Consider the following 245,005-nt stretch of genomic DNA (forward strand, 5'->3'; position numbering starts at 1 on the left):
ACTGAAAATGAAAGACAACAGTTGTTGTTTAGCAAGTAATTTAGCATGAAAACCCATATTATACTATTCTAAGATTTGTAGTGACTGCCACGCAAAAGGTGGTTAATACAAAAAGAGCTGCGGGTAAGACCAGAAAGTAATGCACAAAGACACAGAGCAAGAGGTAAGAGTGGTGTGTGCAGGTGAGGAGCAAGGAACAATCTGGCAATGTGGGTTCCTCTCTGCCTCTCTGCACTGCAATGAAAGGCAGACAGGTGGCAGCAGAGCAACACCATAGAACATGGCAGTATACCCTCCTCTTGAAGGCACCCCCTGACGGCGTACCTGTTTTATTAGGGTGGAGGGAGTGGAAGTCACTGATGAGGGACGGGTCCAGGATACAGAAGCGGAAGACCCACGAGCGCTTCTCAGGTCCATACCCCTCCCAGTCGACCAGATACTGGACCACCCCACCACTCCTTCTAAAGTCCAAGGTGGCCTTCACCGTGAAGGCTGGCAGGCCATCAATCACATGTGGCAGAGGCGGAGGCTCAACTGGCAGGGACACATGGAAGACGGGATAAATCTTCAGTGACTGCAGCAGCTTGAGCTTGACTGCAGAGGGACTGATGATGGAGTCGATGACATAAGTGACATAAGGAATCTAGTGCCAGCTTCCTACTTGTCCTGGCTAGGGGTAAGTCCTGGGAAGATAGCCACAGTTCTTGACCCAGCTGATAGGCAGGTGCCAGAGAGCCTGTGACGGTCTGCCAGTTGACTGTTGCGTTCGGCAGTCCACCACTGCGCAGCCCGGGTCTCTTGCCAGACCCGGTGGGCTCGTCTGAGGTACAGTTGAACAGACGGGATGGACGCCTCAATCTCCAGCGAAGAGAACAGCGGGGGTTGGTATCCAAGCGCTGATTTGAAAGGGGACAAACCTGTAGCCGGCATAGCAGAGAGTTGTGGCCGTACTCGACCCAGGGGAGGTGGGCGAACCATGAAGGAGGGTGCCGGTGGCAGACGCAGCGAAGAGCAGCCTCCAGGTCCTGATTGGCCTGCTCTGTCTGGCCGTTGGTCTGTGGGTGATAACCGGATGATAGGCTGACGGTCGCCGCCAGCACCTTAAACTGGGGTCTCCTATCGGAGACCAAGGCCACAGGAATCCCAGTCGTGCCGTCTCCATGGATGACGGAAATTTGGGCAGAGCGATGAAGTGGGCTATTTTGGAAAAGTGGTCAAAAATGTTCAAAATGACTGTATGGCCGTGATGAAGACCAGTGATGAAGTCCAAGGCAATGTGTGACCTGGGAGGGAACCAATAATGGCTGCAACAGACAGGCGGGTGGTCGGTGGGAGGCCGCCACGATCTCTCTGATGTTTGACGTCATGGAAGGCCACCGAAACCTCTATGCCACCACATATTGGGTCCATCTTACTCCTGTGTGACAGGCCAGCTTCAAAGAATGTCCCCACTGTAACACTTCTGACCTGAGTTCCACTGGCATGAATAGTCTGTCATCCAGGCACACCTCTGGTAACTCCACTCCAACCGCCTCGGGCACTTTCCTCTCCACCTCCCTCTGGAGAGCCCCCAACACTCTGGCTACAGGTACGATAGTCTCTGGCGTCTTGTCCATTTCCGCCGGTCCAAAGATTCTGGACAAAGCATCTGGCAAAGCGTTGCGTGAGCCGGGTCTGTCAGTAATAGAAAAGTTGAATCTTGTCCAAAATGGGGACCAATGAGCCTGGCGGGCATTGAATCTCTGCGCTGTTCTGATATAGGCCAAGTTTTTGTGGTTTGTCACTACCACAAATGGCTGGGCTGAACCCTCCAGCCATTGCCTCTACTCCCGCAGCGAAAGAACGATGGCCAGCAGCTCTCTTATTACCCACATCATAATTACCCTCCGCAGTGATGAGGCAACGCAAGAAGAAGGCTGTTACGCGTGGTAGGCGTTGGACCCCAGATGCAGAGGCAGGAGGCAGGTGTGCAGGTAAGAACGTCTTTAATAATGTCTGGGGTTTCCTACTGGAGAGCCAGGAGCACTGGGCGCACACTCTGGGAGACGCCGGGAACAGATTGGTCCTCAGAAGGGAAAGGAGAGTTCCACTTACTGCAACAAGGGTGTAATGGAAGAGAAGTCAAAGCGAACCAGTCCGTAGGTGTGACACAAACCATAGAGAATAATCCAGCGTCTCCCAGGTGCAATCCCTCATCTTAAATGAGGCCGGAGACCATCGGGGCAGGTGCGCCCAGTAGTCCCGCCTCCAGCCGGTGACCGGGCTCCTGCAACAGAGGACACACCCATGAGAAGACAAGGAAGTGCAGAGGGCACAGACAGAGTGCAAACTGTGACAGTACCCCCCCCCCCTTAATGGACGCCCCCTGGCAGCCTACCTGGCTTCTCCGGGAAGCGGTCATAAAAGTCGGACAGGAGTGTGGGGTCGAGTATGAGCGACCGTGAGACCCAGGAGCGGTCCTCAGGGCCGTACCCCTCCCAATCCACCAGGAACTGGTAACCCCTGCCCCTTCTTCTCACGTCTAAGGTGGCCTTGACTGTGAATGCCGGGTGACCATCCACTAGCCTGGGAGGAGGAGGAGGCACCTCTGGAGGGCTCAGGGCACAGGAGGCGACCGGCTTGAGGAGGGAGACATGAAATGTGGGGTGTATCCGAAGAGAGTCTGGAAGCCGTAATCGAACAGATGAGGGATTAATGACTCGCTCGATGGGATATGGTCCAATGAACCGGGGTTGAAGCTTCTTAGAGGTGGTGTGTAGCGGGAGGTCACGGGACGACAGCCACACCCTTTGTCCGGGTTCATAGTGGGGGGCGACCGAGCGGTGGCGGTTGGCCAGCCGTTGGTTCCGCTCGGCCATGTTGAAAAGCGCGGCCCGGGTATTTTGCCAGGCCAGGCGGGCACGGCGCAAATGTGCTGACACGGAGGGCACGGCCAACTCCGACTCCAGAGATGGGAAGGCTGGGGGTTGGTACCCGTAGGCGGCATGGAAAGGGGACATACCCGTAGCAGAGCAGGTGAGGGTATTGTGGGCGTATTCGATCCAGGGTAAGTTCATTGACCATGAGGCGGGCTGCTGGTGGCATACGCAGCGGATGGCGGCCTCCAGGTCCTGGTTGGCCCGCTCCGTGTGGCCATTCGTCTGTGGATGGTAGCCAGATGATAGGCTGGGGGATGCTCCCAGGGCCTTGCAAAATGCTTTCCAGACAGCTGAAGTGAATTGAGGCCCCCTGTCCGAGACCACGTCCAAAGGGATGCCGTGTAACCGGAAGACTTGGGACACAAGTAGGTCTGCCGTCTCGAGTGCAGAGGGCAGTTTGGGAAGGGAGATAAAGAGGGACATCTTCGAAAACCGGTCCACCAAGGTGAGGATGACTGTGTTGCCATTAGAGGGGGGGAGTCCCGTGACAAAGTCTAATGAGACATGTGACCAAGGCCGGGAAGGAATGGGAAGCGGTCGCAGCAGTCCAGCGGGCGCCTGGTGGGACGACTTGTTTCGGGCACAGACGGAGCAGGCCGTTACGAACTCCCTGGCATCCGCTCGTAGCGATGGCCACCAGAATCGCTGAGTTAGCAGGAAGATTGTGCGCGAGATCCCCGGGTGACAGGCCATCTTGGAACCATGTGCCCAACAGAGGACGTCCGAGCGAAGACTTGGGACGACAAACAAGCGGCCAGCCAGACAGTCCTTGGGCGGGGGGCTGTCTTTGAGAGCATCCGCCACCTGCTTCTCAATGTCCCACTGGAGGGCGCCCAGGATCCGGGTTTGGGGGATGATGGTCTCTCGGTGGGTGTCCTCCGTCGGCGGGGAATTCAGCCAGGACAGGGCGTCCGGCTTGCCATTTTGGGACCCTGGGCGAAAAGTCAGAGTAAAATTGAACCTTGTGAAGAAGAGTGCCCACCGTGCCTGTGTCGGGTTGAGCCTCTGGGCCGTTCTGAGGTACGCTAGGTTCCGGTGATCGGTGAGAACCACGAAGGGGAGTTCGGAGCCCTCCGGCCAGTGCCTCCATTCCTGCAACGCCAACACCACGGCCAATAGTTCCCTGTTGCCAATATCATAATTGCGTTCTGCTGGAGTCAGGCGGCGTGAGAAGAAGGCACAGGGGTGCAGCTTCCGGTCAGTGGAGCGCTGAGAAAGCACAGCTCCTACACCTGTGTCAGACGCATCCACCTCAACAAAGAATTGAGATGCAGGGTCAGGGTGAATAAGTACTGGAGCGCTGGTGAATAATGATTTTAATTTGGAAAAAGAGGAGTCGGCATCACGTGTCCACGTAAACGGCACCTTGGTAGATGTGAGCTTGGTTAGAGGTTCCGCTACTCTACTAAAATCCCGAATGAAGCGACGGTAGAAGTTAGCAAACCCCAGGAACCTCTGAAGGAGCTTTCTTGATGTAGGAACGGGCCACTCGACCACAGCCTGAATCTTGGCAGGGTCGGCTTTCAGTTGCCCTTTTTCCACTATAAACCCAAGAAAAGGAGTAGAGGTGGTATGAAAGGAGCATTTTTCCGCTTTAACAAATAACCTATTCTCTTGGAGCCTTTGAAGAACCAGCCGGACTTGCTGGACGTGCTCCTCTAGCGTGCGGGAGAAGATGAGTATGTCATCGAGGTACACAAACACAAAGCGCCCCAGCATGTCACGAAGGATGTCGTTAAGGAAACTCTGAAAGACTGCGGGGGGCGTTAGTGAGCCCGAAAGGCATGACCAAGTACTCGAAATGCCCAAGGGGGGTGTTAAAAGCAGTCTTCCATTCATCACCCTCACGCATACGGACCAGGTGGTAGGCACTCCGGAGATCAAGTTTAGAGAAGATATTGGCTGCATGGAGTGTATTAAAGGCGGGGTCTAGTAATGGCAGAGGATATTTATTTTTAACAGTTATGTCATTAAGGGTCCTATAATCTATACAGGGGCGTAAAGATTTGTCCTTTTTCTCTATAAAAAAGAAACCTGCTGCTACAGGAGAGGATGATGGGCGAATGAGTCCCGAAGCGAGAGAGGAAGAGATGTACTCCTCGAGCGCCTCTCTCTCCGGTCGAGAGATATTGTACAAGCGCGAGGTGGGGAGCGCTGCGCCTGGAAGGAGATCAATACAACAATCGTAGGGACGATGTGGCGGAAGGGAGCGAGCCCTATCTTTACTAAAAACCTCTCGGAGGTCGTGGTAAGCGGAGGGAACAGGGGAAAGGTCTATTTCCTCACGCTTGGTGTTGCGCATGAGGGAGGGGCAAGGGCACACAGACCTGAGGCAGTGCGAATGGCAAAACACGCTCCAGTTTACAATCGACGATTTGGTCCAGTCAACATGAGGATTATGTGTGTGGAGCCAAGTAAGCCCTAAGACGATGGGAGCGGAACGTGAAGGAATAACAAAAAATTTCATGACCTCGTGGTGATTGCCCGAGACGCGGAGAGAGAGTGAGTGTGTCTGGTGCGTGACATACGCCAGAGGGCGCCCATCCAATAAACGAACTATTTTGGGGTTAGATAACTTGACAACAGGTATGGCAAGGCGTTTTACTAGTGACTCGTCAATAAAGCAATCGTCTGCTCCAGAGTCAACAAATGTTGTCATGTCTATTTCCCTGTCGGCCCAGGAGAGTGTACCTGTTAGCTGCAGGCGGCTGGGGGCGGGGTCAGATGAAACTCGGCCCGGCGAGGCAGCTCTCTCTGGTGACCCAGCACCGATGGGGTGTCGGGAAGCTTGTGAGCGTTGACTGTCAGGGCGGATGGGACAGCGGCTGATGGTGTGGTCCGCACTGCCGCAGTATATACACAGGTGCAGTTGGGTGCGACGCCTCCTCTCGGCTGGCGTGAGACGACTTCCTCCCAGTTGCATGGGTTCATCGATGGCCAGCGTTGGGGGTGACTCCAAGAACGGCAGCAGGCGGCCGGCGTGACGACGGTCGCCGAGGCTGCTGGGGACACGCCCTCGGTGTAGGCTCCGGTCCATCTCACGCTCATGTAGCCTCTTTTCAATGAGCACGGCGAGCGCGATTAGGTCATCGAGTGTGTCCGGGGTTGCCAGAAGGATCATGTGGTCCCTAATGCGGTCCGCTAGCCCCACGAGGAATACATCCAGTTGCGCCGAAGGACTCCAGTCTGTCTTCGCCGAGAGGGCGCGGAACTCGATGGCATAGTCTGAGACGCTGCGTTGCCCTTGGCGCAGCCTCAGCAGCGTGCGCGCGGCCTCACGTTCCGGTGGAGTCCGTTGGAATATTTGCTCCAGCGCCTTAGCAAAGGCGGGGTAGGAAGAGCAGACCTCCGAGTGACGGTTCCATTCCGCCGTGGCCCACGTCCCCGCCTTGCCGGTCAGGTGAGAGATGGCGAAAGCCACCCGGGCTCGTTCTGTGCGGAAGGCCGCTGATTAAAGTTCGAAGTGTAGTTCGCACTTCGTGAGGAACGCCCGCACATCACCCAACTCTCCAGAGAAGCTTTCTGGCCGAGACAGCTGTGGGCAGGCTGCCGCGGCGCTGTCCTCTCGGGGGAGAGGGGCCGTTTGGTCCGGCGCAGAGACCCCCGGGGACGGGGGCTCGGCGGATGGGGATTGAAGTTGGAGCGCTGTGAGGAGGGTTTGGATCTGAGATTCTAGGACCTCCAAGCGTGCGTCCCGGCGCTCCGCCATGCCCTTGAGGTCGTGGCCCAGGGCTTCAAATTGATCCTCCTGCGTCTTCAGGCGCTGTGCCAAATTGCGGAGAGCAAGCCTGCTCGGGTCCACCTCCGCGGGGTCCATTACTGGCTGGATTATTCTGTTACGCGTGGTAGGCGTTGGACCCCAGATGCAGGCAGGAGGCAGGTGTGCAGGTAAGAACGTCTTTAATAATGTCTGGGGTTTCCTACTGGAGAGCCGAGAGCACTGGGCGCACACTCTGGGAGACGCCGGGAACAGATTGGTCCTCAGGAGGGAAAGGAGAGTTCCACTTACTGCAACAAGGGTGTAATGGAAGAGAAGTCAAAGCGAACCAGTCCGTAGGTGTGACACAAACCATAGACAATAATCCAGCGTCTCCCAGGTGCAATCCCTCATCTTAAATGAGGCCGGAGATCATCAGGGGCAGGTGCGCCCAGTAGTCCCGCCTCCAGCCGGTGACCAGGCTCCTGCAACAGAGGACACACCCAGGAGAAGACAGGGAAGTGCAGAGGGCACAGACAGAGTGCAAACTGTGACAAAGGCACATGGGTGGAACCCCTGGTCGACTGGGGACCGCTGAGATAGGAACGCTCCCACTGCTGTATCCTGTCAACCTCAAATAAAAACTGCAAGGCGAGATCAGGATGAGAAAGTACAAGTGCAGAGGTGAACAAAACTTTGAGCCTAGTAAAAGCTGTCTGTGCCTGTGTCCAGGGTTCACACAAAAGGGTATTTGCTGGATGTCAGCCTTGTTAGAGGTTCCGATTTACAACTAAAGTTACGAATAAATCTCCTGTAGAAGTTAGCAAACCCCAAGAACCTCTGTATTTGCTTTCTTGATGTAGGAGGAGGTCAATCGACCACCGCCTTAAACTTGGCAGGATCGGGTCAAAGCCTCCACGATGTACCCCAGGAACGAGACAGTTCTCGAGCAGACGTTGAAACACCTGCCGCACGTGGCACACGTGTTCCTGTAGGTCGCGAGAAAAAATTAAGATGTCATCCAGGTACACAAAGCAAAACAAATTTGTCATGTCCCTAAGGACATCATTAATGAGATTCTGAAACACCGCAGAGCCCGAAGGGCATGACTAAATATTCGAAAATGACCCATCGGGGTGTTAAATGTGGTCTTCCACTCATCCCCCTCCCTAATGCGCACCAGGTGGTCAGCGTTACGCAAGTCCAGTTTGGAGAATACGCTAGCGGAGTGTAATGAGGCAAATGCAGAATCCATGAGAGGAAGAGGGTAATGATTCCTGACCGTAATTTCATTGAGACCCCCAATCATAAGGTCGGTGCCGAGGTAATGTCTGCGCCCGGTCTTTACTAAATACTTGTTTCAAATCATGATATACAGTACTTCAGGAACCCCGGATAGCACAATTTCTTTCACGGGAACCTCAACGACAGGACCTTCTGGCACCGCCGAATGCAAACAATTAGCGTGGCAAAACGCACTCCAGTTACTGGCACACATGTGTGATTCCAATCGACCTCAGGGTTGTGTAACTTAAACCAGGTTAATCCTAATACCACAGGTGTCGATTGGGACAGAATGACAAAAAACGTAATACTCTTGTGATGGTTACCGGATAAGCGGTGCACTAACATTTCGGTCTGGTGCGTCACGACCGCCAGGAGGCGCCCATCAAAAGGGCGTACTTCCTTTTAGGAAGGTTTAGGGGCTTGATTTTCGCAAATCCCTCCCTTTCAACAGTCCCTGAGTCTGCCCCAGAGTCAATAAGCGCCGTGACAGGCACGGTATTACACCCCCCCCCCCCCCCCCACCCCACCCCCCGAAGATAAACCCTGCAATCTGAAGTCTTTGATTGCATCGGACCTCACTGCCCACGTCAGGTCCCTTGTCTGCATACTCACAGGAAGGGGATTTGGATCAATCCCCACCGCTATGCAGTATCATCCAGTGATGATACTGTCACCCGCTTGGTGCTGTTGTCAGGAGGCGATCCTGTTCGGCGAGCAGGTCTGGCAGGGCACCTGGCGATCTGGTGGTCAAGCTGACCACAGTAGAGGCAGAGGTGGAGCCGGTGCGACAGGTTTTGTCCGAGGTGGTGAGGCGTCGGGCTCCCATCTGCATGGGCACCTTAGCGGACATGGTAGCTGAGTCGAGGGGATTGACATCCATACCACCGTCCTCCATCTCGCCTAGCAGTGGTGTTGTTCTCGGCCGTGGCGTTGTCATTTGGGGGGCAGATCTCTTCCTCGGTGTGCTCCCGATCACGTTCCCTGAGTCGATTGCTCAGGCGTATGGCAAGATCAATGAGTCCATCCAAAGAGGTGGTATTGTCACGTACTGCTAACTTTGACCCGGACATTGAGAGCTTTGCGGAAAATATGCTGAAGGGCGACACCGTTGTAACCACTCTGAAAGGTTAGTATTCTAAAGTCAATTAAAAAGGCTGCAACAGAGCGTCCCTTCTGTTTCATATTGAGGAATCGACTTCCCACTTCTCTTCCCTAATGGGATGATCAAAAACCTTCATTTCGAACAAAAAAATAGGTAATGAAAAGGGAGTAGTGAGATTAGCCTTGCTAATGGCAATGGCCCAAGTGGCCGCCTTGTCAGTAAGTGGGTAAGCTTATCATAAAAGCAACCTTGGACTGGTCCGAGGTGTGTTCCTGGCTGCTGGTCAAATACAAGGGAGCATTGGTGAAGGAATTGTTCACAGGAACCTGACTCCCCCGAAACACGTGGAGGGTGGGTGGAAATGTGAGTCGGAATTAGGGGAGGACTTGTGGTAGCTATACCGAGGCAAGAGTTAGGCCACTCCGGAGGTCCTTGAGCGAATGCCCGCTCCAAACATTGGTCTAAAGCGCCCACATTTTTTTTTTTTAAGTTCCCATGTTTTTGATGTTTTATTTCCGTCTGCGGGGCATTTGTCAAAGTGATTTTTTACGGTGTAAATAAGATTAGCCAGAGGTCAGCGCTTCCATCAAGCTGAAGGAGTCCTATCGAGCATGGACGGCTTGTGGGACTCCAGCTAGCAAGTATCGGCAAGCCAAGCGGTACGTGGCTTCGGCGGTGGTCGAGGAAAAACCTCAGGTTTGGGAGGAGTTCGGTGAGGCCATGGAGCACGACTTTTGGTCGACCTCAAAGAGGTTCTGGTAAACCATCTGACACCTCAGAAAGGGGAAGCAGTGCCCGGTCCAAACTGTTTACAATGGGGACGGGGGCCTGCTGACCTCGACTGAGGATATAGTTGGACGGCGGAAGAAATACTTTGAGGCCCTTCTCAATCTCACTGACATACCTTCCGTAGAGGGAGCAGAGTCAGAGGACACCAACGCGGACAGTTCCATCACCGTGGCTGAGGTAACTGGGGAAGTCAAAACACTCCCCAGTGCCAATTCCGGGGGTGGATGAGTTTCGCCCTGAATTCCTCAAGGCTCTGGGTGTTGAGGGACTGTCTTGGCTGACACGTCTCTTCAGCATTGCTTGGAAGTTAGGAACAGTACCTCTGGATTGGCAGACCGGGGTGTTGGTCCCCCTTTTCAAGAAGGGCCGGAGGATGTGTTCCAACTATAGAGGGAGGGTCCGAGGCCATGGTTCTCAGTCGGAAAAGGGTGTATTGGTCCCTCCGGGTTGGGAATGAGGTCCAGACCTAGGACATACTGGAGGGATTATGTTTCACAGCTGGCCTAGGAACATCTTGGTGTCCTCCCAGTGGAGCTGGAGTAGGTGGCCAAGGGACCTGAAAGTCTGGGCTTCTCTACTGAGACCCGGATAAGCTGACGAAAATGGATAGATGGATGGATAAATATTATTAACAGGTGTTTTGGTGGTCACTACACGATCCGTACCGGAACGCGATCGTTTCTGGATCCACATTCGGGTCGGCCTGTTTTTCAGCAGTCACATGTTATGAATGTGTAATCTATAATCATCCGTCGATGTATTTTACAGCTGTTAGAGAGCGTAAACCTCAGGCAATAACTTTCTATTACGCATGCGCAATATACATCACTCCCCATCGACGACGACAACCGAAAGATGCATTTGTGGCAAGGTTTGCAAGAACGAGCGCGGCCTTAAAATCCATCAAGGCCGAATGAAATGCTTGGCCCAGGAGAGTGCAACACAGCGCACAGGACCCAGTCCTGGTGAGACGACGGAGGAGCCTAGCCGGGAGACACCCCACAGAGCCCAGAACCTCCAAGTGCCAAGCTCTCCAGCTCCCAGCATAGTAGTTCAGCAGCATCGTATCAAGTGGCCTCCAGCTAACCAACACAAAGTGTAGCACTAATTCGATGAGGACGTCACCAGAGTCATCGAATCAACAGCAAAAGGGGATGTCGACAGACGGCTTCAGACCATAACCACCATCATTGTCACCTACGGAACAGAGAGGTTTGGTGTGGAAGAGCGCAAGTCCACCAGACCCAACTACACCATGAACCGTAGGGCAGAGAAGATCCATCAACTGCGGCAGGAGCTTCGGTCCCTGCAAGACAGTACAAGGCAGCATCTGAGGAGGAGAAACCGCCACTGGCTGAGCTCCGAAACATCATCAGGAGGAAACTCACTACCCTGCGTAGAGCTGAATGGCACAGGAGACGCAGGAGAGAGAGAGCCAGGAAGCAAACTGCTTTCATAGCTGATCCATTCGGATTCATCAAACAGCTTTTGGGGCAGAAGCGCTTTGGGCATCTAGCCTGCTACAAGGAGGAGGTAGACTACTTCCTGAAAAACAACTTGAGTGGCCCTAAAAGAGAGCAAGACCTAGGGCCCCTCAGTGCCTTATTGGACATACCATCTCCCACTGTCGACTTCAACACCTGCGAGCCCACCTGGAAGAAAATCCAGGATGCGGTTACTGCTGCCAGATCCAGATCAGCTCCAGGACCCAGTGGAGTACCGTACAAGGTGTACAAGCGCTGCCCTGGACTCCGTAGAATCCTCTGGAAGACCCTGCGTGTGATTTGGCGCAGTGGAGCTGTGGCGGATCAGAAGAGGCTGTGTGTGTCAGGATGCCTAGAACACACCGGAGTGGTCACCCAGCTAATCAGGGAGGCACGGGAGGGCAAGGGAGACCTCGTCGTGCTCTGGCTTGACCTGGCTAATGCCTTCGGCTCCATACCCCACAAGCTTGTTGAGACTACCCTGGACCGTCACCATGTACCCAGGAAGATCAAGGACCTCATTCTGAATTACTACGAGAACTTCAGACTCAGAGTCACTTCTGGGAGCACAACATCTGACTGGCACAGGCTCAAAAAGGGCATTTTAACTGGGTGCACAATCTCAGTTAGCCTTTTTGCCCTGGCCATGAACATGGTAGTCAAAGCAGCCGAAAGGGAGTGCAGACGTCCTCTGTCCAAGTCTGGCATTCGGCAGCCACCCATCAGAGCCTTAATGGATGATCTCACAGTAACCACAACATCTGTGCCTGGTGGGAGATGGATACTCCAGGGCCAGGAAAAGCTCATATCCTGGGCAAGAATGAGCTTCCAACCAATTAAATCCAGGGCAATGGTGTTGAAGAAGGGAAAAGTGGCAGACAAGTTTTGCTTCTTCGTGGATGGCACGGCAATCCCATCTGTCACCGAGAAACCAGTCAAGAGCCTGGGCAAGATCTTCGACTGTAGTCTCAGGGATTCTGCATCAATCCAAATCACCATCAAGGAGCTTGAGACGTGGCTGTCGGCGGTAGACAAGTCTGGCTTACCCGGCAGGTTTAAGGCGTGGATTTACCAGCATGGCGTCCTACCCCGGGTACTTTGGCCTCTGTTGGTGTACGAGGTGCCCTTGTTGACTGTAGAGACTCTGGAGAGGAGGATCAGCACTTACCTCCGTAGATGGATGGGCTTCCCACGCAGCCTATGCAGTGCAGCACTGTATGGGAGGACCAACAAACTACAGGTCCCTTTCAGCAGCCTTGATGAGGAGTTCAGGGTCTCTCGCACAAGAGAGGCCTTGCTCTATCGCGACTCCAAGAACTCTAAAGTAGCATCAGTGGGCATCGTGGTGCGAACTGGCAGGAAATGGAGGGCTCAAGATGGTCTGGTGGTGGCTGAGTCCCGGCTGAGACACAGGGCTCTGGTGGGCACGGTGGCAATGGGTCGATCTGGGCTGGGTGCGATTCCTCAACCTTGCTATGAGAAGGCACATGGAAAGGACAAACGACAGCTGGTCCTGAAGGAGGTGCGGGCAGGGGTCGAGGAGGAACGGACCAGGAGGATGGTGGGCATGCAGCAGCTGGGAGCATGGACAAAGTGGGAGGGGGTGCTGGAGAGGAAGGTGACCTGGTCTGAGATCTGGAAGGCAGAACCCCAGCGCATCGGGTTCATGGTCCGTGCTGTTTACAATGTCCTGCCCAGCCCAGCCAATCTTCATCTCTGGGGCATGGGTGACTCTCCAGCATGTGCCCTGTGCTCCAGGAAAGGCTCTCTGGAGCACATCCTAAGCAGCTGTTCAAAAGCCCTCGGGGAGGGTCGTTACCGTTGGAGGCACGACCAGGTGCTGAAGACTGTTGCTGAAACTATCTCCAAGGCCGTGGCCAAAAACATCAGCCACAAGCAACATCTTGGCAAGAGGAACATTGCCTTTGTCAGGGCTGGAGAGCAACCACTAACAGCTCAAACCAGCTGGCTATCTCACCTCAGCAGTGGACTGGGATCTCCGAGTTGACCTAGGCAAGCAGCTCAAGTTCCCAGACCACATTACAGCAACTTCCCTGAGGCCAGACATCGTGCTAGCGTCAGTCTCTTCAAGGCAGGTGCTTCTGTTAGAACTGACAGTTCCCTGGGAGGATCGTATAGAGGAGGCAAACGAGCGGAAGTGGTCAAAGTACCAGGAGCTGGTTGAGCAATGCCTAAGAGCAGGGTGGAAGGCACGATGCGAGCCCATTGAAGTAGGGTGCAGGGGCTTTGCTGGCCGCTCATTGTGCAAGGTTTTCACACTACTTGGCATCACCGGGGCTGCAAAACGGAAAGCCATTAAGTCCACCATGGAGGCAGCAGAGAGAGCCTCCAGGTGGCTGTGGATCAGGAGGAGTGATCTGTGGGCCCATGCTACTGGGACACAAGCCAGGGAATGATCAACCCTAGGCTGGGTCACCTGAGTGAGGGCGTATGATGTTGAAAGACCCGAAACACCTGATGAACTCAGGAACATCACTAATGATGTGTCCCAGTGCATCTCATGATGTATCTTTCATTTATTAATGTATCGTATACATAACCGGATATGACGTTTACGTTTGCAGCACATTGCGTGAATTATTAGGGCCCTGTCACACCTTGATGATTTAGGCAGCGCATGCCTGACATGATCATTTTGATGGCATACGTTGAACTGCCGAGGTTTTTTTTCAATTTTGGGCGTATACAGTACATAGTGTATTCATAACAAGTTCGACGTATACATGACGTATTAGTAACTTATACAACGTTTCTATAACTTATAGACAACTTATACCAACGAATGCATAGCGTGTTGCCGGCGTTCAAAACTTATGCCCAACACCAGTCTAACTTATGCAAACCGCATGGCAGCTTATGGCCGACGATCACGTGCCGTAGCCTATAAAAAGGCTGCCACTTGATGACTCACCTCACTAGACATTGCAGTGTCAACATCACCATCATGCTGAAGAAAATTTTGAAGACCGCTGCCAAGAAGTATCAGGGCAGAGGGATCCATCACCACCCACAGCCTTCCCCTCCCACTCTCACTCTGATGGAGTTGACGCAGGTTCATTCCCAGTGTCACAGTGCCCTCTACAGGTCAAGCATGTAGCATTATAAATATCCTTCAAGGCATCACATAATGTACTTTATCTGTATTTACCTCCATCTCCTCTGAGCCAACTCTAACCAAGAAGAGAGCCGAGAAGTCACAGTTTTGTCTCAAGGTATGTTGACGTATTACGACTTGTGCGTAACTTACAAATAACGTGTGTGAACGGGCATCAACGATCGCATAACTTATTGCCCACGTATGCGGGACGTATGAATCATACGTTGACATACGTCGAAAAGTTTTGGGCGTGCACAAAATTTTTGGACGACTTGGATGTACTACGACGTATGCCGGCGTGCTTCAGCGTGCTCTTAACTTATACAAAACTTACCCATAACTTATTGGATGTACGCCAGCGTATTGGCCAAATTTTTCATACGTTGCCGTACACTGGCTAAATTGTCAAGGTGTGACAGGGCCTTTACATAGCTCAGTCTTGGTGAATGAAGACGATACAAACATCCGCATGCTAAAGAAGTCTTTTATTCAGAGTGACTAATAAAATAACCCCCCAATAAATTACATATATTAAGTATGTTTATTGAATATATGATATATGTTTATTGAATAGTTATGTTCATACATTTAAACAATAACTATCAGAGCATGTGACGTCGTAAAAATTTGCACTCACTTCCTCCTTTTGGAAATTTTTACGACGGCACTCACTTCCTCCTTTCGCACGTGCTGTGATAGTTATTGTTTAAATGTATGACTAGTTATGTTCATACCAGTAGGGAAAAGCCAGTAAGATCGTAACGACAGTAAAGGAACGGGAAGATGCACCGAGAGACCTCTTCCTGTCGGCTCAAGATGGCGAAAATGTTCCAACCACCACACTCCATAGACTAGTAGTTTTCAAGGACAAAAGCACTGGCCTCTTGATGTGTGGAGGCAGAACTCAAGCATTTAACAAAGACAAAGCCACTGTTCCAATCCTGCCATATCAGAGTTGGATCTCAACACTGATTGCTCGTGAAGCCCACAATGTAAACCACGAAGAGATTGCTGGAACCCTCCTCAGGATGAGGAAAAAGGCGTGGATCATAAAAGGCCAAAGACTTGCAAAGAAAATGATAGATAACTGCATTTCCTGCAGGAAACAGAGAGCAAGATTGTGCAAACAAATCATGGGTGATCTCCCTCCAGAACGCTCTAATCCAGCTTCTCCCTTCCAATTTTCATCTGCTGACCTGTTTGGGCCTTACGAAATAAGGGATGAGCTAAAAAGGAGAGTCAAACTCAAGGTGTGGGGAATCGTATTCTGCTGTATGGCCTCAAGAGCTATCCACGCTGATATTGTAACCAACCAGTCATCCGAAGCTTTCCTGTTAACCTACCACCGATTTACAACACTTAGAGGACACCCACAAAAACTATGGTCGGACCCTGGATCAAATTTTGTGGGTACAAAACCTGTTCTTGAAGAACTTTATAAATTTCGGGCCACCCTCGAATCGTCCAACATTGAAGAAGAAGCAGCGAAAAGTGGAACAGAATGGTCCTGGAAAATTCAACCGGCAAATTCACCCTACAGGAATGGAGCAGCGGAGGCGGCCGTGAAAATAGTCAAACGGGCACTTATTAATCTTGGAGGTGATGGAGTTCTGACATGGGGGGAATTCCAGACATTTCTCTTTATGGCAGCCAATCTTGCAAATGAAAGACCCATCGACGCGAGAATACAGAGCCGCGAGGACTGCGTAGAGTACATAAGTCCCAACTCTCTTCTGCTAGGCCGAGCAAGTCCACGGGGAGATCCTGGTAACTTCCTGTTCGAGGGGTACCCATACAAAAGATTCAGCTTCATCCAAGCAGAGGTCAACAAGTTTTGGAAAAAGTGGTGCCAACTCGCTGGTCCGAACCTTTTTGTGAGGAGCAAATGGCACACAAAGGAACGGAACGTCTCAGTTGGAGATATCGTTTGGATCGCAGATCAAAATGCACTCAGGGGCCAATTTAAACTAGCTCGAGTCGTCAGAACCAATGCCGATGGCAAAGGTATCGTGAGGGACGTCGAGGTCAAGGTTTCCCCAAGTTACCCAGCAACAACCATAAAGTTCACTTCATCCCAAAGGAAACCTGGTCAGCCTAAGAGTCAACTTCCAACCACAATCCCTCACAGAGATGTAAGACGCCTCGTCATCTTGATACCGGTGGAGGAGCAAGTATAACGGAAGCTGATGTGACCTCCTTGAGTTCAAGAACCAGGAGGTCAAGTGGGAGGTGTTCTGTCAAATTTGGCTTATTTGAGAATATTGTTAAAATAAGTGTCACATGACTGTACGTGTATCTATCAAAGAACATGGCAATGCTTATGACAACTATGATGCTGATCGTTTAGAACTTATGTGGCAATTGTGATGAATTTCAATACTTATGTGACAGACCTATGACACATTATTACACATTACTTAGGGGTTGTACAGAGTAAACAAATGGAAAAGAAGAACAAAGACTCTTAAAGTATCTTTTGAAATTCGAGTATCTTTGTCACAACTATTCAAATGATTATAACAAGAGAAGACCGGAGAGACCACTGGTATGTGACGGCTGTTGTTGTTCCTAAGTTACAAACTGATTCTATTGTAATGATGTTATTCCTCTCTGATTCTAAGGTTATCAACCTAACCTGTGCTCTTGTAAATAGTTGAGATGCAAAATAAACTCAAGAAAATCTACTGGAGTTGAGTTGATAAAGCGTCCTCTGCAATCTTCTCGGCCTTCTCAAGTTAAGGCTGGTGAAAGTCCTAAAGAACTTGAACATATGAACATGTATGAACATAACTAGTCATACATTTAAACAATAACTATCACAGCACGTGCGAAAGGAGGAAGTGAGTGCCGTCGTAAAAATTTCCAAAAGGAGGAAATGAGTGCAAATTTTCACGACGTCACGTGCTCTGATAGTTATTGTTTAAATGTATGAACATAAACTATTCAATAAACATATATCATATATTCAATAAACATACTTAATATATGTAATTTATTGGGGGGTTATTTTATTAGTCACTCTGAATAAAAGACTTCTTTAGCATGCGGATGTTTGTATCGTCTTCATTCACCAAGACTGAGCTATGTAAAGGCCCTGTCACACCTTGACGATTTAGCCAGTGTATGGCAACGTATGAAAAATTTGGCCAATACGCTGGCGTACGTCCAATAAGTTATGGGTAAGTTTTGTATAAGTTAAGAGCACGCTGAAGCACGCCGGCATACGTCGTAGTACATCCAAGTCGTCCAAAAATTTTGTGCACGCCCAAAACTTTTCGACATATGTCAACGTATGATTCATATGTCCCGCATACGTGGGCAATAAGTTATGCGATCGTTGATGCCCGTTCACACACGTTATTTGTAAGTTACGCACAAGTCGTAATACGTCAACATACCTTGAGACAAAACTGTGACTTCTTGGCTCTCTTCTTGGTTAGAGTTGGCTCAGAGGAGATGGAGGTAAATACAGATAAAGTACATTATGTGATGCCTTGAAGGATATTTATAATGCTACATGCTTGACCAGTAGAGGGCACTGTGACACTGGGAATGAACCTGCGTCAACTCCATCAGAGTGAGAGTGGGAGGGGAAGGCTGTGGGTGGTGATGGATCCCTCTGCCCTGATACTTCTTGGCAGCGGTCTTCAAAATTTTCTTCAGCATGATGGTGATGTTGACACTGCGATGTCTAGTGAGGTGAGTCATCAAGTGGCAGCCTTTTTATAGGCTACGGCACGTGATCGTCGGCCATAAGCTGCCGTGCGGTTTGCATAAGTTAGACTGGTGTTGGGCATAAGTTTTGAACGCCGGCAACACGCTATGCATTCGTTGGTATAAGTTGTCTATAAGTTATAGAAACGTTATATAAGTTACTAATACGGCATGTATACGTCGAACTTGTTATGAATACACTATGTACTGTATACGCCCAAAATTTAAAAAAAACCTCGGCAGTTCAACGTATGCCATCAAAATGATCATGTCAGGCATGCGCTGCCTAAATCGTCAAGGTGTGACAGGGCCCTAATAATTCACGCAATGTGCTGCAAACGTAAACGTCATTTCCGGTTATGTATACGATACATTAATAAATGAAAGATACATCATGAGATGCACTGGGACACATCATTAGTGATGTTCCTGAGTTCATCAGGTGTTTCGGGTCTTTCAACATCATATGCCCTCACTCAGGTGACCCAGCCTAGGGTTGATCATTCCCTGGCTTGTGTCCCAGTAGCATGGGCCCACAGATCACTCCTCCTGATCCACAGCCACCTGGAGGCTCTCTCTGCTGCCTCCATGGTGGACTTAATGGCTTTCCGTTTTGCAGCCCCGATGATGCCAAGTAGCGGGCCGCACGGTGGTCTAAGTGGTTACATGTTGGCCGACACAGTGAAAGTGTGGAGATCGGGAAGACCTGGGTTCGATTCTCCCTTGGGCATTTCTGAGAAGAGTTTGCATGTTCTCCCCGTCCATGCGTTGGTTTTCTCCGGGTACTCCGGTTTCCTCCCACATTCCAAAAACATGCATGTTAGGTTAATTGGTGACTCTAAATTGTCCATAGGTATGAGTGAGTGTGTGAGTGTGAATGGTTGTTTGTCTATATGTGCCCTGCGATTGGCTGGCAAGCAGTCCAGGGTGTACCCCGCCGGTCGCCCGAAGTCAGCTGGGACAGGCTCCAGCATGCCCCCGCGACCCTAATGAGGAGAAGCGCTATAGAAAATGGATGGATGGAAGTGAGTGCTTATTCTCTCCAGCAGTGGGTGCTACAGTCTCAGTGATGAAACAATGAAAAAATAAACCGTTCACTTAGTAGCTTCTAAAGATAGTTAATAATCAAAAGATAGCAAACATTGCTATGCTTCGCCTTTCACTTCATAGCGCATTTTTTTGTTTTCACTTTCAACATTTTCGTCATAAGGGTCGCCGCAGCAAATCAAATGCATTAATGCATTATTTTTTTTTTTAACACCGAATGCCCTTCCTGGCGCAATCGAGCCCATGTGACAGCAGCAATTTCACCAGACTGTCACATTGACAACTACTTTAAAATGCTTCCCAGGCGTCACAAAGATGTACAGGACACATTTTATGACATTTAAAGTGTCTGGCTTCTTATGGGTGAATCCATTTGGGGTATTTTGTTGTAGGTGCTTACTCTCCCCAGCAGAGGGTGGTACACTCCCAGTGATCAAACAAATGAAGCAAGTTGGTAAACTACATTTAATTCCCATTTATGTGATGTCTAAAGATAACACTGACATGCTTTGACTTCTACTTATTATACATTTTTTTGTTTTCACTTTCAATTTTTACCTGTCAAGAGGCACTACAGCGAATGAATTGCATGGATTTTGCTTACTTTTTAATACTGGATGCCCTTTCTGACGCAACTCTGCCTGGGAATCGAATCGCTGCCCTGCCCAGCGTGCACCATCCCTCCACCAGAGATTGTACTTCCAACCGCAATTAAATCTTGAAAAAAAAACTGACGTCCCTTGACAGGAGGACAGAATGGTGACATGTAGGGTACAAGTCACCTGACAAACGTTACTGAGTGCTGGTAAGTGGCGAGTATTCAAATAGGGCAGCGGATTAAATTGTTGGTGTGAGTATGCTGCTTCAATTTCGCATGAAATGAAGATATAAGGCCTTTGCGGCAGGTGATGACGTGTTTACAAGCACTTGCACTTCTATTCGTGGGCACAGACGCTTCATCGGGAGATCCAGGCTGTGTCGGCATTACATAACGTGAACGTGCTGGCGCCGCCGCACCATCGACACACGAGTTGCATCACCGTGCCTCTTAGAACACAAATATATGTTCCACAGGAAAAAATACTTTAATACTTACATAATGTATATCAACATTTATAGACAAAATATGTACAAACAGCAATCATCTTTCCTGTAGGTCCCAAAATATAAAATCTCAAGTACCTCTCTCTATAGAAAACTAGTCCTTTGTGGTAAAACTTTTACATTCACTTCTCTTCCCCCCTTTGACTCGTGGCGCTCTGGGATTCATGCGCGTTAACGGAGAACATCTGAGAGTTTTTCACAAGTAAAAAGGCAACAGCAAGAACAAACGCCAGGTTTGACTTGAGCGGAAACAGATGTTGAGTATGCAGACCAGGTCCAGCACAGTGCTACAGTATGTACACGCACACACATTCTCTCTCACACTCCCTCTCTACCCCCAGCTCTGCAGACGAGTGCGTGGACAAGGTATCAAAAATAGAAATGTACAAGAAGTCTATCCACAGTAATTACATCAGAATCCGTCTCACCTCGTGAATGGCTGACTTCTCATTCGGTATGGTCATAAAGTGTGAGACATTGTAAGTGATTATCGTCATCATGATGGTGGTGTGAACCAACGATAGGCAACAAACTTTGGGTGAATTCTTATTCCTAACATTTGGTGCGATGTTTTCTAGTACAAAAAATGGCATGTCTTTATCACAAAAGCTACAAGTGAAATGCGTCAGTGTGGTTTTTTCTCAACAGCAGCATCTGAGACGCCTTTCTTTACATTCAACCATGTGTGTGTGTGTGTGTGTGTGTGTGTGTGTGTGTGTGTGTGTGTGCGTGCGTGCGTGCGCGCGCAGGACAAGTCCATTTGCACGAAACATTCAACCATTTGGACGCTTCGCTTCCTCCACCCCTCTCTCCCTTGTCTTGTTTGACACGATCTACATTCCAGGACGAGGAGCATAGTAGCAAAATGACTTGATGGTCTGCAGGACGTTCTCAGTCATATTCTCATTTCAGTCTTTGGTTTCCAGGTTGAGAGGCGGCACTTGCTTCAACGCCTGTAGGAGGGCTGGGGAGTCCATGGACGTCTGGGATACCGCGGGAGCCGGAGAGCCTCCTCTGGGAGACATGACCAGCGGAGGCGGCCTCTCGCTGGGGACGGCGGTGGCAGAGCCCCCCATGCCGGCGTACAGCATGGGCATGGTTCCCGGGTACCAGCATTTCTCCAGCATCGGTAGGTAGGCGGCGGCAGAGGGCGGAATGAGGTAGAAGGGCATGCAGAGGGGGTGCGGGGGTGGAGGTGGATGGTTGGGTGAGACGCTCATGTAGCTCCCGTAGCCACTGGAGGAGGAGGCTGAGGATTCGGCACCTGAGAGCAGCTCATCCTCGGATGACTCCGCCCGGGCTCGTTTGTGCCTCGGTTCGTCGTCTTCCCGCTTGACGCTGGAGCTCTGCCTCTCCGCCATGCTCCGCTTTATCAGCTTGCCCTCGTGGCTGTAGTAGTCGGGGTGCCTCTGAGGGGCGCTGCACTCATTCTTCTCTAGCTCGCCACCGTAGCCGCTGTCTGTATCCGTGTCGCTGCCGCTTTGCTCGCTACTAGCAGGAGCATGCGCCCGCTGGATGACAGGCACCCTCCCGTAACCCTCGCTGGGTTTCGGTGGCAAGCTGGCGGGCGCTTCCTTGTGGGGTTGGTGCTGGCTGTAAGTGGGGATTTCTTCTGGCGGAGGGCTGATGGGGGAACGGGGTCGCTTTGGACTTTGTTGGAGCACATCAGCGGCCAACGTATGAAGGTGGTTGATGACGTGAGACGGCGTGAAGTCGACGTCACTCTCGCGACTGGCCAAATACTGGACAACCTCCTTAGCGCACATGTGGAAGCCGGAGCGGAACATCTCCTCGGACTTCTCCTGGCTAACCAGAGGTTGCTCTATGAACACAGCAAGAAGCCATGTTTGTTAGTTCTTTCAATGACTAATGCCTACTTTACATGAGCAGGGGTGAGTGGATAGAAATTCACCCTGTGACTAAAGGTCCACGTGTTCGAGTACACTGTACTGCTGCAATGTGCCACTAATACTGTATGAACGTTTTTTTCTGTAAGTAAACCGAAAAGATGTAGTCCATCTAACCCTTAACCCTACCCCGTGCCCTAACCCTAACCTTTACCACTAACCCCTGGTTCTTCTGCTTTACAGTGAGTTCTGCGGCATTGATTTACACATGAGGAACCAAACATGGTTCCCTAAAAAAGGGCCATGTCGTCGTATGTAACATTTTAAATACACATTTTTATGCTGTCATCTTGATTTCTGATGACCCGAGTGTCTACCGGACTCGAGCTAAGATTCCAGCATCCTTCATCACCCAAGCGGTCAACATACTCTGCTCACCAATATGCATGCCGCTCTGCAGGGCGAGGATCTTCTGCTGCTGTTGCTCCAGTAGAGTACTGAGCGTCTTCACATGCTTGAGTGTGAGCTCCAAAACCACAGCCTTCTCCAGATGGCCCAACGTCTGCAGGAGACAACACACGCTTGTATCAAAAAAGTTGTTTCGTGTTAGCTAACAGTCTGGTGGAGTGGAGTTTGCATGGGACAGGATGTGCAGTTCAGCTTTGAAGATACGACCCACCACTGTAATATTAGCGTCGGTCCACCAGGTGGCGCGCTATAACAGTGAATCCTACAAGTGGACGCATTAAAGAACCATAAAAAACTTACAGTAAGTTTGAGATGTTCCGGTAGCAGATCCTTTAACTGAGCGATGCACTCGTTTATCCGGTCACGTCTTTTCTTCTCGATGAGTCTGTGGGGCAGCTTGTACGTCTCCTGCGGGAACGGCAGGAATGTTATGTCACAGCGGGAAATAGGTCAAACGCCAGACCGGCTTCCGCTTTAAATGAATAATGTCCGTCGTTAAAATAAAAAGAGTACACACCTTGCTCTCCTCGCCTCGTTTCATTCCCCGCCTGGGTTTGTAGGCATACATGGGGAAGTCCATGCTGCAGGAATAAGAGAATTAGAAAGAGAAAAATGCATGTTTTTTGTTTCCTTTGGTGGGTAACTTACCCGTGCATGTCTGTGAGATCACCTTGATGTGTGGACATCGGAGGAGGTTGCGCACTCGGAATTCGCTCCATTTTCTTTACGCGTTAAATGTAGTTGAGGGGGAAACCCAAATCCGACAAAAGTTACGCGGCAAGTTTGTCCCTAAACAAAAAAAAACAGTCAAGCGTTCTCATTCAGTGGGACATGATTTCCCCCAGCTTTAGCGGTGATTCGGGAGCAGAGGGATCCACCGGAGGACTAAAGTCTCTGCAGTCTGTCCGCTCAGCCTGACCCAGCTCTGTCACATGAGGCTCACGTGTCGAGCGGCGCTGTCTTCTCCGAGCGAAGTCCCGCCCACTCACCCCGAACAAGGCTCCTGAGTGGGCGGGAGTTGGTGACGTCAGAGACAATGGGCGGGGTGCTGCTGATCCCGTGTACCACCATGCTGAAGTGTGTGGAAACAAGGGAGAGCCACCGCGCAGGAAACGTGCTTGAAGGCGAACACAGTACACAGTCTTACACTCTTTTATCCACACAGACAGTTAAACAACTACGCTTTTATCCACACATAGACAATTAAACAACAAGTTGTATTGCAAAAATAAAAATAAATAAAAAAATCTATTTTTGTGTTTTCTTTTAATCTTTTTTTGTAATTTATATAGTAATAAATGTTAGCAAGCTGATCATCGTCGTTAAATGAAAAAAATCCAACGTCCTCGTGCAGGCACGTGCACCCGTGCGTGGATGTTTGTTGTCATGCGGCGGTGCGTGCTGGCTGTCACGTTGGTCTCCTCATGGCCCGCGCGCGCACACACGCAGGAAGCCTGCTGAGCCTGCCCGGCTGGGCACATCCACCACACACACGCACACACTCTGAGAAAGCAGGTGGCTATCATGACCATGCGTGTGCACACATACACATGGATAAAACGTATAAATTCTATTATAAAACAAGCACTTGACACTCCAGTAAGTTTTTTTTGTGTGTGCACGCCAAAAAGGCAACCTGTTAGAAAGAGCAGTGCCGTTGTGCACCAGTGCATTGGGACTTAAAATTTTAAAATGTGTTTAATATGCTTCAAAAATGAAATTATTTTCTCATTGGCATTATGACTTCATGTTCGTAAAACAACTCCTATCTTAATATTATGACTTTATTTTCATATTTCGTAAAATCTACTGCTCTTTTTTATTTTTTTAGTTTTTTTTGGTTGTTTTTTTTATTTTTATTGTTGTGTTAGTTTTCTTGCTTAATTGTATTTTTAAAAATGTGCCGAGGGCCAATTAAAAAAAAACAACCAAGGGCCACAAAGGGCTGCCGGACTCCTCTGGCATATATGAACGTAATGTACGGCGGCTTTCGACAACTTTCTTAAAATCCGGCCTTAAAACTTGCAGTGCGGTGAACGCAAGTTAATATATGATCGTAAGTCGTTACTGGGGTGTGGATGATGTAGACGCATCTTTGCTGTACTGTAATGCAAGGTCTGATTAATTTAAGAACTTGATATAAGTACAAAAAATATTTGGATTATTATGTTAGTATTTTTTTTTAATGGGGTGGGGGCTTTTCTATTGGTTGAAATACTTTCAGAAGCGCAGTTGTTAACAGTCTTGAACTCTCTGAGGTCACTAGAGGACAAAAAAAAGTCTACTGCCAAAAACTGCTATAAAAACATATCAGATCAAAAAAGGTATGGTATGGTATGGTATGGTATGGTATGGTATGGTATGGTATGGTATGGTATGTCTCAGACATGCATAACAAGCTACATGACGGAACATCACATGGTTACACTTGCACAATTCAACATGTCTGAAAAAGAGTAGGAAGAAGCAGAGCTTATCAGTCTCCTTCCCCATGTCTATTCCTGATAATTCATTCACACCCTAACTTTTACTTGTTGACACAATATTTCACTTTCCGACATTTGTCATTTACATATTTTTTCCACTTCCTGCATGAAAGGATGGTGTTAAAAAAATCAAGCAGCAAATAGGAGTTAAAATAACGACACTATAAACCTTGTGCAGTATCAAGGGAATAAATAAAATTTGAAAAATGATAAATTGGGAATAAATTGTTACTAAATAGGAATACATTTTAATTAGTAAAACATTAAATGAAGCATTGAGGATGTTGACTTCAAAGCTGCATCAAGTCTTTGTGACTTGTTTGTGACTTTGTTATGTCTTTAATTTCCTTGTAGTAATATTTGTCCAGTTCTTTGGTGTCTTTGACAACAAGGACTTTGGCTTCCTCCGGTTTTCCATTTAACTTGATGTAGATTTTGCAGTTGGTGTTCCAAGCGCCTTGAATTTTCCTCTGCTTTTGTAAATCGTCTGCCTTCTTGGCGATGTCAGCATTGCGTTTTGTCAGATGCCCATTGATATAGACGTTTGTTTCTTTCAGCTTACTTCTCTGCCTCAGCAATGCTACCTTATTTTCTCTGTTGTTTCTCAGGTGTTGCTATTCCTGCCAAACATTGGGATGCATGTATCCATGTTGTTGACATCCACATCCACCCGCTTGACAGCAGTAAGTTGGTCACCTGTTACTCTGTTGGAGCAACGTCTTGTCCTCGTCCGATAGACCTGCGTGTAATGTGAAGCCCAGTCACAATTACATTGTTCATGTGCATTGATGGCTCCAAATCATCCACTCTGCACGTCATTTGCGATATAATGTGATCCTTTTCATCATTTTGTTTCTTTTAAGCTTCCACTTTTCCTTCCAGCCCATGCATTTGTTTTCAAAGTGATGCATTTTCATTGTTCAAATCCTCTTTGTGTTTTATTAGGGATTTCATGTCTTCATGCTGTTTATATATTTTGCTGTTTAGCGCCTTCCTTATATCATTCAACATTAGAATGATCTCCTGTGGTGTACCTAGTTCCTGGCTTCCTCACATGTTCTCCTCTGTAGTTGCGGGACCAGAAACAGAAGCAGAAGGCCTTTTTCTGGGCATTAGTAACATTGGTAATCAACACCTTTGAAGATCAGACGTTAGCAAGAATTAGCTTGTGTTGTTAGCAATTTGCCAGCACTCAACGTAACTCTTTTTTTTTTTTTTTTTACGAGTTAGTTCCCCATACTAGAAGGTATACAAGCTAGCGATGTCAGTAAACAGAACTGTAATTATAGTTGAGATCTGTGGGCAGGAAAAGTGCCAAAATAGTTCAAAACTTTGAGATTGGTACAGAGCTTCTTCAGTCCATCCCAAACATGTAAATATTTGTATTATTTAAATATAACAAATATACAACATTTACAAATTAATTTATATTTCACATATACAACAAAACAATGGTTGTATAGACAAACAACCATTCACACTCACATTCATACCTATGGACAATTTAGAGTCGCCAGTTAACCTAAAATGCATGTTTTTGGAATGTGGGAGGAAACCGGAGTACCCGGAGAAAACCCACGCACGCACGGGGAGAACATGCAAACTCCTCACAGAAATGCCCAACGGAGATTCGAAGCCAAGTCTTCCCGATCTCTGTGTGACTGTGACTGTGTGTAAACATGCTAACCACTAGAGTCCAGGGGTCACCAACGTGGTGCCCACGGGCACCAGGTAGCCCCCCACGACCGCACGAGGCGCCCGCGGGCCTGCTTTTCATTCAGGTTTTCAGTTAATAATGTGAGAACACTAGAAAGAAATGTATTCTGAAACATAAAATGTGAGTTGTGGATACCAGCATTTTGTGAATGTTTTGGTAAAACAAGCATATTTGCTTTGTTTGGGTTGAAATCAGGTATGAAAATCATTTCTACAAAAATGAGTAGCTTGTGGCCATTTTCATTTTCTAAAAGTAGCTCTCGCAAGAACAAACGTTGGTGACCCCTGCACTAGACCATATTCGTAATCGTGATGAAGGAAAATCCTCATTGGGTAACTACTCATGTATTCATTCTTCACACTCTGTAATTGGCACACAGCGACTGCGACTAAGACAGACTCCCTACAGCCAGAGAGAGGTGTACGCGGTGCATTTGACAAGACAGAGTTGTGTCGTGTTGGTCACTGCCTCGTATTTAAAGTTACTTGGTAAACTTGTTGCATTATGCACGCGGCGCATTTGACAAGACAGAACTGTGAATGGCTGTCGTGTTTGTTTTTTTGCTTGCTTCTAATTTGGCTGGTGAAATAGAGTCAGTTGGAAAACTTTGCTCGTAGTACTGAACGCGGCGCTTTTGAGAAAACTATAGTGAATAAGGCTGACGGATTACTTCCCTGTTTGCCATCACTGGATGTTTGCATGAATCACCAACATCACGCATCATTAAAAAAATAGTTAAATAATAAAGTCTTCCAGATCACTTACACACAACAACATCACGCATCATTAAAAAAATAGTTAAATAATAAAGACTTCCAGATCACTTACACACAAACAGTACACATATAGCTGAATAACAAACAATAAATACAGCAGCTTCTGATCAATCCATGTCAATTTCAGACTTCAAATAATGTACAGATTTAAGCCCCACCCATTTCCGGTTTATGCCACACCCACCCTGAGTTCAGATACAGATACAGATAAGTTAGATGGGTGAACAGATACAGATACAGATAGCGGTGTACTCGCTCATCCCTAGAAGTAATGTTCGTCATGTAAATAAATGTTTTAATGTGGGCCAATCTGGGATATTAAACGTCCTTAATAATAAATAAAAATAAATGCTTGAGATGATTTTAGTCTGCGTTCTGTTCAAGCTGACTATAAAAATGATAAAGTACACTAAAATTTGCTTACAACTATAAATATGAACGGTGACTTATTTGTGTCACGTTTTCTGTCAATCCACTCGAACACATAGATCGCTTTACTTTATTCAAATAAACAAAGAATGTACAATCCAGACTCAAATCAGTCACGATAGAAAAAAAAGTCTGTTTGGTGAAACAGCACACCAAGTTTTTCCCACACATTCATTCTTTTGTGCATCTATAAAAAACATAGCTGTGCTACAAAAAACGATCAGTGATTCAGGAATAAATGAATTAAAAGGGGTTAAATATGTGCAAAAATAAGAGTAATAATTCAAACTAAACATTGCTACCATTTTTTGGGGGGGAGGGGAGGCTGGGTTGGGTTATTGCTCATATCGTTAAAGAATGCATGACACAGTGAGGCAGTCACATGACTTACTCCCTCCTTTAGCTGTGTTCTAATCAAATATTATTCCAGTGTCCTGGAAAGAGTCCTTCAACAACACTTAAACGGGACCTATTATACTCATTTTCGGCCCTTTGTATTGAGTTGTGGACTCCTATAGAGCAGCTACATACGATAACCCGCACAGAAAGCTTTCTAGATCTTCTAGACTCTTCACCTCTTCCTGCCTTTCGCCCAAACGGTCTGTGTAATTTACTCCACTGGCCCTCCTCCAGGTAAGCCTCCCGCTGAGCCCACTCCGCTGTGATTGGTCACACTCCCAAGCGCTCCCGGGGACTTCTGGACAGCTGTCGAAACCCTTTTGTCCGATTACTTACACAAAATAAACACAGTTTGGACACTGATAAATTGTTAATTACAGCTTGCTCTTCTGACTCTTCAACACGACCAAGTCATGTTGGAAAGGCGTCGGACTTCAGCAACAGTTTGGCAGACAGTCCAGCTTCATATTGACCCATGTTCACAAAGCAGTCCAGTGTGAAGTGCCGTTGACACAAAAGCATATTTTTCTCTTGCTGGCTGGGCAACTCCAACCACTTCTGTGTGATGCTTGCCTCTTTGGGCACACCTGAACAAACATTTCTTGGGAGCCATACGTGCTGACACCGTGAACAGAGCAGAGCAAAGCTGAGTGGGCTGAAGGCAGGCCTACAGTGTTTGCCTGGACATGCTCCTATAAGGAAGCCTGAGTTGCACTGACGTCAATGGAACTCGGTGTTAAAAAAAAACTCTGTAAAACAGCGTGCAGAGTCGTCCAGAACTGCTTTCAGGTGTCACTTCCAAATGCACAAACCTCATTATCTGATGCGTTGGCATTGTTTACCACGAGAATTCAACATTGTAGCAACATTTACAGGTCAGAAAAGAGGAAAAGCATAATAGGTCCCCTTTAAGTATTTAGTTACTGTGTATAGCTTCCCCTATGCAGATATTGGAAAGAAAAGATGTGTGCACATGAAATTGAACATGTACATCAAAGTGTGACCTGAGTGTACCGGTGCAACACGGATACCAGGCCTCACAAAAGCTGAACTTTGGCATGTGATCAGCGTGGCACAACGCCAAAAGGCTGGAACCAGTGTTTTTTGTCTCCTAAAGCCAACATGGCTGACGTCCCAGGTCCTGAGGCACTTGGTGGACGCTACACACACACACACGCACGCACACACACACCAGCACACACACGCACACACCCACACACACCCTGCAGACAATGAGTAACGTGGCTAACGTGCGCTTGACATAGTGAAACGTTACTCATCCTCCTTCATCTGAACCCACGCTGGACATTGACACATTTTAATGCTAAACCTTGAGGAGACACTCAGGCAGGCTGCTGGGGGTTGATGTTCATGTGGGGGGGATGACCAAGAAGACCAATCCTCTGCTTCTGCTTCCTTTGCTCTGTCATCTGAACAAGAAAATCCAAAGAATGCTTTCATGACTTGCACGTGTGCTCTTTACGGCATGCAGGTTTCTCTTTAAATCCTGCTGTGTCAGAATGAAAAAACACAATAGCGGATTCATTCAACTGGTGGCCCGTGGGCCAAATACGCTCCTGAAACTACATCAGACAGTTCACGTCACATCTGACACATCTTCCTAAAAGCTTCAGTGGACTTCTAAAAACAGCAGTCATATAGAGGATCTTTGACTAGTATTTTTGCACTGTTCTTAAAAACAGCAGAGCGCACATGTTATATAGAGGATCTTTTAGTGTTTCTAGAGCAGGTTCTTAAAAACAGCACAGTGCTCCTGTCATATAGAGGATCTTTGACTAGTATTTTTGCAGTAGGTTCGTAAAAACAGGAGATCACTCAATATACAGGATCTTTGACTAGTTTCGCAATAGGTCCTAAAAACAGCAGTGTTCCTGTCATATTGATGATCTTTGACTTGTGTATTTACATCAGGTTCTTAAACACAGCAGTGTTCCCATCATTAGAGGATCTTTGAGTCGCAAAAACAGCCACATATTCTACTCATATAGCTGATTTTTGAGTATCGCTTTTGCACTATTGTCCTTAAAAACAGCAGTGTTCCTGTCATATAGAAGATCTTTGATGAGCATTACTATAGTGCTTCTTCGTCTTCATTTCTGACTTTTGAACTTATTTCATGACTACCATTTGGTAAGTAAAAGTTAAATGTATGGCAGAGCCTTGCATGGACATGAAACAACACTGCAGGAAAAAAAAACTGTGCCCTGGTCCTCAGCTTGCTCTCTCCCATCATGGCTGACATCTCACTTAGTGCTTCTAGCTGATCTTCCTGTCAGTCATTCCAAGCAGCTGATTGGTAGGTTCCATGCATCATAACGCTGATATTAATTCATGGGTCGTCCAGAGGATGTCAACCAGTGATGAACCACAGCACAGGTTTGTGTTTTACTTGCCAAATGTTGACTAAGAATTTGCATCTTCTGTTAATAATTTAAACACATTTTTTAGCAACTAGTGTCTTCATTTCATTTTAATCTGTTGATAAGATTTATTCATGAATGGTTGTGGGGTGTTTCAGTGTTGGTCACGTGTTTCATTTCTTCCTACCTGCTCCTTGAGCTCGGTCAGTTGTCCAGACAGGTTGGCCACCAGCCTCATGGTGGACTCCAACTTCTCCTGCAGGCTCCTGATTTCGTTCTGCTCACCCTCCGCATCGCTGCTCACCAGAGACATGGCGCGCATCCTTGGAAACCAATCTAAGTTGTGCTCCTGTGAGTACAAATATGCAAAGCAAGTCCAATCAAAGGTGATTTAAATAATTGATAATCATGTGTATATGATTGCGGTTGTAGTTTCCAGGCTTGCAGGGATGCTCTGCATCACCAACAGCCTCAGATTTATTTTAGTTACATAACGTTTGCTTTATTTACTTCCTTGTTGGCGTCATTAACGACAATCACGCATGTCTGTCAGATGAGTAACATTCTTGCAGTGTGCGTGTTTGCCTGACACAGCACAAACACACAATGTGTCCTTGAACCAGCCCACATGCATTGGATGCTTTGAACCAATTTACATGCATTGGATGTTGACAAGTGCATTGCTGCTCATGAAATGCATGCAGAATGTAGCATCGACACAACACGGGCGTTCAACACAGCTTGTCCTGCATTGTTACAGTGTGTTTAGTGGGAGTGTCTTGCTGATCCGTGTTTACCTTGATCATCTCGGCCACGTAGCTCTCTGGGCCGGTGTACTCGGTGGAATCTTTCACTTTCACCAAGACGATGAAGAACAGGTAGTGCCACATGTTGTGCTCCTCTTTAATGTGCTCCTCAAACGTCACCGTCTTGTTGTCAAACTTGTCCCGCTCCAGGCCTGGAGGATGGAGACCAACGTCAGTGCATGTGCACAAAGGGCGTCCTTATTGGGCATCTGAACAAACCCGTACTGGCAGACACCATATATGGATACAAACTCCAGGAAGTGGGGTTGGCCTTCATGCATTGGGGTGGACTCACACTAGGTGCTGCACTGAACATTTGCATTGTCCCATCCCTTCTATATTGCTTTATTACGGCTATTTTCCTGACTTTGTAGATTATTTCCAGTCTTATTTCGAGTCCTGATTATTATTTTGAGTGGAACGTTGGTTAGCGTACACCCCAGTTAGCGTGCTTTTTCTGTTAATGTAAAATATTTACTGCAAAATTTTGCCTCGATTTGCGCACATTTTACCGTATTTATGGCACGCGTCTTTCCGTGTTATACACTGCACGAGTCCAGCTGTGTTCTTCATGTATCTTTATTACAAAACATCCTTGTTAGTGCATGGAAAGAGGAAGGGAAGTCGGCGTTGTCGACCGTCTATGATGTCATCAGCGGGTGACTCCGTAGTTCTTTGCTAGCTAACACAGTTACGCCACAAGTAACACAAAAACCTACCGAAACCTTAATTGAAGTGATTGTTTCCGAAGACACGATGTGGCAGCGAGATCAATATGGACACCACCTTCCTGTTTTGCTATTAGTTACTTTTTGAATTCAATAGTGTTTCCCTCTTTCTTGATCAAAAGGCTGCTACTTGCAACTTTCTTGGGCTCCATTTTGGGTTACTTTGAAGCTGTGATCAAAAGAAAAGCAGAGACTTGATGTGAGAAACACTAGGAAGGTGGTGTCCGTGTTGATCTCGCTGCCACACCACGTCTTTGGCAACAATCATGTCTTCCATGAAGGTAATAGTAACCTTAAATATTTATTTATCCCTTTCATTCATTATTTTGAATTGCTTTCTGCATGTAAATCTATAATTCTAAAACTATAAAAATGTGTTTTGGAGACATTGAAGTGTATCTAGCTAGCAAAGAACTACAGAGTCAGCCGCTGATGACATCATAGACGGGCAATAGAGCTGACTTCCTCTTCGTGTTTCCATGTATCAGCAAGCTAATGGGATGCTAACCAGGACGTTTTGTGATAAAAATATATTAAGAACAACATTAGACTCACACAGTATATTAATATCACACTAACCGGAAAATGTACACACAATTTTGGAATCAACACTCAATTCACACTCAGTCAAAAGTGCTTCTCCATTATTCAAACTGTCCACTTAGGAAGCAACACAGATTGACAATCATTTTCACAATCTGTTGAACAAATGGACTGGACAACAGGTGGTGTGTTTTTCCGCTTCAATTTTGAGCGTGACTCCAAACCCAGACCTCTTTGGGTTAATAAATTTGATTTCCTTTGATAATTTTTGTGTGATTTTGTGCCAGCACATTCAACTATGTAAAGACAAAACTATTTCATAAGAATATTTCATTAATTCAGATCTAGGATGTGTTATTTTGGTGTTCCCTTTATTTTTTTGAGCAGTGTACATTACATTTCTTTTAGTATCTTTACTGTACAATATGTGTCAAAGTGGCCCCAGCTCCGCAAACTCCGCAAGTTTGGACACCCCCACCTTACAAGGATACCGCCCTGCTCATGACCCCTAACTAAACCTGAGTGCTGTGCTTCATCATGAAGACTCCTCCTAATCCATGTCACATTATTTGGTTGACTCTTGGGATGTTTGATTTGTTCTCGTGTGTGTGTGAGTATGTGTGTGTGTGTGTGTTTCGGAGTAAACATGTCTACACAAATAGAGTTATCTGTGATTCTAGAGAAGGCTGACTCACGAGTGCTTCCTGTCACCACCTCCCTAATTGATGTCAGTCTCTCTCTCACACACACACACACACACACACTCTCTCTCTCTCCCACTTGCATGGTTTTCACACCATATGTTCCAGCAATCACACTTGGATGTACTTTATACTAAAAGGAGTTGTGTAGGTAGAGTGAATGCATGTTGGGTCAGTGGTAAGCATATGGAATGAGAACAGTATTATGTCACCAAGGCGGCCGTGAGCCCTGAGCTCTGACTCACTCATGTTAAATAAGGCCAGGCCACGGGGGCAGCTGCCGTCTCTATGGTTTGATGGTTTCCACAGGAACCGCCAGGAAACAGGAGACCAGGAGCTCAAGCGCCTCTCACTCACCCTCTTTTGTAAGACATCCATCCCTCTCCCAATGAGGTATGTAAGTGTGGGGGTACTGATAGAGTGGTGTGAAGAACCCCCTTGAGCAGCAGGGTTTTTATTTTCAGATTTTCCTTCACAATATATTATTTGTGCAAAACATCAGTTTTGTGTTGTGTGGCTATAAGTGCTTTCAGTTTCATAACATGGATTTGAATGTTGCCAGCCCATGCTTCCTGTCACAGTTGCGTCCTCCTCTTGAGTCAGTACCTCTGCCAAAGATGGAGGTTATTTTATTTGATTATGAGAGTGCCTTTGTTTGTTACACTGTGTGCAACTTCCTGTCTACAGTTTTGTTTTTGTAATGATGGGCAGAGTATTGTTCTTGGGATTTCTCCATCTAATGCTTGAATAAAAATGACATAATGATTAAAATTAATTCATTCATTTAAATCAGTGCTTCTCAAATAATGGGGTTGGTCCTCCTGGGGGGCTGTGGCGAGGTGTTTTGAGGGGGGCTTTGGGGCGCAAACTTATCTTTATTAATATTAAAAAAATACATTGCTGGAAAACAGTCTGGAAACACTTTCTAATGCCACTGAAGGAGAAGTTGTCTCCAAACCTTTGACTGGTGCTGTACACCTCTGTTAAATCTAACACAGGGGTGTCCAAAGTGCCGCCTGTGGGTCACTGGGCTTGTGGTTGTTTTTTTTTATTAGCGGCAAAGACGGCGGCAAAGGCTATGAATATGAAGACTATGACTATGAATCCATCCATCCATCCATTTTCCTCCGCTTATCCGGGTCCGGGTCGCGGGTGCAGCAGTTTTAGTAGGGAAGCACAGACTTCCCGGTCCCCGACCACCTCCTCCAGCTCCACCGGGAGGACACCAAGGCGTTCCCAGGCCAGCTGTGAGACATAATCCCTACAGCGTGTCCTAGGTCTGCCCCGGGGCCTTCTCCCGGCTGGGCATTCCCGAAACACCCCACTAGGGAGGCGTCCGGCAGGCATCCGAACTAGATGCCCGAGCCACCTCAGCTGGCTCCTCTCGATGTGAAGGAGCAGCGGCTCTACTCTGAGCTCCTCCCGGATGACCGAGCTCCTCACCCTATCTCTTAGGGTGAGTCCCACCACCCTACGAAGAAAACTCATTTCAGCCACTTGTATCCGCGATCTCGTTCTTTCGGTCACGACCCAAAGCTCGTGACCATAGGTGAGGGTGGGAACATAGATCGAACGGTAAATTGAGAGCTTTGCCTTCCGACTCAACTCTCTCTTCACCACGACGGTCCGGTACAGCGACCGCATTACTGCAGACGCTGCGCCGATCCGCCTATCGACCTCACGCTCCAACCTTCCCTCACTCGTGAACAAGACCCCGAGGTACTTGAACTCCTCCACCTGGGGCAGGACCTCATTCCCAACCCGGAGGGAGCAATCCTTCCTTTTCCGACTGAGAACCATGGCCTCGGATTTGGAGGTGCTGAGTCTCATCCCAGAAGCTTCACACTCAGATGCAAACCGTCCCAGTAAACGCTGCAGGTCACAGCCCAATGAGGTCATCAGGACCACATCGTCCGCAAATAGCAGAGATGAGCTCCTAAGACCCCCGAACTGGACTCCCTCGACACCTTGGCTGCGCCTAGAAATTCTGTCCATGAAAATTATGAACAGAATCGGTGACAAAGGGCAGCCTTGGCGGAGGCCAACATTCACCGGAAACAGGCTTGACTTACTGCTGGCAATGCGAACCAGGCTCCTGCTCCGGTTGTACAAGGACTGAATGGCACGTAGTAGTGCGCCACTAATCCCATACTCCTGGAGCACCCCCCACAGGACACCGCGAGGGACATGGTCGAATGCCTTTTCCAAGTTCACAAAGCACATGTAGACCGGTTGGGCAAACTCCCAAGTACCCTCCAGTACCCTTGCAAGGGTCTAGAGCTGGTCCAGTGTTCCGCGACCAGGACGAAAACCACATTGCACCTCCTGTAGCCGAAGTTCGATTAACGGTCGTACCCTTCTCTCCAGCACCCTGGAATAGACTTTCCCAGGGAGGCTGAGGAGTGTGATCCCCCTATAGTTGGAACTTACCCTCCGGTCACCATTCTTGATAAGGGGGACCACCACCCCAGTCTGCCAATCCAGAGGAACTGTTCCCGACTTCCACGCAATGTTGAAGAGACGTGTCAGCCAAGACAGTCCCTCAACATCCAGAGCCTTGAGGAATTCAGGGCGAAACTCGTATCTGGGGAGTTTTGACTACCCCAGATACCTCAGCCACGGTGATGGAACTGTCCGTGTTTGTGTCCTCAGCCTCTGCTTCCTCTATGGAAGGTATGTCAGTGGGATTGAGAAGGGCCTCAAAGTATTCCTTCCACCGCCCGACTATATCCTCAGTCAAGGATATAGGATATAGAGTCCACCCCTCCGTGAATCACCACCTTACTGTGGTGGAGGGGTTTGGGTGCCCGAGTGATCCTAGGAGCTATGTTGTCTGGGGCTATATACCCCTGGTAGGGTCTCCCAAGGCAAACAGGTCCTGGGTGACGGGCCAGACCAAGAGTGATTCAGAAGACCTTTATGAGCAAACACACGAGGAGAGACCGCACCTCGCCTGGACGTGGGATACCGGGGCCTCACCCTGGAGCCAGGCCTGGGGGAGGGGCTGGCAGGCGAACGCCTGGTGGTCGGACTCTCACCTGTGGGGCCCGGCCGGGCTCCGCCCAAACAAGCCACATGGGATCTCCCCCCGTAGACCCACCACCTGCGGGGGCAAGCATAAGGGTCCGGTGTATTGTTCTTTGGACATGGAATGTCCCTTCTCTGGCGGGGAAGGAGCCCGAACTTGTGAGAGAGGTTGAGACATTCTGGCTAGATATAGTCGGACTCACCTCGACCCAAAGTTTTGGTTCTGGATCCAAACTCCTCGAGAGGGGCTGGACCTTGTTCTACTCTGGAGTTGCTGCAGGGCAGAGGCGGCGAGCTGGTCTGGGCTTATTAATAGTCCCCCGGCTCGGTGCCTCTGTGTTGGACTCATCCCCGGTTAACGAGAGGGTCATTTCCCTATACCTTTGGGTTGGGGAAAGGGTCCTGACTGTCGTTTGTGCGTACGCGCCGAACGGCAATTCAGAGTCCATCAGAGGGGTGCTGGAGAGCACCCAAACTGGTGACTCCGTCGTTTTGCTGGGAGACTTCAACGCCCATGTGGGCAATAACAGTGTGACCTGGATGGGCGTGATTGGGAGGAACGGGCCACACCCGTGCGGTGTGATGTTGTTGGACTTCTGTGTGAACCATAGTTTGTCCATCACAAACACCATGTTCGAACATAAGGATGTCCATAAGTACACATGGCACCAGGACACCCCAGGCCGCAGGTCTATGATCGACTTTGTCGTCGTATCATCAGACCTGTGTCTGCATGTTCTTGACACGCGGGTAAAGAGAGGGACTGAGCTGTCAACTGATCACCACCTGGTGATGAGTTGGATTAGATGGCGGGGGAGGATGCCGGACAGATCCGGGAGACCCAAACGTGCAGTGAGGGTGTGCTGGGAACGTTTGGCAGAGTCTCCTGTTCGTTGAGTCTTCAGCTCTCACCTCCGGCAGAGCTTCGTCTGCATCCCATTCCATTCCATTCCATTCCATTTTCCTCCGCTTATCCGGGTCCGGGTCGCAGGGGCAGCAGTCTCAGTAGGGAAGCCCAGACTTCCCGGTCCCCGACCACCTCCTCCAGCTCCACCGGGAGGACACCAAGGCGTTCCCAGGCCAGCTGTGAGACATAATCCCTCCAGCGTGTCCTAGGTCTTCCCCGGGGCCTTCTCCCGGCTGGGCATGCCCGAAACACCTCACCAGGGAGGCGTCCGGGAGGCATCCGGACTAGATGCCCGAGCCACCTCAGCTGGCTCCTCTCGATGTGAAGGAGCAGCGGCTCTACTCTGAGCTCCTCTCGGATAACCGAGCTCCTCACCCTGTCTCTTAGGGTGAGTCCCGCTACCCTACGAAGAAAACTCATTTCAGCTGCTTGTATCCGCGATCTCGTTCTTTCGGTCATGACCCAAAGCTCATGACCATAGGTGAGGGTGGGAACATAGATCGATCGGTAAATTGAGAGCTTTGCCTTCCGGCTCAACTCTCTCTTCACCACGACGGTCCGGTACAGCGACCGCATTACTGCAGACGCTGCGCCGATCCGCCTATCGACCTCACGCTCCAACCTTCCCTCACTCGTGAACAAGACCCCGAGAACTCCTCCACCTGGGGCAGGACCTCATTCCCAACCCGGAGGGAGCAATCCACCCTTTTCCGACTGAGAACCATGGCCTCGGATTTGGAGGTGCTGAGTCTCATCCCAGAAGCTTCACACTCAGATGCAAACCGTCCCAGTAAACGCTGCAGGTCACAGCTCGATGAGGCCATCAGGACCACATCGTCTGCAAATAGCAGAGATGAGATCCTAGTGCCCCCGAACTGGACTCCCTCGACACCTTGGCTGCGCCTAGAAATTCTGTCCATGAAAATTATGAACAGAATCGGTGACAAAGGGCAGCCTTGGCGGAGGCCAACGTTCACCGGAAACAGGCTTGACTTACTACTGGCAATGCGAACCAGGCTCCTGCTCCGGTTGTACAAGGACTGAATGGCACGTAGTAGCGCGCCACCAATCCCATACTCCCGGAGCACCCCCCACAGGACACCGCGAGGGACACGGTCGAATGCCTTTTCCAGGTCCACAAAGCACATGTAGACCGGTTGGGCAAACTCCCAAGTACCCTCCAGGACCCTTGCAAGGGTGTAGAGCTGGTCCAGTGTTCCGCGACCAGGACGAAAACCACATTGCACCTCCTGTAGCCGAGGTTCGATTAACGGTCGTACCCTTCTCTCCAGCACCCTGGAATAGACTTTCCCAGGGAGGCTGAGGAGTGTGATCCCCCTATAGTTGGAACACACCCTCCGGTCACCCTTCTTGAAAAGGGGGACCACCACCCCAGTCTGCCAATCCAGAGGTACTGTTCCCGACTTCCACGCAATGTTGAAGAGACGTGTCAGCCAAGACAGTCCCGCAACATCCAAAGCCTTGAGGAATTCAGGGCGAAACTCGTCCACCCCCGGAGCTTTGCCACTGGGGAGCATTTTGACTACCCCAGATACCTCAGCCACGGTGATGGAACTGTCCGCGTTCGTATCCTCAGTCTCTGCTTCCTCTAGGGAAGGTATGTCAGTGGGATTGAGAAGGGCCTCAAAGTATTCCTTCCACCGCCCAACTATATCCTCAGTCGAGGTCAGCAGGCTCCCGTCCCCACTGTAAACAGTGTGGACCGGGCACTGCTTCCCCTTTCTGAGGCGCTGGACGGTTTGCCAGAACCTCTTCAAGGCCGACCGAAAGTCGTGTTCCATGGCCTCACCGAACTCCTCCCACACCCGAGTTTTTGCCTCGATCGCCGCCGAAGCCGCGTGCCGCTTGGCCTGCCGGTACCCGTCAGCTGCTTCAGGAGTCCCACAAGCCATCCATGCTCGATAGGACTCCTTCTTCAGCTTGACGGCAGCCCTGACCTCTGGTGTCCACCATCGGGTTCGGGGCTTGCCGCCACGACTGGCACCGACCACCTTGCGGCCGCAGCTCCGATCGGCTGCCTCAGCAATGGAGGCACGGAATAGAGCCCATTCGGACTCGATATCCTCGTCCTCCCCCGGGATGCATGTCCCAAGAACCAGATTTGGCCGCCGAAGACCAGGTCGCCTAGGTGCCCGCCCTCGACCGCCACCCAAAACGCAATGCACCGGACCCTTATGCTTGCCCCCGCAGGTGGTGGGTCTACGGGGCGTCTGCATCCCGGGGGAGGATATTGAGTCCGAATGGGCTGTATTCCATGCCCCCATTGCTGAGGCAGCTGATTGGAGCTGCAGCCGCAAGGTGGTCGGTGCCAGTCGTGGCGGAAGCAGTGCCCGGTCCACACTGTTTACAGTGGGGACGGGGGCTTGCTGACCTCGACTGAGGATATAGTCGGGCAGTGGAAGGAATACTTCGAGGCCCTTCTCAATCCCACTGACATATGACTATGAATATGAATAAATATATTTTGTAGCCTTTTTAGAAAATTTTTAAAAATTAAAAAACTAAATCATCAAAATTCTTAGATTTTTTTAATATCTGGCCCTCTGTGGAAAAACGTTCACAGAATACATTTAAAACATTGAATGCAGTGTCACAATCCACAACTGTTTAAGTCATCAGTAAGTAAGTAATCCACATAAGACCTTATTCTATTGTTGTTTCATTAGATCCAGAAGAAATTCAGAACCTTCTTTTTGCTATCAAGATCTGAGATCACTTGATCAGGAGCCCCCTAGGAAGCGACAGGAGTCGTTCAGTGGAGGCGCAGCAGTTTGAAAAAAACAAAGAAAACAGCATTTTTCAAACCTGCTAAGCTAACCACAGCAAAATAAACTGATTTATAGTTCCTACTGTGTCTGGGGTTATCATAAAAAAGAAGAAGGACCCTGTGTGACACCATGAGCCATTCACTCATTGAGTAGAATTTGTTTCAGCCTTGTTTAAGTCTGCACTCTCTCTCTTCTATGTGTCTTACCACAGATGAAGCAGGTGGTCTTCAGAACCTCTTCCTTCTTTTGTTTCTCACTCCTCAGGTCGGCAAAGGTGTCAATGATGACACCAAAGATGAGGTTGAGGACAATGATGATGACCATGAAGAAGAAGAGTAGGTCGTATATGACCCTGGCTGCAAACAACGGCTCCTTCCGATTGGAAGAACAAAAGCAAGTGTTAAATTGAGACTTTTGTTATCAAGATGGTGTTTTTCCAACATTTGACCCAAAAGTCCAATCTTTATGTAAGCAAAGCAGGGGACGACGACGACGCTGACCTGATTTGTGACAAGCGCTGAAAGGCAGGAGCTAAGATGTAACCAGCCAGATGCTGCAGGTCATCTGTAAAGACCCACGCTGACAAACTGATTAGCCAAATGGTTCTCCCATGTTTACTGTACCTGCTGACCATTCGCACGTACGCTCTATGGCCACAACATTAGGTACACTTAGTTTAACTCATTCTCAGTAAAATAAACTTAAAGCTGTACTTGAACCGTTTGGGGGGAAAAGCTGAAATTTTTTGTTACCGACACTGGCAACAAGACTTTTATTTTTTTTTTTAGGTTCACCTATATTTTCTTGAAAAAGTGATATTCATATTGTTTTTAATTTATTTTATATTTACATTTATTACGGCTGTTTTACATTCACCTATATTTTCTTAAAAAAATAATATTTATAGTTTTTATTCACAGTTTTCAAATTAATTAATCATGATTAATAACAGTTTGCAACTATATCTGAATTATGCTATTATGAATTTATACAAAAACATTTACATAATTAATGAAATAAATGTGAAATGTTATTTTTGACAGCTCTAATATTTATATTATATTTTCAAAATAAATCCTTTCTGGGTATGAACTGGAAAACACTGGATTCCTTACTAGGTATGTCCAATATTTTTGGCCAACTGACATTATCGTGCGATTCTGGCATAAAAATGAGATATCGCTTCATATCGGTATTGTTTTTTTCTACTGATAATGATAAATGTATGCAGCTCTTGTACTCATTTGATGTGCAGGTGTACCTGATACTGCAGTTTTAAGCAGAAGTAAGCAACATTTTATGGCCGTATTGTACGTGCTACATGTATTGTAGTACATGAAGTAGGTACTCGTGTCCTCTTTTGACCACAAACTCAGAGGAAATTTGCCTTGCGGTTTAAATTGCACAGCTGCAGGGAAACATGACAAAACACCCCGCTACGCTTTTGAAGCCAGAACTATTTCAAAGCTTGGTGGTTTTAGAGTTAGCTCACATGACACACACAACCACACACACACTTAAAACACACCTCTTTGGACGGCTTGCGGAGAACATCGCCGACACCTCCACCGCTCCTCAAGCCATGACTCAGGACTGTGACGATGCACATTAGCAGAGAGTCACATGTCCGTTCCATGTCGCTGTCATGTGCTTCGTCATTGTTCACGTCTGAGGAAGCACAAGGATAATGTCATAATGATAATAAAAAGGAACAAATAATTATTAGGCTAAGCTGAAGTTTTTATGTTGTCTAAAGCCAGTAGTGTTACATAGTAAACATCCCCTCAGAGACTTGAAAACTGTTGGAGCCTCCACTAACCCCAAAAACTGACTTTCTGGTGCAGTGTGAAAAAGTGTTTGCTCCCTTCCTGTTGTTTGTCACATTAGAATATCTCAGATTATCATGTGTCAATTACACAAAACTGAACACAAAAATGCAGTTTTTAAAAGAAACTTTTATTATTAAGGATTGCCCCCTATTGCCCCCTAAACCTAATAACTGGTTGGGCCAGCCTTAACAGCAACAACGCAATCAAGCGTTTGCAATAACTTACAGCGCTGTGGAAGAATTTTGGCCCACTCATCTTTGCAGAATTGTTGTAATTCAGCCGCATTGGAGGGTTTTCCAGCATGAACTGCCTTTTTAGGGTCATGCCACATTACTCAGTAGGATTTAGGTCAGGACTTTGACTAGGCCACTCCAAAGTCTTCACTTTGTTTTTCTTCAGCCATTCAAAGGTGGACTTGCTGGTGTGTTTTGGATCATCGTCCTGCTGCAGAACCCAAGTTGGTTTCAGCTTGAGGTCACCAACAGATGGCTGGACATTCTCCTTCAGGATTTTTTGGTCGACAGCAGAATTCATGGTTCCATTTATTGCAGCAAGTCTTTCAGGTCCTGAAGCAGTAAAACAGCCCATATTTTACTGTTGGTATCATGTTTTTTTTCCTGAGATGCGATGTTACTTTTACGCCAGATGTAATGGGACACACACCTTCCAAACAGTTCAACTTTTGTCTCATCAGACCACAGAGTATTTTCCCAAAGGTCTTGGGGATCATCAAGATGTTTTCTGGCAAGTGGGGCCTGCAGTTTTTTGGATCTTGTTGTGGCGTCTTTTGTGACCTCTTGGATGAGTCGTTGCTGTGCTCTGTTCAATGTTTTCGCCATTTGTGGATAATGGCTCTCAATGTGGTTCGCTGGAGTCCCAACGCTTTAGAAATGTTTTTATAACCTTTTCCAGACTGATAGATTACAATTACTCTCAGTTAAATTATGTTTTAACAGGGGGGGCAATCACTTTTTCACACAAGGCCATGAAGGTTTTTTTTCTCCCTTAAAAATAAAATGTTTCATTTAAAAACTGCATTTGTGTTCAGTTGTGTTGTCATTGACTAATATTTCAATTTGTTTGGTGATCTGAAACATTTAAGTGTGATAAACATGCAAAAAAATAAGAAATCAGGAAGGGGGCAAACATTTTTTCACACCGCTGTATATTGTTGCGTTTTCTGCTCACCCCTGAACTCCTTTACTCTCCCAACATAGGAATTAAAAATCGATTAATTTTACCTGTAAACATAATTTAAGTCAAAAGCAGGTTTGCGTAACATTTTTTAAATTTATTTTTCTCAAGCTGCTGCAGCTCCCATGAAGTCTTCTGGTGCCTCCGAGTAGAGGCTCACCTCACAACTACCCGATTTAAAGACAAACATGAGAGTTTATACATACTGTATATGAATATTAAATACGTATTTCTCCCGCTTGGCTATGCTTACATGATGAATCGCATACTGGATACTGTATATACCAACCTTCTGTATTTAATATAACGTTGTCATTAAAATGCATGAGAAATTCAGATAAATGTTGAAAAATGACATACGTTCCTGATCAAAATTTTAAGACCATTTGAAAACTTGCAGTATTTACATTTTTCACGGCTGCTTCTTTTTTTTTAATTTAATTAATTTTTTTTATTTTTTACCCGTCCTGTCCAGCCTTTAAAGCAGATAGAATTGTAGATCTAAATGCCGTCAAGTGCTCAACAGATTTACTCTGCCAGGGAGAAGTGTGATATACAATTCCCCTGTTATACAGAATTTATTTGACTTAGATGCTTGTTATTAAGCAAATTTGGAGCGACCGGACCGGAGCAGGAGGGGACAGAGAAGAAGAGAAAAGAAGGGGGGGGAAACAGAGACTCAGTAATGAGTAGCTGCACCATTCTTGTTAATGACCTGAAAATCGGTTTGGGTATGCTTAATGCAAGTGTTTCCAGGTGGCTGGTGGGAATGTTGCTCCAGGTGGTGAAGATGGCTTTACAGAGGGCATTTTTGTAAACTTCCCTTGCCATCCATCCCCAAATGTTCTCAATTGGATTTAGATCAGGGCAGGATGGTCTAAAAGACTGAGCTTATTCCTCTGGAAGAAGTCATTTGTTTACCACAGCATTGTCCTGTTGAAAAAGCCAGTCATTACCACACAGACGAAGGCCTTCAGTCATGAGGGATGCCCCGTGCAACATCTCCACATAGCCAGCTGTCGTTTGACGCACCTGCACAACCTGAACCGCCATTGTTCTATTGAAAGAAAAAGCAGCCCACATCATGATGGTGCCCCCTCCACTGTGCCGTATGGAAAACATCTCAGGTGGGATCTCCTTGTCATGCCAGTAATGGTGGAAGCCATCAGGACTGACAAGGTTACATTTTTTCCTCATCAGAGAATAAAACTTTCTTCCACCTTTCAATGTCCCATGTTCGGTGCTCTCTTGCAAATTCCAAACGGCTTTTTTGTGTCGTTGAATGAGACAAGGCCTTTGAAGACGTTTTTTTCTTATTAAAATCCTTCTCTCGCAGATGCCGTATGACTCGGCACCAGTATCAACCTTCATTTGGGCCGAGGATGTGTCTTCATGGACAGCCAATGGGACCATCCGACCCACATTTTCAAGATTTTGCCTTTTAAAGTCTGTGCTCGTCAACCTTTGATCAGATGATGATCAGCTATTTCACTTTAATGCTTTGCAATAAATTGCTTCCTCAAAACATTTTTGTCTCACTCTCATTTCATCTTTTGTATTTTGAATCGTTGCTTTACTTAGAACCCCCTTTAGCTCCAACAGTGCAAAATGTAAATTCTTGCAATTTTTCAACTGGTTTTAACATTTCGATCAGGAGTGTGTAATGTAATGTAGCACCTGTACCAAAACTGGTGGATGCCTCCTTCACCCAAAACAATAACGACAACATTCGTGCATTTCATGTGTCCATGTACACTGTGAAGGCAGGAAGTCAAAACAAAAAGTATTTTCCACTAGCTGGAATGTGCACATCAAATAACATATCATGTCTTTATCTCTGTTGATAAAGTTTACAGGTCAAGAACTTGAATGTGAGCACACAGTCAAACAGTATGGTAGTTGGTGAATGTGAGTGGGTGTACTTTTATCCGCTTCAAAGTGTGTGACGATACGCTAATCTGGTTATATGCTCAATTGAATGCATTTTGATTGACACCTCTTCTCACAGAAAAGGATTATTCTTTGCAGAGGCGTCCATGTCACATGAGTCACTGAGGTCGAGTGTGAGTTGTTGGGGTCAAAAAGCATGTGAGAGTGGATGTAGTCATGAGAAGGGTCACTAAGTGCGTCTCGATACAACACACACAAACCATTTTGTTCTTTACTTACAATATCTCACGTTTCACAAAAACAGTAAAGACATTTGTGATAAAAAAGATTTTGGTACGGAACTTTCTGTTCGCCTCTGCACCAATTTCCTATGTAAATTAATACCGTGGTACATCGGTTTCGTTCTTAATTTGTTCCAAAAGGTTAGACTAAAACTGAAGCAATATTTCCCTGAAGAAATACTGTCAAGCCTCGGTTTTCGGCAGAAAGTTTTGCTAAAATTTTGTCTCGGTTGAGTGTGTTTGTCCTGTACTGTATCATTCTGCAGAATGAAATGCCCAAACAAAGCACCCTACGCATTGCTCACCATTCGTACATTTTTTATTGAGTGCGGCTGCTAAGTAACCCACCATGGGGCCAAAGAAAGTTGCAACTGACAGCAATTTGATGAAGAAGATAAGAAACACTATTAAAAGGTAAAAGTTCAATATATTCCTCATTTAGAAATTATGTTGCATTGTTTTGTGCGTGTAAAACTATTATTATTCTCTATAACATTTTTGGTTATATTTTTTTAGTTCCTGGAACGGAGTAATTGGATTCAAATTGTTTCCGATGGGAAAAATTGCCTCGGTTTTCATATGTTTTGGTTTTGTCGAACCTTTTCAAAAAAAAAAAACCCAAAAAAAACCCGAGGTTCCACTGTAATGTAAATCCAACAAATCCATTCCAGAAACCCAAAAATATGAAAAAAAAATATTGTATAGAGAATAAGTATCACTCACATGCACAAAACAATGCAAAATAATTATAAATGAGAAATGAAAGAGATAAGTTAACGTTTTAACATCACTTTTACGTTCATTAAAGACTATTGCTGGCAAAGATGATTGCGATTAATTCAATAGTATTTCTCACCTTCTTTATCAAAGTGCTGTTATTTAGCAGCTGCACTAAAAAAAATACAAGGACGGTGAGTCAGCAACGCGCAGGGTGCTTTGTTCGTGTTCACGATTCTGCGGAACGGCACGGCAAACAAACGAGTTTGTTACGCGAAATACTGTACACTGGGGTGTTGGAAAACCGATGTTTGACTGTGCATTGCGGTCCTGCCTGTAGCGAGCAGTAGTCCTGGCTAGAACTAGGGCCAAGGAGAAAACTCACGTCTGTCATTAAAGACTCAGAGGAATTACCTGCCATTTTGCAGTTTGCATTTTTTATATTTCATTTAAAAAAAAACATCCATCTATTTTCTATGCCACTTATCCTCACTAGGGTCGCGGGTATGCTGGGGCCTATCCTAACTGACTTCGGGCGAGAAGCCGGGTACACCCTGGCCTGGTCGCCAGTCAATCTCAGGGCACACTCAGCTTCATACCTATGGACAACTAAGAGTCACCAATTAACCTAACATGCATGTTTTTGGAATGTGGGAGGAAACCGGAGTACCCGGACAAAACCCACGCACGCACGGGGAGAACAAACTCCACACAGAGATGTCCAACGAAGATTCAAACTCAGATCTTGGCGATCTCCTGACTATGTGGCCAACATGCTAACCACTAGGCCACCGTCCGGCCCGATTTTAAAAATCATATACGTAAACGCTAAGCAGTTTCGGGGTTTGCATTTTGTTCCCTCCCTGTACCCAAACCGAGCCATTACGCTAATGCCTAACGCTTGTGTGTAAGAAATAGGTAAAAACATGTCATAACATCAGCAATCTAGCACTTCTGCACTCAAGTACTTTCTTTAACATTTTAACACTTCAGTACTCCCCAAAATCATGTTTTTTGTCAAGTGCTAAAGCTTAAAATGTTATTCAAATGTACAAGTCTAAAACCCAGGTATGTAACGCACCCCTACCACTTCCACTTCCCTGTGCCATCACAGAAAGTATTACCTCCATGCGTGCTTGCTGCTGTGCAGTTTTCATCGACTCCTGCCCGACACATTCTCTGAGATAAAAACTCGCCGGCTATGCTGGCTCCGTTTTCTGCACAGAAGACACAATCAGGGAGCCTTTGAATGAACATCCATAGCGTCGTTCTGAGAAAAACAACAACTCGGACTGACTTAAAGTTGCGTTCGGGATGCGGTCCACTTCCAGGATGAAGTCGTCCTTGAAGAAAATGTAGCCGACGATCGAAAACAAGTAGACCAGTATGAGCGCCAGCACAGCAGTCAGCACGATGGAGCGGCCGTTGCGCGTCACGCTTTTGATGACATTCAGCAAAGTCTCTTCTCGGTACACCAGGTCAAACAGCTACAAAGCAAAAGGCATGGAATGCAAGTCAATTCTTTGCTTTGGTGTGTCTGGCATGGATTTTTGGGATGTTACCATTCAAGTATTCACAATATTTAGTCAGGACTAAAGCCAGTAGCCACCAAATAAGGAAACATCTGGCCTGTCAGTGGGATACATTCTCAAATGATAGAAAGCCACGATTAGATGCTGCTCTTTTGCACATGGTTCTATTCCCAAACCCGAAAGGTTGCGCCTGTCTGTCTTCATTCCTTCAAAGGTTAGGTGAGTAAGCGGTTATTATGAAATGCATGAAAAAGCTCAAATTCCCGCATGCACGGATGTGAAGGCCATGTGTTTGGCTCACCAGCAGACTGTAGAAGAAGACGTGGACAAACACCCCCAGGCTACAGATGAGCAGGTAGATGAAGTGGTAGAGGAACTCAAAGTCCATCACCATGGCTTTGTAGCCACGGCTGAATGTACCGCGGTTTCCCAAGAAACTTATTAGGAAGATGATTTTATTACAAACCTGCAAGACAAAAACTGAGCCCGTTAGAATAACAAATAAACAACTAATGGTAATATCTTATATACTGTAGATACACATTTTTTAAAAAGGGCTATTTTTAGTACTAAAAAGTACTTTTTTAGTAGTAAAAAGTACTACTTTTTATTATAATTTTTAAATTTTACTTTTTTTCTTTTAATAGATATATACAGTAGTGTGAAAAAGTGTTTACCCCCTCCCTGATTTCTTATTTTTTTTGCATGTTTGTCACAATTGAATGTTTCAGATCATCAGTCAAATTTAAATATTAGTCAATGACAACACAACTGAGCACAAAATGCAGTTTTTAAATGAAACTTTTAATCATTAAGGGAGAAAAAAAAATCCAAACCTACATGGCCTTGTGTGAAAAAGTGATTGCCCTCCCTGTTAAAACATCATTTAACTGAGATTAATTATAATCTATCAGTCTGGAAAAGGTTCTAAAAACATTTCTAAAGCTTTGGGACTCCAGCAAACCACAGTGAGAGCCTTTATCCACAAATGGCGAAATCATGGAAAAGTGGTGAAACTTCCCAGGAGTGGCCGGCCATGTCATTGACTAATATTTAAATTTGTTTGATGATCTGAAACATTTAAGTGTGACAAACACGGAAAAAAAATAAGATATCAGGAAGTGCGGAAACATTTTTTCACACAACTGTATATTTTTTGAGTATATATTTAATTTTTTTTTTCTAAAATACAACACTACTAATAAATCTTCAAAGATGTGTGAGATTCGCGAATTAGCACCTACAATATGCAACTGCAATTTTGCAGATTTTTGGTCAAAATTATTTTTTCCTCTGAACATAGGCTATTTTTCTGCATTCATCTTAAGTCTGTAATTTATGAACACACGATAATACTGGTAAGATAACTGCATACTTTGTTTTGTAAACACGTTTATGTTCCACAAGGCGTGCTGGGAAGCCCACGTATACACTTGCCCCAACAGAAAGTTACGCAGCATGCCTTGCGGGTTTATACATGTGTATTAAAGAGTTTTGTTTTGCATATATATTAGTGTGTACGCATTTATTTCTATACCGGCATAATTCATGTGGTGCACTTACATTGTGTGTTCCACATGTGTTACTTGTGGTTGCAACGTGAGTGAGGGAGGTTTGGCCCAGATGAGAGCACTGAACCACAAGCGGGAAAACCTAAAACTTGTAAAAGTAGATATTTTACTGGTTAAAAAAAGGTGATACAGTTAAAAAATGATGGACTACTTTGCTTTTAATACTGGACTTGTCTAATCTAATTTTAGAGCCCTGATGCAAGAGGATGCAGTTCCGCAAGACTTCAAACTGCAAACAAAATACTGTGTGTTTTGGTGTATGTGTGTGTGTGTCCCTTTACAAAGAGAGCATCTTAGAAAATATACAGCGAGTAAATGGGGTGGCGTCGCACTCTCTGGGATCCAGTGACGCACTTCACACCTCATAACACTGCCAGGCGCTGCAAGCCAGGACTGCAGGACCATGGGCGGCACCACAGGCCACCGACTTTGCCAAACGGGCATGAGTGCCAGTTGAAAGGAGATCATGGGGTAGTGTGTGTTTAAGCCCTAACCCTTTCTTGATGGAAAAATACTGTATACATTTATATACAGTATATGGTATATATGGGTTGTTTTATTTGTTGCTGTGCAGACTCACTATGACAAGGAATGTACTGTGTCCATACTGTACAGGGTCATAGGGGGCCTTGCTTTCACACCTACTGCATACGTACACATTTTTGGATTGTGGGAGGATGTTGTAGTACCAAGAGAACACAAACAAGCTGAGGGGTATCATAGAAAATCACACAAAGGCCCAGAATCAAACATTTTCTTTGCTATAAGGCCCCAATGCTTGCCACTGAAACACAGTGCGTCTCCTATTAAAATAAGCTGCAAACTAAATGGAAACTAAAGCAGATCTATAACACTCAAAGCAGCTGGGAGGAAAAACAATGACGTAATAATGGAAGCAGACGACTCACGTTGAAGGCGCCTAGGAGGAAGAGGGTGGGCTCCAGGCCGACTGAGAAGATGAGACGGAGGATCGTGACGATGACAAGGGCTCGGACACCCATCGGTTGGGGCATGATGATCACGATAATGAGCGTTGCCAATACTGCCATCCACAGCAAAGCAGACAGATGGGAATCCAGCGTACCTGTCGGTGATTCATGCCAACTGGTTTAACACACGGGGTCTCCACTGGGAATGTAGCGGTACATGTAGTCGGATTTTACACTACGGAACTTCCGGTTCGGTGCCAATTCCCCACACATACAGTGGAAACTCTGTTTTCGTCATTAATTTATTCCAAATAATGTAAATCCACCATGCTGGTGGTGGTAAGATGCAGCTGCCCTGGGGTAGACTGAAGGAAGGGTGGCCTTGCAGACCACCACCAAATATTCGTTCACATTATATACACCAGTGTGGGCAGAACTGGAGAAAAGCGGGGTGGGGATCGGCTGTGGTATGGGGGGGTCAAGTGTTTTGCCCAAGGACACGACAACAGTAACTGGGACGGAGGAAGCTGGGTTCTAACTGCCAACCCGTTTCTGGACAACCTGCTCGACCTCCTGAGCCATGGCCGCCCAAAGCAACTGTAGCATCTTTAATGGACAAAATGTATCAAGTTTGGACACCACTGTTGTAATAACTAAAAAAAATTAAACAACAGAATAAAAATAACATTTTGTTTTGTTTTTTATTGTATATTAATATTAATATAATATTAAATCCGAATAATATTGCTTTCCGTGAGAGCAGTTTTGTGTTTTGCATTTTGTTCCCTTTACTCGACTACAAATGAAGCGAACTGCAACCTAAAAACCGAGGTATGCACCGAACCATGCTTATGGCCTATTGTTTACACCCCCTGTCTCCAGCATTTGTTTCATAGTAAACACTTCAAATGAATTCTATGTGACCATGGCAATGCAGTTTGGTGCTTCAAACTTGTTGCCACTCAACAGTTGAATGCACTGAAGTGGCCTTTCTACCTCACAGGCATTAAGCGGGACTCTGAACCCCAATGGCAGTCGCTTACATAACAAGTACTTGACATACATTTTGTGTACGTGTGCTGGAGTGTGCGGGCTGAGCAACAGCCACGTCGCTACATGAAACCGTGGAGTTTCGTGTAGCGACGTGTCATTTAGACCAAAAACGCCTAAAAACAAGGTCACACCCAACCTGATGTTCTGTAAACTAACCCGCCATGATGTTTAACTTATTATATCAATATAATATGATTCCTGTAGGCCCACACAAAAGAAAGGGTCTGCATTTGATTAAAAAAAATGGCAGAACTTGAAATGATTAAAAATGTAAAAAAAACGAGTGGTCAAGAAACCTTTCCTCTCTCACTTGCCTCCCCTTCCTCTCCTTCTCCTCTCCCCCTCCCAACCCTTTTAGAGATCATATGACAGGTGCCACTTACATAACAGCCGCCTCTAAAAATACTTTCAGCTGAAAGATTCATGAACAGGGAGAAACACGCAGCGTCAGAGATGTGGTGCACTGAAAGAGGGACGTTCTTATTCTTACGCTTTTCTTAACCTGCTTGGGTTTCTCTGAGGAGTCAATTCAACCGTCAGTGAAGAATGTGGCGAGCTTGCGGCGTTTGCGTGCATGTGTTATCTTAACCGCTGCAGTCCGTCAAAAGCCGGTCAGGCATGCATGTACGTATGCATGGTAGCAGAACATACTGACCTAGATCTCTTGCTCTTAAAGCCCTCATTCTATAGGACTGTGTGTGTGTGTGTGTGTCTGTGTGCGAGCAGGAGCAGTAGGGTTGAGTCCCATAAAAGTGCCCATTACAGCCGACCAAAGGTATGCTGCCATTTCACGTGACGTTGTGTGCGGTGGGGAAAACACAGTCAGACATTAGTCATGCTCAGCACGTACTTGGATTCAAAACAAGCAAAACACTCAATCCAGCATTCACTGATGACTCAAAGTAATGTGGAAACTAAACAGGTTAGTCTCGAACAAACATAGGGTTATTCTAAGGTCCCGCTCCTTAATCCTGATCTGGGGATACAAATCAGCAGATCAGAACTTTACGGGGAAATGGAGATCAGTGGGTCAAGTGTGCTCCGGAGAGGCGTTCAGTTTCTTGCAGTCGGTCTTGAATGTGATTTCAGAATGCACCAATTTTTAAACATTAATTCATTTTCTATACCTAGGGTCACAGGTAAGCTGACTTTGGGTGAAAAGCAGCCTGGACTGGTCACCAGTCTGTCACAGGACACATGCACTCCTGATAAAAATTTTGAGACCAGTTGAAAAATTGCAAGAATTTACCTTGTGCACTGTTGGATGTTTTGAGTAATTTATTGCAAACAAGCATGAAAGTGAAATAGGCTGTTCATCAGCTGACCAAAAGTTTAAAGGCGCTTACCTGCCAGGGGACTACAGATGGAAACTAGCAGTTGTGCTATAATCTTGCACATTTACATATGTCTTGGTAGCAATGGTCATTACTATGCATCATCACTAATAAATAAATTAAAAAAAATGTTTTGAGGTGGTTATCAAGAAGCTACTCATTACTGAGGTCGTTTTTTTGAAAATTTGATCTATTTTACGGTGCTTTTGTTTTTGTTTTTTTAAAATTATGGTATTAAACCTTTGATCAGCTGATGAACGGCCCACTTTAATGTTTGTTTGCATTGTTTGTTTGCAATAAACTGCTTAGGCAAATTTTTTTTGTCACATTTGAACCTCCTTAAAAGTGCCAAATGTAATTTTTAAAATTTGGATCAGGAGTGTATATCCATTGGAACAGTGAGGTCTACCTCTTGGATGTCTGTTACTTACACCGGTGGTTTCTTTGTTCTTCAGGACATTCTAAATAGTTGTACCAGCTATGACCAATGTTTGTGCAATGTTTGTGATTGATTTTCCATCTTCTCTTGCTTCTCTTCTTTTGCTTGTTTTTCCACCCATAAACATCTCTCTGGTTTGTTTTCACCTCTAAATGCAGTCTACCCAGGCCAAACCTATCCTACCCAATCTGAAAGTGAGCATAGACATTCAGTGCTATTTATTGATTAAGTCAGGTGTGTCCCAACTTTTTCCAAGCCACATACTGAAAAATGAAAGGATGCAAGGGCCACTGATTGCAAACCAACCCACGTAGATATGCTAAAAATGATATACACAGTATTTCAAGAAAAAACTGCATCTCAACTGTGATACAAGTAAAAAAGACTATTATTAGTATGAACTTCCGTCTTTGCTTCCCCCCCCCAATTTTTATTGTTTTGTTTTTTTTATTTTCCAAACATTTAAATTTTCTTCTCAAATAAGCTTTGTAAGTTTTCTTCTCATAATATTATGACATTGTTCCTTTAATATTTTGACTTCATTCCCATAACATTATACCCTTTTCTCCAACCTCTAGACTCAATATTATTATTATATTATCTCTCATAATATTATTACTAATATATTCTAATTATATTATTTTATTTTTCTGAGGATCGGCTCGGCTACTGATCTGATGTATTTTGGAGATCGGATTCCACCACAAAATTGGGCCGTTCTGGTTGCCGTATAACATTAGTAAACTCTGGGCTGCACTCCAACATCGTAGGTGCGGTAATGCACCTCAAAGCTGGTTGCCGCTCAACTCCCGCCATCTGCAAGAAGAAAACGCAACACCACATCTCATCTCATGTACTGTGGTGAACCCGTAGTTTCACGGTGGACGTTGGATATTCAGCTCCGGAACTACAGTGGTAGTTCCCCCTCACTATGCGCGGACTGCTGTGTCATTGTGAGGGGAGCTCGCACGGGAAGTGCTGCTCTAAGTATTGGTTGTTTATGCTAGGAACTGTCAATAAATTACTATTGCGTTGAAGAGAGTTTGTTAAAAAAAAATTCATATACCTGTTTTCTAAATCACAACACAAATTGATTTATAACCATGTCAAAAGATTAGTCCTACTCAAAGTATTTTGCATGCCCATTTTTTCCAATTTTATCTGGATGGACTTTTATTGGATCTTTTATTGGATTTAGGGACCTGACTCACAGAGGTTTGTTACAAATGACAAACAATATTGTTGGTCATGCTGTGTAATAAAAAAAGTAACTTTATTTTGTTGGTTTTGTTTGTTTCTCATAATATAATGACTTTTAGAAAATTACGTTATTTTTCATGATATTATGTTACGTAAAAGTACCTGTTCTCATTAGATTACAATTTTTATTCTCTTAATTTTTTTACTTTATTCTTGTAAAATTACTGACGAATTTTCCATTTTTGGTGTTGTTTTTTTTTTTTTTTACGTGGGAGGTATTTGGAGTACTCAGAGAAAACCCAAGCGAGCTCGGGGAGAACATACAAACTCCACACAGACATGCAAAAAAAGTTGCAATTGCCAGAACTTTGATAAAGAAGGTGAAGAAAAGAAATTGTAGCAATGTAGGAAGGTAGTGTCTGTTAAAATAGAACTGTAATGGAAAGGTTCCTAGTTAACAGAGGTTGCAAGAACAGTTTAAGGGAGACACATAACAGAAGGTGAGCCAGGTGTGTGGAATGATTGTACTTGCTGATGATGTTTTGGGACGACCAAAAATACCAGTGGCAACACAAAGCCAACTACAATAAATTGGGCGCAAATTCAGCACAATAAAAAAAAAGTTTGTTCTGAACCAGGGGACCAAACCACAAGTGTGAACGCAGTCAAAAAGTGCAAAGTGACATCCTGTTTGGACTGACCTCCATGTATCCCCTCCAGTGGGTAGAAGAAGCAGACGAGCAGGTTCATGAGCACAGCCAGATTGAAGGAAACGTTGCTCCACACGGATATGTTCCTGGAACACCAGTACAATACCGGCTGGGCTGGGAAGAAAGACAGAAGAAAATGAGTAGAACTGTGAGTAAAAGTATGAGGGCATACTCACCCTTGGACCCCGCTGCCTTGCGCTCACACTGAGCGTTCATACTACATCTTTTCGCATCACTTCTATTCTGCTGCTTTACAATTTCTCTGACTTTATGAATTATTTCCAGTCTTTTTTGAGCCCTTCTGATCATTTCTACTGTGGAATTAAAGGAGTTAATTAAATGAAACAAACATAGTTGAGAGCCAGCAAGCGTGCTGTGGCTTTTGGATCATTTTGAGCCTTTGTATTTTACTTCTATTATGAAAGTTTTTGGTTGTCATTTAGAATCTGCAAGGAGGGATCGCAATACTGTTAGCTAGCGTGTGCACATGTGCCTTGGCCCACCTCTTCCAATCATGCCCAAAGAGGGAAAGCGGGCCGTGATGGGCACAAATCAGTACACTCACACTCGTCAAACACGGCGAACTTGTTAACGTGTTAAATGGGTGTAGACACGATACGATTAACCAAGTGTGAGTTAGTGATGGGAATTTCTTTTTAAGAGAGCCGCTTCTTTTGTCTCTCAAACAGCTTCACAGATTTTTTTGTTGCTTTGTTGCTTAAATTGGTTTATCACCAAAATATGTTTACAAGAAATGAGACCAAACTTTTTCCACCGAGGGCCAGGCGTGGTAGCAAGGCAGTGTTCTGCAAGAGTCAAGTAAGTCTGAAGTCTTTAATCTCAAGTCTCGACTCAATTAAAGACGTGCAAGTCCAAGTGAAGTCTCAAGTCACGACAAGTCGAGTCAAGTCCCAAGTCATAGGCTTGAAATTTTCCAATCATAAGCACTGTTTAGTGTCTCCCAAATAAAATGCTCTTTCAACAATGTAACAATCTAATAAATTTGAATTCGTTTTGAATTGTTTTATTTTTATAAATAAAATAAGTCCAGCATGACAAGACTTTCACAGTGTGAGAAGTAAGTGCTGACATAGCATTCAGGATTTATGTAATCCACATAATTCTTAAACCTGATTGGACGTTAAGAGATGCATTCAGTGTGGCCGATTAAAAGGGAAAATATGTTGTCTTGCTGGAAATTATATAATCAAGATCACATTAGTTGAATACTTTCAATGGGAGCACATTTGACTCAACACACTCACTGAAACCCTCAGGTATTTTCAAGTCATCAGACGAAAGTCCGATTCCAGTTGCAAGTCTAAAAAGAACATTTTTTTGCTCGTCTTTAGTGAAGACTGGCATTCAGAAAAAAAGTGCCTCAGATTTTGTTTCCTGCTGCTCATTGAGTCTTATGTGATAAAAGAGTTTGCAATATTGTTCAATAAATTCCTTTTAGGTTATTCCGGAATATTTAAACTAATTAACAGGTCCTTCTGATCGCTGACAGATTATCCCAGATCCTTACCAAGAGCAACAAACTTAAGAGGGAAGCAGCTATGAAAATGCTATGGAAAGTTCAGTACTGCGTACAATATAAATCGGTTACTCTATTGTGCAAGGTCTGGATGTAGTGGGGCCGCCTCTACACAGCAGGCTGTAAAGCCAGGGTGAGATCCCCTCGGCCCTGACTTGGAAGTCTCATCCTCAACGGGTGAGGAACTTTTTAAAAGGAGAGTCAGTGTGGTCTTGCACCCCCGAGGTAACTAGGGTTTAAACACTCCTCATCTCATAGTCTCAAATTATGTACCTCCCTCCCGTCCGTGTGCTCATGACTGTGCAGTGTGTGTAACCCCTCCCTCCCTTCCCCCTGTGCTCAGTGTCAAAACATATACAGTATACAGCACACGTTTTGACCTATCGCGTGGAGAAAGCCCCAGATCGTTCACTTCAAAGAGCCAGCTCTAAGAACTCTACTATGAGTACACGCCCTACAAATTGTCACTAAGAGTAAAAGTAAGCCTAGCTTTACATTTTACATGTAACACATTAGCACACAGCAGGGGCGACAGTGGAGCAGTGGCCACTTTTCCAAACAATTGTGTGCCTTGTAAAGGCTATTTCTTAGCTTTCGCCTTTCTTCTCGGTTTTTTGGACTGCCTTGCTACTGTCGAAGTAGTCAATGATCACACAATTTAAAAGATTTTCAAATTGTATTACAATAGCAATTTATTTGGTTACAGAACTGGACTGGAATCATCAACGAAGAAGAGCTCACAGTGAAAGTACACCGAACCTGTATAGCAGTTTGCGGTGCCATTCTATAAAGTGAAATTTACGTTTGTGTGAGTGAGTGAGAACGATGCATCTATCGTGTGTCTCCCAGTATTTTTCCATCAGTTGCAAGTAAGTGTTGTGCAACTCTGACTGTGGTGTGTGTGTGTGTGTGTGTGTGTGTGTGTGTGCCATGGAGGATGAGTGTGTGTATTGTAAAGGCCTTTATGAGAAGCAATTAGACTGACGATGCACTGAACTATTAGACTGAATCTAAAAGTCTAATAATAATAATAATAAGAAGAAGAATCGTTTAACTGTATTTATTTACATTTTGTCAAGTTTTAAAATATTTTTAAATAAAATAAATAATAATAATAATAATAATAATAATAATAATAACAACAATGTCTAATGGCACCTTGAACAGGCCACCTCTACCAACACTTTTGGTCAGGGGCCAAATTCCTAGCCACTTGTTAACAGATGCCCAATAAAGTGCATAAAGGTGATTTGTTACTATCAAAAAACTAGTTACATAACATAAAACAGCATATAAAAGAAGTCCTAAATGGTTTGATATGATCAGCTTGACAGTTATTGTGTTGGTGGGAATGACGAGATGCAAGGAATTGGATTAGAAGTGTGAGTGTGCGTGGGTTTGTGTTTGTGTATTTACGTATGTGCGCAAGCAATCTCACAAGAGTGATTCATAAGGTTACCGTACAACTGTTTCACGGCTCAGAGAATGTGGAAAGTCCCCCGTCTGATTTTACAGAAACACAACACAAGATGCATGACATTGTTGCAATGTCTTATTTGCAAGTCCTTTTCTTCATTCTCTTTGCCACAGGATATCCTGTTCAGACTTGCTTGGAAAAAGATCCCAGACTCAAGAATAAGGTCTGGCCACTTGTAATCAGGATAGGAAATCTTGCATGCTGCTAAATATTTTCATAATAATTGAGTAGGAAGTTGAACACAACATCAGGGGTGAACTGGTCTTTTATTCCAGATGTGTGAGCATCACTGCACCTGCAAAGACCGTGCAGTGACTCACCCTTGAACAATGCCCAAAAAACACTCCACAAATGTCGGACATGTGTCAGACATGCAGGTGTGAAAACACCTGCATGTCTTACAAAAACTTCAAAGTGGATAGGCCATATTACTTCCAATCATAAACATACAGTATGTAGTGTTCTGGTTTACTTTGTTACATTAAAGAACATAAGGTTTACATACAAATTCACCATGTCCGAAAAGGAGTAGGAAGAAGAACTTATTTAATCCCACCCCTGTCCAAGCTGTCCTGATAATTCGTTCACTTGTGTTTAACACGTTCACACTTACAATAAATGATGTGTTTCATACAAGTTTGTTCACTTGCTGTGTTTAAAGTGTCACCATTTTTCAATAAAGAGGAAAAAACGGAATGTGTGTCAATTATGAAGTTCACCCCTACATAAAAAAAAAGAAAAGAAAAAGAAACAAGAAAAAAAAGTTCAATAAAAATAAAGTAATTATGTGTGAAATACAATAACAATGCATAAAAATGTGTCCTTTTATATTAAATCTCTCTTGTTTATCATAAGGCCGCATGGTGGTCTAGTGGTTAGCACGTTGGCCAATACAGTAACAGCCTGGAGATCGGGAAGACCTGGGTTCGATTCTGCCTTGGGCATTTCTGTGTGGAGTTTACATGTTCTCCCCGTGTGTGTGTGGGTTTTCTCCGGGTACTCCGGCTTCCTCCCACATTCCACAAACATGCAGGTGAGGTTAATTGGCGACACTAAATTGTCCATAGGTGTGAGTGTGAATGGTTGTTTGTCTATATGTGCCCTGCGATTGGCTGGCGACCAGTCCAAGGTGTACCCCGTGAAATATTAATATTGCTTGATTTTGTTGAAATTCTGTTATGTTGCAGCTGTTATTCCTCAGTGTGGTGTAAAAATCCTAGATCTTCTTGTTCAGCAATCCTTTGTGTTTTAGAGTTGTTGTATTATTAATAATTGATTAAACATTGGTTTTATTAATGAAAACATTATTAAATTAACAATAAAAACAAATGAAAACAAAACCTCTCATCTAACTTTGTTATAGGGTATTACCTTATGGACAAAATCCTACTAAATGACCATGATCCAAATTTATACCTCTCAGCTTCTTTTGCCAATTCATCTCATTGAAGAGGTCCTCCGCCCGCAAGAAGAAGTCGTTGATCTTGCTGCCCTGCTCGTCTCTCTCGGTGGTGTAGTAGACTCGCAGCTTTGACTCTGAGGTCAGGAACTCACAAATGTTGGGCACTGGGAACACGATCTCTTCCATGGTGCGGTCCTGGCGCACAATCTGGAAACAAGAGGTTGACAGTCACCACTGACAGTGTGGAGAGAGCAGCTCCACATGCCTCTGTGGTTGTTGGGTGTCAGGGCCTGTACTCGTAGTAAGAACGTTGTTTATGACCTCGATCTGAGCTGTGTGATTGGCATAAAACTCCAAGGCCTCGTCTCCATCTCCACTGGTTCCTACTGGCTTTAGCATCATGGACAGCTCTTTATTGTGACGGGCCAGCTGTATGAAGGACATACAAGCACAAGTTGATATGGAAAGTGTCATTTAATGTCTACTACAACATTAATGTCTATGTGTTGTAATTAGGGGTATAAAAAAAGGGGTAAAAAAACCCCCAACAACCTAAAATGTCATAATTACTTGAAAGATCAAACAAGTGCAAGTGGAAATTTGGATATTTAATTTTTTGAAAAAAAAAACCAAAACAATAAAGCTATGTGTTATTATTAGTTATTAACAGGCCTATCAAAAGTTGACCTTTTTCCTCATTAAATCATGCATTTGCTGTATTTTTCTCATTGTTGCAGTTTTTTTTGGTTATTTTAATTTACAAGGTGTCACCGGCCAATAAAAAAAAGAGCAAATGCCCCCTGGGCCGCACTTTGGACACCCCTGCTTTTATAGCTCTTCGTCAGAGTTGAGCACGTGATGTGACATTGAACGGGGACTGTTATTGCAGCTGAAACTAATCTATGCATAACAACAGTCAAGTAGATCAGAAATCAGAGGAGAAGGCGTTCACGGAGATGGGCTGTCTGCCCTCTAATCAAGTTGTACACACACAGGAAATAATGTACTCCAAGCTGACCAATCACAGCCTTAGTGGTCAGCATCACCACAGAGCAAGAACATGTATGGCGAAATGCAACAAAATGTGTACCTGAGAGCAGCCACGTGTACGAGCGTATTCAAGGGTCAAACAACGTTCCTTATACAAGAAATGCATACACAGTTGTCACTCATTTATCTCGGCTCATCAATTCCAGACCTGACCGTGATAAGTGAATTTTTGCGATTTATAAATTAAATATTTTCGTAGTTAAAGGCTAGAAAACCTGTTTAAGACCTTGTAATTACAGTTTTTAACATTATTAGAGCCCTCTAGACATGAAATAACACCCCTATAGTCAAATATAAACTCCAATTACCCAATATACAGTAGTTGACATAACAAGAGAAAATAGGACATATACTGTAAGACATAATACAGATTCATACACACATCAATGCTCCCAGATCCACTTATACGTATAAGCAACATTTAGCTTGGTTTTTTTTGGTGCAAATTCCCAAGTTCGTTGTTGTTTTGGACATGTTTTCAGAGAGCTAGTTGCTTGTTTCTCTGCTGACACACATACCCCTAGCCTATGCTTTTTTTCCACTTGATAGGCTTACTGCACATTTACATAATAATACTTATGTACTTGTACATTATAATTACACGCGCACACACACCCACACAGTTCATACACACAACCCACTAACCTGTGAAAATACTGCAACTTGTTCGATAATGATGCTACATGAGATACACAGACCAGGCCTTTATCTTTGAATGTATGAGTACAGTACCTTTATTCTTGTATTTTAGTTCATTTAGCTATTTTTTAAACATGGAAATGCTTAATTAAGGCCAAAAACATGTACAATTTGCTTAAATATGCCCATGTTTTTTATTAACAGTCAGCTGCAGTCAGTCACAAAAAAGTGAGGACTGAAGCATATCCTTAAAAATAAGATACATACTGAACCATGATGATGCAGGGGGTTACATGGCCCGTGGTTGCTTTTTTTATTGGCCCGTGGCAACATTGTAGAAATAAACTAAAAACAAAACAGAAAAATTTGAAAAATACAGCACAAAAGGCATGTGTATATATATATATATATATATATATATGTATTTGTATACATTATATATATAATGTGTTTTTTGCACCAGTCCAGGGTGTACCCCGCTCTCGCTCAAAGTCAGCTGGGATAGGCTCCAGCGTACACGCGACCCTAGTGAGGATAAGCGGCATAGAAGATGGATGAAAAATTAAAAAGATATATAAACATTTTCTTTCAGTGTGTGGCCCTCTGTGGAAAAACTTTGAACTCCCCTGGCGTAGCGTTACCCCTTCAGTTGCAATTTAAACTTAAATCAAACCTGGTGAGCTAAGATATAAATGTTGTGTCCGACGTTTCTGGGGGATGCGGCATCATGTTCCTCGTCCTCATCCCCGTTATCCTCCTCCTCCTTTGTGTCTTCAAACTCCACCTCTCCCTGCAGGTAGGCTTTTTTGATCACCTCCACCTGATAAGGCACACATTCCAGCATATTTTTATGTAATGAGAATTATGTTTCATTTCATACTGTTGCTATGAAACAGCTATTAAGATGCATTTAAGATGCAAGAAGGATTCCCCACCAGTTCTTTTGGTCTCATGTTGTATAGGATCCTCTCGGCATTCTCGCTGTCGTGACGGCTCTCCATGATGGCAAGCAGCAACTTGGACGCGTTGTTCTAAGAGTGAGAATCGTCTTTGAGAAAGTTCATACCTCCTGCGCAATGTGACCCACCTTGAGCTCCAAAACCAGATCCATTCGTTTCTTTCCAAGCGGGTTGATATCATTCAGGATCAGAGCAATGATGATATCGATACCATTGGACTCATGAGTGGCAATGCAGTTCTTGAGTTGGGAGTGGAAAAACCATGAAATACTCAAAGCACATATTACATCAAAGCATATAGTACAGCCTGTTGCCTACCTGGTTTTCATGGCAGGGACCTTGGCAGTACTCAGTCAGGCTCTCCAGAGTTTGGTTGATGAGGGCAACGTTCTTCTCGTTGATGTACAGTCCCAACAAGCCCAGACCTCCTGTGGTGCTGCCGCAGATGCAGTCCAGAAACTGAAGTGTCTCACACACCAGGTTGTAGTTGTTTTTGTGGTTTTGGCAACGAAGGAAGTTCTGAAGAGATAAAAGTATGGCAGAACCTCGGTTTGTCATTGAATTCGTTCCTGAAGGTCAGACAAAAACCGAAATCCCAAAGGAAATAATGTGCTTTTGTCATAAGAGCAATTCCTTGCTCTTGCGTAACCGAGCAATGGAAAACCTGGACTGTGCGACTATGGTGTGACAACACTGCTAGGTTTTTTTTTCTACAATCATGAAAAACAAAAACTGTCTTCGAAGATATGCTAAAGTGTTTCATGAAGTTAGTGAAGATCCGCTTGGAAAGCCTGATCCTAACTTTAGAAAATCCTTTGTAAAATTCTACATTTTGCACAGTATCGTTGTCGAAGTTGAAATGGGGTTACATACGGACTCCCCATTGTGTTTTCCAGTCCATACCTCCAAACTAGTTAAGAATGACACAAATATGAATTTCCAGTTTTTATGATGGCAATTAGCATATACAGTAGTCCAGAATGTTATAAAGGGTGATAAGATGAATGCTAATTAATTTCAAAGTCCCTCTTCGTCATGAAAATGATCTTAATCCCAAGAACACTACTGTATATCCACTGTATATCAACCCTGCCGCACAAGGACCAGCTGACATCATGTTACTGATTCTCTTTTTAGGTGGTGAGTGTTGACAAGGACACAGGCTGGAGATGACTCTGTCATCCTGATTGGGTGAGAATAAGGGACTAAATGCTTTAAAAGTGGGGTTGTGCTTGAAATCTTTGTTCTTCCTCTGTTCACCATGGTTACCTGCAAGGTGCAGTCATCATCGCTTTGCATGAAAAGGGCTTCACAGGATATTGCTGCTCGTAAGATTGCAACTAAACCAAATATTTATCAGTTCATTAAGAACTTCAAGCAGAGAGGTTCCTTTACTGAGAAAAAGGCTTCACGGCACCCAAGAAAGTCCAGCAAGCGTCTCCAAAAGTTGATTTAGATGTGGGATTGGGCCACCACCAGTGCAGCGCTTGCTCAGGAATGGTAACAGACAGGTGTGAGTGCATCTGCTCACACAGTGAGGCGAAGACTTTTGGAAGATGGCCTGGTGTCAAGAAGGGCACACAGAAGCCACTCCTCTCCAGGAAAAACATCAGGGACCAACTTATATTGGCAGAAGGTACAGGGATTGGGCTCATGAAGACCGGGGTAAAACCATTTTCTCTGATGAATCCCCTTTGTGATTCTTTGAGGCATCCAGAAAAAAGCTTGTCTGGAGATGAAAAGGTGAATCAGTCCTGTGTCATGCCAACAGTAAAGCATCCTTAAATCATTCATGTGTGGTGTTGCTTCTCGGCCTAGGGAGTGGGCTGACTCACAATTTTGCCTAAGAACACAGCCATGAATAAAGAATGGTACCAAAACATCCACCGAGAGCAACTTCCCCCAACCATCCAAATACAGTTTGGAAAAAGCACGACAACCAATGCTTTTTCCACCATGATGGAGCTGTCAGTAAAAGCCTTTGATACATATGAAATTAGCATTTCATATGTATCAAAGGCTTTTATTGACAACTACATCAATGTATCTACTGTATAGAAATTCCTATGATTCAACTATATAGATCTGTGTTCGGCAAGTTGCCATTCCAAGATGACATATCGCTCTGACATCGTTTAAAAGGTAATCAATTCATTGCATCGATACTAGGAAATAAAGCACGGAAGGCTTTATATGGATATGTGTGTTGTTTTAAATGTGTTACTCGTTACTCGATTCAGTCTGCCTGACTGTGACGCCATCGCCACGCGCCAGCAGACAAAAAAAATGTAGCATGGCGGATGGCAGAGGGCAAGCCGGCCAGCAAGAAATAACTAAGCCACCATTGTAGGATATGTAAAGGTCAAGTAAAATACAAATCTCTTCAACCACCTACTAAGACGCCATGGGATTTCACAGAACGCTGATCGTCCGGGCACCTCTTGCAGCAAAAGTAGCAAGTAAAGTGCAGTTAGTGGTCTTGAATTGACTGAATATTGACTGAATTATTGAAAATGAGACCAGAAATGGTTAGCCTCCTGTTAATTCAACCTGAAGTGTTGGTTGCACTTTTTTTAAATAATGTATGTATGTATGTATGTACTTTATTTATCCCACAGCGGGGAAATTTACTTGTTACAGCAGCAAGACAAGTAGAGAGAACAGTGTAAAGAAAGCATAGTGTCTACAACATGTTGTAGAGCCTGACAGCGGTCGGTATGAAGGACCTGTGGAACCTCTCCTTCTTACACCATGGGTGTAACAGTCTGGTGCTGAAGGAGCTGCTAAGGGAACCCACAGTGTCATGTAGCGGGTGAGAGGTGTTGTTCATGATGGATGTCAGCTTAGCCAACATCCTTCTCTCCCCCACTTCCTCCACGGAGTCCAGAGGACCGTCCAGGACAGAGCTAGCTCGACTGATCAGTCTATTTATCCTGCTCCTGTCCCTGTCCGTGCTGCCCCCTCTCCAGCAGCCCACAGCATAGAAGATGGCTGAGGCCACCACAGAGTCATAAAAGGTCCGTAAAAGAGTCCTGCACACACCAAAGGACCTCAGTCTCCTCAGCAGGTGAAGGCGACTCTGGCCCTTCTTGTAGAGGGCGTGGGTGTTGACGGACCAGTCCAGCTTGTTGTTAAGGTGAACACCCAGGAATTTGTAGCTGTCTACCAACTCTATGTCTTCTCCCTGGATGTTCACCGGTGTAAAGTGAGATGTTTTCCTCTGGAAGTTAATGATCATCTCCTTTGTCTTGCTGGTGTTGAGTTGCAGCTGGTTAAGCTCACTCCAGCTGACAAAGTCCCTGATGACCGTCCTGTATTCCAGATCATTCCCCTCTGAAACACAACCAACGATGGCTGTGTCGTCGGAGAACTTCTGGATGTGACACTGTGTGGAGTTGTGTGTGAAGTCCGAGGTGTAGAGGGGAGGTAAAATGTGAATGCATTTGCCATTAATTGTTGTTTACTTGTTTGTTCAAGTAAAATTAAACCATTAAATTCAATCACTACCAAAGTTAAAATGAACGCCTTTTTTGTTTAATATTTCACCTTTATTCTACTAAAATGAAATTTTTTGTGAAATTTTTCACATTAGATTACAACTTTTTTCTCTCTTTTTATTTTATTCTTGAAGAATTACGCAGATTTTGCCATTTTTGCTGATTTTTAAAACATTTCTTGTTAAATAATATTTTGAGAATGTGCCACGGACCAATAAAAAAAAAGCTGCTGGCCGCACTTTGGACATCTCTGATGTATATATATATATATATATATATATATATATATATATATATTTTTTTTTTAGGGACTTCAGCCAATAACAAGAGATAAAACACTGTGATCACTCACAAGATAAGTGGGAGGCTATGGATCATCATCATTATCTCATCATCAAACAGTCATGTCTAATAACTGATATATATATAATAATTGCAGCCAAGAGTGAGAACCAAATGTAAAAAAAAACATGAATTGTGTCGCTTGGTTCCACCAACCTGCAAGTCACGGTTGTGATTCTCGCAGAGGAGCTGCAGGAAGCGAAGGATGGGCTGCATGATTACAATGACGTAGCTCATCTCTCCTTCGTCCTGGTTCTTGTCCCCAGCGCTTGGCTGACCATCTGCTGAGGTGAAGTGGTCCTCTGGGTCGGCTTCACGCCGGTACGAGTTAAAAGCCTTCTTGGTAGCAGACGAGGCCTCCAGTAGCTGCTCTCGTACTTCCTCCGTCATGACCACTGCGGATTCTCTTGCTGAGCACACCCAAACAAAGCATTTCAATATGCTTTTTATGGTGGGTTTGTAAATTGTAAGTTATTTTAAATGTTTATACATTAAAGGGCCATTGTGCAATAATTGGATGTGAAACTAAAAACAGTAATAATCATTACAGAATTGTTGATTTTTGGTCCAAAAAAATCTATATTTTTTTTCTCTCTCTTCAAACAAAAGTTACTTTGTGAGCATTTAGCATGAAAATTCATAAAAAAAATTGTCAATTCATTCAGAAATTATTTTCTTTAGCTTTTAGTCATTTTTTAATTACATTTTTTTATATAATGAAATATTAAATTTTCTTGTCTGTATTATAATTAAAGGACATTTTATGCGATTTAAAGAAAAAACAACAGCAAATTAAAAGAGTAGGGGGAACCCAGGACAACATTTCTTATCGTTGATTAAACTTAACGACATGTAACCACACACCTTTTTTGCGCACAGGGGTGTCTTTGTCCTGGATGTCGTAATCTCTCTTCCGGTTGCCGAGGTCGCTGGTATTTACCGTCACCGTGGCTTTGATTTCCAGCTGAGCCAGCTTCATGTGGTCATAGAAAACTCTGAAGAACTTTTCCGACTTTTTGTCCTCGGTCAGGCGGCAAAAGAATGAACGCTGGACACACAATAGAAATACATGATTACAATTGTTCAAAAGTCTCAAGTTTGTTTGTGTCATTCACTTCAATCAGGGAAAAATGTGTTTTGTGCTAACATTTTTGGCTTTCTGGAACAGATTCATTGGATTTACATTATTTCTTATGAGAAAAATATATTCAGTTAGTGTCCGTTCTGGTTAGAGTCGGACCTTCTGGAACGAATTAATGACGCTAACCAAGGTTTCACTGTAATTTATAAATACAGGACAATACAGGTAATGTACAACATAAATGTACCAACTCTACAACTTGTACATGTTTATGTCTTTATGCTACTTAGCCCGATCTGTGAAGCACAGCGTATATAGATATCAGCAGAAAAAACGATACTGATATTCCCATATTTATGTTTAATTTTAAAAATCCTTACAACTGTTTACACATAAGCTATGTGGTTTTATGTTTTGCATTTTGTTCCCTTACTGTACCCGACATGAACCAAACTGTGAATTTAAAACAGAGGTACGCACTGAACCGTGATCATGGTGTACCGTTACTCACGTGGCCCTGTTTTAGCTTGATTAAAAGTAAACCATTGATAAAACAGTTTAGATTGGCCATTCACAACAATGACTTATGTAACTTTAGTGGAGCAAGTCTGGATTTAGGGGAGGGTTGAATTCACTTACTGCTCAGAAACGGGGTCATGCAGAATTAGAGCACTTTTGCATGGCGTACAGTGTGAGCCGGCCTACTGGGCTGTTGTTTTGATTATGTAACAGCTTTTATCTGCAGCACCCTTTGCAAAGGCCTCACCGGCCGAGGCCAACTCTCCACACAAACAGGGTGAAAAATGACACGATTGGGAGAGGCCTGGCCTACTTACACACAAACAGAAACAGAGATGTGCATAGCAGGGTAAACTGTCCAGAGGGAGTAGGAAACTTAAAAATGAAAAAAAAGGACCTGTGAGGAAAGCAGATGATTGAAAGAGAGAAAACAAGCACTGGACACACAGAAAGCAGTATCTGGGCCAGTCAGGGTTGTTATGTAACCACCTGGCTTTCCAGGTTAGATGCAAAACTGGGCTACAAGAGGAGTAAAAAGAGAAGAAAGAGACACCTTGTGACCACAAGAAACAACAAGAGGACGTCAACCTCTGATTAAGACAACTCAAAGTCAAATTCACGCACAGTTTAGTGGTCAAACCACCTCTGGACCACTTAAACAATGACATAACTGTGTGCTTGTGCTCTCAAGCAGATTCCACAGGCTCACGCCCCACCCCACCCCACCCGGGCCTCCACCACTAAGCAGCAGCTCTCCTGCACGTACGCACAGTCAACACTCAGGATGAGCCGATAGCAGACTAAGGAGTGAGGATTGCTGAGCGAAGCCATCCGTCGCCTAATAAACAACTCTGATGACAGAGTGGTGCGAGGGACTGCCTGCACCTATAAGCCCCGCTCACAACTCACAGGATTCGCTGGGACTATATTTTCCCCACACAAAGCATGTTCAAGGCCAAGTACATTTTAAAGAAATCACACACATTTTTAACACAGTAGATCTCCACTTTTCGCTTGAGTTACACCCACAAAAATGTCTATTTATAACACACGGCTCACTCCTCCCCCTGCAAACCCTCCAGCTAGCTTGACATTAACGTTCTCCGATTTCGCAACAACATTTGCAATAAAAATGTTGTAATTATTCAATGAGATTCAGCTCTAGAACCCTCCCCTTCTCTCTTCAAATGGTTGACTCGCAACACAATCCGGGCTTAAGTCCTACATATGCCTCACACACTTATTAGAACACACTTCAAGTATAAAATGTACACCTACTCACCACTAATAAATGATCAAGCACTATGATCAACGAACAGATGAAATGGAAGTCACAGCACACGACTGTGGTGCCTCCAAGGACGGCTGAACAAAGTGCGAAAACTCAAAGCTTGACAAAAAAAACATCAGTAAAGACAAAAAACATGTAAAAATTGCGGCTTTCTAACAGTGGCACCTGTATGCTGTACATTTGACCTGTATTATCACGTATTTATAAGTTATTACTAGGGATGTCCGATAATGGCTTTTTTGTCGATAATCGATATGCCGATATTGTCCAACTCTCCATTTCCAATTCCGATATCAAGGGCTGTCAAATGATTAAAAACATTAATCAGATTAATCAGTTTTTAAAATTAATTAACCATTAGCAACTATGCGTGAAATATACCCATTTCTACTGTATTTAATGAAGAGAAAGCTCAATGACAGGACAGGATTATTTATATATTTGCATATACTGTATGTTACGTTATGTTAATATGTCAATCAAGCTAAAAGATACCACACAAGTCAAAAAATCTATTTGTTGAACAGTAGTTTCTTTAATAGCAGTAGAATATTTGAATCACACTTTAAACCTTGTTATCATGAGCAATGAGGCTTTGTGTTCAAAGACATCAGTTAATTTAAGATAAAAGTTTTTCAGTGTAATTTCCAACATACTTAAATGTAGCAAATTGTACATCTGAATGAACCCTTTTTCAAGAAAATATTCAGTCTTGATATTACTATTTCAAACGGTTGTAGCTTGAAAATGGTTAGAGATAAAGGCATACCATAAATGAGAAAAAAATCATCAGTTTGAGCCAAAGTTTGTGATGGGAGTAAATTCATTCATCTAATTTGCATATTATGACATCACCAGGCTCTGAAATTGTCAGATGCCTGTCTCCACGATACCCACCAAGCTCATCAAAATGTCTAATCCACTTGTGACACTCTTCCTCATCTCTCACACCAACACAGCCATCATCATCATCGTTTACAGTGGGAACACTGCTGCCTTCTCCGCTATTAGAAGTCTATTTCCTGCCGCACATTCTGACGCGCCTGTCCTTATTTCCGTGTTTTTTAACATTCCCGCTACCCCCCTCACCATAGCGGTGTCTAGCATAGAAGCATGTGATGTCACCTCCTGAGACCCAGAACACAGTGAAGCTCCAAAATGTGCTGCTTTGTGGACTGTCATTGTGGGCCGCCACTGCGGCACTTCAAACTCATTAAACTCCTTACGAGTTACGAAGTGAGTTATAGAAATATCCAGCTCTTGTTATTCTTTATCCTCCTGTTTATTTATACACACACACACACACACACACACACACACACACACACACACACACACACACGCACACTATAAAGCCGTTTTTGTGATGTTCGGAGTGTCCCTGCATCTCGCGTTCTTGTAATGAGAATGACAAATCTGAACAAACTAGAGAGATGTGTGAGTTGGATATACAGTACATACTGTATATGGTGTTGGAATTGTGCCGCTGTGTGTGTTCAAGTCAGAATGAAGTTCTCAAACAGTGTCAGGCTCTGTGCTCCACTGAGCTTATGATGACGGACCCGTCTGCCGTCATACCAGAGAGGCTTGATTGCTCTGGTGCGCATTTGTTAATTACACAAAAAAATGTAACGTAATAAAAAAAATTTGATTTCTTATTTGTTTGCATGTTTGTCACAACGTTTCCAGTCAAACAAATTTAAATATTATTCAATGGAAACACAACTGAACACAAAATGCAGTTTTAAAATGAAACTTTTTATTATTAAGGGAGAAAAAAAATTCAAACCTACATGGCCCTGGATGGAAATAGTGATAGTAATAGTTTTGTTTGATGATCTGAAACATTTAAGTGTGACAAACATGCAAAAAACCCCCCAAAAAAACGAAACCATTAGGAAGGGGGCAAACACTTTTTCATACCACTCGAGGGCCCCATCATATCAATCCTGCCAATGCAAGGGCCCTATTGTAATCGCTGCTATTATTATTATTATTATTATTATTACTATTATTATTATGTATCCATCCATCCATCCATCCATCCATCCATCCATCCATCCATCTTCTTCCGCTTATTTGAGGTCGGGTCGCATGAGCAGCAGCCAAAGCAGGGAAGCCCAGACTTTCCTCTCCCCAGCTACTTCGTCCAGCTCCTCCCGGCAGATCCCGAGGCGTTCCCAGGCCAGTTGAGGGACACAGTCTCTCTAACGTGTCCTGGGTCTTCCCCGAGGCCTCCTACCGGTTGGACGTGCCCTGAACACCTACCCTGGGAGGCGTCCAGGGGCATCCTGACCAGAAGCCCAAGCCACCTCATCTGGCTCCTCTCAATGCGGAGGAGCAGAGGTTCTACTCCGAGCTTCTACCGGATGACAGTGCTTCTCACCTTATCTCTAAGGGAGAGCCGAGACACCCAACGAAGAAAACAAATTTCGGCCGCTTGTACCCGCGACCTTGTCCTTTCGGTCACTACAACGGACCGATGCAGAGTCTGCGCCACTGCAGATGCCGCACCAATCTGCCTGTCCGCTTTTCATACTTCCCTCACTGGTGAACAAGACCCCGATGTATGTAAACTCCTCCACTTTGGGCAGGACCTCATGCCTGACCCGGAGATGGCATTGCACCCTTTTCCGAGCGAGAACCAAGGACTCGGACTTGGAGGTGCTGATTCTCATCCAAGCAGCTTCACAATCAGAAGTGAACAAATCCAGTGAGAGTTGAAGGTCACGGCTCATTGAAGCCAGCAAGACCACAACGTCTGCAAAAACCAGAGACCCAATTCTGCAGCCACCAAACCGGAACCCCTCAACGCCCTGGCTGCGCCTAGAAATTCTGTCCATAAAAGTAATGAACAGAAGCAGTGACAAAGGGCAGTCCTTTCGGAGTCCAATTTTCACTGGAAACAGGTCCAACTTATTGCCGGCAATGCGAACCAAACTCTGACACCGGTCATACAGGCAACGAACCGCCTGACTTAGGTGCTCTGGTACCCCATATTCCTGGAGTACCCCCACAGAATTCCTTGAGGAACACGGTTCAATGCCTTCTCCAAGTCCACAAAACACATGTAGACTCGTTGGGAAAACTCCAATGCACCCTCAAGGACCCTGCCGAGAGTGTAGAGCTGGTCCACAGTTCCACGACCAGGTCAAAAACCACACTGCTCCTCCTGAATCCGAGAACTATCCGGCGGTTCCTCCTCTCCAGAACCCCTGAATAAACCCTACCAGGAAGGCTGAGAAGTGTTATCCCACGATAGTTGGAACAAACCCTCCAGTCCTCCTTCTTAAAAAGGGACCACTCCGGTCTACCAATCCAGAGGCACTTCCCCCGATGTCCACACGGCGCTGCAGAGTCGTGTCAACCAAGACACGCCCACAGCATCCAAGGTCTGAGGGATCTCCGGGCGGATCTCATCCACCCCCGGGGCCCTGCCACAGAGGAGTTTTTTAACCACCTCGGCAACCTCAGCCCCAGAGATAGGAGAGCCCACCGCAGAGTCCCCAAGCACTGCTTCCTCATTGGAAGACGTGTTGGTGGGATTGAGGAGGTCTTCAAAGTACATAAGTCCCCTACTAACGAACATCCGATGTGCGAACACTCTGAGATACAAACACAAGCCGACTGGTCTATTTTTTCATGTGTTTTGCCTTATACAGTAAGTCCATATTTATACTGCTACATGCTTGACCGGCAAACCCATATTTATACTGCTACATGCTTGACCAGCAGAGGGTACTGTGACACTGCTAATGGGACCAACAGATACAGGAAGACGAGGAAGAGGAGAGAGGAAGGTTAAGAGTTTTATGATACAACCCGGACAGAGCGTGTGATTAAAGTTTATGAAGAGTTAATAGGCCTGCTTAATTCTACACCACCCACAGAACACTACCTCTTTGAGAAGAGTCTAACGACGACGACCATTTGTCCTTTTTTTCAATAACTCCTCCTCCTCCTCCACCACAACGCCTATGCTCAACCACTCCTCTTCAAAGGTAAATAACATTTATCATTACGTATTATTATATCACTTTTATTATTGTTTTTTCATTAATTATCCTCGTTTAATATTACTACTGCATCCAAACTCATATTTACATACATACGCATGTACTGTATATGTATACACGTACATGTAGTACCTATACAATTGGTAATATGACCTTTTCCCCAACTTAAGAACAATTCGACTTAAGAACGGTCATCTGGAACCAATTGTGTTTGTTAGTTGGGGACTTGGTGTATTCCTTCGACCGGGCCACAACATCTCGAGTTGAGGTCAGCAGCACACCATCCCCACCATACACAGTGTTGACCATGCACCGCTTCCCCCTCCTGAGACGACAGATGGTGATCCAAATCTCTTAGAAGCCATCCGGAAGTCTTTCTCCATGGCTTCCCCTGAACTCCTCCCATGTCTGAGTTTTTGGCTCAGCGACTGCCAGAGTTGCAGACCGCTTGGCCTGCCGGGACCCGTACTCTCTCAAAAGACTCCAAAAAGGACGGGTATTCTGAAATGCTGTTTGGCGCATAAGCACAAACAACATTCAGGAAGGCGGAGGGAAACTACCGTTTCGTTCAGCGGGTTAAACTCAAACGTACAGGCCTTGAGCTGGGGGCAACAATAATTGAAAACAATGACTGCTCACCTCTCACTGCTGGCAACGCCAGAGTGGAATAAAGACCAACCCCTCTTAAGAGGACTGGTTCCAGAGCCCTTGCTGTGGGTTGAGGTGAGTCCGATTATATATAGCCGGAACTTCTCCACCTCACGCACCAGCTCATGCTCCCACTCCACCAGAGAGGTGACATTCCATGTGCCAAGAGCTAGGATCGGACCACAAAGGTCCCCGCCTTCGAGTGCCACCCAGCTCACTCTGCACCCAGCCCCTTTGCCCCTCCCATGAGCTCACCACTCGTGGAGACCTATGTTACCTCTTTGGGCTGTGCCCGGCCAGACCCCATGGGTGCAGGCCTGGCCACCAGGCCTGGCTCCAGAGGGAAGCCCCGGTGACCTGCATCCAGGCAAGGGAAATCTTGGTGCAAAGTTGTGTTTCTTCATTGGGGTCTGTTGAGCCACTCTTTGCCTGGGCCCCCCCCCCCGAGGACCTGTTTGTTATGGGTGACCCTACCAGGAGTGTAAAAGCCCTGAGAACTTAGCTCCTAGGGTCATTGGGACACGCAAACTCCTTCACCACGATAAGGTGGTGGCTCAGGAAGGAGTATTATTATTATTATTATTATTATTACTACTCTCCTTTTATAATCACTGGGTTGAGGTACTAAACGTGCAAGGATAGGTGAATTTTTTGATAATTTGGTGTCATGGTATGATGAAAAAGAAAGGAAACATTTTTTGCTCTGGCCCAAATAAAGCCGCTAGAACAGGGGTCACCAACACAGTGCCCACGGGCACCAGGTAGCTCCCCACGACCACATGAGGTGCCCGCAAGCCTGCTTTTCATTCAGGTTTTCAGGTAATAATGTGAGAACACTAGGAAGAAAAGTATTCTGAAATATAAAATGTGAGTTGTGGATACCAGCATTTTGTTAATGTTTTGGTAAACAAGCATATTTGATCTGTTTGGGTTGAAATAAGGTATGAAAATCATTTCTACAAAAATGAGTAGCTCGTGGCCATTTTCATTTTCTAAAAGTAGCTCTCGCAAGAAAAAACGTTGGTGACCCGTGTGCTAGAAGCTAGCAACACAATGTAGATGCCGTAGATGCCTAAGACTAGAGTTATTAATAATTATACATTATTTTTCTTTTTATTATTATTGGAATATAATATATTATTAGAATAACAATAATAATAATAATTATTATTATTATTAGGCTCCTCATTGTCTCGTTCTGCTTGAAAGAAACTTCCGATAGTCTTTCTGCCGTTCTTCACTCGTTGTGAGACAGGAAGAGGACAAAGTGTCAGCCATCATTCCAACCACATTGCATCGTTTGTTAGTAATGCAGCTTGTTAAGTGAAATTGAACAAAATTATGGTAATTTAGGAATTAAGATAAGTGGGAATCGAGAATGATTTTTTTCTGCAGCCCTCACTAACAGCATGTTTAATCAGATAGGGTGCAGACCCGGCATTCGAATAACATGCATCGATCAAAACAGTGTGTGTGTGCTGGGAGAGGAGCATTTGCCATTACGGGCCCCCTCCTCCCTTTGCACTATTACATAAGCCACACACACACATGCACACTTCCACGCCGACTGACTTTTACAGACACTCACAAAACTAGGTCAGCCGCCTCGGGCAACAGGCACATGCCTGTGTTTGGAGAACACACCCACAAGTCATACAAAGCGCTCCTCAAGACAGAGTTTTCCTCCAAATGCCTGTCATCCAAATTTGCATGTATCTCCTTATGATGTGTTAATGTCACGGCAGAAATAAATCTCAGCATTAGCCGGGCACACAGTCCTGCTGGCACAACATATTTCAGTCTGGGCATCAGACGCAGTCCGATTGAATTTCACTGTTGGGAAGTTCATTTTGTTTGACTGGTGGTGACTGGAGGGGAATACATGTGTCATTGAAGAGTTATGACAGCATCCCACTAATGCTTTTCACCCGCAGGACTATGTTTTTGAGGAAAATGTAAGCCCTTGTAAAAAGCAGCAGAGAAAACGTACATCTAAACCACTCTTGCACATCACGACGTGTGTTTGGATATCAAGGATGGCCTGATGAGGAGATGACGTGACAGATGATGTGGTCAAGGAGAGGAGGAAGAAAGGCTAATAGCAGAAAATGATGGTGCAGGAGAGAGAGAGAGATGAGAAGGACAAGCATACCGCCCGCTCCCCTCCACACCTCCTGTGGTGTTGGGTAAACACAGTCTGTCTGTATCCATGGCGACACACACTGATTGGAATGAGACAGAGAGGACAGGGGCGAGGCGGAGGCGGACTCTGCTGAAAAACAAGGTCACAGCGCTTCCCTTTCTCTCCTTCCGCTTGGCGACTTGGCGTCAACAAAGGGATGTTATGTAACAGCTATTTATACTTGCACTCCCTTTCCCTCACCCCCTGCACCCTCCTCCTCTCGTCAGGCAGCACCACATGCAAACGAAATGGAGCTTCTCCCTTCCTGTCCTTTTTGGATCTGTCACTTATGTCATCATATTTACACAATGACAGCACCAACCCCCCAAAAAACTCACACCTCTGGTGCATGTTGTTGCCAGGTGGACGACTGATAGTGCATTTGATTAAAAGCCGCAGTGCGTGAAAACAAGTTGCCATGAAATGCACGGTTATTCAAATCTGCAACTTTGCATGGGAACGTTTGCAAAAGGGACTGCGTTGCATGCGGTTTATTTCTGTTTGCGCCGAAGGTCACGAGTAAATAGTTAACTGTGTTACGAAAGAACAAGATATAGAAGTACTAACAGGTGTTAAGCTCTACAGTACAAATTAAGTCAAAGATTAACGTGGATCTTTTCTTGAAAGCAAAAATAAATAAATAAATAACAGTTTTGTGACTAAAAGAAGCACGTGACAAAAGTTATCATGCAGAAGAAAGGAGACAGAAATGAAGTTGTTCATTGTTCTGTGTGTTATATAAAGAAATAATGTGATGGTCTAATAATAATAATTTGTAAATAATTTTATAAAAATATAATGAAATGAAAGGCATAAAATAAATTAATAAAATAGCATTCAATATTTTCCATAAATATAACAATAATGTATATAATAATTAATTAAATATATGAAACATGTGAGAAATAAGAAGTAAGATGTTTTATTGTTTGCTTACAGCCACTGATTTGTTTTAAGTGTGCAGGAGGCGGGGGTGACCACACCAAAAAACTAAGCAGCTAACAGTACCTTCATTTCGGTGCAAAATGAATAGTTACTATTAATAGTCACACTATTAAATTTTAATAATGGAAATGTCCTTTAACAGCACTATTTTTTTGACGCACAATGAACATGCACACGTCCTGTATGACTGTCGGCCCACATCGTAGTTGGAGGAAACGCAGCGGTGGATGTAGACGCCCAAGTGGGGACAAATATTGCACAGAAATGGACAAAGAAAAGTGTATTTTGAATGGTAATTTTAGCTTCAAAGCCCTGGCAGATGGCTCTCTCGACAAAACAAAGTTATTTGTATCTACTGTTGCTGTAATTTGAGTTGTCATAAAGTACGCCACCTCTCAAATGCCAGGGAGAAGAGAGACGTTACTGGTGCACTGAGGTATTTTTGTTTTTGTCATTTATACCGTGGTACCTTGGCATACAAGTGTCCCAACTAACAAGTGCTTTAGATGCGAGCTGTCTCTTGGCTGATTTTTTTGCTTTGAACTGCAAGCTAAAATTTGGATTACGAGCTGCTAGTTACAGGCAGGCATAGCCGAGGACAATTATGTGGGGGCTTGTTTCAATGTGACCATGACTGAAGACGAGTGTCACTATGCAATCCGTACTGGAAACGCAATCAAACGCATGTGCAGAATGCATCTATGTCCGGTCGGCCTATTTTTCAGCTGTCACGTGCTCGGCAAGCTGATTTGTACTACGCAATCAACGTCATCTGTCAATCTATTTTGCATCAGTTACAGAGCGTAAATGTCAGGCAACAAAATTTCTACTCAATATATGCCCCACCCCCCAAAAAAACATAGTTAAGACTGACGAAATTACAAAATAGCTTATCTTTTTTTAAATATATCATATCCATGGTGCAAGTTAAATTAAAATTAAAAGCCCTCTTTTCTTGGTTCCATAAATTCTTATATTATATTATATATTATATTGAGGTTTTTTTCACATATGTTTGGATAGATGGGATTTTTCCATTTGGGAAAAAAAAAAAAAATTAGCTGAATCTTCTAATCCATTATTGCACTATGCTTATGGTTGTTTATATTCAAATATCACAGTATTTTATGTTTTCTTTCATATAGTTTATTGTATTTGTATTTAGTTATGTATATTATACATGACCGGATATGATGTTTACGTTTGTGGCGCATCTGCGCATGTACCTCGTGCATTGCGTTTTTATGTAGATCAGTCTTGGTGAATAAAGATGAGAGAAACATCCGAATGCTAGCGAAGTCACTTATAAAAGAACCGCCCAATATGTTACATATATGACATATGATTATTGACCATTTATGTTCATACATTTAAAAAAATAATAACTACCACAGCACGTGACATCGCAGAAGCGCCGTCGTAAAACTTAACTGAACGAGGAAGTAACGTAGGTTTTGCGCATGCGCAGAACAGATTGCTTTTCCGGCACGGATCGCGTAGTGACAACAACAATGAATCTAAATAGCATTAGCAGCGCTAGCATTAGCAGTGCGCTAGCTAGTTCGCATTGGTTTGGGCATGCTTGATGCCAGTGTTTCCAGGAGGCTAGTGGGAATGTTGCTCCAGGTGGCTTCACGGAGGAACTGTCTAGAACTAAACTAAATAACCCGTCATGACGCCAAAGAAAGTTGCGAGTACCAGCAATTTTGAAATTGAATTGAATTCGATCTTGCCAGGATGTACGGGAAGTCCACATTGACAATAGGTCCCATCCAGTCGTCATTTAGAATTTTGCATTGTTTTCTGCCTGTAAAACTATAATTACTCACTATAAAATGGATTTTTTGTTAATATTTTCCAGTGCCCAACACAGTTTAATTGGATTTACATTATTACCTATGGGAAAAATTGCCTTAGTTTTCATACTTTTCGATTATCGCCTGACTTTTGAAACAAATTAATGACGACACTGTAAATTAATATTACTTATTAATCTACTACAAGTTTAGTGGCACTGAAATGAGGCAGGTATAGTAAGCCGCACACACCTTTCTCTGTCTCCATCCACACCAGCAAAACACTAACGGCAAGGTGCATTCAGAAACAGTGGCATTCCGAACAACAACATACAACACAAGCAGGTCGCTACACTAAATTCCTTTTGCCCGATGAATACATGACTCTCGCATACAGGATTAAGTAGTAGACATCGCTGTCAGGCTAGACTAACATCGCCACAATTGTATATCACTAATCAATTTCTGCTCCAAATGTGCGGAATGTATGCGCTGAAAGTACATTCACATCTTGTAATGTTTTTGCACATTTTTTATTTGACTATTTACAGTGTATTTGGATGTTTTAAAATTTATTTTTATTGTTTGTATTTATTTCACGTATTTTACTATGTATTTGGATTTATAAAAAACAATAGAGAAAAACATTATAATCTAATGTGAAAAAGTAATAATTTTAAGAGAATAATTTAATATAATGAGGACATTTTTTTGAAGTCGTAATATTATGAGAAACAAACAAAACAACTAATTGCGGTTATGTTAATGTTATAATAAATTTAAAATATGATGGGAATAAAGTCAGAATTATGAAAAGAAAATTTACAAGAAGAAAGTTAAAATAGTTAGAAAATAAAAAAAACAGCTGTCATTTTATGAAAATGAAGTGAAAGTATTAAGATAATCCAATTTTACAAGAATAAACTTGTAATATTATGAAGAAAAATAATGTAATTTTAGTAGCATAGTTAAAATATTAAATAAAAATAAATTACATTTTAAAAGTCATAATATTATGAGAAATAAACAAAACACAAGATTAAATTTTTTGGAAAATTAGGTTGGGGAAAAATATTATGGGAATAAAGTCATAATATTACAAAAAGAAAATGTACAAAGATTATTTAAGAAGTTTTTTTTTTACGTTTTTTTTTTTTTAACTTATATTACAAAATTTAGATGCATTTTTTTCTTGAAAAAAGCATATCTTCAAGTGTTGATTTACAAAATATCTAAGCGGCCCTTGCATCCTTTCATTTTTCACTATGTGGCACTTGGTGGAAAAAGTTTGGAGATCCCTGTCCATGGCACTACCGAAAAAGTAGACCTGTCCGTCACTCAATATGTACCAAATATTCCATACTGAAAAATCCAACTACGAATACACAACATGTACCGTTACACCCATCGCAACTACTCCATTGCCAGGAGGAGCATATAAATATTGGCAATGTGTGGAAGTTTTAGCGCTGTACACAAAGTAACTATAGACTACGAGAGAGAGGAGCTCCGATTTCATCGTCTCCTCCATCTTCTCTCCCCACTGCCCCACTTCCGGAGGCCCAGCATGACCTAGTTTGGGCCAGAGAGAGAAGGCGAAGCAGCTGAAATGTTTGGAAGGCTGAGGCATCCCTCATTGTTCATGCACACAGACTTTATGTAACAAGCCCGTCACGTGATGCAGCTGTGCTGCAGGCGTGGGAAGCCAAAGCATTATCTTCACCATGTGGCTTCCTCACCATAATCTGATTGCACGAGCCCCGTGATTGCACAGCAACAACGCATAGGTGGACAGACTGATCACAAGACACGCATCAACAGACAGACAGACACTTTCTGGAAGACACACACACACACACACACACACACACACACACACACACACACACACACACACACACACACACACACACACAAAAAAGACAGAGAGGAGGGACTGTAACAACACAACAACAAAAAAGAAAAATGCCATACATAAAGATATGCAATTGTTTACGGTAGCCATTAAGCACAATCAAATAGTGCACATTATAAACGCTGGAGGGTTAAGTTATGTAATGCATGTGCAGCTATGGTGGCACACTGACCCATACACCCATAGAAACATGTACTGTACAGCAATGATCCCTAACCCCCGGGCCGTGGGCCATTTGGTACCGGGCCGCACAGAAAGAAAAAAATATTTCAATGATGTTTTATTTTGAAAAGTGGCCGGATTCTCTCTGTTACATCCGTCTCACGTGATGCATGTCCACTGTGCGTGTGCTAACTTTCTCTCGCCGTGCAGATAGACTACTACTGTATTTTTAGCATTTTTCTTTCACCTCATATTTGGTCTCAAATGCTGATACTATGTGGGAATGCATAAAGGTAAGTTTTGATGACTTATTGAGTGCTAATGTGCACATTAGTCTCAAGTGAATTCATGCTAGCACACTGCCTTTTACCACACACGTCCAACAGTGATGTAATAATCTCTCTGGAAAAACTCCAGAGATAAGATAAATTAGATTGCTATTATGTACAAACCCCAAACCCCCACCCCCACCCCTCAGCCGGTCCGCGGGTGATTTGTGGGAACACAAGCCGGTCCGTGGGTCAAAAAAGGTTGGGGACCACTGCTGTACAGCACATGCATTGTGGGAGCTAACAGACCTGGATGATGGTGTTCCCGCCCTCCAGTAGAGCAATGGCCAGGAGGATGCTTTCCTGGAAGACTCGGTCACTTGTGGTGTTCATGATGAGATCAATCACTAGGTCAGAGGCTCCTTCTTTGTCCAGGTGACACTGCACCTCTGCCAGGCTCATTTCACCACGACTCAGCCCCCCAGGTCCCCCTAACACTATAAAACAGCACAAATCAAGAAGTAAGTGGTCGCCACTTTGTGCTTCGAATTCCGTGGCTTCACTCTATTTTCAAAAATATATTAATTAATAAGTCATGCTCATTTGTGGTTCAAGACAAACTATTTCTAGTAAAAAATATCCACCTTTGAGCAAATTTGATGCATTTTTTTCAACTTAAATTAAGCATCTTCAAGCACAAAAATGAAGTAAAACAATTACAATTAAACAAATACAGGTATAAGGCATTCAAAGACACATTCAAATACTACATATCTGTAGTATTCTACACTAGTCAGTAGGTGTCAGTAATGTTACATTGATCAGACCATAGCCACCGCAAGAACAACTGTACAAAAACAACAATGCTAACGTGTGAGTTTATCAGCGGCGTCAAACTCGTTTTCATCGTGGGCCACATCTCAGTTATAGTTACCCTCTGAGGACTATTATACATGTATAATAGTACACATTTGATTATCCATCCATCCATTTTCTATACCGCTTCTCCTCACTAGGGTCGCGGGGGTATGCTGGAGCCTATCCCAGCTGACTTTGGGCGACAGGCGGGGTACACCCTGGACTGGTCGCCAGCCAATGGCAGGGCACATATAGACAAACAATCATTCACACTCACATTCATAACTATGGACAATTTGCATGTTTTTGGAATGTGGGAGGAAACCGGAGTACCCGGAGAAAACCTCCTCATGCAAGGGGAGAACATGCAAGCTCCACACAGAAATGCCCAAATGCCCAGAGGTGCAGAACCCAGGTCTTCTCGATCTCCAGACTGTGACTCTGTGGCCAACATGCTGACCACTAGACCACCGTGCGGCCCCACATTTGATTATTATGATTTTTATTTTGTATTGTTTAACTAATAAATTCACATTGAAATAAGAAGTCAAGGTGCCAACCAGAAATTTGAGTATATTACTATTGTATACAAAAAATAACCTTCAATGGCATGCAGTACAAAATTTCTGTAAAAATTGACAGAACAAATACATTTAGCAAGAAATATTGTCTTTTTGATATTTTGTAAATTATTTTTTTTTTTACTTAACACACACATATATATATATATATATATATATATATATATATTTTCCCTGACAATTTTTTTGCACTTTTTTTCTACCATCTCATTCACCCATTGTTGGCCATAATTTCTAAATATGTTATAATACAGGTAAAGTGTATTGCAAATGTACCTGTACTTGCTGTGAGACACAAAAGTGAAACCTATACATGTACAGAACTTCTACACCGTGATTCTGATTCCAACTGGACATGGATCACTTTACATGGTCATTCATTAGTGGTGAGTAGATATACATTTTATACCTTAAATGCCTTTGACAAATGTGTGAGGAATCTAATCTAATACTTACCAAAGTCGCTTTTATTGCAAATGTTCATACGAAAAGAAAGGAGAATGTCAATGTCAAGCTAGCAAGAGGGTTTGGGAGGAGGAGCGAGCCGTGTGTCATAAATAGACATTTTTATGGGCTTAGAAATTACTCGTGTTTTTCGCCATTTGCTGGTGGTCCTGGAATGTTAGCCCTCGCAAAACTGTTTAGTATAATAGTATAATAACAGTATACTGCATATTAACAGTTGAACATATAAATTTACGCTTTGATGGCACAATATTGATTTGCAAGTACACATATCGGAAGATGTTTACTTTGTTTATATTTTCTACATCAGGTTGTTTGTTAACATACCTGCACACGGTAAAAATATGGGCCGTATGAAAAGGCTTACTCCTTTTTTTCCCCCCTGACATGCAGTATTTTAAAAGCACGCCAAGCCTGCTTGACTGCACACGACTCCGGCGGCAAATTTCCCACGGCACTCATGCGTGGACTTCTCAGCTTGGCTGTTATTTCTGCAACACGTGGAAAGCACGGGATGTGGCAGCTTTACACGCTGATATGCTCCAACAAAGCAGCTTAAGCAAATAGTCCATCAGGGGCCTTCGTCTTTGACCACACTCCAAATGTAGGTGATTTTCCATTCATTCATTATATATTTTTTTGCCATTGGGGTCACATGAGTAAGCTGGAGCTTATCCCAGTTGACTGCAGCTGAGTGGTGAACACGAATAAAAGGAGCAAGAGTGAGCAGAGATGGAGCGCTTTGGAATTTTGACTGCAGCCGGTAACACAATGACAGCGTTATCAGGCAGCGATAAGAGTGAAGCGCTCTGCGTGCTCAAAGGGCACCCTAGTGCACAACTTTGAGGGTGATAAGAGCTCAGGGTCAGACAGATAGAGCCCTGTTCTTGCATAACACACTGAGACCCTTGCCTTACTACAACTTGATTAGGCAAAGCATTTTGGCTAAAGATAAGACGATGTTTGAGCTGGACTTTAGCTTTCAATGCTGTCACTGTTGGCTTTCACTGGCACTAATTCTCCAGATGTTGTCATGCGTTTGTGTACACTCACTGGCATCTTCATGGAAGCTAATACAATTATTTTAGAAAATATTTCATCATCGTCATCAAAAGAATTTTCTCAGCAGAATTAGCTAGCTGACTATTTGATTAAAAGGAGGGAAGTTAACTTCTTGACCTCTCAATGACCCGGGTAGGCTACTGCATTATCCAGTAATAATCAAGTTTTGGTGTCTTACCCGGAAAATATGGCAAGGACAGCTGGAATTGGCTGTGGCCACCCACATTGCGTTAGAAAATGCATGAATGGATTAAAATGCATAAGAAAGTTTTATATTTGGAACTTTATTTTTAACACGTCATGTTCTACTTTAAAATGTCAGCAATTGTTTTTTTTAATAAATGCAAAGTGTAAAGGAGGTAGGCTTGTACTGTATGTGAACAAACGGTGGTGTCATCCTGAGCATGTGAACATTAAAATGTCCACTTATACAGCATTTTTTAAAATCGGTTTTCATTATCGGGAAAAAACCCTATACCAATATCTACCGAGGTCACATTTTTATGCCAATATCGGGCCGATAATATCGGGCACTAGTGTTTATTGACTCATTCAAATCCAACAATGTTTTACATTTGATTTTAGTATAAATTGTGCTTGCTGTTGCTCACTGTAAACTGGAGCGTGTGCATTCCCGGCTCCACTCAACAAGGGTGACAGGGTTAGCAAATGCAGAGAATCACAGTTTTTTGGTTGTATCCTGAAATTTTTTGCCGTTATGATGGACTATCTTAGTAATAGTGTTTTCCGAAATACATATTTAAACGACTAGTAGTAGTTCTAGAGTACAGTATATTGTAGCCGCAAGAGAACACAAGCCAGTGCCGGTCCCAAGCCCGGATAAATACAGAGGGTTGTGTCAGGAAGGGCATCCGACGTAAAACTTTTGCCACATCAAACATGCGAATCAAACCTATGACTTCCATACCGGATCGGTCGAGGCCTGGGTTAACAACGACCGCCACCGGTGCTGTTGACCTACAAGGTGCCGGTGGAAATTGGACTACTGTTGGTCGAAGAAGGAGAGGAGGAAAGTGTGTCCGTAGGAAGAGAGAGAAGAGGAACGCCAAGAGTATAGGACTGAGAGTAGGGACGTTGAATGTTGGAACTATGACAGGAAAAAGTAGAGAGTTGGCTGACATGATGCAGAGAAGGAAGGTAGACATACTGTGTGTCCAGGAGACCAGGTGGAAAGGTAGCAAGGCTAGAAGTTTAGGAGCAGGGTTCAAGTTGTTCTATCATGGTGTAGATAGGAAGAGAAATGGAGTAGGAGTTATCTTGTTAGGAATGTCCTGGAGGTAAAAAGAGTGTCAGATAGAGTGATGAGTCTGAAGCTAGAAACCGAAGGTGTGATGGTCAATGTTGTTAGTGGGTATGCTCCACAGGTAGGATATGAGCTGGAGGAGAAGGAGAAATTCTGGTTGGACTTGGATGAAGTGATGCAGAGCATACCTAGAAGAGAGAGAGTTGTCATTGGTGCAGACTTCAATGGACATGTTGGTGCAGGAAACAGAGGTGATGAGGAGGCCATGGGCAGGTTTGGTATCCAAGAGAGGTATGCAGAAGGACAGATGGTGGTTGACTTTGCAAAAAGGATGGAAATGGCTATAGTGAATACTTTCTTCCAGAGGAGGCAGGAACATAGGGTGACCTATAAGAGTGGAGGTAGGAGCACACAGGTAGACTGCATCTTGTGTAGACGGTGTCATCTAAAGGAGATCAGTGACTATAAGGTAGTGGTAGGCCATAGTGTAGCCACACAGCATAGGATGGTGGTGTGTAGGATGACTCTGGTGGTGAGGAAGATGAAGAGGACAAAGACAGAGCAGAGGACGAAATGGTGGAAGCTGAAAAAGGAAGAGTGTTGCATGACCTTTAGGAAGGAGTTAAGACAGGCTCTGAGTGGTCAGGAGGTGCTTCCAGATGACTGGACAACTACAGCTAATGTGATCAGGGAGACAGGTAGGAGAGTACTTGGTGTGTCATCTGGAAGGAAAGTAGACAAGAAAACTTGGTGGTGGAATGAGGAGGTACAGGAGTGTATACAGAGAAAGAGGTTAGCTAAGAAGAAGTGGGACACTGAGAGGACAGAGGAGAGTAGACAGGAGTACAGGAAGATGCAGCGTAAGGTAAAAGTAGAGGTAGCAAAGGCCAAACAAGGGGCTTATGATGACTTGTATGCTAGGTGGGATAGTAAGGAGGGAGAGACTTATCTATACAGGTTGGCAAGACAGAGAGACAGAGATGGGAAGGAAGTGCAGCAGGTTAAGGTGATTAAGGATAGGGTTGGAAGTCTATTGACAAGTGCCAGTAGTGTGATGGGAAGATGGAAAGAATACTTTGAAGAGCTGATGAACGTGGAAAATGAGAAAGAACAAAGACTAAAAGAGGTGACTTTTGTGGACCAGGAAGTAGCAAAGATTAGTCAGGATGAAGTGAGGAGGGCATTGAAGAGGATGAAGAGTGGAAAGGCCGTCGGTCCTGATGATATACGTACCTGTAGGAGGTTTGGAAGTGTCTAGGAGAGGTGGCAGTAGAGTTTCTGACTGGGTTGTTCAACAGAATCTTAGATCATGAAAAGATGCCTGAGGAATGGAGGAGAAGTGTGCTGGTGCCCATTTTTAAGAACAAGGGAGATGTGCAGAGCTGTGGCAACTACAGAGGAATAAAGCTGATGAGCCATACAATGAAGTTATGGGAAAGAGTAGTTGAAGCTAGACTAAGGGCAGAAGTGAGCATTTGTGAGCAGCAGTATGGTTTCATGCCAAAAAAAGAGTACTACAGAGGCAGTATTTGCTTTGAGGATGTTGATAGAGAAGTGCAGAGAAGGCCAGACGGCGCTGCATTGTGTTTTTGTAGATCTGGAGAAAGCTTATGACAGGGTGCCCAGAGAGGAACTGTGGTATTGTATGAGGAAGCCTGGAGTGGCAGAGAAGTATGTTGGAGCGGTGCAGGACATGTATGAGGACTGTAAGACAGTGGGGAGGTGTGCTGTAGGTGTGACAGAGGAGTTCAAGGTGGAGGTGGGACTGCATCAGGGATCAGCTCTGAGCCCCTTCTTGTTCGCTATGGTGATGGACAGACTGACAGACGAGGTTAGACAGGAATCTCCATGGACTATGATGTTTGCAGATGACATTGTGATCTGCAGTGAGAGCAGGGAACAGGTGGAGGAGAAGCTAGAGAGGTGGAGGTTTGCCCTGAAAAGGAGAGGAATGAAGGTAAGCCGCAGTAAGACAGAGTGCATGCGTGTGAATGAGAGGGACCCAAGTGGAAGAGTGAGGTTACAGGGAGAAGAGATCAAGAAGGTGGATGATTTTAAGTACTTAGGGTCAACAGTCCAGAGCAATGGAGAGTGTGGAAAAGAGGTGAAGAAGCGTGTACAGGCAGGATGGTAAGGGTGGAGAAAAGTGTCAGGTGTGATGTGTGATAGAAGAGTTTTAGCTAAAATGAAAGGAAAGGTGTACAAAACTGTGGTGAGACCAGCGATGTTGTTTGGTCTAGAGACAGTGTCAATGAGGAAAAGACAGGAGACAGAGCTGGAGGTAGCAGAGATGAAGATGCTGAGGTTCTCTCTGGGAGTGACCAGGAAGGATAGGATCAGGAATGAGTACATCAGAGGGACAGCACATGTTAGAGGTTTTGGAGATAAAGTCAGAGAGGCCAGACTAAGATGGTTTGGACATGTCCAGAGGAGAGATAGGGAATATATAGGTAGAAGGATGCTGAGTTTTGAACTGCCGGGCAGGAAGCCTAGAGGAAGACCAAAGAGGAGGTTTATGGATGTAGTGAAAGAGGACATGAAGGTAGTTGGTGTGAGAGAAGAGGATGCAGAAGACAGGGTTAGATGGAGGCAATTGATTCGATGTGGCGACCCCTGAAGGGAAAAGCCGAAAGGAAAAGAAGAAGAAGAGTAGTTCTAAAGTATACCAGATAATTAGAACATGACCACATATTAGCCACACCGCTGTATAAGCTGCAGGGTTTAAAGTTTGAGGAAAAAAGTAGCGACTTATACACCGGAAATTTTTTCTTTCATATTTCAACTTTATGCTACTAAAATGACATTATTTTTCCTCGTAATATATGTTATTCTCAGAAAATCACTGTTTTTTTGTTGGATTACAACTTATTTTCTCTTAATATTTTGACATTATTCTTTTAAATCTGATTTTTAATTTTTGCCGCTGATGGTGTTTTTTCAGTTTCTTGTTAAAATTTATTTTTAGAATATGCCGCGGGCCAATACAAAAACAGCCGCAGGCCGTCAATGACCGTTTTTATTGATATCCCAACTCATTTAGGGGGTAAGAGTTAAACATAAAAAAAATTTAAATAAAATGTTTGACCCAATTAAAGGGCCACATTAATAACTAGATGAAGCAATTTCAGTAAAAATTGTGCGTGAATGCTGAAATGTAGAAATAACCTGAAAGATATTCCCCAACTGAGGATCAAACCAGCAACCAGCTATTGGATGACTACTCAACGACCTGAGCCATGTCACCATGCGCAAAATAAGCACAATGTTCAATGTAAAATTAATTTCCACCGATAAGGGACGTCACTGAAATTGTGTGCGCTCAGCATCAGTGTTAACCACCTGACTGGCTTTTGCTGGGTCCGACGGGGCTGAGGGGGCCACTGCTGAATGACGTCAAGCTGTCCCTCCGCCCACCAATCCGATGGAAGTTGCCATAGTAACGGTTCACCAGAATCTGCCTCAGCGCCTCGCCCTATCACAGGCAAAGAAAAGAGAAATGCGATGACATGATTGCAGCCATGTGGCGGAAGGGTTGGTTGTGTAACAGGGGACAGTCATCATCTGCTTTGTGTGGTGGACCTTCACCATCACCATCATCATCATCACCGGGGTCCTTAACTAAGCAGAGGCTTTAAAAAAAAACAACAAAAAACGATGTAAACAGCCGCATCACCTAAATGTTACATCATTTCACCCAATTGGCCAAAACTGTGCTCGTCGTCATCGTGAGCGATCCTACCTAATGACAACGTCGGGATGCGGTTTTCTCTAAGACAGACCTGAGGCCAGCTCTCCCACGCTGTGACTCATCAACTGTTGAACATTAAGCAGCACGACTTTGCTGTTGTTATGGCAACCGCAGCCAGCGGCTACCTGAAAGACCTCCCATGTGACAAAGTGAAGGAAATGAAGGAGAACGTGTGTGCACTTGTGTAGGTGTGTGTGCGATTACGTGACAGGTCTGTCAAACCTGTGTGGTCCCTGATGGCTGATTATGTAAGATGAAGTTGTGCTCGAAAGGTCAGGATTAGATTGTGCCTCTAGATGAAAAGTCAATTATCACCCGCTTTTATTGCGTGTCAAACTGCAGCTGTCCTGCCGCCAACAAAATTAGAATTTTTTAGGATACATATTTTATTACACAACTAGAGAAGGCAATTTCTATGGAAACTGCATGCAAATGCAGAAGAGCTGAAGCTGAACTGAAATTCTGTATGCAATATGTGGCATCACGGGAAAAGTGGAAACATTTTTAATTGTTAGCCTGGACATTTTGATGCTGGAATGGTTTGACTGGGTTGAGTAATGGGGAAAAATTCAAGATACCTTTCATTTCTATGGAAAGTCATCGCTGTTTGGGCTTGGAATGATTTAAATCGGTGAAGAAATGTGGAAGAAAGAATTCTTCAGATTAAAGGGCACTTGTGTTACAAAAAATGTGGATTTTTTGGGAAAAGAGGGAATTTTTAGAATGTGGAAAATTGATAGCCTAAATGTTTTCATGCTCGAATGGTTTGATTGGGTTGACAAATGTGGGGGAAATGCCATTCATTTTAATTGGAAATTTTGTGCCAGAAAATATTTGACTCGGTTAAGAAATGTGGAAGAAGTAAGATTTCTTAAGGTTAAAGGCCATTTGTTTTATGGAAAGTGTGGAATTTCTGAAAAAGTGTGCATTTTTGGTATGTGGAATATTGTTACATAGCCTGGAATGAGCTGAATGTTTTCATGTTGGAATGTTTTCAATCGGTTGACAAATGTAAGAAATATGAAACTTGTAAATATTGACCATCTATTTTCAATGGGAATTTTGATGACAATCACATTGGGGTCGCCGAGTGCGGAGCTGTGACTCCAAATGAGACAAAGAGTCACGGAACGGAAAGAAATCAAAACTGTTGATTCCATACACCCTTGACTTTTTTAGAGGGATGTGGAATATTGTTACATGGCCCAGAATGAGCTGAATGTTGGCATGTTGGAATGGTTTGAATCTGCTGAGAAATGTGCAACTTGTAAAAATTGTCCAGTTATTTTCAATGGCAATTTTGTTTAGTTTTTGAGGAGGAATGCATCCATACATAGCCAGCATGCTCCAAACAAGCTGAACATTTTGATGTTGGAATGGTTTGAACCTGTTGAAAAATGTGCATTTATTTTGAATGGGAATTTTGATGTTGTGTTGAGCCACAATATAGGTAAGACAATCACGTCGGGGTCACCAAATGTGGAGATTTGGATACATGTGGAAATTTTTTATGACTGCATCCACACTAGGGATGCACAATATGTACAGTATATTTTTCAAGCCGATACTGATAACTTCCTGCTTCACAAGACCGACGACTGGAGGTAGGAACTACTGAAACAAAGTTGGATTTGACTAACTACAAGCCAGCCCCTGTCCCTATTAACAAAACATAAAAATATAGCAACTACCGTGGTGTACAAACGGTGGAGTGGTGTGCTGGGGACAGGGGGCGGTGTCTTCGGCAATGGGCCCTGGGCTTTAGAGAAGCTTCTCTAATTGTGTGGTCGTCTTTGTGGGCTTTCGGGGCGCCGTCGTGGTGATGCTGACGTTTCAGGTGGCTGGTGGGGTTTGGTGTGTTGAGGTCAGTGTTTTTCCTCTTGTGGTGAAGTGTTTACAGAGTGTTAGCTAGCTAACGCGCAAGGTGTATGGGGCAGTGAGGAGGTCCCACTCAATCAATAGTCAAATTTACAGCACTTCACATGTAAGAGAAAAGGAGCACTTGATTTGCTCACCACCACCTACAGCACAGTACGGGTAATCTCGCCTCATTGGATTTTTAGTTATCTGAGCTATTTTTAATGTTATCAACTTTATCGATATGACATCATAGTTACATTTATTGTGCACCCCTAGTGCACACATTTAAAAAACACATAACATTAAATTTGGATAAGTGGGTGAAGATGGATGGACGGCTGGGTGTCCATACATAGCCTCAACTTCCCGAACAAGCTGTATGGTTTTGATTGGTTCTGAATCGGCTGAAAAATGTCAAAGTGGTTAAAAAAAAATTGGAATAAAAATAAGACATAGAACATTTTTCTTGTTGAATAACGTACAGTGTATGTATGAATGCTCTTCAGCAGGCACACAATAAGAACTTGTGTCTTTTATCAGGATCTTTCTTTCTGCAGAATCTTTGCTGGGCACATGAAACTGACACTTGACACCGACTGACTTGACTCAAGCTGTCGTGCAGCTGCTGACTCTCGCAAACGTGTCTCATGATTGTGTTGTACTGTCGGGTCTGCCTGACCTCGTCCTTTCCGCAAAAAGTCATTGGTAATGAATGACAACACCCTCACGCTGAGGCTTTATCTCTGAAAAGGAGCCCCGTGCACATGGAGGGTCCGTAATAGCACACTGTTGACCGTCATTAATTATTTTTAGGATTCAATGTAACTCGTCTAAGGCAGTCTGTTTGAGCACTGCATTTACTGTATGCAGAATAAAACTTGCAAGATGCTGCCTTGTCAACTTTGAGGGCGTTTTGCAGGGGCCTTTGATGGTGCTGAAAAAAATATTTACCCTGTTCATCCATTTTCCGCATGTTCTGTTAACTTGGTTAAATCTTTTTGCTTTCATTTCAACAAAAGGTAAACCCAAGTGCATGTTTTGTTCTGTTAGAGGTGAGAGATGCTTCAGCAGAGCAGCCGTGTTCTTATGAGTACCTACCCTTTTCTGGTCCTCCAACAGCTTCTCAGGCTGGTTCTGATCCAGCTGCTGGGAGCAGTGTTGCGTGTTAGGCCAAACAGATGCAAGCACAGGGGTTAGTATTCATGCTTCACTTTCAAAAGGCACAACACAAGACTATCAAGTCCATGCAAAAGGCCATGCCACGTCCGGTAGGAGTGAGTTGCCATGCTTTGGGTAACAGACAATCATAACTGTGAAGGGTGCTCAACAGGGAGGTGCAGACATACAGTACATTAAAAAGTTAGGGATATTCAGCTTTTGGGTGCAATTTCAGGATGAAGCTACACTCTGTGACACTCTAGAACAAGGGTCACCAACTCGTTGATCGTGAGCCACGAGTCTATCTTTGCGAGAATATTAGAAAAAAAAATATTATTACATCATTGCCCTCCCCTCCCGGAGAGTGACCAACAGGCAGGCATGTTGACCACTGAACACGCCCGTATGCCTCGGCGCGGCGCCCTCCAGGCACACAAACCCCAACCTCCAGCCCAGTCCCCAAAACCAACCCACGTACGTAGATACCAACCCACGTATACCGGCTCGCCCCGCGTGTTCAGCGACAACCAAAAAACAAAAACAAAAACAAAATAAATAAATAAATAAAAAAGAAAGACAGCGAGTGACAGAGCACAGCAATGTGCCTGACGACAAAAGTTATTGCACATTATTTTGGCCCAAAATCTGCCTTTGCTACCTCAAAATTAAAGCACAAATATAACTCCATACACGTGTGCCTCCAAAAAAAAAAATCTTCAAGCGGCTACAGTGTTACAGCCGACTGTCATAACCAGTCTCTATCCTCAACCATCATCACTCGCCCACGACACTGAGCCAACAAGCCGAATTGTCGTTTGCTCATAGAGCTGACGGCACAAGCCCAACAAAGAGCCACAAAAGTAGGGGTGGCCAAAGCGTGAATGAATGAATGAATAAATAAATAAATAAACAAATAAATAAACAAACAAACACACATATACATACACATATATACATACCTGTACATACGTATATACATACATATATACTGTATATACAGTATATATATACATAAAAATAAAGGGAACACTAAAATAACACATCCTATATCTGAATTAATTAAATATTCTTATGAAATACTTTTGTCTTTACATAGTTGAATGTGCTGGCAACAAAATCACACAAAAATTATCAAAGGAAATCAAATTTATTAACCCATGGAGGTCTGGGTTTGGAGTCACGTTCAAAATTGAAGTGGAAAAACACACGGCATGTGTGTGTTAACTTTGCCCCTCACTTTAGATTACCTCTCCACTCGCATATGCATATCCTATATTAACATCACTCTCTGTAGAAGTTAGACATTCTCTCTAGAAAACTTCTGTTTAGTTTGTATTTGAATAAAATTAAAATAAAATAAAATTGTAGCTCTCATTATTCTCAAATAACTTGTTTCGGCTCTTATCTATTTTGAAGCCAGCATCAGATTTCCCTCAACAGTCCCCAATTCCTTGACAGTCACAAATTTGTTCCAAAAGGTCACATGAAAACTGAAACGTGCGAAAACTGAGGCAATTTTTCCAATAGGAAATAATGTAAATCCAACTGATCTGTTTCAGACACCCAAAAATATGAACAAAAACCGAATCATACAAAAACTAGCGCAACAGAAAACAGAGATTTGACTGTACTTTATATATACACTATAGAATCTCTGATTTTGAACGCCCTACTTTCCGTATGATTCAGTTTTTGCCAAAATGTTGCATGTTAAAAGTGTTTTATGTTAACATTTTTGGATGTCTGGGACGGATTACCTTATTTTCCAGACTATAAATCGCATCAGTCAAAATATGCGTCATGAAGAGGAAAAAAAACATACATGTAGTAAGTTGCACTGGACATTTAAGTCGCATTTATTTAGAAATGTATTTCACAAAATTCAAAACCGAGAACAGACATTTAATCTGGAAAGGCAAGTTACAAGTCACACACAAAACAATAGGCTGAATAGGTGGCTGCTATGTTAATGTAACACATTAATACTTATTCAGCTACACAATAGCATAAAGAACATACCCGGGAGGCTGACTAGGCTAAAGTAACTCATTCAATACCAAAGACGTAGTTATATATTTTTATAAACCCGAACGCCTGATCCCAACAACGTATTTATACATACTTTACATTTTTTTCCCGCGAGAGACTACAAGACGTGGCGACGCAACTCCCCACTAATGAATTTTGCTTCAGAGCAATTTTAAGGCATAAAAACATCCACTTGGTGGCAAAAGTGCATTTTATAAGAGCTTGACAGAGATCATGTGGGAGGAAGAAACACACATGACAGGAAGGAGGAAGTGGGAGAGTGGAGGACTGTAGCGTGCAGAAGTCTATGCATTGTAGGGAAATTTTAACGCATGCACATGCACACACATAGTTCAGTTCCAAATGTGAAAAATGTAAATAGTTCATGGTGTTATGTTTGTAAATAAATTGTGTTTTTGTGTTGTTATGTTGTGGTAAAGTTGTTTAGATATTTGAGCTGTCACAAAAGCAAAAAATATTTGTGTCAAAGTGAAAGTTATGCTTGAAATGTATCTTTTCACAAAAAGCTTGTTTTCTTCCTTTTCTAGTCGGCAACTGTTATTTTCCTGAAATGAACCTATATTCTACTGCTGATTACTAAAGAACAGATAAAGGTAAAAACAAAGTTTTTTTCTGATGACAGATGGGAGTCTAATCTTTCTTTTGGTTGGTTCCATGTTTATATAGGCATACGGTACAACACACTATTCTGTGTGCCTTGAAATATTAGTCAAAATTGTCTAAAATGTCCAGTACTGAAGGGGTTGTCGTTTCAAAAATGGCTGGGATTGAGTCCAACAAGCAAATTACCGGAAAGCAAGTTCACCAAACTCCCCATCACATTCCACTGAATCCATTAAATTCTTCATGGTGGTAATGTTCACGTATTGGTTCATGTCAGTCAATATGAAGTAACATATTTAGCATTTAACATATTTTACATTTAACAAGATGTTAAATGACATATATATTTTGATATAGAATTCGCAGGACCAGCCAAACTATGAAAAAAAAAGTAGTCCGGATATTTAAAAAAAAAAGTATAGTCCGGAAAATACAGCAACTGGATTTGCATTGTTCCCTATAAGAAAAACTGTTCAGGTTTCTCACGATTCGGTTTACAGACTGGATTTGCGCTGTGACTCTTGGTATCCTGATATGGAGCTCTCACTCACTCTCTGCACTCTGTGTGAGCGCCACTGACCCGGGCTCCTGCCCCTCCCCCCTCCGTGCATGAAGGGGGAGGGGCGGAGCAGAGTCTTCAATAAACATGAAGAAAACAACAGTGTCTACGGCGGTGGAACGGGTCAGAAAAGAAAAGTAATTTGGACGTACTTCAAAAAAGTGGCTGTCAAGTGTGGAAGCGCTACAAATCTTTTCATCACCTTAGAACTTGACACAAAGTCCAGTACGAGTGTGTGAAGCTGCAGACTCAAATGGCCCTGCTGCACAACTTCACTAAGCTCATGCCACAACACAAAGCTCACTGCTTGCTTCTTTTTCCTGTGTGCAAAGTGCAAAGTTGTGTGCAATTACTAAACCGGTGTCCTATCACATTGTTAAACATACTGTATGGTCCCCGTTGTAACGGTGGAAAAAACTGATTTAAAATCCTGCTGAAAACAATGAACTCGTGATGTCCAGCGAGCTTCCCAGTTGCAATTATTTTGCACGACAAGCTCTACCACAAATGTCCAAGCCTGATTAAGTTGACAGGTTTGGTGTTCCTGGCAAAAAATCTTTAAAGGAATAGGGACATGCTCTAAGTCTTTTAAAAATGTTTACCTAAACAAAATAATACTGTCCAAAGTAGAGTATTTTTGAGTTTAAAAAATATCCTCTTAAACTGGACACTTTTTTCATATTTTGTTCTTTGGTGCTTTTGTTATTAGCTGAGGATTTTAGCATAGCTAAGTTTGTTATAAAGAAGATTGAATATTATATTTTACTTTTTCTATATTTATTTAAAAAAGAGAACAGACTATTTGATTTTAGCTGCTATTTTTCTATAAGATTTTTTAAATAAAAAAAACAACAACTTTGCATGCATATTGGCTTTGACTTTGTCTAAACTCACTCTGTGCAACAAAAATGGGATATATATCATATCGCATGTATATCGGAACATGAGTTTTGGTCCCTATCGCCCTCACAAAACCAAACTACCACTGTGATTTTGAAAGTTACTGTAGCTGTTCGGAACACACTATTTTACCAAACCCACATTCAGATAAAGGCATTACATGTTGTAAGTTCACATGGAAAAAACTCCCACTGAAAACAGTGACATGTAAAAGTATTACAGTGCTTTACCGACTAACTTTTGCCTGGGGCTCTCTGCAAATAGAAAGCCGACAGAGCCTAGTTTGATGCTACTGACGTAAAAAAGTAAAACACACAAACATAAGAAGGATTACAGAATAAACGCAAGCGTGAACTGAAATCACACTGACATTTAAAAGTCAAAGATGAGCATACACAAGGTGAGATGACGCACGAACAAACACAGACCAAAGGGATACAGTGTTTTCTTGTGTCTTATCTAACTTCCTCATCAGCGCCAATTCAGGTTGGACTTTGAAACATGATAATACACAGCCTGTACAGTAAGTACAGTAAGTCAAACTGCTGAGAGGCACTGCTCCACATAAACAGTTACGTAAAAAAAAAACAGGGGGTTGGGGGGGTTGGCAGAAGGGGTTAGAGTTACATAATCAATCCAAAAGAAACCAGGTCACTAAACCAGTGACACAGAGCCGCTTACAGCAGCCATCTGCCACCGCGACGCAGAGTCAGAGAAAGGACAACAAACACATTTACAGCTCAACTCGTCAAAGTCAAGAGCATATTTGCACCCGATGTATGCAAGTGTGTGTCTTCCGTAGCTTTGTAGCCTAATGGCTTTACCACTAACACAAGCTGCAAGTTGCAGGAAACTGGACAAAATGTCGACCAACGTTATCGGCCAATATTGGCATAAAAATGAAATATTGGTTCGTATGGGTATCGGGTTTTCTGCTGATAATGATATCGGTGCGAGCGTGATGACGTCGTGCTTCACACAGCAAGCTTGCTAGCTCACTATGTCCACCGTCTGGAATTATTTCCAAGGGGTAAGGCATCTTTCTTTAATATCTCTAATACTTTGGCTGGACAATATGAACTGAAATCCAATATCAAGCATCTCTATTATAAAGAATTAATTTTGGTCCATAGGCTAAAAACGAGACGTAGTGAAGTAGTTACAGCGTGGTGATGAATACACTACACCAGGGATGTCCAAAGTGCGGCCCGGGGGCGCACACTGCTTTTCTTTATTGGCCCGCAGCATTTTCTCAAACTACAATTTAACAAGAAAACTTACAAAACTAACAATAGCATCAAAAATGGAAACATCAGCAATAATTTTGCAAAAATAAAGTCAAAACATTAAGAGAAAGAAGTTGTAATCTAACAAAAAAAAGTTGTAATAATGATGTAATATTATGAGGACAAATAACGTCATTTTAGTAGCATAAAGTTTAAATATTAAAAAAAGAGACAAACAAAACAACAAATAAAGTTGTAATTGTTGGAAAATTAGGTTGCCGAAAAAGTTACGTGAAGGAAAAAGAGTCAAAATATTATGGGGATAAAGTCATAATTACGAGAAGAAAATTTACAGGAAGAAAGTTGATAAAGTTGGAAAATTAAAAAAAAAAAACAGATGTACTTTTACAAAGATGAAGTCAAAATATTAAGAAAAAAAGTTGTATTCTAATGAGAAAAAAGGTTCCAATTTTACGAGAATAAAAATTGTAATATTACAAAATAATAACATTATTTTACCAGTATAGAGTTGAAATATTAAAGAAAAACTTAGTTATTTATGATAATACAGTATGCTATTTTTTAACTCAAAAAACATGACAAAACAAAACAAAATTTATATAATATTGTTGTAATTTCTGTGAAAAAGTTGGGGAAAAGTTATATTATGGGAATAACGCCAAAATATAGGAATAAAATCACAACATTACAAAAAGAACATTTTAAGAAGGTTATTTAAGAGGAAAGTTGAAATATTTGAAAAATTAGAAAAAACCCCCAGCAAAAATTAGAAAAAAAGATCGTTTGTACTAATAGGCTTTTTCACCTATATCACAAAGCTGAGATGCCCACACACACACAGTCAGGACTCATGTCACGATCACAGACAGTCAGAAATGACAAAACATTTTACACTATAACTTTTACACATAACTGCGAGGTCGCTAGATATTCTTGAGCATGTTAAATAATCTGTTCCTATGAAAGCGACAGGAACAACTCAGCAATTTAGGGTATGATTTCAGTGTAAGAGCTGATGTACACAAGCCGACTCTTCCATCACAGTGTAGGAAAGGAACTCGTGCGTAAGCCGAGGACCACCTGTATGCTGGGTGAAACTACACACACATAAGGGGCTACGTGCTTTGCACACGCCCACGTGACTTACAGCATCAACAAACAAGTCTGCGGATGCCACATCAAACCAAAAACAACGAACGCAGCTCGAGTGTGTTAGTGCTTGAAGGTCTGAAGTCTGACCACAGATACCAGTCAGCAACCCCTTGCAGCTGCCACATCCGCTCTGACAGCAACACATTCGCCTAAACTGGAAACCCCCCGGGACAAACCCGCCAGTTACAATCACAACTCTGACTTCAATATGATGATGTCCATGTCACAAACACCGAAAGTACCCAAACAAATACGTCTTTGTATGCTGCAGCGGAAACACAAGTACTGGGGCTTACCATATGCCTGCTTATTGTGGAAGAACAGAAAATATATAAATTGCAGCTTTCATTTTCACTGCAACTGCCCTACTTTGACCAAACTAAACTCTTTTTTTTTTTTTATTTAATGAACATAACATAGCCTGGTGGCATAAAAGCTGCAAAACTGAGATCCTGTGGAACACATTTGGACATTTGGGAAGGAGCAGGAAGGCGAAAGGAATGAAGCACTACTTACTCTAAACAACACCAGCTTGCATAATAAGACCACACACGCACACGCACACACACACGCGCGCGCGCACACACACACACACACACACGAGTCCAAGTGAACTTCAGAGTAAAAGCCCAGGAGTGTGCTCAGGTCCTTACGTAAGTCTGACAGTCCATGTCAGACTACTCCCTAGTAGTGTCTACTTCGGCCACAGAGATAGTAGCTGGACAAAATATTAGGTATATCTGCAGAATCTAATCAGCTCCAGAGCTGTATCACATTTTTGTACTTACAATGATGGTCATGATCCACACTGCCATGGTATAGCTGTATTGACGTATTGTGTCGTACTATGGTGTTTGTAATATTTTTATATTTTCATGTAGTTATTTAAACTAGGCCTGTCACAATAAATCAATTAGCAGCATGATCAATAAAAACAAACTTTTTGCAGACTTCGACATATTGACGTGCATGCGGATTTGTTTTCCTCCTCTCTCTCTACCAAACAGGCTGGATGACAAGAGGGTTTACTCTGAACACCTGGCCATGTTGGTTCTATGGCGGAATGAATGGAGTGAGTGACCCCTCCTGTCAGTCATTCAGTCTCTTTGTCCCAGTGGGTGAAGTGGGGAGTGCACACACAGAGTGGTGCAAGAGAGGAATAAAGCAGAATTTACACTTGCACACATTTTGTTTACGCATAAATTGCACACTTGATAATGGTGCTTCAAAATGGTGCACACTGACACGAACGAACCATGCCCCCGCACGATTTACTGTATTTACACCTTGTCAAGCAGTGTTTACGTCCAGTGCACAAAATAGTACACACAACACGCACTGTTCCCGCATGGGTATGCATTGTCGCCACCGCTTTCTGCATCCGTGAAGGAGTCCTGGCATTATTTGGTCACGTGCCACGTGGTAGTGATTTTTATTTAAGTACAGTTTTTGCTCAAGAAGACTCAGAGGCCATTTTATTTTCATTTGGAATTTTTTGGTCTTTTTTGTTTGTTTAATTTATTATGTTATTTAATTTATTATGTTTTTTAATTTATTTCATTTAAAAGCTGACATTCCAATTAGTGTGAAATATTCTTGAGAAATTAAAGTTTATTGCTTTTAATACGGTGTATTCGCATTATGCCTTATTTTATCATTACATTAATGGAAAACTTGCCTCAAAGCAATGTTGACAATAATATCGTTTATTGGCAATAATTAGTAGGACAATTACTATCCAGCAAAATTTGTTAGACTAATACAGCAGAAACTTGGTTAGCCACCTAGGAGTGTCCAAACTTTTTCCACCGAGGGCTTCATATGGAAGTCAAAGGATTCAGGGGTCATTTGGATCCTTTTTAAATTGTGTATATAGTAAATGCATTTAAAGACAAAACTTTTTTAAAGCTTTGTGTTATCGGTGACAAAGCATATCATTAACTTAACACTTATTACATTGTTTTGTTATTTTTTCCCCCTCTTTCTTGCTGTCTGTTGTGTTTTTTTGTTGGTTAATTTAATTTATAAAATGTGCCGCGCGTCAACAGAAAACAAGCGGCGGGTCGAAAATGACCCCCGGGCTGTAGGTTGGACACGCCTGCTCTAACCAATAATGTTTCCTATTTTAAATAATGAAAATCCAATTAATCCGTACCAGAAAGCTAAAAATGTTAACAAAAGCATGTTTTTATAGTTTTAAATTTATAGTTACACATGCAGACAAAAAAAATCAAAATGCATATAAATGATAACTGAAGTGTTACTTTTACCTCCTTTTAAGATGTGATTGTTGCCAAAGACTGGATGTGGCGGCGAGATCAACACAGACTCCACCTTCCTGTTTTGCCATGAGTTATTTCTTGAACTCTAGTAGTGTTTCTCATCTCAAGTGTCTGTTTTTCTTTTGATCGCGGCTGCAAAATAAGTCAAAATGGAGCAATAGAAAGTTGCAAGTGCCAACATTCAAATAAAGAAGCGTTGAATGAACTGTGACAATGATTGATCTGTTTTCCCGTCGGCCACCGTACTAAAAACATGTTAGAAACACCTCTCAGTTTGTTGCAGTGCAGCAAAAACACAGATATTGGATCTAATTAGATTGTGCATGCCATAGGTCAACTTCAAAGTGGGTGTGCGTGTGTAGAAAATTTAGAATAGTTAAATAAAGAATGGTGTCACGGGTTAACAGGGCCGCACACATGCATGACAAACACGTTTCCACACAACTGCTACTTTTATGTCAGAGATGCTTTAAATGCAGACAGACAGAAGATACAACACATGACAGGTGTGTGTGTGTGCATGTCTGTGTGGGGATCAGCTCTTGCCCCCCCTTTGCATCCTCACAAACCCGTTTATAGACACAGGTGCACACACACGCGCACACACCATGGGTAAATAGCTCCTGCACACTTTTATCCTCCACAATTACAGCTGAAGGTCACACAGCAGCAGAGAGGCTGAGTTCCACGGAAGGGAGGGGGGGAAAAAAAAGAAAGCTGGGTTCTTATGTAACCTCAGCCCAGAGTTGGAAGGGGCCCAGGAATCGTGCAGTTTGCAGGCGGTAGAAACTAGGACACAGCCTCAATGACTGCCACTGTCGTCACAGTTCCGCACAACTCATTAATACACGCATATAGTTTGCACACACACACTCACACACACACACACGCACAACCACAGTGCCCCCTATCGACAGCTACAGGAAATGCTGGGGAAACACCCCACACATGACGAGACTATAAACATTAATGAAAAGAAACAAGGAGAACAGTGATAGCTAGGACTTTCATTGCTTTACCATTACCATTCTTTTGAGTAAAAAAAAAAGTGGCGCAGATATTTAAAAACCACCCTAATGCAGATAGGACATTTATAACAAAAAAACCCCCCTTGCATTTATTTATTTAATTATTTGATATATTTTTTTTTGTTATGTAAATTTTAAAAATCCGGCTAGGCTATTTATACTTTTAAAAAAAGACTTCTATAAATGTAGTTAATTTAGATGTATTTTATTTTCCATGATACAGATAGGCCATTTATATTACTTTTAAATATATTTATTTATTTACTGGGCCGCACGGTGGTCTAGTGCTTAGCATGTTGGCCAACACAGTAACAGTCTGATGATCGGGAAGATCTGGGTTCGATTCTCCCTTGGGCATTTCTGTGTGGAGTTTGCATGTTCTCCCTGTGTGTGCGTGGGTTTTCTCCGGGTACTCATCCATGTTAATAGGTTAATTGGTGACTCTAAATTGTCCATAGGTATGAAAGTGAGTGTGAATGGTTGTTTGTCTATATGTGCCCTGCGATTGGCTGGCAAGCAGTCCAGGGTGTACCCCGCCTGTCGCCCAAAGTCAGCTGGGATAGGCTCCAGCATGCCCCCGCGACCCTAATGAGGAGAAGCGGTATAGAAAATGGATGGATGGATGGATATTTATTTACTTATTTATGTAATTATTTGAAATTATTATTTTTATTTTATTTTTTATTTGTTTATTTTATGCTATTTTTATTAATTGTTTTCAAATACAGAAAGGCCATTTATGCTTAAAAATAGTTTTATTTATTTAATAATTTTAGAAGTATTTTATTTTCTGTTTATTTGTTTTGTTTTGTTTTTTTAATGCACAAAAGCCATTTATAATTTTTCAAAAATACTTTCATTTATTTAATTATTTTATGTGTATTTTGTTTACTATTGTCTTGATTTTATGTTATTGGAAAATTTTTTAAGCACTTCTTTCTCTTTTATTTTTTTCCTTTTCTTTCATCACAGCTATCCAGTACATTGCTACACATTCTTTATGCTATTCATGCTACACGGAAGTAGATATTAAAAAAAAAAAACACAGTTAACCCTACATCCGGTGTTAAAAAAAACCTCTGTCTACAATAAAGACACATTCACTGGCTGTCATGCACATGTTGGCCAATCAGAAGCCTGAAAAAGCAACCATCACTGACTTGGTCGTGAATCCACAGCCTCCGTTCCCACCTTGCCCCTCTCCTAAGCATTTATTCCAGATATTAGAAGTCTTTTCTGAGCTGGCACTAACTACAGTATGCAACCTCAGCAGCAGCTACAGTTGATACACAAGGGCACCTACAAGAACCAAGGGAAAAACAAGAAGGGGGAAAAAAAACAAATAACCTTTGGCATATCCATCTCATCATCAAAGGCCCTGAGCTGAAAGAAAGCAGAAGGTTAGTGGAGTTAGATAACAGTCCAGGAAGCAGGAAGAAGCAGAGGTCAACAAGCCAGCATGCGTGACATGTAAGTTAAGTGAGTAATGTGGACACGCTCCTCCAATTCAGAGCCTCATAAAAGAGTATTTGTCAATGCATATTATGCTCGCTGATTCAATTAGCCTCATTTGAGTACCAGGAGGCTGCAGGAGTTTCTGAGTAAGTCACAATGTTGGACACGGAATAAAGGATTCAAAGTCCTTCAAAGTCAAGGACAAAGTCAAACATATACAAGAATTTCATTGTGTACACCATGCAGAATCACGAAAAGTTAAAATACACTCGCTCATTTCTATCCAGGGTCGAGTGTTGCTTAGTTCTGTGTACAGAGCGATACATTTTTTTTTTGTTTTGGTTCCGTTTCTATCAGCTTTTGGATATACAGGGTGTCCCTAGCATCTGGACACATTATACACAGACTTATACAAACTTTTGTAATTAAAACTTATATATTTATTTCATTTATTAATCTTCATATATTTACAGTATATTGCATATATTTTTTAAATAACTCTTTACTTTTGTAAAATAACTGAATTGTAACCTTTTTTTATATATATATAATTATGTAATTTATTGTATATGACCCTAGTGTCTGGACACAAAGGCAAAAATGCAGATTATACACCCACATTTTAAAATTTACATACATTCTAGAATTAATACTGAATTTTTTTTTATTATAGCATATAACATAGTATTTAATAGTAAAGTAATTAAGTAGCAAGTATTCAATTGCAATTAATAATATATTATACACATACTCATATATGTACAAATATTAGCTTCATATCTAGCAGAAATAAATATGATTAAAAACATGTATTTTTCTTTTTAATAAAATGTATTTATTATCTATTTATTTAACTTATTAATGTTAATTTTTTTTTTTTTTAAAACAGCGTATGAGCTGTTACAGGCCGAGCCTGGTCCTTTAAGAATAATTGCATTGTGCATTGAATGTCTCTCTGGATGGATTGACTGTCCATCAAGACAGGCCGGTCTTCGACCCAAATTAAGGCACATACTGGTGCAGACTGCAGCACAATAACCATCAGACGTCATCGCTGGGAAAAGGGTTTAAAAAAAACAAAAAGGAATTCAAAGATCTCGTCTCCTTCAATGCCACAAAACTGCCCATTTAGACTTTGCCAGGGAGCATCACACATGGGACATTGAAAGGTGGAAAAGTGTTTTATTCTTTGATTAGAAAAAATGTAACCTTGACAGTCCAGATGGCTTCCAACGTTACTGGCACGACAAGGAGATCCCACCTGAGATGTTTTCTACCCGGCACAGTGGAGGGGGGGGGGGTCCATCATGATCTGGGGTGCTTTTTCATTCAGTGGAACACTGGAGCTTCAGGTGGTGCAGGGTCGTAAAACGGCGGATGCTTACATGCAGCTGTTGCATGTAAGTCATGCAGCGGGCATCCCTCATGACTGAGGGCCCTCGTCGGTGTGGTAACAGCTGGGTTTTTCAACAGGACAACGCTGCAGTTCACAATGCTCGCTTGACCAAAGACTTCTTCAGGGAGAATAACATCTCTCTTTTGGACCATCGTGCATGTTCCCCTCATTTCAATCCCATAGAGAATATTTGGGGATGGATGGCAAGGGAAGTTTATAAAAAAAAAAAAAATCAGTTCCAGACAGTTGATGCCCTTCGTGAAGCCATCTTCACCACTTGGAGCAATGTTCCCACTAGCCTCCTGGAAACACTCGCATCAACATGCCCAAACGAATATTTGAAGTGATTAACAAGGAAGGTGGAGCTACTCATTACTGAGTCCTACTGAGAACATTTTTTGTTCTGGTTTGGAGAGTTTTTGTTATTTTTTGAGCGATGATCTTAAACTTGTAATCAGCTGATAAACAGCCTATTTCAGTTTAACACTTGAACTCCCAAGGCAGTCATTTTGACTGTTTTCAAAATTTGCAATGTCATAACTTGGTTAAAAAAAAAACTATGTACCCATAGGACCCTGACTTTTCCTAAATGTGTGTATATTTTATTCTAATATTGTTTTCTCATTAAAATTTCAAAACACAAAAGAGATCTGAGTATTACTACCTCGAATGACCAAAGCAGTTAAATTGACTGCCTGCTTTTTACAGGGGGTGTCATATTTCACTATTTGCTACATTTTTCCCGCCCTTCCTCCTGCTCTATTGGCTGTTTGTTTTTTATGCTCTGTGATGCTAAAACCTAGCTGTAGCTTCACTCTAAACCCAAGAGAGACAAAAATGACAAGTGGAAAGAAGGTGACAGCTATGGAGGCTTTAGCCTTGCTTCAGAGAAAATGGTTGCAGTTCGAGTTTGCATGTGTAATTGCAGAGAAGTTATGTTGTGTCAATTCAATCAAACACTCAATCACTATAGTTTTCATTTAGTGTCCTGATGTGTTTTTTACCTATTCCACCAATTTATTTTTAGATCTTTTTAATGATAATCCAAATTATATACAAATAGTCAAAATGACTGCTATGGTCATTCTAGTAGTTGCAGAATTCTGGTAGACCGAGTGTTAATTGTTGTTTTCAATAAAATACTTTTTCAAAATGCTTTTTTCACTCCCGCTTCTTGTTTTTGCATATTGTAGCTCTACTTAAAACCTCATTAAGAAGCAAATGTGCAAAATGCAAATTCTAGCAATTTTTCAACTGGTCTTAAGATTTTGATCAGGAGTGTATATGTGAATAGAAATATGAATATACAGAGGTGTGAAAAAGTATTTGCCCCTTCTTGATTTCTTTTTTCTTTTGCATGTTTGTCACACTTAAATGTTTCAGATCATCAAACAAATATAAACATTACTCAATGACAACACAACTGAACACAAAATGCTGTTTTATTATTATTAAGGTAAAAAAAAAAAACAAACTTACATGGCCCTGTGTGAAAAAGTGACTGCCTCCCTGTTAAAAATTAACTTAACTTTTGTTTATGACACCTAAGTTCAAGTGGAGAAGGTTATAAAGCCATTTCTAAAGCTTTGGAACTCCAGCGAACCACAGTGAGAGCCATTATCCAGAAAAGGCGAAAACATGGAACAGTGGCAAATCTTCCCAGGAGTGGCCGGCGTACCAAAATTGAGCATAGTGACGACTCATCCAAGAGGTCACAAAAGACCCCACAACAACATCCAAAGAAATGCAGGCCTCACTTGCCTGGGTTAAGGTCAGTGTTTATGACTCCACCATAAGAGAGATACTGTGCAAAAATGGCTTGCATGGCAGAGTTCCAAGACGAAAACCACTGCTGAACAAAAAGAACATTAAGGCTCGTCTAAATTTTGTCAGAAAACATCTTGATGATCCCCAATACCTTTGGGAAAATATTCTGTGGTCTGATGAGACAAAAGGTGAACTTTTTGGAAAGTGTGTGTCCCATTTCATCTGGCGTAAAAGGAATGCCGCATTTCAGAAAAAGATCATATCAACAGTAAAATATTGTGGTGGTAGTGTGATGGTCTGGGGCTGTTTTGCTGCTTCAGGACCTGGAAGACTTGCGGTGACAAATGGAATTATGAATTCTGCTGTCTACCAAAAAATTCCTGTAGGAGAATATCCGGCCATCTGTTCGTGACCTCAAGCTGAAACAAACTTGGGTTCATGTAGGTTTGGATTTTTTCTTTCTCCATTAATAATACAAATTTTAGTTTAAAAACTGCATTTTCTGTTCAGTCGTGTTGTCATCGACTAGTATTTAAATTAGTTTGACAATCTGAAACATTTAAGTATGACACTTTTTCACACCACTGTAACCTGATGATATTATTACACAATTCCCCATGCATTTGATTATTATATTTTTTGCTAACTAATTCATGGATAACTGAAAAGAGAAGTGAAGTGAGAATGTCTAGGTGACAAGCAGACATTCAAGCATTTATTTTTTATAACAAAAAATTCTTGGAATATCTTGTTGCATGATCAGACAATATTAAGGTTTAGAAGGACTACACGCAGAACAATTTTTCTGTCAAAATGAAAGAATAATATATTTAGGAGGAAAAAGGTTAAGTACATTACAGTATTGACACACATTATTCCCAGGCCACATCTGGCCCCATGGCTTTGAATTTGACACTTGTGCCCTAGAGTCTGGACACATAAGCAAAAATGCATATTATACACACACTTACCTGTATACGATATGTACTTTTTATAATTAATACTTTATTTATTATTTTTATACTTATACATACACTTATAAAAACTATATACCGGTATGTAAAATTATTAGCTTAATATACATCCTAGAAATGAAAATCATATAACATATACATATTTTCTTTGTTTTAATTAAATTAATGTATTAAATATATGTTGCATTTAATAATGGTCATTATTTTGTACATATATATACAGGGGTATATATAAGATACAACTTTGGTAATAATTGAATTGTAACAATTAAAAAAATTAATAATAATTAAAAAAATAATGTATTAATTATTATTTTTATTAAACTTGTTAGTACAATCTATGTATATTACGTTTGTATATTATATGTTCAAACATTAGGGACACCCTGTATTTTAATGAACGCACTGACATAGTTGACTACAGTTGGGTAAAACTAGTATACAGTGCATACATAGACGCATCATCATTGGCTATCACTGTAGGTACAGTTCATCTACATTAAGCAAAGAGATCTATTACAAGAGCTGTATCAACAGTGTTGCCTTGGCAGACAGAATGATAATACTGCTTAGCTTTTATTGGCAGTGTTAGAGATAATTTTTATACTGTACATCAGATGAAATACCGAATGTGTGTCCTACCTTCTCTCCATAACCACGGTCTTTTGTCATCATCTCACGAAGTGTTTGCAGAACTTTGATGCACAATCTCTCTTCATTTTCCTCCAGCAGCTGTTTGGTGTGCTTGATCAGCCTGCATGAGTCCATGCATAAATAAATCCCATTTGTACCCTCATTAAAATGCAGTTGATGCAGTATTTGCAAGTCTTACTTGCATATGAAGCCTCCGCTCTCACATTTCTTGCGTGAGTCAGTGTTTTCTGGGAAGAGCAGCTCAGGCCTATGCAGCACGTCCACAAGCACGGACAATTCCGCCTGGACCAAAGGACGCAGGCGGTCTTCTAGCGCCGACACAATGTCCTGCGTCCCACACAAACACTGTTAGCGCCTCGTGGGAATCTCTGAACGCATCAAACGTATCCCGTACCTGCAGCCGTTCAATGATGTTCCTGTAGTCGCGTGATGCCGTCACCACCGAGTCCCTTCGGGCGGCATTGCGAGCGGAAAGTCTCCAGCTCATTGCTGTCTTCTGCACGATGTTGTTGGATTTCACAAACAGGTTGTTCACCTGATTGTCCAGGTCCACGGGAATGGCGATGGCCCTGCCTTTTGCTGGCAAGAACATAAAGACGCACATATGCAATCAAAAAGACGCCTGAAGAGGTTCTGGATTAAGTTCTTGATGTTTTGGAGCTTACCAACATCTGACAGGACTTTGATACAGTTCTCCACACAGCCCTTTTGGACAGGGAACAACCAGTTGCAATGGTAGACCCTGAACACCGCCTGCAACAGCTGCACAAAGACTGGCTGTCTGGTCTGAGAAGAGAAACAGCATGTTGACATTATTCCATTTCTCAAGTCGCAAGTCACTTCTTTTACAGATAAAGTTGTCACTCTTCAACATGAAACATCTACTGCACCAACATCCAACACCTCTATCGTGCTGCGACTGGGTCATGTCACCAGCATGCTTGATCAGTGTTGCTTTGACACCCAAATAACAATCGTTGACCACTCGCCCAGATACAACCCATCAATGGTGATACCCACAAAAATACTCATCGGCACATCCAGCAACACCCCTACAAAATAAAAGAAATACCTGGAATATCTTCCCCAGCAGAGAAGCCTGTGGCAGACAATACGAGCAGGGAAGAAATGAAACATGCACAGAAAAATTGTCAAACATCAATCCAGTGTATAGAAGTTCAATACAGTGGAATCTTGGTTTGCGTAGCCTGTTTTTTGGTTTACGTCAAACATTTTCTGCATGTAAAATTATAATTATTCTTTATAAAATGTATTTTTGTTAATATTTGTGAGTTTCTGGGACGGATTAATTGGATTTACATTCTTTCCTATGGGAAAAATTGCTTTGGTTTTTGTCTGACCTTTTGGAACAAATTAATAAAAAAAAACAAAAATAAATGCCCCCAGTCATTATTTGAGGTGTGCAAAATGTATACTTTATCATTCAAAATTAGTGCAATATATATGAAATGCAATCATCTCTCGCCACTTCAGGCTTTGAATTTTGCAGTATCACTCTATCATGGTTTTTCAAGAATATATTCATAAATCTTTGCTGTTTCATGGTTGAATATGGCCTATTATTACAAAAAAAAAATATGCATATTGAAGCATATTGCACATATTTTAGACCTAAGTTAAGCATTTTCAAGCTAAAAAATGGCTAAACTAAGTAAAATACAAATATAAAGCATTCAAACGTATTCTATTCTACACTGGTCACTAGTGTCAGTAAGGTTACATTGATGAGACAATTGCCACTGCAGGAAGTGCTGTGCAAAACTGGAAATCAAAAAAGGAAGGAACTCTCTTATTATGTCTCCTATATTGGGTAATGGGAGTGTAAAGACTTAAGGGGTGTTATTCCATGTCTAGAGAGCTCTAATAATGTTAACAATCCGTATTTAGACGGTCATAAACAGGTTTTCAATGCTCTAACTATGAAAATATTAAATTTATATATAAGAAATCCTAATTTGCGGAAATTCACTTATCACAGTCAGGTCTGGGACCAATATTTTTTTTCATCACTAAATGTGCTTAGGGGCCACTACATCTACAGAACTAAGAATACTACTTAAAGACGCACAAAGATGATTGGGAAGCTATTGTACTCAATATTCACAGGTAACATATCTATCAAAATACCAAATCTTGTCGGACCTTATGAAATCAACAATTAAATAATAAAAATTCACACACAAAAATATATACAATTATTACATTTGCATTTGCATAATAGCAGAAATCCTCATAGGGCCCGACATCACTATCACCTAAGGTCACTTTACCGGAGAGCACTTTACACATCAGACTGGGTTGTAATTACATAAGGGTGACACAATCTAGCCATACTTACATTCTTTCTGACGGCTGCCTACAGCACCACACAGACATTAATAGACTGGAGGTTACATAACGGTTATTAAGAGCGAGAAAGCCATAAATCTTATGCATCAACCATCTCATGTTAACTACCCTTCTTGGAAAAACCATTGGCCCCCCTTCTCTGCACCCTGAAACTGAGCTTAATGATGACACATGAGACACGCAACAGGGGGCATCGCATGCGATGAACAGGCCGGGCAGGATGAATTGGGGTCGGTACAAAATGGCAATAACTGTAAGTGATGTTTCTTTATATTATTTCTTAAGAAACACAGTGGAAACTCTCGCAGTTTTGTGTTTTAACTATGACAAATGATGACGACTCTTTGTCAGTGATACAAAGTTACTAAATTGTTTCAGTAAAAATAATTGTTTATTATCGTGGATGTACATTTGTATGATAAAGCGACATGAGAAGAGGAACGTATCGGTCCCATACTACTGCAAACTACAGCCACAATGCTAAACATATTAAATCAATAACAGTACCAAAAAAAGAAAGCATCATTATCTTTTTATTTTCATCTGAAACATCTATATCCTCGCACAACATATGCAATGTACAACAATGTACTACAATGAGCCAGTGTAGGAAACAATAAAAAGCATATGATCCAGCTCATCTATCATTATTAATAGAGTTATTGCTTGGACTTTATCCTTCATGTATTTATACAATGTACAAAGTTGGTGTCAGTTTTATGTTGTATTTAATCACGTTCATCTACATATAATTGCTTTATTTTAATGTAATTTATTTTTTTTACAACTTTAATTATTATTTTTTGTTATTTTATATTTATTATATGTTTATTATCTTAATTTAATTATTCATTTTATTTAATTATTTTTTTCAATAGTTTTTATACTATACTTCTGTAACAAGTAATAATTAATATACTTTTTATTATTTATTATATTTTTAAAATATGTTTTATACTGTACTGCTCCGATCAGGGTTTTATGCTGCCGATTCAAATACCGATCATCCATGAGTGAGAACGGCTGATACTGATCACAGGGATTAACTGTACATTTTTCAATTTCTGATGAGTGCTATAGGCCAGGACCACCATTAGACAATTCCAAGGGCCTCTGGCCAATAGGTAATGTTCATGAAACAACAACACACAAATAGTGTTTGGAGGACAAGACATAATTAGTATGACAACAATAGACACCTCAAAAAGTTAGTACATACCTGATGGACGTAATATCTACTTCTACTTCTACGAAAAACAAGCTCCAAACTAACCGCATTTCTTGTGTGTTTCAAAAATAAAATGTCACTGTGGTAAAAAGTCACATTTGGACTCCGAAGACGAGAAGCTAGGCGGCTAATTCTAGCTAGCTAGCTGCGGACAGCTAGACAAAGCGTCTATAGAAAGATGCAAGAGAAGTCAATCGGTTTTAGGTTTGACAAGGGAGTGATCAAACACACTGGCATCGATTGGCGTAGCCCAGGGATCACCAACGTTTTTCCTTGTGAGAGCTACTTTTACAAAATGAAAATGGCCAAGAGCTACTCATTTTTGGAACATTTATTTTCAGAGCTTATTTTAAACCCAAACAAAGTGAATATGCTTGTTTTACCAGAACACTGACAAAATGCTGGTGTCCACAACTCACATTTTGTATTTCAGAATGCATTTCTTTCTACTGTTCTTTCATTATTAACTGAAAACCTGAATGAAAAGCAGGCTTGCGGGCACCTCATGTGGTTGTGGGGGGCTACCTGGTGCCCGCGGGCACCACGTTGGTGACCCCTAATGTAGCCTGTGTCAAGCTGTCAAACAGAAACCATTGAGGTTTTACAGACTAGTGTTGATTCTCGCGGCAATACGGGACAAAGTGCGTTCCTTGTCGGCTCAATACGGGTGTTGTCAACTCCATGTGGTACAGCACACATGCACATGTCTGTGTTGTCGTGACATGAATTGTCATGTCGTCGCCGCCGCATGGTGATCAGTTTTTGTGATCGGCCTTGAAAAGGCATTTATCAGCATATCGGCTGATACTAATCGGTGGCCGATCTATCGGAGCATCCCTACTATTGTTAATTAATATTGTTTATGTATTATTAATTCATGTATTATATTTATATGTGTATTTCTTTAGTTTAACACGTTTTCACCTTAGAAATGCTGAAAATGTTTAAAATTTTAATGGTTAATTTTACTTTTCTTTAATTCAATTATTTTTTAAATACAGTAGTACCGCGCATAACGTAAACCTCCTTTTACATAAATTCCACTGAACGTAAAGAATTTATGTAAATTTTTCGCATCGCATACGTAAGGAATTCCATGTAATGTAAAGCGTCAAGTCCGTGCAAGCGACAGAGAGACTAACAGAGTACACTTGGTGACGCCTTCTGGCTTCACGCTCTCATTAGCTGATTCTCAGGGCACCGCCTACGCTCTCATCTCATTGGCTGACTTATCCAGTGCGTCCATGTTTGTGTGACTCCCTTCCTCATCTTAGCCGCCCTTAAACTAGTTTGCACGCATTGAAATCTCTTCTTAATTTGTTTACTTTTCTTTGTGTTAAAATGACCATAGTCATGGGTGCTAAACCAAGTGTAAGTGGTAAGAAAAAAGGGAAAAGTTGTCGAAACGAAACAGGAAGTTATGCAGAAATTCTGACGCTTTATGCTCTCATTGGCTGATTATCGGAGCACCGCCTACGCTCTCATCTCATTGGCGGATTAATCCAGCACGTTGGTTTGTTTATGAGAGACATGCTGCTCTGTTCCTCATCGTAGTCGCCCTTAAACTAGTTTGCACGCATTGAAATCTCTTTTTAATTTGTTTACTTTTCTTTGTGTTAAAATTACCGGAGTCATGGGCCCTAAACCAAGTGTAAGTGAGAAGAAAAAAAGGGAAAAGTTGTCGATCGAAACAAAGCAGGAAATGACGGTGGAATGAAATTAAGTGATGTTGCTAGACTATACGGCCGTTCGCCATCGACCATTATACCTTATTTACCTTAATTTATATTGGAATGTTGCTCTACTATGTTTATGCTGTTTTCTTATATTTTCCCACTATATTTGGTGCACTTTGAATATTTTGAAGGCCCAAAGGTGTGAGTTTGGGAAGATCTTGGAACGGATTAGGCTATTTACATGTATTTTACGCTTCGTATAACATAAAATCCCTATAAGATAAAGGTTCTTGGAACGGATTATTTACGTTGTAGGGGTGTCTACTGTACTTTAATTGAATATGTACATAAGTACTTGTGTGAACTATTATTTTGTACTGTTTATCGAAAATTATTTATTATATTTTTATATACTTTTTATACTATACTTGTGTAAACTATTAATTAAGATTATTTATCTACTATTATTTATTTATATATGTATTTCTTTATTTTAACACTTTTTCCCCTTCGAAATGCCGAAAATGCTGCACTATGGCCAGCCCTGGCATAAGCCATCTACCTATTGTCACACATTTCTATTAGAAAACGGGCATATTTAAACACAAGAAGGAAAAATAAACATCAGGAATTGATGATGTTCTGCTCTGCTTCTTCCTACCCCTTTTCAGACATGTTGGATAGTGTAAATGTAAACCTGTGATGTCTTTCGATGTTTTTAAAAGTGTTCTGGCCTTGGCCATCATAAGATGCAAGGTGCAGGTGTACCTGATGTTCCATCTGGTAAATCAATATGCATGTGCTTTATGCTGCAGCTGTTTGTGCGGTATTGATTTCGCACCTGCAAGCTGGTGCTCTGGTCAGAAAAAGGTGAGCTGAAAAAAGTGGTCACGATGCTCATCACCGTCTCCGTCACATAGCGCTCCAGGATGGTGTCGGCATGCTTGCGATCGCTCGTATTGTTGCAGACCTGCAAGCGTATAAACGTGCACACATGGTATATGAAAAAGATAGTTTGATCAAACTTTCATCAGAGTTCATCAGATGTTGCTTACTCTGCAAATATCAACCAGGAAGTTCTCAAAGAGCTTCCACATGTGGTTGGAGGTGTAGATCTCCTTCATTTCCACCTCAGTGTCTACATAGCAGTGGTTTAGGAAGTTGATATAGGCAATCTTCACCTAGAGGGGATTGATTCATGCAGAAATTAGAGATGGTATGCTTCCATCAAGAACAAAATGGCAGCAACTTGGCAGAATTTTCTAATTTACACTCAACATAAATGTAAACACAACACTTTTGGTATCGCTCCCATTTTTTCATCCACCTCACAGATGTGGCATTTGAAGATGCTTATTAGACAGCATGATTATTGTACAGGTGTCCCTTAGGCTGGCCACAATAAAAGGCCACGCCAAAATATGAAAAATTGCATGAATTTCCATTTTGCACTGGTATGGTATGGTATGTTTCACACGTGTAACAAGTTACATGCAGGAACATCACATGGTTACATTTGCAAAATTCAACATGTCTGAAAAGGAGTAAGAAGAAGCAAAGCTTATATTTAATTCTACCCCTTCCCCATGTCTATTACTAATAATTAATTCACACCATAACTTTTACTTGTGGACACAATATTTCACTTTCTGACACTTGTTGTTTGCATATCTTCCCACGTCCTGTATGAAAAGAAAGAATGATGAAATATCAAGAAGTAAATAGGAGTTAAAATAACGACACTATAAACCTTGTGTAGTATTAAGGGAATAAATACAACTTGAAAAATTGGAATACATTAGTATTCGTATATTACTAAACAAAAATTAACGAAACATTCAGGATGTTGACTTGAAAGCTGTATCAAGTCTTTGTGGTTTATTTCTTTTAATTTCCTTGTAGTTTCAATATTGTCCTGTTCTTTGATGTCTTTAACAACAATTACTTTGGCTTCCTCCGGTCCTCTATTTAACTTGATGTAGATTTTGCAGTTGGCACTCCAAGTGTCTTGAACTTCCCCCTGCTTCTTTAAGTCGCATGTCTTTTTGGCCTTGGATGTCAGCATTGCGTTTTGTCAGATGCTCATTTATGTAGATGTTTGTTGCTTACTCCTCTCTCTCAGCAATGCTACCTTGTTTTTCCTGTTTCCACTGTTGGATCTACAGGAGGTTCTAAATAAGGGCTTCAAAAAGAAGAGGGATGCCCCCTGCAACATCTCCACATAGCCAGCTGCTATCTGGCTATGTGAGATCTGGGATCTCCTTGTCATGCCAGTGGCGTTGAAAGCAATCAGGACCGTCAAAGTTAAATTTTTTCTCATCAAAGAATAAAACTTCTTCCACCTTGCAATGTGATGAGGCCTTTGAAAAGAGTTTTGTTCATAAAAGTCTTCTCTCACAGATGCTGTCTGATGGTTATTGGTAACAACCTTTATTTGGGCCAAGGATGGTCCCCTGTCTTGATGGACAGCTAATGGTCTCCCACTTGACTTTTTGCTCTATACCTCTCAGGACCTTTGAAGAAGTTTCAAATGGCTGTCGTACTCCTTCCAACCTCAGCAGCAATGACGTGCTGTGAAAGGCCTTGCTCATGCAGTTCAACAATCCCACTGCGTTCAAAGAGAGAAAGTGTTTTTGCCTTTGCCATCAAGAGATCATGACAGTGACAATACCAGGCACTAAATCACATTCAATCCACATTTTTGCCAAGATTTTGTCTTTTAAAGGCTGTGCTTTTTTTTTTTTTTGCTATTTCACTTTAAAGCTTGTTTGCAGTAAATTGCTTACTCAAAACTTTTTTGTCTCACTCCCATTAATTCTTTTGGCATTTTCAAGCTCTATTTAGAATCTCCTTAAGATCCAGCCGTGCAAATGTAAATTTACAAAATGCTTCTCTGAGGTTACTCAACATGTTTTATTATCCATTCATTTTCTATACCGCTTCTCCTCTTTAGGGTCGCGGGGGCATGCTGGAGCCTATCCCAGCTGACTTCGGGTGACAGGCGGAGTACACCCTGGACTGGTCGCCAGCCAATCGCAGGGCACATATAGACAAACAACCATTCACACTCACATTCATACCTATGGGCAATTTAGCGTCACCAACCATATTAACCTCACCTGCATGTTCTTGGAGTACCCGGAGAAAACCCACGCGCACACGGGGAGAACATGCAAACTCCACACAGAAATGCCCAACGAAGAATCGAACCCAGGTCTTCCCGATCTCCAGGCTGTGTTGGCCAACATGCTAACCACTAGACCACCGTGCGGCCCATGTTTTATTATACCTTGAAAAAATAACTTAAAAAAAAATCTGAACTATTCCTTTAAAATTGTCCTGGAAGAAAATAACAGCTATTTTTTCAAGTCTTACTGGACAAATCAGTAACAACAAAAACAAGAAATAATATTGTGTTAGTGCCCTAATGAGAATTTCTCTTGTAGATGAATAACGAATCTAATACCGGTCAATTTAATGGCCCAATAAAAAAAAAATTAAAACCAGGACATTATTATATCTTCAAAAAAGTCAAAAACAGCCAAGACCCGAGCTGTAAACAAGCCATGTCCTGGAAAAACAGGATATTTGGTCACCCAAATGCAAAACCAAAAGTGTTGCGTTTAAAGTAATCCCTCGTTTATCAGGAATAATCGGTTCCAGACCTGATCGTGATAAGTGAATTTCCACAAAGTAGGATTTGTCATTTATAAATGGAATATTCCCGTAGTTAAGAGCATAGAAAACCTGTTTACGGCCTTCTAAAGACACTTTTTAATATTATTACAGCCTTCTAGGCATGAAATAACACCCCTATATCACCTTTACACTCCTATTACCCAATATAGTATTTTTTTTAATACTGTTATGTACAGTACTTCCTGTGATGGCTATTGTCTCATCAATGTAATATTACTGGTACAGAGTGACTAATTATAGAATACTGCATATCACCACACCGTCGGATTGGAGGAGTCTTACATTTGTATTTTAGTTCACTTAGCCTTTTTTATGCTTGAAAAAGCTTAATTTAAGCCCCCCAAAATTTAAAATGAGCAAAATTTGTAAAAAAAAAAAAAAAAAAAATGCATGCAGATTTTGTGACTAATAATGGGCCTTATCAACCAGGAAGCAGAAGTGATTTATTAATGAATCTATTTTTGAAAAACCGTGAGGGTGAAACTGCAAAATTTAAAGCCCAAAAGGCTAGGGATGACTGTATATTTTTGTTGAGTGTATATTTTGCATGTTTAAGGCCATCTCACCTCTGGAATGCAGTCCTCGTTGGTGACCACTCGCACAATGTCATCCAGTGGCAGCAGTGAATTACATTTGATCTCCGTGTAGACGTTTTTGCCCTCCGTGCAGACGGCCAAGAGCTCGACCAGGTGAATGTGGTACATCAGTGGACTGTTCTCGTCCATGCGGTCCCGCTCAGACCGCATCATCTGCAGCAGTGTTTGGAAGGAGGCGCGATCGTTATAGAAGACCAAAACATCTTCACCCGCGTTCACCAGCTGCGCCAGGACACAAAAAAACAAGTGCGTGTGAGGAGAATGCGCACAAACACGACAAAAGGAGGCTAACCAGGCATGACCTCGGCCATGACAATGTCCTGGCACTTCTTGATGAACTTATTCTCCGCCTTGACGATTGTCTGCAGGAACTTGAGGTACTGTACGTTGCGGCCATGTGTCTCGATGCAATGAACGAAGTGCTGAACCACGCGCTCGTTGATCTCACTGCACAGCTGGAAGTTGTTCATGAAGATGTGCTGCATGGTGATGGCTTCCAAAATCTAAGAAAGCCAAGCAGCACATGAAAAGAATGTTGCATGGGTGCCTTCTGTGCATGCGGCACAACACTCACCCCAGGGTTGAGGAACAGATTGATATGCTTGTGAAGCAGAGCTTGGTTCTGCTGGTTCCCCGCACAGAAGTTTTGCAGGAACTGATGGGCTAACTTCATGATATCCTGCATACGTAAATCTTCACCCTGAAGTAAAAACAAATCAGAATGTGAAGATTTCTTCACTTACAGTTGAGAAACTAAGTATTTTATCCCTTGCTGAAAGTGTAAATTTGCCCCCTCACAAAGACAGTCCAGAATGAAACAAAAATGTAAATTCATTTGTATTTGATTGAAGGAAATAAATATTTGATAAATAAGTCCTGTCCCTTTAAGAAAGTACTCCTAATCTCAATTTTTTATGTGGATAAAAGTCAGAGAAACATTCTCTTCCATTCAAGCCTCTCCACCACCATAGACAAGACCAAAGAGCTGACCTCAGAGACAAGATTATTGCACCACTATTGGCGCAATAATTCAAAACAGTCAAAGATTTCACCTGGTGGGGTAAGGATGATTGTGAAAAAGTTGAGGGAGCAGCCCAGAATGACAAGGGAGGAGCTGGTTGATGATGCCAAGAGAGTTAGGAGCACAGTTAGCAAGAATAATTAGTATGACCTTCCATAGAAATGATGGACTGGACCTTGCAAAGTCAGCTTGGGATCAAATAATAACTTCCCCCACTGTATACTCGCAGAAAGATGTGTCACTACATAAGATACCTTCTCATAAGGGATCTGTAGGAGCTCAAGAACCACAGCGTGAGCTCCCATGTTCCGCAGTAACCTCTGCTGCTGCTTCTTGCTCTTCCGACCCGACTGACCCTCCTGCACACAAAGCTTGCAGAGGCGCAGGAGGATCTGATGGACGAGACAGCAAATAAAAAGGTGATACATGTGAACAAAAAAACGCAACTCTGTAGTTGGTAACCATACTTAGATGGATGACCATTACCTCTTTTACTACCCTGTAGTTGTAACTGCTGGTACTCTCTGGTTTCTTCGGTTTTTCAGCTCCTCCGGACTCCCCCTACACGCACCACAAAGAACCGTGGGTTATTTCAACCTGGTATCAGCATCCCAAGTGGACAACTCGAAGGACTCTCTCAGCAAGGCTGTATAGACACGTCTCTAGTCACACAATCTAATCACATATTTTAATACCTTTTTATGCTCTGACTCAGTAGACAGACCTTCTCCTGCATCCAAGCCCTCGTCCGGACCCTGTCTCTTGTAAACCCATAGCTCAGACTTCTCCACGATGGAGCGCAGCTGGTCTAAGTCGGACTTTATTTGTTTATAATTCTCCACATCTTGGCTGGTGACCAGCAACTGGACCTGGTGACAGAGGTGGGATTTGATACATAGTAAATAGCAGACATGGTCAATTACCGGTTGTACAGTAATCCCTCGTGACTTGCCGTTAATTGGCTCTAGACAACTGTGATAAGTGAATTTCCACAATGTAGGATTCCTTATATATATAAATGGAATATATTGGTAGTTAGAAGCATAGAAAACTTGTTTGCCACCTTCTAAATACAGTCTTTAACATTATTAGAGTCCTCATGACATGAGACATCAGACATGAAATAACACCCATATAGTCACCTTTACACTCCTATTACCCAATATAGTACATAATTCAGGACGTCACTTTCTGTTGTTTGGAAAGGACATTTACAGTAAGAGCTCCACTTTTGTACTGTAGTTTTAAACCAATTTCTCGTCTTCCTGGCCACACTATGTGATCACAAAACCAGAAAAGGATGCTGACAACTCATGCTTCAACTTTGGACTAGAGAGAGGCTCGAGTTTACCAGAATTAATAATAAGTGTTGCCGCTGCAAGGCAAGCTAATAGGCTAGCCGCCGCATGGCAGTTGCTCTGAAACACTTAGTTTTTAAACTGTTTTGGCGTCTTCTTGATCACACTTTGTGAAGTGTGTGCTGATATCTCAGGCTTCAATTTGGACTGGTGAGAGGTACGAACTTGCCGAGATAAAAGAAAAATAAGTATCAACAACCAATGCAAGGCTAGTCAAGGCTAACCACTGCACGGTGGTCGCATAGCAACCTGCAAGTCAACAACAATGCCGAGGAGAAAAAAGAAAAGGAAAGGCCACCCCCGGGAAAAACACCACCATCAGATGAGTGGCTTACAAACATGCAAACGTCTACATGAATGACAGACCTGACAAAACGCAACGCTGGAATAGCCAAGAAAGCTGGTGACATGAAGAAGCAGGGAAAGATCCAAGGCACTTGGAGTACCAACTGGCAAAATTTACATCAACTTAAATGGAGGACCAGAGGCCAGAGCGCTTGCTGTCAAAGACATCAAGGATCCAGACCAACACTAGACCACATCAACAAGACAACATGGAAAAGAAACACAACTTACAAACAAGAACAAAGCAGAGGGAAGGATGGGATTCATCATCATTTGACAATGTCATCAGTATGCCACCAGGGACTGATCAACAAAAAGCACTGAATTTAGGACAAGAAGTTCTACAATTGGAAACATTTTGCTTTCCAGAACACAAACAACTGGATTTGGAAAAAGACATAGATCCAGGCACAAACCTCTTTTTCTCATATAAGAAACGACAGCTGTTACTACACAAAAGAACAATACAATAATAATCTTAATACCGGCAATAAGTTGTCTATTATCTACATAAACAGCAGAGGCATGTATGTAAATTATAACAACATCAGACAATATTTGAATCAATTCAAGGATCCCTTCAAAGTAATTGCAATCTCTGAAACTTGGATTAACACTGACAAGGGACCTTGAGCTGGACGGTTAACTCTTATGAGCTATTTTTGTTGTCACCGTTATATTTGTCCAAACAAAGTACCTTTAGTTGTATCAGGCATTAAAATGAACAGGAAACTGAAGAAACAAGGGTGGTCTAATAATTTTTTCCATGACTGTTCCAGCATGCTTAAATATATTGTGCAGTGTACCCCAGGGGTCAATACTGGGACCAAAACTCTTCAACCTATACATAAATGACATCTGTAAAGTCACAAAAGACCTAAAGCTAGTACTATTTGCAGACGATATTACTGCCTTCTGTTCTGTAGAAAGCACACTAATAAAAAAGCTAATAAAAGCTAATAAAAAAAAGTCACAGATGAAAAGACAATACTAAAAAGATGGTTTGATAAAAACAGATTGAACCTAAGTAAAACTAAGATAATGTTGGTAAGAGCAGAAAGCATACTTGCGCAAATACAAATTGATGGAGTAGACATCAAAAGAGTGAACAAAAATACATTTCTGAGGTCATTATACTGTAGATGAACAGATGAGCTGGAAATCTCACATCAAAAATATATTACATTAAGTGGCAAGAAATACATCAATATTGAATAAAGCAAATTTGTCCTCGATCAAAAATCACTCCATATGCTCTCTCTATTGCTCTTATGGTATTACCACATCTAACTTAGTGTGTGGAGATATGGAGAAATAACTCTAAAAGTACACTTCACTTGCTAAAGGTACTGCAAAAAAGATCAATTAGGATAATCCATAATGCCGCGTATTTAGAAAACACAAATCCTCTCATTTTAAAATCACAATTATTAAAATTTGAAACCTGTGACACCTGTTTTCCAAACAGCTAAAATTAGGCATAAAGCAAACAATAATCTGCTACCCAAAAATGTCATACAATTCTTCTCAACAAGAGAGGATAAATATGACCTCAAAGAAAAATTCAACTTAAACATTTATACACGTTAAAAGCAACGCTTTTTAGCAACGCTAAAAACGTTCAGCATTTCGGTATGTGGAATCAAATTATGGAACGGATTGAGCAAGAAACTCAAAAAGAGCACTAACATGATATATGTCATGAAACAAACAAGCAGTTGATGTTTGCAAAGAACAAGGATGAAGACTCCTCAACCACTGTGTACATGCAATAAAAGCCTGTTGTTCCGGTGATCAAGTCTGGTGCTTGTGTGTCTCACCCAACATTACAGTAATATTACCGACATCTAATGACCAGGGTAAAATACTACATATCATCATAACGTCTTTGTATGCATCTCCTGAATGCCTCCTATTTGTATTTTACTTAATTTAGCCATTAAAGAGCTAAGCTACGATTGAAAATGCTTAATTTAAGCCATAAATATGTAAAATTCGCTTAAATATGCATTTTTTTTTACTAATACTTTGCCGTATTCAACTACAAAGCCGCAAGCAAGTGGCGAGGGATTCCTGTATATATAATCGTGTCCTGTCATTTATCTTTCTTACAGTAAAAATTGACATATTTCAGGTATATCTGCCAATGGTCATTAATCATGATTAATGAACTGAAATACTGTTAAAAAAAAAAAAAAAAAAAAAAAAAAACATTTATCAGATTAATCAATCAACAACCCAAAATGTATCATACTGAAAAATGAAAATCCATTATTTATTCAAAAGAATTAACAGAGTGAATTATAATTATATTTGAACTGAATAAAATTTTTTGTTCATTCATTTTTCTTTTGAATAAGATTATGTATTTTCAAAATTCACCATCAAAAGTTTAATTTTCAGATTCAAATTGTATTTTCTCAATCACAAAATGTCTCCTGATAATTAACTACATTTATGAAGGAGTAATTTTGTTACTAATTTAAATACTTTTTTGGGAATGTAGCTAAAAGGGCTGCAACTAACGATTATTTTCTTAGCAGACTAATCTGAAGCTTGTTTCAATTAGTCGAGTAATTGGTTAGGCCCTAAATCACATCACAGTAATACATCACAGTAATTTTCTCAACACTGGTGATGATACCTGCTTGAAAGCCTGCAGAACCTCCTGCCTTTGACTAAAGTGGCGGAAGAGAAGGTGGAGGGCCCTGGACACCAGAGGAGGATAGTCGTGCATTGTCAGGTGGAGAAGGACCCTCAGGAATGTGCGACCTCCATGATCGTCCAGGTCTAAGGGAGTGTTCTCTTCACTGAACACACAATACTCACTGGCATTAAAACACTGCACTGTGATTGATTACTGATTACTGACTGATTACCTTCCACCAAATATTCCCTCTGCCTGTTCTTCTATGTGCTCAAAGTCCAATGCTCCTGAAATGGCAGTTAGTTAAATCTTCACACACAAACCTTCCACTCTGCAATAAATCACGGCATCAATTTCACCTGGCATGTTGTTTGGACCTTCTACTGTTCCGGTGATGGAGACATCACTTTGGGAGTTACTCTCATCAAACTCCCTTTTAAATATAGACAGCAGACAGGAGATCCTGTAGTCCAGGCGCACATTTAAGATGAACTGTGTGAGAGAGCAGGATAATAATTCACAAATGGATTTAAGTTGTTGCATTAAACTATGCTCCGATTAAGATGTACCTGCAAGATCTCAATTATCTTCAGTTTGGTGTCCATGACCAGTATGTCCTGCTTCTCTGGTTCCGTTTGAGACTTGACTTCGCTTCCGTTGGAGATGATGGTCGATGTAGTGGGCAGGAAGCCGCCACCTCGAAGGACCACCTGTGACATCAGTTCCCCAACGCCATGAATGGACCTCATAACATTGCTTCCTAGAAGCACAAACCCACAAAAATAGCTTCAGATCCACGTGGGCCTCCAGTGTGACCGTTGAGATTTTCCACACCTTTGCTCTCATCTCCTTTATCCAGCTTGTTGAAAGGGAAGATTGTGCTCACATGGACGCAGTCTAGAATAGCCAGGAGGATCTTGGTGAGTCTCAGTAGGTCGCAGAAGTTATAAAATCCAAAATAAATCAGATTCCTGGACAGATTTACCACCTAAAAAAAATAGATAATTGGGAATGCATTGCTTTGTACCCTGAGTGTAGATGTGTGTGATATCCAAAAATGTGTCAAGCGCACCTCAAACGTGAGCTTATTCTTCTCTTTGTCTGCAAAAGGAAAGCTCTGACACACCACATCTCTGAGGTAGTTCTCCACAAACTCCATCGTTTGTGAGAATCGCTCCTTGATTTCATCCTTGGACGTTCCATCATTGTCATAACTATGGAGAGGCCATACAAAAACTATAATGACAACACTGAACAAAGCCACAAGGCCTGTCGATATGCAAGGGGTGAAATGGTACGCCATCATCACAGTTCAGTACGCACCTTAATTTTAAGGTCACGATTTGGTTCATTTGGGGTACAGTAAGGGAACAAATGACTTTAAAATAAAACATAAAAAACTGCAAACTGGTAACAGGTACTGTATTTTGCAGACTGTAAGGCACACTTTTGTGGTCCTTTTCTGGTCCTTATAGTCATGTGTAATTTATATATCCAATTATATAAATAATTTAACATGTGTTGCCTTTCAGTTAAAGGGGGTGGTGGTTGTTTTTTTGGTGACACCTAGTGGCCTCAATAATTCATTGAGTTGAACTTGTGACACATGAATGATGCAGAGCCTCCTGGACACTTTTTAAAAACTTTCTAGTACGCTTCTGCCTTGGAAACTATGTGGCTGTAAGTACTATGCAACTATAATCACATAAATACTGTACCTGTGTGGATTGACAAATGTGGTATTTTAGACAGCAGTGTCCTATTTAATTAGGGCTCTAATTATGTCTAGCTTGGAGATTGTAGTTGCTGTGTCAGCGACTAGCTAACTCAGGGGTCGGCCACCTTTAGCCTCCTCTTCCAGTAAAAAAAAAAAAAAAAAAAGCCTGGAGCCGCAAAAACATTACACAGCTTATAAACTTGCCACAGTTGTAATCTTTTTTTAATGTTAGCTGTTACAACAACAAAATTCAACAAATAAAAGTGCAGCAAGCATGTGTAGGCCTACTCTGAAATCAAACATTGAACTCTGTAAGCCTTTTTGAGTGGTTCCTGTATTTGTTTAAAATGTAAACAAAATGTAGCCAACTTTAATCAGCATTCACATTTCTGCATGAGTGTTGTTTGCTGAGAGCAACTTATAGTCTGGAAAATACAGTAACTCTTAATTAAAGAACTTTCTAATAAAAAAACAAAATACACCTCCAGGCAAACCTCGGTTTTCGTACGCCCCAGTTTCATATGCTTCGGTTTTCGGTGAAAATTTTCCTCAAAATTTTGCCTCGGTTTTTGTACAATACTGCATGTAAAAACGTTCCCTGGGGAGGTGTTCAGGGCATATCTGACCAGCAGGAGGTAAGACCCAGGACACGTTGGAGAGACTATGTCTCTCAGCTGGCCTGGGAACGCCTCGAGATCCGCCGGGAGGAGCTGGACAAAGTAGCCGGGGAGATGGAAGTCTCGGCTTCCCTGCTTAGGCTGCTGCCCCCGCGACCCGAGCTCGGATAAGCGGCAGAATATGGATGGATGGACATTAGTTAATTATTATTTTATTACTTTTTGTTATTATGGGAAATCAGTACACTTCTCTACCATAGTGAATGTCCCACAGGGAAAAATCTGATTATGAACAAACGTACCGTTACACCCCTGTTATTATTGTAATCAGTCTGTAATCACTCACTCATCAATAGCAATTTCAGAGGGAATCTCAGACCAGAGTCGTGCATATTTGACAGGTGTAACCTGCTCCTGGGGGTCGCGGTCCACGTGCATGTGCAGCATCATGCGACAAAACGAAGCCCGCAGATCGTATGGCAGGTCTTCATCCGACATGCAACGCAAGATCAAGTCCACATCCAGCTGGCCAGAGATCTTGTTGATTGCCAGGTACTGCCGGTCCAAACACATCCTCGCAAACAAGTTCAGCTGGTACCTAAGGAGGACCAAAACGTCAAAAAAGTGAGGCTGAGCATCCAATAAACCTCACAGGAGATCATGGAAACACAAGGTCCATAATTACCGATAGTAACTGATCACCTCCTTGTCCTCCTTTTGGCCCTCCTTGGCGTCCTGTGCCAACTCCCGGATGCTTTTACTGCGGATCTCCTTGTTGCTGTCTTTCCAGAACAACCACACTTCTTCCTCATCCTCCTCAGAGTCCTCTGAGTTGTCCCCGAGCGATGCTCCTTCAATCTCAAATCTCGACAGTACCAGCCTGCAGCAGAATGCCGTAAAGAAGAAAAGGAATACTCATAAGTTAAATTTTTTGGGATTACAACCTGTTGGATGGGTTTTTCCATACGGAACCTTCGTTTCGGTACAGAGGCATGCCAATTTCCTACACGATACATTCAAAGTAAGGGACAAGAAGGGTGCCTTTTGTCACACATCTATTCGGGCAACAAATACAGTCAAACCTTGGTTTTCGAAAGCTCCAGTTTTCGAATAATTCGGTTTTCAACAAAAATCGAGTGCCGCACAGAGCTGCCAGTCAGCGTTGCTGACTCACTGTCCGTGCATTTTGCAATTTTATCAACAAGGCATGCTGGAGCCTTTCCCAGCTGACTTTGAGTGAAAGGTGGGGTAAAAATATAATAATAATAATAAAAATACCAATAATATAAAACATAATTTTATAAAAATTATTAATAGTTCAAACAATATTTTTTATTTAAATATACATATTTTAAAAATTATGTAAAAATTGCTATTGGAGACCGAATGTGAATGGTTGTTGTCTAAATGTGCCCTGCGATTGGCTGGTGACCAATCCGCCCCTTGCCCAGAGTCAGCCGGGATAGGCTCCAGCTTATGTGTGACGCAGCTGTTAAAAAAATGGATGGATGGGTAAAAGTGCTTCAGTTTTCGTCTGACCTTTTGGAAAAAATTAATGACAAAAATTACACCAAAATAAATCGAAGACATTCCATAAGTCCCATTTCTGGTGTCTAGAAAATGCTAATTTTGTTTCATTAGCAGAAGAGGGAGGACTTACTTAGTTTCAATGAGGATATCTGCATTAGCCGGATCTAGCACTGCGTTGCAGATAAGCTCCTGTGTCACAGGGATGGACTTATTCATGGAGACGCACAAGTCAGACAAGTAATCCAGGAACCTGGGCACACACACAACAAAGCAAAAAACATGATGCATTTTCTGCTATAAAATACCAGCTTTTAATAAAAATCCACGGCCTCAAGTATTGTTTTATACTTGTTTACCAACCTGGGTTCTCGGTTCTTGCGGACCAGGCTAACAAATGTGTCAATCTCTGCCGCAGTGATGTGCTTCTCCAGCAACTTGCGGTTGTTATGGAGGAGAGCTGTGATGGTGTCTTCTGCCAGAACATCGTAACCAATTTGTTTTTGCATGAAGCGAAACTGCTTGGCAATGTACTCCTAGGGATGGAAGACAGCCAGAAGGTAAACGCAACCTCACCCTGTCATTGTGTCATGTTCCAAAACACGGGTTGTCTTTTTTAATTTTAAATACAATTCAATTCAATTCAAAACAAATTCAATTACGTTTTTTGATAAATAAAGTTTCCAAATAAAAAAAATTAATTCAAAGATTAAAAAGATTTCAAACATTATGTGTTGCGTTGTAAAAGTGTAAAATGTTTTTTTTAATACAAAAAAAACACTGCTTCTCAAATGCGGCTGCAAGCACATTTCTGCAAATACCTATCCATTCATCTAATCGGGAAATGCTCAAGAAATCCAGAAAAACATTATTACATAAAACTTAAATTTGTTCTGCATTTAAAAACAAATCTTTCGTATATTTTTTGTTGTTTATTATTTATTTATTTTTCATTATTTCTTTGTCTACAATTTAACTTATCTTAAACCTGTTTACAACCTTCTAAATATGTTTTTTGAAATAACACCCCCCACCACCTTTACACTCCTATTACCCAATATAGTAGAAATAATTACAGAAAATACTACATGTAAGACATAAGTGATATAACATAGACTCACACATGATAGGATTAGGACAGTTCCTTGTTTGTTTTCTTTTACTTCCTGTTCTGGACAGTACTTCCTGGCTATTGTCCCGTCAATGTAACATTACTGACACCTAGTCCACCAATGTAGAACACTACATATCATCACATCTTTCAATGAGTCTGATGACTGCCTTATGTTGTATTTTATTTAATTAAGACATTTTTTTGCTTGTAAATGATTCATTTAGGCCCAAAATACGTACAATCTGCTTAAATACGCATGTTTTTGACTAATAATAGGCTTAATTCAACCACAAAACAGCAATGATTTATTAATTGATGTATTTTTGTAAAACCTGTGATAAAGTGAAGCCTCCAAACTCAAACTGTAAGTGGTGCTGACCCAATTAAGCAAACTGTACCTGGTTCTTGCGGTAGTCCTGCTGGGAGTGACGCAAAACCCGGTAACACAGTCGGCAGATGTGTCTGAAGGGAGCGTGGCGCTGATCAGCAAGCTCCTCCAGTCGCAGCATTGGCCCGTCTCCGCTGTCTGTGAAGGGGGCCTGCAGCAGCTTGAAGATCTGCATCAGGGACAGGACGGGGACACGTCTAAAAGGCCTGAAAAAGACGCTACTAGTAAACAAGCGTTTGGGTGACATGTTGAGCCCATACTGTACCTGCTTGAGAATGTTCTGTTCTCTCATGAGTTTCTGCCTTTCCCGATTTGGTTTGTTGACCGTGATCTCGAGAACGTCCTGTCCGTTGTTGGGTATGTCAACGACAAAGAAGACCAGATCTTCCAAAAGCTTTGTAACTGCTCTGGTTGTCCATGCAAGGAAAATACACTTTTAATGATCAAATAAGGCCATGTCCACACGAATACGGATATTTTCAAAAACGCACATCTGCCCCTTTCCACTGTCAAAAATATCTCTATCCACACGGTGACGTTTTAAAACTATTTCTCTCCACAGGAGTAAGGGGGTGCTGCAGCCATGGACTGTTAAGGCAATTTTAACCAAACCAATCAGAGGCGCAGATGACGTCATATTTCCGCCGACCTGCCATAACAAACATGGTGATGTACAGGCGAAGCTACGTAAGTAGCCTTACTTTCAAGTAGTTTATTTCACATTTGTCTGCAAAATGTATTGAATATAAAAGTGAACATGGATGAAAAATGTTCTTTATTCAAATGTAGCAGATTGTAGTTGATTATCACTACAATGCTGTGACGTGTATAACATTTTGTCGATCAAAAAAGAACTCCATCGGCTGTGACGCTATCATTGCTGAAATAATTGTGAGTCTGGCAAATTGTCCTTGTTTAATTGCCTCCACGACAGTAGTTATGCAGAACAACGCAGGCACGTCTCACTGGGAAGCCTTCAATGTGTGGGCGAAGCAGCTCAGTTAAACACAATCACAAGCTTCTTGCCAAGCTAACATTCCCACGGCATTCTTCCAAAATAACAACATGCTTGTGAAAGTTGTCCCACCAGACAGAGGTCCGATCGGGTCTTGTCCCAAATCGATAGATAGCCCAAGCCCACAATAGCGCCTTTTTTCATCATCGTAAAGTGAAAGTAGCTGTATGTTTACACACAAATAGTCATTTCAGCATGCTTGAAAGCAGCAATGTCATAATGTATTTATCTAATGTGGAAATAACGGCACATAATTGTTACATCATCTGCCAGCAACAAGCCAAAAGCTCAGTTTTCGCCATCCACATGAATACGTTAAAAAAAGAGCTATATTTTTAAGGACAAAAAACATCCCTATGCGTGTGGATGAGAGACCAAAACGCATAGAAAAATATGCACTTTTAAAATATCCGTATTCGTGTGGACAGGGCCTAAAATGAAACTCCCTCGCCACTTCATTCTGTCACGGTTTTTCAAAAATATATTAATAAATGATGCTCTTTCATGGTTGAATACGGCTTATTATTAGTCCAAGAATATGCACAGTCAACACTTTTTTGCTTAAATGAGGCATTTTTGAGCATAAAAATGGCTAAATTAAGCAAAATACAAATATAAGGCATTCAGAAGACACATTCATAGACTATATGTATATGATGATTATATGTAGTATTCTATGCTGGTCACTTGGTGTGAGTCATGTTACATTGATGAGACAATAGCCACCGCAAGAGGTACTATCTAGAGCAGGAAGTAAAAAAGAAAACAACATGGAACTCTCCCAGTGCTAACATGTGAGTCTTATTTATGTCTTATTTACAGATTTGTTTTGTTTGTTGTCTACTATATTGAGCAATACGAATGTAAAAGTGACTATAGGAGTGTTATTTCAAGTTTAGAGGACTGTTAAAAAAAAACTTCTTTAGAAGGTCATAAACAGGTTTTCTATTACATTTATAAGAAAGGAATTCTACTAATTTTCTAATTTTGCTTAACTTCGATAAACAAGGTTTTTTACCTTCTCTCATTCTGTGTGATGGTGCCTTTTTCAAGCTTTCCAGCAATGGAGGCTAGCACTTTGCTGGCGTCATTTGCAAAGTCCAGGTCTCGCACTTCGGCCGGGGAGACAGGCACAATGGCAAACGCCTCCTTGTCCTCTTTCAGTGCAGACGTGCCAATCTGTCATTAGCAAAAGGACTTGAGGAATTTTATTGGCATTCAATATATAACATGTAGAACAAATTTTCAACTTGGGGGCCGCAGAAGGAAAAATAGAATAAACAATACAGTGTTCCCTTGGTACAACGCGTTTCACTTTACGCAGCCTCGATATTACACAGATTTTTTGTGTGCAATTTTTTTTACAGTGTAGCATGCTTTTTTTTTTTTTCTTTTTTTTTTAACAACGTATGAACCATTGTGTTCTGCGTCCTGATTTGCCAATGGAAAAACCACATTGTCTTCTGAGTCCCAATTGGCTAAGCGACTGTAGACCATCAATCAGTCTCCTCCATGCCTTGTGTCCTGTACATTACAGAATGCATTCAGCTTGCCCAAAAGGTGCAGCTGCAGGGCGCCATTATAGAATATTTACGGAATAAATGAATCTTCGGTACTATAAAGAAGGAGGACAATAACATAACGACGACAGGAGCAATACATTTTAACAAGGATGCAAAAAGGAAGACCACGGGAGATCTGCGGATGCCGTGGAAGAGGCAAACATGACCAAATTTAAAGCCATCATCGAGGAAGGGGAATATAAGCCTGAACAAGTTTTTAATATGGATGAGACAGGCTTACTTTGGAAACACTACATCGCTGATTCAGCTCATGGACCAAGTCGTGATCCCTGCTTTTAAGGCCCTCTATGCGCAACATAGATATTTTCTCATTTCTGAGAAAAGTGTATAAAGTGTGTGGTGAGGGGTTTTACAGCCTTAAAACATATATAATACACATAAAAACTTATCCATCCATCCATTTTCCAAGCCGCTTATCCTCATTAGGGTCGCAGGTGTATGCTGGAGCCTATCCCAGCTGAGTTTGGGCAAGAGGCGAAGTACGCCCTGGACTGGTCGCCAGCCAATCGCAGGGAAAAAAAACGTATGATAAATGAAAGAACATATCCTGTAACCGAAAAAATATATAAAGAACAAAAAAACATGTATAAAAAAATGAGGAAAAACAGGAATACACAGATTTCACTTAACACTGGTATTTTTTAGATCCTAACCCCCGTGTTAAACGAGGGAACACTGTATTTTAAAAAATGAAGAAAATGACTATAAATCGACATGCAATATACATAAATAACTTATATAAGAGTTATTACGGAATATCAGAGAATGTATTGTTTTTTTGTTCTTCTGGATTAATGCTTTGTCAGGGCATTGAATCAGTTGTACATGGACTGTTCAGGTTGTCTTAGACGTTTTGTCTCTGATCCAAGCAGGCTTCATCACTTCACGCTAAAAAACTAGATAGGACAGCTCTAGTCCGATCAACAAAGAGTGAAACCATATACAGTATGTTTGGGGTGTGCCCACCCCCTGCTCCATCCCCTCAGACTAGGAGCTGTCCTATCTAGTCAGACCAGAACTGTTCTATCTGGTCTTTGAGCATGAAACTGATGAAGCCAGAATATGAGCACTCTAATTGTGACTGATTCAATACCCTCAGAGTACCATCACCTGGATGAATGAGAATATTCACAGGCCATTCTGGATAAAAAAAAAATCCCACAGAAAGTACCCACGACTGTATTTTCTTCCAATCCCAATACCTGTTACTATATAGTGTGTATAGTAGCTTTCATTTACATAATTCCAATGTACTTAAAACAGTGACTTACGCGAAGCATGACAGGTTTTTCCTCCTCTTTGTCGATGGGTTGGTTGGTGCTGTGAACCCATGTGTTGGTGCACAGGTGTCTGAGACGGACGTACGAGTTCCTGCACACAATTTAATATATTTTTTTTATTTTATCTTGACGTACTTTTTATGCTAAAACCATAGATCAGGGATGTCCAAAGTACGGCCCACAGCTTGGTTTTTTATTGGCCCACAGCACATTCTAAGGCAGGGGTCACCAACGTTTTTCCTTGTGAGAGCTACTTTTACAAAATGAAAATGGCCAAGAGCTACTCATTTTTGGAACATTTATTTTCAGAGCTTATTTTAAACCCAAAGCGAATATGCTTGTTTTACCAGAACATTAACAAAATGCTGGTGTCCACAACTCACATTTTGTATTTCAGAATGCATTTCTTTCTACTGTTCTTTCATTATTAACTGAAAACCTGAATGAAAAGCAGGCTTGCGGGCACCTCATGTGGTCGTGGGGGGCTACCTGGTGCCTGCGGGCACCACGTTGGTGACCCCTGTTCTAAGGCTACAACTTAGAAAAAAAACTAAAAATTAAAAAATTAAAACAAACAGCAAAAACGTATTTATAAAAATAGCAAAATGGCATAATTTAACAATAAAAAATGTAAATGTTTATACTAGGGGTGTCTCCCGAGATTAAAACGCGACTTCTCACTCCTCTCGCTCCTTCGTGAATCACCACCTTATCTTGGTGGTGGGTTTGAGTGGTTTGAGGGGTTTGAGTGGCCAAGTGATCCTAGGAGCTATGTTGTCTCGGGCTATATGCCCCTGGTAGGATCTGATAAAGGGCTGGACCTTGTTCTACTTCCGAGATTCCGCAGGAGAGAGGCAGGCTGGTGTGTTATTATTATTAGCCTCCCTGCTCCGTGCTGGAGTCAACCCGAGTGAACGAGAGGGTCACTTCCCTATGCCTTCGGGTTGGGGAAAGGGTCCTGACTGTTGTTTGTGTGTACGCCCCAAACGGACAGACGTGGCAGAACCAAACGTGTAGTGATGGTGTGTTGGGAAGGTCTGACAGAGGCTCCTTTCATCGAGTCTCCATCTCTCACCTCCGGCAGAGCTTCCCCTGCATCCCGGGGAAGGACGAAGATATCGAATCCGAATGGGCCGCATTCCGTGCCTCCATTGCTGAGGCAACCGATTGGCGCTGTGGCCGCAAGGTGGTCGTACCAGTCGTGGCAGCAAAGCCTGAACCCGATGGTGGACACCAGAGGTTAGAGCTAAAGAAGCTAAATAAGGAGTCCTATTGTGCATGGATGGATTGTGGGGCTCCTAAAGCAGCTGACAGGTACCTGCAGTCCAAGCGACACGTGGCTTCGGTGGTAGTCAAGGCAAAAACACGAGTGTGGGTTGTGTTCGCTGGGCATGATTTTTGGTCAACCTCAAAAAGGTTCTGGCAAACTATTCGACGCCTCAGAAGGGGAAAGCAGTACCCGGTCCACACTGTTTACAGTAGGGATGGGGGCATGCTAACCTCGACTGAGGATGTGGTAGGTAGCTACAGGAGGTGCAATGTGGTTTTTGTTCTGGTCGTGGAACACTGGACAAGCTCTACACCCTTGCAAGGGTACTGGAGAGTACATGGGAGTTTGTCCAACCTGTCTACATGTGCTTTGTAGACTTGGAAAAGGTATTTGACAGTGTACCTCGCGGTGTCCTGTGGAGGGTGCTCCGGTAGTACGAAACTGGTGGCACGCTACTTCTGTAATGAGACTCAGCATCTCCTCAGTTGGAAAAGGGAGGTTTGCACCCTCCATGTTGGGAGCAAGGTCTTGCCCAAGGTGGAGGAGTTCAAGTACTGTATCTCGGGCTCTTATTCACGACTGAGGGAAGGTTAGCACGTGAGATCGACAGGCGGATCAGCGCAGTGTGTCGGCTCAGGCAAGTAGTCTGGATGCTCCTGGACTCCAACCCAGTGAGGTGCACTGGGCATGCCCAGCCGGGAGGAGGTCCCGGGGCAGACTTACGACACGCTGGAGGGATTATGTCCGACAGCTGGCCTGGGTACGCCTTGGTGTCCTGCCGGTGGAGCTGAGAGAGGTGGCGGGAGACCAGGAAGTCTGGGCTTCCCTACTGAGATAGCTGTCCCTGTAACCCAACCCAGACAAGCAGAAGAAAATGAAATGCAATGGAAGAGAGGTTTGTCATTTGGAGAAAAGCTGTCTCCCGAGAAAAAGGTAGCCTGAAGCCAATGAGATTGTGAACTGACATCGCTACTATGAATGATAAACAACGTAATGTAGGGGTGTCACAAGGTCTCGTGTCACAAGCCCTTAAAACCTGACAAGATTTCTTGTTCTGAAAAAAAAAAAAAGTTTCATGGGCACTAGGTCCGGGATGATAATAAATTCAGTAATTACTTACGCGATAAATGAAAATGAACTTAATAATTTAATATTAATAATATATTAATATATTGCAATGTGTGTCTGTTTTCCTCGTCTCTAGCCTCCAAACTGGCAGGAATAGATTTAACTTTGTGCATTGGTTTGCGCATTTGTTCCATAAAACAACGGCATGAACAGAGTGAGCCCTTTTGTCAATGATACAGTGTCTTTGTCTTGGTGGGTGGAGGCGCGGCCTCTAGCATACACACAGAGTGCAGAAGAGTGTAACATAGTAGAAATTAAATTAGCAGATTTCAATATACAGTATTGTCTTTTTTTTTTTTTGATCCACATTTTTCACTTATGATCTGATACCTGAATTTGGATAGAGCCAATATCGATGCTATTCCGATACCAGAGCTTTGTTCGCTTTAATACTATTAATACTACTACTACTACTACTGCTATTATTATAGCATCTACAGACGCTGTAAGAATGACAAGGAGGTGGTCGATCTGCAATAAACAATACAGGCTAAGGTCCGTCGCAACCATGCCAAAACAATACCAGCAAATACAGCTAGAATAATATCACCGAACGTAGCTGTCCCGATACATGCAGCACAACACACACACACACACACACACACACACACACACACACACACACACACACACGTAAACAAGCACTCAGCCTGACGCGTTTTGTGCCGTGTAGATGTCCAACTGTTTTGTGTGGTCGTGAACACGTTGGGCAGAGCGCTTGAGCGAGGACGACGGCTGCAGTGTGGAGACAGCGATGTCCGCTGATACTCGTTTGACAACGTTTGCTGATGTTCTCCTAGCTACGTTTGCTGACAACATGAATGCACAGATGTGGTTCATGTATCGGAAATCTCCATGTAAATTTACATATACGTGAATTTCGCTTGTATCAGAACCAGATACCTACTGTATACATGATAGGAATGGCCCCATCCCAAGATGATATAGGTTCTACAGGGTCAGGCAAAATGATCTGACATATTTGTAGGTTAAATAAAAGGCAAATAAAGTAAGGCAAATAAAGTAAACAATAAAGAAACAAAAAAGTGTTTTTATTTTTGAAAAGTACATATAATGCCATTTTTTTTCATATAATGCCATTTTGCTTTGTTTCTTTATAATGCCATTGTTTTTCGTTTCTTTTTCAGTTGCTGCCATGAATTGGACTGGTGAGCACCGCGTGTTCATTGTGGAAACATTTACCAAAACAAACAAATCTGTAACTGCAACACAACGAGCGTTCCGTTTGCACTTCGTCTTGGTAGACATGATCCCGTACCAGCTCGAAACACGATCTTGTTATGGGTTACTAACTTCAGAGCTACTGGATCTGCATTGAGTGTGTGGACAATAATGGATCCCATTTGACTGATTTAATTTTTAAAACATAATGAAACAGAATAGCATTATATGTACTTTTCGAAAATAAAAGCACTTTCTTGTTTCTTAACTTTATTTGCCTTTTATTTAACCTACAAGTGTGTCAGATCATTTTGCCTCACCCTGTATTTAATAAGCTGCAAAAATGGCTACTCCTCAAGACAAGTCACAGTGCATATTGTTGTTTATTGAAACAAAATTGACGCCAAGGTTAAATAAAGGGAGGAGTGGACGACCAAGAACATCTGAGGAAAACGAATATCAAAATGGCCTCTGCTATGCCAGTATGTGGCCCTCGCTAGAAAAATATTGAACTTCCCCGCCATAGATGTTCATTTAACTGGTTTAATGGAGGCCAGAAAGAATCTGAAGGCAAGCGAAACATAAGATGAACAGAAACAAAACCGCCACTTACGACCATGTTGAGCAACAGGATGGAGAAACGAGGTCAGGCCATCAGGTTACACATGAAGCACAACAGGTTGACTTATTGCTCACATGGGGGGTTACATGCTGCCATGAATCAATCACAACCATGTGAACTGAAAGAAGTACACGCTTCCTTCACCCCCTCCCCCTACCTGGGTACTAGTGAGTCTCCTCCTCGTAATGTGGTGGGGTCAAGCTCAAATATAGAAGAGATGTCATTTCCATCCGGCACAGACACAAGGGTGTACATGACTTTATCCTGCACATTTCTCAAACGGGTCCGCAAGGCTTCTTGCTCCAAGTCCAGCTGCAATGAGAAGCCAAATTTTAAAAAATGCTACATTTCAAAGAAACACGATGCAAGGCTTTGACTGTTACTGTGAGGGGATTTCTAGGAATCAGGTGTGTGGGCAGTGCAGCGGGAAATGCAGGAGATCAAGCCGTTGCTGTTCCGGAGACAGCATCCCCGCAACAAGAAAAGCACTCAACTAAACCAAATGTGATTTTCCCAATTTAATTCAATTTAATTCACTGAATTAAACAGGGCTCTTTACAAGAAAGCCAACCTCTGCGAATCTAATAGAGTTAAGTCTATTAGTCCCACGTCTGCATTGTCTTAAAACCGTTACACACTCTTCACCATAACATTATTATATTATATTATATTATTATATTATATTATAAACCTTCGCCGCTCAGCGGGTGGCAAAAGCAAGGCGTAGGCCCTAGGTTCCCAAAGTGGGGTAGGCGTACCCCCAGGGGTACGCAAATTGCCATTGGGGGTACGTGAATAAAAATGAAAAACAATTAGCGCCTAACACTCACAATTACGAGTGCACCTGAACACCTCATAGCACAGAGCGCACAGTCACAGCAGAAAGAAGGAAGCAGACACGGCCTGAAGTTCTTCATTGCTCTGTGTGAGTTATATGAATACGTATTAAGAGTGTTTAATCTAGAACAGGGGTCTCAAACTCGCGGCCCGTGGGCCATTTGCGGCCCACCAAATTGTATCTTGCGGCCCGCGACTAGACATCAAAGAGTAGTGCAACTGCAGCCCGCAACATCCGGGCAAGCTCAGTGTTACTTGCATACTTACAGGGCGCAAGTAAACACCAACACTGAACTAACAGTGGTGTTATCACATGGCTGTGAATTGTATCGTATCGTGAGGTACCCTGAGATTCCCCGCCCTACTCCCAATACTTGATGCGGCCCAGCCTTACCCAGACTCTACCTCCACTGGCCCCCAGAGAAATTGAGTTTGAGACCCCTGATCTAGAAGGTTTAATTTATATTGGTGTTCCAATCCCTGCACTGCGAAAACCTGTCAATGTATGTGCGTGTCAGGATGAGAGAATGAAGATTCCCCTCAAAATGAGGCTTTATCGCTGCTTGTATGTAGTTTTGTACTTTGGATACTGCTTTATTATGTTTGTTCAACTTTCCCCTTCAATTTGGTATCAAATTAATGTGCAGATTTAAATCATCGAGATTTCAAGTGGACAAAAGTGAAGCTCAAGTTCAACCCATTCAGAGGGAAGGATCCCAACATCCGGCTGAAATAAAAGATATGTAGGACGAATACTTAGATAAGAGAAATTCACATCTTATCTCTTCATCATTGCTCATGTAAAACTTTTATCAACATGTGACCATGCACAATGCAAGGTTTGAACGAGAATTACATACTATAAAATTCCATCCCATCCATCTTCTATGTCGTTATCCTCAATAGGGTCGCGGGTATGCTGGAGCCTATCCCAGCTGACTTCGGGCCAGAGGCAGGGTACACCCTGGACTGGTCGCCAATCAATCGCAGTACTATAAAATTAATTAACCAATTAATACTTCAATTTAATGAAATGTAAAAATGGTTTATGTTTTTTAAGTAAGCAGCAGCAGGGTGGCTTCAAGTCAAAAGTCTGAAGGGGTACGCGACTGCATGGTAAACCACTACTGTAGGCCAAATACAACTGAGTTGGGAAGCTGATGTGTTTCGTACATTATAGCAATCTAATTTATCTTATCTCTGGAGTTTTTCCAGAGATTATTACATCACTGTTTGACGTGTGTGGTAAAAGGCAGTGTGCTAGCATGAATTCACTTGACACAAATGTGCATATTTGCACTCAATAAGTCATCAAAACTTACCTTTATGCATTCCCACATAGTATCAGCATTTGACACCAAATATGAGGGGAAAGAAAAATGCTAAAAATACAGTAGTAGTCTATCTGTGCGGCGAGAGAAAGTTAGCACATGCACAATGGACATGCGTCAAGGTCGACGGATGTAACTGAGAGAATCCTTTTCAAAATAAAACATCATGGAAATTATTTTTTCTTTCTGTGCGGCCCGGTACCAAATGATCCACGGCCCGGAGGTTGGGGATCACTGATCTACAACACTTTAATAGCAATACAAAAATACATCACACAGCAACTTAACATTCAAATGTTGTACCAGTCAAACATACAAACATGTCCCAATATGAGTTTAAAAATAATAACAAAAAAAACTGCATTTTAAAGTTCTCCCATAAAGCATTGTGTCTGAGCAACACATTCATTGGGGCACTGCAATGATGTCAGCTTCCCTCTAGCTCCCTCTGGAGGACAGAGGCAGCATTGTATCACCAGCCACGATTTTATATGCTTTCTATGCTCCTCCAATGAAATGGTTTTCTCAAATGAAATGCATTCATTATAAATGTTGTTTTTTTTTTCATATTAAACTCATACTGGTTCATGTTTCTATATTTCTGAGGTATAACATTTGAGTGTTAAGTTGCTGTGTGATGAATTTAATGTTGTTTTGTAAGATGAAAAAGTGAGTCAGACTGTAATTTCCAATGGGTTGCTCATCGTGAGTCTTTTCATAGCTCATGGTTGGCTCCTGTCAAATAAAGAGCTGCCTGGTCCTCACGTGGACGTTCTGACGTGGACACGTGAGGCTTATACACCGGTGCAGCTTATGTATGAACAAATCTGGTTTTTGCTCTAAATTTAGTGGGTGGGGCTTATATACCGGTGCGGCTTATACACGAGAATTTACGGTAAAGTAAGGTCGATTTTACTTTTTGCAATATTCATTTTTAGTGTTTAGAAATACTTGGTAACTCTTAGTGCATTTATTCTTCAGCATACCAGATTGATATACGCTATTTAAATTTCATTTATTTTAACTATAAAACCTGCGATTGGCTGGCGACCAGTCCAGGGTGTACCCCGCCTGTCGCCCGAAGTCAGCTGGGATAGGCTCCAGCATGCCCCCGCGACCCTAATGAGGAAGAAGCGGTATAGAAAATGGATGGATTAACTATAAAACGAATCACATTGATTTTTGATTGCAAACATCTAATGTCAAGCCAGCACTTAACAATGATAGTACATTATTGTACCAGTCTACAATGTACTCCACCTCTTGCCCAAAGACAGCTGGAATAGGCCCCAGTATACCTAGTGAGAACAAGCGGTACAGAAAATAAATGGAGTATGCCATTGCTCGTGCAGATTCAAACTTGATCTTTGATTTTTTGTAATATAATGTACTCACATTTTTACAATGGGGGAGAATACGGGGAAAAAAAGAAGTAGAATTCTAGCAATTGTTAGTTACGATACAATTCTTTATTTTATATGATTAAATGACGTATTAATACAGAATATTAAATAACAAAAGTTAGTAAACACTGAATCCTGACTTTACAAAGTAGAAATGATGTCGTTTTATAGAACAAAAATTTTGTACACCCAAAAGTCTTTTTTTCCCATTGTAACTAAATACACTTATGTTCACTACTTTCACTCATTTGTATATACAAAAATGACGTTTCGGTGTTAAATTATGGCTGTTTGATACGTTTCTCCACATTGGGATGTGTCCAGGCATCATGTCACATGTTAAAGCGTCTTCGTCCACAACATTCTGATGTTTATAAATAGTTAAGATTTTAATGTATCCATATACGTAAAAAAAATTGACTTATTTTAGCTTGTGTAGCTTTAGTTTGTCTCCTTGTTGGTGTAAACACTGCCCTCTCTCTCCTGCTTCATCTCTTCTCTTGTGAATTTAATGTTGTTAGGAGCAGCACCATGATAGTTATGTCTTTTGGACAAATGTAATTGAGGACCTCTTCGAAATTGAGTCTCTAAGTCAGGGGTAGGGAACCTATGGCTCTCAGACATTTGTAAACACACAAAAAATTATTTTAATTATTTTTTGCTGACTTTTTAAAGTAAAACATTCTAGAAATCACAGTATTAAAAATAATGTTCAATATATAAAACTTTTTTATGCATTTTAATCCATCTATCCATTTTCTACTGCATGCAGGTGGTCAGAGCCAATGCCAGCTGTCCTTTCTGTACTTTTCTAAAATTGTTGATCTTGTATTAAAATGCGCACATTTAGTTGTATTCAATGTTAAAAAAAAATGATATGGCTCTCATGGAAATACATTTTAAGTTCACAGTGGTGTGAAAAAGTGTTTGCCCCTTTCTGATTTCTTATATTTTTGCATGTTTGTCACTTGTTTCAGCTCATTAAACAAATTTAAATATTAGTCAACGACAACACAATTGAACACAAACTGCATTTTTTAAATGAAACATTTTCTTTTTAAAAGAGAAAAAAATCCAAACCTACATGGCCCTGTGTGAAAACGTGATCACCCCCTAAACTTAATAATTGGTTGGGCCACATTTAGCAGCAACAACTGCAATCAAGTGTTTGTGATAACTTGCAATGAGTTTTCTTACTCTCCTTAGCGCTGTGGAGAAATTTTGGCCCACTCAGCTTTACAGAATTTTTGTAATTCAGCCACATTGGAGGGTTTTCCTGCATGAACCCACTTTTTAAGGTCATGCCACAGCATCTCAATAGGATTCAGGTCAGGACTTTGACTAGGCCACTCCAAAGTCTTCATTTTGTTTGTCTTCAGCCATTCAGAGGTGGACTTGCTGGTGTGTTTTGGATCATTGTCCTACTCTCAGACCCAAGTTTGTTTCAGCTTGAGGTCACAAACAGATGGCGGGACATTCTCCTTCAGGAATTTTTGATAGACAGCAGAATTCATGGTTCCATTTATCACAGCAAGTCTTCCAGGTCCAGCAAAACAGCCACAGTCCATCACACTACTAAGACCATATTTTACTGTTGGTATGATGATCTTTTTCTGATATGCAACGTTACTTTTACACTAGATATAATTGGACACACACTTTCCAAAAAGTTCAACTTTTGTCTCGTCAGACCACAGAGTATTTTCCCAAAGGTCTTGGGGATCATCAAGATGTTTTCTGGCAAAATTGATACGAGCCTTAATGTTCTTTTTGTTCAGCAGTGGTTTTGGTCTTGAAACTCTGCCATGCAGGCAGTTTTTTCCCAGTGTTTTCCTTATGGTGTAGTCACAAACACTGACCTTAACTGAGGCAAATGAGGCCTGCAGTTCTTTGGATGTTGTTGGGATGTCTTTTGTGATCTCGGATGAATCGTTGTTGCGCTCTTGGTATAATTTTGGTTGGCCTGCGACTCCTGGGAAGGTTCCATATTTTCGCCATTTGTGGATGATGGTTCTCACTGTGGTTCGCTGGAGTCCCAAAGCTTTAGAAGTGGCTTTAAAACCTTTTACAGTTTTAACAGGGGGGACAATCACTTTTACACACAGGACCATATAGGTTTGGATTTTTTTCTCCCTCAATAATAAAACGTTTAATTTAAAAACTGCATTTTGTTTTCATTTGTGTTGTCATTGACCAATATTTAAATTTGTTTGATGATCTGAAACATTTAAGTATAGAAAATGTATGGCTATATTATTGCATGAAGGATGCAGCCTTCAGCAGACTGTCCAGTAAAGATGCATTATCAGCACAACACTGCCATCTGCTGGTCCAAAGCCTAGAAACATCTTTTGAATCTTTTTTTGTTTGTTTTTGGTTTGTTGGCAGTTTAAGTCATAATACAAACATACAAATTGCTGTCGTGCACTCAGTTTGGGAGTGAAAAAGGTACTTTATTTTACTGTATGAGAGCAGTGTGGTGGTCTTACTGAGGGGCGTGACTCCAGACCCTCCTCTTCATACTCTGGATTCACCTGCGCACACGAGAACACAGATGGACAATTGCTTTCAAATGACATGACAGTTTGAATATTCATTAATTTGTGGATGGTTTGCAAGTATGCAAATAGATGCTACTAACAACAATGCAGGAGTCATTCATGTAATAGTGAGGTTGGCGAAGTCTGACCTCTGCAGCTAGGTAGTGTCCAGTGGCCAGGTGTTTAAATCTGAACAAGCTGTTCCAGTAGCCTGCCCCCCCTCGACATGGATCATGCTGCACGACCTGATGTATGTATACACACACACACACACACAGGCATGTTAAAGTAAGTAAGTATTATCCATCACTTCTTCATCCCTCACCTCTATTTCCCACAGGGCTTTGCTGCTGGTCGCAGAGGTAGCCGACTGTCGTCCGGTGGTGCGGAGGAACACGTATTGTTTTTTCCTGTGATCATCACATGTGAGGAATTTTTCCTGCTCCGCATGAAACAAGCGCACCACATCGCCCTTGAAACAAACACAGTGAAGTGTTGTTTTTAATGCTTGCTTGCAATTAGCCAGGATCAAAACGTACTTTTGTCTATCAAAAGCATGTGCCTCACAAGATGCGTTACCAACTTAAACAGGGGAAACAAGTTTGGGCTCTGCTCTGCTACGGGCCACATTAGCAGTTGCCCAGGCTGGCATTCTCTAGATGGTGCCACAAGGGGGAAAGAAAAAAAATCATATTTACTGTACTAATGTTCAGGCTCATAGCCTCATCAAATCAGGATATGTGTGGCAGATGGGCGCCCTCTTTAGGCGGGACACTCGCGACCCCAAGCTGTGGGAGGGGCACAGCTTCATTCCGCCCAGAGCGTCATTCAAGCCAGAACCGCCACTGGCTCTGCTTGCACGCAATCTGGTGATGACTGCAGCAGGTCAAATGTAATTCCAGTAATCCCTCGTTTATGGCGGTTAATTGGTTCCCAACCCGACCGTGGTAAGTTAATTTCTGCATAGTAGAATTCCTTATTTATAAATAAATGTTTTTTTTTTAAACATTATTAGAGCTGCCTAGAGATGAAATAACATCCCTATAGTCTCCTTCACACTCCTATTACCCAATATAGTAGATATAATAAATATGACTTAATGTAGACTCACGTTCTCAGAGTTCCCTGTTGCTGCTGTCTCATCAATGTAACATTACTGACACCTAGTGACCAGTGTAGAATACTAAATATGACATCTTTAAATGAGTCTTCTCAATGCCTTGTATTTGTATTTTACTTAATTTAGCCATTTTTATACTTGAAAATGCTTAATTTAGGCAGAAAAAAACATAACATTTGCTTAAATATGTACATTTATTTTGACAAATAGGCCATATTCAACCATGAAACAACATGATTTATTAATATATTTTTGAAAAAATGTGATACCTTTAAGACTAGCAAACACGGTGTTGAGTGGAGGGAGGTGCAATCATTGCACACAGTGGCTCGCCTCACTCTGTAATGTATCTCTCTTAAACCGTTCCCCCTGCAACCTGTGTTAACTAGAAACCTTTACATTACAATTCTATTCTAACAGAGGCTAATTTCTACTTTGCTACCAATTCTTTCTTGAATTCAGTAGTAATTGTTGTTGTTGTTGTTCTGGCACTTGCAACTTTTTTTTGCAGCTGTCTTAAATAAAAATAAAAAAACACAGACTCCTTTAACACTCTGAAATGCACAGTGCAGGTTAACGCCTCCACAGAGCACAGCACGATGCTTGAAAGGAGGAAAGACGGAGACAGATACAGAGTTGTTCATTGTTCTGTGTGTTCTATGAACAAAACCCACCACACACACACATAATAAAGATGATTAAAGAATTCCCTGGCCTGAATTTGTCTACACTGTCCCAACTGTGACAGAACCACACTCTTCACAAAGACTGAGTCACAGCTGTGCGCATGCTTTGATTGGCCACTCCGTTCTGCAAATGTTTGTAAGGGCGTACAATAACCGAGACACACAGAATGTGGCAATCATTTTTGTCAAAAAACAAATCCTACAAAAGCTAAACCGTACAAATCTGTACTGAAATATTTAATTTTGAGGCATTTTGTGTGCAATGTTAATTAAATAAATACATTTTCATTATGCAATAAGTTTGCATAGTTTGACTTCAGTGACACTCACGTGCACAGGAAAGATTAAAAAAAAAAAAGAAGAACATGAAGCAAATAGTAATATTTGTTGATTGAGCTGTATTCTAAATGCATTTTCTGTATGAGTCCAATCGCTTTTAATCACTTTCTTAAGTAAAAATCCTTCAATTTGTACATTTTCTGACCAAGTGAGGCTGCCGTAAACGTGCCTGCCTAGTGTCACTCGCCTGTCAGTTTGTGATTGTTAGAATCTCGCCAATAATATAATGTCGCAGAAACATTTATTATACACCATGACTCTCTACAGCCTGTGTAATGTCTTTTATGTAAGTGTGACATCATTATTCTTGATAATTAGACACTAAAAATGCATAGAAATGTCATACGGGAGGCACTTGCAGTACCACTACATCCTGAAGAAGTCAGATGTGCATGAGCTGGTAGGTGCTTATCACTGCTGTCCTTCCAAAGAGAGAGTATGTGTGTGTGTGTGTGTGTGTGTGTGTTTGTGTATTTTAATAGCAGCAGGTCTAACTAGAAGTATGTCAAATGCATTCGAGATACTTTTATACCCTGCTGAATAAATTAATAAATTTGACTGCCAAGATGGAGGACTACACTGGTGTGAAAAGTGCCCTTCCTGATTTCTTTCTGCATGTTTGTCACACTTACATGTTTCAGATTGTCAAACAAATTTAAATATTAGTCAATGACAACACAAATGAACACAAAATGCAGTTTTTAAATAAATACAACTTTTTATTCTGAAAGGAGAAAAAAAAATCAAAACCTACATGGCCCTGTGTGAAAAAGTGATTGTCCTCCTGTTACAACATAACTAAAATTAATTGAGATCTATCAGTTTGGAAAAGGTTATAAAACTGTTTCTAAAGCTTGGGACTCCAGGGAACCACAGTGGCAGCCATTATCCACAAATGGCGATAACATGGAATAGTGGTAAACCTTCCCAAAATTACTATACGAGCACAGCGTCAACTCATCGAAGAGGTCACAAAAGACCCCACAACAACATCTTAAGAACTGCAGGCCTCGCTTCCCTCAGTTAAGGTCAGTGTTCATGAACATCATACCTCTTGGGCTGTTTTGCTGCTTCAGGACGCTTTGATAAATGGAATCATGAATTATGCTGTCTACCAAAAAAGCCTGAAGGAGAATGTCTAGCCATCTGCACATGACCTCAAGCAGAAAAGAACATGGGTTCTGCAGGAGGACAATGATCCAAAACACACCAGCAAGTCCACCTCTGAATGGTGGAAGAAAAACAAAATGAAGACTTTAGAGTGGCCTAGTCAAATCCTATTGAGATGTGGTGGCATGACCTTAAAAAGGCGGTTCATGCTCGAAAACCCTCCAATGTAGCTGAATTACAACAATTCTGTAAATATGAGAGGGCCACATTCCTCCAGAGACTCATTGCAAGTTATCACAAACGCTTGATTGCAGTTGTTGATGCTAAGGGTGGCCCAACCAGTTATTAGGTTTAGTGTACAATCACTTTTTCACACAGGACCATGTAGATTTGGATTTTTTTCTTCCTGTCATTGACTAATATTTAAATTTGTTTGATGAGCTGAATTATTTTAAGTGTGACAAACACTTTTTCACCCCACTGTATATACCCAAACTCACCAGGAAGTGATCAGACTTTTACAACAAAAGTATCAGAACCTTTCCTGAGAAGGAAAGGCTGCATGTACTTCGTAAACAGGTAAAGAGGTAAGAACACGAAGGTTTTGTGAAATAAATATGAAATAAATGGGACTAAGAAGTATTTGTATTTAACAATTTGATAATTTAAGAATTTGAAGACTTTTTGAACAAAAGTGAATTATTACAAATTAAAACAAAACAAAATAAACAAAAATAAAATAAAATCCAAAGTAGTCAGTGCCTCATTAGCCATGAACCTCACCGCACATCACTGCTTGACTTCTATAAAAGTGGGTCAAGACTTCATGCGCATGGGCGAATTTGGGTCCCAAAGTGAGAGTAGTTGTGAACTTCTGTTGTACATTTATGCACCAACCGTGACTGGAGAAGACATCAAACAAACCCCTTTTAAGACGATCTCCTGATTGTCGCTCCATTTCATGAACAAGACGATCTTCCAGCTTGTGTTGCAGTTGACTGAATTCACCTGGGGAAGTAAAAACAAAGGAAAACATCACAGATGACCAAAACCATCAACATTATGGTTGATTGTATTTGTATGATTGTATGTTACTTGTATGCAAACAACTAAATGAAATATGATCACATTTCATACAGTATGTATCCTTTCCCTTAAGAAGTGTTAGTCAATGTTCCAGATATCTATGAATATACAGTATTTTTAACTGAAGTCATGACAAAGAAAAAGGAAATCCTTTGTCACCTTGGATGAAAAGAAAATAGTACTTTCTATAAATAACTGTGTTGGTGTGACTCGAGCGTTGTACGAGTAAAAACACTCTCTGTTGTTGTGACAACTAAATCATAATATTGCGCATGTGGAGTGAAAGCTAACAGCTTGAATCGGCCGTGTTTTCCATCAGTCGGATGATAACAGAGCAGCAGCAATGAGTTATAAATAGATTCTCCACAACCAAACATGCCCACATGGACATCAAAAGGCAGCTGATGAAATGTAACGGTGCCAGAACACCTCGTTGCATCCCGGGTTGTCCACAAGCTGGTGTGTACTAGCATGGAGCGGCTGGCCCGCATTCACTGGGTTCAAGACCACTTTGTCGCCAATCACCACCTGTCATGGGAAACAAATGAATAAACGCGTCTAATGATTTTCATTGCATCAAACCACGTCATGCAGCAGGGATCAAGGTAATAATCAGGAATCCTGCAATAGCTCAGCCGACTCTGGGAGGAGCTTATCCAGGGCGCCTTGACGCCACCTTGATTTATTTTGTCCCTGACCTACAACACCATGCTGGTGCCAACAACAGCTTTGTGACCATGTGAAACACAACTATAGGCACGTGGCACAGATCCACGTAGGGATTGATCGGAAGTGAATGGGGACTTCAGTCAGGGCCACACTGACACGTGTTTTTAGAAAGCAATTTAAAAATGTAAAATAAAAAAAAATAAAAAATCATGAATTAATGGCACATTTAATAACACATGTATGTATTTAATTAAAATTTGAATTACTTAATTACACATTTCAGTAATTATTTAAAGGTGTATTCATTTATTGAAAAAATGAATGGCACATTTAATAACACATTTATGTATTTAGTTCCAATTCTAATTAATTCATGACACATTTAAGTAATTATTTAATAGTGTATTTAATTACCTGAATTAATGGCATATTTTTGGATGTAACTGTCAATTTAATTATTTAATGACACATTTATGTAATTATTTAATGGTGTATTTATTTATTTCACTAATTAATGGGGATGGGTAACGGGTCTACGAACTGGAACTATCAATGCTGCACTTCAGCCAGTAGGGAACTTTACTAAAACATAAAGAGAAACTGTTCAAATTGTTTCCGAAAGAGAAACGTCATAAACTGTCATACACTGTATAATTTCATATTTATTTTGTTTATTTGAGAATTGTATTTATTGAATTAGCTGCTTGCAGTTTGCAGTTTTTAATGAAAAAAAAATATTAATTTAAAATTAAGCAAAATTTTAATTTAGCATTTTGTTCCCTTCCTGTACGCAAAATAAACCAAACTGTGATCTTAAAACTGCAAGGTACGTACAGAACTGTGATTATGGAGTACCATTACACTCCTAGTACATACATACAGCCTGCGTATTTTAAGGAGGTACTTTGCAAAGTTAAAACTTGAAATTGGAATTATGGAAGCAGATATTCAGGTTTTGGTCATTTGTGTCTTTATTTGGCAGTGCATAGGGACAGGAAAGAGGAAACGGGAATGACAGGAAACAGGACATCTGCCGATCACATTGTACTTTTTATGTTTAGGGGTGCACCGATTTATGAGCGCAACATGTGAGATCTTATGACTTCCACTAGACTTGCCCATGTTCAGTTTATTTCTTGTCTTAAATAGTCAACTCAAACCTACTTAAATGTTGCCAGCCTGAAAGTCTGTATTCAGTCGCGAAACTACCTGTAGGCTACATGCAACTACCAGAGCGTGGCCCCTTTTTCTCCCCAAAGGCGTATGAGCTGACTCACGCTGTCACCGATGGATCGCAGCTTGTAGAAGGGCTGAATGTAGAACCAGGAGCCTTCATTCCCAGCAGTGTCTAGCATCACCCTCATGGCGTTCTTCTCCAAGAGTGCTGGCAATCGCTTGTTCACCGTCAGGTATTTGTTGCTCTTCAGGTGGAGAAGCTGAGCAGAAATAAGACATAAGTTGGTTTGTTGTAGTACTTTGGAGAAGTCTTTCGAAACGGACATTACAGACTGTCATTTAACAATATGTTTATCATTTCCACGGGCTGGATGAACTGGCTGTGCGGGCCAGCGGGTCTGAGTTTGACACGAAGTGTATGCCCTCGGTGATGGTTATCCTGTGATTGCAGTTTAGGTCAAATGTTTATGACAAACCTGAATAACATTCCCATACTGAATGACTGTTCCAAGCAGCTTTTTGTTTTCAGAGTCATTTTGCTTCTTCTCCAGGTCAGCTGCATGCTGGGAGGCAAAAGACAGATAAGGGAGGAGTCAGGTCAAACACACAGATGGTAACTCTCCTGGCTATTTATTGCATTATTATTGCCAAGACATACAATTACAATGACGAACACATTGATTGATTGCTGATATGAATGCAGTTACAGAGGAAACCAATTAACTTCAGATGGTATTTCACCAAAAACTCAGTCTCCCATCGCCTAGGTAACAAAGTAGAGATTCCAATCTTCCTTTTTATGAGCATGTGGTCAGACTTCTTTAAAAGGTATTGTACCACAGCAGAAAGGGAGGAAGGAGATTGTGGAGGAAGAAAAGATAAGACGGTGGGAGTAAAAAGCTTTATAAATGTCTATAAAAGGAATGTTTAAAATTTTACCTCCACCAATGCACTTAATCCCTTTCACAATTCAGTGGTACAGAACATGTAAAAGTCCATTCAAATCCTCTGCAGTGTCATATCAAGCTTCAACTAAATCTGTGTTGAGTGTTTGAGCCGTGCGGACAGATGAGTGTGCAGTGGCCTCGGCCCAAAGTGACGGCAGCGAGACCAACACGTCATCGCTTCGCTTACGTGGAGCTTATTAAGGAGCACCGTATCCGTGTTGCCACCGGGCTTCGCCGCTTTCCAGAATTGCTTCTGGGCTGAGTAGCGGTTCATCGGGCACAGTCGGAAGAGACAGTCTTCATGGGGGGAAGAGAGAAAGAGAGTTATTTATTTATTTATTTGTTTATTTTACAAGGAAGTCATAAATCGGGAGCAACATCATTCTTCTCAAACCAAATAAATATTCATTCATATACAACAACTGATGTCATGTCAAACCCCGAGCTAAAACATAATCCATTCAACACATCCTCCAACTAGTTTAAATTTACAAGCCATTTTCCCCATCGGAAAAAAAATTGAATATTTTCTTTCAGAGTGAAATTATCACCATCCCAAACCCTCATTAACTGCCCAGACAATGTTTTGCATAACATTATAGTCAGTAAAAAGACCAAAAAAAACCAGTGTCATAAAACTACTTAAAACTACTCCTGTAGTTGACGCATGACAGAGGAGTAGCATTTTAGGTCGAGGAGCGTGAGGATTTGTCAGCGACTTCCTGCTTCATGCTCTTTACCACTGTTATACTGTACAGGTGAATGAATAGGTAAACCGCTACATGTTAATGATGTTAAATTGCTACATCGCGGTTCGAACATCGTTCCCTCACTCTATTGCGTTTTTTTCAAAAATTAATTTATTAATAAAATGGCCGCTGCTTTGTGGTTGACTATAGAATATTAGTTAAAAAATACTGAAAGACATGTTATAGTTATATGTAGTTATGTGTTATTTTGAACAAGCAGACATGTCACATTGGAATACATCACATAGTGCAATTCAAAGTACGACATGTCCAAAAAGGAGTAGGAAGAAGTACAGCTTATCTTACCCCCCATCCGTTTCACATCAATTATAATACATTTGTTGACTTCCTGTAGCCCAAATGTATTCTTGCCAGTTTCAACACAATGTGATAAATAATCATGATAAATAGTGATAAATATATAATAATGGTAACTGCTGAAAGGTCAATACTGGACAGAAACATAATTGGATAATGAGTGAGCACACAATACAGACAATGTACTCACAAGGAAAAAAACATTAATAAGTAAAATGTAAAAAAATAATACGAGTTAGTAGTCAGTGTAAGAGTGATTAGACATAGCAATGTATGTACACAGCAGCTCCAATCCAATCCAATCCACCACTTTATTTATATAGCACATTTTATAAACACTGTTTCCAAAGTGCTGCACAGACTAGTAAAACCGTAAATAATAAATAAATAAAGGAATGTAGATGTAAATGTAAATAATAAGTAAAAATTACTACAGTAAAAACTAAAAGACCAAATAAAAAAGAAACATACAACAGTAAAATATTTAAAACAAGAAGTAGAAACAATAAGCACAAAAAAAATCTAATAAGTAGGTAAAAAATAAATAAGCGAATTAAATTTAAAACCTAAAATAAATAAAACCATTAAAACTAAAAAATAATAAAAGTCACAGAGGACCACACGACTCACGCCAAGTTAAAAGCCAGAGAATAAAAGCCAGAGAATAAAAGTGGGTTTTAAGACGAGACTTAAAGCTTTCGATTGTGGGGGCCGTTTTTACATGAGGAGGGAGCATGTTCCACAGCTCGGGACTCTTCTTCTTTGTACTTTGTAAACATCAACTGCTTGTACCGTTTCTTGAAATGGCTCATTTTAGTGCATTGTCTAAGTTCCTTACTCAACACGGTCCATAATTTGATTCCACATACTGAAATGCTGAAGGTTTTTAACGTTGTTCTTGCGTACGAGTGTTTTAAGTTTAATTTTTCCCTTTCTCCTCTCTAGTTGAGAAGAATTGTATTATGTTTTTGGGTAGCAGGTTATTGTTTGCTTTACGCATAATTTTAGCTGTTTGAAAATTTACTAGATCAATACATTTTAATAATTGTGATTTTAGAAATAATAGGTTTGGATGTTCTCTATAAGCGGCATTATGGATTATCCTAACTGATCTTTTTTGGAGCACGGATAGAGGGTGAAGTGTACTTTTATAGTTTTCGGGTCAAAACAGCAAAGTATTTTATGGTTTCAGCCTCTCATTCACACGGGAACGGCATTCTGGTTGACCTGAAACGGTATTTTTTTTAAAACGGCTTCCAGAGTGGGAAAATCTGAAAACGCCGGCTTTACGTTACTGTGTAGACAGGCAATTCAAGAACGATGACATCACCAACCCACCGTCGCCTCACTGCCAACACGTGACCAGAAGTGATCTTTGATCTTTACACTACCTAATGATTCGCAGAAGTAATTCCTCCTCTGGTAAGCGGAAGACGACGGACTTATGCGCATTCGTCCTTTCTTCTTCTATGGTTTGGAGTCTCACATGGTTCCGTCCGTGTGCCTGTTCTCAGTGCCAAACTTAGGTGGTTATTACATCATTTTCACTCTGATGCACTCCTGTCTGGATGCAACTACTGTATATACTAATCCAGCACAGTGTGGACGCTACTTTTTTTTTTAACCCGTCAAAAAAAAATAAAATCCCACGAACATTCTCGTGTGGACACGAATTAATCTACTTACTACCTCCTCTGTCTGCATAAAAGCAGTGTTTGGAACACACTGTGGTTACAATACCCTCGTGAGCATCAGTTCAAGAGTATTGTACTGCAGAAAGTAATGTGTTGCTACAAAAATGGCAATAAAAAGGCAATTAACAATGGAAGCGAGACGGACCTTCTTAACACTTAAAAATGTAGGTTTTTCTTACAGAGAAATTGTACTGGTACTGTACATTCTTCCTTGGAACTTTCTCACGTGTGTGCATGCGAGCGTGCGTGTTTGTGCTTCAAACACATTCACAATTCTCATGAATGAACATGAGCTTCAGTGAGGTTCAGGAAACTGTGTGTGTGTGTGGGGTGAGGGGGAGGGGGGTCGTGTGTGTTGTACAAGATACATAAGGCGTGTGAGCATGTACAAAACCCCCAGGGAGAGCTTTGCCACACCACAACAATAGTGTGAGGATCTTATCAGTGAATGAACGACTTATTTTCATAGATAGTGGAGGGAGAGCAGTACGCCAATTTGCATGACGACACGGTTGAACTAATGAGCTTCCTCTTCTGGCCCATACTAGTTCCTCTTCTTCAGCTGCACTACAACCCACTTTACGTCTTCTCGGACTATTCCGAGATGAAGAGGAGGGGAACAAAAAAAACGAAGAATAAATCTGATCATCCTTCGCCTGTTCGTCTTCCAGCTATGGTCGCAGCAACATGTCCAAATATGGCCAGCCAAGGGAAGGGGAGTAGGACGGAGAAGAGGGTGGGGATTCCCTATCTTTCCCCTCCATATTCTTTTATCCCTTTTTTGCCTTTCGGAATTCCGCAAATTTCACTAAGTTAATGCCTCTCTTAGCAAAAAAAAAAAAGTTCTTCTAGCCACCCGCAGCGCAATCAGATATGGCTAAGTGTAGTTATGAGGCAGAATACTGTTAGAAAAACACAGAAAAGGAAGTGAGGAAGAAATGAGGAAGACAGGAAGAGAGTGAAAGAATGTGAAGCAGAGAGAAGAAAGACTGCAGCTCAACTTGGATTTACTGAAAGAGCTTTGAACATCTTTGCATGAGCTAACAAACCTGGGGATTCTCCACTTTCTTCACTGTAAAAGTTGTTTACTGTAACACAATAAACACATTAGCCTGCAGAGAAAGCTTGCCTTTACTAAAAGTAAAGTGTGAGAGCATATGTTGCTGTCGCCGTACTGAAACCGGAATCAAAATTCCTTCTGGGGTCACTGGGCAGGAGAGCTTCTGGGACCAGTCCAGCAGTTCAGATATCTCCGGGAATCATTAACATTCTTTTAACTTACAACAATCCTTTACTAGAGTGAAAAACGTCCCGTTACCCCACGTAACACTCTAGCATACTGTACAAATATAACTGTTCTTCATTGTCTACTGCTTTAAGGACAAAATTACAGACTGAATCGTGATACAGTCGAACCTTGGTTAGCGTCATTATTCCATTCCAGAAGGTCCGGCTCTAACTGAAACATACTCCAACCGAATCAATTTTTTCCATAAGACATCATGTAAATCCATTTTATCTATTCCAGAAAGCCAAAAATGCTAACACAAAACACATTGTGTTACAACAAAGTGTCTCCAACCTTTCGAACGGTACTGTAAAATGCATATAAATGCCAAATGAAAGGGATAAATTAACATGTAACGTCACTTTTACCTCAACATTCGTGTTTTGCCAGGAGTTACAGTATTTCTCCAATTCAATAGTGTTTCTCACCTTTTTTATCAAAATGCTGGCACTCACGACTTTCTTTTGCTCCATTGCGGCTTATTTTGCAACCGTGATTAAAAGAAAAGCAGAGACTTGTGGCTTAACTGTGTTAGTTAGCAAAGAAAAACAGAGTCAACCACTGATGACATCATAGACAGGTGACAGAGCTGACTTCCAATTCCTGTTTTTCCTGGTGTATTAACGAGCAAATAGGCTGCTAACAAAGACATTTTGTGATAAACGTACATAATACATACATACTAGGGTTGTCCAATATTATCGGCCACTGATAATTATCGGCCCGATATTGGAATAAAAATGTGATATCGACCAATATCGGTATCGTTTTTTTTTTCTTCCCTACATTAAAAGCCGAATAGAGCTTTTAGCACAAACGTCGCAAAATTGCAACATTGCTGAATCATATAGTTCAGTTTAAACAATATCCTGTTAACTAAAAATAAATAAAATCTTTCCAAAAATAACATAAATCAAGGCACAAGAAACAAAAATGTATTCTTATATAAAATATGTAATACATTAATAATGTACTAAAGATTGGTGGAGTAGCCAACAAAACAACTGTAGTCATTTAAGAGCATTGTTACTTTAGAACAATTTTACTCAAGAAAAAAATATATGATGTTACACATATCGGTATCGGTTGATATTGGAATCGGAAATTGAGGGTTGGACAATATCGTCAAATCAGTTATTGGCAAAAAATCCAATATCGGACATTTCTAAAACTGTACGTACATTAAAAATTAGGGATGGGACGATATTATCGGCCCACTGAGATTATTGGCCCGATATTAGCATATAAATGTAATATCGGTATTGGTATTTTTCCCTATAATGAAAGGCGACAATAAACATAATGCTGTATACAGGCCTGTGGCTCCCGTAGGCCTCTCATGAGTGGAACAACCGTGGGTGGCTAGTAGCAAACTAGCTCACTCCTTCCATTCCATCCATCCATTTCAATGCCGCTTATCCTCAATAGTAGGAAAGCTATAATTCCCGGAAGTAAGCAACGGTAAAATCTGACACTGTATGTGCGCGATGGATTAGGACAGTCCATGCAGATGTCCGTGAAAATGCTGCTTTTTCATATGATATCGGGTGTATTTTCATTTGCATACATGTTTATTAGGTAAATTACTTTTTCCGCTTCAATTTCGTATCGGAGTTATACTGAGTGTTGGACCATCTCAACTCATACCACAGCTTTGAATGTTAAGTCCAACTTAAAGCCTTTCATACTCATTGATCGGCACTTCAGGACAAGATAAAAGGTATGTATGCAAGACAAAAATTCACTTAAATGTCTATCTGCAGATGAAATTTCATTAAAGCCTGATGGTGTGAAATATGTTAATTTTGGCCCAGAATTACTGTGTACATGCAATTTGTAGTGTTGTGTGGAAACGAATGCAGCGTGCTGCTGCACTAAGAGTGCTAGGCATACATGAAAATTATGACACTTGATTTTCTTACCTGGACTTTTTGATGATCAAAAAATGTAAATGGCTACTCTGTTGACTTGTGAAACAAATGTCACAGCCTAAGGATAATCGCAAGTATTACTCAGATATTTTACAAAGTTGTTTACAGCTACGTTGAGATGCTAATTGCTGATGCTGTATCCATTAGCTTCACAACAGATATGTTTTAATTCCACAACAGGAGATATGTGTGTTACACATATCTACATCAGTATTGGAAATTGATAGTTGGACAATATCAGCATATTGGATATCGGCAAAAAAGCCAATATCGGGCATCCCTATTAAAAATAAATTTTGACTCACTCAATGTATTAATAACACAACAAGACGTATGGCATATTGTTCGCTGACCAGAAAAAGTATGCAAACCGAGGCAAAATTTTGCCCTACATTTTCAATGTTAAGTGAAAAACATACTTATTACATATGCAGAACATTTGTTTTCCCTTTAAATTTGGTGGCTGCAGCTTATATTCAGGTGCGCTCAATAGTCCGGAATTTACGCTAATTAAGAAAGACCGTTAAATGTCAATCCCTATAATATACAGCATTTTTGGGGGAATACAAACACAAAAATATTGTCTATGATGCGCCAATACAATTAGCCAAACCATGCCATGTGACACAGGGCCAATTAAAAGCTAGCCGCAGGGCGAAAATGGGTCCCAGGCCGCACTTTGGACACCCCTGCTCTACGAGCTATGAGCAACTCTCTGTAGCCGTCACAACATCTGGCAGGGAACCTAAAGTCACACATTGCATAAGACTTCTATTCTGTGTTAAGTCAACAACAGCCTCAATGATCTCTGGGTTGTATAAACCCCTACTCGCTCCAAAGTTCTTATCCTGTTAAGAGATAGAGGAAGCATCTAATCATTCCTAGCGCATTCAAGACACCAACAGCTTCCGTTGGCCGCTTCCAGTAAGGTTTCTCCCTCACCAGGGAAACGACGCATTCATGTTGGGCTTATTTGGAGAGGAATGCAGCAAAGACAGATCTACTGTATTTCTGGTAATTAACTCGTGTACATTTGTGCCTTGTAAGCAATGCTTATTCGGGCTGGAAAGAATTAATGGTCATTTCGTGCGACTGACTTGTCGACATTGCTCCAAAGCGTATCGGTGGAAGGAAGCGAACCACAAACCAGGAACAGTCTAAAATGTCCATACAAATGCAGTCAAACCTCGGTTTTCAAACGCCCCATTTAAAATGCACATTTTACAGTGGCCTTTTATTGTGGCCAATCTAGACTGATTTTAGGAGCTCATAAGTAGAAAAATTGCCAAAGACTGATTATTGTTACATTGCTACAGTAGTAAATTGCCTTGTTTTGACGAGCATCTCAGGTTCCTTGTCACATGCCAGTGTGAAATATATCCCGCAGCCCACATGAGTGAAAGTTTGATTACATGAAGAGTGCTTGTGTTTACATTAGGAGGAAATGTTGAACATACCTCCGCGGTGACAGTATAAGACCCCGCGGACACAGTTAGCACGACCTTGTCTGCGCCTATGTGGTGTCCTCTGCGGAGGAAAGCTGCTCCATGGTGCACAAGGACAGGCTAGTGTCTGCTCAAGCACAGTGCACAAAGAACGCTGTTCATGTCGCCAACGTGCAAACCAGTGCTAGTGATTGTGCAATGCTAGATATTGCAACACAATTCATTTTTAACTGGTCAGCATGTGGTTTTCACAGGCAGCTGCTGAATATGAATGATGAATATACAGTAATCATAAGAAGGCAATATGACTCCAGAGTGCTTTGGCCTGGCACATCATAAATACACGGCAACATTTGCAGCAAGATCATGTGGCCCAATAAGATTTCTTATTTCTAAATGAAATATTTTCGTAGTTAGAGCATAGAAAACCTGTTTACATCCTTCTTAATACAGTTTTTAACATTCTAAAAGCCCTCTAGATGTGAAATAACTAATAATGGGGGATGGACAGGAAGTGATGTCAGGGGGTTCAGAGTTGAGTTTTAGCTTGTTGTGGGTTATGACCGCACCAATAGCCCGTGTTAGGGGTTTTTATGCCTGCTGTAACATCATGCAAGCCTGCAATAAAAGCCTGTTGTTCCGACGATCAAGTCTGGTGTTTGTCGGCCAGCATTACAGTAACATTATTGGCACCTAATGACCAGTGTAAAATACTACATATCATCCCAACGTCTTTAATACATCTTCTGAATGCCTCACACTCACATTTGTATTTTATTTCATTTAGCCATTTTTATGTTTGAAAATGCTAAATTTCTGAGAAAAATATGTAAAAAAAAAAAAAAGCTTAAATATGCAAATTTCTTGGTCAAATTCAACCGAATTCAACCACAACACCGCAGAATTGATTGATATATTTTTGAAAAACCGTGATAAGCCACAAAATTTGAAGTGCAGATTACTATAGAGCCTAGGTTCCCAAAGTGAGGTATGCGTACCCCCAGGGGTACGCCAATTGTCATGGGGGTAAGTAAATGAAAATGAAAAACAATTAGCATCTAACTCGCAATTACGAGAGCACCTGAACGCTCACGTCACAAGGAGAACATAGCAGAAAGGAGACAGAGCATGAAGTTGTTCATTGCTCTGTGTGCATCATAACGTAAATAAGTAGTTTAATCTTGAAGATTTAATTTGTATTTGTGTTCCAATCCCCGCACAGCCCAGTGGTAAAAACCTCTCACTGTGAGTTTGGATTCCTTTGAAAATGAGTCTTTATCGCTGGTTGTTTGTATTTTTGTAATTCGGATACTACTTAATCGTGATTGTTAAACTTTCCCTTTCACTTTGGTATTAAATTAATGTGCAGGCTTAAACCATAGCAATCATGAGTGGACAAAAAAAGCGAAGTTCAATTCAACCCATTCAAACGGAAGGATGCAAACATCAAACTGGAATAAAAGATATGTAGAATGATTACTTATCTATTTATCAGTGCTCATGTGAAAGCTTATCAAAGTGTGACCATGCAAAATACACACATTTGACCCGGAATTACTATAAAATTAATTAACCAATGAACTATTAACTATATTACAAGTTAATTAAGATAAAACAGTTTTTTTTGTGCGTGTATGGGTAGGCGGTACTCAACTCTGAGTCCCCAACGTCACTTTCTGTCCGCCCCCCACTCAGCTCCCCTAGCAACAGAACACATTTACAGCAAAACGCACAAGCACAAGTCTTTACGTCTTCAGGTTAAATATCTGAAGGTTTACGCGACTGTAAAAAGTTTGTAATGTAACATTAACGGGAACACAGTGGAAAGTAACTAAATTATGGCTTGCACTAATTTATCAGTAGATCGTATTTCAGATACCAGCCTGAATTTTACTCAGTATCGAATTGGAAAAGAAATCAGTGGTATCGCACATCACTAATGATGAGGGCGCATGCACGAATGCCTGCAAAATGACTACTCTGAAGCATACGAGATGTCGCAGAACGCAACCACAAATTAGTCCCATCATTGTATAAGCCGGGTTCAAAGTATGAGAAAAAAAGTTGTGGCTTAGACCCCGAATTTACTGTACTTACTTTTTTGATTACCTGTAAAATTGCTGCTTGAACACCAGGAGCCTTAAAAGTCCTGGGTCACATCAATTAGCACCCAAGACCATCCAAAATGTAAAAAATATTGATGCTTTGATAGAACAATAATTCTTGTGCTCAAAGCTCAAGGAAGCTCAGTTGACTGTGACTGAACAGGGTTAATACTTTGACATAAGGATGAATGTTTCAAGATTGGTACGATATATCATTGCAACCCTGAGAGATTGGGAATGCAGCAGGTATGGACCAAACATTGTCTCGTTGCTTTGCAGTGACTCACATTAAATAAAACAATCTTTCAACATGTATACCACAGTCGACATAGAGACATCACGTGGCTTTGAAACTGAAACTCTTTGAGTGCATGATCTGGGTTGTCGTCCAGAGTCACCTCACATTGACATGGAGACCTCTTCTGATCAGGAGCAGCTGACAAAGTCGATTTACCAAAGGCACTTTAACCCCACCCTGTGTGTTCCAAGTGTGTTATGCAAGCAACAGTTTGACTAGATAATCTAATTAATCTATTACTTCAACCGCAAGTCCTTGCTGGTGCATAGTACAAAAATTGGGGCCACTGAAAAGAAGAGGATCAAAACTTTTGATGTATATTGTTGGTGAAAAGACAATAGGCTGTGAGCATGTTCATCCACATTGCGATGAGTCAGTAATGTCAATCAGTTGATACGGGGTGGGAGGGCCAAGGATTAAAGGAGGAAAAGTGATTAGCCAAATCCTTCTGCACAAATTAGCAATCACATGTCGAATTCCAAAAATAGGGACAATTTCAACGATTTTTTGCTTCTGCATGACTAATACAGGCAGACTTGATGCTCCACTTCGAGCCAGAGAAGTACAACGTGAGCAAAATGAAGTAACCACACACACACACACACACACACACACACACAGTTTTTGTCTTTTCCTCCTCATCTACACATAGACAGCAAACCAGGCAGTTGTCAGAGTGGGAGAGAAGAGGAGTGAAGCCTGGCCAGTCACGAGTGATCAGATAACCTCAAAGAAAGCCTCTGAACATTATTTCCTCTGGCTTTGATGACTTATCCTAAACATAAGTGCTGCATCAGAAAGTCTTACAATGCTTCTCTGGGACCACGAAATGTGTTTAAGATCATGTGATATGATGGAACATTTGCATGGAACAAGCGAGCGACTGGGAGAATTTCCTCTATAGGTCAGAAAGACTGAATGCACATCAGCTACTTTTGAGGGTGCGTTCACAACTACCATGTTTGCTTCGGTTTAAAACGTAAACTCTGCTGCTTTTACTCAGTTCAAACACAAGCAGTTAGTTGTTTGGTCCACAACATATCAGAAAAGAGACATAATCACTGTTTTCAAAGTCAAAGGTGATATGTGTGAATATCTTGTTTTGCATAAAACACAAACACAATAGGTTTGCTTTCATTGATGACTAAGGAAAAAGATATTCACTTTTGAGAGGCTGAAATCAGAGGGTATTTAGATTTTTTTTTATTAAAAAAAAAAGATTAATCTACTGTACTACTAAAATAGGCGCTGATTACTTGGATAATTGATGATTAATCGTTTAATTGTTGAAACTCTAGTTGGACGTGCTGTATCTCTGCTCTTTGCGTGCGTGCGCGCGTGAGAACGCTGTCCTTTAAAAGAATATTTTAGAAGCTTTTTGTGAAATCTAAGCTAGCAAAAACAAATATTTATAAAAATAATCAACTTATTCAACGCAGCAGACGACATTTTGATTTGCAATATTTGAGTTACGTCACAGAATAAGCACAGGTGTCCCGATGCAACGCTTTGCAAATGTTTGAGGGGGCCAGAGCTTTGTTTCTTCACCTCCGTGGTCATGCTAAAATCTTCATGCTGTTTATTGTGACGCTGCTTCTAATGCACAATGAGGTCAGTCTTATTAAATTCCCCCGGTTTTGAGCACATACGGAAAATGTGTGCATGACTTTTTTTGCATCTAACATCTATTTCGGACCAAAAAATACATCCACCTGGCTGATAACACTCCTACTTCTTGCTACTTTGTTAGCACTTTATAGCACACACTGTTGTGCTATCCGGGTGCTGCTGCATAGAAGTGCTGGAGTGGAGTATGGAATGGACTGTCTGCTTATATTGGAGAGATCAGATGCAGGCCAATACAATGCTAATATCGGACTAATATCCGATATCGATATTGGATCAGGAACCCCCCCTAATAATCAAGTCCTTACGTTATGCACATGGTCTTTACTGCGCAGCCTTTCGTCCCATTACACAAATACCAATGTGAACACAAAGCCAACCGCACCAAGTATTTTTCTTTATTTTTGTCCGTGACCAGGGTAGCAAACCACAAGTTTAAACACAGCCTAAGTTAGCTGGGACGGTTCCATCAAATGCTCTGATCTAAACATTGGTCTTCTATCTATCAAACACAATCTTACTTGAAGGGCACATTTTAAAATCCATGATGGCAAAAGACTGTAAAATCCACACAAGATCAGATACTGTGTGCAATGTGGGGCCAGCCCCCTCTTGAGATACAAGCCTCCAGCTTAAGAACCAAGGGTCATGAGTTCTACTTCCTGTATGAGGGCTATTAATAGCCCAATCACTAAAAAGGGCCTTCTCAAGGCTTTTTGTTTGGAAAGCATGTTTCCAAGAACCCTGATTAATTAATATCAATGCACCATCCCCTTCCACCTTCACTGATGAAGTGAATGTACCTATGCAATACACACACACACACACACACACACACACCATTAACATTGTCAAAGGCATCCCTCTTTGAAGTCCGGTGGGCAGAGATATTGTGGCCGTCACCAGAGAAACACAGCAAAACACATGCAGCCATGTCTCTCAAAGAGATCACAGTATAAACACACAGCAGTGAGCAGACCATCCTTGCGCCTCTTACCTCTGAACTTCTTTGGAGGGTTGTTGAGGTCTCCTGCATCAGGCTGGACCACACAGCGGTCATCCACCAAACTGCAGAGTGAAGCACAATACAACACTGTTAAGCTGAACCAGGAAACTGTATTGTGAGGTATTTCAGGACTATATAATCGTATCAAGAACAACTGATGACTCTGCTCAACTGATGGGTTTTGTGAAAAAAGTAGCATTTGTGGTTATTGCACGTTGAAAATTTGAGGTTAGTAAAATTACAGAATCTATTACTTTGTGAACAATCTAAATGCGCACCAAATGGTACGTCTTCATACGGTATATACCCTCAACCTGCCTCTTCATTTTGTCTTTAAAATTTATGCCCAATTAAGAAATTAGGTAAAATGCGGAAGAATGCCTATATCCTAGGTTCACAGTGGGTGCACAAATTGTCATAAGGGGTACGTAAATACCCGCGACCCTAATGAGGAGAAGCGGTATAGAAAATGGCTGGATGGATGGGTATGTAAATAAAGTTTACAGTCTTGACTAACACTAAGAGTTACATAGTGCGCTTGAACATCTCAATGTGAACAGCATCTGCATAAGGGAGTACAGTGCAGAAGACGGAGACAGGAAGTTGTTCATTGTTCTGTGTGTATTATTTGAACAAACAAGTTTGTATACAGTAATTCCTAAATGACAAAATACTAATTAAATTACATTCCATTAAATTATTCATTAAAGTATAACAAACAGGTGAGCAATCATTCAAAAGTAAGATGCTTTATTGTGTGAATACAGACACTGGTTTATGTTTTCTTAAATGTGCAGGAGGAAGGGGCTACATGACTTCATGGCAAATGTGTGAAGAGGTACGGGACAGAAAAGTTTGAGAACCATTACCCAAATTCGTAGTGTTAAGAAAAATTTTGAATTCACACCTTTATGAGAATCACACAAAGGGCTGATGCTTTCATAAAGGTTTAAGGAAATTAGTTAAGTAGTTGCTAACTAAATTCATTTGATAATATTTATTAGAGTTATGTCATAGTGGGAAATAGGAATAGAATACTGTTGATGGTGTTAAACTGAGCAACATGGAGTGCGCGACTAGGCTTCTTGGAAACAGAAGTTCACAACATTCAGGGAGATATTTCCCCAAAAATTAAGATAAAAAAGTAAATTAATATATATATATATATATATATATATATATATATATATATATATATATATTTTTTTTAATGATCATAAATTTCCCAATGGTCAATGAAATCGTCTATCTCTTGTGGGAAAACAAACCCACACAAAAACGTACGGTTTTCTTGACTTACGCTAACCGTCTCACCCCTCAAAATCCTTGAGTTGGAACTGCCCTCATGCACGACGTCACACAAAACCTGAGCACATCTCACAAGACTCATGAGAGATATGAATGATGAATGAATTCCACAAGCCCACAGGTGTTTTGTCATAATGCCACCAAAGAAAGGGTTACAGTGATGGGGCACACGTCTTTGTCCCTTCTCCCTCTCATGTGTGTAACCTAATCCGTCACTTTCAAGCTGAAAGTGATGTTATTGTTTTTAGTTGCTATTATAACTGTGGTTAACTTTTACACTTGTATGAGACCTAAATGTAACTGAAAACATGCATTTACAATTAATAAAAAGGTTTTATGATCACTTTTCTATGACGATTCTAACTTTGGAATGACCCATGAAAGGTTCCCCTGCAGAAGGTTTTTAAACCACTGCAACTTATTTTCGTTGTTCAAGACTGATAATGTGACGAGTTGGTGGTTAAAATGTCGGGTGAATAGTAGCAGGCCAAGACTGGCATGACAATACAGCAAATTTATGCACTCGGGTGCATGTGAGACATTGTGGAACTGCTAAAATGCCACAAAGTGTGATTCAGTCTTCATGAAACTTGCAACACACTGACCTCATAATCGTGGTAGCTTTGCTGATGTCGCAACAGACAGAAAATTGACTTTTTCTACCAACAAGATGTCTCTTACTGCAGTTTTATATTCATCTGAGTAAGTTCAGATGTTACAAGGGTGGATGAGGTCTAAATGAAGGCAAAAGATGTGTGGGAGAATGACTCGCTTACTGTTTTATGACCACGCACTGTACACAAAATTACCTTTTACAGGTTCCATCTGTTCACCACCTCCACTCCTGCCACTCTCTCAAAAACACACGTTATCATTATGTGTGCATTTGTCAGCACTGTACAGTATTTCCTTTTCTCCCAGCGCTATCAAAGGTGTCGGGGTCAGTCAGGACCAGAGCACCACTTCAAAGTCCTCCCACTGTTTTCACGCCTTTGTTCTGTGGGATAAAAACTGCAAATGTATCTCTCCCATCCTACTCCGTCACTGGAGAGTGGAAAGTCACGCCTCTTACGCATGTAAACATTCCACCACCAACCTCCACGATGCTGTCCGTTTTAAAAAACACTTTTTTTGGCAGAAACAGAATACAGTAATCCCTCGCCACTTCGCGCTTTGAATTTCGCAGCTTCACTTTATCAGTTTTTGTGGTTGAATACGGCCTATTATTAGTTTTTAAAAAATGTATTTTTTGCCTTAATTATGCACTGAAGCCTAAAAATGGCTAAATAAAGTTAAATACAAATATAAGGCATTCAGAAGACGCATTCAAAGATGTGATGATATGTAGTATTTTACACTGCTCACTCAGTGTCAGCAATGTTACTGTAATGTCCGGTGAGACACACAAGCACCGGACTTGATCGCCGAAACAACAGGCTTTTATTGCAGGTTTGAATGATCTTACAACAGGCACAATAATCCCTAACACGGGCTACTGTTGCAGCTGTAACCCACCCCAAGCTAAAACTCAACTCTGAGTCCACAACGTCACTTTCTGTCCGCCTCCCACTCAGCTCCCCTAGCAACAGAACACATTTACAGCAAAACGCACAAGCACAAGTCTTTGTCTTTTTTTATGTCTACTTTATTGGGTAATGTGAGCGTAAAGGTGACTATAGGTGTGTTATTTCATGTCTACAGGTCTCTAGTAATGTTAAAAAAAACTAATTTAGAAGGTCAAAAACTGGTTTTCTACACTCTAGCTATGAAAAAATTTAATTTATGAATAAGGACTCCTACTTCATGAAACAAAGCAATTAACTGCTGTATGCAACCTTCTGAGTTTTTTCTATTAACGCCATAAAGTGGCAGTATCTGCATTTGAAGTATCAGAGGTGGTCAATACCCAGCAGTTTTATCTAGCTCTGCATGCACTTTAAAATGTTGGTTACGCTACTCAGCAAAGTCGTGCGTGGTACACTTGCCGTACTGTTGTTTACAATGAACAGTTTGCTTCTTACTGCTATTATAACATCAGTTCTGTTGCTGCTGTACTGCAATATACTTGAGGTACAAGCTCGTATGCACTTCAAACTAAGTTGAAATATTAAGTTATTATACATAAACAGTTTTCATACTTATGACATAACTGCTTCTCTCCAATTACCGCCTCACTTAGGTAAACACATTTAATAAAAGAAACTTTTTGCTGGCGATACAGAGGTTAAAGTATGTGAACATTTCTGCTTTAGTTAAGTTGGAGGAACTTATGTACAAACTAACTAGCAGTGACTTTTGGGCTAAAACCTTTTGTATGTCTGCGAGTAAACTGAACTGAAAGGGAATTTCACCTTCCATGTGACAATCAGACCAAGCATATGCCCAAAACAGAGAGCCTCTTATTCGGACACATTTGATGCACGTTTGCAAGGAAGAGTGGGCAAATATTTCCTGCAGAATGCTGATAGAATCTTACCCAAATGGATGGAATACTTGAATGTTGTGCAAACCTGTGCAACCAGCTTAAGTGTGTCTCCCTATTAAAATAATGGCCTAAGTCATGTTTTGACAAAAAAAATATTTTTTGGCCTAAATCATCTCTTGATAATGCTGGCCATCTCTGGTAAAATCTCCTAAATCCTTAGTTGAAAGAATCATGTTCTTTATGCCTTATGGAGTCTGGTACAAGCTATCCTTCTCTGAGAACTCTGAGTCGTTTTTTTCTATTTTCCCAGAAACATGAAAATATGAAATTTGGCCATTATTTTAATAGGGAGACGATAATATACTGTAAATGCTTGTCACGTGAGCCAGTCCAATGCGCTTACCCCAGGGTGCTGATGAAACCATTGGTGGATCCCTCTGCATACAGGGAGCAGATGTCCCCGATGTGCAGGAAGCTGGACATTTTATCCGACATTTTGGACACACTCAAGGAACACCTACCGCAGAGAAAGTTAATGTCAAGAAAAGTTAATCATCACAGAGTAGTTGTCATTACAAACAATGATTCCTATTATTGAAGTTCAACACACACTTAAAGGTAACGTTTCATGTTGGAGTAAAAGAGTGCTGTTGGCTGAATAGTTAATAACTGGTGGAACAAACAGGAAGCTGTGCACCTGCAACAGGTCCACTTTGCTCCATCGGACACAGATTAGTGTTGCCAAGCAGAGCCAAAATAGTGTTTTTCCTCAAGGGAGCCTGTCTTGCACATACCTTCTTAACATGGCCGTCATTTCTTAATTAAACCAACCCTATTCTATTATCAATTGAGCAAGAAAACCCAAACATGGTTGAGCAAAAGATGAAAGCACGGGTTAACTTCAGCAATGGAGAGGAAAAAAAATGTTGTCCATTTAAGGAAAGCGCTCCATCGTCTCTCAGAGGACGAAGATAAGAAAAGAAGTTTTGCAGCTCAACTTTACCTCGGTGGCGAGAAACGCTCGGATGTTCAGCTCCTCGAAGGCCAGTTAGGACCACATGACGGTGGCTCCCTTCTCCTTCTCTCTTTCGGCCGGCCGATAGTGAGATCCAGCGGAGTGGACCACGCCAGTGTTTGTGACAGCTCAGCCGCCGAAGAGGCGAGCGGACAGGCGTTGCTCTGAGCAGCCGCTGCTGCTGGATCGCTGCCACTTCTTCCCGCGCGGCGGCACTGTTGATCTCTGGGAAATGATGTCCACTGGCAGCTATCTTATAACTCCACGACTGAGTTCCCATTATTTCCTTTAAACTTAATTTAATTTAAATCTGCTAACTACTACTTTTACAAGCAAAAACATTTTTTATTGTTTGAAGCTTGTTTATATATAGAAGTATATATTATTATACATATTACAGTATCGCGACAAGCCTCTTGGGGCGCAATATAAAAGATGACTGGCAAGCAGAAGAAGAAGAAGAAAGAACACTTATCACGTGACTTTGCGGAAGTGTAAGTCTTAACAACATGAACAGTGCCTGAGCGACAATGCTTCGCTTTTTGGCTGTATTAGTCATATATTTGGGATGTCTGGACAAAACGTATGTACACGGGACTCAGTCAGAGGCAGCCGGCGCACAGGGTACAGCGAGCTGCGGCTGTGAGAGTTTGAAGAGAGACCCTGTTGTGGAGGATAAGAAATCATCCCAGGATGCAGCCGTAAAGTATTCGAGAGAAGCAAATGTGTTGCAGTCTGGTGCGCATGGAAAGGAGAAGATACTAAGTAAGGTAATCACCCACGGTTGACATACACGAAATAGCTCCTTCTGTATATATTGCTATCACGTTACAGTAGATCATCAAAGTGAGTACGCCCCTCGCATTCCAGCAACTGTTGGAATATTGTTCCTTTTAAAGAGACAATACTACATAAATTACATCTGCATATACTTTAGTATAGTCAGTGTAAAGCTTATATCGCTGATTGGCTATCCACTGAAAATGAGTCAATACAGCCATTATTGTCTAAATAGCTTGCAGCAACACATGTGAGTACCCTCACAGTGAACATGGCCTATAAAGGGTAGGGGATGGAATAGGAGCATCTAATTGAATGCAAATGAGTCGTACCCTCTTGTTATATGTCGCTTGACTAACTGACGATTCTGAAGTTTGCTTCTTTTGTGCTATAATTTAGTCCAGATTTGAAAAGTATAGTTACAGTGGTTTTCGAAGTGGACCAGGTCTTATGCGGTCTAGATGATGGGTGAAAAAAAGACAAATGTGGCCTTCTTGCATTTTTACAAATATTATAATGGTTGATCCAGATTTGAGAAGTCCAGGTACAGTGATGTAGACTCGGTCTAATGTGGTCTAGATGCTGAAAAAACTGAGAAATGTGCTTTTATTGCATTTTCACAAATAGAATAAAAGTTTCACAAACACCATGGTGGGTGTCAGGCAATATATTACCTTAAATGTTTTCACATAAAGAAGTGTCACTAAAACAAGACAATTACACTAGGTTCTCTACTTACGAACATCCGATTTGCGAACATTCGGAGATACGAACGCAAGCTGACTGGTCTATATTTTCATGTATTTTGCCTTGTAGTAACTCCATATTTATACTGCTACATGCTTGAGCAGTAGAGGGCACTGTGACACTGCTAATGGGACCAACAGGAGAGGAAGATGGGAGAGAGAGGAAGGCTAAGTTGTAGTTGTATGATACAAACCAGCAGAGCTGGTTATAAAGTTATAAATAGTTACTAGGCCTGCTTATTCTACACCACCCACAGAACACTACCTCTTTTACAAGAGCCTAATGACAACGACGACGATTTGTCCTTTTTTCAATAACTCCTCCTCCTCCTCCACCACGACCACCAATGACGTATGCGCGGACACTCCTCTTCAAAGGTAAATAACATTTATCATTACGTATTATTATATCATTTTTATTATTGTTGTTTTTTTTTCATTAATTATCCTCGTTTAATGTTACTACTACACCCAAACTCATATTTACATACATACGCATGTATGTATATATGTATACACATACATGTAGTACCTATATAATTGGTAAGTTACCTTTTGTTTGACTTACGAACAAATCAACTTGCGAACGGTCGTCTGGAACCAATTGTGTTCGTAAGTAGAGAACCTACTGTAGTGGGCAAACAGTCGCACTGCACATTAAGTTAATTCTACCTAAACCCAATCGAAAGCTAACTTCGACGTCGTGACGAACAGGAGACAAAATTTACAACATTTACATTGTTACTATTTTCTGCATATTCTGTAGATGGTGCTGATTTCTGGTGGAGAATTTCTGATGGGAACAGACAACCCGGGTATCCCTGCGGATGGCGAGGGTCCTCAGAGGCAGGTCCATGTGGACTCCTTCTACATGGACATCCAGGAAGTCACTAACCGACAGTTCCAGAGCTTTGTCAATGCCACAGGCTACGTGACGGAGGTGCTCGTCAAGTCAAAATTCCCTATGGATGCTCTTGTGTTGTGGTGAATGTCGATGTATTTTATTTTTTTACTTGAGGGATCATCAGCATTTGGCTTGTTATTCTCCCAGGCAGAGACGTTTGGGGATTCGTTTGTTTTCGAAGGAATTCTGAGTGAGGCCGTCAAACGCCAAATCACACAAGCAGTAAGTATATTTATTTTTGTTTAGAAAATATTCAATAAGCATGGACAACAACGTTTCCTCTTATAGACCGCTCATCTGTGCAACAGCCCACAGACGGACCCTCTGTCCATGTGGTTGCCATGGAAACCGTGCACTTTCATGGCTGGGGGAGAACATGGAAACTTCACACAGAGATGTTCTAACGGAAATTGAAAGCATCATGGCCCAATAACACGCTGTGAAGACATTTTCGGCTTTTGATTGTACCCAATGGTCACTTAAAAGTGTTTGTGCAATGGACTCCTGTGTCTTCTGAGTAAGCACTCAGAAGCACCACTAATCTGTATAATATATCTGGATAGCTCATACGTCACATGCCGCCGTGCAAGCCGCTGAAGCCACAGAGACGCCATCTTACCACTCACATATCGACTACATTTGCACAGCGTACGTAGTGTACAAAGCAGATGAAGAGGCTCGCAGAACATTTATATTTTAAATTAAAAAGCGGGGAGATTCTCCCATTCCTTCAAGTAACGCAACCTTCGTCCCTTAAAAACAATTTGATACGTTATTCTCCATCTTTTGGCTATATTAAATGTACTTTTTCCCCTTCCAATTCTCATTTCCTTTGGGATAAAATTCTACTGTGCACCCTGGTTCAGCACTCCCCTATAGCAATGCATAGTTTTACTCCTCGAGAAAGACATTTTAATTTTAACTGCATATCCCATCCCTTTTTTCCACTAAAATCCATGGTCATGATCCTTTAATTTTTTTTTCTTACTTTCATACAATTCACTATGCTCTCGTCTGTACAAAATATGAATCATAAAAGAGAGTGACTGTATACACTGTATACAATGCCTGGTAAGCATCATGGAAACATTGAGATTCTCCCATTCCTTCAAGTAACACAACCTTCGTCCCTTAAAAAAATACATATACAGTCAAACCTGTCTTAGCGGCCACCTTTATAGAACGGCCACCTGCCTATAGCAGCCACTGAAAAATCCCCCACAGCAAATTTACATGTTATAGACCCTGTGTATAGCAGTCACCTGTCTAACGCGGCCAGCGGCCACCCATTTTGTCTCCCTTGGTCAATATCTGACCGCATATAGCAGCCAAATTACCGACTCAAGTAGAAGCTTCATGCACGAAAAAGTTTCGTTTTTCTATCAATGAAGCCGTCGTGTGTAGACTTTAATTACGTAAATCCTAGCTCAGTCACAATTATTCACAAGATCCACACAAACTGTCAGTTGTTCCACATAAAAAAGCCGTCTTCTTTTGAGCTTGCTATTTCGTGGTCAAACATGTAACTTTAAGAGCATTTGCACCAAAACATTACCACAAAGTAGGCTGGGAACAGGACGTGCTCCCAGCAACGCTACAATAAAAAAAAAACATACGCTAGCATGCATGCAGCAGCGGGAGCAAAACTGAGTTAGATTGTACTTAATTGAAGTATTTTAGAATGTACTCACGTTATTTTTTATCAATCCTCATCCACAAATCCATCAAAGTCCTCATCTTCTGTATTCGACACAAACAAAGCCGTCTTCTTTTCCGTTCGCTACTAGTCTGTTAACTTGTTAGTGTTATTCAACTTCGAACCGTATTAAGGGCGACCTGACTCCAGCAAAGAAGGAAACTTCTCCTCTTGCTTCTGCCAGCTTTATTTATTGAACGCAGCCACCAGAGAGCAGCTCAGAACACACACACGTCTCGTCTCTCCTTCCTGCTTGCCCACAAGGCAAAGGTTAAACAAGCCCCACTACATAGCTGTCCAGGCAATGCCTGTAACAAGTGACACCGTTTATTTCCTGGTGTGAGACAATGTGCACTGGTCAATACTGTAATGCCGCTTGTTGTGGGGAAGGAGAGACTCACGTTGCTGATGCACTTTAATGGCTTTATTAACAGCGGAGAACACTGCAGGACTTTACATCCACGCCAACATAAACACACTTCCCAACTCTCTCGAAACTCACAGCTAGCACTGAGCCTACCTCTCCTGCTCGGGACGCCCACCGTCACTTCCCGTCACTTCCTGATCAAGTAAAGCTGTAATGACAGTCTGCCGTATAAAAAGTAAAATATTAAAAACAAGCGTAAGACATTACGAGCACAGCTTTGTTCTGTGGGTCGTGGATAATAACAAGCCTAGTAGTGCTGTACAACTTTTATCCACAGTCCCACAGTGCCCTCTACTGGTCAACATTATTATTATTTTTTTCCCTTTTTTTTCTTTTTTTTCCTCTACTTGTCAACATTCAAACTGGACGCCAACCTGTCTATAGAGGCCACCTGTTTATAGCGGACACTTTTGCAGTCTCCCTCTAGTGGCCGCTATAGACAAGTTTGACTGATATAACAAAAAAGTCCGTAAATTTCCTCTTAGCTATTATAGAGCTATATAAACGCATCAGTTCTGGACATACATTTAATCAGAGGAATTTTACACGATCGAAAATATCTGAGAGATCGACAGTGCAAAACCCGTAAATCACATGTGTCAAACTCGTGCCCTGGAGGGCCGAGACGCTGCAGGTTTTCTCTCCAACCAGTTTCTGCAGCAGTTGATTTAATTGATGAGCTCCTTCCCTCAAACTGAAGGTGTTGATCATTAAAATCACCTGCTTTAGTGACTGGCTGGAAAGAAAACCCGCAGTGTCTCGGCCCTCCATGGCACGAGTTTGACACCCCTGCCTTAAATTATCAATCATAAATCTACATTTCAATCATACTTACAGGTGAAATGTTCGTCCACAGCCTTTGAACTGGCGATTTGTGCAGTTAATAGCTGCACATGCAGGCATCTTAAGGCAAAATTTGTGTCCAATCCGAATTAATAAAAGAAGTTCACCACGAATGCAAAAGCTTGTCCGAGAAGTGTTTCTTGCGAGTGGCAATATGGCGGCCGTGTGGCTTCACAAGTCATTGCCAATGAGCTATCCAGATATATTATACAGATCAGTGAGAAGCAAGGAGTATGGGTAAATTACTTGCTAAGTTAATTGCTAATTCTAGGTGGCTGCTGCACCCTGGTGGCTCCCAGTGAATGGTGCCAACTGGAGACACCCCGAGGGCCCAGACAGTGATATCAAAGACAGGCAAGGACACATAATTTTAAAAAGAACCCCCGTTTTTCAACTAAAATCTTATCTTTTTTTAGACTGGACCATCCTGTTATTCATGTGTCTTGGGCGGACGCTGTTACATACTGTACCTGGGCCAACAAGAGGCTTCCCACAGAGGCAGAGTGGGAGTACGCCTGCAGGGGCAACTTAAAAGACAGGTGTGATCATCATACAGATTAAAAACTGCACCTTCAGCAGTTCTGTAGGCAACATGTCTCCATTGTATAATTCTCTCCTTTGCAGACTTTATCCATGGGGAAATCTGCTGAACCCTAAGGGGCAACACTTTGCCAACCTCTGGCAGGGGGACTTCCCCCACCATAATTCTGCAGAAGATGGATACATCAAAACCTCACCGGTAAGTGAGAGTGAGAGTCAGGAAATGAAATCCCGCTGGCATAACTCAGGTAAGATGGAAGAATCATGAAATCTGATTTATAATTGACTTGGATGAATTAGTCTTTAAAATACACAGGAAATTAAAAATTCTGATGATAAACTGGCAGCTCATGATTTTCACAGATTGAATGAATATAATTGTAGTTGTAGCACATGCTCTGTAGGGGGAGCTGTAAACCTGTACTAAGGTACTTTAGATTGATAGGCACTGTGTTTGACCCATCCATCTATCCATTTTCTATGCCGCTTGTCCTCACTAGGGTCGCAGGGGTATGCTGGAGCCTATCCCGGCTGACTTTGGGTGAGGGACAGGGTGCACCCTGGACTGGTCGCCAGCCACTGTATTGACCTTTTGCAGAAAATCACTACTGGTTTACTGCAGCAGTATCTACATTGTGTCCACCTAAGGTCTCATCCAGGAAAAAATATCCATTTTGTACATTAAAGATGCTAATACCAATTCTACATAGGCCAGTGTATGCTGAGCTAGTCGAACAAGATTAGCTTTGTGTTATAGGTGACAAAGCAAATTTGTTCAATATCTAATAATATAGCAAGCCCTCTCCACTTTGCGTACTCCCACTCAGCCTCTGTGGGAAACGGCTTCAAATTATCACTATTATTTTTCAAAAATACATGAATTATTACATCATGGTGTTTTGTGGTTTAATATGGCCTATTGTTATTCAAAAATATGCATCTTTGAGTAAATTTTATGTTGTTTTTTTTTGCCTTAAGCATTATCAAGCATTAAATACAATAGAAGTCAAATACAACTATAAGGCATTCAGAAGACACATTCGAAGACGTTGTGATGATATGTAGTATTCTACAGTGGTCACTAAGTGTCAGTAATGTTACTGTAATGTTGGGTGAGACACACAAGCACCACGCTTGATCGGCGGAACAACAGGCTTTTATTGCAGGTTTGAATAATCTCGCAAGAGGCTCAATAATCCCTAACATGAGCTATTGTTGTGGCCGTGACCCACACCAAGCTAAAACTCAACTTTGATCCCCCGACGTCACTTCCTGTCCTCCCCCCCACTCAGCCCTCTTAGCACCGGAACACATTTATAACAACACACAGTGTTGTCTTATGAGTCTTATATGTCTTATTTTCTCTTATTTGGGGTGTCACAAGAGCTCAGAAGACGAAAATGCGACAAGATTTCTTGTTGAGAGAAAAAAAATGTATTGTGGGCACTAGGCCTGGGACAATAATCAATTAATTAATGAATTAATCACCCAATAAATGAAAATTAACTTGATCATTTTGACGGCTTCAGTAGATTGCCATGTGCATGCGTGTCTGTAGAACAACGGCTTGAACGTAGTGAGCCCATTGGTCTGTCATACAGTCTCGGTGGGTAGAGGTGGGGTCGGCAACATACTCACAGAGTGTAGAAGAGTAGAACGTAGTACTTAGTAGCTTGCAGTATATTGTCAGATTTTTTTCATTTTTCATTACTTTTCTTAAAAGTAACTTTTCTTACATTACTTTTCTTAAAAGTAATGTTAAAATCTTGTCTCGTTCTAGTAGACCCAATCTCGTGTATCGTCTCATCTCATGAACTGAGTGTATCGTGACACCGCTACTTATTATGTCTACTTTTCAGACACTTTGAATTGTACAAATGTAACCATGTGATCTTCCTTAAGTAACTTGTTTCTCATGTCTGAAACAAATCCATACTGTATTGGCTAATAGGAGTGTAAAGGTGACTACAGGGGTGTTCTTTCATGTCTCGAGGTCTCTAATAATGTTAAAAATCGTATTTAGAAGTTTGTAAACAGGTTCTCTGTGCTCTGACGCAGAAAATATTCCATTTATAAATAAGGAATGCTACTTTACGGAAATTTTGACCACCCTTAGTCATCTGTAAACTCGCAAGTTTGAAATATTTTTGAAGGATCAATGATGAAAAATAGTCCTTATATTAATACTTTGTAAAAATAAATCTGGCATTACGTTTTCAGAAATTTCTTCCTGTCCATAATTCAAAAAGGCTATTCATCAATTCAAACAAATATTTTCTTCTCTTTCTTTTTCCTTTTCCTTTGTCTCTTTTGTTTCTGCCACATTTTCACCTGGCGAAGTTACAGTCTTTTCCCGTCCCAAGTAAATGATCGGAATGTCTGGCTCCCTGCAGGTGATGTCTTTTCCCGCCAATGCTTTCGGTGTGTTTGACATGGTGGGCAATGCGTGGGAATGGACGTCAGACTGGTGGACAGTGCGTCACTCCACAGAGCAACAAAGTAATCCGGTAAGGTCACACCATCTCAACATGTCCTAGAACGTTTTTAAAGGAAAGCCCCCCTTTTTTGGAATTTTGCCCATCACCCACAATCCTTATGTGAAACATGAACATATATTTCTTTCCCTTTTCTGTGTTTTCTAAAGAGAGAAAACGAGTTAGCATGACGGAGCTAACAATGGACCCACGGGACCCACTTATTTCGACGATAAAGCCCTAAAAAAAATAAACAAATTTAAAAAAAAGACAGCAATGGTCCATTTATTATCTGACCTGTATATTAACCAAGCTACCGCAATCATGTTATTGTAGCAGCTAACATAAAGAACTATATTATTCTGGCGAGAGTAACACAACGCCTTGCTAGTCTCAGTGTCACTCAGAACGCCTCAAGCCACTGCTGAGCGGTACACTACCTACTACAACTGCTGCTGTGTTGTTTGTGAGTTTTGAAAAGTTAACGATAGGTTATAAATCATGCCTTGCGCATTTATTGTAGAAGGTTGTGGCAATAAGCTGAAAAGTTGGTCAACTTTGAGATTCCACACACTACCCCCTAAACAACTGGACAGACTCAAGAGTGGATACTACTAGCTCTCAACTTTGCTATGCTGCTGTGTTGACGGAAGTAGCGTTAGCTCCTGTCAGCTATGTGAAATCAATGCGCCTAGGAAAGAAGTTCCGGTAATGTTTTTAATGATCAAAATAAGGCAAAATACTGCAAGTATTACATTTTCTGAATGTACCTGTTAATGTATGTTCACAGCATGTACGGTATATAAACCGATAAAACGTTGTTGGAGGGTTTTTTTAGAGGGCTTTATCGTTGAATACAGTAGGTGGATCCCGTGACCCGCTCCATCATGCTAACGCATTTTCTCTCTTTGCACAGAAAAGGGAAATAAATATGTGTTCATGAGTCACATCAGGATTGTGAATGATGGGCAAAATTCCCCCAAAAAGTGCATTTTTCCTTTAAGTTTGAATTTTACTTCTAATATCGACACATTATTGCCATCTTTTTTTTTAGACAGGTCCTCCATCAGGCACTGACAAAGTAAAGAAGGGAGGTTCATACATGTGTCATAAGGTAAGGTTTTATGCAAAAATGCATGATATTTTAAAAGCTTACAGAGGGTATTTTGTGGACATTGAGGTATTTTTTTATTTAATTCTGTAATATTTGGTGAGATGAATTTAATTTATGTACATCACATTTCTCCCCCACTCGTAGTCATACTGTTACCGGTACCGCTGTGCGGCACGGAGCCAGAACACGCCGGACAGCTCTGCCTCCAATCTTGGTTTCCGTTGCGTCTCTCCGGAGCCACATTGACTTACACTTGAACACAGACTGACTTTGAATCAGGGTCTCCTTGATGCCATTGTTGCAGTCATGGTAAATCCATTAATTCTTTATTTGAAAATGTTTTTTTAACATGGTACATCAACCTCCTGCGTCTTTAAATCTATGTGCCGCTTTACTTCAGACAGCCACTGAACTTTTAAATGGCATAAGTCAGCATTTTTCTCACTTTTATAAGAAATTAATGAAAACAATTTTTATAACATTTGTCTCTCAGCACAGTCTGCAAGAACATGATGTCTGCAGGAGTTAATGAATATTTTACTTATATCAATGAGTGGGAAAATGACTTGTCAGCATAGGTTTTGAGTGAGTTGATTTGAGTGAAATGTTCTTTTGTTTTTTTTTTTTTTTTTTTTCATAAAATACTGATAAATATGAGTAATGTGTGTGGTTATGATCTGTATTTTTATTCCTAACAGTCATTGTGCAGCAAACATGATGACTATCGGCAGGGCAGCCCTTGGCCAAACCAGCCATTACAAAATTATTGTGTCAGGAACAGAGCCGCCACCAGGAATTCTGGGCCTAACTGACCTAATAAAGTTTATTGTAGTATTTCACCAGAACTTGAATTTAGTTAGATGAATGTTTTGGCAATAAATGGCAGCAGCTGTACCATTACAGTGTACCACAACAAATTGTTCAATAAATTATTGTTTTAATTTATTGAAAAGTGTGTGAATTCTGCCATCTTTTGCTCCATGCCTCATGGCAGCAATGTACTCACCCTTGCGCAAAATGGGGCACACCTTGGATCATGAAGGGGTGGTTCTGACTACAGGCAGCTAGCAACTGAATCTGTGCGGCATGTCTAAAGTGAAATAGTAAAAAAACAAAGACGTCTGCAAAAGAATCAGAAAAGTATTTATTTTGACATTGTCAATATAACATATTACATGTGAAAATCTAACCAATCAGCAAAAACCCTAACAAAAAAAGTACTCCTCATGTCATTTATGAGGGCGAGGGCAAAAACATTCTAATGTTCATTGTTTGAAAAATAAAAGGTTCTAGCCAACATTTGTATTTCTAGCATGTAACGTCACATTTATCTACAAACTAAAATGCTATTGTATTTAAATGACAAAGTGTAACGGTATAGTTGATACAACATTACTGCACAGTTGCCAACATTCAGTAGACAGTGTAACAAGTCTAAAATGCGCTGTCAGCTTGTATTTGTCAGAGTTCATACAAACTCCTCGATCTATCAGTGCACACAGTTTATCTGTTTTACAAAACAGAAAGAAAGAATCATCTTTACCAATGCTGCCCCTGCTGCAGTATTATTAACCCAAGTAAAAGTGAGTTAGAAATGCACCACAGATACGGCATAGCAACTAAAGTAACATGGACGCTATATACAACTGCTGTCTTGAAGACCAAAACAAGAACTGGAAAGAATCAAACAACTGCGATACGCTATACTAATAAAAAAAATCCTGTCTTTGTTCACTCTGCCACGTATTAGCAAAGCCGACAATAGAACTTTATTTGACTTTTGCACTAAAAATGGCAAAAGTTTCTTGTCTTGTGCTGCTGGAGGGGCGGCCATGTCTCCTCACTCCATCCTCACCACATATAGTAGCTACGCGTGGTATCCACAGCAGAGGGTTTTCCTTCTGTGCTGCCATCTTTGTCCTTCTCCCCGTCCGCCTCCCACAGGTTGATGAGCGGCGGGTAAAGCTCATTGAGAGGAATAGAGGACGTCTTAAGCATGTACTTCTTCAAGGAGTGGTGATAGTTCTTTCTCTTCCATCTGCGAGCCGTGTAGACTCCCACGGTGGCCAGACTGAGGAAGGCCAGTGCGGTTGCCATGACGGCAAGCACTGCAGCACTCGGGTGCTGCTCGGACAGGTTCAGGGCAAAGGTTGCGCTACGGGTTGTGACGTTTACGCAAGACTTGTGCGTCTGCAGGTGGACGTTGGAGACCGTCAGACATACCTCATACTCTGTGGCAGGCTGAAGATGAGTGAGGTTGTATTCGTGAACATCGACGGGTACACGAGCCGTGTAAGTGATGTGCGGGTTGTCAATCTTCATGGTGGCTGAGGCCCATTTTATGTTGGAGGACATAACATTGGAATTGACTTTCCAAGAGACAAGGATGGAGTGCGACTCTGTCTGCTTGACGTAGATCCTCATCACCTGAGCACTGTCGAGCAGGGTGCCGTTCACTCGAATTGAGGCAACCCGTGTGTCGGCCCCTTCTGTGTTTTGGGCCACACAGGTGTAATGTCCAGAATCCTCCACCTGTACATGGGACAGCCATAAAGTCCCCTCACTGCTCAGGTGGTAGTGCTCTGACACAGTGTCCTTCTCAATTTTGTTTCCAAGAGGGGTCACCCAGTATATCTCTGGCTCTGGTTCAGCCATGGCCCGGCAGTCCAGGCTGACACTCATGCCAAGATTTAGGTTGAGGTGGCCAGGGAAGGTGTCATGGCATATCAGTGGGATGCACTGCTCAGGGGACTCTAGCAGTCTTAGCTCTCGAACACGCTGGCCCCTGAGCTCTGCAGGGGAGGTGCAAACCATTGCCAGGGGCTCCATGAAACGTACTGAGGTCCTGTTGGAGCTCATCCACTGGATGACACAGTCGCAGCGCAGGGGGTTGCTATGCAGACTGATCTCCCTTAGGTTTGGTAAAACCTCCACAGAGTGCTGGTACAGAGCAGTGAGGGCGTTGTTGTTGAGCATCAGGCTCTCCAGGGAGGGCATGTCCCTGAAGGCCAACCGGTGGATATAAGACAGTTTGGGGTTGTTTGTGGCCTCCAGCTTGGTCAGTTCCGGTAGGTTGTCCAGAGCATAGCGATCAATTGATACTAACTCCATCATGTTGTTGATACCCAACTCTTTTAGATGAAGCATGTTTCGGAAGTCTCCTTCCTGAATTTTGTGAACTGGGTTTTTGTTTAAATCCAAGAATTTCAAATTGGGGACTTTCTGAAGGGCCAATTGGGGGATTCTGACCAGTTTATTGTCATAGAAAGAGATACTCTCCAGGTTATCCAAGCCTACAAATGCATCTGGAGGAACATCAGCAAGATCCATGCCAGCAAGAACCAAGCTCCTCAAACTTCCTAGGGGCTTGAAGTTCATGTCCAAAAGGCCAATGACCGGGTTCTCCCCAATCATAAGGATCTCAAGGTTAGGTGTTTCTTCAAACCAGCGGCTGTCTATGACATGTAGCTTATTGGAGTTAAGGTGAAGACGCAGCAGGTTGTGCAGACCTGAAAATGCCCGAGCGGAGATGGAAATAATAAGGTTATGGTTTATATAGAGCTCCTGCAAGTTGGAGAGATTTCCTAGACAGTTGTTCGGCAGCTGGCTGATCTGGTTCTCCTCCAGATGCAGGGTGGTAAGATGATTCATGCTTCTGAGGCCTACAGCTTCCACAGAGCTGAAGTTGTTCTGCGACAAGTCCAACTCTGTCAAGTTCAGCAGGGCGTCCAGCTCCCCTCGGGTGTGAGAAATGGCGTTACTTTGGAGCAGTAACACTTGAGTATCCGTGGAAAGGTTGAGAGGGATGTGTGTCAGCCTCAGGTCATTGCAGTCCACTGTTGTTGCCTCCTTGTAGGTTGACTGGGGCGTGAACCAAGGACGAATCTCACACACACACAAATGAGGACACTTGACATGTACAGGCGACTGAGAAGCCACAAGCACGGCCATGCACAGCCAAAGTAGCGGAGGCACCATGTTGTCTGCTCCTTGTGCTCTAACAATTGTTAAAGGAGAGCTAGACTTCGAAGTAAAGACTTGAAGGAAGTGTTCATGAGCATTGGTCTGCTCTTGGGTTGGTTGGCTTCTCTAGAGAATCCTCACAAATGCCCTTTTTTCATCCAGAATAAAATCTCTGCAGAACAAATTACCAAGGAGCATCTGTTCTTGACTTCAGGTGATGTTTTGTTGCTCTCTTGTCAAGGTGATCACCTAAAGAAGACAGAAAATGATGATAATTTTTCGTAATAGACAAGGTACATACAGTCAAACCTCAGTTTTTGAATGCCCTTGTTTTCATATGGTTCGGTTTTTGAGCCTTGGTTTTTGTACAGTATTGCACGTAATAAACCAGTTCATTTTCCCTGTGGTGTATCAATCCACGGAATCGAGTCTCCAAACAAAGCACCCTATGCGTTGGTGACTCACTATTCATGCATTTTTTTTATTGAGTGACAAAGCAAATGCACAATCTTGGCGACACACTGGAGTAGTGGTCAGCTTCCCATCACTAGTCCCTTGCTGAAGAGCACTTGCATTGAGTGTCTACGCTAGTCAGACGAATCAGGTCTTAGGCAATTTGGTTAAAGGCCGCATTTTTAGTCCCTTGGACACTGTTGCCACACATTTAAATCCTGGTAATGCATTAGATAAGACAGTTTGGCAGTTGAATCTATAGTCCCTTTGTTTCTGAACCTCATGCCAAATAGGGCTTCGTCATATTCAGTATCTCTTTTACACACCCTCATTAATGAACAATACTGTGTTATTTGACAATATCACAGATGAAGCATCTTGATTTGTGGTGCCGCCTCCGTAGTGGCTTTTGCTTTTTTTGGTGTTGGGTAGATTATGTGAATACCAGCTGAGTATCAGTGTCACAGTGTCACTAGAATCTGTGTGTGTGTGTGGTAGGCACAGTCAGCAGCTCTGGCTGAGAGCCCATTACACAACAGGCTTACTAAACAGTGTGTGTGTGTGTGTGTGTGTGTGTGTGTGTCCTCTTCACTGCTAATCACTCGCTGCTTATGATGCAGGCTCATGAGAAAAAGTCATAGAAATAGTGCAATGTCAGCTTTTTTTTTAAGTGTGGGTGTTGCGCTGTGGGCACAACTTCCTAATCCTGGCTTGGCAATGCAAGGACGTGAGGAGAAATGGATTTAAAGTGAAAAATGAGTCATTTACTCACCAGCCAAAACCCTAGGTACACCTGCACAGTCTAATGAAGAACAATACAATAGTGAAATACATTTAAAACACCTTTATAAAGATATGAGTACTCCTTTTTTGTGGTTATAGAATGTACTGCATCTTACTAAGTGGTGGTGATAATGTTTTGGTTACCTATTTACTGTATGTATAGGCAAAATATTAGAAACACCATTCAGCATATTAATAATGCAGACAAGGAAGTTGATTATATTTTGTTTAGCTGCCTGATGGATAGTTGGCAGAGTACCAGTCTTTATTTTAAGATGTGTAGCAAAGCCTGCTTTTTTGTCCCTGTAGTGGTGGGTGCATATACACGGCAGGTTGGTCTATCTATGGGCGGGTCAGAGGAGGGAAGGAGTTTTTCCTTCATGACGTCATGAAAACATAGAACGTCTACTGAAACTTCAAACAAGTGAGGGAGGATCGATTTCTCGTTTGGTGGTTTCGGGATACATATTACTCTAAACGTCAATTTGACAAAATAAGAACTTTAACATATAAATGCTTTTTATAACCTTATGAAATTGCCCCTTATGACTATTGGATTCATTTTTTTCTTTAGAAATACAGTGCTTCATGAAATAAATATGTTCACATTAATCACCTTAATAGTGGAAAAACGTCCACATAATGTATTTGACTTGTCCACTTGGGGGCAGTAGTAGCAGGTTTAAAAAAAGATCAATAAAGCATTGTACAGGTGTGTACTCCTCTCAAGCTAATACACTAAATTTATGGACAAACATGACTCATTGACACAATCTGCAGCAGGAGAAGAGTTATGACTTTGATTTGTCTCTCCGTGTCCACCTGGTGACTAAGCACCGACGTTCACGCTACTTTAGCCTCTCAGCTCCTGAGGGAAATAACTGGCTCGTAAGCTGTTAAAAGCTCCATTATGGCCACAGCTTATTATCCGATGCGGAACAGGTTTACAGTAGGATTTTTGAGGTTGTTTTGTGTAAACAGGGTTTTGTTTGTGCTTCTAAAGAAAGAATGCCTGCTTTTGGCATCATAGTGATTTACACTACACTGCAGTGTATTTCCTCAATCAAACTGTTTCTGTACATAAATCCACCTTAATGTAAAAACATTTACAAGGTAAGTGTGTCTGCCATGCTACTTGTGTTTGTGCCACTGCAGCATGAAGTTCAAGGAGACAGCTATGGTGATTGTTGTTGTCATGCTGAGGCCATGAAACTCCAACACCTGGCGCCGGGTCTCTGGCAGCCTGGCAGCACTGTGGGGGCCTGCATCCTTTCCTACCTGTCTCTCTCACTCTGTGTGGTTGCTGACCTTGTTGAACCAAGGAAGCACTGCTGGGAACATATGGTCTATTTCACTGATGGCCCGCTTCTTAATCACCGCGACACGTTCATGACAATCGGGACTCCTGGTCATTACCCCACGAGAAGTAAACAAAATCAGAAAATTTGGGGCGTGCATGGCACAATTAAACTTTCTTTAAAGTTTTGCATGAACTACAAATGCAATGAGGACTCATGTTGTATGTGTATGCATCTTATTACATACTTAATTTAGCTGGAATTTGGCTAATAAAGATGAAAATGCCATTTTGCATGCCGCTTGAGATACCATCTGCTGCCAGCCACAAGAGCCTCTGATTTCATCCGGCTGCGGGGATTTTAATGTCAGCTCACTGATGTCATGTGACATCTACATTTGGGTTACAGTATAGCAGAGGTGTAGACTCAAGTCAGAATAATTGGATTTGAGCCAGACTCTAGTCACAATTTTGATGACTTCAGACCCAACTTGACAATATCAACGACTTGCAACTCGACTTGGACTTTGACATCAATGACTCGGGAATTGACTCGGACTTTAGTCTGATGACTTGAAAATACTTGAGCTTTTCAGTGAATGTCTTGAATAAAATGTGTTCCCATTCAAAGTATTCAACTAACGTGATAATTTCCAGCAAGACAACATATTTTCCCTTTAAATCTGCCTCATTGAATGCATCTATTGATGTCCCATCATGTTTAAGAACAAAAAATGATTGTGTGGATTATATACATCCTGAATGTTATATCAGCTAAGTCTTCTCACATTGGTCTTATTTTATTTAAAAAAATAAAGCAATTCCAAATGCATTAATTGTATTTGTCAAATTTAATAGATTGTTACATTGTTATAATGGCATTTGATTTGAGAGACACTAAACAGTGCTTCTCCTCTGTGAACCACCAAGTTATTGTGTAGGGTTTTGAGTGCCCGAGTGATCCTAGGAGCTATGTTGTCTGGGGCTATATACCCCTGGTAGGGTCTCCCAAGGCAAACAGGTCCTAAGTGACGGGCCAGAGCAAGAGTGATTCAGAAGACCCTATGAACAAACACAAGAGGAGGGACTACACCTCGCCCGGACGTGGGGTACCAGGGCGTCACCCTGGAGCCAGGCCCGGGGGAGGGGCTCACAGGTGAGCTCCTGGTGGTCGGGCCTTCACCTGTGGGGCCCGGCCAGACCCATCCCGAAGGAGCCACATGGAATATCCATCCCGTATACCCACCACGTGCGGGGGCAAGCATAAGGGTCCGGTGCAATGTGTTTTGGGTGGCGGTTGAGGGCAGGCCCCTGGGCAACCTGGTCTTCGGCGACCAAATCTGGTTCTTGGGACATGGAATGTCACTTCTCTGGTGGGAAAGGAGCCTGAACTTGTGCGAGAGGTTGAAACATTCTCGCTAGACATAGTTAGACTTACCTCGACCCACATGAGTTCTGAAACCAAACTCCTCGAGAGGGTCTGGGCCTTGTTCTACTTTGGAATTGCTGCAGGGGAGAGGCGGGGAGCTGGTGTGGACTTATTAATAACCCCCTGGCTCAGTGCCTCTGTGTTAGAGTCATCCCCAGTGAATGAGAGGGTAATTTCCCTACGCCTTTGGATTGGGGAAAGGGTCCTGTCGTTTGTGCGTATGCGCCAAACAGCAGTTCAAAGTACCCAGCCTTCTTGGAGTCCATCAGAGGGGTGCTGGAGAGCACCTCAGCTGGTGACTCCGTAGTCCTACTGGGAGGCTGAAACGCTCATGCGGGTAATGACAGTGTGACCTGGAGGGGCGTGATTGGGAAGAACGGCCTCCCCGATCTGAACCCGTGTGGTATGATGTTATTGGACTTCTGTGCGAACCACAGTTTGTCCATAACAAACACCATGTTGGAACAAAGGGATGTCCACAGGTGCACTTGGCGCCAGGACACCCTAGGCCGCAGGTTTGTAGTTGTACTGTCAGACCTGCGTCCACATGTTCTAGTCACGCGGGTGAAGGGAGAAGCTGATCTGCCAACTGATCACCACCTGGTGATGAGTCGTATTAGATAGCAGGCGAGGATGCCGGACAGACCTGGGAGACCCAAACATGTAGTGAGGGTGTGCTGGGAACGTCTGGCAGAGTCTCTCGTTTGTCGAGTCTTCAACTCTAACCTCCGGCAGTGCTTCGCCTGCATCCCGGGGAAGGACGAGGATATCGAGTCCGAATGGGCCGTATGCAGTGCCTCCATTGCTGAGGCAGCCGATCGAAGCTGCGGCCGCAAAGCAGTGGTGGCGGCAAGCCCAGAAACCGATGGCGGACACCAGAGGTCAGGGCAGCCGTCAACCTGAAGAAGGAGTCCTATTGAGTATGGATGGCTTGTGGGACTCCTGAAGCAGCTGACAGGTACCGGCAGGTCAAGTGGCACGCGGCATATGGCTTCGGCGGTGGTCGAGGCAAAAATTCGGGTGTGGGAAGAGTTCAGTGAGGCCATGGAGTACGACTTTCGGTCGGCCTCAAAGAGGTTCTGGCAAACCGTCTCACACCTCAGAAAGGGGAAGCAGTGCCCGCTCCAGACTGTTTACAGTGGGGATGGAAGCCTGCTGACCTTGATTGAGAATATAGTCGGAAAGGGAAGAAATACTCTGAGGCCCTTCTCAATCCCACTGACATACCTTCATCAAGGAAGCAGAGTCTAAGGACACAGTGTGTTCCAATGAAAGGGGATCACACTCCTCAGCCCCCCTGGGAAAGTCTGTTCCAGGGTGCTGGAGAGAAAGGTACGATTGTTAGTCGAACCTTGGCTACAGGAGGTGCAAGGTGGACCAGCTGGAAGGTACAGGGGAGTCTGCCCAACCGGTCAACATGTGCTTTGTGGACAAAAGGCATGAGTATCGTCTGCAGTTGTCATTTATATATAGGTTGAACAGTTTGGGTCCTAGTATTGTACCCTGTGGTACCCCGCGCAATATATATTTAAGCATTCAAGCACTTGACTCGAGGTTAAAGACTTGAGACTTGCAAAGTACTGAATTGCAAATTGTTAGATTCACAATGCAATCAAACTGAGACAACTGTATCAAATGGTTCAATACATTTATTGTTGCACCCCTACTATTTAGACAACAATGGTCTTGATTTATTTTCAGCGGATGGTATATTAATACTGCTATACAAGCTGGACACACTGACTACTCTACAGTATATATTGTACCCACAAACACACACAGAGTCCCGTCTCAATTGATTAAATCCTTTATAAACCTCTTTAAAGGGGTTTGATCAGTAAAGACAGATGCCTCACACTTCAGTCTAATCACACAGTCTCATAATTACTGCTCGAGGATGCCAATAAAAATAAAAAAATGCTGCTTGATTTGATTACACAATCCCGCTTTCCTTCTTGTGCACTGTGAGGAGCAACAGCAAATATTCATCCTTAACCTGACAGGAATATCAATGGGGTAGATACGGCAACCCTGAGGATCATTTCCCCAAGAGAGTGAGAACCTGACAGCGTATAACACTGTACAGAATGGCTTTGCCGGAACAACACCTTTTGTGAACTCTTGTTTTGAGGGAAGGGGAGGGGATTAGGTTTGTGATTAATTCTCACACTGTCAACACAAGGCAGGAGCATCATCTGTATCTTGAGAAGCCATTACTAAATCTACAGGCTAAAGCAGTAGACAGATGAGACTGAATGAAGACAGTACCGTCAACAAAGTTAGTTGCCGTTAAGGTTTCATAAAAAGATACGACACACTTTTCCAGAATACTTTTTGACTTACATGTGCGCACAGCTCACAAACCAACAGAAATAGTCAGCAAAATCCCCCGACAGCTTGGCATTATCCAACTGAATTGAAGGCTCCAGCAGAAGAGATTTACTCTCTTTGCTCAGCCAGTCCATATGAGGTTTTAATCTTAAGTACACATTTCACATATACCGTCAAACCTCGGTTTTCCAACGCCACAGTTTTTGAATGATTTGTTTTTGCCAAGATTTTGGTCTTGGTTATCGTACAATACTGCACATAACAAACTGTTAGATTGTACCTCGTGGTACATTGAGTCTTGTGGTATTAGTAAAGATGTGGAAGGATGATATTTCCAGCATTGCTTGTTCATTCCGCCATCTTGGATCACACACCCAACACCAAATCTGGTAATACTTTGTTTACACAATACTACAGTCACCTGTAAGGTGGTGATTCTACAAATGTGTGTCGCAGGTAGGCCTGTTACGATAATCAATAAATAAACCAAAAAATGAATGAAAACAAACTTGATCATTTTGCCTGCCTTGATACAGTATATTCACATGTGCATGCGTGTTTCCTCCTCTCTATCTACCAAACTGGCTTGATTGACACGAGGGTTTACTTTTTGCATCTGTCTCAACACCTGGGCCCATTGGTTCTATAGCGGAATGAACGGAGTGAGTTAACCCTCCTGTCAGTTAATCAGTCTCTCCAGTGGGGCGCTAGCAAGTGTGCACTCGCTAGCTGTGTGTGTCGTGTGCTACACGATCACATACTTTCTTCATGCCTGTTGTGTATAAAACACAATTGATGTTATCTTCAGCCTGTTTGCGCGTTGTCATTTTGTGACATGAAAAAGTTTGTGACAAAGACAATTACATAATAGGGCTGCCTGATTAATCACAGTTGACAAATGAATTAATCATGATTAATCACCATTCGCAACTATGTGTGAAATATACCAATTTTTACTGTATTTAATGAAGAGAAAGATCAAGGACACGATGGGATTATATATATTTGTATGTATATTAACAGCTCCAAATGACTTGAAAATGTCAATCAAGCTAAAAGATACCAGACAAGTAAAAAAATCTGTTCGTCGAACACTAGTCTCTTTAATAGTAGCAGAACATTTGAATCACACTTTAAACGTTGTTATTATGAGCAATGAGGGGTTGGTTCAAAGACATCGTGTAAGGTACTGTGTAAGGTAAATGACTTCTTCCAGTGTAATTTACAGCATACTTACAGTAAATGTAGCAAATTGTACATCTGCATGAACCCTTTAGGTGCCACAGTTTTGATATTACTAATTCAAGTGGTTGTAGCTTGAAAATGGTTAGAGATAAAAGCATACTGTAAATGAGAAAAAAAATCATCAGTATGACCCAAAGTTTGTGATGGGAGTAAATTAATTTGCATATTATGACGTCACCAGGCTCAGAAATTGTCAGATCATCTCTCACGCAAACACAGCCATCATCATCATCATTTACAGATCTTGAACAAAACTGTTGCTTTCTGCTATTGGAAGTATATTTCCTGTCGCACATTCCAACGCGACTGTCCCTATTTCTGCAGGGGATTTTTTTTTACATTCCTGCTACCCCCTCTCACCATAACGGTGTTTTGACCACCTGTGCTACACGCACCGTCTTTTAGAGAAACATATGAATCCTCTGGGATGTCCCCTCCTGCGACCCAGAACACAGTGAAGCTCCAAAATGTGCTGCTTTGTAGACTGTCAGAGCTCATTAAACTCATTAAACTCCTAAGAGTTACGAAGTGAGTGATAAGGATATCCAATTCATGTTTTTCTTTATCCTTCCGTCTATTTACACACGCGTGCGCATTATAAAGCCGTTTTTGTGATGTTCGGAGTGTCCCTGAATGCATCTCTCGTTCTTGTAATGAGAATATTTTTGACAGCCCTATTAAATAAACTATAAAAACCGGTGGAACTTATGTTTCAGCTGCAGTGATTCCCAAAGTATAACACCTCATTGTGCCATTGTGCACCAAGCGCATTTTGCTGGATCCAAAACATGGACTTTGACCAAACTCCGACAACATGTTACATATCATTAAGCGTAAACAGCGTATTCCACACACAATGTTGAAAAAAGTGAATCAAGAAAGTGCAAATGAGGTGACGTCTGCATTGACACACAATGTGAACTTCAGTGTATTTCCAGGTTATTTTTGGGTTTTTTTGTCAATATTAAAGCAATGACAAAAGTGACACTGATTCAAAATCACAAATATGGCATAGTCTCCAAGATACGCGTTACGTATCCGTTTTCTACTGATCTATTTTTTTTAATTAATACACTGGGGAACTATTGTTTTACATTACGTTTCTGCGGAAGGTGAAGTATGTTACTCTTGTGCTGACTAACAATGCAATGAAGAACACTTCAAGTGCACTGAAGTGCAATTTTACTCCATTTTATTGATTGTTTTTTATTGAAGTGTTTTTTTCTTCACAGAGACAGGGTCTATTTTTTATTGTTTTTGGTTATGATTGTTATTTGATTTAAGTGTAATTTTTGCTCAAGGAGACCGCAAATCCATTTTATTTGCATTGGGTTTTTTTGTGTCTGTTTTTTCTTGTTTAATTTATTTTGTTGTTTGTTTGTTTATTTAATTAAAAGCTCTTGACATTCGAATTACATTGTTAAAAACTCTTGAGAAATCAAAGTTTATTGCTGGTGATACAGTGTACTTGCATTATTATGCCATATATTATCATTACATTAATGAAAAAATGGTCTCAAAATAATGTTGACAATAATATCGTTTATTGGCAATAATTTGTAGGACAATTATCGTCCAGCAAAATTTGTTATCGTGACAGGCCTCGTCGCGGGTCTTTGCCCGGGCAAAAGGTGCGAGGTGCATGTCATGTTTATGGCCGACTTTGTCAAGCCGGAGTGGGAGGGGAAGGACATTGAGTGAGGACTAAACGTGTCGTCCGTCTGACGCACAGCTGCAGATATCTGCTGGAGAGGAGTGCTATAAAGGGAGAGACAGCTTCTCATCGCTGCAACTCGGGTTGTTTTGCAAACAGCTCCTTTAAATATAAGCTATTTGAGAAGTTTGCCTTGTCTGCAATTTGGGTCGCCGCTTGTCAGTGAGAGGCGATGGTGGGTCCCGCAGCCAAACCAGTAGAGAAGCACTGCTGTGAGGCACATTAATTTGGTAAACTTAAATGTTACACAAACTCAATAAAGGTAAAAGTGATGTTAAATTTCCATTGATAATAATTTTGCATTTTCCTCTGCGTGTAAAATTATTCTCGCTGAAATTTATTTTTCGTTAATACAGCGGAACCTCAGTTAGCATATGCCCCAGTTAGCGTGTTTTTTTACTTATGTTTTAAATGTACGCAAAGATTTTGCCTCAGTTCCCATACTTTTTCCGGTTACCGCACGATATGACGTGCGTCTTGGCCGTTTTATCAATAGGCTACACTGCGTGTGTTTGTAACATACAGTGGAACCTTGGCTCTTGTCAGGTCAGGTCAGGTTTCTGTATTAATACGCATAGGGAAATTAGTGTGCAGTGCAAGAGAGGTATCATATTAGCAACAGTAAAATACATAAATACATAAATAAAGATCAAAGATGAAAAGGTGTATGACATCCCCATCAGCAGACTAGTTCAACAACAATGACTTTTCCCCCATTTTGTCCCGTGAGCGTAGTTCTGGTCGGTTTTCATTGTGGAGGAAAGTCATTCTGGCTAGTTGCTGGGGCCTCTTAAGTTAAGCGTTTTGCTTCTCAAAACAATATGTGTTCACAATTTGCATCACAAAACCGTTGCCCACAAAAAAGTCAGACCTCTTAATCGCTCTGCGTTTTTTTCTCTCCATTCAAATCACTGCGCGTTGACACTTGTCCGGTGTTGTGAATGTGTTCCAGTGTTAAATGCGTGGATGAAGACTGTTGCAACGCGGGAGAGTTATCATCGCAGTGGTGTTCATCCACACATGTAAACACTGTGGAACACATACACAACAATGGACATTCAGCAGCACGCAGTGATACGAACGGAGAGCAACAGCACTTGCAACTTTCTTTGGCTCCATTTTGCATTACTGAAGTGAAAAACACTATTGACTTCAACAAATAACTCATGGCAAAACAGGAAGGTGTTCAAGAATCTTCAGTGAAGGTAAAAGTAAGCTAAAATTGTTAATTTGTCCATTTCATTTGTTATTTATATGTTTTATGGACATAAATCTATCAAAAAAGGGTTTCGTGTTAACATTTTTGGCTTTCTGGAACCGATTAATTGGATTTGCATGATCTCTTATGGGAAAAATGTATTTGGTTAGAGTACGTTTCAGTTAGAGTTAGACCTTCTGGACCAGATTAATGCCACAAACTACTGGTTATGGTTATGGTTTGATTTTTTGAACATAAATACATTTTACTTCAGTATACATCACATATTAAACGATTTAATTCGTATCATGATTCATGGTTGCCGATTTGATTCAAAGACGATATTGATTTGTTTAGAACGATATGATCTGAAACGATTCAGTAACTTTAAATTGATTCAGTAACTTTTTAGTCAAAAAGTCTGTGTGACTGTGAAATAAATACCTGGATACTGGACAGTGCAGGTGAAGTTTCCTAGATTCCCACTGTTTTTTGTAAGGGAATCAGGTATAAATGAATTATGGATATAAACAATCAAGTAAACAACAATTAATGGCAAATGCATTCACATTTTATTTGAATAAAGTGCAACCAACATCTCTTTAGGTTGAATTAACAATAGGTTTACCTGCTACTTTTGCTGTTGTTTTTCAACATAAAAATAATACAAATACAACATTAATATCAAAAATAAAATGCAACCAACATCTCTTCAGTTTGAATTAACAGTCGGTTTACCCGCTACTTGCTACTGCAAGAGGTGCCTGAACGCTCAGCGTTGTAGGAAATTCCATGGCGCCTTAGTAGGTGGTTGGAGAGATTTGTCGTGTTGACGTGGTATTTTACTCGACCTTTACGTATCCTACAAACAGTGAGCGACTTATTGAGAACATCTCCCTCTTTGCAAAAGTGTTTCCACACACTGGACCACAATGGTGGCTTAATTATTTCTTGCTCATGGGCTTGTCTTCTGCCATCCGCCATGCTACGTTTTGTTGTCTGCTGACACGTGGCGATGACATCACAGACAGGCAGACTGAATTGAGTAACGTTTAATGTCTTTATCATTAAAAGAACATAAAAAACACACATCCATATAAAGCCTGCCGTGCTTAAATTCAATGCTTTATTTTCTAGTATCGATGCAGTCGATTGATTACCGTTTAAAGGATTTTAGATCGATATATGTCGTCCAGAATGGCAACTTGCCAAACACAGGTCGACATAGTTGGATCATAGGAATATAAATCGACACATTCATGTAGTAGATGAATCGTTACACTCTTAGTTACAATGAAGTTGAGGTTTGTAAATCTATATGAAGAAATTGCTGTAAATTGCATAAAATTCCATAAAGTGCAGTTGTCATATGACATAGCACCCTGTGGTTCAGGAGTCTTCTTCCTTATACTTGGTAAACATCAACTGCTTGTACTGTGTCTTGAAATTGGTGATTTTAGTGCATTGTTTGAGTTGTGTACTCAATCCGTTCCATAGTTTGATTCCACATACTGACATGCTGAAGGTTTTTAGCGTTGTTTGCACATATAAGTGTTTTAAGTTTAACTTTTTTCTTAAGATCATATTTCTCCTCTCTTAATGAGAACCAAGGTTCCACAGTGTCTTAATTACAATATGTTAGCATGCTTGCAAAATGGAAACCGGATCTAGAAGTCAGCTCCGTCAGCCGTTCTTTGCAAACGAATGCAGTTACGCCACAAGTGTCTGCTTTTTTTATTGATCACGGCTGCAAAATAACCCAAAATGGATTCCAATAACCTTGCAAGGGCCAGCATTTTGACAAAGAAGGTGACAAACACTATTGAATTATTGAATAACTCCTGGCAAAACACGTGTTGACCTCACCGCCACATCGCCGTCTTTGTCAACAATCACATCTTCAATCGAGGTAAAAGTGCCATTAAATGTTAATTTCCCCCTTTCATTCCTTATTTATATGCATTTTGAATTCTTATAATTGTCATATATTAAAAGTGTTTTTGAGTGTCTGGAATGGATTAATTGAATTAGCGTATGTTTTGTTTAGAGTCGGACCTTATGCAATGGATTAATGATGCTAACTGAGGTTCCACTGTATGTCCTATGGGAAAAATTGCTTGGGTTTTTGTACGTTTCAGTTTTTGTCTGACCTTTTGGACCGACTTAATAACAAAAACCGAGGTACCGCTGTGTAACACCCACATCCCTAACTACAGTCGGCGTTAATTATCCTCGCCTCACAGATGCAAGACAGCTTAATGTAATTGTAGGACGTAATGAGGCCGCTGTGGTTCATGCTAAGTCTCCATAAATGAATTAGGGGCTATTATCAGAGCCACAATAAAAGATGTCAATGAAAATGTCCAAGAACGGTTGCGTTTTTGATGCAATGCTGCCACTTATGTGAAGACTCACATGACGGAAGACTGCATCACTTTTCACGGGAGGTACCGCTTGCCCTCCCCTTCCGAGCCTCCTTTCTGCCGAGCAGAAAATATAAACAGCCTTTTCTGGATCAGCAGCCGCACACAGGCTCTCAGACATGCCGTCTCCATGGCGACGCCAAGCCACCAGCATGTGTGTTTCATAACCAAATGAGAAGAGAAGAACTGAGTTAAAGCCGTACCCTGCAGATATATAGGACGGTTACAGCACCACAAAACCGTAGAGTAAAAATGTCATGCGTAATACCGGGTGATTCTGATCCAGAACGTTCCCGGCCTGAGAGACACCTTCTTGGTGCTCTATTAGTATGCAAGAGTTTCACTTCACATCACACAAGGCTTTGGTGCAGCTGCTGATGGCAGAGGTGCACAAGCCGAGCTAGAGCTAGAGATGCATGTTCACGGTGAGCATGCTCAGCTCTGCTGAAGCGGGAAGGTCATAGGGGAGGACAGCTGGACTCATGAAAAAATATGACGCCATAAAATTCAAAGAAAGTAGGTTGTAGTTAAGCTTCTTTATATCAATATATCGATATATATTTTTGGGTGTTTCCCTTTGCAAAGGTTGGTGCATCGCCCAGTGGAACACACCTTTTCGCCTCATGCCACATGCAATGAAAAGGCTGTCAATGTGAATTATTATACATAATTCACAAAGACACATTTTGTAATTGTTGACTTTCCTCTAACCCAATCACCAGCTCAGTGACACTCTCCTGCCCAAACACGGCAACCTTTGTTTCCCCTCAGACTCTCACAGAGGGCATTGGGGGTCGGTATGTCAGCCCCCCGCACCCCCCATCATTGTCCTGTCGGGGTGACATGTGTCTCCTTTTATATTGTCTAGACCAGTGGTGTCCAAAGTGCGACCCAGGGACCAAAAAAACACAACAAAAATGGGAATTTTTTCACTACTTTGAATATTGGATTGGTTTAACCTGGAAAAATATCAAATTCCTTCCATTTTTCATTATGTGGCCCTCTGTGGAAAAGGTTTGGACACTCAGGCTCTACGACAAAGTTAACATTACAAAGCTGTATTGTTGTCCCATGTAGACATGATATAGTATAAGAAAACCATACTGTATGCCAGTAAGATCATTGCTTTTTAGGAACAGGTGTAACGCAGCCAAGGAAACAAAAGACCACTTGACAAAGCTGACCTTAACAATGCACACCCTCAAAACTGTGCACTCTCTTTCATTCTTACTTCCTTTCTTTGCGTATTCATCACAAACATCTGCCAAAGTCTGGAGCCATGCCACAGTCACTTGTGGTGGGCATGCAAATGCTTGTGATTGTCTCTATGGTTGCTATAGTCAGCTGCACTCTGACACTGCAGTTTGTGCATTGATAGTTTCATCGCTGGTGCACTTTAAACATGTCAAAAAAGTATATATATGATATATATAATATATTATATATATTATATATATTATATTATACATTTTTACAATAGTTTTTATTTCTTAGTTCATATTTTATAGTTTTATATTATAATATTTTCACATAATATTTTTTATTTATATACTATCTTATATTTTATAATTATATTTTTATTCGTAAATTATTTAATATTTTATTCATATATACATTATATTATAGATTATTACTTTTTTGCATGTTGACGAAAGCATCTTAATATTGAATATTGAACACTAAGATGCACATATTCATTGTCCGAAATACAAGCTTTATTGTTTATTACTTAGTAAAAGCACTTGTTTTATTTTTTTTCCACGAATATTCCATGTCCGGCATTGTAGGAGCCCCTGAAGACGCCGAGTGGGGAAATATTTTTTGTGCATTTCTTAACAAAATACTTGTAGCAACGAAATGCGTAGCTTTACGCACAGAAATGGCCCATTAACTTAAGTGTGGCAACGCACCATTAGCGGCACTTAATATAAAAGCCATTGCGAGCGTAAATACGCACATTCTTCTCACCTATGAAGCGCAGTCTTCAACAGCAGAGCGATGTTGGAGTCTGACCCATGCAGCATCCGCAGCTCCACAATGATGATGATATGCACGTACAATTTCAGCAAGTAAACAAAAAAATCAGTGCGATAGATCCAACGTGTTACGACCCACCATGCAGGTCAGCCGCACTGCGAGACGCGTCTGACACCGACACCACCGGTATACCAGTGCATGCATGCGACCTCACCATCTGCTGAACAAAACGTCCCTCCCCGTGCCGACCCCAGCATGTGCATTTGCTTAGAAAGGGCGGTGGTGGTGGTGGTGGTGGTGGTGGAGCAACCAATAGAGTTGAAGATGTTGTTTGATTGTTGTTGATGTCGACGAGTGATCTGTTTACATGTCTAGCTCGTTGTTTATCATCTTTAAAAAACATGTTTAAACACTCTGGGGTAAAGCAGAACACAAATGACAGGGTCCAAATGTTCCTAACACGGAAATGATCCCAAAACACCATAAAACAAATGCAATGGGATAATACTGCAAATGAAAAAATATTGCAGTCATACGCGTTGCAAGATAACACAAACCGACCAAAACAACTGCTTTGTTTTTGTGTTTAGTGAGTGTGGAAAATTGCATATATTTTAGAGTAGTCAGTGTACAGCTTGTATATCAGTGTAAATGAGTCAACACAAAGCCATTATCATCCAAACAGCTGGCAACATAATTGAGTAGCAAGATAGTTTTTTCTTGTCTACGGTCAAGCATGGTAGCATGGCTGCATGAGTGCTGCTGACTCTGGGGAGCTGCGGTTCATTGAGGGTAAACATGAATTCCAACGTGTACTGCGATATTCTGAAGCAGAGCACGATCCCCTCCCTTTTTCCTCTTGACCTTAATTAATGAGGCATACCAGCACCCATCCTATACTCCAGCTTTACACATGCCATGTCTGCTCTGCAGGCACTGTGTGTTGTAGCTGGACACGGCCATAGAGAATATCAATTTCACAATCACTGTCGTTTGCAGCATGTACAATCACGATAATGATAATCTTTTAGTTTATTATTGATTATTGTGTCATTATTATTTATTTTGCAGATTAGTAATGAGTCAAGATGTTCGTGAACATTTTGGAAAACTTGTGCAGGATATATGATCATTTATTATGAATTTAGTATTAAAATAATAAATACAAAATAAAATAATGTATTTTATCCATCCATCCATCCATCTTCTACCGCTTATCCAAGATCGGATCGCGGGGGCAGCAGTCTAAGCAGGGAGGCCCAGATTTTCCTCTCCCCGGCCACTTCTCCCCGGCTTTGCCTTTCGGCTTAGCTCTCTCTTCACCACAACAGACTGATGTAGAGTCCGCATCACTGCAGACGCCGCACTAATTCGCTTGTCGATCTCGCGTTCCATCCTTCTCTCATTTGTGAACAAGATCCCAAGGTACCTGAACTCCTCCACTTGGGGCAGGATCTCATCCCCGACCCGGAGATGGCATTCCACCCTTTTCCGGGCGAGAACCATGGATTCGGACTTGGAGGTGCTGATTCTCATCCCGGCCGCTTCACACTCGGCTGTGAACCAATCCAGTGAAAGTTGAAGTTCACGGCTCGATGAAGCGAACAGGACCACATCATCTGCAAAAAGCAGAGACACAATCCTGCAGCCACCAAACCGGAACCCCTCAACGCCCTGGCTGCGCCTAGAAATTCTGTCCATAAAAATAATGAACAGAATTGGTGACAAAGGGCAGTCCTGGCGGAGTCCAACCCTCACTGGAAACGGGTCCGACTTATTGCGGGCAATGCGAACCAAACTCTGACACCGGTCATACAGGGAACGAAGAGCCTGAATTAGCTGGTCCGATACCCCATACTCCCGGAGTACTTCCCACAGAATTCCTCGAGGAACACGGTCGAATACCTTCTCCAAGTCCACAAAACACATGTAGACTCGTTGGGCAAACTTCCATGCACCCTCACGGACCCTGCTGAGAGTGTAGAGCTGGTCCACAGTTCCATGACCAGGACGAAAACCACACTGCTCCTCCTGAATCCGAGATTCAACTATCTAGCGGATCCTACTCTCCAGAACCCCTGAATAAACTTTACCAGGGAGGCTGAGGAGTGTGATTCCACCATAGTTGGAACACACCCTCCGGTCCCCCTTCTTAAAAAGGGGGACCACCACCCCGGTCTGCCAATCCAGAGGTACTGCCCCCGATGTCCACACGATGCTGCAGAGTCGTGTCAACGAGAGTCGTGTCAACGACGACCGTGGAGTCCCCAGGCTCTGCTTCCTCATAGGAAGACGTGTCGGTGGGATTGAGGAGGTCTTCGAAGTATTCTTTCCACTGATCCACAACATCCCGAGTCGAGGTCAGCAGCACACCATCCCCACCATACACGGTGTTGACTGTGCACTGCTTCCCCCTCCTGAGACGCCGAATGGTGGTCCAGAATCTCTCGAAGTTGTCCGGAAGTTGTTCTCCATGGCTTCTCCGAACTCGTCGAAACTCGTCGAGTTTTTGCCTCAGCGACTGCCAGAGCTGCAGACCGCTTGGCCTGCCGATACCTGTCAGCTGCTTCCGGAGTCCCATGAGCCAAAAAGGCCCGATAGGACTCCTTCTTGATCTTGACGGCATCTCTCACCACTGGTGTCCACCAACGGGTTCTGGGATTACCACCACGACAGGCACCGACCACCTTACAGCCACAGCTCTGATCAGCTGCCTCAACAATAGAGGCACGGAACATGGCCCATTCAGACTCAATGTCCGCCACCTCCCTCGGAACATGGTCGAACCTCTCCCGGGAGTTGAAACTTAATTTAATGTATTTTAATTATTATTAATTTATTAACCAAATTAAACAATACAAATAATAAATAATTAATAGCCCTAGTGGTTAACATGTTGGCCAACACAGTAACAGTTTGGTGATCGGGAAGACCTGGGTTCGATTGTCCCTTGGGCATTTCTGTGTGGAGTTTGCATGTTCTCCCTGTGCCTGCGTGGGTTTTCTCCGGTACTCCGGTTTCCTCCCACATTCCAAAAACATGCATTTTAGGTTCATTGGTGACTCTAAATTGTCCATAGGTATGAAAGTGAGTGTGAACGGTTGTTTGTCTATATGTGCCCTGCGATTGGCTGGCCACCAGTCCAGGGTGTACCCCACCTCTCGCCCAAAGTCAGCTGGGATAGGCTCCAGCATGCGCCCGCGACCCTAAAAGAGGATAAGCGGCATAGAAAATGTATGTATGGATGGATAAATAATTAATTAATAACATTGTACAAACAATAGGTAAATACAGAGTATATTGTCGATTAAACTCGCAGAAATAATCAGCATTATGTATTGGATCCCAATAAATGATACAAGTTTTGGCTTGTTTCTGGAGTGATTGGTGCTTGCTTACAGAGATATGGTGATTTATCCGGATGGGCTGTATCGGTTGTTGCATTAAGGCTCTATTGTGGCTGCAATTTACATCATTGAGTTTTTCCTCTCAATAAAAGAGTTAGGTCTGAACAAGTCAACATATTTTTGGCCAGACAAGCCGAGGAGTGTGAGCATATGCACACTCAAACAGCAATCACGAGTGAGAGAGAAACATCTTTTCCTCTCAGAGCTGTCACTTGTTTGGTTCCTTCCTCCTCGGCTTCCTTGTCTCTGAGGGGAGTGGGGGAAATGACAGCGTTTTATCATTTACTGTCGGAGATGCAGCTTTTTCTCAACCACAGCATAGCCACAGAAGACAGGAAGAGTGTTGAGAGAAGAGAAAAGTGTAGCTCAAGAAATAGCATATGCAGATCTTGTTTTCGTAGATTAAATCTATAAGGGGTGCAACAGTGCACCAGTGTATTTGGGAGCAGATGTTATGGTTCTGTACGAAGGCGTACCCATCACCCACATGGTACACATTAAGGCTGAATCCCAATTATACCCCTTAGCCCTTCCCCTTCATTTTACCCCTTCCCCTACCCCTTAAAACCTAGGGCCAAGGGGAAGAAGCCACTAATAAGACACCACTTGATTCTTATTACGTCATCACCCTTCACTGCCTGCTGGCTGTGACATAGGCAGGTGAGAAAATCAAATGGTTCGTAATGAATGTTTCCTTCCATAAAGTAAGGTGCATACATGTCTACATTATTTCAATTTGATATAGCCTACCTCACAACAGCTTTTTTTAAATAAAAGGAACACATTTGTATAAACTGTGACATTTATTGCAAAACAAGAAACAATTGTAATAAACAACTTATAACAGCACTGCAACAACATTTATAAAATAGAAAATGTAGCAAAAATACATATGACATAGAAATAACAATATAACAAACGTCATCAACAAATGTATAAACCTTATCAAGCATCATTTCAAGGTCTCAAATCCTCCCTGTTTTGGCCTCGCTCTCCTCCTGTTGTTGCTGTTCTCGCTGATTGTTTTGTAAGAAAGTCCAGAATTGCATTTTGTTGTATTTGACTTTTCCATACTGAGATTGTAGCTTTCAAAAGCTCCTGGAGTGCTTTATTTTGTAGCATCTGCAGTTATGACACATATGCATGAATGATGGGCTACAACTATTAACTCATTGTAAATACAATAATAATAGTAATAGTAGTATAGTAATAGTGTGCTGAAAACAAATATAGATTGATGGTAAAAAAAAAAACAAACTAGATGGGACAACAGCAGATTCCAAAAGTTGAATAAACTTTGATAATGTGGTGTGCTGTCCACATATGGTCATGTTGTTTACATGTTTTATTTAGCTCACTTCCTGACCATCCATACTGTATGCTGAATACAGTAAACATACTGTATCTCACCATGACAATTGTTGGTGGAGTAGGGTGGCTATGAATCACAGCAAACAGACTTCACTACGACGTGTTGCGTTCAATGATTAGATTAGAAAACGCCAACGACACTGTACACTCTACAGCGGGGCTAGCCACCTGCCATGGGCGGGTGAGGGGCATCCGAGCAGCCTCCACGCTGCCATACACGCTGTATGGAGCGGGGGCTATCCACCCGCCGTGGCCGAGAAAGGGGGCTCTTTAGTCAGACACAAACACGGCACTCTCTCGGCCAGTTCAGTAATGTAGATCCCCCTCGCTACTTTAAAATACAACTTACAATGAACAGGCTAATGCGGTCGCTATGTAATCGTTGTCTAATCATTTATTAAATGCAGTAGATTGCAGTGAAGTCAGATACTGGAGTTCGCTGGCTCGTTACTGTATAACTCGCGAAAACCAACAATTCAAAACATGGCGAATATTTACGTGGTGTAGCAAATGATTGAGTATAAAATAAACCATGAGTGACGTTGCTGTGAAACTCAATAATTATGTGTTATTACTGACATTTATGTGTTTCTTTTGGTCTGCGTGCTTCCGTCTTCTCAGCGGGTGTTGTAGCTCCGCCTACCCCTTCGTTTCAAGTGTTGTCAGAGACCACACTTGTTTTGAAGGGGTGTGTACCCCTTAGCACTTACCACTTACTCCTTTAAGGAGAACTGGGACACCACTTGATTCTTGTTAATGCGCAAAACCTAGGGCTAAGTGGTAAGACGAGGGGTAAAGGGTAGAATTGGGATTCAGCCTAAAGGTGATGGACAGGAAGTGTTTCTTGTATCACGTAAACAAAAACAGCGCAGTTCAGCTGTCGGCTAGAGCTCTTTTGTATGCTATATTGGCATTTTTATAAAATGATATTATTATTAAAAAATCAAAATGTATTTATTTATTTTATTTAATAAAATTAGATGTTTTAATTACTTTTTAGATTTTTGATTAATTAGTTTTATAAAATGCGATTTTTGTTAGACTTTTATTTATTATTAATTTATTTAATAAAATTAGCTTTTTTAGATTGCCAGCAGTTTTTTCATTTTCATGTTTAATGTTTGTTTTCTTTTTACTTACTTGTTTACATGTTAATGTTTCATGTTAAAAATCATTCAACGAAAACTGCATTTTTGGGGGGGAATTTTGTCCATTATCCACAATACTTATGTGAGACATGAATACATATGTCTTTCTCTTTTCTGTGTGTTCTAAAGATATAAAAACAGCTAAAAAGATGCAGCTAAGAATGCACGTAATGGGAAACACTTATTTCGCCTATAAAGCCTTATGAAAAACCCTCCAAAAAGCACCAACAACGCTCCATTTACATATACTGTGACGTGCATATTAAACAAGCTACAGCATCATTGTTATTATTGTTATTAACATTATTACGCTGATCGAACTACGCTTCTGGCGTATAGACACCTGGGTACGCCTGCAGCGTGCCAGTGCCGCACCCACAAGGCCTCAGGCCATTACGAAAAGGCAACGCTCCATATTGGAGCTGCTGCCACTGCTGCTGTTTTTGGTTTTGAGTTTGGAAAAGTTAAACCTCCGTGTAGAAGTTTGTTTCTATGTTGCTTTGTGAAATCAATGCGCCCAGGAAGGAAGTTCTTATGCTTAAAAGGACCAAAACACGGCAAAATACTGTAAGTATTACATGTTATTACATGTATATAAAACCATAAAACCTTGTTGGAGGTTTTTGGAGGTGCTTTAATAGAGGTCTTTGTTGGCAGCATAGGTGTGGCCCATTATGTGCAGTAATGAGCTGTCTCTTTTTATCTGTTTTTATATCTTTAGAATGCACAGAAACGAGAAAGACGTGTGTTCATGTGTCGTATAAAGATTTTAGATGATGGGCAAAATCCCTAAAAATGTGCAGTTTTAAAGCTGTTTACACAAAAGCTGAGCAGTTTTAAAAGGGAGGTTAAGCGCAAAGATGCAGACGCTGCAGTAAAGTTGATACGTTGACCTTTTAAAGTGCCGCTGTCATCAAAACGGAGGAAATGTCTTTTTCTTAACGGTCGGGCTTCTTATCTGCTGAGATCAGACGGAGAGCATCAATCAGCCTCGTCATAGTGCGCTTGTCATTTTTATTTCAATTCAGAAGCAAATCCGATGAAGTTGAGCGTTACTTTACGTTCAGACGGGACTATTTTGCTGCAAGATCAGGGCCAGCGTAGCGAGTAATGCTGCATAACACTCCTCAAACATTCCTATCATACGGTAAAAACACTATGAATATGCTGCATATTTTACAAATAGATTTAGATTTTATATGGATTTTTATTTTTTTAGCTATATTAGATTGAGTTCTTTACCTTCAACTGTAAAATACTTTAAATTAACAATAAATATATCTGAATATAAGAAAGTGAACATACATACTGAATGTAATAAGAAGACAAAATGAACCTATTTGAGATTCATATTTTTGTTAAAATTTCCAAAAGACTAACCCTATGTCAGTTTTCTGATAATACTGTAAGTTTTTATTTTATTAAATTGAGAGTGTTGAAGTATAACATCTCATCTGAATATCTCTCCAAGACTAAAAATAATTAACATTCCAAAACACTAAGATGTTCTTTTTGCAATTGCAATTGCAATCTTTAAGGCTGCGTTCATACTTAGATTTCACAAAAACCTTTTAAAATATACTTTTAAGGATTTTTCTCTTACATAGTTGTCACTTCTGCATGCTAATTGCTGTCATTTGAACAATGCTCCGTGTCTTTGGTCCATGTAGCATTCACATTCTCGTGTGCTCAGAGACCCCATCTCTCCCCATCTCTCTGTTTGGTGCGTATTGCGTTTCAGATGATTGCGTTCACTCTTTACCAAAGGAACCGTATTAGCGGAGCAAATGCACCAGACTTCATTTTAACCGACCCACACATGACACATGTAAACGTAGTCTAAGATCCAAAGAGGTGGATTACGTTGGGCTTTTTTTCCCCCGGAAGGATTCATGTCAGAATATTTGTCATCCAGCATTAACAGCAGTCAGTGAAGTTACTTCATGTTAATCCTCCCACATAGCTTGAGTCGTTGAAATACAGTATATTTGTCAGTAAATACAGTATATTTATCATACATAGGCCTACGAGTAAGTACTGTAACTATTAAAGTCCAAATGGCTCATATGCTTGTGTTTATTTGGCTTCCAATTAATAAAAAGTCTCTAAAACCAATCTAAGGAACAAATCTTTTCAGCATGTCGTACAGTTACTTTGTACGTATAGTGTCAAAATATTGCACAACTAGTGTGACGCTAATTCACCAAAGAGACAGTATGTGAACTACCTACTAGAACTACGATGCCACTGGCGACCTGCGCCAAGCTTACATTTTAAAATGTAGAGTACCATATTTGTGTTTGTTTGCCTATTCTCTCCTGCTATCCGACTATTCGCATTTTAAGGCCTGAGAATTTTCCGTCCATTGTGACTCAAATAGTGGAAAGAAAATTATTATCGGCAGAAAAACCGATATGTAATTTTCATGCCAAAATCGGCCACTTAGGTCAGATGGCTGATACTATCAGACATTCCTCGAAAATACTATACATTCCCATGTTGCATTTTTATCTAGATCCACACCAAAATTCAGTATGTGCTTCTTAAGTTACACATTTACTATCCCTTCAATTTCTTTCATCTATCATTACTATAATAGGTAATAATAAGTCACACACCAGTTACACACCAGATTGGACACACCAGACAGACTAGATAGGACAGCTGTAGTCTGAGAGCTTGGTGCAAAATCCAATCTATTTATCCTCTAAAGAAGGAGGCAAGTCCAGAGAGGAATGGTTGGGCCTTTAGTGGTGTCAAATGACAATCATTAGGATGCAATAGAGTGCCTTTGTTAGCATCCCATTCAGATGCAATGATAGTAAGGGCCCATCTGAAACCAAGCTGGCGAGGCCTCGTTTATTTGTTTCAGGCTAAATAACTGGGTCTTTTTGGAAGGGATGAAAGGACAGCATTGTTTGTGGGAGAAATCTGGTAGTAGACACCAAACCCCTTCACACAATCCTTCTGCTCATCCTTCTGGGTTGCAGGTAGACCGCAGAGTCTTGACCTGAAGAGTTAACCCGTCTGTGTTGTGCCATGCGCCTGTTCAGTGGCTGCTTGGTTTCCCAATGTAAAAAGCCCCATCCTCTAAAGAATGAGGCAGGTCCAGACAGGAATGGTGTGCAATGCCCCTTCTTTTTCCTTCTTGTTTCTTTTTCTTCATCACTGCATAAGCTATCTAGCTATTGTCACACATTCTATTCTCTACTGTATTATTTTCTCCCTGTTGGAAAGTGGTAACATTTGAAATTTGAATGTTTTGCTCACACAGGAAGTGAACAAAGGAGGTAGAATTAAATAAGCGATGCTTCTTCCTACTCCTTTCTCGGACACGTTGAATTGTGCAAGTGTAAAGAATCATCTGTTTAGAAACACAATACCAAACAATTACATTTAATCATTAGCATTTTGTGTCCTCTCCTTGTGTCTATTACAAAAATGAGCATGGTTCGTTTCAGAAAAGGCACATTTTTTGTTTCTGCTCCGCCATTTTTGCAGGATATAACACTTTTTCTATCAACCAATTGACAGGTGGTGTGACTGTCTCTAACATTTAGGTGCTATACAACTGCTGGATGCCAAAAAGTGGTACGGTGCATCACAAGTTTTGTACCGTTCAAGCCTTTTCATAAAAGAAAGACAAAAATTGCAGTTTCATATTGTATTTAGGTGCGCCATAGTCACGGTTCAGTACATACCTCGGTTTTAAGGCTGCTGGCAGTACTGGAAATGGGAAGAATCTGGGAAAGAAGGGCAAAATACAGGAGTTTCCTGAGTATAAGTATAATAACTAGCCATGACACAAAAGGCTGGGATTGTTTTTGGTTACAAATACATGTACCGTTACTAGTAACTATTGACTGCTTATTCTCTACTGTACTACAGTTCTGATGGTGGCCCTACAGGAGCCGCCTGTAACATTCTACAACACGAGTGCAGTTTGAAGTTGGCGTGTGAGTATCAGCCGGCCAAATCCTAATTTCCCACTATTAACCTGCGGTGCTTGAGGTGCGGCTGCCATGGCAACGACTCCCTTCCAGGAAAGGAGCTGCAGCATATCCGCCGCTTTATTAGATCTCTGATCACACAGCTCCTGCCACACGGCCATCTGGGAAAAGGAGTTACACGGAACCGCATGTCCTCCGTTTTACCTCTCACAAGGCCTGTCATCATTTTGCAGCTTTGCACTTTAGCTGAAGGAGAGACAAGGCGTCATTTTCCTTCTTGACTTGAGGCATCATGGGAGCACGAGATGCACAAACACGCCTTTTACTGAAAGGAAGCTTCAGTTTCTCTTGTGAAACAGTATAAAGCCTTTTATTTGCAACTCTTTCCTTAAAGATCTGATTAAGTGTGGATAAAAACAGCTTGAGGCCGTCCTCGCTGGCGACCAAAGCGGACGGCCGCCTCTGGAAATAGTAGCAGCTTTTTGCGGCTTGTTGATAAAGTCGGCGTCACACCGTTCCTGTTAACTTCTGCACCTCCCGGCGGGTATTAAGCCACGCAGCTGACAAATGTTGCAGACGTTGCTGCATTGCGCAGACACAAGAAGACCGGCATCACCTCACCGTCTAATGAAATCCAGCCCAACCAAACAACACTCCAGCTGGAGCGCAAAACCCCCCCAGTTGAGTTGAATCAGCAGCTCCGGACACAAATTGAAGCTTATAAGCTTTGCGGGGGTTGGATTTGTTGCAAGGTTGCTATATTGGATTGCAACACAATCTGCTTGTATCTTTATTGTTCTCTTGCTCGCATCCATCTGCCTTTATGTGATTGATTGATGTTGTTATAGCGTCATTTTTAGCAGCACAGCAGTCGCACTTTACACCTTATATCCCGTCATGAACCGCAACAGAGCATAAATGAAATCATACTTTGTTACCGAATGCTTGCGTGAAGTTGCAGGGCCGGGAGGAGAGTTGGAGTGGGGAAGGTCTCATGGGAGTGTGTCTTAATAGCCACTGAGGTGATGAGGTCCTGACTCCTGCTACACATGTCACTTGACATTAGAGGCTGCCATCACAACCAATAAGAGCCACTTAACAAAACCAACGGATGCCTTTTTTTAATTGTTTGTCTGCCTCTTGGGAGTAGACCTCCATTTTTGGCTTGTCAAATGCAGAGTATGTTGTGTCCCTGTTGAATTCTGTACTGGGGGAAAAATAAGTATTTGATGCCCTGCTCATTTGATTAAGTTTATACCTTCACAAAGATGCAAAAAGTCCTGATTTTTTTTGGTAAGTTTAGAATAACAGTGAGAGACAGAAAAAAATTCTACATTTTTGATTCTAAATTAATGTGTATTTGATTGAGGGGAAAAACATCAAGGGAAACAAATGGACTACAACATTGTCAACAAGATTGTCGACCTACACAAGATTGGAATAAACTACGAGACCATCAACAAGAATGTAGACCTACACCACACTGGAACGGATTACAAGACCGGAATGGCCTGGAAGACCATCAACAAGATTGTCGACCTACACAAGACTGGAATGGATTAGAAGACCATCAACAAGACTGTAGACCAACACAAGACTGCTGTGAAATACAAGACCATTTACAAGATGTTAGATCTACACAAGACTGGAATGGAATACAAGACCATCAACAAGATTGTTGACCTACACAAGACTGGAATGGATTAGAAGACCATCAACAAGGTTGTAGACCTACACAAGACTGCAGTGAACTACAAGACCATTGACAAGATGTTAGACCTACACAAGACTGGAATGGAGTACAAGACCATCAACAAGATTGTAGAACCGCACAAGACTGGTATAGACTACAAACACATCAACAAGATTGAAGACCTACAGAAGAATGGAATGGACAACAAAATCATCCACAAATTTGTAGATCTGCACAAGATGGGAATTGACTACCAGATTGTACACAAGACTGGAATGAACTGGAACAGACTTAAAGACCATCAACACGATTGTACAACCCCTGGCAAAAATTATGGACTCAGCAGTCTCGGGGGATGTTCATTCAGTTGTTTAATTTTGTAGAAAAAAAACAGATCACAGACATGACACAAAACTGAAGTCATTTCAAATGGCAACTTTCTGGCTTTAAGAAACACTAAAAGAAACACTAAAACAATGTGTTAGTCACTTACTTTTTTAGATTAAGCAGAAGGAAAAAATATGGACTCACTCAATTCTGAGGAAAAAATTATGGAATCATGAAAAACAAACAAACAAAAGAGCCCTTGAACACACCACCTCTGGCTTTTATAACTGTTTGCAGTCTCTGAGGCATGGACTTAATGAGTGACAGTCTTCATCAATGTGGCTCCAACTTTCTTTGATTGCTGTTGTCAGATCAGCTTTGCATGTTGGAGACTTGTCATGGACCACTTTCTTCAACTTCCACCACAGATTTTCAGTTAAATTGAGTTCCGAACTATTTGCAGGCCATGACATTGACCTTAAGTGTCTTTTTTTGCTCTATGGCAAGATGCATTATTTTCTTGAAAAATGATTTTTAAAATCCTTTGAATTGATGGGATAAGAAAAGTGTTCAAAATGTGAAGGTAAACTTATGCATTTATTGAAGATGTAATGACAGCCATCTCCCCAGTGCCTTTACCTGACATGTAGCCCCATTCCATCAATGACTGTGGAAATGTGCATGTTTTCTTCAGGCAGTCATCTTCATAAATCTCACAGGAACAGCGTCAAATAAAACTTACAGCATCATCACCTTGCCCAAAGCAAATTTGGGATTCATCACTAAATCTGACTTTCACTCAGTCATCCACAATCCACAATTACTTTTCCTTAGTCCTTTTTTTCTGTTTAGGTGTTTAATGATGGCTTTTGTTTATCTTTTCTGTCTGTAAATCCCATTTCCTTTAGGTGCTTTCTTTCAGTTCGGTCACAGACGTTGACTCCAGTTTCCTCCCATTTGTTCCTCATTTGTTTTGCTGTGCATTTTCTGTTTTAAAGACATACCTGTACTACTTAAGTTTCTGTCTTGATGCTTTGGTGTCTTCCTTGGTCTACCGGTATGCTTGCCTTTGAGAACCTTCCGATGCTGTTTGTACTTGGTCCAGATTTTAGACACAGTTGACTGTGAACAACCAACATCTTTTGCAATATTGCGTGAAGATTTACCTTCTTTAAGAAGTTTGATCATCTTTAACAAGTTTGATAATCCTCTCCTTTGTTTCAAGTGACATCTCTCGTGTTGGAGGCATGATTCATATCAGTCCACTTGGTGCAACAGCTCTCCAAGGAGTGCAGACTAACCAGCAGATCTTATCTGATGCAGGTGTTAGTTTTGGGAATAAAAATTTACAGGGTCATTCCATAGTTTTTTCCTCAGAATTGAGTGTCACAGGGGTAATGACTATACTAAAGAACTATACTAAAAAGCTAAAGATAAGACAAAAATAGATTATCCTTGAACCTAAGTAAAACCAAAATAATGCCTTTTGGTAATAGCAGAAAGGATACCAACGCGCAAACACAAATCCACGGTGTGAATATTGAAAGGGTGAATGAAAATACATTTCTGGGGATCATAATAGATGAAAACATGAACTGTAAATCTCATATTAAAAATATACAACATAAGGTGGGGAGAAATACCTCAATATTGAGGAAAGCAAAATTTGTCTTTCATCAAAAATCACTCCATACTCTTTACTGTTATCTGGTATCAGCATATCGAACTTATTGTGTGGCGATACGGGGTAATCACTATAAAAGTAATGTTAATTTGCTAAATGTACTGCAAAAAAGATCAGTTTCAGTAGGTGGAATCAAATAATGGAATGGATTGAGTAAGAAACTCAAACAAAGCACCAAGATGAGTGATTTCAAGAACCTTGACAAATATGTTACGACATTGTTACATTACCTTATCATTTTCCTATGTATGTATTTACTGGAAAAGATCGACTACAATGGAATACAGGAAGTGAATAAATGTATTGCAATTGATGTGAAATGGATGGGGGGTAGGATTAAATAAGCTTTGCTTCTTCCTACTCCTTTTGGACATGTGGAACTGCAAATTGAATTATGTGATGTATTCCATTGTAACTTGTATGCATGTTCAAATAATATTAAACTATTACCATCATTTTTTCCCCTCTTGGTCTAAAAAAGTAATGGTTAATGACTACCACAATTTTTTTCTGAATTTCTTTTAGCGTTTCTTAAAGCCAGAAAGTTGCCATTTGAAATGACTTCAGTTTTGTGTCATGTCTGTGATCTGCTTTTTGTCTGCAAAATTAAACAACTGAATGAACATTCTCCGAAACTGGTGATTCCGTAATTGTTGCCAGGGGTTGTAGACCTCAGAAATGGACTACAAGACCATCAACCAAATTGTAGACCTAAACAAGCCTGGAATGGACCATTTTGATGTTATTTGGCATGTCGGATGTTATTTTGGCATGGCTCTTCCTGTTAAAAAAACAGTAGCCTGTTTTTCTTTTGCAGGTAGACACAACAATATCGTCTTTTTGATGATTGCGTCAGTCAAGCCATTGAGACAAGTCTGACCACTGTTGAGCACGTAGTGTTTTCGTCCGTCGCCGCTATGCACTGTGACTTGTCCTCAAGCGAGCCTCATGTTTACGGACCAAAATGGATTTTTCAAATGAATTTATAGAACCTTACCTTACATACCAGTTAGGAGAGTGAAATCTTGTTTCTTATCATGATTTAAGGTTTATGATATGTGACAGTGAGTAAACAAGGAGTGAACAATTACTGTGAACTGCCTCTACTGTAAGTGCACTACATCATTATCTCAAATAAACATCTTATATCAAATAAATTATTTTTAAAATGTTTATTTTAGTAAAAAAAAACATTATTAACAAAATGAAATTAAAACATTTTACGTTTTAAAAATGAATCATAATAATATTGATTTATTTTTATAAATATTATATATGACTGTGTGCTTTACTAACAAAAAGTACTTGAGCCCCCTCTCAGTTCATTCCCATGAGAACGTGCATTTATACGTCATTGACACTTTGTGTCAGCATCTTCTGATGTTTTGCATGTCTTGAGGACACATGAGAGGTGATGCAATCATTCTGCTGGAGTGTAAGCAAGCGCTAAATAAGCCTTTACCATCTGTGTCTTATCATTTAATAATTAGCCGTATGGTGAGATGATAAGAGCGTGACGCATCTCCAGGAAGAGAGGGAGGGAGAAAAGTTAACTCCTTCTTTGATTGTATTTATGTACAATTTATGTACAGTTAAAAAAAAAAGTGGGCTGTGTGATGCATTCACGTGTGGATGCTAATTTAAATCGCCATTGGACTCACCTGAGTTAGCAGGGTGGGATTTTAGAACTTGCAGAAATCGGAAACGAAAATCAAAACCTTCACGGACGTTAATATGTGAATGATTAGCGGGGTGAAATTTCACTTCTCAGCTCTTTTTGTCCTCATACTAAAAAAGTGGAACATCTCACCCATCCTCCATCCTCCTCGTTCACCCCCTCCCTCCCGCACTGCTGTGAACAAAGACAACGACTCTTTGTTGGCTCTGCCTGAGAGTCAGACTATATCTCGCGTCTGTGGTGCTGTTGGCAGAGATACGCCTGCCAGTGTGTGTGTACGCGCGGCCAAGGGGGGAAGAAAATAATCCCAAAGATAATGATAGGCCCTGTGCACACCCCATTCGGAGCATCAGCACCTTTTTCATACTTTTCAATGGAGAGTGAGTGCGTGAGGAGCTGAAGAGGCAGCTGTCTCCATAAAAGCTCTTCTGGCCGGCACTTCTTTGTCCTTGAGTAGATTTCCAAAAGAAGTGCTGCTCTTTTTCTGACAGGAGGATGAGATGATGCTGGTGAAGTACATGCTTGTCGGGTAGTAAAAAAGAACTTCAAGTCTGTGTTAGAAGGACAGGTTAGGAGAGCAGGTGACTAAAGACATGCAAGAGGAGGAACAGCAAAGAGAGTGATGGAATTTTCCTATCCCACTCAGTTTTGTCCTTATAAGGCAGGACTGATGTGCTGGAGGCTGATGGAGTGTTTACCAGGCTGCTCTCTGAGGGGTATTATTTGGGCTAGATGGGGAGAAGGGGGCTGGGTAACCTCCTTTCGTCTGCTTCTTTATTAAATATGCCTCAGCCTGTCTCAAAATGCTCCCAGTCTTTCTGCGTTCCCTTGCTTTCCTGGGTACTTATTCTGTATTTTAATCATATTCTCACCGGATCACTTGTCAGAACTCAAAGGTTGTCATTTTAAAGGGTACATTTTAAGGATGGATAACAGGTAAATGACACAATTTAGCTCAGTTTGTCATTAGAGTGGAGTAAAGGTACGCCGTAATCACGGTTCGGTACGTACCTCAGTCACAGTTCAGTTTATTTTGGGTACAGTAACAGAACAGAATGAATATATAAAACTGATATGATAACAAGTCATGGATGAATTCTTCACAATGTTAGAATACTTTTGGGGAGGGAAAAGAACCACTTCAAGAAAAGCAGCAAAAAAAGGTAATTGTATTATGTGATTCTCCGCTTGTCTTGCTTTACTTATTTGATGCACCAACTTATTCAAACTTATCTATTGTCTATTTACTTATTTTTTATTAGTTTTGTATTCCCAAAATGTCTTCCCATTTTTTTTACTTTTATGAAATTTTTATCTTATTTTATCCTTACTTTAACATTTTTATTTTAGTTCTTTCTTTTTCTTAAAGGAAAATGCACTTTTTAAAAAAATGTTGCCCATCATCCATAACCTTCTGTGAAACATGAACACACGTCTTTCCCTTTTCTGTGCGTTCTAAAGAGAGAAAAAGAGTCTAACACACAATGCACACAATGGGACACACTTATTTCGACTATAAAGCCCTCTAAAAAAAAACTCAACATTTTATTGTTTTATATCCAGTACATGCTGTGACTATGCAGTAACAGGTACATTCATGATAACATGTAATACTCACAGTATTTTGATCATTTTAAACATTACCGGAACTTCTTTCCTGGGCGCATTGATGTCACAGAGCCCCTGGACAGGAACGAGCGCTACTTTCCTCAACAGCACTTTGTCAAGTGCGTGTCTGTTTGCAGCTACTAATCATGGCAGACTTCGTGACAGTCGCTGAGGACGACTACTTTTGGACAAATGAGGATCCAGAACCTAAATATACGGAGGATGAGCTACAGGTTTTAGAAGCTGAGCTGGCAAGAAGGACAGTGAAGACACCCTGCAGTGGTACAAACTTCCACCTACCCAAAAAAAACTGGAAATGATGCCCCAGGCCAGCTGGACCAGATGAACAACTGTCCATCGAGTAAGTCACCATGATATTGATTGTGATGCATGAAGCACATAGTGCTTGATATCAGAGCTATAAACACAGTCCATCTAGCCGTGTATAAACAAAACATGGAATTTGGGCTAATATTTTACAGATAATTTGGTTGTCTATTTGTACTTGCTCATATACTTGTTTTTGTTTCCTAGTCAGCACAGATTGGTGTCCCCTCTCATTGTTTTGGAGTGGGCCCGTTACGTCTCGGGTGTGGCGTGGGGCACGGTGTCACTACGCAAGAAAAATTGTTCTTTGTGTTAGCTGCTACAATAACAATGTCGCTGTAGCTTGGTTTATATACAGGTCAGTTATGTAAATACAACATTGTTGGTGTTTTTTGATGTTTTTTTTAGGGCTTATAGTCTAAATATGTGTGTCCCGTTACATGGCTTTTTAGCTCCCACATTCTAGCTGTTTTTCTCTTTTTAGAACGCACAGAAAAGAGAAAGACGTGTGGTCATGTTCCACAGAGGGACTGTGGATGATGGGCAAAATTCCAAAAAAAGTGCAGTTTTCCTTTAACACTGCACCAACACCATCCTTCCAAAAACATTGCACTGATAATTAACTGAAAATTGTTTTGAAATATTTCAGTGTACTCAAATAAGTTTCTGCTATTACAGTAATCCCTCATTTATCATGGGTAATTGGTGTCACACCTGAATTGAATTTCTGCCAAGTAGGATTTTTTATTTAGAAATGGAATATTTTCAAAGTTAGAGCGTGTTTACAACCTTCTAAATACATTTATTAGCATGATTAGAGCCCTCTATTCCTATTACGCAATATAGTAGACATAATAACAGAAAATAAGACATAAATAAGACTCATGCTTAGGGATGTCTCGAGCCACATTTTTGGCTTCTGATCCAATCGGATTTTTTTGTAGTCTTGCTGGTCCGATCCAATCCGGTAACGACCTTTTCTTGTTTGTTTGTTTTTTTTTTTTAATAATTATAAACTTTTGTTACAAACATGAATTTGTGGAATTGAATATGGTTATGAAAATAGCTCTTCAAAGCATTAAAAATAATGCAACCAAAGTATTGCTGAATGTACTTTTTTATTACACAGCATGAACAACAATATTGTTTGGCTTTTGTAACAAACCTCTGTGAGTCAGGTCCCCAATCCAATAAAAGATCCAATAAAAGTCCATCCAATAAAAGATAAAATTGGAAAAAAATGGGCATGCAAAATACTTTTCGGGTAGGACGAATCATTTCACATGGTTATGGATCAATTTGTGGCGTGATTTAGAATATATGACATTTTTTTAACAAACTCTCTTAGGGCCTTATGAAATCTGTTTTATTTTTTCCCAAAACCATTTTTTTCCATTTAAATTTTTTAGAATTCATTTTTTACATCCTTTTCCACTTATTTTACCAGCATAGAGTTTGTACTATTTGGGTTAGTGAATAAAATGCAAAAATCCTTACATTTATTGATGCAATACGTCATTGGCCCATTTTGTCCAGTAATTGAAAATGGATGTAGCGTAGCTCACTTTTCTAATGGGATGTCAGCCTCAGCACATATTGTTACAAAATCTTCACCAAACTGCAATGCCCGTGCTTGTGATTAAGGAAGATGTCACAGATGTCATTCCAGTCGCGTTATTAATGCAAGATATTTTTAATGACACCCTTATTTTGTCTACACAATTAGACAAATGTGACAAAGAGCACTCTTATTTTGAAGGCCGGAATGTGTGTGTTGAGAATGGCAATTGACGGCTGATATGCGCTGGGTGCAAGAATAAACGTGCCTCTCGTCTTGTTTCACTCAGAACCTGCACATCGTCAGTGGGCATTTAAAAATGGTCCCTACATTAAAGCAGTAAAACACAACACGGTGAAATTATACTCATCCAGCCTGAGTCACACACACACACACGCACACACACACACACACACGCACACACAGCTGCACTAGCTACACTAGATTTTTAAATTAATAAAAGGCCGTATTCAACCACAAAACAGCATGATTTATTTAGCAAGATTTATATACAGTAGGTCCTGTCTGGACCTGCCTCCTCCTTTAGAGAGTAAATCAATTAGATCGTCTGACTGGTATGTGTCCCACCTAGTCTTTCAGCATGAACTAGATTAGAGCTGTCCTATCTAGTCTGACTGGTATGTGTCCCACCTCGTCTTTGAGCATGAAGCCTGCTTGGATGAGCGGCAAAATGTCTTCTAAGACAAACTGAACAGTCCAGTTGCGATCGATTGAATGCCCTGAGAATACAATGACCCCAACTCAGCTGGGATAGGCTTCAGCTTCTCCCGTATCCCTCAACAGGATAGAAAAAGGACTGATGTATTGTTTGACTTTTTTGAGTGCAAAAAGACAAAATGCCTTGTCAGCTTCTTTTCTTGCACATGCTGCTTCGGGACTAATTGCAGCTGCAGGATGGTGTGTATTAATATTAATGCATTAGGGATATTTTTTAAAGTGCTCCTCTTGGTTAAATCAATAGAACTGCTCTTCAAAGCCACCCAGTGAGGCTGTGGTGTTGCTCTTATGCGCCTAATTAGTAAAAAAATATATTTTTAAGGAAACAGCAAGAAGACAGCTGTGGTAAAAACACACAAATTGTGCATGAGGGACAAGCATCCGTCACCAGTTAGTGCCTTCATCTGCGTTATTGGATGCATGATTTATTGATTCACAAATTAGAATTTCCCAGCACCTTCAAAGAGCAGAGGAGTGGTTGCTGGTCGTAAATTTCCTTCTTTCCTAATATCTTCACGCTCGCAACAAAGTGGGTACCACTCGGTCATTTTAGTTTTATTTTACAACATAATTAAAGCTCATCATTTCTACGGCTTGTAGCGTTGCAAATACTAACATATTTGTTGGCTTTGGCTTCTCGGCGGAGGACTGAAGCATCATTAATGTATTTTGTCATTTAATATACATGTTTTACACTACATTCTATTAAACGATGACATTTACAATGTATGAGGCTATTCATGTGAGCATGTCAAAAATTTCAAACTTTAACGACATGAAGACACAAAATGTTTTTATGGATATACAGTGGTGTGAAAAACTGATTTCTTATTTTTTTTACAAGTTTGTCACACTTAACATTTTCAGATCATCAAACAGATTTCAATATTAGTCAATGACAACACAACTGAACACAAAATGGAGTTTTTAAATGAAACTTTTTATTATTAAAGGAGAGAAAAAAATCCAAACCTACATGGCCCTGTGTGAAAAAGTGATTGTCCCCTAAACCTAATAACTGGTTGGGCCACCCTTAGCAGCAACAACTGCAATCAAACTTGCAATGAGTCTCTGACAGCGCTGTGGAGGAATTTTGGCCCACTCATCTTTGCAGAATTGTTGTAATTCAGCCACATTGGAGGGTTTTCCAGCATGAAGCGCCTTTTTAAGGTCATGCTACAGCATCTCAATAGGATTCAGGTCAGGACTTTGACTAGGCCACTCCAAAGTCTTCATTTTGTTTTTCTTCAGCCATTCAGAGGTGGACTTGCTGGTGTGTTTTGGATCATTGTCCTGCTGCAGAACCCAAGTTGGTTTCAGCTTGAGGTCACTAACAGATGGCTGGACATTCTCCTTCAGGATTTTTTGGTTGACAGCAGAATTCATGGTTCCATTTATCACAGCAAGTCTTCCAGGTCCTGAAGCAGCAAAACAGCCCCAAACCATCACACTACCACCACCATATTTTACTGTTGGTATGATATTCTTTTATGCCAGTTGTAATGATCTTCCAAAAGTTCAACTTTTGTGCCGTCAGACCACAGAGTCTTTTCCTGAAGGTCTTTGAGACAAACCTTAATGTTCTTTTTGTTCAGCACTGGTTTTTGTCTTGGAACTCTGCCATGCAGGCCGTTTTTGCCCAGTGTCCAGCAAGTGAGGCGTGCAGTTCTTTGGATGTTGTTGTGATGCCTTTTGTGACCTCATGGATGAGTTGTTGCTGCGCTCTTGGGGTAATTTTGTTTGGCCGGCCAATTGTTCCATGTTTTCGCCATTAATGGCTCTCTGATAGATCCCAATTAATCTCAGTTATGTTTTAACGAGGGGCAATCAGTTTTTCACACAGGGCCATGCAGGTTTGGATTTTTTTCTTCCTTAATAATAAAAAGTTTCATTTTAAAAAATGCATTTTGTGTTCAGTTGTGTTGTCATTGACTAATATTTAAATTTGTTTGATGATCTGAAAGTGTGACAAAAAAAAAAAATCAGGAAGGGGGCAAACACTTTCACTCCACTGTATGCTCCTCAGGTAATTGCAGTCATGTTGTTGTATTTTATAGACGTACTTTAGGTGACAAAAGGTAGCTAATTTATCTGCGCTCTGTTGAGATAGCACCAGAGTTGCGAGTGTGATGCACCCACAAAATGATTACATTTGTGCGTTAGTTTGTTTCTATTTTGAGCACTTTACTTCATAAGAAACGATGTAACCATTTTGCATTTGTGATCATGTAATCGTGAAAAGTGAGAAACCACTGTGCACAGAACCAATGTGTGTTCAATCACGTTGTTCATCAAGTGCTTGTCAAGATTGCCATTATTGATATGCTTGCATGAATAGCGTCATTGTTTAGTGGAAAACAAATGACAAAATACACTAAGTCCCCAACCAACGAACACAATTGGTTCCAAACGACCGTTCTTAAGTCGAATTGTTCTTAAGTAGGGGAAAAGGTAAAATTACCAATTATATTGTTAGGTGGAGATCCCAATATGATCCCAATATGCAGAGCCAGACACAATCCAGGTCAAAAATACTATCTTTAATTTAGTTGAGCAGGAACCGAGTAACAAAGGAATTGCAAAAAGTCCAGAGTCCAAACTGAGGTAGAACGGTGCAACTAAGGTAGTAAAACAAAAAGGCACCGTGGAAAAAGGCAAAAACTCACTGATGAGCAGACGGCGTCACAGGAGGCAAGGAGCACGTGGAACAGACTTTGAAATAAACACAGCAATCTTAAGGCCAAGAGCACATGAGCACATGAGCACATGAGCACATGAGCACATGAGCACATGAGCACATGAGCACATGAGCACATGAGCAAACAAACCAGTAGTACAATCCCACATCCTCCTCCTGCAGCCATGTGGCTTAAGAACCCTTGATGACCAAGTGGCTACAGGTGTGCCTCGTGGCGCCGCCCACTCAGGGAGTGAAGGGATCTACAAAGAAGCACACAGGTCAAAAGGTGACAACACCAAAATGAAACCCTAACATATATAGGTACTACATGTACATGTACATGTACTATAGGTACATACAGGTACATATAGGTATAGGTACATACATATACAGTATATGCGTATGTATGTAAATATGAGTTTGGATGTAGTAGTAATATTAAACGAGGACAATTAATGAAAAAAATAATAATAATAAAAGTGATATAATAATACGTAATGATAAATGTTATTTAGCTTTGAAGAGGAGTGGCCGAGCATACGTCGTTGGTTGTGGTGGAGGAGGAGTTATTGAAAAAAGGACAAATGGTCGTCGTCGTTAGACTCTTCTAAAAGAGGTAGTGTTCTGTGGGTGGTGTAGAATTAAGCAGGCCTATTAACTCTTCATAAACTTTAATCACACGCTCTGTCTGGGTTGTATCATACAGCTACAATTTAGCTTAACTCGTCCTCTGTTGGTCCCATTAGCAGTGTCACAGTGCCCTCTACTGGTCAAGCATGTAACAGTATAAATATGGAGTTACAGTACAGTACTACAAGGCAAAATACAGGAAAAAATAATGAAAAAAATGTTCGTAAGTTGGGGACTAAGATTACATTAATATTGGGTTATTTTGTTTAAAGACTCTACTCTCCTTCAAAAGGGACGAATATTTTGTCGGTTCCAACACAGAAAACAGCTTTTTTTGCACACGCATGTGCAGTAGCAGTGGCACAAATCGACACGGACATCTTGTCGTTACACCAGAACTTAAAAACCAATTATTTATTTCAAAGATGCATACAAGCTTACATTGGAGTACATCACATTCCTTAAAATGGCTCACGTGAGTACATTGTTTGAGTTCCAGCAAATGCCCCCAGTGGGGTGTAATAAAATTTTTACGGCCAAAACATATTCAGCTTGAAAGTTTTTATCTATTATCATCATTCCTCTGCTTTCTCCTTCTGGCACCACAGCTAACAATAACATCACAGGTATCACTGACCCACCTCTAACTCCTGACAGCCATATTGCCCTGCTTTCGTCCCAGTGCTGTAGTTCTTGTCACTCCTGACATCCAAGACAAACACTGACTTTAAAAATTAATCAGCCTCTCTGACAAAAGGGGACATCCTCCCTGGGACAGGAGTACAGATGCTGGCAGCAGGTGGAAACCAGCTGGCTGACACATCCTGAGCATGTGACCAAATCCCTGACATCACGTGGCGTTTTATACTGTGATGGTATTGGTGTGAAATGATAAAATAAGAAAGAGCAGGGAACAAATGTCATTATAAAGGTGAGTTCACACATGGCAGGTTTGATTTGGGAAAAAGCAATGTTTTTGTCATTGATCTATATTAGATATTGCACACCTAACAAGTGGACAAAGACCACTTGAAGAGTGGGATGTTAGTCCGCTTGCAAACCACTTTGCTGTGATTTGGGTCTTTTCATCTGAAACTGAAAGCAAGGTGGAATCATGTGATGTGTTGTCACATCCTATCTGATTATAACTTTATATTTATGCTTTTTACTTGGCTTCCAGTAAAATGTTAAATTCCGATTCAGACTCTGGTGTGAATGCTGAGTGAACCAGGATCTAGTGTGCAAAATTAAATTAAACAAACCAGACCAGAGAACCAACTTTACGCAAATGATTTGGCTCAGTTATATTTTGTCTGATGCACTTCCTGCATAACCCTCCCTTTTATCTGGGCTTGAGACTGCACAGCTCCAGTGTCTGGGGCTTGTACCTGCATGAAGTTGATCTCTGGTAAAATTGTCTCAGTCTTTGTCATTTGTGGTATTTTAGTTTTTGAGCTATTAACGATTGTTTCAGTCTGGGCTCACCCAGCCCCCCATTTGCCCCAAATTTAAGTAAAATCCTTAGTTTTTCAATAGTTTGACCATTTTAATGCTGCAAACCAGGTTGGATTTCCTGCTTTGTTTGTGCTTTTAAAATTGTTGCACGACTGAGAAAAAATGGAGGCTATTTTGGTTTAATTTAAACAAGACTGACTATTTTACCAGAGTATCCGTCAGAGGAGCTGCCACTTCACATAAGTGGACATTAAGCCTAAATTATACACCACCGTCAAGATGGAGGCTGGCTCCTCCCCCTCCAAACACTCCGGCGGAGCTTGATGTGCACATCCAAGAAATTCAAAAATGGCTACGCAAACTGTAGACTGATTGACACAACAGAAACAATGGCGCAATATGCATAACATGTACAATAAAGGTCCCTGATGTTCAGACTTCCCGGTCTCCAGCTACCTCTTCCAGTTCCACCGGGAGGACATCAAGGCGTTCCCAGGCAAGCTGTGAGACATGATCTCTCCAGCGTGTCTTAGGTCTGCCTAACCCTTAACCCCAACCTTAAACCTAACCCTTGTCTCTGGTTAGTCAACCCGTGGCCAGAGGCAACAAACTCATACCCGTGGTGCTTGAAGTACTTTGGAATGATACTGGGATGATACTTGGACCTGGACGGTCCCTCTGTCTGCATGTGGCATCCTCCCTGCATCATGGAAATGAACCAGGGTGTTCAAGCATGCCTGTTGTTACCCACTGGCTCCATTTGGTATTCAAATGGGTCAAACTGTACTGATTTATTCATGCTCTGAGTCTTAAGTGCCACTCAGTCTGACAGGCCAACGCCAAGCTCAGCCCCTTACTGAACATAAATGCTGCTTGCTTTAAATATAATTCATAATTCAAGCATGTGCAGTGTGGCAAATATCGTCCTCCCACATACATCAGGTCACACTTACAGTATCTCACGAAAGTTGAGTACACCCCTCACATGTCAGCAAGTATTCATTCTATCTTCTCATGGGACAATACTGTATATAATCAATGATGCTTGACATTGGCGACGACGCCACTTACACGTTGACATCATTATCAAAAGAACAATACCGTTATGAACCAATATGTCATTTTTATGTCAATATCGGATGATCATCTCTGTCAGCTGATATTTCACTGTGTTTGACGGCGTTTCTGCCCTGTCTCCCTGTCCTTTACTGTGTTGTGCTGGCACAGCATATCGCTCAAGTCGTAGAGGAAAGAGCCTAGTAAGCATGATTGGCATGTGGAAATTTTTTAAGCACCTGACATGAGCACAAAAAAAAAGAATAAAAAATAAAATTAATAAAATATAAATTAGAAACTAATAATAATTGAAGCTGCGAGCAGCTTTGAACATGCCTTTTTCCCCCCCACATAATGTTTTGTGTCATATTCTGTTGCTACTGGGTGGCACTGTGACAAATTCAGGAAGTGACCGATGCATAGCTTCAAGGGGTCATCTTCATCAATTACGATGAAGAGCTGACCTTGAGGAGCAGAGTTATTAAGGTTTTCATTTTTGTGGTAAATTGTCAAACTGGCAATCAATACTTTGTAATTAATTATTGTCCTTCTGTCTAGTATTTGTGATTTTTATTTGGGCTCATTTTGTCAAAGTCCCGAGGAGGAGTTTGCCAAAATGCAACTCGTGATTTTTGCCCAAAATGGCCGGTAAACCGAAATGGACGGCTTCCTGTTTGTTTGCGAACATGGGTTCTTGAGACTGTTTTGTGCGTCCTGTCATGACAGATGTCTATCAAATTTGGTGATGATCTGTGAAATTGGTGGCAGGTGCTGTTTTCTTTTTTTTTTTTTTTTTTTTTTTTTTAATATCTACAGGGCGCTATGGAGTGACTTTTGGGAGTTTTTGCTCAGGACCATCCAATACCAAATTTTTCACCGGGCCTGACGTGCTTGCAAACTTTGGTGAGTTTTCATGCAAGTTAAGGCACCCAAAAATGAAAGTAAACACACAGAATAATAAGAATAATAAATATAGCTGTTCCAATAGGGCTTTCGCGCAACGATCGGGCCCCCCAAAAAAGAATAAGAGCAATCCAGTTGAACGACGTTGCTACCAGCTTGCTAAAATGTTAAAATGTTATCTAATTTGGGTTTGAATGAATCACGCTGCATATTTAAAGTGCAATTTAATACAATTACCATATGTACAGCAAAATCCTCTGAATTAAAAGCATGCTGAAGAATTCTCAACCATGAACCAAAAAAGGATGAAGAGCTGCACCTCTTCTTTTGTATTCCTCACATCAAAAACCTTCCGGATGGAGCTGTCAGCTCACAAAATCTCTCTCATCTGCAGGCTTTTACTTCTTCCTGCTTTCATACGCCCCAGGCCTGCCCTGTCAGTGTGTAAAGAATAGAAGCATTGTTAGTTTGAATTCAGACATGAGATTAAAAAAAAAAAACAGTTGATGAAAACAAAAATACACTCACTCATGGGACATATACGTCGCTTTGTGGCAGCTCCCCCGTGGGAAGAAAAGGAGGCCACCCAATGTCGCAAGAGGTCAACGTTGGGATCGTCTTGTTGCAAACAGTAGTGCAGGTTGAGAAACAGAGAGTTGACGCCTGCATGTCCAATCAAAAAGTTTGCCTTGACAAGGATAATCGTGTTCAGTTTTGATTGACACTGTCAGGGAGAAGTATTAACTTAATATATTTATTATAGCAGTTCAGCAAATACAAAGAGATTCTTTTAGACACATTCAGATGAAGTCAGTATTATTTTAATGGGGGGGGGACATCACACAGACACTAATCAGGAACTGTTTTGTTGTCAACACAAATAAATAAATAACGATGACAGCTTGGCACCATGTCGACAGTGGAGGCTTTCAGCCAAGTTATGTAATTGCTGCAATTACAGTGCAGGAGCTCGATACTGTAACACGCCGCATTCGTGCTTGGTTGCTTTCCAACACAAACTTAGTCATTCCAGTCACATGGTTTTACACAAACCGGGACTAAATCAGATGAGCACAAAGCATGGATTCACCCGCAGACATACTGTACAGGTCATGAAGATTAGTGCGTGTGAGACAAGTACAGTAATCCCTCGCCACTTCACGCTTCAAATTTCACGGCTTCACTCTATCACAGTTTTTCCTAAATATATTCATTCATAAATCATGCTGTTTTGTGGTTAAATATGGCCTATTAAGCATTTTAAAGCATAAAAATGGCTCCCTTAAAATTCCAATATAAGGCATTCAGAAGACGCATTCAAACATGTTGTGATGATATGTAGTGTTCTACACTGGTCACTAGGTGTCAGTAATGTTACTGTAATATTGGGTGGATGAGACACAAAAGCACCAGACTTGATTGCCGGAACAATAGGCTTTTATTGCAGGGTTGAATGATTTCACAACACACACAAAATAATCCCTTACCTGAGCTAGTATTGTGGCCGTAACCCACGGCAAGCTACAGCTCAACTATGACATCACTTCCGGTCCGACCCCACTTCTGTTTCGCTGTTGCGCTTCCGCGGCAAAGTAAGTGATGAACAGATGTCTCAAGCAACACACGGAAATGCAGTGGTAAGATGTTCATTTATAACAAAAATTATCCATTAACTTGTAGCGGCTAGTAATGTAGAAAAAAGTCAATTTGTTGAATGGCTCTGATCAGCCTCTTGAACTCTACTATACAAATGTGTGTTTTCCACACTTTTGTTTGTGAAACTATTGTTTCATGATTAACTGGAAAATCTGCCCATTGCTCAAACCTTTTTAATATGTTGCCTTGACTTCGGCTGCCTTGTCTTTTGCATAATCCTTTTGATTTCATCTGTAATGTTTGATGGCGAATGCTAACTGTATGCTAACGATATGTATGCTGAACGCTACGTAGCTATTTTGCCATGTTGAATTGACTTGTGGATTACTGAATGATATCAACTACACTGCTCAAAAAACTATAAAGGGAACACTTAAACAACACAAAGTAACTCCAAGTCAATCACACTTCCATGAAATCAAACTGTCCACTCAGGAAGCAAAACAGACTGACAATCAATTTCACATGCTGTTGTGCTAATGGAATAGACAACGTGGACGGCAAGACACCCCCCATAAATAAATAAATAAAAATAATAAATAAAATCATAAATACATACATTTTTGTGTGATTTTGTTGTCAGCACAATCAATTATGTAAAGAAGCATGTATTGAATGAGAATATTCCATCCATTCAGATCTATGATGTGTTATTTTAGTGTTCCCTTTATTTTTTGAGCAGTATATTTTGATGACCTGTAAACTTTGAAACTGTAAATGTGAAATACTAATCATTAGTATTTAGTGCAGTAGTTTTAAAGTTTACCGGTTAGATTTGATATATACTGTGTTATATTATATTTATTTACACTAAGAAATAGGTCAATTTGATTGTAACTTGCATGCTGAGAAAGTGTGTGCACCCCTGATATACATGTGCAATATATGAAAATACTCATATTTACAAATATAGTAAATATATAGATTTTCTTGTTCACAGGACTTGGTCTTTTTAAATGTAGCTCACAGGCTGAAAAAGTGTGAGCACCCCTGGTCTAACCCATCAAATGTGCCCCTGCATGGCCCACCTAAGTCAACTCTAATGTCACTTCCTGTCCGCCCCCACTCCGCTCCCTTAGCATTGGAACACATTTACTGCAACACATACGTGTACCAGTTTATTATGTCTACTGGGTGACTCTAGGGGTGTTATTTCATGTCCAGAGGGTGCGAATATGTCCTCAATTCCTTGTTTCCATTGGCAGAGATGTGGACGTGTGATGATAATCTCCCATTGTCTCTCGTTTACAAACAAAAATCTCCGCTATAGATCGACCTCAATAGTAAACTACCAGCAATACATTGGAACATAAAGTTCCAGCATAGTTTACGCTGGACAAGCATTATATGCATATTAACATATGCATATTATATGAAAACTGGGGCGATCAAAAACCAAGGTTGACTGTAATGTTCAGTTCAATACCAAAGTGGTATTATTTGATTGATATGTTAAATATCCGCTGCCTTCAGTCCACCTGCTGACGGCGGCTGAAAACGGGGGTCTGATGCTGCGTCTCAGGCCTGGGAAAACCACAGTAATTACACTAATACGGCACCCTCTCAGCAGGCTCGTTTGTTTGGGTTCCAATAGAGACGAGCAGATGGTCCCCTGGGCTCGGGCCTATTCCATATTCATGAGATGAAGTTTGACCCCGCCAGTGCTGAAGGGCTGACCTCTAACCTGGACTCTTTAGGACTTCAATACAGATGGAGGAGTGCAGTGGAGAAGCATCCCAGCCAGCGCACCAACCCCCGCCTGCCGTGCGCAGCTGAGCGCCCGCCCCCGTGCCACTGAAGGCATTTGGATACGTGTGAACACCAGAGCGGGCCCGATCCGTGCGAGCCTTTGCACAAGTTCCCAGGCTTTGATGGGATGCGAACATCTGTCCCAATCACGCAATGCGAAAAGGGGCGTGTGGGACGCGGCGTGACAACATGTCAACAAGTGTTCAAGACCCTGGCAGACAACTCTAACCAATGAGCAGGACGCTCGCAAGCGGATGGAAAACAGCTCACAGTTCAGAACGTTATTTTGGGTCCAGCTACAAAGTGGCTTGATTTGCTGCAAAACAGAAGAGTCACACTGCCTGGGCAGCAAGAAATCAACATAAAAAGATAAAATGATCAACCTTACAGCTCCCGCGTGTGTATCTGACTGACTGATGGTTGGCAGCGCTCCAGGCATCATTTTAAAATGTGTAGCAAAGCCTGTTTTACATCATTGTATACAATATTGTTAAAAACGCCTATAGAGTTGCACAAAACAGCTGAATTCGAACCACCGTCAAGAAAGACGTCACGCAAAACGTCATTGTTTGTCACAAGTCATCGATTCAGCGAGCTTCACGGGTGCCAGATTTTGCTAGCTTGTAAATACAGTTGGAACCTCTAAACGTCTAACGTCAAATACCGCTGAGCTATTTTGGAATCTTTAGGAAATATTTGCCTCTCAAGTCAACCATAACTTCAAGTTCCCATTACAAATGGAGTCAAACGTGAGCAACTCTAGCATGTAACTATGTGAAGCTACAGTGATCACATTTTCACGACAACATCATGCTAGGTTAGCATACTTGCTGAAGGAAAACAAAAAGATCAAACCTACAGCTCTCACATCTGTGGCAGAGTGACTGATGGCAGAGTTCCAGGCGTCGTTTAAAGACGTGTAGGGAAGCCTGTTTTATGTCATTGTATACATTTTTGTTGAACCTCCTACGTCAAATGCTGCAGAGCTATTTTTGGAAATATATGCCTCTAAAGTCTATCACAACTTCATATCCCTATCAAGCAAAACTGTGCATTACAGTGCTAACATTACAATCACATTGTAACAGCAACATTATGCTAGGTTAGTGTGCAAAAGTGTGTCGGTAAACCTCACTTCCTGACACCGTAAGATTTGTGGTGGACATCGAATTGACCCTTTGGGCTTTTAGGTTGATGCCGAGCACTGTCTATGCTCATTCTGTACGCAGGGATTAGCCAACTGATCAAACTCTCACGTCTGTAGCTGACTGACAGATAGTTAGTTGGCAGAGCTCCAGGCTGCATTTTAAGCTGTGTAGCGAAGCCTGCTCTGCTTTTTTTGGGTCTCCATCAAGCAATCTAGCTAGGGGTGTGTCAAAGGCGGTATCATATCTATAAGGAAGTTTTTTTCCTTCATGACATCATGAAAAGGCGGAACTTCCAAACCAACAGACTTCACAAGAGTGGAGCAAACAAGTGACGGAAGAGATAGCTTTTTCTCAAGTTTGGCGCTCACAAACAGGATCTAGGGACACATCTTTCTGCTAGAACATCATTAAAAAGTCCATTTTGCCTAAGAGGGGACCTTTAAATAGGACTTTATGATGACATCCAGGAAACGTTGGCAATGAGAGGATCAACAACAGAAAAAACACAAAAACCCAGGAAGTAAATTCAAGTAATGCAAAAAGAAGCAGAGAATATAATAAGTACTGTCTTACGGAGCCCTGCAATGGACCTCTAGTTCCTGCCACCTCCTCCTGAGCCTCCATTAGACACGTTAGGCGGCACCACCTCTGTTTGAACTGCTACCTGTTCGCTCCACTGCTCCTCATTTGGACTTTTTGCCTCTCCAGACACACTTTAGCAAGGACCCAGGCTGCACAGTCGATATCCCACTGATGTTGTTTGGGGGGGGGGGCGCATGCTGTGATCAATGCAGCCATTACAGGGAATGGGAGGCCTGAGGTAGATTGGGGGAAGGACACAAGGTAAAGAGGTGGTAAACGATCCCACCGGTGTAGGAACAGGAAACGCTGCGTTAGACTCCTAATGACGCAGCGAGAGATGCCAGCTTTTCCTGTCAGACTGGGAAGCTCGGAACACCAGCAGACATTAATGTGTGATTTATTTATAGCTTCACACTACTCGACTTAGCACAGGTCAGCATGACCAGTTGACCGCTGACCTCACACCCATAACTTCTCTCAGTCCGTCAGCCATTGAACTGCTCTATAATCAGCACGATGTCACTGAAGACATTTATCACCTCAACAAGTTTGTTTCTTTATGTTTCGCTGATCATGTGTTCCATCAAGAGCTAAGATTTTGTACTTTATTTGACCGTCCTTGAATGCACCATAGATCCAGTAGCATGTTCATTTGTTCCACTATTAAGCTTCATTTGGCGGAATAATCACTTTGAGGAAAATATGGTTTGTAATATTGCACTTATGAAATGTTTTATGTCCATTATTGCATCTGATTTGACCAATATTAGTTATAATTATGCACTAACATGCATATGTATTTCTGCAAAGATACACGTTAATGTTGCACTGACTTGCTATGACTTTGTGCTTGAGGCTAGAGGCCTCTTGTCCCCAAAACAAGTCATCCAAATGCTTATCACCGGATTCAAATAGCCTTGGGTGTCTAGCCATGTGAGTCTGCCCTCCATTTTCTCTGTCCCTCACGGTGGAAGGAGATCACCCCTCCCCTCACATATGTGTTTTTTTATATATTAACATCTTAGCATGACTAGTAAGACATTTTCTGTAGAAGCCATCTGTTCAGGTTGTATTGGTTTGTCTCCTTGCATGCTCTCGTTATTGTCAAAGAACCTGTCTCCTCTCTCATCTGTTTTCGGTTTTCAGGCCACACTTTGGTTTATTTTAGGTCAAAGTCTCTGTCCCACTGCGCCGTTAAACGATTCCATCTGTGAAACAAAGGCGTAAATTTTTTGGTTTTATTTGTTTTTCAGCTGGTTTACAGACTCTAGCTGTTTACTAGCTGTTTGAACCTTTTGTGTCATGAGCTGTGGTGCTGCTCTGCTGCCCTCTGTATGCGATTTGTTGCAGCACACCTGCCAACCCATGTGGGAGGAGCTCATGCACACCTGCAATCAGTTATCTCCTGGACTACTTATACCCTGCTTTGTCGCCAACGGGTTGCCAGACTGTCTTCCCATACACGCCTGATCGCTGCTCTCATTGTCTTGTTAGTTCCTTGTACCCTTGCTTTCTAGTCTACCCTTCCTTGCCCTAGTAAGTACCTGTATTCCCTGCTTGCTGGCTTGCAGCAGTGGCTTTTGTTTGCACTTTGCATTTTTGGATTCTGCTTGGTTTTTAGCAGCTATTTCTGTTCTTGTCGTTTTTGTCCTGCTAGTTTTTTCAGCAGTGTCTTTTGTTAGTCTCGTGTTTTTTGCTCCTGCTAATGTCGTGTACGTAGTGCCCTTAGTTAGTCTTTTGTTGTATATTTTTCCCGCGTCTCGGCCCGGAGTTTATGTTGTACTTTTTACCTGTTGGCATGTTCTTTTATTTTTTGTGGACTTGTGAAATTATAAAAATAATACATTTTTGTTACAAAAACGGCAACTTGTCTCTCTGCATCTTGGGATCCTAATTATCGGCTAGACGCCGCCCGTGACAATGTGCCCCTGTTGTGTTCAAAATTTCCGACGTGCAGCTTTGGATAGCGATTGGTTGTCATGCGTTACCCGTTTTTTTGCTTTTCAAGTTATGCATGTGGAATCCGGTTCCAAACCGGAAACCAGTTTGTAGAATTTCATGGCGGAAGTGTTATAGTAGCCCAAAATAATCGTATTACATGATAATAGTGATATAAATATACCAGGTTGACCATTTTTTAAATTACATGTACAGCAACGCATGTACAGTACATATGCTAAGAAGTTATATACATCCATCCATTTTCTATGCCACTTCTCCTCATTAGGGTCACGGGGGCATGCTGGAGCCTATCCCAGCTGACCTCGGGCGACAGGCGGGGTACAATCTGGACTGGTCGCCAGCCAATCGCAGGGCACATATCGACAAACAACCATTCACACTCACATTCATACCTATGGACAATTTAGAGTCGCCAATTAACCTAACACACATGTTTTTGGAATGTGGGAGGAAACCGGAGAACCCAGAGAAAACCCACGCACGCACGGGGAGAACATGCAAACTCCACACAGAAATGCCCAACGGATTCGAACTCACGTCTTCCCGATCTCCTGACTGTGACTGTGTGGCCAACATGCTAACCACTAAGTTATATACAGTCGTCCCTCATTTATACCGGTGAAATGGTTCCAGAGCCAATAAATGAATTTCTGCTATACAGGATTCAATGTTTACAAATGTAATATTTTCGTAGAGCACAGTAAACCTGTTTATGACGTTGTAAATACGTTTTTTAACACTATTAGAGCCCTGTAGACATGAAATAACACACCTACTGTATAGTTACCTTAACACTCCTATTATTCATCATCACATCGCATTGCACAGCTCTTATGCAGCAGGGACACAAGACGGCTAGTAGCTAGCAAGACAGCGAGCTAGTGTCGAATTCCTTTCGTGCTGAAATGTACGGTACTCTTCATCTTTCTTTTCGCCATCTTCTTCGTTAAAAGTGTTTGCTGTGCAGAATTAGCTAGCTGACTGACTAAAGGCGGGAAGTTTATTTCTTGATCTCTCAATGACCCGGTAGGCTACCACATTATCCAATTTGAATGGTGTTTTGGCATCATTGTGTTCAACACTGACTTCTGTAATGCAGACATCAAAAGAGCACATCTGGCTTGTGAGCTATAGGTTCCATAGGTATTTGAAATATAACCAATATTTTCAGGGAAAAATGTCACAAGAACTTGGGAATTTGAACCGCTGTTGTGCATGACGTCCCCCAATTTGACAAGACTTCAACTCTGCATATGTTTTGCTTTTTTTGTGGCTTTTTGGCAATGCTAATACAAATTGATCACAGCTCAACACTGAAGAAGCTTTTCAAGCTCTGGCTTCTCCTTGGCACTGTCACAAAAGGCTGGGCTGCAGTGTATTTGTTTACCACATAGCCGTGTGACGGCAGAAACACTTCCTGTCCTTCACTTATTGTGTACTGTGTGGGAAATCGATACGCCTCTGCTCCGAACCGCAAAGTCAGATTATGAATACACGAGGCACAGAGCACATGCACACATGCCGCGGGGTCGTATACTGCCTGTCAATCATGTGACTTCTCTATGATGATTGATTGGTTACGCTCGGTGCCCTAACGCCATCGATCAGAGGGAGGGGAACGCGCCGCCATCAATATTCATGATCTCATTCATATTCATCAGAGGTTACGCAACACAGATTAAGGAGCGTGTACACTTCACCACATCATCATCTTCTTCTTCTGGGGTGGCTGTCATGCTCTCCATTGCAGTACTCTTTAAAGGGATAGCTCGGATTTTTTGACATGAAGTTGGATGACATCCCCATCAGCAGTGTAGTCCATCAACAGTGACTTACCCCACACTTGGTCCCGTGAGCCCAGTTCTGGTCGGATTTTGTTGATGAGAAACGTAGTTCCGGTTAATTTACTTTCTCTGACGCCATATTAATGCGCGCTATTGGCTGTCTATTGCTGTGTGTGTGATGAAGAAACATCCAGCGCGGTCGTCGCAGCCATCTGCTTTACATATGTGTTCCACAGCGGATGAAGATGCGAGGGTCGCAGCCATCTTCATCACGTACACAACAATGGAGAGCATTGTGCACTAATACGACGTCAGAGAAAGTAAAGCTGAGTGATTTGTGAGGTGTGATTTTTTTCGAGGAGGTATTTATGTCATGCACATGTATTACTCTTTCAAACGCATATTGTTTTAAGAAGCCAAACTCCTTACTTAAGTAACCCCAATAACTAATCGGAACAAAATTTCTCATCAACGAAATCCGACCACAACTGGGCTCACTGGACCCACTGGGGGGTAAGTCACCATTGATGGACTACACTGCTGATGGGGATGTCATCCAACTTCATGTCAAAAAATCCAAACTATCCCTTTCAGAGTTTTAGGGGGTTAGTAATGATGGGTGATGGGTGACAAATAATACACAACCAATATCACTTGTCAAACCAATCACCTTAATTACTTAGTTTATGCTAAATTAGATGCTTATAGCTAATGTTTTCACTGATCAGTTTTGCTGGTACTGTATATGCATCAGTTAATTCTAATTAGGGATACTTTCCCCTCTACTTTCTCCTCCTGAACTGCTACACACTATACAAAAAACACACACCGTAACTTCAGGGTGTTTGGCTGAATCGCCACAAAATTTGGTCCACGCCTTTAGGGGCCTGGCAAGCATATGTGTGTGAAATTTGAGCAAGATTGGTTGAAAAACTTGGCCGCCATCAAGCAAAATGTCTGCAAATGCATGGGTGAGCTCGACCAAGTAAAAAACAAAGTGTCTAAATGTGAGATTTTTCCCTCTCATTTCTTCCTCAAAACGTCTCCTTCAGCCTTTTGACACACAGCTTTACTGTTTCACAGTGAAAATGCGCTTATTGCCGTAAACAACTTGGCTGTCTCGCTCGTCACATCGCCAATAAACCAGCTTCTGTTCCAGCGACACAAAGGTGGCAAAGATGTCAAATGCCAAATGAGATAGCTGTCGTCTCATGTTCTTTGTCTCAACGCATCGCATTTGCTTGTAAAAGCTGTAATGAGAAGATTATTTAAGGTCTGCTTACAGGTTTAGTGTCTCCTCGACGCATTGCTGCAAAACAAAGTGAGGAGTCGCTGCTTGGGCAGCTAGCAATCAATCAAATGGACTTCTAAACTTCCAACGTTAGACTGCTACTCACACAATGACTCAGGATGTTCTCACCTGAGGCCACTGCTGAGGTGTCAGGGGTAAGAGACAGGTGGGGGGAGGGAGCTTTGCATTACCTCAGGGGTAACCTTATCATTGTTTTTACTTTTCCAAATATTTCAACTTTGGTCTTAAAGAGTCTTTGTAAATTTTCGTCTCGTCATATTGGGAGTTTAGTCTCATAATATTTTGACTTTATTCCCATGACATTGTAACTTTTTCCCCAACCGAATTTTCCAAAAATTCTTAATTTTGTTTTGTTTGTTTCTTATAATATTAGAGTTTACAAATACATTTATAATATAAACTTTATAAATTAAAAAACATATTTTTTTCCTTAACGTTTTATCTCTACGGTACAAAAATGACATTATTTTTCCTCATAAAATTACCAGTTTATTTGTTAGAAGTAGACTTTTTTCTCTTTATATTTTGACTGTATTCTGGTAAAAATTACAACTTCTTTTTCATGTCTGCTGTTTTCCAACTATTTCAATTTTCTTCTCGTAGATTTTCCTCTCATAATCATGACTTTATCGCAATAATATTTTGACTATATACTTGTAAAATTTGAACTTTTTACACAACCAAATTTTCCCCAAATTACGGCTTTCTTTGTTATTTGGTTTGTTTTTACAATATTACAACTTTTAAAAAATAACGTCTTTCTTCGCCTCCTGACCTTATGACATTATTCTTGTAAAATTAAAACTTTTTCTATTTAGATTACAACTTTTCCTCCAATATTTTGACTTTACTTTTAGAAAATTACTGCAGATTTTTTAATTGTTGCTATTCTTTTTCTTGTTAAATTATATTTTTTAGAATGTGCCGCAGGCACCCCTGCACTACTGATATGCATCTCCATCACCAAGGCCAGTGTGATGATAAACTTCCACTAAAATAATAAACTTATTGTTAAGCAAATTCCTCTTGGAGAGCATTAATCAAAACTGAGCATTGTTCTAATTAAATAGGGAGCTTTGGTGATGATTTTAAAAGCACCTAAATGAGAAGAATAATTGGATTTCTTTTGTCTTCTGTTCCGACCAATTACCCCGTCTGCACAGTAGCAGCTGTTCAGGAAACACATTCATTATGGCCCAAACAATAAACAGCAATTTCATCTTGTCGGAGAAAATTGTTCGAGGAGTGAAAAGAAAAATGTTACTGCTTGCTCAGCTTGTTTTGCATTATTGCATCATGACTTGTTTTTCCTGCAGCGGCTGATAAACAGCACAATCAGTGTGACAGCAGCTCTCATCCAACTATAATGGGAGTTTACCATACGTTATTGCTGACTGGGATTAATGAGACTTTCATTATCTCAAAGTGAATGGTATTAGCATATAACCAAGAGGCGTTTAAAAAAAGTCACACATCACCTGAATCTGTGTGGATCAACAGCATGAAAGCAGAGGTGACATTCATCTTGAGAACCAGAGGTGGGCTTGGCCACATTTTTCTGCACCAGATGTTCAGCCTCTGCTTGCGCCTCTGTCTGGGATGACTTTCAACCGGGCTGCTTTGGCCTTGTACATCTGGCACCAACAAGGAAGCGTTCCTCAAGGAAGCCCATTGACACTCTTTAGTGTCCTTGAATGAAAACTGCAAGCTTCTGCTGCTCAACGATGATCACATAAAATACCAGGAATGTGTCAATGATAGCGTGAGCTGGAGTACGAGCATGCACGCTGATTATCTGAACTCAACTCAAGAAACGACCAAGTGTACCGTACCTATGTCATCAATAAAGTGTGTACTTCAAAGTCTTTTCATAGTGGGATACAGGGGGTATGAAGGACATTTTGCTTGGTTTGGGGGTTTAGTGACCCCCAAAAGGGGGGAATTATATGGTACAAAGATCCCAGTATTGCTGGGTTGCAACCACATTATCTAGCAACAGTCCACGGCTCTTCCAGGTTTGACATCATTTCTTTACGTCTGGTTGGGTTCACGCGTTAGGCGTTAAGGCCCTGAAAACAATTTTGGGCTTATTAATGGATGGGTAAGCACCGTATTTGATGGCTTGGCCAACACTTCTTACAGGGGCACACTAATCCTCTGGTTGTTTACCAGTATAAGGAGGTCCAGAGAGGAGTAACTTCTGGTAACACCACGTCATTTGTTATCATTTAGAATTGTATTTAACTGTTGTTGCGTGTCTTTGAGAGGTTTCTCAATAGTCCTCAAAAGGAACTTTGCCAAAAGCAGGGTTCTATGTTATGGCTAAGTGTCCTTTGTGTATCGATTGTTTGTGTGTTGTGCCTTTCATTTTCCTTGGGTTCCAAAATGATTTGATCTTTTAATATTTGTCCAATTCCTTGATGTCTTTGACGACAAGCACTTTGGCTTCTTTCGGTTCTCCATTTTACTTGATATAGATATTATATATAATATCTATATAATGTATATAATTGTATTATTTTGATAGCTTGTAACATTACAGCATTTTTTTTTACATGGAGCCTTTTATTTTTTTCTTTTCAGTGTGGCCCTAATTTGTATTTTATCTTGAGAATGTGTGCCTTTAAAACCCGCAAACGGCCCCAGGCTGTACTGTGGATACCCCTGACCTATGCAAAAACACAGTACAGTGGACCAGTACTGTACGACAGACGCCACATGTTGAAAACATGTGACCAAATGACCTTGGGGGGATCCATGTTGATCATTACATCATACGTCCCACTCCTCTGTTGGAAAAATTGATGAATAATTGATTTGACTTTTAATGGCTGCTTTTGTATTTGTGAAAACTCTGCCAGTAATCATCGTGTACCTCTTGCTCGACGGAACAGTATTTTAAACATGCTTTCTTTGATATTCAAATTGAACAGACAAAATGAATTGTCAGTACACTGTGGTCTTTTGTGTTCACGTTGCGTCGCTTTCAAGTCATCCGCTCAGCATGCCAACCTGCTGCTGACGTCATTCCTGCAAACCTAATTAACTGTATCATCGCATTTCTGCAAACCTTTGAACGTATGGAGAGCAAGCGGAGAGTGTGAAAGTATAAATATTTATACCCGCCATTCACTAGTAATGTGACAAATAGACAGAATTAGCAAGTCTAATGCATTTGCAGAGAAAACGGAAAACAGTATTAAATGTACTGAAGGGGGAGGTTGGGGATGTGCCACATGGAAGCTCCCCTGTGACAAGTTTAGCATCAGGTATACGATTATCTACAGGATGGGGCTAGCTCCAGCTAAAATGACACCAACCAGAGAGCCGCATTCGAGTGAGGAACCTAATCCATCTGAGACGACCAACCAAGGCAAGGCGTGAAACTCAGCTCAAGAAACGACCAAGTTGTACTGTACCTATGTCATCAATCATGTGTGCACAGAGGATATGCTCTAGGTCAACATTTTAAGACCAGTTAAAAGCAAGAATGTACATTTTGCACTTTTGGATCTTATGGAGGTTCTAAGTAGAACTTCAAAATGCAAAAAGAAAAAATGGGAGTGAGACAAAATATTTTTTTAGTAAGCATTTTATTGCAAACAAGCATTAAAGTGAAATAGGCTGTTCATCAGCTGATCAAAACTTTAAGAGCACAGCCTTTAAAAGCCAAAATCTCTGCAAAAATGTGGATTCAATGTCGTTTTATGTCAGATATTCACACAGTCATGATTTCTTGATGCAAAAGCAAAAAAGCTTTCTCTCTCTGAATGCGGAGGGATTGTCGAGCTGCATGAGCAAGACCTCTTGCAGCACGCCATTGCTGCTGAGGCTGGACGCAGTAAGACAGTCAAGACAGTCATGAAACTTCTTCAAAGATCCTGAGGGTTATGGAACAAAAAAGTCAAGCAGTAGACCAAAAAAAATGTCACCGGCCCTGAGCCGGAGGATGTCACATTGACTGTCTGTCAGGACACGGGACCATTCTCAGCCCAAATGAAGGCTGTTACTGGTGCCAAGTGCAGTCTGATAATCATCAGACAGCATCTGCCAGAGGAGGCTTTTAAGAAGAAAAGCATCTTCAAAGGCTTCATCTCCCTCAAAGCCACAAAAGTGCCCATTTGGAATTTACACAAGAACATCAAACATGGGGCAGTGAAAGGTGTAAGAAAGTTTTATTCTCTGATGAAAAAAAAGTAACCTTAACGGTCCTGATAGCTTCCAATGTTACTGGCATGACAAGGAGATCCCACCTGAGATGTTTTCCACACGCCACAGTGGAGGGGGCGCCATCATGATCTGGGCTGCTTTTTCCTTCAATGGAACAATGGAGCTTCAGGTTGCGCAGGGGCGTCAAATGGAAGCTGGCTATGTGGAGATGTTGCAGAGATCATCCCTCATGACTGAAGGCCCTCGTCTGTGTGGTAATGACTGGATTTTTCGACAATGCTACAATTCATAAAGTCTACCTGACAAAGAGCGTCTTTCAGACGAATAAGGTCACTCTTTTGGACCATCCCGCATGTTCCCCTGATCTAAATCCAATTAGGAACATTTGGGAATGGATGGCAAGGGACGTTTACAAAAATAGACATAAATTCCAGACAGTGGATGCCCTCTGTAAAGCCATCTTCACCACCTGGAGCAACATTCCGACTAGCCTCCCGGAAACACTGGCATCAAGCACCAGAGATGATTAACAAGAATGGCGCAGCTTCTCATTACTGAGTCCTTTTGTAAATGTTATTTCTATTTTAAGGGGGTTTGCAGGGATTTTTTTACCTATGGCTTTTGATAGTTGATGAACAGCCTATTTCACTTTACTGCTTTTTGCAATAAGTTGCTTATTCAAAAAATGTTTTGTCTCACTCCCATTTCTTTTTTTGCATTTTGAAGTTCTATTTAGAACCTTCTTAAGATCCAAAAGTGCAAAATGTAAATTCTTGCATTTAATTGGTTTTAAAATTTTGATCAGTTGTGTATATAGGACATTGTTTTGGGGGTTTAGTGACCCCCAAAAGGGAGGAATTATATGGTAGAAAGACCCCACTATTGATTAATAGCGTGAGTTGCAAACTAGGCCACAAAACTAGATAAGAAAAAAAAAAACGACATACATACGCAGTCAGAATACTCTCAAAACTCAAGAATGTACAAGAATGTGTTGATTGGTCATACGTGTCTTTCTTCAAGAATGTGTTGTTGGGAAGATACAGTATCTGGTGATCCATGTCATTATTATGTGGTCAGAGCATTATTTAAACTAATGTTCAATATGTCTGAGTGCAGTTATTTAATATTCCATGACACCGGTGTTAGCAAATCTGCATTACATTTCCTTCTTTTCCGCCTCCCCCACCCCTTCCTATTTTGTTCCCCCAAACTTTTAATGAGTCATAATGTGTGTGCGGCAGTGATTAGATTTAATGAGGTGCCAACAACCTTGGCTTGACACAAGGCAGCTGCCACGTAGGCACTCGTTTGTGACAGTGCGCAGGAGAGGAGACAACGAGCCTTGGACTTCAATCCAGATGAGGCCCAATGCAAGAGAATATAAGATGAAAGCTCTCAAAGTTTATTTTTTCCTTTTTATTTCGTTTCAAACAGCCACCGTTCGTCGTGGCAAACGGTAGAGGGGAGGCTTTCATAATACAATTCTGTAGTCAAATTTTGTTCTTTTAACTCCCAGGAGCCTGAGCTCCTCCTCGATATCAAAGCTGCTTGTGAAGACAGCAGAGGTGCAATGAAGGGTGAAGTCAGATAGAAGACGTGAAAAGACAAAGTAACTATCACATAAGGTGGTTATGTTGAGCAAATTATCAAAATCAATTCCTCTGTTTGCTGTGGGGAAAGTAAGTAATTGATCCCGACACAAAACATGGCTTGGTAGTTGGTGGAGAAAGTCTTGTTGGCAGGTTCAGAGGTCAGAAGCTGCTCATGGTTGCTCATGGTTGCTCACCAGGGTTGCACACATTTCAGAAGGGATTTTGGTGAGAGAAACATCCCCAAAGCAGAATGTTTCCACCTGCATGTTTGACAGTAGTAGGGATGCTGTTGTTGTAAGACTCATATTCACAATTTCTTCATTTCAATCAAGTCAAAGGTTCAGACAAGGTTCTGTTTGTGTCTTCTTGAGCCTGGAGGATTTCAGGATTTCAATCCATGAGAGCAAAGTGTCTTACTCATGCTTTTCTTGCTGACAGTGCTCCCAACTCCCTTGATATCATGAACCAGCTTTGTCATTGTGGGCTGCTCCCTCACCTTTCTCACAATCACCCTTTCCCCACCAGGTGAAATCTTGCATGGAGCTCCAGAGCGAGTGCGATGGACTGGTCTCTTGGATTTCTTCCATTTATCAATGATCAGAATCAGCTTTATTGGCCAGTTATGATAAAAACGCACATGCAGTTAGTTGCCAGTTGGTGCTATTATTGCACCAACAATGGTCTTTGTTGATGGTTGTGGCAAATTCCAGTGTTGGGACCGACTCTTTTACAGGGCAAAAGTCCCCCAGATTCTCTTTTTCTAACATCTGTGAAATGAGTCGAGGAGTTAGGCATCTCAGCCAGAAGACAGAAAGGTTGACTCATAATGAAACTGTGTGTGGGTGTGTGTGCACGCGCGTGTGTGTGTGATTAATTAAAAATAACAGGGTGCCTTCTGTTCCAGGTGAAAGGTCTTGGTGGATGTTTTCTATCTCTGTTGTACAGTAGATAAGCACATACATTTTGGCGTACCCATCCATCGAGTGGAAAATATTTCATTCCTAGCTGTTAAATAATAAAAACTGTAATTAGTGTTATATATAGTACCTCGCATGGGATCAAATACTTATGTATATTCCCCACAGTATGCTGTAAATTAATAAATGCAGAATGACAACATAAGCCAGGCAGATTAATGATCAATAAAGCAGAGAAGCTCTTGCATATTCATGACACACATAACAATCTCCCAGCATGCGATTACAAATGCCAATAAATGTCTCACGTCCATATTGGTTCTTCTTGTAACAGAATGTTCCACTCCAGGGGTGTCCAAGCTTTTTCCAGCAAGGGCCACATAGTGAAAATTGAAGAGCCACTTTGATATTTTGTAATTAGTACATGTAACATGTAAATATGCTAAAAGTTATATATACATCCATCCATTCATCCATCCATCCATCCATCCATCCATTCTCTATGCCGCTTCTCCTCATTAGGCTGGCGGGGGCATGCTGGAGCCTATCCCAGCTGACTTAGAGCGACAGGCGGGGTACACCCTGGACTGGTCGCCAGCCAGTCACAGGGTTTTATATATATTTTTTAAAAAATCAGCGTTTCAGCTTTGTGATATACCTGCAGGTGAAAATGTCTATTGTTAGTATCACTTTCTCTCTTTTCTTTCTTTTCCCATTTTTGCTGTCTTTTTTTATTTTCTGAATATTTGAACTTTCTTCATAAATCATCTTTGTAAATTTAGTTTTCATAATATTTGGACTTTATTCCCATAATACTTACTTTTTTCTTCAAATACTTTTCTTCAACCTAATCCTTTTTGTTTCTCATAATATTACAACTTTTAAAAAATAACACATTTTTTCTTTAATATTTAAACTCTATGCTACTAAAATGATTTTTTCTTCATAACATTATGATTTTACTGTTGTAAAATTGCAACTTTTTTCTTTTTTTTTCTTTCTTTTTATCCATTACCACTGTTGTTATTGTCCAACTATTTCAACTTTCTTCTTGTAAATTTTCTACTCGTAATTATGACTTTATTTCCATAATATTTTTATTTTATCAAATTTCCCAAAAATTACAACTTTGTTGTTTTGTTTCTTATAATGTTACAACCTTAAAAAAGTATATTTTCTTTAATATTTCAAGTCTATGATATGAATGAGGTAGTTGAAACGTTTAATAACTACTTTGTAAATATTGGACCAAAACTGGAAGAAGAGATTCCAAGATTCTGGATAGTGGAGGAAAGGACTGAAACAATAGACAGGAATCCTAATTCCATGTTCCTCACTGATGTGACAAAAGAGAAAATCACTAATATTGTCAAGAATTGTAAAGCAAAAACATCAATTGATTGTAATGGAATCGTAATGGGAACGATAAAAAGGGTTATCAACGATATCATAGAATCGCCGACGTATATCAGTCATTTATCATTCCTGACATTATTTTTATCATTTCCTCATAAAATGAAAACAGCTAAAGTAGTTCCAATCTTCAAAAACAGAGACAAACATCAATTTACAAACTACCAACTAGCTTCCTTATTAACAAAATTTTCTAAAATAATCGAGAAGCTATTCAACAACAGGTTGGACAATTTTATTAATAAGAATGAATTACTCTCGGACAGTCAACATGGATACAGAGCTAACATTTCAGCCTCCATAGCACTAATTTAAATTACTGAGAAAATTCCTAATGCTATAGACCACAGAAAGTGTGTAGCTGCAGTATTTATGGATTTGCCGAAAGCTTTCGATACAATTAATCACAACATCCTAATTACAAAGTTAGAAACGTATAGAATCAGTGGGTTCGTTTTGAATTGGGTCAAAAGCTATCTAGCTAACAGGAAGCAATACACATCTGCAATTTTGAATATAACGTGCGGCGTACCCCAGGGGTCAATACTGGGTCCAAAACTGTTTATCTTGTATAAACTTGTATATAGTAATGACATCTGTAAAGTGACAAAAGGCTTAACGTTGGTGTTATTTGCAGACGATACTACTGTTTTTTGTTCTAGGGAAAGCACACAAGAGATAATTAATAAAGTCAAAGATGCAATGGCCATACTAAAAAGATGGTTTGATAAAAATAGATTATCCTTCACCCCAAGCAAAACTAAAATAATGCTATTTGGTAATAGCAGAAAGGACATGCAAGACCAATTACAGATGGATGGTGTGGACACTGAAAGGCTGAACGAAAATACATTTTTGGGGATTATAATAGATGAAAATATGAACTGGAAATCTCACATTAAAAATATACAAAATAAGGTGGTGAGAAATACCTCAATATTGAATAAAGCAAAATTTGTCCTTGACAAAAATCACTCCATACGCTTTACTGCTCTCTGGTATCTCTGGTATCAGGATATCTAACTTACTGTGTGGAGATACGGGGTAATAACTATAAAAGCAATTTTCCCTCACTAAATGTCCTGCAAAAAAGATCAGTTAGGATAATCCATAATGCCGCTTATAGAGAACATACAAATCTTTTAGTTCTAAAATCACAAGTATTAAAATTTGTTGACTTAGTAAATTTTAAAACAGCTAAAATTATGCATAAAGAAAATAATAACCTGTTACTAAACTAAACTAAAGTAAACACTTATACGCGAGAACAACGCTAAAAACTCACTGCATTTCAGTATGTGGAATCAAATTATGGAACGGATTGCGTAAGGAACTCAAACAAAGCACTAAGTAAGGTGAGCCATTTCAAGAAACAATACAAGCAGTTTGCAAGATACAAGGAAGAAGAGTCTTGAACTTGTTCTGTTATGTCTATTTGTATTTATTAATATTTATTCATTGTTATACTGATTATTATATATGATTTTTATTTATTATGATTGTGGGGAAACCCTGACATTTATATTACCACATTGATACATTACTTATCACTTATCACGAATTGTACAATGTGATGTATTCCATTGTAAATTGCATGCATGTTCAAATCAAATTAAACCATTACCATTACCAAATTTATGCTACTAAAATGATGTTATTTTCCCCCGTGATATTACACCGTTATTCTTATAAAATTATGACTTTTTCTCTACATTACAACTTTTTTCTTAATATTTTGACTGTTGTTGTAAAATTACAGCTGATTCTTCCATTTCCAGTTCTCTTGTTAATTTACATTTTTTAAATGTGCCACGGACCAATAAAAAAAAATGGCCCCAGGGCCACACTTTGGACATCCTGGTTCTACTCAAGCTGGCACGGTGTAGCGTCATTGTCGAGCTGCTCCATCGCTGCGCATTGAGACAAGCCATTCCCTGCGATTTGGACTTGACAAGCAGTTCTTTGTGCAGAGTTCTGCCTCTTCTGTCTGTAACGACTTGCGATCCTTGAGCAGATCAGCTCTCTGTGAATGTTTTCACAAACTAAAAACACACACAGCGTTGCCGTGATCTCTCCTCGTCCTTGTTCTGGGTCACGCTCAGCTAAGCCGTGCTCTCATTATTAAAGTGGGCGTGTCTGTGTGCAGTCACCATGGAAAGCAAGAGGAAGAAAACTAATGCATGGCCCCAAACCATCCCTGACTTGTTTTAAGTTGCATTCACACTTGTGGTTTGTTACTCTGGTCCAAAATAAGATACTTGGTGCATACTTTAGTGCAACCCAGTTAGTGTTCACACTGGTATTTCTATATGTTTTTCCCGTGATTTTTGCCATCTTTGGTCCGTGTAGCGTTTACATTTGAACTCAATTGAACCGAACCATACCGGACTTCACTTGCTAATGCCCTACATGCAGAACTTGCGCTGTGCGTAGGGCCTCACGATCCATGGGGGATCCCGTTATGCGCACCATGCACCCTTGCACTGTCACGTGTCAGTCCCTGGTGTAATATTATGAAGAAAAATAATGTAATTTTAGTAGCATAGATGAGTTGAAATCCAACTCATCATCAGGTGGTGATCAGTTCACAGCTCAGTCCCTCTCTTCACCCGCGTGTCCACAACTTACGGACGCAGGTCTGATGATATAACTACAAAGTCAATTATAGACCTGTGGCCTTGGTTGTCCTGGTGCCAAGTGCACTTGTGGACATCCTTTTGTTTGAACATGGTGTTCGTTATTGACAAACTGTGGTTCACACAGAAGTCCAACAACACCACACCGCACAGGTTCAGATAAGGGAGGCCGTTCCTCCCAATCACACCCCTCCACGTCACACTGTCATTGCACACATGGTCTCCTAGTAGAACTACGGCGTCACCAACTGGGGTGCTCTCCAGCACCCCTCTGATAGGCTCCAAGAAGGCTGGGTACTCTGAACTGCCGTTTGATGCGTACGCACAAAGGACAGTCAGGACCCTTTCCCCAACCCGAAGGCGCAGGGAGGTGACTCTCTCTTTTACCGGGGATGACTCCAACACGGAGGCACCAAGCTGGGGGGCTATTAATAAGTATGTGTTGGGACTGCCCGACTGCTCGTCAAGCCTTCAACTCTCACCTCTGGCAGAGCTGCGCCTGCATCCCAGAGAGGACGAGGACATCGAGTCCAGATGGGCCGTACCGTGCCTCCATTGCTGAGGCAGCTGATTGAAGCTGCGGACACAAAGTGGTCGGTGCCAGTCGTGGTGGCAAGCCCCAAACACAATGGTGGACACCAGAGGTCAGGGCTGCCATCAAGCTGAAAAAGCTCCTATCGAGCATGGATGGCTTGTGGGACTCAGAAAGAAGCTGAAGGTATTGGCAGGCCAAGCGGCACGCGACTTCGGCGGTGGTTGAGGCAAAAACTCGGGTGTGAGAGGAGTTAGTTGAGGCCATGGAGCACGAATTTCGGTTGACCTCGAAGAGGTTCTGGCAAACCGTCCAACGCCTCGGAAAGGGGTAGAAGTGCACAGTCCACACTGTTTACAGTGTGGACGGAAGCCTCCTGACCTCGACTGAGGTTTTGGAGACAGCTGGACGGTGGAAGGAGTACTTTGACGCCCTTCTCAATCCCACTTCCTTAGAGGAAGCAGAGCTGAGGTATATGGGGTAGTCAAAACACTCACCACTGGCAAAGCTCCGGGGGTGGTTTTGCCCTGAGTTCCTCAAGTCTCTGGATGTTGAGGTTATGTCTTGGCTGACACATCTCTTCAATATTGCATGGAAGTCGGGAACAGTACCTCTGGATTGGCAGACCGGGGTCGTGGTCTACCTTTTTAAGAAGGGTGACCGGAGGGTGTGTCCCAACTATAGAGGGTTCACACTCCTCAACCTCCCTGGGAAGGTTTATTCCAGGGTGCTGGAGAGAAGGGTACGACCGTGAGTCGAACCTCAGCTACGGGAGGTGCAATGTGGTTTGTGGGGTTTTTTTGGCTTCTGGGATGAGACTCAGCACCTCCAAATCTGAGGCCATGGTTCTCAGTCGGAAAAGGGTGGATTGCACCCTCCAGGTTGGGAGCGAGGTCTTGCCCCAGGTGGAGGAGTTCAAGTATCTCGGGGTCTTGTTCACAAGTGAGGGAAGGTTGGAGCGTGAGGTCGACAGACGGATCGGCGCAGCGTCTGCAGTAATGCGGTCACTGAGAGGAGCCAGTTGAGGTGGCTCAGGCATCTAGTCCAGATGCCTCCCTGGTGAGGTGTTCCGGGCATGCTCAGCCGGGAGAAGGACCCGGGTCAGACCTAGGACACGCTGGAGGTGTTATGTCTCACAGCTGGCCTGGAACGCTTTGGGGTCCTCCCGAGGTGGCCGAGGACCGGGAAGTCTGGACTTCCCCGCTGAGATTCCTGCCCCTGCGATTCATATAAGCAGCGGAAAATGGATTGGAACAGAGTTGAAAGATTAAGAAAAAAAGGTTTTTAAATTGTAATATTATGAAAAACAAACAAAACAATCAATAAAGGTGTAATTTTTGGAAAATTAGATGACAGATGATAGATAAAGTCAATTATGAGAACATTTATGAAAAGAAAGTTAAAATAGTTGGGGAACAAAACAGCAGAAAATCAGCAGTAATACGAGAATAAAGTCAAAATATTAAGAGAAAAAATCGTATTCTAATGAGAAAAAAGGTATAATTTGGAGGGAAAATAATGTCATTTTAGTGGCATAGACCTGAAATATAAAAGTTTGTTTTAAGTTGTAATATTATGAGAAACACAAAACAAAATAAAGCTGTACATTTTTGGAACATTAGGTTGGAGAATGTTCCGAAAAGAAAATGTACAAGATTATTTAAGAAGAAAGTTTAAATATTTAGAAAAAAAAAAAAACCTGAGGTTCATACTAATGATGGGCTTTTTCACCTATATGACAAAGCTGAAATGCACTTTTTTCCTGAAATACATGTACATGTATATATAACTCTTCTTAGCATATCTACATGTGTTGCTTTACAAACTATCAAAGTGGCCCTGGCATCATTTAATTATTCACTATGTGGCCTTCATCGGAAAGCGTTTGAACACCCCTGGTTTAATGCCATATTTTGGGACCACTGCTTTAGACCCACCTACCAAATAAATCAACAGCGCCTCTGCTGGTTGCAGCCAAGCTGCGCACTTCTCTTTTGCCTCAGTGGCTTTAAGCCATGATTAATCAACCATCAATTGCGCACAATCGACTCACATCTTAATAATAAATTATGTGCTTTTTTGAGTTATTCAGTTCAACAGCAAAAATCTTTTCTAAAGTGTTTACGGCGGACAAAGGAAAAGACTTTGCAGTGAGATGTAGATCTTTTATCTGCAGAAGCGCTGTTAAACGAGCTCCGCTTCCTCTCTGGCCTCTCCTCTTATGAGAGCAGCCATCTATCTCCCTCTCACTCCTTCCCACAAATGGACCACCACTCCTCCTAATTCACCCAATGGAGAGATTACAGGCCCGGAACTGATGAGACGGAGCTGGCGGCGGTTCTTGGGGTGACTCGGGGAGGGGAGGATGACATTGAGCTTATTGGCAAAAAGTGTGTCCGAATTTTAAGCTTTCGGGTTGGGGGGCCTGGGGT

General features: G+C 41.7%; 4 protein-coding genes and 1 pseudogene across 12 annotated transcripts; 2 read left to right on the forward strand and 3 right to left on the reverse strand.

Annotated features, from left to right (window-relative positions):
- Positions 1-10,706: 10,706 nt before the first annotated feature.
- LOC129186266 (uncharacterized) lies at positions 10,707-13,694 on the forward strand (annotated as a pseudogene).
- Positions 13,695-20,222: 6,528 nt separating this feature from the next.
- Positions 20,223-23,498, reverse strand: LOC129186074 (class E basic helix-loop-helix protein 40-like). The gene is made up of 5 exons (XM_054783913.1): positions 23,224-23,498; positions 23,093-23,156; positions 22,876-22,983; positions 22,546-22,669; positions 20,223-22,082 (listed from the first exon to the last, which is right to left on the reverse strand). Exons 1-5 carry the CDS (start codon positions 23,292-23,294, stop codon positions 21,169-21,171), a joined length of 1,281 nt encoding a protein of 426 aa, XP_054639888.1. The 5' UTR covers positions 23,295-23,498; the 3' UTR covers positions 20,223-21,168.
- A 194-nt stretch (positions 23,499-23,692) lies between these two features.
- Positions 23,693-166,766, reverse strand: LOC129186071 (inositol 1,4,5-trisphosphate receptor type 1-like). Of its 3 annotated transcripts, XM_054783906.1 has the most exons (61): positions 166,556-166,766; positions 165,956-166,069; positions 161,811-161,881; positions 149,547-149,656; positions 148,889-148,975; positions 148,514-148,672; positions 146,997-147,095; positions 146,406-146,489; positions 142,552-142,698; positions 142,376-142,471; positions 142,176-142,220; positions 136,273-136,427; positions 131,905-132,004; positions 130,069-130,229; positions 128,301-128,442; positions 128,046-128,204; positions 126,897-127,069; positions 126,667-126,786; positions 125,692-125,886; positions 125,353-125,604; positions 123,745-123,886; positions 123,507-123,660; positions 123,242-123,432; positions 123,032-123,164; positions 122,905-122,959; positions 122,670-122,835; positions 119,018-119,191; positions 118,809-118,883; positions 118,577-118,714; positions 117,876-118,001; positions 117,604-117,804; positions 117,272-117,523; positions 114,062-114,187; positions 113,848-113,976; positions 108,805-108,831; positions 108,398-108,518; positions 108,127-108,311; positions 107,911-108,059; positions 107,721-107,832; positions 102,834-102,869; positions 91,607-91,654; positions 88,240-88,372; positions 80,980-81,167; positions 66,711-66,894; positions 66,003-66,256; positions 62,326-62,526; positions 62,136-62,246; positions 61,984-62,079; positions 61,722-61,868; positions 59,681-59,788; positions 59,374-59,566; positions 54,935-55,057; positions 50,187-50,362; positions 48,009-48,173; positions 47,473-47,662; positions 47,300-47,392; positions 41,793-41,932; positions 40,471-40,636; positions 31,561-31,721; positions 30,951-31,112; positions 23,693-29,812 (listed from the first exon to the last, which is right to left on the reverse strand). In XM_054783906.1, exons 2-61 carry the CDS (start codon positions 166,045-166,047, stop codon positions 29,726-29,728), a joined length of 8,265 nt encoding a protein of 2,754 aa, XP_054639881.1. In that variant the 5' UTR covers positions 166,048-166,069; positions 166,556-166,766; the 3' UTR covers positions 23,693-29,725. The 3 variants fall into 3 exon arrangements, with proteins under 3 accessions (XP_054639881.1, XP_054639882.1, XP_054639883.1); XM_054783907.1 differs by lacking the exon at positions 108,805-108,831 and having other exon boundaries at positions 24,892-29,812; XM_054783908.1 differs by lacking the exon at positions 108,805-108,831 and having other exon boundaries at positions 24,893-29,812; positions 91,607-91,651.
- Positions 166,767-166,931: 165 nt separating this feature from the next.
- On the forward strand, positions 166,932-177,347 carry sumf1 (sulfatase modifying factor 1). Of its 5 annotated transcripts, XR_008572193.1 has the most exons (10): positions 166,932-167,337; positions 168,860-169,033; positions 169,112-169,219; positions 172,235-172,317; positions 172,380-172,502; positions 172,588-172,702; positions 174,897-175,010; positions 176,032-176,091; positions 176,236-176,400; positions 176,790-177,347. XR_008572193.1 is itself a non-coding variant. In XM_054783914.1 (9 exons), exons 1-9 carry the CDS (start codon positions 167,098-167,100, stop codon positions 176,335-176,337), a joined length of 1,119 nt encoding a protein of 372 aa, XP_054639889.1. In that variant the 5' UTR covers positions 166,933-167,097; the 3' UTR covers positions 176,338-176,724. The 5 variants fall into 5 exon arrangements, 4 of the variants coding, with proteins under 4 accessions (XP_054639889.1, XP_054639890.1, XP_054639892.1 ...); XM_054783914.1 differs by lacking the exon at positions 176,790-177,347 and having other exon boundaries at positions 166,933-167,337; positions 176,236-176,724; XM_054783915.1 differs by lacking the exon at positions 176,790-177,347 and having other exon boundaries at positions 166,941-167,337; positions 169,145-169,219; positions 176,236-176,724.
- On the reverse strand, positions 176,694-195,169 carry LOC129186073 (leucine-rich repeat neuronal protein 1-like). 3 transcript variants are annotated; one of them, XM_054783910.1, is made up of 3 exons: positions 194,896-195,169; positions 192,920-193,053; positions 176,694-180,303 (listed from the first exon to the last, which is right to left on the reverse strand). In XM_054783910.1, the coding sequence occupies exon 3, from the start codon at positions 180,067-180,069 to the stop codon at positions 177,943-177,945; it is 2,127 nt and encodes a 708-aa protein (XP_054639885.1). In that variant the 5' UTR covers positions 180,070-180,303; positions 192,920-193,053; positions 194,896-195,169; the 3' UTR covers positions 176,694-177,942. The 3 variants fall into 3 exon arrangements, with proteins under 3 accessions (XP_054639885.1, XP_054639884.1, XP_054639886.1); XM_054783909.1 differs by lacking the exon at positions 192,920-193,053; XM_054783911.1 differs by lacking the exon at positions 192,920-193,053 and having other exon boundaries at positions 194,885-195,169.
- Between the last annotated feature and the right edge of the window lie 49,836 nt (positions 195,170-245,005).

The sequence above is a fragment of the Dunckerocampus dactyliophorus genome, chromosome 8, assembly GCF_027744805.1.
Source record: "Dunckerocampus dactyliophorus isolate RoL2022-P2 chromosome 8, RoL_Ddac_1.1, whole genome shotgun sequence".
Classification (NCBI taxonomy): Eukaryota; Metazoa; Chordata; class Actinopteri; order Syngnathiformes; family Syngnathidae; genus Dunckerocampus; species Dunckerocampus dactyliophorus.

What these genes read in the sequence shown, in the direction of transcription:
- LOC129186074 (XM_054783913.1), bottom strand. Translation starts at nt 23,294, where the DNA reads ATGGAGCGAATTCCGAGTGCGCAACCTCCTCCGATGTCCACACATCAA. An exon ending in AACGAGGCGAGGAGAGCAAG is followed by an intron (nt 22,984 to 23,092) that starts GTGTGTACTCTT and finishes CCGTTCCCGCAG; the next exon opens with GAGACGTACAAGCTGCCCCA. An exon ending in CGGAACATCTCAAACTTACT is followed by an intron (nt 22,670 to 22,875) that starts GTAAGTTTTTTA and finishes TGTCTCCTGCAG; the next exon opens with ACGTTGGGCCATCTGGAGAA.
- LOC129186071 (XM_054783906.1), bottom strand. Translation starts at nt 166,047, where the DNA reads ATGTCGGATAAAATGTCCAGCTTCCTGCACATCGGGGACATCTGCTCC. An exon ending in AAGCCCTGTGGGAAATAGAG is followed by an intron (nt 142,472 to 142,551) that starts GTGAGGGATGAA and finishes TACATACATCAG; the next exon opens with GTCGTGCAGCATGATCCATG. An exon ending in TGACCGAGCTCAAGGAGCAG is followed by an intron (nt 29,813 to 30,950) that starts GTAGGAAGAAAT and finishes TTTCTTGTTCAG; the next exon opens with ATGACAGAGCAAAGGAAGCA.
- sumf1 (XM_054783914.1), top strand. Translation starts at nt 167,098, where the DNA reads ATGCTTCGCTTTTTGGCTGTATTAGTCATATATTTGGGATGTCTGGAC. An exon ending in CCACAGGCTACGTGACGGAG is followed by an intron (nt 169,034 to 169,111) that starts GTGCTCGTCAAG and finishes TTTTTACTTGAG; the next exon opens with GGATCATCAGCATTTGGCTT. An exon ending in AGGGGCAACTTAAAAGACAG is followed by an intron (nt 172,503 to 172,587) that starts GTGTGATCATCA and finishes TCTCCTTTGCAG; the next exon opens with ACTTTATCCATGGGGAAATC.
- LOC129186073 (XM_054783909.1), bottom strand. Translation starts at nt 180,069, where the DNA reads ATGGTGCCTCCGCTACTTTGGCTGTGCATGGCCGTGCTTGTGGCTTCT.